At 40.4% G+C, this 288,358-nt stretch overlaps 1 protein-coding gene across 2 annotated transcripts; it reads left to right on the plus strand.

Moving 5' to 3' along the window:
• The first annotated feature begins 64,444 nt into the window (after positions 1–64,444).
• On the plus strand, positions 64,445–216,089 carry cdh8 (cadherin 8). Of its 2 annotated transcripts, none has more exons than XM_028015319.1 (12): positions 64,445–64,883; positions 66,587–67,157; positions 123,723–124,017; positions 166,389–166,508; positions 177,187–177,354; positions 177,587–177,774; positions 186,483–186,730; positions 197,103–197,239; positions 203,340–203,461; positions 205,371–205,488; positions 210,735–210,986; positions 212,102–216,089. In XM_028015319.1, the coding sequence occupies exons 2-12, from the start codon at positions 66,894–66,896 to the stop codon at positions 212,587–212,589; spliced, it is 2,400 nt and encodes a 799-aa protein (XP_027871120.1). In that variant the 5' UTR covers positions 64,445–64,883; positions 66,587–66,893; the 3' UTR covers positions 212,590–216,089. The 2 variants fall into 2 exon arrangements, with proteins under 2 accessions (XP_027871120.1, XP_027871118.1); XM_028015317.1 differs by having other exon boundaries at positions 64,446–64,883; positions 212,096–216,089.
• The last annotated feature ends 72,269 nt before the right edge of the window (positions 216,090–288,358 follow it).

Raw genomic sequence — 288,358 nt, forward strand, 5'->3', positions numbered from 1 at the left:
GCAGCTCGACAGGGATCTGTGGCTGCAAATCATTACAGATACAATCCAGCCGCAGCTGCTCTCGACTTCACAACACACTGTGCTCCTAAACTGTTTTGGCTTTAACTTATAAAAAAAGCAAGAACTAAGTTTGCCTGTATTTACATGAAAGCTTTAGCCGTCCTTCAAATCTCAACATGTGAATTTGCGTATTTCATGCGAGAGCCGTTCTGCTTCGTTTTTGCATATCAACTCCTAGCATGTCTGCCGCCAGTGGAGTTATGGAGGGCGGTTTTGGATCATAACCGAGTGTGAGTTTTTGCCAAAATGAGAGAAAACTTAAGTCCCTTTTGTAGCATGAACTCTACAGCAACAAAAGGTTTTACATGCTAGCTGTGGATCAGAAAATAAAGACATCCTCCTCCTGCGAGACACTGAATCTCACTTTAACCTTTCGCAGTGAAGTGGTTGTGAATATGTTGGATAAAAACGAGGCACATGCTCTCTGAAAGGTGCCGCGTGACTGGCTGTGGACAGATAAAACCGCGCATTGTGCCTGCGCCGTGCTTTGACTGGGACCATAACGAGGTAAATGTAAACATGTCAGGCTGCTGTTATGTTCTTATTGCGCTGCATCGTGAAAACAAGTTTGGATTATATGTTTCATTTCTGGGAAAAGCATATCAAGTAACGGACCGTATTTATTCATGCATGGATAATGACACGCCTAATGATGTCAGCTCCATCACAAGCGTCACCGGAGTATAAATAATATATGAGTTAATATCCTGCTTTATTTGGCTTATGTAACCAGTTAGACACTGTAAACTGGAAAATGTGTTTATTAATTATTCCGTCAGTTGGAGCCTCCTGATGGTTTGCTCTCTGAGCAGAGAAAAAATGTTCATATAAAACGACTTATTGAGCTTTTATATAAATGTGTAACACAAAACGGTGGGTAACCGTAAACCCCCCCAAAATATACATATTTTGTATAAAATGAACAATAGAAATACATATAAAAATGCGACTGGGCGATATGACTTCAAAATAAAATCTGATTTAAAAAAAAAAAGATTTATTATTTTAATCTATATTTTTTGCCACTTTTTAAACCAAACATAAATTACAGATTACAGAGTATGTGGTTTTTTTTTACTGACTTTTCTTTAAACCATCTCTTCTGTGGGTTGACCTGAATTCAAAGTTGAAATAAAGTAGAGCTGAGACAATTAATTGCCTTGAATCAATTATTGAAATAATTGTCAACTAATATAATAATCGATTACTCGTTAACTGATGTACACCGACTCAAAATAGTCGATTTGCTGAAAGTATGTATCTGCAGTCATGTCTGCAGTCCAGCCACATCTGACTTTCTGTTCCCTCTCCACCTTTGTAGGAGTCTTTTGTTCTGAATTTACTGAGCTGACAGCCTCTGTTTATTTTTCTCTTTCTGTTGTTTGTTTTTTTCATGTTTGTGCATCTTCCCCCCCCCCCGTCTTAACTCCACATTGAGTGAAATTCTACCTTCCCTAGGAGGTTATTTTCGTTGCCACATCTCATGAGGCGCAGGCCGTATTTTCAAATGCAAATGATCAATCAAGGCATCTGTATTCATTCATGACCTAAAAAGGGCATGGAAATCAGGCTTGTGCATGTGTGTGCAGCCTAAATATGATTGGGACTCATAAATAAGGACCACTGCTTTGTAAAATTTGAAGAAAAAAGCAAACAAAAACAATGTGGATACACTCGTCCGCCTTCACACGTAAATGGTTTTTAGTTCTGCTCGCAAAGACTTGCCTGCTTTTGAGCTCGGGATTCGTTTCATGGTGGATTTCTGCAGCTGTTAGATGGGGATTTACTCACTTGTCATCTCGAAGATCAGGCAGTAATATTCCACTTTAATCATTTTCTATAAAGTCAGAGCAAGGCTGAAGCAAACTCCAGCTTTCGAGTGGCTGTGCAGTTTATTTACATGTCGGCTCATTATGTCAACTTAAACCAAATTGGAACTGATTTCCTGTTTTGATCATCGAAGGCTTCCAAAGTGATACATCAGCTTAAGTTGTTTTGGTAAATTTAATATCTGTTAATACCTCAAAATGACACTGATACAGCCCCTGTTTTCAGATGAATTTAAAATACTTGTATCCACAATGTTGGAACAAATTGAACCATCTGTTTAATTTTGTTTTTGGGTTTTTTTTCTTGCGCTTGTTGGAGAATTAAAGCAGAGCAGTTTATGGTTCAGGATATGAAAAGATCTACCTGGGTGTTTCTGTGATAGGAATCTCATTTAGTAAAGGTGCAGGAACTCCGTAATGAATAAGCTACATTAAAAATATAAAAGCCGTGATATAATCCAGGCATATCTCCTACATCCCTCAACATGAAAGCTGCATTTACTCCACAGCCTTTCAAATTGCTGCTGGAAATCCACTTGTATTCATGGTACTGTATGAGCTACACAATGTTATTAACGTAGCCCCATTTTATTCATTCGCTTTTCTTATTCAACGCGGCGCAACAAATGGGTAAAAATGTGGAAATTCAACTAAAGGCACTCAATAATAGCAGCCAAGACCTTGGACTGGTAACAGAATAAACTCGACAATTTCCTCTTTAACAAAGCTCTGACAACTACTGAGAAGTGGAAAGTCAAAAGACAGAAATCGGCCCCAGAGGAGAGAGCTGCTGCTCTGACATAATGCTTCAGCTTGGAACAACCTTATTGACCCTTCCCACCTAACATCATGCTCATCAGAAAGCAGCCCACTCCGCCGTGACGGATGTCAAAACAACCTATGTGCCAGTTATCTCCTGAACAGCTTGTCAAAACCCAAACAGTTTGTAACCCAGTATTGCTTTATTTAGTTGATTTCCCTGTAAGATTGGACATAGGGTGCTTGTCGACTCGGAGAGCAGTGTAGCCTCCGCCTGTCCCGTTACTGTACTACTGCTTCTGCATCCCCTGCTACTACTAATGTACCCTTTACTCCTCCTTCCTCCAAAGTTAAATCCAATTTTAGCTGGAACTTTACACTGCAGAATAAACTGTAAAAGCAAAGGCGAAATATTTATTTGATTGACGTTGTCTTACTGATTATCTTTTATAGGCGGCGCCGTCTATGTGGTATGCTGATGTATTTGCCCTCTGTCAATTGCATCCTCTCTCTCTCTCTCCCATCAGTTTGTCTGAAAATGTAACATCAATGCCAAGAGTTGTGTTTTCCTCTAGTGGAGAAATGTTCCCTGATTTCAAAACTTTGGATGAGGAGGTGCTTGTAATTCCAGTTGAAGTGTGCGTAGTTAAATCCAGCCTCCACATCTACACTGTTTCATTTCATTGTTTACAAGTAGTTACTGGGTCCCGTCGGAGGATTTGTAAACAGTCAGAGTAGGACAGGGTTTTTTGACGTTGACGAAGTCTAGCGCGAACTCTGCTCAGTCGTATTGGAAAACCAGAGAAGAGTTCAGCCTATTGGAGCCGCTCTGCTAGGTGCTAACGGAAAAGGAGCACAACACCTTCCATGGTACGGATCGTGTTGTCATGTTTTGGATTGTGTTGTCATGGTGATGTGTGGTGTTTTAGATGGATTGCCATGTCTAGGTATGTTTGAGGTTGTTCTCTAAACGTCTCTCTAAATTGTCTGCTGTGTTCCTTGATCTCTATGCTTCTATCTGTTCTCCAATATTCTAACAGCTGGATTAATGACACACACTGGCTCTATTTACTAATCAACTTTGTGCAACAATTGCTTTAATTGGATTTTATTGAAGGGTCTTAGAGTAGAGGATAACATTAAGAAGGTTTGGATGGCTTTATTCCCTTAATAATCAAAAAATAACTTTTTAATTATACTTTGGTTATCTTTGTCTAAATCTAAATTTGTCAGATTATCTAATAGGGCTAAAACAAAAACAAAAGAATCAGGTAAAGGGAACCCTTTTTTAATTCACTGTAAGACCAAAATACCCACCACTGGATCTGTGGCTGTTTGGGCTCTCTAGATTTTACTACACTTGTGGATGTTTCTGTGGATAACTGAGCAAAATAATCTAACTGAAACCTCAAAAGAATCATGCCCCATTTTACGTAGTTTGAACACATTAGCATAAAAAATCCGTACGAAACGACAATTTCTCATTCGGATTGAGCACACCTCTCTGCTCCTAACCGATCTTTTTCAGCATTGTGTATAAATACTAAAACCACTGCAGGCACACTTCACTTGTCATTTTCTTCACCTTTTAAGGTTTTCCTTTTTCCATTTCACGTGGAATTTTCTTCCTGTCACAACCGAGGCACTTAGACGCTGTCATGTTGTCAGCGAGATAAAATGGCTTCATGCTCCGCGAGCTTTGATTCTCCATAGTCATCTGTCTTCTCATTATGTATGTTTGTTTCCCGCCGCTTGTTGCCGTCGCCGTTTCTCATTGGAATTCCATCACTCTCATCAAATCCTTGGTCATGTTCCACAAGTAAACAAACAACCACTGTGATGGACTCTGTGATGGGTGATGGACTCCCAGCATGTGAAAGGTCTGACCTCGTGGAGGGGGTGTCAAGAAAATCCGAGCTCATCCCACTTCCCCATGCTGGAGATTTTAGTTTAACAGTAATAATAAATAAAGTTATCTTTAAAATGAATCACTCAAGTGATATCAAGGCCCAACAGTAGACTTAAGTGTCAATAAAATAAATCTGGTTGTGTGTGTTGTTTTTGTCTCATGCAAACTTTGCTTTAATTCTACTTTTTTCTATCTAATCATAAGAAATCATAGTCAGTCAGAGAGATTCATGAAACAAGAAAAGCAGGTTTCCTGGAAAAAGAGGAAGTTTCCAGCCTGCAGATTTATAAAAATAGCTGAGACTATTTTAAAGCATGAAAGTTTTAAAAAATTAAATCTAAACATTTTGAGTAATTTGATAAGATTCAAAGTAAAATACTTATATTAATATTGGTTTACTTGTAATAATACTTACACTTATATTTGTGAGAACACCTACAAGAAAAACAAGTAACTGTAACTTTAGTAGTAAATAATTAGAATCATGTATTATTCTTGGTTTCTTTTCAGAAAAACATCTGTAATAACTCACATTAAGATTATAATAAATATAATTAATAAGTTATAGTTATAAAATTATAAATGAATGCTAAATCAGAGAAGCTAAAGAAAATAAATGTGATATAAATGTGATTTTGACATTGAACTTGAAATGGTGTAAAAGGTTGTAAAACTGCAATTAAACATCACTGATATGTTGGAGGTAGATGGTAGGTGAAAGGTGACAGGAAGGGAAAAAGGGGAACTAACAGGAGAGCAGAGATGATCAGCACCTTATATGGAAACAGGAGGTTGAGCAGCCCTGAGACATTGGCACAGACATCATGACATGATGTCTCTTAAGACAGTGACGGATATGAGATCATCTGTCTAAGCAGACAGATGAACCCTATATAAGGTGGGTGCAAAAGAGGAACCGTTCGTTGGATCCTCCGGGCAGCTTCGAGCCAAGATCGAGATGGACAAAGAACTCTGCAGCTGAAGAAGAGCCGGGGCCACAGAGCCGGAGACTGTCCTGCACATGGGGACCAACCCGTCTGGCCCACAATCTGTGGCTTCGAATCGCACTTCTCTCATCGGCTGGGTTCAGACCCCAAAGACAAAGATGAAGACAAAGACAAGGAAGAAGAACTGGTGCCTTTTTTCCTGCCAGCGCCAAGTCCTGTGTGACCTCAGCATCCATGCGGAGAGGAGGCTCATCAGACCTGCGGAGATCCTGGCCTTCATTGATCAACATCTTCCTCCTGTTGCCACACCTTCTTCGTCGTCGTGCCAGGTCTGGGGTTCGAGGCGCCAAACTCCGTCCGTCTCGCTCTAAGGTTCCTTTTTTAGTTCTCAGTATCAGCAGTAGGGAAAGATAGACTAGATGATTGATTTTACTTATTTGATTATTTCTGCTACTGAATTAAGCTGTACTGACCCTTGCAAAAATGCCTTACTAATAAAATATTTAGCATAAAGAAAATCTAAAGATGTTGTGGACATTCAGTTAATGAGTCACCTTAAAGTTCTTTGATGGTTGTAAAATAGCTGTGATGTTTGATTCTGGAGAGGAAGAGGTGGAAAATGTTTTTAGGTTGCTGGTAGCCCATATTTAAAACCTCATCCTTGGGACTCGACCGAGTCACTAAAACCTACCTGGTTCAATAACAAATGCAAGTTGCAAAATAGAGAACGAGCGACCGTTAACAGGTGTGCTCTGTGAAACTAGTTGGCTGTAGGCTGCTCAGTCTGGCTAATTCACAGGGGGAAGAAGGGTGGGACACCTGGATGTAGGCCGTCAGATAACCAGGCGAATCGTTTCTCGAAACCAGCTTAAACAGAGTTTACTTCAGTTCTGGACAGGGTAAATCCCAGCAGATTTAGGAAACTCAACGTACCCGTTAGACGGAGAGCTGGTAGCACATCTCCCCTCTCAGAAGAGGAAGTACGAGAGTGAGAGAGTAGAGACAGAAAGGAGGGGGGGGGGGTGTTGCGCAACAACACCACCAACAAAAAAAAAAATTAAATAAAATAAAGACGTAGACGCAGAAAAACAGAAAAGCGTCCAAATGAGCGTCTCCCAGCAGTGAGTGGCGTCAAATGACAGAAGATTTTTCGTTGATGAATGACATTTTAGCTTGTTAAGCAAAAATAGTGTGTCGTATCTTTCATGCTTAATCTCACCAGAAACCAACAAAGCCTACAGTCGTTTTATTTTCCCCCCACTGCTGATTAATTAAGCGCGTTCCAAGGTCGTTCCCCATCCTCTCTGTTATTAGAGAAGGCTAATTGCAAATGAAAGTGAATCAGCAAGGCATCTTATACCATGTAATCAGGTATTATATAGTGTTTATTAATGACGATTTACCCACTGGATAGGGTAAGCCAACGCATCGCCGTGTTGGCTTTGAAAATGGAACTGTTGTGGCAGATATAATTGAGCGTAAAGATCACTTATTAAGCACCAGTTTCCCTGACAACAGCAGCTAAACCAGTAACACAGAAGTAACTGATGTCACCTTTAAACGTCTCTTTAGTTCATAAAAGCCAGAGATTACACACGCTGGCTTGTGTTCAACATGGAGGTGTTATACTTAAAGCTGAGATTATCGATTACTAAAGATTTCACAAACGTATATTAGTGGAAGATCTAACGCTTTAAATGGCAGCTTCAGAGGCTTTAGGATGGTAAAATCTTTAGTTTGAATTCAGCTTGTTGTTTACAGAGTAAATCTGAGCAGCAGGCATTCAGGTTTCGGGGTTGATGGTAAAAGGAACACATGACTGCCTAGCGCAACCACAGCGAGATCTGCAACTTTGACTGTCAATGCTACAAGAGAAGAAAGGAGAATTCGACATGTGGGACTCTGTCGTGAAGCCAAACACTTTCTCCAGTTTGATGGGTGTTGTGGTCCATCACTGTCCTGCAGTTTAACGAACACCTGGTGGGTTTTGAGTGAGCGGTGACACGCGCCGCTATGACCAACTGCATGTAGTATCTAAAATAAAATGATTATTTACATTGGGCTTAATTTGGGCTGAAACATCATCTGACATGTTGCATTTAGGCCTGGTTTGATTCCCCTGTAGTTTTGGGTTCACAGACGACTAGATGGCAAAGATTAACAAGACAGAAACTCATGGCCTTGTTGGAGACGTTCCCAGTCATTCCTGTGGCAGTCAATGCTGGGGGGCATCATTGCAAAATAATGTAAGGAGGGCAATTCTTCTTTAACTTTGAGGCATGTTGTCTCACGAATCTTATTCAAGGATGTGCTAACATTCAAATGGCCAGATTTTCTCCTTGTTTCTGAGTGTTTGACATCATTAGAAAGTTTCAAATCCACACCTTCAGAGTCTGTAAATTACTCAGAATTGTTCCTTCTTCCTGGCTTTGTTGTGGCCAGTCACATTTAGTTTCATCTGATGAATCCCAACAAAGACAATCCTGGGTTCTCACTCACTCTACTGCAAGCAGAGACATGGCTTACATAATGCCACAGCATGATGCCTCCACCACCATGTCTCACTGCTTGGGATGACACGTTTGGTCACTTTCCTTTACGGTTGCCTTCCCTCTTGTGGAGTTATGCGGACACTGATGCCAAACATGATATTTGTCACTCACCGATCTGCGTCTACAGAAGCCATCAGAGACAAGGTGCATAAATTTACTTCAGCTGGTCTTTTACGCAACAAAGCACCATGGGTAATGTAGGGTTCAGTTTCATTAAGCAGGATAGTTGGACACATAAAGGGGTGGAGAGTCAAAATTGCCAACTTTCTGGTTGGGGGGGCAACCGTTTACCCTGCTGGGACACATTACTTGCAGATAGCTCAAAATGAGCAAAGCATAAAGCATATACATTCCATCATCTTTGTTTTTAAAATCTCAACACAATATCAGCATGCTAAAGTGTTCGTGTAAAGTTGAAAGGGTGTGATTACTTTCCCAAGGCTCTCTATGAAGATTACCCGACTCCTGAGTATGCTAATGCAACCACATATGGTGTGATGGGTCATAATCTGCTTTACCCTGTGTGTAGATAGCAGCCATTTATAATTGATATTCAATGTTTACTGCCGAGCCCAGGTGTGTCGCAGGAAATAACCACTGACCCAGTTACAACGTGCTTCCAGCATGCATTGGTTCATTTCTGTAAAAGCCATAATTGCTCTTGGTTTCATAATTTATGAAAAAGGGTGTGTGGCATTGGCAGGGCACCAGCATCTATTACTCAGCCACCCGTGAGTTCATTTTCAGACTTGCTCTACATAGACTGATGGTCCTACAAACATGTGCATCTGTGTGCTGTGAAACCCGTGAATACTCTCCCCATGCAAACTCTCACACACACAGTCACTTGGCTTAATGTTTGCCGATATCCCCAATATGAAAGTAAAATTTAACGATCTGTGTGTAACTGATGGTTATTTTTTAATTGTTGATTGGCCCATTGTGGAAGAGAACAGCCTTGCTAGTAAAGAACCCTGATTTTCTTTTACAGCTACACACACGCTTCCAACTGACTCAGTTGAAAAATGGAAAACAAAGGTGCTCGTGTGAATATTCATCAATCCACCCATCCAATCCACCTTGGAGGGTGTGTGACTGTGCAATCCAACTCTGACCAAAAAAAACGAACTATGGTCTGCCTACAAAGCTCGGTCTCGGCACAGTTGGAATGAACTTGCGCGGTACAGATGCATATGTGAATGCCAAGAGGGCCGCATTCCGCTATAGCGCATGGCATTCTGGGTAAAATAAATGAACGAATTTAGCGCTAGCGGGAGAAATGGCTCATTGTCTTTTTACTAAAGACAAAACAGAAATCCTACAACCACTAAAATCTGTCGCCACTCTATTTTTGTTTACTATTTGTGAAAGAGTAAGTTGCTCTCATGTCTTCTACGGAGGTTTACGTGTCGTTTCCTTTGGTAGTTCTTGGTGCAGCGCCACCACAGGAGAGGAGAGAAACATGTTTTTCATAGTTTGGATCGTTCGCTAACATGTAGTGTGAAAGTGAACCATGCCAGCTGAAACTGAAAAAATATTGCGCTACTGTTCCCGAATCGAAACTGGTCTACCTCACTATCAGCTGTGAAAACACCCTAAAATACTCAAACCGCACAAACTGTAAGGAGCGAGCCCCGTACTAGAAGGATCGCTTCACCTTAAGTAAGAGTCATGATCTTCTTGTGCTTGAACAGATTTACGTACTTTAAGCAGGTCCAGTCATTGCCCGTATTTTCTCAGAAAATTATTGCTTCGGCAACGTGCGGCCAGTTCCCCAGCTGTTTTTGGAGGGGCACCGAGTCAAGTAGAAATGAATAATTCTTTGAAACTTGTCCAAATTAAAGCTGCATGAATATTTAAAAATTAAATGGCTTTTTAATTCCATTGCCAGAAACATTGGCAGCCACAATGTTTTCCTTTCTTGTTTTTCTCCATTTTTATTTTTCTTTCATCTTAAGAGTCCAGAGATCTCTTTAGATCTCGGCATGATGATACTTCACATTTCAATAGCAGACAGCACTCTGACTCATATTTCAGAGGTTCAAATAACATGGCTTGCCACTCGTCACTCCAGTAGTGGGTTCCAATGATGTACACCTGATTTGAAATCTGAAAGCTGCTGTGCTAGAAAATGTTTTTTTGCCGTCTGAATTTGCTTTAAAACTATTTTAGCTGTTCAGTTCAGTGGGCAGGTTAGCTCAAAGCACCCTGACAAAAAAAATGTTTTGACTGTTGAAAATGAGTAAAGTTTGGTTTATGCTTGACTCGTGTACATTCCTCAGACGTGCAGAATCAGGCCAGCACGACTTTTGCAGCCTTTATACTGTGTCCAGCTCATCTCCACTGGAAGTAGACTCCGGGGGGCAGTGTTGGGCACTTATCACAAGTGTAGCACATGTCTACGAGTAAAACCAAAATGCAGTTAGTGGCAGCTAGCATCTTAAACTGACAGGACACCAGGACTTGAAGCCTGCTGGACACACAGGTTTTGTTTCTTATCTGTAAAAAAAAAGGATTTTTTTCTTCATTGATACTTTTCTTTCATGCACTTAGTATGTTTTGCGAGGCACTTGACTTGTTTCTTGTCAGGACAAACTTCTATGTGACTGTTTTTCTTTTTTTTTTTTGCTTTAATGTATTTAATTAAAGGATTAAATTTAGTCCTGTTAGTTAAAAAACTAGTCAGCTAATATCTATTGGCACGTTACTGCTTTTGAAAAACAGCAGAAAAAACTATTCATTGCGTCAGTAGTTTTACGTTGTGTGAGCTGAGCCATGAGTTATTCTTTGTGAACATGAACAACATTAAATGTCTTTTAAGGAAGAAAGGAACAAAATTCTCTGCTGCCAACCCAGTCACAGTCAAAGTGACCTTTGTTCATTACTTATGAGGGCATTGGCTAGGATTCATGTAGACAGGAATGAGGTTAAACAACTGATAACAACCTAATCAGTTGCTTCAGACTCCTTTTTTGTTGCACACCTTTAGCCTTTATATAATTATATTTTTAACTTCAGTTGAGTCTTAATTTCTGACACATCATAGCTCTGACATCCATCAACTTTATTCTTCTGAAGGTCAAGTAATTCACACATTCTGTTCTTCCTTAGGTAACATTTCAATTTCTTATATTTCCTTACAGGTATATTTCACAAAAAATACACCATACTGATCGAACCTTTCAATCAAAACTGTGCCACCCCATAAAACCTTTGTAATCTGCAGCGCTTTCAGCTTCATGTCAGTCTGTGACTTTCCTGGGGCATTTCGACACGATAGATAATCAATACCCATCCAGTTTCAGCCGGGTCAGGAGCCGATAGCTCGCCGTTGATCGCCGCAGAACGGAACCTGGACGAAAACGACCGGGACAATAGTTGATGGAGGGAAGGGGATGGAGGAGAGAAAACGTAGAGGAAATGTATAAAGGATTTTTAACGACTCATTTGTCTGGCTCCTTAATGAGGGGAAGCGGAACAAAGACTCTGGCTAATATTCCGAGGGGTCTAATTAAAATTAGGTGTGATCCGATAGAGAAAGGAGCCACAGAGGTGATTTTAGTCACAGCCCAAAAGAGACCGGCTAATTAGGGAGAATGATGGCCTTTACTTGGAAACCGCTGGGGAGTCTCGGGGCAGGCACATCGTCCACATCCCTCCGGCCTGACGTGGGGCATGTTGCCACATTCTCCGTGACAGCAACCGGAGGAAACGAGGGCACCGCGCAGGATGGGAGGAGAACAACAGGCGAGACCAGAGTGAGAAGAATCAGAGCTGGAGTGGACAACAAAGCAGTACCACCACAAATGGCCTGACATTGTCTTCACGGGAGCGGTGGAGGTAAATGTCTACTAATGGGAAACACTGCCCAGGAACAAAAGTTCACGATCCATCCTTAGCTTTTATTCCATAATGTCAACTTAGTGATTGGTCAAGGATCTTTAGGCCGTGTCGCTTTTACTGATGGAGCAGCTATTTGTCATCGTGAGCTATCAGGTTCTCTTTGATTTTGCCCAACAGCTTCATCTTACCTTTGACATTGAGGGAATGCCTTCTTGTTGTTCTTTATGACACTATGATAGCACTTGCCCTAATCTTAATTGATGGCACTGTGGCTCATCTGCTAAAAGCAGCCTATATTTATCTTCTCGGACTGTATGCGCGCACTAATAGCAATTGCTTCTTGCCGCCTGTCCTTGGGAAGGTGCCAGGAGAACTGCGAGAAAGGCAACGAGCATTATCCTTATGTCCCGCCACCAGAGCGCACTAAATCATTCTGTTAATAAGGAAGAGGCATAAAAAGAGAGGGTACGCCTGGATGCATGCGTTCACATGACAACAATATGTTTATCATTCAGTGGAGAATTAGAAAGTGAGATCATGTAACAGATAGAAAGACCTTGGTCCAGGATGGGACTCTTAGTCGAGGCCTATTTAAAGCCTCCCAGAGGTTCAGCATGCATGCTTTTGAACTATGGGAGCAAATTGGAGTACCCAGGGAAAAGTTAAATTAAATTAGCAAGAACACACTGAACCTAGCATTTAAATCATAAAAGCGAAACAAACAAATAATAGCATGTAGTCATTTTTGATGTTTTCTAAACCTGTAGGGATGCACAATATTCCACAATGGCTATGGTGGTTTTCTATGCTCGATAGAGATGGGCAGATCAATCCAAAGCATCAATAATATCAGCACCAAGTTGGCATTGGATCAATACTGGGGTGGTAAGATTGATACTTTAGTTTCACACGGCCTCTTAAATTTTTATTTTATTTTTGTGTTTTAGTTTCTCAACTCTACCTCAAAAAAGATTTTGTTTTAATTTGCTCTCAAATTATAAAATTTTGCAGTTGGTTTATTTAAGAAAAAATGCACACAAATTTTTGTTTTCCAATTGTTTCTGTTTGTTATGTTAATATGTTAATGAAGTACTTTGGAGTCACCTATAGTTTCATCTCCAGGGTCCTAGCAAAAATAATTAACACATAAATGTGATGATATATCAAACTTAAATAATAAAACGTATCAGTATCGGTATTGGTATCGGTGATAATAGATCTATATTTATTTGGTATCAGGTTATTACCAAGATATGCAGTTTTGCACATCTCTAATGTTAGCTAAAAAATAACATTATCTTGTCAATGATTAACTTTTTGGTTGTTTTAGATGTCGCTTTATTAAAAGTGAAGCAGTAGCTTAATTTTAACAGTATAAAACTAAACCAACTCACTTTCAGTCTCAAGGCATACACAAATATTCAATTGACTTACATTTTCATTTCATTTTTCAACCTCATGTTCAATTTCAATTGTGAATCAACAATTTCAAACACATCAAAGACTTAGGGTCTGGGCTTTGAGGTGTTAAGTTTGATTATTAGTTTTGAACATGTAAAAATTTTTAACATATGTAAGTATTTTGTTCCGGCCAGAACCTTTGCATTTGTGTGTTTCTGATATTCCCATAAAACTGACGCACAAGCAACATCCGCAAACAGCGATGGACGACAAAGTTGCTTCTGTTAACCCAGTGGACGTTCATTTTTCTTTAAAAAACGATCTGATAGGACATTTAGGGGGGCGGGGGGGGGTACATAAACCTGAAGAGTTTGAATACATTTGCAGGATAACAGGCTTAATGCTCCCAATGTTTAGCATTTGTAAAATATCCCTTCAAACTGAAGTCCGGTCTGTGTTTATAGGGCTCTCAGTGACTGTGTTGTAGTCTAAAACCACTCAAGTGGGACCTGATGTGCCCAGTGGCTGGGATCTGACAGGCGGAGTGTACCACAGCAGGTTTCCAAAGACCTCCAATGAGAAATTGATCTGACAACCATTCAAGAGTAAATCATTTCCACTAGTTAATTACTTTGGAAGAGAAAAAAAGTGGATAGGACTGAGCGAGGCAACCAGGCGAGGTGAGAGCCAGGTCTTTACCAGGGAGAAAGGACTCCTTTTATTACTGACGTTTCACTCAAAAGCCTTTAGTTTCTGTACATTTCTTTCCTTTTCTCTCTTTCATTCTTTCTTTATTTCTTTCTTTGGTGTTTCTTTTCTCTTGTGCTATTTCTTTCAAGCTCTCTTTAAATTTTTTGCTTTCTGTTTTGTTTTGCTCTCTTTTTCACTATCTTTCACTCCCTCTTTTTACCCTTTATTCACTCTTTCTCTCTGTCTCACTCTCTCTCTTTTTTACCAAGCTAATCTTAAACCAGCCGCCCCATTCTTCTCTGACCTGTGACAAGAACGAGGCAGTTTCATCCATTAAACTGTTGCTATCTGGATTTTTTTTTTTATTTTTCTGACCATTCTCTGTAAACCAGGAAGATGGTTGCATGTGGGAATCCCAGCAGCTCAGCCTGTCTGACCCCTGTAGCTACGCCCCACTGCAAAGTCACTTAAATCCACTTTGTTGCCCAGTAAGATGCTCCGTTTGAACTTTAAGAGGTCATCTCCTCTCCATCTAGATGCCGAAATGCATCGGGTTCCTGCCAGTCGGGTATGGATGACTTGATATTTTTGGTAACAACTGCACTTTTTGTGTACATAGAAAAAGTACAATTTACACCCATTTCATGTTGACACAATTTTAGCCTTGAAATGTTAACAACTAATTCTATTTTATGTAGATGTCGTTTGTTTTTTTTGTTTTTTTATTACCAACAACTAAATAAGATGAATGTTTTTTTTGAATGCATCGCAGCATGCAACACTTTTGCCTCTTTAGCCCAACAGACATATTGTCTCTGATTAGATTTGTGAGTTTTAATAAAACCATGGCTGAACCCCAATCCCCTCTAAGTGACTTTAATCTACTCAGATTAGTCAATTTGTGCCATGTGTGACAATAATGCTGCGAGAATGGATGCGTTTTTATGGATAAGTAGTCAATAACATTAGCTTACCATAGTGCTCTTTGGCTAAGATCCAGCCTGTTAATACTGTTACAACAGTACTGGTAAGAGGCCCGTTGGCTTTGCAAATTGAGCCACTGTCGGCTCTCTGGGATCTGATTGGATTTCCTCCAGTCCTGTGGCTGGGAACATGTGTTCCCACCATCCCCAGAGCAGCTGTCAGTTTTCCGACGCCGACGTTTCCCTCCACCCCGAGAGGGAGGCGAATAACAGAGACGGGGAGAAGCACCCGTCGGCTATTTACAAAACACTCATTGTTTTATCTGCACAAGGCAGTCGGAGGCCCTCCCCGTCCTCACCACCTCTCATTAATCAGTGACAAAGCCTTATTTAAGTGCTTGTTGTCTTGACCTATTCTTGACTGACGTTGGCATTTAAGAAATACCAGCGAAGAGCACCGCGCAATGGGTACGGCGGCGGAGGATGGAGGAAGGGTACGTCGGCGCGCTACCTCTTTAGTTCGGAGCCGAGCCATTAATATGTTCCTGCTCAGAAGAAGTTGTCAGCGTGGCGACAGCCCTCTTCTCAGACTCATCAGTCAGCGGAGTAAAGGGTGTTCACTCTGGGCTGATGAGCTCAAAGGGTGATCACCTTTTGTAATGAGAACGGCCGAGAGATAGCAGAGGTGGGGAGGAAAGGCAGAGGCACAGAGACGGGGGGGCGAATCATCTGTTCGGGGAGATAAAAGGAGGAATAGACGAGCTTAAAAAGAAGCCTGAATGAGTGATGTGAGTAGTCAGTCATGCAAGAGGGAGACCGGTGTGGAAGAAAAGACTCACAACAGCGAGGAAACAGTAGCACTTGGTCCATAGCGCCAAGCACCACAAAGACGGAGGGAGGAGTGGGCGACTATGACAACTGTAATTATTTCGCTGTTGATCCTTTTGAGGTCGATACTTCACGGCCTGGCGAGTGAGCAGAGCCACGGAGCCTCACGACGGATCCCGTCGACAAAGGTCGACCCCTCACGACATCCCCTACTGACTCCCGTACAGCTTCACATCAGTCAGCGGGTCTTCATGATTAACACGCTCTCTGTCACGGCTTTATCGCGGGTCAGGTTCAGCGGGGGCGGCAGGCAAATAAAAGCCCTTCATATCTCAGCCGCTTTATAACTCGATGATTGACAATGGCAGAAGTGACAAAGTGACAGCGGAGATAGATGGGAGGAAGAGAGGAGATGATTGTGCGGAGGAAGGCAAATAGGCAGATAACACACTGCAGTTTAGGCACAGCTTAGAGACGCAACCGTGGCAATAGAAAGGAGGAAGAAAATGTAATAAGACCTCCACAGTATGGCACAGGAAATGGGACAAAAGAGAGAACTCTGCAGAGGGTAAGTCCTCACCAAAGATAACTACTGATCCTGTCAGCAATAAGCAGAGGTGAGTAACCAAGTGGGCAGCTTGAGGAAACAAGGAGCCTTGCATCTATTGGACACCAGAACTGCAGGTGACTCTACAACTTCTTCTGCTAGAAACAATAGTTGTTTGAACCATAAACAACTCAAAGAATGCAAAAGTGCACCGATGAAGGAGATCAAGCTGTAAACAAAGAATTAGCATTGGAACTGTGTGTAAAACAGCACAAATTGGAGAATAATTGTGAGATGGCAATGTTCTGCCCTCTCCTAAGTGAAATTAAAGCTGCAGTATGTAACTTTTATATATATATTTTACATATTTGTTAAAACTGTCATTATGTTGTGACAGTATCGCATGAGAGATAATCTGTGAAAAATCTATTTCATCTGCTTTCTCCCAGTGCTCTAGAAACAACCAGTCAGAGACAGGAGAGTTTTAGTGCTGTCAATCACTATCTCATGTGGCTGCTCATCCCTATAGCTAGCACTGTCTGTTGTGAATGCTCAGTCTAGTTAGCATATCTACCAATCACAGCAGATAAACATTTTTCCTGTAATGATAAGTTGTTTTTCCACCATTAGCACATTTAGCAGTGAGTAGATGAGGTTGATTGACAGCGATAAGACCCTCCTCCTGGTTCTGATTGGTTGTTTTGGCCAAATGTTGCATTACTTTAGCCAGTAATAGCATCTCAGTGAGCAGGTGGAGGAGATTGATTGTTTTCACATATTATCTGTCTCATAACAAACTGTCACAACATGGTGCCAGCTTTAACAAATATGGAGAAAACATATTTTTTTATTAAAGTTATATACTGCAGCTTGAATGAAATGCAAATACATAACATTTTTTAAGAAGTCTGGATTGCTTCATGTATATTTTGCACATTGCCTATGACTGTTGCTCGTGGGGAGAGACATTTCAGTAATCTAAAACTAATAGAAAAAATTTAAGCAACCTACTTGCATGCTATATGCAGACTGTTTCATGTAACATTTATGAGCAGTAAATATTGTCCTAGTATCAGTATGTAGCCAAAGAAAGCAAGGATGTCGCAAGCTTTTAAAATTGTGATGCTTTTGATAGGTTAGATAGATTCAAGAAATTGTAACAGCAGCTACGTGGGGGGACCCAATTAAATTTTTTGTCATGGGACCCAAGATTTCTGGCGGCGCCCCTGCTGGTAGGAGAGTCTTAACACTGTCAATCAAACTCACGTATGCGCTGAGCGATGTACTAATGGTGGAGAAACAACTTACAGTTACAGAACGACTGTTTATCTGCTGTCACCGTGGTCTTGCTAACTAGCCTTAGCATTCATAACACGCTTTGTTGTGCTGAACCAGCTGTAACCTAGCAGAGAGAAAGGGAAAGGGTGTGAGCAGCACGTATGCAAGAGTGACTGACAACACTGACACCTTCCTGCTAACTCTAGCTGGTTGTTTCTAATGGAGCAGTGTATTTCTGTAGGTAGCAGCAGGTCCGTAGGGAGAGGGCAGAGGAGCTTGACTTTTTCACAGATTATCTGTCTCTTACCACACTGTGACGATGCAGCGACTGTTTTGACAAATATTTAAAATAAATAAATATATATATATTTAACTAATGTTACATGTTGCTGCTTTGTGTCTCTCTCTGTCCGACTTTTCCAGTCTTAAAACTAAAATGTAGGTACCAATCAGTTAGATAGAATGGAGAGCCTTTGAATGGCATTTATAAGTCTTGCCACAGATTCTCAATTGGATTTATGTCTGGACTTTGACTGGGCCAATCTAGCACATCACTATCCTTTAGTCTAAACCATTCAATAGTAGCTCTGTCCGTATGTTTATGGTTATCCTGCTGGATGGGAAACCCTTTCTTCAGTCTCCAGTCATTAGCAGCCTCCAAAGGTTTTTTTTTTTCATTTATTTCATATCAACTCAAGTTTTTTTCTCATCTGCCATTGGTCCATACATGGACACAGGCAAACAGAAATAGGACTTTTTATAGCTTTCTCTCAAAACAACCTTCTTCTTGCCACTCTGCAAGATCTGACTAATAATTGTCATGTGGCCACACTCTCCCACCTGCAATCTGACAAAACAGACAATAATAATCAGAGTTATGAGACGTTTTATTTCCTCGCCCACTTTCTCTCAGCTACCTGCCCATGACCAAATTCCTCCAGCATTAGAAACCCCATCTATTTCTCCCCTAAACCAATAATCCAGCCCCCTCCTTGGCGGGTCCAATCCTTCACTTTTTCCCACGGATCGCTACATCCCACATGTTGGTATTTGGAAGCCCTGCTTGTCATCCAGAACCTACCAGAGCAGAGCAAGCCTTTCTGCCAGAAGTGAATGTTAAAAGATGTAAAGGAGACAGGGGTAGCAGTGGAGTGGTGCAGAGGGGGGTCAGGAGAGTTAAGGGAGCAGGAGGCGTTGGGCAACGGAAAAGGGAAAGACATTCAGGGCTTTGAGACGGAGTGAGGGAGGCGAAGCGAGGGGCCTGATACTGTCAAGCAGAACTGAGTCTCCAGATTCAAAGAGGATTTTCACATTATGATTCTGTAACAGCGTATTGCATACTTCAAAGACCTTATTACAACGGCCTATTAGCATTCATGCTGCCATTCATGCTGAAAGTCCAACACCTGCATGGGAAAAAAGGGGCCAGGATTTATGGTGTGGAGAACTGGCTGGGGAGAGGACTTAGAGGAAAGGGTAGTTTCTTTTTTCAGTGTGGAAAGCCACAAGACGTGAATTCTAATTAATTTGATTTTCAGAATGTTGCAACAATGATGGAAGAGAGCGCCACAAATCCATGGAAACTTTGTTGATCCTTTGTTTCAGCTTGTCAACCGTTTCTCTTACTTTCCCAAAGTATGTCAGCTGAACATTTCTTAAAGTCTACATTTATTTTCTGTTTCTCTGACTAAACAGGAGCAAATAAACTGGTTCGGTACCTGTGCATGTTTTCTCACTGTCTGCCAGTTTAGGTTTCTTAATGTTTTGTAAGTCATTGTTAGATAAAGGTGCTGCATTTAATCTGCACTATTTCCATATGTCCAACCACAAATTGGTTATTTGCTAATTTGGTTATTAGCTTATTGATGCGTCCATACCACTTGATGAGGCTGATGGGTGTCAGTAACGTTCTTCATCAGCTGACACACCAACATGTGTGTAAGCATTCATATTTATGAAGTATGAAGGCTACTGATGTAGCCTTCATACCGACATTCAACTTATTCACTTTTATTGCTGAAGGTTGAGCTTCTGTTCCTAGCCTGCGTTGCACTCCACCTTGCACCAAGAAGGTCCTGGGTTCGAATCCCAGACTCAGGCGAATTAGTCTCTAAATGACCATTCACAGTACATACGCACATGGTTGTTTGCTAGAGATGAATCGATCCGATATTAATGTCGGTATCTGTCCCGATATTGAAAGAAAATTGCAGATCAGCTGTCGTGACAATGTTTCCAAACTATAAGGTCAGATCTATTCAGTCTAATTCTGTTTTGTGCTCTGAGCAACACCATGCACCAACACCATATACATCATATGTAGAATGCATAATTGCACTTTCTGAACTTTTTAAAGGTTTGTTGCAGTTTATTTTTTACATGTTTAACCAAGTTAGTCAACCTATTGTTTTTGTCAGTTTCAGTTTTATTTATTATTTATTTTACACTGGCTCCTAATTTCACTGATTGCACAAACTGAAGTTGTTTAGTTACTGGTATATTTAGATATGCTGTACTGGTGCAGAATTATCAAACAAATTTGTAATTCAGGACATTTATGTTGGTGTTTAAGAAAAAGGGAACATTTTAGATCAGTTCAACTGAGTTTCTGTATGTGATCAGTATCAGCTGATACTAAACCTCACATATCGGTATCGGAAGTGAAAAGAAGGGGATTGTGCATTACTATTGTTTACTCACTCTTTATGTGTTATCAACTTTAGTTGTATGAAATCAATTCATAACTTCATTGAATAATTTAGTACTGCGCTGTGGACATAGTGATGTTCCAATCTGCCAAACTGTCTAGTTTAAAAGCGACATCAAATCTGAAACCTTTGCAGTAGCAGCATGGCTCAGTCAAGTCAAGTTTACTTATAGCACATGTCGGCACCAAAGCAGCTCAAAGTGCTTTAAACGATTAAAATATAATGCATTAAACAATTATGAAACAAGCAACCATCATTACATTTAGTCAAATACCATAATCAAGAATCATCATCAAATGTACATAAAATATATCGATCAATATATCAGCTATTATTATTAATCAAAGGCAACTCAGTGTTTCAGCTGTTTTGCAGTTTTGTGAAAGTTTGTTCCAGATTAGCCAAACATTAAAACTGATCGCTGCTTCTCCATGTTCAAGTCAAACTGAGACTAAAATGCAAGAGCTCATTTGTTTTGCAGAAACTCTTTTCATAACTCGCCACACTCTCTCCAAAGTACGACCTTCTACTCTTGTTTTATGATTACCTTTTTAAAACTGTCTTTGAATGTTTGTTTGTTTTTTTTACTGGAAATGACACAGGCCGTATCCCGAACGGTGGGAACGCACCACGATTCTGAAGTGGCCACTGATGCTGCTTCTATTATCTCAGTTTTCAGTTAAATTCACATAGAAACTCCAGGTATCCGAAAAGCTTTGTAGAGATTGGCACTGGAGTGAAGGTAAACAAGAAGTCTTGTTGAGCGTAGTCAACAATGCAGAACCTGAACATGTGGAATCCATATTCATGGAGCAACACGATGTTGTGATGGGAATAATAAATCAGTTGTGAGAGTTTCACTCCTCAAGTTTGCACATTCGAAGCTCGCGTTCAAAATTCACAACATCCGTGAACGCAGAAAGCCCCAACATGCTCACAATTCTTTTATATTGCAAATTTTACACCAGATAGAGTCAATGACTTCCTGCCTTCTGATGTGTAACCTGTCATGGCAGATAAAAATGAAAAAGAATATCTGAATTAACATTTAGATATTCTTTTTTTTGTTGTTGTTGTTGTTTTTTATTCTACCAAAGCAGGAGGATGTCAAGGTTCCCACTGTCAGACTCTTGACCTGTCTGGGTGATTTGTTCCCGATTAATTCAGTCTGAAACATTACACTGCATGTATATTCAACAACACTCTTAAGAGGGCTTGTTAAAAGCAAATTAATTAGCATATGATGAGTGAAGTTGCAATCTATAAACCACAAGTGATTTAAGAGTGAAAATAATTATCATGCTGTTAGTTGGAAAATTGCTTTTGGCTTCTACAAAGGGAAGAAAATATCTGTACGAGAGGGCAGACGGCTATAAATAAGTGGATCTTTCAGAGGAATTTGTGTCTGAAATGAATCTGAAGATGAACATAGAGAAGCTGAGTTTAGTTTTATGGGAATTTTATGTTTTGGAATCATTTTCCTTCATATTTCTGATATGAAATTGGCATAAATAAAAAAAAAAACACTGCATTGATACGACATATGCTGCTGCTATCACGGCATGTTGTAATTAAGTGTGGGCTGGGATGATAATCTAACTAAAATATACTGCAGTGCCACAGTGTAATGTATTAATAAAATGTAAAATTGGCACAACTTGTTTTATTTGACTCAGAAAAGTAACACTTATTCCTTTCAGTCTAAAATAATCTAAGACTTTGATCAATGGCGTTCTAGGCTTCCTTCTCCTTCAAATACAATATGAATTGGAGAAGGACGAGAGCCATGAACAGACCCCAGAAAACATAACGATTTTTGCTCTGGTTGATTTGAACCCTCTTAGCGTGACGCTCAGGAGGAGCGTGGAAAATGTCCCGGTGGGACGGCGGGGAAGTTCTTCCATCAGTCCGTCAATTTCCAAAAACACACACAAAAAAAAAAACCTCGTAAAAGCAGACATGGGGTCGGAGCGACGCTGCAGGACGACGCAGGGAGTAAAAAACTGGTTGGGTCTAAATCACCCTGTCTCTGAACATCATGGGAGGATCGACAGCAGCATTATAACTACCTCTTATAATTCTAGTTTTCCAGTCTAAAATTTAATTCAAGGTGGCTTTAAAAAAAGTTTTAAAAACTCTTAAATTTTACATTCTGAGACCTGCAAATACCCAGAACAGTTTATTAGCTGATTTATTAGTTGGGCGATCTGTGTTCTTGCTTTGTTTCAGTCATCTGAACGGCAGTGTGCAGCAGCTACATGGGAGGGAGCAGCGTTGTTTTGCTCTAATATCCAATATGTCTGAAAAAAACGTTTAAAACTTAAAATTTTTTAGCTGTTTAACCTTCATTCCTGAATATCTTGATATGAAGTCCAATAAACAGCCAGCATATACTGTATATTTCCTTTCTATTATATATAAATTGGCTGTACATACATGTACATGTTTCTTTTAATTAAAAATAATTTGAATTAAAATCTAAATTAATTTTCTGTCTCTATTTTTCGTCCATGCACACAATCTTGGACTTTGATTCTGGATACATGTAGGGTTGCTTTCAACAGTTTTTGTGAATTTCTTTCTTATTACCGTTTACAGAAATAAATGGAAAGTATTTTTACACGACTGCGCCTCGACACGGTAAACATCACACACCAATTAATAACATCATTAGACCTGATGATAATTCAGGCCTTTGGTTGCTCCCTAAATACAAACCCAGAAAAATCACCATAAAAAAAATAAAGCCACCCTGATTCCTTTCCACTGTGAACTCTTTGTTACAATGGATTCTGCTCTTCGGTGCAACACTGGCTGCTGCTTATCTAACTCTGACTTGTATACATGTGAATGGATTGTGTCTGTTTTCCAGCAGCCTAAGGATATAGTTTGTTCACTTAAGCGTGCCGCAGCAGTCAATGACGGGCTTTTGATGTAACTTCTCCCTTTTGCTACACCCCACAAGCTGTTTGCTACGGTTCATTAGCTTTTTGTTGAGCTGACTGCTAACACTGGATATTGTTGCAGGCTGTTCACTCCACTCGTTTCCAAGAGCTGCCCACCAGCAGATCACAACTACAGAAAGAGGAGTGCTATCCAAAAAACAGAAGGAAGGAGGAGAAAAAAAAAGGGGGTCATGTCTGCCAGCTGAGCAACAGATCATCTTTGATTTGCTGATTGATTATTTTTTTGCGGAGCAGCGGAAAATCTGTGTGAAGATAATGAGCAATCTGCTCGTAGAACATAACTCCGCAACATTACGTGGAACCGAATTCATAAAAACAAAAGTTTGTTTTGTATTTTATGTGGAATAATAATCCGATAGATTATTGAGCATTGATAATATCATAGCCTAACAGGGTCCTGTATCTCAAGGATAATGTTTTTCTTCTAGGACTTTCTGAAATCAGCAGCTTAAACATTTATTTTTATTTTGTTCACCAGTAAAAATTGAGTTCCCATTAGGAATGAATAATATTGGCAAATTGTTCAAAGTGATTAAAAACAAAGAATTATTTTCCTTTTATCTTGAATATTAATTGAATCTGATTGTTTTGTTCACATCTTGTTAAGTACATCATGTTAAGTACACCATGACAAACTAATGAAGCTCCTTAAACGTTTCACATTTTTATAATATTACAGCCACAAACTTCAGTCTGATTCAGTAAAAAAAAAAAAAAAAAACTTTATCGATCCCGAAATCCATGTATTTTATGTGACGCCGTCCAGCATATTTGATATGAATAGAAAGTGATGTATGGTTTAGTAAAACCATGTATTTGCGATGTCGTCACTAAATAATGCAACGGAAATCACAGGATGAAAACTCATTTTCTTCACTCCTCAAATGCTACATGGAGCCCTGCTGTTTAAGTAACGTCTGATCAAACATCAGACTAATGAACTGAAGCATTTCTTTCTTTAATCCCTTTAGTATCTGTATTTGAACACATTTTTTTATGCAATGCTTTTATTAGGCGTTGTGGTTTTCTTTCTGTCTGCACATTGACGTTCTGTGAAGGACTTCAGTTTGCCTCCCGTATGAATGATGTTATTTAGCTTCTGGGACATTATCACAGTTGTCAGGTCAGGTAATCTACTGCAGGTCATGACATCAGAGTGAAACATGTTAGCTTAAAGTAAGAATTAACATAGTGATGAAAGTGCTTGTTCTGCTGGCAGATTACTTCACTTCTAACGTGGAGAAAAGGTTTTATGAATGAAACAAATCTGTCGGTGGAACTATTACTTCTTTAAATCGATATTAAGAGTTTTTGAGTTAGAAAAGCTTCTATTTCTTGCTGCTTGTTTTGCCAGTTTTGTCTGATTTTAAGCGTACTGAGGTATTTGCACTAAAAACTTGACCAAAAATACTTGGTAACATTTAGTCATTTTGCAGTGTAGCAGTGATGTGGCTAGAGTGAGACACAGGTACGTTTTGGTTAAGTTTTGTTTAACAAAGGGAGCAATCACTTTTTCACACAGGGTTTAGATTTTTTTTGTTGATTTTTTTACTTCTATTTTTTTTTTATTACACTTGTGTTGTCTTCGGCTAATATTTAAATCGCTTTGATGAAACTAAACATCCCCCCAAAAAAATTCAAGAAAGGAAATCAGGTTAAGGGAAACACGTTTTTACTCAGCCGTATGTCAATAATGTTTTATTAGCAATAGATTGTATATATATGGTGACGTAGGTGATAGCATTAATGTGTTTCAGCAAGAAGAAGATGCTTATTAGAAATCTGAACAAAAAAACCCCCTGCAAATTTACAAAGAAAGGACAAACAGCCAAGAGATGAGGCGAGGTGGGCATTAATCAGAGAGGTAACCAACAGCCTAAAAGCTGCCCCAAAGGAGCCGCCAAGCTCCACAGCAGCTATTGAGTGTCTGTACTTAGCAGCACTTTAAGCTGCACACTTTAGAAAGATGGGCTTTCTGTAAGTGTCTGGGTAGAAGAAAAATGGGAAAAAGAGGGTCATCTAGAAGATTCATATAAAAGAAGATATTCTGCTTAAATAAGCTGCTGGAGCAAAACAAAAACACCCCACAGCCGGCGCTAACTTCCTGCTAGCTCTCCACTTTCAGTTCTCCGTCTGCCTAGCCAAAATAAAACTAGTACTTTCCACTGACTGGGAGTTTCAGGAGTCCCTCCTAACTGTAAATAAAAAGTTGTAAGAGGAGCGAAGAAGTCGTTTCAAATAAGTTCCCACTAGCTGTGAAAGTGGACTCGACAGACCCACAGTCACTTTCTCTCTATTTTCCTTATAAAAAGGAATAATGCATTGGGTCTGTGAAATAGTTTCAAAATTGGGTTTCTGCCCGAAAGTTTGAGAATGGCCACCTCACTTTTCTACAAACTGAGAAAATGTGTCTGAACTGAATAAAAGTGTGAAAAGAAAAAAGAAGAAGATAAATTCTTGATGTTCAGCAAGCGCATGCTTCAAAGAGAAATGAGTTTTTATTAAATTGGATAAGCCGCATCGCTTTATGAGGAGCATTGTGCTCGTTTCAGGAAGAAAACTGTTTGGGGGTTTTTCCCAGTGAGAACTGTCAGTGACGAGGTCCTTCAGATTATCTTCAGAAACTTGTAAAATAGTTCCACAACAGGAGTATCGCCTCTGAGTGTCGACGCGTCAGCTTTCACAGTTTTGAGCTGTGCATGGAAATACTTTGACTTTTGTTTAATGTCGCTAACAACTTTAAATCCACAAGTATTTCAAAACTCACTTTGCATAAAAGCATAAATATCACTGGAATTTTATGTTGGATGATGCAGATGAGCTTGAACTGAGAAAACATGTTTGTTTTCAGATGTAATTCATTTCACAGCGACAGACAGCTCAGGGAAATAGTGGGCATGAAGACGTTCTAAAAAGTTGTGGCTCATAGTCTGGAAATTACGGTGATGTTAATTTTCCCACCAGAAACCTTCCTAACTCCGGTGGTAGCAACTCTAGGGTTGTTATCCAATGACCTTCTTTGTTTCTGACTTAAAGAATGTTTAAAGCTGACATTAAATTTGAAAATGTGACCAGGTAGTTATGTGTTATCGCAAGATAATGTTGACAGTGCCTAAACTCTTTTGCACTTCAGCTGTTTAATTCTAATTTCATTAAAATTCTTTTGTTTCTGTATCCGTCATTGTCACTTTATTCGCTAAAGTTGTTAGCTTGTCGGTAGTTGGAGACAGGAAGTGTTCTTCTGGTGACAGAAGGCCGACTTTGTAACTGTCTTTATGTGTCTCTGAAGGTTCAGGTCAGAGTTCATCGCTATACACAGATTTAAGATCTGATCTCTAGTTTCTGTCTTTAGTAACTGAAACAAAGCGAAAGAGATTTCTCTCTATTCCACCCAGTCGAAGTAAAAGGCTGAAATAATCCAGAGTGACTCCATTAATCCATCTTTCCTGTTTGAACAACAAGCAGATGTAGAACCTGTGATAATGTGGGGCACGGATAGAACAGCCCAGTTGTCCTGAGACTCTTTATGCTCAGGTTTTCAGCAGATTCTTAAAGGATCCAGGACTTGATGAGTTTCTACATCTCCGGCTCACCTGGCAACTGATTTCGAGTCAAAGAAATCATTTATAAAGAACACAGACATCAATCTGTGGACTCTCAGACAGAGTTTTGGGTTTCTTCTGTCTCTGTGCACCTGGTGCTGGTTTCAAAACACTGTGAGAATAAATGAAAGCCTTTATTAACTGGAAGCTGCAGGTATTCTGACAAATCATCTGTGGGCAAAAATAAAGATAAATGTTTAGCTTTTTAATGAAAGTTTCTGATTTATAATTATTAAATTAGCAAATTTTGTATTTGGGCGTCTGAAGCTCTGATGCAGAAAATGATGAGCTGTAGGCGACCTGAAGTAAAAAAAACAAAAAAGAAACATATAAATAATGAGCTTCAGGTGAAGCACATGATCATTCAACACAATATTCAATCTATACCAATCTATACCAATCTATACCAATCTATACCTTATAAATTGCAAATTTATAAGTTGCAATTTCCAACAAGGATTGTGATGTGATGCACTTCAGTGACATTCTTGTTATATAATTTCATAATTATAATTTCCAGCCATTGTTCACACTTGGATTTGCCTTGTCTGGCTTCTTCTGGTCCAGAATTATGACGCATGTCTGACGTCGGTGATGCAAATATCTGATAAGATGCCACCTGGCCGTTCTGACTGCGGCCGCTTGGAAAACAATCGGACAAATATCCGATTTAGTACCACATGTATTTATTTATTTAATTTTGTGGCGTAAAAAGATTGGAATCGGGTCGTTCAGGTTGCCGCGGAAAAACTCAGATGGGCAAAAAAACAAAATTCTGCACTACATTCTAGTGCTAATACCTTGAATACACTTGAAATAAGACAAAACTAACTTACATGAAACTTTTCACCATAATATAGAAGCTTGTTTTAAGTAAATAAATCATTAATGTTGATGAAAACGTACTGCTATAAGAAAAATAATCTGTTAGTGTAACAAGACATTTTGACTGGCAGATTATTGCACTTATAACTTGTAGTTTTCATCAATATTAAGGAATTACTGGACTTAAACTCCTATATCTTGCTGAAAAGTCACGTGTAAGTTAGTTTAGTTTTAAGTCAAGTATACTAAGATATTTGCACTAGAAACGAGACCAAACATACTTGGCAAGATGTAGTGCTGTTGCAGTTCAGACCCGCAAAAAACTGAAGTTATTTGTAATAAAATTGAACGACACAAAAAGACACAGCCAGGACGCCAGCCGAAACCTAGCAGGCAAATTTCATAAGAGTTTAAATCTATTTTTGCTGGAAAATGTCCCATCAAGGCAGCAACTGGCTCTCACATCCACTTCCAACAAGTCTGTCTATTATTCTTAGCATATCTTTGCAAAATTTAAAAACAAATCCTTCGTTTACACAACTGTAAATGCCTCTAGTGTGCCGCTACACGTAAGATAATCGCTTTAAGCTGAATCTTTAAAGGTTAGAGCACCTTTAAAGATTTGCTGGCGTCTCCATCTTCTAGGCGAAGAGGGGGGGGGGGGAATAAAAACTTCTCTCCCTGGTTGGAATGGAAAACAGAAACGGACAGGAGGCAGCAACTGTTTAACAGGAAACAAAATGTGTGCTCAGGCAGCAGAGCACGGACACTGGCAGGCACCGAGAAACACATATCTGACCTGGCAGCAGACACAAACACACACACAAGAAGAACAGTTGGACGGATCAATATGGCTGCTCGGAATAAGAGGCGCGGGCTTTTAAGACAGATTGCGCTCCTAAATGGATGTCTGCTCAGATGCCTCCTACTGTTAGTGAGCTTAGCCGGAATCAAAGCCAGGAGTTTTCCTCTCATTACTTCCAACAGTTGTGTTAAATATTTACCACTAATCCTTCGCCGTCCAAGCGCATATTTGGAGCAAAAACTTTGCCGTGTCTGTTATTTGCGTACGATAAAGGAAACGCGTCCCGACCGGAACCGTGTGAGCACGCCTGTCCCTACAAGCTGAACCAATCGAAGGCCCTCTGACCGTCTTCCCTCATTTTTTCTCTGTGATGTCACTAAAATAAAAGTGAACGACGCTCACACAATGGGGGAAAAAAATAATGCAAAGAAATTTTTTTAAAAACCCTGCAAAGTTGACACAGGATGTATTGCAAAGGTTTTAATGAGTCTGCTCTTAATTAGTGCCAGGGGAAATCGATGACTCCCCCAAATGCTTGTCATTAACAAACGAGCAGACAGCCAACCCGTGGGACCTGTGCTGAATAACTGCTTCCACTGTCACGTGTAGCTACCCACAACCGCAAGACCCACGCAATTACACGTGTGCATATACCTGCTCTTTTTTATTTTTGACAGAGTAAGAGAGTTAACTATTGGGAGTGACTGCAGGTGAGAAGGGAATACTTAAAGTATTCGATGCATTTAGAGGCATGTTTCTCCTTGACATGTTGTTTCAAAGAATTAAAAATAAATAGCGCCTTTCTGTTTTAATCTACCCTCCACCAAATAAGAATAATGGATGCTTTGTTTCTAACGTGTGTCCCGAGCTATGTTTAGATCCACTTACTATTAATTAGGAATGAAGAATTGCTCCACTGTCGCTTTAAATTCGAAGTGGTGGGATATTAACGACGCTGAGGTTCGCCGATCCGTCGCACGTTCCAGCGACTTGGTAAATGTTTTTCGCTGGCCTTCATTAAAGTTTAGAGCAGGGGTGGGCAACTCCAGGCCTCGAGGGCCGGACTCCTGCAACTTTTAGATGCATCTCCACTTCAACACACCTGAGTCAAATAATGAGGTCATTAGCAGGACTCTGGAGAACCTGACTGCACTTGGGAGGTGATTCAGCTATTAGATTCAAGTGTGTTGGACCAGGGAGACTTGCAAGAGTTGCAGGACACCGGCCCTCGAGGACCAGGATTGCCCACCCCTGATTTAGAGAATAGAGCTTTAATATTTACTGAGCGATGCCAACATTTTCATCCTTGCAATAATGTGTTTTTAATGAGTGGATGAAATGAATTATGGATGGCTTAGGAGAGACTCTGCAGCTCAAGAGTTGTAAAATTATTTGAGATACTGCACAGAAAAAAAGCAACAGAAAACGTAGCCCATCCGTAGATACAGCGCCTTGCTGAAGAAGGCTACTCGCTCTTTAAAAGTATGGCGGCCCAGAAGGTTCAACAAAACGCTTAAGCCGCAAACGCAACAACAAAAGGCACAGCACGGCAACAAACGTCGCAACGCAAAAGTAAAACCCACAACAGAATTTATGCATATGTGGGATTTTAGCTAAAGCTGAATTTGTGCTAAAGTGAAATTGATGCTAAAAAGTGATTTATGCAAAAGCAGACTTTATGCTCAAACAAAATTTGCTCAAATGAAAATATACTAAAATGGTATTTATGTTATTGAGTTGTAATGCTTTTCAAAGAACTGTGTAACAAAATTGATGTTAAATTATGATAAATCTGCTAGCATAAGTTTCAATTTAGCATAGCTTTATGTAGCAGCCATTCACACAGGGGTCAGGGTTAGGAATAAGGTGGACATGGTGCCCCTGCATTCACAACACGTCAATGCAGAAAACTTTACAAAAAAGGGTTCCTTGATGCATGACTGCATTTTAATTTGCAAATGATCATCGTTGTCAAACAATGCAGTCAGGTTCAGTTTATTACTCCTAGGAGTTAAACAGTTTATATGTTTCAGGCAAAGCGCATGCGCACGCCACATTTGTGGTTTTTATTTGAATTTTTGCATTGCTGGAGAGTAATTCACGTCTGTTGAACTAGCACAAGAAAAGCTCATAAAATACATTCAAGTTAGGAGTTGTAATGTGACAAAAAATAGAGAAGTTCTAGGCATGTGCTTATCTATGACCTCTTTGTCCCAGAGTCATCTCTTGATTCTGTCACCATCTGCCTCCTCCGGTCTGTACAGCAGAGTCACTTCCTCACAACACAGCTGGGTTTTCTTTCATCAGCATTCTCTAAAACACATAGACGTCCAAATCAGACATGATGGATATCACCGCTGCCTGGTTTAATAACACTGTGCTTCTTCGTGCTCTGCGGGCAGTCCCATAAAAGTTGCAGTTTGATGCGTCAGTAAAGCCTCTCCTGTTCAAAAAGCCACTGGTCATACTGTTACAATGAAGCGCTGTGGGGAATATATGAAACAAAGTAGTAACACGGGAGCAAAAGTTTTGCTCTACAAGACAAAAAGACGACTGGTGGAACAAAAGCATGGAAATTTACATAAATTCTTTAACATCTCCTGCACTCGGGGTCTGCTCTCCATGTCTTACTTGATCTTTTATATAGTTTAGCTTCAACGTTTTACTAATATTCTTATAAACTAATATCAGCCGTTTTTATTCCTATGTGTTAATATGAAGGAGGACATTATTCTTCCCTAACCCCATTGTATATTGCTTAGCCTGAGGTTAAGCTACAGCGATCAAAAATAACTTTTTCTTTTTTATTATTGCAAGACTTCCCAATACTTAAAAAAAGGAGCTGGACACACAGTTCTTCACCAAAGTATTCCAACCCCATGAAAGTTTTCCACATTTTCTCATGTTAAAAACACTAAAACCTCTGAAGAAGACGCTGAGCGCGACTTCCTTCTTCTGGAAATGTAAATACAAATGGAGTAGAGAAAGACTTTAGCGGTTGTAGGATTTTTTTTGTTGTCTTTGATAAAAGACTACAAACCATTTCTCCCACTAGCATTAGACTCACACATTTGCTTTGGATGTATTTACCCAGAATGCCCTGCGCTTTAGTCCTATTCCTGCTTTTGGAGCGGTCTCCGGTCCGCTTGACGTTCACATGTGCATTTGAACCGCACCAGAGTTCACTTAAGTGAACTGTGTTAGCTTATTTGGTGAGCTAACAGCGTTAGCTTTCCCACTTTCCCAAACCAACTGGACAATCTAGGGAAACAAGCCGGAGTTGGATTAAATCAAACTAAACAGGCAGGTGTGAATGTGACCTCATAGACACCTTTACATTGGTCTGTTACACAAAAAACTGCATACACATTTCTAAACTATAACACAACAAAATGGTAAAAAGTTCATGGGGCGCTAACGTTGTGCAACCCGTCAGGCACAACAACAGCAATCTATTCTTGTGACCCACATGGCAAAAAGCTCTTGAGAAGGTGAAATCCAGCTATCAACTTTTCTTTATTTTATTTTAAGTATATGAAACCAGTAAAGAAAAGTGCATTATGTCATATGGGAGCTTTAAAGATTAAAGCTGACTGTCGCCTCCTTCGACATTACAGTAGGCACTCTCATGCTCACAGACAGCATAATTTATTTTCTTTGGGATCTGTCGGCGTCGGGCGCAGGCGGGGTGCGGCCTTCGTTGGCGATGGCTTTGATGCGCCGTGTGCTTGATTGGAACACACAAGGTTTAAAAGTGGGGACAGGCCCCTTTGACTTTGATGGATTTCTGGGCAATATTAGTCAGCGCGCGTGTATCCCCTCTAAGCTGTGGTGGAACCGATCGAGGTTGACCAAATAATCTGCCAATTCCCTCTGTAGAAATGCAGAGGCGGCAAAAAAAAAAAAAAAAAAAAAAAAACCTCTAAGACTCTCAAGCCCTCATCCCCGAGAGCTGGATCAGCAGTTGTGTCAAAAAAAAAAAAAAAAAAAAAAACTCCTGTTAAGCGCAGCTGGGTTTCAACTTTAGAGAAAGTGGTGGGAGGACGCGCAATTTCATGGTTTCACTTTTAATTCGTGTTTAATCACACAATCATTTACGGCGTCACACAGGGAATGCTGATGGAGTGTGACAGGATCATTAAAAGAATCGTGATCAAATGTCACAGCGTTGCTATTGTTATGCAGCCTGAAATTAGCTGTCACTTCATTCCCCTTACAGCTCTTATTTATTCCTCAGGTAAGGAAGTCAACATGTGGGGAATGTTTGAAAGTCGGCCCCCTAAAACTCCCACAGCTCGTCCATTCATCTCACTTCATAAAGCTTCGGGCTTCCAAGTCCCATAAGTGCTGGAATAAGATTGTGCCTTTTTTTTTTTTTTTTTTTTTTTTTTAAGGGGATATAGTCAGTATGGTTTATGAAGTCTAGGTCTCCCCAGGTCACATGAGAGCAGGACATGAAAGCTGATAGCTGAGCCTCAACTTCACAAACAAGCTGTCTCCACTTCAAACGAGTGGCAAAGCTGCCCCACATTTCTTCTCTTTTCATTTCCAACAGCCGACGCTGCTAATGGCCGCCGGCTCCCTCCACCTTCCCTCTCCACCTGGCAACAGGAAAGCGCCACCGTGACAGCGCGGCTCCGACTGCTCACACCGGGTATTGTGCACGTCCACTCTGCACCTTGGGTCACTATTGCTGTGCCAACTGCTGGGAAGTATCATACAGTTACAGGATCAAGGTGGTGGATGCTCATGGTTAAGCTTATCTGCTGACTGAGAATCATAACCGGCCACTATCAGAACACTTAGGGGAAAAAATACATTTTATGGAAGGTCTGTTTTAATTTTTTTTTTTTTTGGAGGGGGCTAAAAGAAGCTAAAAGCTCACATGCAAACATATTGATTCCAGAAGACATTTAGTCTGAACAGTTCAAGTTCTTCAGTTCTTTATTCATTCATTCATATCTTTATTCCAGACACTAAAAGGTCCATAGTAAAAGGATTAAAAAAACCCAAAATAAGACAAAGATAAAAAAAAATAAACATGACACATAATATTATTCACTGAGTCACAAATGACACCAGTTGTATATAAAAAAAAAGGTTTTAAAAAGTTGTATAAAACAAAACTGTTCTCTTGGCCACATGTGCCAAATCCAGCCCACTATAGCTTTTTATCTTAACAGGACCCATTACACACTAGAATGCCACATAAACAGAACCTTCACATTAAGAGTTGTGTTAATAAATATTATTTTATCGATCAAATCCAATCAGTTTAATCTGCATACAGCCTGCTATATTGAAGGCTGGTCCAAGACTAGATAAACTGATACAATATTGGCCCCAAGCTTGTTGCCTGATTCTAAATTCTGGTCCCAAATTCAGAGTTTTAATCCCAAATTAGCTGCCTTACAGTTAGTGGCTATAATCACACACAGCAGTGCCTGCAAAGTGCAAAACGTCTCAGTCTGACACGCCCGCTCTAGGCTAATATTAGGCCCTAAACTTTCTGCAGGTAGCATCTACTTCTCTGGTATCTACGGTAGCCATGTTACACCTCTAGCAGTAATGAGAACAGATTTAATGAGTCTACAATTTTCCAATGGAATTTATCTCACCACTGGGCAGTTTAAGACGGACCACATATTTCTTTTTACTGGCTGTCTGCTTTAGCTTTACTGTCCTCCATGAAGACCCAGATCTCCTCCTCAAAACCCAGTTTAGATGATGGTTTCTCAGGGGTTCTTTGGGATTCTTTCCGTGTTCTCCTCGCATCACGAACTTTGCTTGCTGCAGGCTTCCCTCCCACAGCAGTCTGCTTTAGTTTCTTCTGTCCATAAAACATTATCCCTGTGGCTATAAGCTGCGCTGTAGACTGCAGCTCACCAGTGAAAGTTTTTGTAAATATTTCTTTGCTTTTTATGTCGTTTTTGTGGAGACTGGCATCCTTTTGCTCTGATCTGCAGCTGTTGCTACATCAACCTTCCAGACCTCTCAGGCCAAACGAGGAGAAGCAGCTTTCAGCATCTATGCACCACAAATTTGGAACAAACTTCCAGAAAACTGTAAAACAGCTGGAACACTGACTTCCTTTAAATCTAGACTAAAAACCCACCTGTTTAGAATTGTATTTGAAACGTAATCAATTACAAATTTATTGATGGAACCTGAATTAATGTCATGTTTTGATTATTGATTCTATATTGCATTGTGTTTCTGTGTTTGATATGATGTAAAGCACTTTGAAATGTCTTGCTGCTGAAATGTGCTATACAAATAAAATTTGATTGATTGATTGATTGATTGATTGATTGATTGATTGATTGATTGATTGATTGATTGATTGATTGATTGATTGATTGATCGATCCTGACCTGGTTAGAGCGAGCGACTTACTGAAGTCACGGCTCTGAAGAGCATCGAGATCTGAAGCTCAGTGCTTGTCTGGGTTTTTTTTTTTTGTTTTCAAATTCACAAAACAGAGTTAAGATTTGAACTAAGAGTTTCAGATGCACCTCAGTAAATTGAAACATCAATGAAGAAATTTTTTGATCTATTTCAGTTTTTCAATTCAAAAAGGGAAAATTAAGTTTTCAAGTGTTAGCCTTTGGTTTAACACTTGGCTTATAAAAAAAGCTATTCAGCTTCTGAGGAAATGGAGATATTACATAGCACCAACAAGATGCATATTTTCTGTACATTTAGTGTACAGTATGTACAGTCAGTGTTCCTTTGGCATAAAAGGATAACCCTTAACCCTAAAAAGATGAAGCCAGAGTAGAAAGATGATAAAAAATAGCCACACTCTGTGTGGTCGAGGCGTTGCAGGACGAAGTGGAACTCGTCTTACATTTATCAGACTTTTATTTCAGACGTATCTTTTCCTAGATTCCTTCAGGTCTCTGACATGTTTTTAAAGCTGATGTTTCAGATGGACCGTCTGTAATGTTCTGGTGGCGTAGCGCAGCAGTCCCTGACCTTTTTAGTCGCGCGGACCGGTCAGCCCTTCGCAATTTTGCTGCAGACCGCTGCAGTACTCCGATGTTGTTTTGTTACTCATTCTGCTGCAAGTTGGCTCAATTTTGACACGCAAGACGTAACCGGTAAAATCCGGTTTAGGATTTTCAAAATAAAACATCCGGAAGTAGTTCATTATTTCTTGCGCGGACCGGTAGCGGTCCGCGGCCCGGTGGTTGGGGATCACTGGCGTAGCGTACGATCAGCTGATAGCAGCTGGCGGTCGGCGCTCCTCCCCTCAGTAACCATTTAGTCGGAGCTGATCATGGTCTGTAAACACAGTTCATGCATTTTTCTCTGCCCATTCCCATTAATATGGTGCTTATGTCTGCCTGTCTGCCAACTGAGTCATCTTCACTAACTCCTCCACCACAACTTCTCCACCTCAGTCTTGTGCTGCAGGCCCCTCCCCCTTCCTCCACAGTCCTCCCCCACCTCGCTGCCAATTTGACTGGAACAGCAAGTGCAGGCTGGGCAGGCTTCCAGGAGGCTTTCCAACGCAGCTGAATATTCATCTTCATTAGAAGTATCACCACCCCCGCTCCGTCCAGGGCTTGGTCTTTTTAACAAGGAGCAACTGCTCTAAATGGAGGGTGGGGGTTGAGAGTCATATGGTTTTGATGGGAGTTGAGGACATTCTGGATTTTTTTTCCCCCCCGTTTTCTGTTTTTTCTTAACTTGATGCTGTGTGGGAAGTCTCTTTTTTCCCCCCACTCTTTTCTGTTCTACTTTTGACACATAAGGGAAAGGGCCTGGGTAAAAATGACTGCAAATAGTTCTGGAGCTGGTGCCATTTGTCATCGGCTGTTCAACATGTACAAGAGGGAAGAAAGTGAAACAGCCAGAAGTGACAAAAATCCCCCCCTAAAACTTTTCCATAGAAATTCCTTCCACCTCCTACAGAGACGACGTCCAATTCTTCTACATCTGAAATCAGTTCTGCATGAGAAACAGAAACTGAGCTTGATTTTCATAATAGCCCAAACTGTTATGGCATTTTTTGAAGTGTTTGAAGAAGACTTGAATTTCTCAGTGTTGTTTAAATTGATATTAAACATCCACCTTTCTAAAATAATGGACTTAGTCAACGTTATTTTTGCCATTTAAGTCATGCACATTTAAGTCATCACCATAATTTTTGCCACAAGATCCTTTAGGCAAAAAAAAAGAAGTTTTTCTTTTTTTTCCTTATGGTATTTTATAAGGGAAAATACTATGATAAAACCCATAGGATATCATTAGATGTCCTATTTTTTTCACATGAAAAGCAAGCGACTTTGATCAGAACTACAGCAGAAATGATGAATTTTAGGTTGTTTTCTTGGGAGTTTTAAATTACGCCCAGTCTAATGTGCAAAGATTCATGAAGGAGATTTTGTCCCAAATACAACTTCAATTGTCAGGTGAAATTTGAGCAAGCCTTTAAAATGTTGCATAAGTAAAATGATTAAAAAGAAAAAGCAAAATGAGGTAAACATTTAATACATCAGAGCTTATTCAGCAAATGTGTTCCCATCGCTGCTCCAGCGCATTATCTCATTTTGGGAAAAGCCGAAAATCATCTAAAGCGAGCGTAAAAACTTTTCTTTAGGTGAAACTGAGAAAGTTGTTTTGAATTTTGATGCTTCCATCAGCAGATTCTGACGCAATATTTCTAAACCCCCCCCCCCCCCAAAAAAAAACAAACAAACAAAAAAAAAACTTTGGCTGAAACACCATTATGATGAGTGACTTTGAGCTGATTCATGTTTTTATTTTTTTTAATGGACTCATAAACATATAGTATAGCATGAAAAATATTACTATTGATTACCTTCAACCAATACTTTTTTGGCATGTCTTTGTATTGTACTTCATTTATGACTCCTCTCAGTGTTCAGAAGTCATGTAATTAGTAAATAGTCCATTTGTGTGTATTTTAAAACACATTGACTGTGATGACACAGAGATCCTCATGTACTTATTGACTTACATGTTGGCGATTTATCTCAGTATGGATGCAGGTGTTTTGTAGATGGTTCAGAGGTTTGTTAGAAAACAATTTATTGTTTAATTCATCATGTGAAATTGGACAGAGTTTGGCACAGCTGCAAACTTACCAAGGCCTGGCCATCCACCTAAACTGACAGGCCAACAAAGGAGAACATTAATCAGAGCAGCAGCCAAGAGGTCCAGGGTAACGCTTAACAAAGTATTGATTCTGGTTTAAAGTGGAACCTTCTAAAATTTAACTACAAAGGAGATGAGGCATTAAACAAGAGCTAAGTACCCAGATGTGTAGCTCTCATGCATGCACCTTTTTAAACAGTGGAAATGAGTTAAATATGTTTTCATGTAAAACGCACAGGCAGCAACTAAAGCCCGGTGTTAATAGTGTAGCATATTACTGTAAAATCCTTTCAAGTGTGGATACAAGGACAAGTATTTGCATGATCACCCTTCATATACGATCCGCTTCATATTTCCCATTAGCCTCTTGAGCTTCAGGAGGACGGCCGTTTCTCCACACGGCTGCTGTTGTTGAGGCTTTTAAAGCTGTTATAGCTATAAAATGTTAGCCTCTTCATGACTTGAATGAACTTTACATCATATGTCTTTGATTATGTCATCCTATTCACACAAATTTAAAGTAATAATATGTTGCAAAATCAGATACCAAAAGTTGAAATTGGGGACTTTACTGTTTGTGAGTCCATCAACTGGAAGGAGAAGTGACAGACTGAGAAACAGTTTTCTGAATGGTTAGCTTTAGCTTCTGCTAATTTTGTATTTGTTTAGGGGTTTAGTGTTACCTCGTGCACATTTGTTTTATGTGTTTAGTGATTTACCATTAGCTTCTGCTGATTTTTATGTTTTTATCAATTAAGAATTAGCTTACATAATCTTTTTAAATTTTATTAGCAATTTACTGTTAGCTTAGCTACGACTCTCGTTTAGCAAATGACCTACTTAACTTTTTGGTTATATCTGCTCCCCACTGGTAATAACCTCTGCCAATTTCAGTGCTAAACATACAGTATATTATCCATTACAACAACGGTGGCCATTTTGAAAAATTCCTGCCAGAAAAGGAAACACGAGATCAAGAAAATATATATATCATTTTTATGGTTTTATGTGATTCGACTCCACACACGATCATCTAATTGGTGATTTTAGTTCAGAACATAGTTTCCCTTGGCTACCTTGAAAAATGGCAGCCATCTTGAATTTTTCTTTAGCTAACGTTTTTTGTTGTTGTTTTTTTTAGTGAGTTCAATGGAAACATATTCCAACTTAGGTTCTTGAATCTGCATGTAAAATATTCCATTATCTGCTGCTCTATAAGGAAGCAGTGAGGCATTAAAGAAACACCTACAGTACGTCTTCATTCATCTGCCATCAAAGTCTTAAAAGTTGGTGGACTTTAAGGGAGCCTCATTGTTCCAGTAAACCTGACAGAACTCAAGGGTCTCATTGCTCACAGTAAGTTTTCCACATAAACAAGGCCCAGACTTTTTAAAACATTGCAGTATTTGCATTTTTTTTTTTTACAGAGCAGAAAATGTGCAAAACGTATCGAACGACAGAAGTGTTGACATAACGTGTTTTGTCACTGAGCTAGCAGGCAAACGCAGCTGAGAAGGATCAGAATCAGACTTCAGAGCGTGGCAGATCTTAGGACTCGCCTTGGACCCGAGGGCAGCAATCGTCCCGGAGCAGAAAAGGGCCCCATGCAGCCTCCCTGGAGTCGGGCCAAGTTCTCAGCTATTGCAGTATGTGTAGAGACTCTGCCCTTCTGTCAGATCAAATCCAGAACTTCTGGAAGACACAAAGAATCACATTTTCTGCCAATTACATCATTTACTTCTCCAAGTGTTGAATATGAACATTTTTTCTTTCTTTTTCATTGTTGTTCTCAGATGGCTGCAGGAAGCAGATCTGGTTTATGCCAACAAAAAAAAAAAGAAAAACATATATCGAGAAAAAGACTAAACATTGCAGTGCAGTGAAAAGAGAATTTTTGCCTCCTTACAGATTTTTATTTATTTTTGCTTTAGGTTACACTGAAATGTTTGTATTTATCAAGCAAAGACAACCTGAACAAATATAAAAATGCAGTTTTAGAGTGTAGGACCAAACCAACCTGGTCCTATGTGAAAAAGTAATTACACCTTAATTGTAATAACTGGCTTCTGTCAGGTTTTTTTTTTTTTTTACGTTGCTTTGGAGGAATTTTGGCCGACTCTTCTTTGCTGAATTGTTTGAATTCAGCCACGCTGGACAGATATTGAGCATGGATGGCGTGCTTTAGGTCCATTCACCAGATGTTGATATTTCTCATTTGTTTGATCTGGAACATGACAAAAACAGAAAAAATGCACAAGGTGTCAAATACCTTTTCACACCACTTCACAGCTTTACTTAGGATATATTGTGTCGGCCTGGCAGTCATGCAGATTGTTAGTGTAAGCTTTGTGTTTGATGAACACGGTACTAATTCACCCCCTCTTGTTGATACTCTGTAGCACAGTTAGAAAATAATTATGGAAAATGATTGAGATAATTTCGCTCTTAATGGGGTCTATATTAGTTTATTTTTATTATTAATATTATTTTTAAAAAGGAAAGAAGGAGCAGAGCTTCTCTTGTCTTGACAAGGAAATTATTTGCTTGAAGTGAAAGTTACTCAAGAGCTTTGAAGACCTGTGGCAGAAATTAGAATATTTACGGCTTTTGCAATCACTTGCCAAAAAAGATCAGCGTTTGTTGTTCCCAATTTTCTTCTGACGGAGACTTTGCCTCCTCAAAGGGAATTTTCTCCTCCTCAGTGAGCAGCCGTTTTCTATAAAAGTATGATAGAAATTGTCTGTGACAACCGCCACTCAAACTGAGCGGCCCATAACGACAAGAGAGCCAAGAACAGGCTTAACACTATTTATAAATCTCTGAAATGGCAGGGTTTGCAGGAAAGTGTGAAGCAATAAGGGATGGAGGGTAGGAGGTGGTGTTTTTTTCTCTCTCTCTCTCCTTTTTTTCACCCCCAAAGCTTCTTATGACCTTAGTTTTCCTGGAGTCTAAACATAGCCCCCTCTTCACGTACAATGGAGCCATCCAATTCAGTGCATCCCCATAACAAGCGTGCATTTTAATCGGCGCCACTCCGGCAGGACTACTGTTTGTGTTTAATGGGAGGAAAAAGAAAAAATCAGAAATTGTTTTCCCTTCTGCCTCCGTCTGTAACGTACAGCTTCGATGTTGTGCTTATCATCTACGTCAGCGTTATTTTATTTTTTATTTTTTGCTTCTTTTCTCTGCGGAGGATGCTCATTAATTTTCCAAAGGAAATGTTCTTAATCCCAAAAATAGTTTCAAGTCTTGACTCTAAGGCTCCTTACTTTTTCCAAGAGCACAGCAAGCATTCAGTCCTACAACATCCAGTTCTGAGAAGTCCCATAGGATTAGCCAGATTATTGAATCACAGCTTTAGATAATACCATCAGTTACACTTTACTTCTGAGAACAGATGCAAAAAAAAAGAAGAAAAAAAAGGGAGAGAGGAGGGGTGTGTGTGTGGTGGTGGTGGTGGGGCAATATGGCAATGTTGAGAATGCGCTAATGATAGCAGCAGACTTTTCCTCCAAATAAGCAGATGCGATGAAGTTTGAACAGCTGTCAGACGTGATGAGCGTGACACAAGCGCCTGCAGTGGAAACTGGGGGACTTTTCTTATAATATAGCAGCCTACACAGAAAGAGAACACGTCGGATGACAAATCACTCTATCTGTGAAACACCTGGCTCTTCTCTTGCACAGAGGGTTCAGGCTGCAGAGGATATCTAATTTAATCACCTGCAGCACAAACAGGTGAAGCAGCTCTGAGAGAAAAAAAAAAACACACAAAAAAGAAGGCAACCAATCAGTCAGAGAACATCATTCTGTAAACTATATGTCCTAAAATAATCATAATTATCTCTGGCTATTTAAAAAGAAAAATTATGTAAGCATTTCAGTCATTTTTTAAAATATTCTGAGTATGTGTGTGATTGTGTATGTCCTTTAACGGTCACCAGCATCATTTTTTTAAAAAAAAGATATGTGTCCATGCTGAAGTAAAAAAAAAAAAAGAAAAGAGGTTTGAATACCGGAAAATTAGATTTACGTGACGTGACCTTCTAGGATCAGTTTTGAGATTATTATTAGTGATCCACAGAGGGCACGCTGTCCAGAGGAGGAAGTCCTTCTTTAAGAAATAGCTCAGCTTGTATCCCCTGTGCCTTTCAAACTATGTTAATATGCGACTGTTCTGCGGCTGTAATTTATCTTCAGTGGCAACTGGAGTACAGGCAGTGCTAAAACATGAAAGTCAGAGCAAATTTGGATGCATTAAAAAAATAATGCCATGAATCAGTTTTATTTCAGAAATCAACATCGGAAATGTGAAGGAGTATAGAATACTTATACTCCTAAAACAACCAAGGCATTTTCATTAAACATATTTTTTGCATTGACTTTGTAGTAATCGTATTTATACCTAATTTATTATGATTTGATTTATTTGTGTGTGTGTATATATAGCTGCTCTGTAAACATAGGAATTTAAAACTTAATTTAAAAGCAGCTGGATTTCACCCTATCAGAATTTATTCTCTTATGTTGCTAGGCAGGCAAAGATTATTGACTTTTTTTTTTTTTGGACGGTTTTTGGGATCATAGTTCATGACAAGTTTTGCCTAAGGTAGGGACAACCAATCAGAGGTCAGTCTTTATGCTTCATGGGAATGTTAGCAAAGTTGAAGGAGAAGCAGCTAGCTCCTGTGTTTCGAGACGTTAGCTACGTATACAAGTTTAGCTGAAAACTTATCATACAACTCTTAACATTAGGGCCTTATTTAAATGAAGCCTAATGTTTTGAAACCAGGTCAAAGAATGCAACTTTTTGGTTACACTTCCTGTCGAGGTGTGAATTTGCAGAACGGACAGCTACAGGGTTTGTTCTACGTAGATAACAACAAAGACAATGGCAGCTAGCATGCTACTTTGTTTGTTACTTAGCCTGTTCAGCTTAACACAGCTTCTAATAAGAAACATATGTGTTACATGGGCATTCAGTTCATCAGAGATGGATTTATTATTTTTTAAATGAGGTGGGAGCTAAAATATTAAAACTACATGCTGGAATCACAGCGCCTTCTAGTGCCCTGGCATGACAACTACAGCAGATTCAAGCTGTCTTGGTTCCATTATAAACATGGAACTTTTTTCCTAATAAACATCCGAAAATATTCATCTACCATTCAAGTTTGGAGACTCTAAGCTCAGTTCAAAACCGCGATTTTTTCCAAAATGCAGCTTTCATAAAGCAAATATTATTTTGCAGATTTGAATGTCCCAGTGCTGTTTCTTATACTTCTAACACCTTTGCCTTCTTCAAAAAAAAATCTGCTTATTTCCAGCAGGAAATTAAAAAAAAAAAATTGTTGGATCCCGACTGTGATGTTAGAATGCTGGTTTTATTTAAAACTTCAAAGACAAAAGCAAACTACGGATGTGAAAATGGAACCGTTTATTTGTTTGCCAGAGATCCTGTTAAATTGGCAATTTATTTTTGCATGCCGTGAGGGACAACACAGAATTTCAACAACACTTCACATGACACTGCAGATCTTTTCAGAATCAAAGCTTTTAGCTCCATGATGGCTTTGACTAAAATTCACAGCTTTGAAATTAAATATGAAAAATATTTTAGCAAGACACAGTTAATCAATTATGATCTGGGCTTAGACTGACCTAACTAACGGTTTCTGTTAGGAAAACTAATCACATGGGCTGAGTGAAGAGCAGTCAACATCAATAGTAGTCATTGAGGGAGGAATATGATTTTAAAAATTAAAAGGTTTTCTGAAATTACCTTGTTGACTGAGTACAATTAAATACTTAATGACCCTCATTAAAAATATTCTCTCCCGCTAAATCATTTGTGTGTAAACTGGACTTCCAGTGCCAAAATTATACAACAATTCATATATATAACAATAATAATTATTCGTGTAGATTGATAATAAAAAAAACAATAACTAAAATGTATAATTTCCTTTATGAAAGATCAATAGATTTTGCATAAATGGTTTACAGTCAAAGTACAAAAAAATATTTGAACTTTATTTTTAATTTGAATATGTTATCATTTTCTTTGCGATATCAGAAAAGAAAACTCAAGTTGGCTTAAATTAACTAAAAGTTTCACTGCCGACATTTTAACATTCACTGATGCGTTCTGTTACGGCAACAATATTAATCAACATGCTGCACTTTTGTTTGGATGTATTATCTTTTATATTTTGGGCTTATTTTTCACCTGGTTGACAATTTAAAACCTGTAAACCTGATGGTGATTCTTCATACTATGACAGCAGACGGCAAAGTCTACAGAGGAGAGAAAAAGTATGATCAAGAAAATGTCTCCACTTTATAAATTCAATAAAGGACTCCATCATTTTTGCTAAAGAATTATTTGTTTAATTTGGGATACATTCAGCGTTAACAACTGTTTACAAGTTGTAACCATAGATTTTACGTGAGAAATTCTTATTTAAGTAAAAGTACTGTAAGCTGGTTGGTTTTGTATAAATTTAAATAAAATATTGTCACTCAAACGTTGACATCTTGCTGCGATGCGTCCTGGACAGATGACGTATGCTAGGTGCTACAGCGCTAGCTCCACGTAGCCAGAACGGTGATTTTTGAATTTTTGAGCAATGAATAGCATTCAGCTTTTTCAATCTGAGCAGGAGCTCATTGAAGTCAAAGGCAATACAGAAATGATGAGGAGAAATGAAAAGGAAGAGGACCAATAGGAGCGAATTAGAGGAAAAAGCTTTGAATTTTTTTGCTGCTGCTGCTGGAAAGTGCCAACCAGAAAGGAAAGTTTATACTGCGAATAACTCCAGTTTCTTACTCAAGTTGTTTAAGTTGAGCACTGGAGTCAAAACATCCTTTTCAGACATGTCAGAATGGTGTGTTACAAAGACTTCAATTGTCTTCAAAACTCTTTTAGCTTCACATTAGCTCCTGCTAAAGGTGTTAGCGCTAGCTAAAATAGTAACAGTATATCACAAGACGATTGTGTTTGTTGTATTTCCTGTGTTCCATGAAAACTTTCAGACAGTTTGGCTCAGTCCAGATGTTTTATGGGCTGCCCTCTTCAACCTCCATGACCTTAACTTCTGCTTTTTTTGTTTATAGGCTCAAGTCCACTGTAACCTACCATCGCAATACATGCCTGCCATGTATTGCGATGGTAAAAATGGGCAGGCTCTGCAGGTGAAAAACAAAATATACAATTTTTGAACTAAGCATGAGTTTTAACATTTTAGAAACAGCAACTTTTCAGTTAATAGGAATATTACAACATATTCAACTAGTTCTGAATCCCTTTATGAATCAGTTTTATAGACTGAACTGTGTTCATGCCCTTATGCTGCAAACTGTTAGCTTTCCCAGAGAATGTGACCATGTGTGGGTACAAAGAAATGTTGAATCATTTAATGAACTTTGCTTTAGTTATTAAACAATCTAAATGTATAATGATAATGCTAATAATGTGATTTTTATTGTTATTAATGCTGCTACACTAACTAGCAGACTTGGCTCTTACCAGCACAGACAGTTCATTTTTCATTTGAGTAATTCCCACACACTCTTCAAGCTGTTCATTACATATCCAAATCCAACCAAAAGAGGAAATATCGAGTAAACAACTCTGGTTTTATTTATTTTCAGACTTTCTGCCAGCTGTTTTGCAAAAAAAAAAAAAAAAAAAAAAAAAAGAAAAGAAAGAATCCCACAAACTGGGATACTTGCCCAGCACCAGACTGCATCCCAATCACATTAATGCCTTGTTAGTGGCTGCTCAAGAATCACACGATTTGTTTTAATGGGACCTGAATATTGAACTCTCAGGTAGACACAAACAGGGCTGTAAAAGAATAATTAAGCCCAGGGAAGACTTCCTCCTGAAATATTAATGGAGTATAAAGTTAAAGTGTAATAGCACTGCTTGTATTCAGCATCCATTTTCCAATTCTCATGTTTTACACATGAGGACACACCTGAAATTTTCTGCTCTAGTTTATGTATTTAGATAAGTAGAACCAAAAGTGAACACCAGGAAGTGTCTTACAAAAGCAGCCGTGAAATTCTGTCACAGTTTGTCAAACTTCAGTGTATGTCGTTGAGAGTCAGATTTCTCGTGTTTAAAGTAAGAAACATCAACTCATAGTTGGAACCTGCTTAAATAGCCGCCGCTCCTCCACTCAACTCCTCCAAACTAGTGGCAGCAGCATTTAGCAAGCACCTGTTGGAACTGGGTGTCTGCTGAGCTCATTATACAAACTACTTCTCAGTTCAAAGAACGGTTTCAAACGGCATAATGGATGAACATTGTTGCGATGTCTCTTCTGAAGGCGGAGTCACGGAAGGAGTACGAGCTTCTTAAAGAGACAGAGTCCCGATTTCAAAACATTTAATTGCAAAGTCAATTTCTCTTCCGTCATATTTGACACCACATACAGCAATTTCATAACACATGAAGGTAACGCAGTTACTTGATTGTGCTATAAAATGGCTCTATGTGTCTGGAAAACAGACAATAGCGCCCCTTTAATAAGACTATGAACTACCAAAGTGGTCTCTGTTTAAAACGTTTTTTTCACTGTTTTCTAAAATAATATTTCCACTCCTACAAAAGCCCCTAAACGGGCCTCGAGTGGTGTCTGCAGTGTTGGTGAATGTCAAGGATCCCTTGAACCATTTTAGTTTGCTGTGATAGCTATTGGCAAACAGCTTGCCTTTGTGAGTAAGGATAACCTTCCATTTGATCAATCTTGCTCCCGTCTCTAAGACTATACCTTCCAATAAATCAATAGCCTAGATGTGTTTGTCCCGGCGCTTTCCTCTCTCCTCAACCCTCTTCACCATGCGCTGCTGTCCTGCTCTGCCCTTCTTCTCTTGTTGCTACGCTCAACACGTCATTTTTGATTTCCATGTCCCTCTGTTCTTTTTTTATGTCTTACTTTTAAGCCTATTTGTCAGATAGGATCTAAAAGCTGGAGCAAATTGCTTCATCTGCTAATTTGTCATGATACCATACTTGACTGTATTTCCCAGTGTTTGTCATCAAACAGCACTTCACACTTGGCTGCTTGCTTTGGTTATTTCGCAAAGAACAAAGGCAACTCTCTGCATGCCGCAGCGAGGGATAAGCTTTTTTGGACTGTGAAATTGACAGTGTACGGGAAACCGAATGCACTGGGAGTTCGATGGAGAGTTGGGACAAGTGGCAATTTATCATCAAACAACAAAGTAAGACGTTGAGAACAACACGACTTAGGGTGTATGTATTTTTTTTCCATTAAGACTTCTCCAGCCAGGAGAACAGAAAATGTGCTTTTAATTTCCTGTTACAGCAGAGTCTTTATTACATAATACTCACAGGAACAAGTTTATAGTTGCTGCAATTAAATTTCCTGAAGAGTTTTCTGGTGCGGCTGTGCAATCCCTGCAGGACTGTTGGTCGCCTTTTCTTCCTTTCAACATTCAGTCAAACGGCGCGTTTTCTGAAGACTTCAAATGACACATCCCAATTACGAATTAGAAGCTGCGAGTCCCTTGAGATTTAAAAGTTACCAATCTGCAAGCTATTTCAACGCAACTTTAAACTGTAGGACGTTCTGCCACAATACAGTGAGATGAATAGGTAGATACATGGGATTTCTTTCAACAGTGTATCTCTAAAGACGTACAGTTACATGAACGGTGGGTTCGTGTTTGCAGTCTTACACCTTCTTGTTAAGTCGGTAGCGAGTCTGCGGTGCTGTATGTGCTAAAGGTCAGGAAATGTCAAAAATCAAACCTTGCGTGTGAGTGTTGATTAATATAATTAATGCATTTTCTAACTTTATACTGGAAGTGATTTTCTTGCCCATTGGAGGAAATGTCAAGTTTCTATACGGTTACCAAACTAAAGGTATCTAAAGATGTTTGTTTTTGCTCATTAATTGCCCATAAGGTGACATTTCTAATACAACGAATGATTAAAACAAAAAGCACCTAGGATGAGTGGAAGAAATAAAATCAAACTGTACATGTTGGTAGGAGATGTGGCTTATTATTACAACATTAGGTCAAGTGGACAGCAGAGTTTGCAGTATGGACACACTAGCTGCGTTTCCATTGACCATATAATTGTGCAATTTGACATCACAAATGGAAACATGGCAATTTTGAAAAAAGTTAGTTTTTTGATAAAAAGTGTTTTGCCCCTGAGGTGGGCCTTCTTTGGTTGGATTCAAATTGGTTTTATTTTGCAAAACTGCAATGGAAACACTTTTTTTTCACGTCACACTAGTCACACAATCAACAACCGGACGTTGCCATGGACGCAAACCACCAAGAAGTCAACAGGAAGTATTTGGAGGATCATGGCGCGTCATGTTTTAAATGACTCATCTAAGCGTTTCATTTTTAATTGCGTTTCTTATTTAATGGAAGCATCACAATTGCAAAATTATGTCTTTTTGAACATTAGCTGAATAGTGACAAAGTTTTGAGCACATTTGTAATGGAGATGATCTAATGATGACCTCATGTCAGCAGGGTATTGTTGCACTTCATAAAGCCATTTCAATCTGTCCTGCAGCAGCTTGGCTGATGTTACCGACTCTCCAGATTGATCAATTCGATGCTAGGGTTACAGCTGACATCTTCCCTCAGTGAAAGATGGAAGGACATGAGAAGACGGAGAACGTTTCTCCTCCTTGAATCCAATGATAGCTGGACATTTTCACAGTGTTTATACTGTAACAGCTTGAACAAATGAACGTGGTACCTTGAAGTTTTTTATTTCACTTGATTTTAGTTCTAAGCCCCTTCTTTAATTTTTGTATCAAAAAACGATCTGATGAGACGCTGGAAAAGACTAATGATGTGTTCAAGTTGTGCTAAACAGAGTTGGGATATTAGCAAAGTTTTTCCAACCTAAATGTTCTCTTTTTTTTTACTTCTTCGTACTCCTTTTCAAACATGTTAATATTACTGTGGCGGCCAAAAACATGCCTCTGTGTTCCTTTTTTATGTCTGCTATTTTATGCTGATGTCGAGTTTGAAATAAAGAATTAAATAGAATTTAAAGTAGCATATTAATGCTAAACATGTAGCAGCAGCAGAGTCGTCCCTCAAGCTAACGTTAGCATCCACCATCCACATTTCCAAAGATGGATTTTTTTCAGATGTTCTATGAATGATCAAGGGTTTCTGAGCTGAATGGGTGGAATAGCTGATTGTTGAATGATTTAAATCACTGAATAAAGCAATAAATATATGTGTTGTTGTGTTCATATGTCTAAAGCAAAAACGGCTTTCTGTGATTAGAATGTGATCCGTTTCAATTAAGTAATTACAAACTCTAACTTGATAAAAAAAAAAAAAAAAGAATCGACTCCCAACACTACTTTAAATACATCCACAGATGTGCATTCCTTTAACTCAAATGCCACGAGATGCCCTATCAGAAGCTTAGAAAGACATGACATCATCGTTTGGCCTTTCCAAGATTGTATAAAGCTGCTCTGCATGCCGTCCACGGACTTTTTAAGAGACAGCTAATGACATTGTTATACCAACAGACTTTGAACTAGACTGCTTCCTTTTTTATGTCAGTTTTTATATTTCTATATTTTATTTATCTGCTTTTGTAAAAAAAAAAAAACTAAAAAAAAACCTTGATTTTAGTGAATGTGATAGGTGCTTTGGAAGTAAAGTTAACTTACTTACCTAAAGGGAAACTTGTACTTTTGTTCATTCTATAGAAGAATCCTCAGGTTTGCTCTTTGGAATTTGTTTCCTTCAAATCTAATGTATACTTAAGAGTAGATGCATCAGCGGGAGAAAAAAAACCCCATATATTTTCTGGTCATATTAACATTTTGCACTTTTTTGTTTTCGAGTTCTGAGTTACAGACACAAAGCAGATGTTCAGAGGAAGTTGAAGCGGCCAGTGACAGATCGGCGACCTGTCCAGAGCTTCTTGCCCACTGAGCGCGGCGACAGTCCTGCACGCACTGATTTCCGCTCCCCTTTTGTTGCCTTGTCGCTCTCGGCTCACGCAGGCTTCGGCTGATTAGCTCTCTCCTTTCTGCAGCTGTCAGCGACGTTGGCCGCGCCGTACCCAAAGCAGAGGTGACTTAACAGCCCGGACTTTTCTGTCAAAGACTGGAGCAGCCAGTGGACCGGACACGGTTGAAGGCTGTCACGCCCAGTGAGGTGAGGTGGGCACCGCAGATTGACTGTCTGACAACTGCTGGCTTAAATACTAATCAGAAATCCTGCCTGAGTAACGGCTCAAATGTCAGCTGACGGTCCTGTTCAGCCTAAATCCCCAGACTTTGATTAAGAATTCACCCCTGGCCAGTTACATTAGCATGTCCGATCACAACTGTTCCTATTTGTTTTTGGCAAAATACTGTATAGTATTTAATCCCTCAGAGTGTTCACATATTTACAGTCTTTCAAAATTGAAATATTTCACTTAATCCTGGCGTGAATATAAAGAGAGTGAGGAAATGACTCACAATGAACTGTGATGGAGATGACAATATAAAGGAAATATGAAAAAAAAGAGGCAACAATTCTTCTTAAATGAGAGAAAATGTTTATTGAGTGTGAATTGATTTCAGCCAGCAGTAATAAAAGTAGAGTGGAGACAGCGGGGGGCAGACACAGAAACCTGTATGTGTTAGGTAGCTAACTTTGACAGCACTTTAGTTAGCATATTGATTGCTCACAACACAACTACACTTCCTACAGTTGACATCTTATTTAAAGCGTCACAAGCTGCGTTTCCATTAGCCATAAAGTTGCACAACATGAAAATATAAAAATAAATTTGCTTAATTGAAACGATTTTCAAAAGAATTCACATTTTCCGCTAACGAAATATTTCCGGTAGGATGAAATAAAAGTCTGCACAGTATTTTTATGTACAGTATATTATTAACAATTTTGCCTTTTACATATGTTAATATTGTTTTATCTCTTTGTGAACCTACATGGCTCAGTGCTGCTGTTCCGCCTGAATCTGTGGAACAATAAAGGATATTTTTATTCCATTCTGTTTCCAGGTGTTGCATTGAAAGGCCTTCATGACGTCATCATCTGGACTTTTCCATATTTAACTGAGCAAATTGGTAAACTGTCTGAATTTGAAGAGAGTATTAAAAGATTCCCAGTCATTCTTCCGTTATTTGATCAATATAAATAATTTTAACAATTTTAACACACCTAAAAATTGGCAAAAGTTTGATTTAGCTGAAAACCCCCACATTAATATAACTTTTTATGTATGAAATATCAGGTTTCCCCAAATTTTCCAGAGCTTAGTGCAAATTAATATTCTGTCAAAACCAAATACCATTTGAATTTAGTGAGTATGTAACAGTTCAAGATTGTTATGCTACTTTGTGTCCTATTTACGTAAAATAAGGTGAAAGTTTACATAGAAATACCTGACTTGCAGTAAAACTTTAAGTGAATGTTGCTGATTCGTCTTGCCTCTCATGAAATGTTAATTCATAATAATGTAGCGTATCTTGAGGAACGGGTGAAAGGTTGAGGGGTTTTGTTTCTGCTTCTTTCTGTTTTCTAAATCACTTTTATTTAGCAAAGAAACACTTCAGGAAATCACACCTCAACTGAAACTCTGAGTCAGACTGACTTCAGTCACACCTCTTGGTGAGTATTGTGCTTTTTGTGGCTTATTTCTATTAAAATAAAATCCCTGACAAATCTGCCAGTTATGCTGAAATGCTGTGACTCAGTCTAATTTATCATCCCAAACAATTGTAGTCTTTTTTTAATGAATAAGTTTTGCTCTTTACAACATAATTTGCCTTATTGCTGGTAATTTTTGACATTTAAAACGTTTAATTTACAAATTAAAGTGTTAGAAGTAAGTAGTGGAAGATGGTTAAACCATAAACTTGAGTCATCTTTTCTGAAATGTTAAATCGTGTCATTTATGAGATTAAAATAAAACATATTGTCTGTATTGATTTACTATATGAGCATGAGTTCAAAGTGTAGACTAAAATTGTTCATAGTTTTCAAAGATATCAAAATTCTTATTTCATTGGAACCTTGCCATTGGACTGCGACGCAATTCCACACATTCTCATCTCCCTTCACTGCTCTGACTGGGATTTCTCCCATTGAGTTGGATTTCTCTGATTAAAAATTGTTTCTCTACACCCTTCGTCACCCTGCAGACATTTACTCATTTCACTACTGGCTGCTTTGTTCCCTCAAAAACATTGTTTGAGAGCTTTTTATTGATAACGTAAATATTCCCAGATTATCTTTTGATGAGTTTTTCAATATATTTGAAAATGCTGTTTTCTGCTTGTTTAACTAAAAGAATGAAAAAAAGAAAAACCTCAAACACAGGTTGTGTTTGATATACTCACCGTTATATGAGAACGGTGAGTACTAAGAGAAATTTTGTGAGTAAATTTGCCACATTTAGGATTTATACCTTTTAAAATGTGATTTCTTTCAAGCTGTGTTAATTTGAGGGTTGAACTGCTCTAAGCAGAAAAAAAAAACAGAATGAAAAGAATCAGCTGCTTCTTTTTGCAGTACAAGGACAGTTTTGTGTGGCTTTTGTTGCGTGATTTTATCTCTCATTTTTGATAAGACCGCCTCGTGTTCATGGCATGGCGATAAATGGCAGAACCCATTTCTCATTCTTGTTAACCAAGTGGCTAGTATTCTTAATGAACACTATTAAAAGCAAAGTGTCATTACCCCGGCGCTCACTCTATTCTTTACGGCCATCAATGTCTATTGATGTCTTTCTTCCTCTAATCATAGACTTCCTCTGTGAGCGCTCGTCTTCACCCAGAGCCGCTGCCTCGCTGAAACAGAGCGATATCAATTGACTTCCTTTCTGTGACATTCAGTGTCTGCGGTGAATGAAACCGGACTGTTAACTGTAAGATGACCATCTTACAGTTAACACAGAGAGTTCTTAACCAGAAGCAGTCAGACAGGACGTTGAGAAGCTTTTAGAAGTACAGATGTAGGATGAGCTCAAGGTTTTCAGATTCCATTTTTTAAAGCGTTTTTTTTTTTTATTAATAATCTTTTAGTAAGGTCAATGAATAGAAAGGGCGGACTTTCAAAAGTGGATCTGAGTTGAAAATGCAAAACCCACTTTAAGTGAAAGGGACAGCATTATGTATTTTCCAGGCATATAGTTCAATTTTAGAGCAAAATCAAGTAACTATGTTGCTTTCAGTTGTATGTATCAAATATGAATTGACTTTGTAATTTAACACCTTGAAATAATCCGCTTTGAAACAGGCCTCTGTCTCTTTAAAAACCTTTTTGAAGCTCTGCCTTCAGGAAGTCATCACAACATGGCTTCTCTATTAAGCCTTTACCAACGTTTTTACCGACGTCGCACTGAGAAGCAGCTCATATAATGAGCTCAGCTGATGCGTGGTCCCACCAGGTGTGTGCTAATTACTGCTGGCTAGTCTGAAGGAGATGATGAGTGGGGAAGTCGAAGGGACGAAGGGAAGAGTTGCAGAAGCTTGGAAACCGCAGCTCTGAGGAGGAGCTGCGCCTCGGTCACTCCCAGTCGGTTGCCATGGGAGATGAAAGGATTTCTCAAACCTCCATGAAAGAATGCAACACTCCAGGTATGTTTTGATGAGGGAATAACATTATGATGTTGAATCTCCCCGCCCCCTCATAATACATCCCCTTTATGCGTTAAATGTTGTATTGTGGTCCCACACATTAGAACATGCAACTGAAAATTAGCAAATTAGCATCCAACTGGTTTTGATGTGTCCAGATTTCAACAATTTAGCTCCTGATTTGAGGCGAGTCGAAGAATTTAAACAGTTAACAAAATGTTTAGGTGTGCTAACCGTAAAAAAACTACTGCTAATGTTTGAGCCATTAGTTCTGCTAATGCTAAATGGTATATCAACAGGGTATTTAGTGGACGCTAAAGGTAAAGTGCTAATTTCAACCTTGCTGATAGTCACCATGTATCAATGACACTATATGTTACAGTACAGTACATCACTGTACACAGGGTTAAATTTGATATTACACACACATGGTTGAGCTAGAGGAAGTGGTTCTTTGGAACAGACCTTTCATTTGTGGTTCCAGCTTCATAGTGGTTGAATATTGCTAACTCTGTTGCTGATTTAGCCTAACTGACCACAGTGGAGCTTAAATCAGAAATCACACAGATCACAATAGATTTTTTTTTTTTTTTACTCTAGAACTACAGTCTGTCCTAAATTAATTTAGGGGATGTTAAGCATGCTAAATGTTTTCAAAGTTAGCAAAAATGCTGAAGAGCCAAATGTAAAATTAGCTCTGAATTAGCGCATTAGCAAAAGTGAAAACTAGTTCAACAAAAACGATAAAAGCTTAACTTAATATAGCAGCATCTAAACATCTCACTATGAAATTTAAATACTAGGAATAATTTTATATATATATATGTACTTTAACAGTTTAAATATTCATGCCCATGTCTTGTTACTATGATGAGACATAAAGTATCATTTTGAATTAAGAGCCGGGAGTCAATGGTCTGAGGGGTGTGGTATGCTCATTTCTTTGGAAGTGTGACACAGACATTTGCCACATTTCGTATGATTTCATCAGGGAGCAGGACACAAGCTGCATTGCGATATAAGAATGAATATAAATTTCAAGCCTTCTTTGAAAATTGCAGCACCTTGCATTGTGGTTTTGTTTTGAGAGCCAGCTGGAAGTGTGTGTAGAAACAACAAGGAGGTTCACACAAAAAGCATGTTCAATGCAGAATTAGCAGAACCGAGCTGAACAAAAGCTGTGAAACTTTCAACTGTAATGAAAAGTGTCGGCAAGTTGTGACACTCTGTGGTTAAAGGTGATGCTATTGCAGTACATGCTCATGTTTCAGCCAGTTCCCTTTAGTGAGTTTGTAGCTGCAAAAAAGGAGAGAAATTCAAACCTTTTCTGTCTGGAAATGAAAGTAATATAGTTTCTGTTATCTTTATTTATAAAATTAAACCCTGTGTTCAAGAACTGCCGATGAGTCAAAAGACTTGCACTGTCTTTTGACAGCAAAAATGTTTTCAATGGAACAAAATCAGCCGTCACAATCCACTCAAGACTCTGACAGTATACTGCCTAAGACCTTCAGAGTTTAATTCATTGGTATACCGTGAACTGCTTCACAACAATATGCAGTTTTTATGAGATAAAGCCTTTTGCTAATTATAATTAAGATGATCATATAGTATTTTTGTTCTGTGCTTTAATTTATTGGTTTGCTACCCTTTTCACCCGTGCCATACTTTTCACAGTGACTACACCGAGATGTGGAATGTCCAGCAAGAGAAGGAATTGTTATTAAAAAAAATCTGGAGTATATACATGGCATAAAGACATATAAAGAGTATGAGAGTACTAACACAGCAATTGCTTTGAGAGCCTGTCCTTAAGGTTTATGAAGTTCAGGTTCTTTTATAGTTTTATGAGCCGTTATTGTCTTGTCAGGAGTAGAAAGCTCTACTCCTGTGGATTTATTCTAAACCCTGATTGGTTAGTCCTGGAGCCTGAAGCTAGCTGCTAGCAGGTGCCTACTTGCCTTAAGCAGTCTCTGTTTACAAAATAGCCACCGATTACAGTCGTACTAAGTTTCCATGTAAATATATTAAAATCTGTACTTAGCAGAGTTACTAAGTAAAGAACATATGAAACATTTCCAGTCTGATATGGTGGAAACATTTGTAAAAATCAATTAAATAGGGTTCATGTTAGCCTGGGCCAATGCTGTCCTGCTCAATTCACCCAGACCAGACAGGCGTTGCACTAAATCCCTCCCTGCAACATGTTTGTGCTCAACACTCCCTACAGTATCTCAGAAATGACTCAGAACCTGAAACAAAGCGTGTGATTTAAACCGCCGCTGTCCCAGGGTACCAGTCGGATGAGATCTGATTCCCCTTTGGGACGCAAGCTAGCTCATCAGAGATCAGACCCCCAACGGAGGATCTGTTGTTCCAGCAGATGTTCCTCATTCGTTCTTTGATCGGTCTGAGATGCTTGAGGGGTTAAAGATGGACACACTCGGTGTTGGCCAGTTGGTCGTGGTGCTATTAGTTCAGTGTGTGCCTCATTTCTGTGTGAAATCCTGTTAATATATTCATTTTTCCTGTCATGTTGCTGCTTCTCTTCAACCTTGAATGCTCATTTGTCCCTCCGTCCCATCGGCGTCCTATTACATGCATCCTCTAACGAAGCAGGAATAGAATTAGAGTTTGTTATATCAGCGGGAGTCTGAGAGACCGTCCTGCATAATTGGGAAGTAAGTGGAAAAGATATGTGATTATGAATAAATAAGCCCAAAGTAATTAATGAGGACCAATGATTGGACCAGCGATAATTAAATCAGCCGTGTTTTTCAATTTGCATGATTAAGATGTTAGTTAACGCTGTGTTGTATCCACACGTTACAGGTTGTTCATTCTCAAAATGTCAACATATCAAAATTCTCAACACTGCACTTAATTATCTCCAGGAGCCTTAAAACTATCAGCTAAATCAATTAACTTTAATCTGCAACCAATTAAAGTGTGACTTTTAGGAATGCTAATGTGCCACATGTTGTACTTAGACCGCGGTCGGCTCCAACGCGCGGCTGCCGCCGAAACACCGGCGACTTCGAGTGGGTTCAACCTCCATCATACACGCCGCCTAGAAAAGAGGAAAGTGCAGACTTTTGAAGCATCGGGGATATATTTTAAATAGAATTTTCTCATATTTTACATGAATTCCCGCGCGACCTTTATGCAACGTTTCAAGATTCCACAGGGGGTCAGAGGCGATTAGCATATTTTTGACTTTTTAAACAATTGAGAGTAGCTCTGAAAAGGACTTTTAAGGAACGGCATGAATTTAGCCAGAAGAGGCAGAACGGAAGCAACCAGCTCAGGCACTCCTGGCTAATAATATGATGTCAAATGAAGAGGGCAGCACTCGACAACGAACAACAAGCTTTTCATGTCTACCTGCCACATGCATATCAAACACAGCACTTTGCCTGAGATGCTGTTTAAATATTATGTTGACCAAGACAGCAGAACAAGGTTGATCGGAGGATGTATGTAGAGGAGGTAAAAAAAAAAAATATATATATATAAATGTTTCAAAGCTTCCATAGTCGTACCTTTATCTAACAGACCAAAGCAAAGCTCGGGCTGCATTGTGCTGTAACTCACTGATAGTGTCATTTTAACCTTTCTGGTGCCCTACAGATTGTGGAAATAGCCCGGACATTAGTAAAACACGTTTGAGGCTCGGGGGGAACCACGGCGGTGTAAACCTCTGGATCACCTGGGAAATTGTGGGAGGGTGAAGTGAATGAGCGTGGGTCCCGGCGGTCCCCTGTCCTTTTAAAGCTGCTGCACAAGGTTTCCTTTTTATTCTTTGGTTTTAGACGATGAAGTTCCACCTTGTATTTAAGATATGTTTCCATTCTTATGTGCTGACGTTTTCATAACTGAGGCGACCTTCAGTGAATGTGACAATGTTAAGCTTTGATGTATTTTTCAAAAGAAATTGTAATTCTTATGTATGTATTTGTACTTGGTGTGGTTTATGATTCGGACGATGTGGCTGAATGCCCAGGGCGGCATTCACATGGCTTTGTGGGTGGCATAAAAACTCAACCAATAAAAGATTATTTTTGAAAAATCAGTTGTGTTCATTTTGACTTTTATTTAGCTTTTATTTGCATGTCCACAGCTTCTTTCTAAACTCTGTCAGCAGGAGAAATGTATTTTTTTTTAGACTGTAGGGGAATACGTAGAGTTACGTCTGTTGAGTAGATAAATTTAAATGATAAATTGCAGGTGACGCGTCTTTGGGAAATTATAACTCTGGTACCTACAATTAGGTCATGATGAAGCAGGATATTACAGCTCTCAAACAAATACTAGAGACAGTAATTATTAAGAAGGTCATTGGTGAGTAAAGTATGAGTTACACAACAACCATGTAACCTTGACGACATGTTGGGTTCTACTGTACTACTCTGTAAAACCCAAAATGTTGGGTTTTACAGAGCAAAACCTCTGTAACCTAACAATCTTCAGTATCAGACAGGAACTGAGTTTTAAATGACTCAGGATTGGGGAACAAATATCCTGATGGGGACATTGGTGGCAGGATTTTGGGCTAATCTTTTCCCTCTGCACATCTTCATCTAAAAAAAAAATAAATAGATAAAACAACTTTTGGGATATTCATAACATATTTTTGTTGGTGTTGATTGTTGAAAGTTGTTTCTGATATTTAAGGTTTTGGATAAAGTGTACACTCCGAAGTTCAGGTGTGAACATCAGTGACAAGTGTTGCCAATTGACTGATTATTATAATGTATTGGTTGCTCAATATAAAATCATTCATTTTGAGCAAAGATAGAGTTATAGAAGCTTCATTGTTTTGTCCTTCAGATAATATTTATAATATATATATTTCCTTCCATATTTTACCTATAGTAGCTGAAAATTTTAAATTTTTTCAGGTATGTATTTTTAAGCCATCATAAAAGTGGTTTGTCATGGATCTGTACTTTTCTGAAGTTTTTTTTTTTGCCATGAAGTTTCATCTCCATTGACATTATGAATTAGGATTCTGCATAGATTTTTGGATATGCTTCATCTCTAGCAAACGTTCCCTTTATATAAAAAGACTAGGGTTTTAAGTGAAGAACCTGACAAAGGCCAGATGGCTTATATGCTAAACCTTTTAAAGCGTCAGCTCATTTATCCATTTGCACTGCCCACATAAACCAGCGCTATTCCAAATGCTTCAAAAGAGCTGCTAACATTGTTGAAATTCCACTTTCAACAACGGTAATTATTAAGATATTTGATAAATGCTTCTGTTTGGACATGGTGAGAGGAGCATAACAGGTTATAGATTGTTAGACAAGAACGATTTGGAGTGTTTAGAAGCTATTGTGAAGAGTTGGTTTCTAGCCTACACCAGATGCTGCACACTGAGCCGTGGCCCAATGAAACGAATCAAACAAAAACACCACTGGGGAGAGAGAGAGACGTATAAAACTGAAGTTTCTCAAAAAATGAGGCTATTTACAGACCTATGGCTTTGATGCACATAATTTCAACACATGTTATTGCAATTTAAGTCATATATTCTTATAAGGAAACATTATTGAACGTAGTGAAGGTTAGGTTATGGTGTGGGCTTACTGTGCTACAGTTTGTAATTGAGGCCTTGAAGAAAATAATATGAAATATGTAAAGAAAAACTAAATATATTCTAAAAGGGTTTTATATAATAAAACCATCCTCTGTCAATAGAAAGTGATGTATCATTCACTGCTGACGGATGGCTAAAGTAGCAAATTAATTAGCACAGCATGTGATGATCACTCAGGTCAAGTAAAGTTCAGAGAACATTGGGACCTATGTTTTAGTCACATTGAAAATACAGTGAAGGACTACACTTGGTGTTATTAAGTATTCAGCTTCCTTTTTTACTTCATTTATTCCTAATGTTGCATTGTCCACAGCCACCTGATGGCAGTCATTATGGTGGATCGAGCTCATTAATTTAGAATGGCTAAAAAGCAGTTTCACTCGTGAAACTACTTTGCAGCTGTCACTTATGAGAAATAATGGACACCCTCCAGCCAATCAAAAGCTACTATGCACACAGAGTGTGAAGTATTGTGACTTAATCCTCACCAAGATGGAAATTCCTGAAACAGGACCAGGCTTGATCTGTTATTAAAATGCAGCCCAGTGCCATTTGTCAAAGGTTGGAGAGCACAGCACTTTCATTAAGGGAGCCAACTAACAATATGAGAAACAAAAGTTGTACTATAACAGACTTGATGGAGTTATATCAAAGAATATTTCATGATACAATTTTTGAATGGACGTTATTTATTCAATAAGTTTAGCTTCATATAGCTAAATATTAGTTCAGCCAAGGTTGAGTTTAGACTCAAAATTGTTTGTTTTTTAACATTCAACCATATGAAAATCTATCTATCTATCTATCTATCTATCTATCTATCTATCTATCTATCTATCTATCTATCTATCTATCTATCTATCTATCTATCTATCTATCTATCTTAAGCCACCATGAACCACTAGGTGGTGCTAATGCACACCTGTAGATTTCTTGCCCACCGCCAAGACGAAGAACAGGAAGAAGACGTCCAATATGGCGGACACTATGACGTATAGCGGCGACGGATGACGCACTCCATGAGACATCTACGTATTTTATGTCTATTATACACCTGCGCTAACTGTAGGATTTGAGCAACGACACAAACAATAGTGAGTATAAACAAAGAAACAAAAAAACAAAGAAGTAACTTACCTGAAATGTCCCTTTTAACAAAAGGAAAGTTGCCTTTTAAATGTTCCAAATATTTCAACAGTGTTAGTTTGAAAAATTCATAAACATGGATGTAAACTGCAACACAGCGCTACCATAAAGCAAACTCGGGATATTATGTGAAGCAAAGTTACCACAGCAGTGTTTAAGCTGGGGTCATATGGCGAACTCTCTAATAAATGTGGGATAAATTACAAATATGTTTAAGGGAAAATATATTTCTCTTAAAAAATATTTGAACTAGTGGAGTTTGGGACAGAACAGCAGGGTTTAAAAATGAGCCTGCTGAGAAGAGTAAAGGAATTAAAGCCAAACAAAACCGGTTAAGTCCTGCACCAAACTCTCCCTGACTGTGTCGGTAACTGGTGGACATGCCAGTCTGTGGTTCGCCCTGCAACAGCTCTGTGATTAATACCTCTGACAAAGCGGCAACTAATGATCGATTGAGAATGCTTGGCTTCTAAAGACCATTTCCCCTTCACTTACTTTGCCTTTTTCAAAGCCGTCTGATATTTTGATCACTGGCAGGGGCCATGTCAGTGGAATTAATCTCTAATTTAAAGCGTGAACCATCTTTGGCACAAAAATCTCTGCACAGAAGGAGATTTTTTTTTTAATGATTTATTAATTCTGAATTCACCTGCGACCGATGGGGCATTTACCCAGAACATGTCCTGACTTTAGAAATCCGTACAAAAACGGTAAAACTATTGTTAGATTGTGTTAGGTTCTTCATGTATATCTGCAGTGCTTCACTTCTTCCGCAGTTTATGTTCCAGCCTTATTTCAAGTTTGTTAGAAATAGTAATCCAACAAATGACCTTTATGGAAGTATTTACAGCCTTTGCTTAATACTTTGTTGGCAGCAATTCAGTCCGGCAGTACTTTTAAAAACAATGCCACCAGCTTAGCTCACCTATCTTTAGGCAGTTTGACCTGCTCCTATTTACAGTTCTTCTGCAGCTCCGTCAGGTTGAATGGAGACATCTGTCAGCCATTTTCAAATTTCTCCAGAGACATTCAATCATGTTCAGGTCTGAACTCTAGTTTGGCCACTCTAGGACATTCACACAGTGGTTCTGAAGCCACTCTAGATGCCTTGGCCATGAGCTTTGGGTCGTCATCCTGCTGAAAAATGAACCGTGGCTCAAGTCTGAGGTCCTGATGCTATGGAGCAGTTTTTCATCCAGGATGTCTCTGGACATTGCTGCATTCATCTTTCCTGACTAGTCCGTCACTTCCTACTGCTATAAAACATCTCAATAGCATGATGCAGTCACCACCGTGCTTCACTATAGGGACGGTGGAGCTTCCTCCTAACATGACGCCTGGCATTCACACCAAAGACTTCAATCTTGGTCTCATCAGGCCAGAGAATCTTGTTCCTCCTGCTCTAAGAGTCCTTCAGGAGCTTTTAGGTAAACTCCAGACTGGCGGCCATGTTCCTCTTATTAAGGAGAGGCTTTCTGGTCGCTCTACCATCCAGGCCTGATTGGTGGATTGCTGAAGATGGTTGTCCTTCTGGAAGGTTCTCACTCTGACAGAGTGACCATCAGTTTCTTGGTCTCCTCCCTGAGTAGGATCCTTCTCTCCCGGTCACTCAGTTTAGATCAGTGGCTTCTAACCAAACTTCTTCCATTGACCAATGACGGAGATCGCTGAACTCATTGGGACCTTAAAGTAGCAGAAATGTCTCTGGAACCTTCCACAGATTGTTTCCCCAAGACAATCCTGTTTCGGACAACTACGGACAATTCCTTTGATTTCCTTCTTGGTGTTTGACCTTTGACCTGCTGTCAACCGTAGGACCTCATGTAGGCAGATGTGTGCCTTTCCCAATAAAGTCCAATGAACTGAATTTACGACAAGTGGATATCATTTAAGCTGTAGAAACATCCGAAGGATTATCTGTGTAAGAAGTTCAGTTTAGAGCTGCTTGTTTTCTGTTTTCAATAAATTAGCAAAGCACTCAAACTCTTATTCATAATGGGGTGGATTTGTGTAAAGAATGTCGAGGAAAGTCTGTAACATAAGACAATGTGTAAAAAGTGGAGCGGCTGTGAATACGTTTCAGATGCTCCGTACGTATGTGTGGGAGGCTGCATGTAAGCAATACCAGCTTCGGTTGCTCCAATGTGCTTCTTTGTTTACTTTGATTCGAGATCAGCCGCGATCCCTGAGCAGTTCCTTTATTTTATTTATTGATTGTTTTGTTAAATAACACATGCGTGTCCATCCACCCATATCCGACGTGCCCCGCGCGTCCGCCAATGACGACTTCATCCATATGGAGAAAGAGCAACATGGCTCAACGTTTACAGCCTCATGCATTATGCAGCGGGGGCTTTTAAGAAAGATGATTGGAGAATTCCCACCTGACACGCAGCTGCGGCATCAAAGCGGGAGTGGGAGGAGAATTAAATCGTACAGAAATAAATAATGGTCGACTTGATGTCTTTGCTAATTAGGATTTCTGGCGTTCGGGTCAAAAGGCCTCCAGGAGGAAAACGGAAAAAAAAGAAAAGAAGAAAAAAGCCTCTGAGGAACAGGTCTGGGGTTTTAAGGTGGTGAAGCACAACAACATGCTGTGTTCTCTGACAAAGTCTTTTATAACCAGCATTTAAAATGAAATCCCATGTACAGCACCTTGTACATGCCGCGTTGGAGCGGATCCAACGCTTTGACATCTTTTAACGTCTTGTCACGTTAGCATGTTGGACCCAAACAATATCAGATCATTTTTAAGTGGAAGACGAAGTTTTACGGATAAATTCTTTTTGCAAAGAGTGACATATTAAGCGTCGAGCCCTGATGCCTACATATAGTCTTACGACAGCGGTCGTGTGGAGCTCTCACAGCTCGGGTCTGCAGCCTTTACAACCTAAAGATCCATTTTTGCTGTCAGGCCAGCCAAATAAAACTCCTTTAGAGCCACAAATGTCGCATGCCTTTCTGAAAAAAAGAAACAAAAAAATCCTCTATGAAATACGGTGTCATTTAATTTCTAATTTTAGGATTTAAAATAAAGATTAGCATCAAATTTAGCAAAAAAGATGAATAGATTTTTTTTTCTGTGGGATGGAAATTGATGTAACCCCCCCCCCACAGATTCAAGAGAAATTGGTCTTAAACGTGCTTTTAGTGTCATTCTTTGTGGAAAATCCATATTATGTCTAACAGTTGTTGATTCTTCAGAAGTTTTAGCCAAAGTCATTTAGAAACCTAAACAGAGATTATTAATCAGAAAAGCAGCACCAGTCAAACTCTGGAGGAGCTGCAAAGACCCAGGCGCTCAGGTGGGAGAATCTGTTGACTGGACGGCTACTGGTTTAGCCCAAAATAGGTCAACATTTTTCACATTGCACAAAATACACTTAAGTGGGAGATACGAAAAATCTGCAGAATGTGTCCATTCTGTCACATTAACCCGATTAATCGATTAGTCAACAGAATAATCGATTACTAAAATAATCGTTAGGCGCAGCATGCAAAGATGAAAGCTGCTGTAAGCCCAAAACACTTGCAGTGGCAGCTGCGGTGAAACGTGGTTCTACAGAGTGTTGACTTAGGATACAAATACACACCACACTTTTCAGATTATAATATGAAAACCCTTTGTCATTTTTCTTCCATGTAACAATTATGATCCACCTTGGGCGACCATATTAATAATATATATATATATATATATATATATATATATATATATTTTATTTATTTTTTTTTTGAAGTTTGGGTTTTTAATGTGACAAACTGAAAAGAATTAAAGCCCCTGAACGTGATATTTTCCCCCACGGTGAGACTCCACTGCTGCCGAGTAGCCACACAAACACTAGAGGGCTCCCTCTATGGGCAGCTAAATGGTTCCCTCTGCTGTCATTCACACGCACACCCCCACGCACGCGCACTCTTAATTCATCCCCGCAATGATGAGCCATGACCTTTTCACTAACGGTCTTAATAAGAGCCTCACCCCCTCCCGCACCCGCACTACTTCTCTTTTGCTAGCCAATAATTCGTTTTCTTTTTCTTTTTTTCCTGTTTTATTTAATGTACGTGAAGAGTTTTTTCCTGTTTAAATGCAGAAAAAAAGGCGCAAACATCATGTTAAACCCGGAAGGACAGAATAGTTTCCTCTTTCCCTCTCAGCCTCCAGCGCGTGTCCATCTGGTCGCGCGTGAACCCGATCAGATGTCTGGAAATGAGCAGCCGCGCGCGGCTTTCTGCGTGTCAGAAAACTCACGCCCCCCCCCCCCAACAGTTTAAAAAAAAAAGAAAAGAAAAGAAAAGCGTAACAGTGAGAATAAAGACGCATTTAAAAAAAAATATCTACATCTGACGCTTTGAACGCGAGACGATATCCTTTTTTTATTATTATTATTATTGTTATTATTATTAATATAATTATTATTATTACTCTGCGTCCGTGGCCGGTGCTGAAGCGCCGTGCGTTCGTTCATTTGCGCGCCTGTTGACCCGACTCCTCATCAACCCAATGAGCGCAGCGGAGGGAGGTTTCTCCCCCTCTCTGCTCCTCTCCTCTCCTCCTCTCCTCCTCTCCTCCTCCAGCGTGCAGCTCTCTCCTCCATCTCCTCCTCACTTCCCCAGTCGGCCAGCCAGCCTGTCGGAGCTCCTCTAACTGCGCGCAACCAACACCGTGTCGCTCCGCATTGACAAACTGCAGGACGGATTTTCTTTATTTCTTTTTCTTTTTCTCTCTTTTTTATTTTTTGTTGTCCGCCAGGCGCTTGTTTTGCACATTTTGGTTTTTATTTATTCATTTATTTATTTATTTATTTATTTTACCTCGGAGGGAAAACCCTAATGGAGTTTTTGGCGTTTTTTGGAAGGCAACACGCTAAAATAATGCAGCAGCGGGAAAGGATCCGAGACTAACGAGTAAGTACAAGCGAGCCACCGTTGCATTAAAAAGCGAAGCCCCGTCAGGTAGGCGACTGACACCTTCATACATGGTGAGGCTGAAGAAGACTTCTCTTCTCTTCTCTTATCCGAGCTCGTTTGAGAGATTCCGTCCCCAAACCCAGCAGGTCTGCAGAAAGGTCTGCAACTTAGCTTATCATTTTATTCATTTATTTATTTTCATTTTTTTTTTTCCTCCCCTCAACTCCTTCCTGCGCCTGTCATGCATGCCGGCTGCATGTGGATGATTCCCCCGCAAATCGGACCGCTTGTGCGCTCCAGTCGCTCTGCTGATGCGCAAAGACGGACTGAAACTTCAGAGAGAGAGAGAGAGAGCGCTGTTAGATGGTACAGATTCAACCCGGCGCCTCGTACTTCATGGATTTGATTTAGAAACGGCAGCAATAACGGAAATAAATAAATCAAGCTTGTGCGTTTCCCCACCTTGGACAGCTCCTCTGGCTGGTGCCCGGCGCTCTGTTGGTGCCCAAGCCGCCTGGACGCGGCTGTCACCCGCCTGGGAGCTGTCCCTCTGTCCCTCTTTCTCTCTGTCCTTCTGTCCCTCTTTCTCTCTGTCCCTCTGTCTCTCTTTCTCTCTGTCCTTCCGTCCCTTTGTCTCTCTGTCCCTCTGTCTCTCTGTCCCTCTGTCTCGTGGTGCTGAAATGCATTCTCAGGTTCAAACCGAAGCGGATGCAAGATGTAGAGAAACGCAGTGCAGATTGTATTTAAATATTTGTTTGTAAAATCTTGTCCTAGGATAATTTTTTTTTTAATATCTCTTTTGTAATATGTAATTTTTGGCCTCCAGGTCACAATGTACACTTCAGTACTGTTGCTTTGGGCTTCAAAATAATTGTCCTTGGAGATGCAGTAGTCTTACGTTGTTGGGTCTGTAAAAGTTCCTGGGAACTGGAAACAATCTGCTGGGCTCAGTGAAATCATCTGCATTAGTTTTTTGGTCTTTATTCCTGTCTAATGAAATCACACCCAGCTGGTGAAAGTTAAACCTTTTAGAGAAGAACACCAGCTTTGCTTGATCAGATTGTTAGAGAATTTGCTTCGAAAATATTCAAAAACATCAACTTTGTGTTCATGCTTATAATGACAGAACACTTCTGGTGTGATATTCCATATCTGCTTCAGTGGGTAAACATTCCTCTCAGCACCCTTTTTTTTTTGTGGCAATAATCTCATCTGGTTTCTTTCGATATCAGAGGGCTGCAGTCCTGTTGACATCGCTCGCCTGCCTCACCTTGGAACTTAGAGAGCAGGGGAGGAAGAGGACGAGGAGGAGAGTGTGTTTGAGGAATCTGCCTGCAGTGTGTGAATGCGCTCAACCTGTCACAACATCAATCACACGGAAACACGAGAGTCCTCAAAATCTGACCGGGATAATCCCCCCAGAACGACAGATTACTAACGCAGCAGTCTGATTATGGGTGTGGAGGGGGCGGAGAGCCTAGGAGTACGGTGCTTCTTGTTCTAGGAAGGATAAGGTGAAAATTTAGATGAGGATGTCAGGTCAGGGCCGCTGCTGTTCCTTACAGCTCCCCCCTCCCAAATCACCTCTCCCCTCCCTTTAGCTATGACTTTCACACAGAACTCCTTCAGATGTTTCCTTGACTTCCTCGCGACCCTCCACGAGTCCGAAGAGACTAACAAACTCTATTGCTCCCTTTCAGGTCTCCCCCTTGGAGTAACGGCCAATGGACGCCACGCAGAGAGCCTCACCCCCCCTCGCCAACTGCTATGGAGGCACGTCAAGCCACGCCGGTGACCTTTATCGCACCATGAATGCAAGCTCCGCCGCTCTAAGAGGACACAAGTAACCTTTTCTTGTTATCTAAGAAGGAGCTGTTGATCTGAAGAGAGAGGAGGGGGGAGGAGGGGCAAGAGGTGGAGGGAGGAGGAGGAGGAGAAGAAGAAGAAGAAGAGTCCAGTGAAACAAACAGTCAAACAAGCAAAAAAAAAAAATCAGGCAGCGACAGGATGCCAAAGAGGTCCGAGGAGATGCTGGTGGATCTGTGGATGTCCTTGCTGCTGGTGTGGATTACTTGCGTCCCCTCCGTTTCCACGACCCCCGTTGGGGGCCAATCCAGAACAGCACAAACCGGAGGGTCGGCGGCGGCGGCGGCGGCGAGCAGTCTTGGCGAAGGACAAAGATTACTGAGTCGCGCCAAGAGAGGATGGGTTTGGAATCAAATGTTTGTGCTGGAGGAATTCTCTGGACGGGATCCAATCCTGGTTGGCAGGGTGAGTGTTTGTGATTGTCAGCGTTATATTAAGCTTGCTTATCGTGTGCAAACATTAATTCGGCCCGTCTGAATGGGTCCGTCTTCCTCCTTGTTTCGCTCTCTTCCCTATGGGTGGTGGGAGGGCTGAGGGTGTCGAAGAAGGGAGAGGGAGGGGGAGACGGAGATTTGAGGCCGAGAGAGGACAGGGGAGGGCAGGGGTCTATACGGACACAATCTAAACTACATCCAGGCAATATTTTCACTTTTTTTCCTGTTTTTTAGCTTATGCCTTTGTATGCCCTTGAAGCAGATTTCTAGTTTCTCCCACAGTTTCTGCAGGAAGAACCTTCCCTCTTCCCGCTTTGCCACATGAAGGCATGCGTTACAGATTATGCATGGCACAGGAAGCACGTAGGGTAGGTTCCATTTTCCGTCCTGCAGCTCGGGGCCACCTGCTCCCCCCGGCCCGGCGTCGAGGTGGAAGGCTGTTGGCCGGCCCCGCCAAAGCAGCTTGTTCACAGCTCTTTGCTGACTTTCACCTGGGGAGAGTCAGCCTGGCATCCTCCCTTCCCTCCCGCCCGGCAGTATCATCCAACCACTCTGGCAGGAGCAGGGACACAGGCCACCGGGCGCAATATTTGATCTCGCTTGGTAATAGCCTTTTGCAAACAGTTTACCAGAATCTCAAATTGGACAGCAAGCTTGTATCCCCAATGTTGCTTATGACTCACTGGCCAAGTAACTACTCTAAGCATCGTCCTCTGTTCCAAACCTTGTCATATGGCCTCATCCATTAAAGATTGGCCACCACGTGGGGTTTGCACCTGTGTTTTCGGAATATCGTGCAAACGCGACACAAAAACGCTGTTAAGTGACGCATTAATTTTTCAGCCGAGTCATTTAGGCAAGCCTCCGCAGGATTCGACAATGGCTGCTCATTAGGATGCAAGAGGAAACAAACACTCGCGGGGGCCACGGGGTCCGCACGTGAGCTTGGAACGCGAGGTCTCCGCCGCAGCTGTGGGATCCAGAGCGTCGAAAGCTCAGGATATCACCTGACAAACTGTTACATAATCATGTTTTTCTCTGTTTTTTTCTATAAAAAAGAAAAAGAGAGAGAGAAGAATTTGCGATTAACTGAGTTGAAAATGTTCTACAGGGAATAGCAGGTACAAAAACACTCTACGGTCCATATGGTGAAGGATGCTCTCTGTCAAGGCCTCTGCTAATGCAACGGAAACTTGACTGTAGGGCAGGTTAGTCACAGGTACCTTCCTGATGAAGGACAGTGTGAGGACCGGGTGCAGAACGGAGGGGTGCTGGGGGAGTGTGAGCGAGAGCTAGCCCTTTTGCAAAGCCCTGATGATGGGTTGCGTTCACTGCAAGGTTAAGTGCTCATGAGTGTGGCTGGCAGAGCCGAGATAAGTTAGACCAAGATGGCACCGCATCGGTTCAGGACTATAAATCTCCCTCTCCCTTTTCTGTACCTCTGTCTCCTTTTCCTTCGACTTTTTTCCCTCCCCGTGTTTCTCACGCTTAATTAAAAGATGAATCAAATGGGTGGGAGGCGGGATTCAAATGGGTCGTATAGCTCTCTGGGTGTTTAGCTAGATTTCCTCCGCAGCGTCTGCCGCAGACAATTATCCAGGAAGTCGAGGCAAAAGTTGGACTCCTTCCATCAGAGAGTTTGTTTATAGCCACAAAACTCCGAGCCTTAATTCGACTCCTTCTCCCTAATCCGCGCCCGTGACCCGACTCCTCTCACCTACGCCGACGAAGTGAACCAGAGAAAGAGATGGTGTTTGTGAGGAAGAGATCATCCCATTGATTTTCTTTTTTTTTTTAAACCAGGGTTCCATCTGCTGTGTTTTCTCTTACCACAGAGCATTAGCATAAAGACAGGAGAGCTGTAGATAGGGGGGTTTGAAGGGGGTGAGGTATGGAAGACAGAGACGGACAACTATGAGCCATGACAGTACCCCTCTCTCATGGCAGCACCACCACCGCTGCCCCCAAGCCCTCTTTTTTTTTCCCCCCTTTCTCTTTTCTTCTTCAGCGCACCGTTTCCTGACATTGTGATTCAGTGAGCGACGTGCTCGTCAGCCCCCATCAGTCCCGCTGGCGTCGGTCGAGGCAGACATACAGTACCTGTTAAAGTGAAGCCGGGGAGACAGCTGTGAAAGCTTGTTGCCGGGCTGTAGCTTAAAATGAACACAGAGTTGGAGCGGATTTTAAGGATTACTCATCATGAGCCAAAGGTGCTTCAGAAATATCCCATCATTAAGAACAGAAATAGGCAAATGTGGGAAAGCAGACAGACTCAGTCTTCGAGAAGCAAGAAGGAAATATGCATGCGACTGGAGCAGACAGAGAGCCGCAGCTGTACAGGCTCAAGGATTTGGAGAGCCAGAATTTTTGCTGCTTCGACGTCGTCTCAGTAAAAAAAAAAAAAAAAAAACTGATAAAAGGTCATACAGCATACAGTCTGCTTTAATGCATTAATGGTGATCTGTATAGCAAATACTGAAAAATCTGATTTCTTTCTCTCCATTGAAGGCGTCAAAACTCCCACTGTTTTCAGTGTGTAAGCACATCAACCCACAGCCTGTCCTCTGATGCATTTCATTTGGATAATCGGATAGAGGTTAGCGTCACGCTTTGATGCATGTATGGGAATATTTCTGTCATTTGATCTTTTTTCTGAACATGCAGGATGTATTTTTATCTGGTTAACGTGTTGTAGTTCTGGAATCGGTCAGAGCAGGAGCTGGTAGGCCGGAACTCGGAGACGACTGGATATTGATACCTGCCGGTTAAACTCTTGTTGCTTCCTCTCCAAACGCCGATCCACACTAACTTCCAAACACTCGCACTACAGAACCATTGAATAAATTAGAATATTGTTGAAAAGTCGGTTTATTTTAGGAACTTTATCACCCGTGAAACACATTACATAGATTAGTTGCACACAAATGGATGTTTTCTACCGCTAATTTATGCTAATTGTGATGATTTTCTGCTGACAGTTAATGAATAGATGACATTTAAAAATTGGAATATTATGTCAGAGCAATAAAAAGAAACATTTTTATGAGATAAAAAATGTAGACTTAATGAAAAGTATGTTTAATATTTGTTTAAAGGTTGTCAAGTTTTAAAAAGTGCTTTTAATTTGACAACTTTATTGAATATGACTGTATATGTGGATCAATTTAAGGTTATTAAACTTATTTCTGGTTTTGAAACACATCCGTCCAATTTTGTCCCAATTCTGCTTCCCTTAAACTTTAAAATATGAAGAAAGTATCAAACAGCTGGTGTCATACTGAGGCCCCAGCACTCAGTCTGTGCTACACAAATGATTTGCTATGGTGCTCTTAATACCTAAACCTAATTGTAACCTTGATGTTTAACCCTAATTTTTAACACATCAAACACAAACTACTTTGAAAAATGATTAAATCTGAAATTGTTTAATATCCTATGTGCAGAACTTTGCATACCCAAACTGGAAAGAGTGAATATGAATTAAGTTTTAGACTCTTAAGTCCTCAGACTGATGCTTTTTAAAGTTTGCAGCAGCATTATATCTACCTGCTGGCTCTGAATCGGTATCAGACGACTCCCAATAAGAATCTCTCGAACTGCTCAGATTGCGATTGTTGTCCAAAAAAAAAACAGGAAACGATTTTATCCCCAAGAAACCCCCGGGTCCAGACTCTGCGTCTGATCCGAGCCGGCCCAGCCGTTCAGCCTCTCCAGTCAAAAGCTGCTTCAATTATTAAAACATACAACGACGCAACTCGATTACACCAGGCCATTAAAGGCAAAACACTGTGTTGGAACAAAAGACAAACAGCGTGCAAATTGCTGCGTTTGCACCAAAGAGATATCCGGATGTGTTCGCCCTTTGTAGTGTCTGGCAGATTGATGGTAGTCTGCACTGAGATTTTTTACATTTTTTTTTCCTAGACATGACTTCTCTAAACTCCTTTACTTCAGATCATTTAACACGGATCCTGTTTGGTTTGCTAATGATGGATTCCAGGGCTGAAATGGAGTGTAGATGCACTAATCTGACTGATCCTTCATCCCATTGTCCAACGCTTTCATCCGCTGCAGCATTGTGTATATGTGTGTGCGTGCGTGGGGGCGTGTGTGTGTGTGTGTGTTTCCACAAAGAGAATCGGTAATCAACCATCAATATTCATCAGTTCAGACTGAAGTGTGAGATTGCAGGGAGTGACAGTGATGCAGACCAAAAAAAAGAGGAAAAAGGCTTTGATTACTGATTCAGCAAAGAAAATGGATACGTCTGTAAGAGGGGGGGGAAATGGCTTTGTCTTTCCTCATATGTGTTCTGAGGAAAAGAACATGGGATTCATCGTTTTTAACAAGCTGCAGGAGAGCATTCTCAACCAGACGGAGGGGGGGATAGCATCAGGCTGGAGCGGTTCTGGAAGTCTGCTGGGTGCTTTTTTTTGTTGTTGCTGGAATTAAAGGTGATATTTTGTAGACTGCGCTCCCTTCAAAAAAAAATAAAAAAACAAAAAACGAACTCAAGAGGCTGGGACTGACTTCTTTGAAATGTTTCAGTTTAGATTTTTCAATTTACGTGGTGCATTCAGGTGAAACCAATAAAAAGATCTCGGGGAGATTTAATTGGTTCAGTGTGTTGTAAAAGCAGCTGCTCCTTGCGCGTGTTTATGTATTTATGGGATTCTGTATCTCATAAAGTAAAATTTTCACAGCTCATATGAGTCGAGGTTTTAATTGCTTGTCGTTTTGTGTTTACCACCTGGCTTTGGACTGTTAATGCGCCGGCTTTGTCCAGGATAGTGTATAAAACCCATTTCAGACGTTGCTGTTTGATGCTCTCTACTTGGCCTGGTTAGCGGTATTGACGTAAACCGAGGGTTAAAAACTAAAACTTCGCTTGGTGTCATCCGTGCTGCTGAAAGTCATTTTAATGTCTGGTGTTTTCTCTGGCTTGTTAAAACATAATGCAGCCCAACTGGTCAACTCGTTGCCAATCAACTTGTCTGTTTTCTGACAGTCATTGCTTAGAGGTCTAAGGACCGCGAACTTTAGTGCTGGTTCAAAACTGTGGCATAATATCTTCATTACTCCACGACTGTTAGCTAATGTCACATTGGTTGACCCCCAGCAGATGCACCAGCCACAAAGCAGAACAGGTCAGTTTTTCCTTAAGTGATGATCAACAGGTAAAATACTGAAAAATTTGTCCATACAGAACCAGGGCTGGGATTTAAAAAAATGTCAACGCAATTAATTGCAGTTTTCGCTTTTGCATACAAAAGTCCAGAACCGGAACCTTTGTATTGTGTTTCTGGTACGCCTGTAATGCTAACGCACATCTGCAAATAGGAGAGATGGACGACAGAGCCGCTTTTTCTGGTACATTATTGGCTTTTAAAAATCGATCTGATTGGACGGTGGAAAAGACTGCTGCAGCAGCAGACGTACCGATGCTAATGTCAGTGTCAACAGTCCACAGTAATAATCAATGATTTGTATGATTTTAGCAGCAGAAGGAACAATTGTTGCTTTTCTCTTTAAAGCTAAAGTAATTCAATCAGGTTGTGTTGGTTTTTTAATGTCATAACAGATACCAATCACATTCCGACTTGATGCACTTCGGACTGCCGGGACTACATGTGTGATGCTCTGTAAATCCCAACTCCATCTCTCTCCTCCTCCTCTCTCCAGCTCAGACTTGGTGATTATGGAGAGGGCGACTCTTGAGCCAGAGTAAGCTCGCCCCCGGGGCTGATTGGGTGTGGTACGGTGACATTGTTGAAATTTCTCCGAGCGTTCAGCAGAGATGGGAACTTTAAAGGCGAGACCAGGGTCCTGAACGGAGCCTGGAAACAAAGTCCCCAGTTGATGCTTGGCAGATCAGAGCCCGGCCGCCGATCCCCCTCCCACCTTTATCTACATCCAGCTCCCCTCGCAGCTGAGCCTCCTGTCTGGCTCTGCCTTTGATTGATGGATGAGGAGTGGGAGTTAATGAGAATATTAGCCGAAATATTGCCGGTGATTGATAGCCATTATGACACGTAAATTACAAGCGTTGGCTCGGATATAATACGTTCTGAAACGCAGCCCGAAATTAGACGCGGGTTCCAAAAAGCTGCGGAGGGCGGGTGGAATCGGAAAGCTGTTATTAAATCCTGGAAAGGGAAAAGCCCATCAGTGTTTTTGTTGGACTTGGTTCCATTTGCTTTCTCACACCCACATCAGCTCCTGGAAAATAATAAAGAAATAAATAAAGAAATAAAGCAGCTCTATAATCTCCCTTCGAGCTGTGCCACACAGATCCGTATTGAGCTGCTAGTCTCAGATCGGCGTCCTTACCTCATGTGTAATTTAAAAAAAAAAGAAAAAAAGAAACACATGCTAACAGCTTTCAGTCTGCTGCTTCTCTCTGCCTTCCCCTGTCGACTGGCTCGGTGGGCTCGCCTCTTTCCCAGAAGGCCCTACCTGGATAGTATATCACCAACGCCAGCGGGGCCATTACATCAATGGACCGTGGTCACAGTCTCCCCCCCCTCCAGCCTCCCGTTCCTTTCCAATCTCTCTCCCTCCCGGTCCGTAATAGAACACCGGGCGCGGGGACGGCTCTGATGGAGCCGTGGGATCGCATTAGCGCTGCCCTTGAAGAGCCTGACAGGTCGTCCGTGCCTTTGTGTCGTCGTCGGGCTTCCCATCAACGACAAGCCCGGTATGTCTGTGTGCGTCCAAGTCCAGACAGACTCGAATGAGATGAGCAGACACAAGCCTGGATGGAGTGTATTTAGACAAGAAGGGCTGTGTGTGTGTGTGTGTGTGTGTGTGTGTGTGTGTGTGTGTAGCAGTAAATACAATGCGCCTGCCAGGCTTTATAGCGTATCTTTGCAAACATTTGCCGAGGTGTCAGCGTGGTCATATTTATGAGAGATTTCTCTCCAAACCGCATTATGTGCGCATTTGAGCAAGTTGAAATCTCTGGCGCTCTGAATTTACAGGTGACCTTATCCTCACAGGCATTATTACGTTCCCCCTCCATACACTGATATCACCCGCATCCTAAATGTTATTGTGAAGTGTTTTTATTCTAACCAGCCAGTCTCCGGTGATTTAGCGGCGCTGCTGAAGCGGCTCACGTTTTTTTTTTTTTTTTTTTAACCTTTTGGCATATCTGTCACTCTTAGAATGCGGTGCATGATGGGAGTTATTCACCCCTCACGTTTTGTCACGTCATAGCCATACAAGTCAATGTGTTTCATCAGGGTTTTATGTGATTGGCCAACACAAAGCAGTGATTAATTGTGAAGTAGAAGAAAGAACTACGTGGTTTTCTATATTTTTCACAAATAGAAATGGGAGAAATTTGGAATGAACTCATTATGCGTCGGGGTGAACTCGTAGCTTTCTGGCCGAACTCTAATCTTTAAAAATCTTGATTCTAATTTTGGCCAATGACGATAATTTTCCATAAAACGTCACTAAATATAGATACAAAGTCATTGAGTTAGCTACGGCTGGGTGATTATTTTTAACTTTGCAGTGCCGATGTGACCCAGTGGGTGTGTCAGTGTCACACCACTGCAAAAGGAGACGGTGGCTGATTTGAAACTTTTACAGAGACGGATAAGATCGATTAAATATCAGCCGATCGCCCAAAATGAAGAAAATCTGAGTTAATTTATTGATACAGTGCTAATTATACACGAGCTGCAAGTTTTCCTGTGTGGGTGGACAGACTGCATCCGTTCCTGTTTGCTAAACAGCTCAAGCTTAGTCAGAACAAACTGAGAGTCTCTTTGCGCCTCAGTTTTTAAGTTTCATCGCTGATTCGTAATTGGATGTAGGTTTGGACTTTGACTGCGTCATGCCAACCCTTTGAATTCTTTCATCTAAAGCATTCAGTTGTAGCTCTGGCCGTTCAGTTTTAGTTTAGTTTTAGTTTTGTTGACCTCCTTGGAGGTGAGTCTCTGTAATGTGAGAGCAGCAGAGGCCTGCTGAGTGGCATCTGAGGTCCTCACTGCAGTTCAAGAACACTACAAATCTGGTGCCCCTGCTCAGGTGATTAATGCGAATGGAGAGTTTTTCTTTTTTCTTTTTCTTTTAAATTAACAAAAATCCTAGCATCAATTAAAATGTTTTTTAAAAAATGTTATATGCCAGAAAATATTCACCTTTTCAAAGCCTATCTTTTTATTTCCCCTTTAATTCCACAGCAAACAGGCAGGTTATTTATTTAGAGTATTTTATATTTGGTTTATGACTGAGCAGACTTCCTGATTTTAGCTGTTTTTCATTATTTCATTTACTTTTGAGTGACGATTTTTGCCCACATGACAGAACGTTGGGGCACCCCGGTGTTACGGCCTCTAGCAGGCGCTCTTCCAGGATTGCCATGTATTTTACTCCATTTGTCTCATATCAAATCTGACCAGCTTACCTGTCTCCACAGCATGATGCTGCCACCGCCAGATATCAAAATACGGATGGTGTGTTCACGCTCTTTTTTTTCTTTTTTTTGCCAAACAATTTTGCACGTTGGGCTCAAACATTGGATATCAGCTGACGTTGCAAACTGCAACCAGAACTTCCTTTGATGCTCTTTCAGCAAAACGTTTTCACACAGAACTATGACCTATATGGTTAATGTTTGTCCTGTGTACAGAACATCCCACCTAAAGTTTGTATCTCTGTAACTCCCCCAGAGTTACTGTGGCAACATTTTGCTGATTCTCAGCATTTTACAAAAATTTGTGCCACAAGTTAAAGATTTGCATCTGAAAAAGCAAATAAATAAAAAAAAGAAAACTATGTACCATCTTCCTTCCACTACCCAACAGAACACCCTGCGCTTTTGTTTTGACGTGACCAAGTGCGGAAAAGTTCAAGGACCGTGAATACTTTCGCAACTCGCTGTAAAATTCACTCCAGCCTTTTCTGTTGCATGCTGCAGTTTTTTCCCCTCCCCTTGTTCGTTTTCATAGGGGAGTTGAAGTGGGGTTTCCGCTCGGCGTATCATGTGAAGGCACGCTCCGTCCGCGCTCTCCTGTGTACATGCATCAGCTGCAATAATAATTTAACAGGAAAGCACATCAATTCACACGGCTTCAGAGTCCCTGGGCAAAATAACAAGCTTGCCGCTATCAGTCACATCTGTGGCTTGGCATGATTAAATCCGTGTTGTACGGTGAAGGGGGCCTGACGCGAGGCTGCTCTCCCCGAGCTTCTACATCACTGCTAATTCCTAGCAAATGCCCCTCCACCCCCTCCCCAAACCTCCTCCCCTTTACGGCTGCACCCAGGACTGCGTCGCTGTGATTAGCACGCTCCCCTGTCAGCGTTTGTCGGTCAGCGGAGTCCGGCTGTTTCGGGGCTAAAATAAAATGTAAAAACTGGAGAGAATTGCCAACCTCTCATTAAGTCTAAATCTCCTTCCCTGCCCTCGCTTAACTATCTCCCCTCCCCTCGCCTCTCATCTCCATCCCGCCCGCCTCGCTCTGCGCCGCTCACCAGGGCTTGGCCTGCGCTGGCTGTGTGGAGGTGGAGCGCTTATTGGGCTAAATCATCTGGCTCTCTGCCTTGAACTTTGCTCTAACTAATTTATAGGAATTAAAGTGGTTCACCTCAAAGACCTGACTGCCAGGTTGTCTTGTCTGAGTTGGTCTCCTAAAGCAGGATGCTGCTAAATTTATATGATGTATAATTTATATAATTATGAGATGAATTTGCAGCGGTGACAGACTTAAACCTGTCTGCATTTTGCCCTGTGTTGATAATTTAATAATTGTTAAATAACGTATGCCGGGCTACTGAAGTCAAGGTATGACAAGGTTTTATTGCCTTATTGACTAGATTTATTTACCGTTTACTTTGACAAGTGATATTTTTCTTTTGCCAACAGATTATATATATGATGAGAGAGAGAGATTATTTATTGAATGTCCTTTAGATTTGATATAAATGTAGGCATTTAGTAAGGATTTTTAGCTAAATGGAAATATGCATCAGCAGGACTTTTTGAAATCCACGAGCACCAGGAACGAGTGGAGCCCCGTCTGTTTTTGGTTCAGTATCCACAGATTGTTTTGTGAAATTAAATTTCATAGAGGTGACCAGACCACGCCAGTAAAGATATTGGGGTGGTACAGATAAAAAATAAATAAACAAAACTGCAGCAGAGGCTATGCATGGCTAGCACAGCTCAACTTTGGATAGTTTGGGACAACTAGTAATCTATAAGCGTGAATTAAATGACTGAAGGCTTTCAGGCAGATAAGCAGCCTAGATTAGTTTATTATGCTCTGGGTATTACTTATAAGCAGGAAGGCAAAATAACACATTTGTTTTTTAACAAAAATATGTACAAAGCTTAAAATCACTTAGGACTGCTAGTAAGCTCAAGCTCAATGTCAAAAGATTATTCGAGAATTTTAACAATTGTAGGAATTAAATATGCATTTCTGCTTTATATAAAATTAAAATTCATTACATAATTGTCATTTTTTTTTGTCTTTTAATTTAAGTAGGCATGGATATTTATCGTACCATCTACCGTGATAAATTTCTTATAAGAATTTAGATTTATTATTGCCACAATAAATTCCAGGTAATAATGTTTAAAAACTCCTAAGCTTGTCCTTATTGTCAGGATTGTTAGTTTTCCTGTTTTCTCCACTGTTTGTTCAATGACAGCATCAATAAACACCAACATTTTTGACAATACAGTTAGTATGAGAAGACTTGTTTAATACAAATGTGAATTACACATGGAAATGTTTTTCAAGAGCATTATTTGTGTTTGTGGGGCTATAATTGCTGTGACACCCAGTCGTATAGTTACCTAAAAAGATGTAATAAACAGTTCTTCTCATAACTTTTATTGTTATCACATAGTACATCAAAATATTGTGATAAAACTTTAAGTCCATATCACCCACCCCTAAACTCAAGGTCAGTCTCATACAGGCCCGTACTTATCGTTGATGTTGGAGTCAAATCATAGGATTGCCAGAAAAAGAAAGTCTGAATAAAGAAAATAAGAGCAGAATGATTCTGGTCCGTATTCTGATTGCATCTGAATACGGACCTCATCTTCTCATCGATTCAGTGGTTGAGAATTAGCCACTGTAAATGAGGTTCTGATTACCCAAATCTGATTATTCAAATCAAAAAGCTTATGATTATCTGAAACCTGCTAATTGGCCCCTGCCTCTGACGTGGCTGCAGAAGCGGCTCCGGATCCCTGCAGGATCCGTGTGCTCTCGTGGGCTCCGTGCTTGGTTCCACTCCCTGGGAAGCTCCTCTCCTATTGACGGATCCGAGTGTACGCGAAATGCTGCGGGCGGCTTATCCCAGCGCCTCTGTTCCGAAACGCGTCCCATTAGCCAAGCCGGGACTGCCGGAGTAATCTCTTTAAGAACGGATGTTGCTATTGTGTGTGTGGATGTGCATTGGGCTCCAGCGGTTTGCTCGGAGCGCACGTGGGCTGGAGGAGGAGAGACAATGAGGAGGCAGTTCTGGAAACGGATGGTGTGGTGTGAAAAGGGGTGGGAGGTGGACAGCCTATTTCGGGCCCTTAAAAGACAGCAGTCCTCTTTTCTTTTCCTCTCATCAGTTGCTCCCTGAGCTCCTCCTCTTCGCTCTCCATGAACGCCTCACACAGTAAAAGCAACATCAGTAAACAAAAGGATGTGACATTTACTTGGAGATCTGTGTCTTCACCTGTAACAGTCATTAAAGATGATTGTCATCACTCCTGAGCAGAATGCTCAGGGTTGCTCACCTCAATCACAAAAAAAAAAAAAAATGGAGAATCAATGGCCCTGTTCTCTGCAAGCTCTTCTCACTCTGTGCAACCGTCCCCGACTCTGGTATCTGGGTGCCAACAGACTGTGGCTTTGACCTTTCCCGCAAATGAATCATTTCAGTTTAATGATCCTTTCTGCAGAAAGAACAAAAAGATAGCTGGAATAATAGGGGATAGAGAGGAGATGGGGTGCAAAAGGCCAGAACACGAACCGCCACCTTCCCCATACTTTATCCTGGAGGCTGGAGAGGACACCTGTGTCCCTCTAATAGCAGCATTTCCATGTGTTTGTGTGTCTAATGGTGCATTCACACCAACACTGTTTAGTTCACTTTAATTGAACTCTAGTTTGTTTGTTGAGAAACTCCGGTTAGTTTGGTGACGTGTGGATTCATAATCAAACTCTGATGACCAAAAAAGGGAACTCTGGTTCCCCTACAAACCTCGGCCTCGGTTCGGTTGAAGTGACCTCTGATGCAGTTCGAATGTATATGTAGATGCCATCGAAGACATGAACGAAGAGCGCTCCAAAAACAGGAAGAGGACCAAACGGCCACCAGTCTAGTGCTGGTGGGAGAAATGGCCAAAGACAAGAAAAATCCTTCAATCAGACATCACTCCCTTTTTGTTTACATTTTGTGAAGAGGGAAATTGCGCTCAGTGTCTTCCACAGAGGTTTTCACAGATTTTTCAAAGGCTTTGATTGTATGATACAGTGGTAAAGTGAACCCCAGCAAATGTTGCCATTTTGGTCCCCAATTAAATCGAGTCTACCATTCTGCTTAGTCCGATTTAATCAAACTTTATTTTATTTGCTTAGGAAGTCTGGTTCGTTTTGTGAGATGTGAATGTGCAATATTGAACTCTAATGTGGACCGAAAAAGGAAACTCTGGTCTGGGTCAAACCTGGGTCTCAGTTCAAGTGAATGGCAAGGGGACCAGAGACCGCTCCAACACCAGGAAGCAAACTATAGTTCAGGGCATTCTGGGTAAACGCAACCAAAACAAAAGCAGGAGTCTAGCGCTAACAGGAGAAATGGCTCGTGGTGTTTTGCCAAAGACAAAAGAGAAATCTAGCAACCGCTAAAATCTGACGCCACTCAATTTCTATTTAAACTTTGTGAAGAAGTGTCTTCTTCAGAGGTTTTCATGTCGTTTCCTTCAGTAGGTCTTGGTGCAGCGCCACCACAGGTGGAACAGGTTTTTCAATTAGTTTTGACTATGTGGCACATCGCAGAGGGAAAGTGAATTACAGCATCTGAAAATGAAACAAATGTTGCGATTTTGGTCCCCAGTCAAACCGGGTCTATCAGATGTGAAAACACCCTGAGAGTTCTCTGATACATCCAGCTCATTCCTTATGAATCAGCTGTCTTAAAGAAAAACACACCCTTAAATATACAAAAGCAGGTGGTGGTGATGAAAACACATTCTTCCCTGTGAGTGTGTGCGTGTGTGTGTGTGTGTGTGTGTGTGTGTGTGTGTGTGTGTGTGTGTATGAGAGTGAAAATGACACATTGGAATTCTTTTTTTTCCCTCCTCCGATGTTTGATGAAGTCTTCCTTTTTATCCTAGCGAGATCAGAAAAAAAGGGGTGGTGGTGGAAAGTAGGATGGGGTGCTGGTGGTGGTTGGGGGAAGGGGGAGCAGCATGAAAAATTCAAAACGTTATAATATAAAATCCAGATGAATCATGAATGCTTTATGGGAATCAGGGCCGAGCGCACTGGATGCTGACATTGTGCTCAAAGAGGCCTGTCGTGTGCGCGTCCTCTGCCAGCGCCACATGCGACACCGAGGGACGGGGACGTCGGCCCTCTCCGCTGTGAAAACGAGCCGCGGAGGGCAGTGAATGGAGGATGCCAGGAACATGTGAAAAGCTTTTAGGGGCCAGAGGCCTTCTGTCGGCGAAGTCCGCCTAATTGCTTTCATCCCTCGCCGCAAGCGCTTCTTGTTGTGCACGGCGAGTGGACATGAACGGATGGGTCCATCTGATGAAATATTAACAAATCTTTGCTTACAACCAACGCTCCCCTATTGTTGGAACATAGCATTTCAAGGAAAACTTCAGCTATCGTGAATAATAGAGCATCCAATTAGTGGAACATCCTCGCACGTGGTTTTGATGAAAGAGCACGGTTGACTGAGGTTGGACGCGGCTTTACTAAGACCACTTATGACTTTAGGACACGGGCGTCAAACCTGCTGGAGTGCTTTTATTAAGGAATATAAACACTGATATGATTCTCGGCAGAACCCCGGGCCGAACGATTGAGTCACTTAGGGAAGATAAACCGTGATGACACTGCTGTACCACAGTTTGTAGAAGCAGAGCCTCAGCTCCCATTGCTGCAGCTGACTGAAACGTGGGAGCTCAACCTGCCTCCAGACCAGGTGTCCATGGCGACCTACTAATTGGTGAATTGTTCTGCTTTGGTACAAGCCTTGTGCACAGAGGCGGTTGGTTTGTTTACAATTTATTGGGTGGCATGAGATGTTGACAGCGTGATAAAATAGTTATATAGATGTTGCCACAGTGTCACACTTTTGCCGTATACATGAGTTAAAGCAAGAATGTGAAAACGTACAAGATGATCTGCATTCACCATGAATATTGCTGCCAATATAAATCTCGACAATACTCTCTCCAGTGTTTGTATATACTTTCTTTGGTACACTGTTTTTTATTTTGTAGAAATATGGCAATTTGTAAATGGAAAAAAAAGTTATCTAGCTCAGAAAATCAATGGATGATAATGTCTCTTTGATTAGTAATTATAAACCATATAGTCGGTAGCATGTGTTTCTGAGGATATTTAATGGAAGGAAATCTTCAGCAGAACCAGACGGAGGAAGGCTGACCATCTGCCTTGACCGGTTGGGGGTAGGAGAATGGGCTGAAGATACAGACATGAGCCCAGAGTCAGGGATACCTGCTAAAAACACAAAGCTCTACAAAAATAATAACAACAAAAGTAGTGGTTTGAGGATAAATGTGGGAAGAGGCCTGATGCCTCTTGTGAGATCCAAGAGCATCCGCAGCATGTAGCAGAACAGCTAAAGGCACTGCTCACTCCTCACCACAGGCATTTAAAAAGTAAAACACCTGAAATCTAGAGGTAGGAATGCTGTCTTTATGACTTGAATTTCTCTAAAAGTGAAAAGTTATTCAACTGACAGAGACTTCCACTCACTGTTGACATAGTACGGAGCTACACGTCCTTTGGGATGTGATAGAGTTGTGAAATGTTCCTCTCAAAGCTCTCGATTTAGTCCAGACCCTAACATGCATCAATAAGAAATGGTCCATAACAAAGAGGCCGTTTCCATAGGCTTGCTGGACTCAGCCCTCTGCAGCTGAAGGGCGCAGCTCGTCTGTCATTATTTCCTTTTCCTATGAACTTGTGAACTTGGTCCTCTCTTCTGTGATCGCTCTCTTTACTTTTGTAAAGCACACATACGCCAAAACACCATGACAGCGTACACTGTCAGCAGGAGGGATTTCCAAGGCTACGTTTGGTGTGTCTTGTGTGTATGAAGTTGAACGTCCCAAAACCACGTGTCAACAGTTCGACTTCAATCTGACCATTGAGTCACCTGATGAGAACTCGAAGTTCAGCTCCCACGCCTCCACTTCAAAAACACTCAGTTGAGAAATTTCAGGCATCTGGTAAGGATTACTCCTCAGCGACTCAAAAACTTCTGGAAGAACTGTATGTTCACTCTGATTGGGGACATTTTTAGGAAGAAAGATATCCGAGATTCCCTCCTTAACATGCCATCCCAACAAAAAACAATCTCGTACAAACACAAAAAGCTGGATGGATGGGCATTGACTGTGGATTTTTCAGATGTACTGAAAGGAAAGAGGCTTTAAATGATGGAAACTGAATTAAAAATGTGCAGCGGAAGCTTTAATGACCTCCTTGTCTTCTGTGTAAAGCGGTTGATCAGGCCTCGGTGGTCATTACTGTCATTCTACAACAATCCCAAGGTTTAATTCACACTTTGGTTTGAAAGGCATTTATTAAAGTGAAAGCACAAAGGTTGAACTAAGCCGAATTTCCTGAAAGTGGAAGCCTACCTTGCTAGCAATAAAATAAAAAAAATGCCTTAAACAATGGCGGCCCTCTTAATATTTCATGTGTGTGCCACACAAAAGGAAGGCAGGTTTGTCAATAGAAGCGTTTTAGTCCAGTAACCTCAGGGCTCGGGGTGCACCCGTTGACTGAGTCTTTTCAGAGAGAAACAATTAAAGTGCTCAAATGTCAAGCAGCAGGTGGGAACGAGAACTACTCAGAATTTCAGCCCACCAGCTGGTTTACAGGCTGTGTGGTCACTGAAATTTACAGCTAGAATACATTACACCTCACCCACACAATTTGCAACAATCAAATTACATAATACTGTCAATCTAAGCCAACGATATGATCACCCCGGAGAACACGGTCAGGGTCTGCGACTTTATTTCTTTGAAAAGTAAAAGCTTAATGTGTAAGTATTCTACAGAGGGTTACCGAACTTCTGGAGTCCACCCGGAGTTTACAAGCCAGGAGATTTGCACCTTCACAGGCTGCAGATTTCTCACAGTTGAACACACATCCCAACACACATAGACATGCACAGCGAACTCACACTTACAGACAATTGGGAAATCCCACTATACACAACCTATGTAAGTGGGTGGAAGCTGAAACGAAAGTCTAAACCGCGGCACCATGAATCTTTTGTTCGTTAATATCTGTAATATTTCAGCGGCGTGTTACGCCAGCAGTCCCGGTGCCGCCACACTCTGCTCTCCAACCATGCATGCACATTGCCTGTGGCGACGCCTGTATCCCTGTGATAAAACAGCTTCTATATGTTTGTGGCTTTAGGGGCGCAGTCATACATCTCACTTGGTGCCTTGTTGGTGTGTGTGAACACTGAACTGAATTAAAAATTCACAAACACAAATTTGTCAACCATATTATCCTTTGGGAAAGAATATTTTTCAAGAACCAAAGCAGGAAACCCAAGAAATGTAAAGACACTTTAGCACCTCAAATACACACAAGGAGTGGTGTCTTAGAGGGACCCCCACTCCCCCACCCTCCACTCTCTGTAAGTCTTGAGAGATGAGCCTCCTCACTTCTAAGAGAAGGAACTCAGCCAAATGGCACAGTGCCCTTTTATGTTACTTTCTGTGCTTTATCTGCGTCACAAAAAAACCCAACCAAGCGTGGCGAAGAGAGGGAGCAGCTGTGGTGAGGAAGCAAGGTTGCGGCGGCTCAGTGGATCTTTGAACGATTTGCTGTTGAGGCGGTTTGGGCGACTCGGGCCAACCCATTGTAGGTCCATCTGGATGGAATCGGTCACACAGGTCCGCGTCTCCCTCCGTCCCAATTGGCCCTCCGTGTTTACAGACGCCGGCGTCAGCTCCAATCACCACTTTGCCAAGACGTGCCCACGTTTATCTCCGTTTCCCCAGGTGCACGGTCGCATAAACACAGATGTGCACGCAAACACAAACCCACACGGTCTATGTCTTTCTTTGAGTGGCCAGATAAGAAAACATGACATTATCTCTTTTGTTTTTTTTTGTAATGTTAGTGAAACCGTGCACGCTCGCTGACGCGCCTGCAGCTCATCCTCGGTGTGTATACATTCAAAATGCTAATGCTGTGTCTGTCTCCATGACCTTTTCTTCTTTGGTGATGCCCGGTGTTTTTATAAATACTGTGCTGATATCCTAGGATGTGTAATTACTGCACCGCGGCAACACTGCCTCTTTATTAGTTTTCTGACAATGGCCCTCCCCGTCACCACCGGGGCTTGTGGGTGTGTGTGTATGTGTGTGTGTGTGTGTGTATGTGTGTGTGAGAGAGAGAAAGAGAGGCTTTTGTGTAGCCCTGTTTACGCAGCTGAATACAAAAGCACATGATCAGTACTTGTGTTTCTGTTCACACACATCTGATAATGTAACTTTTAGCGTGATGATGTTTTGATTTTACTTGCCAGTTAAGGCCATCAATATCTTTAAAACCAGAACCTTTGATTGATGGGTTAATTTTGGAGTTCCTCATCAGACCAAGCTTCTGTTGTTGCCTTTTTTTTGCAATTACATGTGTCCGTTTTTTGTGATCTCTGGATGAGTTATTGCTGTCCTGTTGTACTAATTTTGATGGGCTGGTGACTTCTGGGAAGGTTCACCACTAGATTTCTCCATAAGTAGCTACTTGCGCTCAGTGTAGCTTTCCAGAACCGTAGAAATGGCTTGACGTTGAGTCTCACCTAGGCTGGCTGTTGTGTTCTGACGCAATTCGATTCTCAGCTCACTTCAGTCTGAAATTTCTCCGATAGAATTTCTCCCAGGCCAATCAGTTCATGTTTTTCCAGTAAGCTTCATAGCGTAGCGATTGAGCTGGCAAATTTAGGGGTGGACAATATGGATTTACAGTTTTGTCACAATATTTTCCAGTTCTAATGTGATTACGATAAAGATAAGAACTATTTATTCCTTAATTGTGGGTAACTGTGCAGCTATGACTGTATGTCACAGCAATCATGGCCCCACACAAACAATCGTTGCTCATGAAAAACATTCCCAGTGTGAATTCACTTCTGCAGTACACTAGTCATAAAAGTGGTGTGATTTGTATCACCAGGCTGCACACAGTAACAACATTTAATTATATTTTGAACTTTTTTATATACTGTATATACAGTATGTACTGACACTCTTTTTTTAAATAAGTAAATACTTATACTATACTTTTTTAAATAGTAGAAATAAGTAAAACTAAGAATCCCAACAATATGGACAGTTTTAAACATCATTCATTCAAATTCATTGTGACAACAATAAATCAAATTTCTTCTAAGAAATTTAGCACAATAAATGATAAACAATACGATGAACACATACCTCTAGGTACATTACATACATCAGGGCCAAACGTTAGCAACTGGGTAAAATCAGATCCAATCTTTCTAAACTTTGACACAGTCCAGGTTTCTCTAGCAGGCAATCGTTTCTCAATAGCCAAGGGTCCAGACTGTGTGTGAAGAAAAGCCAATAACAGGGCTCTGGTTTTTACCAGGCTACTTCTCACCCCTTGGTGAACTTGTTCAGGTCATATCGTCAGACAGATCCTGAAGTTATTTTTTTGTCTCATCTGGCTGAAACTAAACTCTGCTTACTAAAAGATATTGCTTATTACCATTTAATCATGTTTTAAAAGGTGTTTTTTAACAAATGACCAAGTCGAAAATTGAAAATTTTGAAAATTGCTTTTCGTATTTACTCTGCAAAGACATAAGAAATCCAGATTTTTTTTTCATGTCAACAGAGGATTCATATGTGCTGAAAGGTATTCATAATTTTGCATGTTGAAAGGGTCTGTTAGTGCGAGGCTTTGTGTTCATCAATACATTCTCCTCCAGTTCAGATCTGAGGATTAGGGCCGTTTGAACTTGGTGGTTCTGCATAAAAATGGCAAGTCCTGGATGCTCCGGCATAAAAAGGAGCTGGCTAATTGCGAGGTGTCCCAGCATGCTGGGATGGACTCACACTGTTTCTTCATGGGGTGTCCTCAAGATGTCTTGAACAACACGGCAATTACATTACAGTCGGAGTGGTGTGTAATAGATGCTTTCAAAAAGCGGCAGAGAATAGAAGGGTTCTTCTCAAGTTGTGCAGCAGCCTGGTGTCACTGGGCTTTCAGATAGAAACTGCGAGCGCTCAGTCAATGCATGGAGTGCATGTACGCCGATTGGAACGTATCCCAATCACAGCAGGGAGTCAGATGGGAAAGTGAACTTATCCACTTGTAAACGGGAGATGCTGTTAGCTTCTGCGTGTGGAAGCATATTCTGAATCTGAGGTCTGGTCCCTCGTGTCCACGTTGGATCAACACGCGTCTAAGCAGCAAACGCAGCAAAAGCAGGCCGGGGCGTGCCAGTTACGGGACATAATTGCTACTAATGACCATTAGGAGTTTGGTTTACATCCTCCGGGGGCCGCAGAAAAGGCCTTTCGTCTTATCAGTTGATTAGGAACAAATAGACGGGCCGGATCCTGCATATTAAGTAAACAGGAGGCTAAAATGGTGTTACTCTATAAACGGGAAGCCTAATGGAGTGGCGGGAAGCTCATCCCCTGCTAATGTGTCAGCAAATGGATAAGTACTCACAAACCCTAGCTCCAGTTGTCAAATACTGTTTTTCTTTGGGAGTCTAAATTGTATATGGAGGGGGAGAGGGATGGGGGGGCAGGAGGGGCAGGAGATTAGACCTCCTTACATCTCCATCATGTTTTAGTGTCGAAGGAAGATGTGCCTTAGGCAAACACCACCTTAGCATGACTTACCGTCTGGCACGGATGAAGTTTTGAAACCGTCCACCGATTGAAAGGTTTGAGTGCATCCAGCTGAAGAAAGTCCGACCTCATTTCTGATTCATTTAGCTAATAACTATTCACTCACTTGGGGGGAGGGGACTCAGATCTTCAAACATTCACCCCATTGTTGGCTAGGTTCACACAGCAGGCAATTAAACCCAAATCCGAATTTTTTTAATATTGTATATCTGATCTTTTCACTCCCTAAAAAAAATCTGATTTGTGCCACTTCTGTATGTGGTACTAAATCTGATTTTCTTTTTCAAAGCATCTGCAGTTTGCATCATGATTCGGCACCAGAAGAAGCCAGACGTGGGATCTCATTGGGATCGTACGCCGTTTGTACTGTAGAGCACCAAGACCTGATGTGTGAACATGGCCCTGGTGATTTGGTCTTTAAAGGTGTTTTTGGCACTAGTAACAGTATTTTCACAGGAACGCTCAGCTGCTCTACCCACAGATCCACCCTGAACACCAAACCTCGTACCCTTCATTCCAATACACACACTTCACCAAATGTCAATACTTCAATCTCTAACACTGAGACGCGTCGTTACAAGTACAGTGCAGTGACAGCGACTTTACTTCCAAAACCAGTGAGACACATCAGCGTAGACCTCTGTGCTGCTCTTCACTAAAGTCACTTCAGCTTCTCCAGCAGCATCTCTGGCATCCAAACCGTCAGTGACGGCAGCAGCGTTGTTTTTTTCCCCTCTCGCAGGATTCATTTGCATTATGCAAATGAACAATTGATATGGATCTTCTCCCCTCCGATGAACATTTTGCACAGCAATTTACCAAGCAAGTAATTACTTATTGACAGAATAACATCACACAGGAAATTGTCGTGTACAAATGACAAACCCATCTCATTGTAATGGCAGTTGAAAAAGAAAATAATAAGAATAATAATAATAATAATAAAAGACAAAAAAAAAAATCTAATATGAGTAACAATAAAATTAGAAGTTGTGAGTGATTGAGGCAGGCAGCCGTCGCGGCTGTTCTCGCCGCGCTCTCTCCGCCGCCACCTGTGGTTGCGCCCTGCGCTCGTGGCTTTGCATTTTAATTAATTCCAAACATTATTAAGGATACAAATTCAGCGTCTCACTCGAGTGCACTACGCAATGTAGTTGAGCTGCAAGAATATCAGTAATTATCCATGTAGTGATGGAATATTTAGGCCGCGTGCGTGTAACCTGGCTCTTACATTGTGTTGCGACGACGAGCGATAAAACTTTCTTCTTTTCTTTTTGTTTTTTTTCTGTATTTCATTTTTCAAGAACAAAATAAAAGAGTTTCGAAAATATTCTTTGGAATAAGTGATGTCAAACAGAACCAGGACCGCCTGTAGCTGCTTGTATGCAAAAGACTCAGCTACTCCAACGTGATCCTCTCTGTTGAATTATGAATCAAAGGCTGCATTCAAAAGTGCGGAGAAATAATTTAAGATTTCATAGATTTGTGTTTATTATTTGTTTTTGCAACTTGTTTCCTACTTGGGAATAGCATCCCCGTGGCATCACTTCTCCATAAAAAGCACTGCAGCGTCATTACTTCTGGTAGGAACAAAAAAACAACAAAAAAAACTCAAACAGCCATCACACGAGTCAATAAAGCAATTAATATCGCTGCGGCAGAGTCCAGGGTCAGCGGCAGGAAACATGTTGGAGGCTTCTTAAGCCATTTAATTCAGAATGAACCTCCTCCCATACGTTCTCTTTTCTCCCCACTTTTGTTGCACAAAGGAATTATTTTCCGGCCCGTTTGCGTCAGCGCCGTTCCAGCTCTAATATCCAGCATCCCTACAGATTGGCACCTGGAGGAAAAAAGAGAGAAGAAGGGGAGGAAAAAAGAGAGAGAGAAGAAAAAAAAGAAACAGAGGAGGCCGGTGTGCAGCTGCATTTTCTTCCCTCAGTAATCGAATTCCTCAAAAGGGGTCCATTTTTCTTCATCTCCCCAGGTCCACAGGACCTTTAAGCAGAGCAAGGCACCAAAAGAAGGCGCCATAGAACACAATTATAATTCCAATATAGTCTTGTAAAGAAAATATAAACAGATAGCTCGGCTGCAGCGCTGCCCCACTATTCTCCCACAGGACTGGTAATAAAGTAGAAAAGATGTTACGCTGGAAGAGGCTTTTTACCCCCCTGTCCTTTTCTCACCTCAGAAATTGAAAACTGTGGTTTTCTGGAGGACGATGTTGGTGGTGGTGGTGAAGTGATGGGGGGGGGGCTACCACGGCCATTACAGTGGTTTTAAAAATGAATATTAACGCACGAGCGTTGATGAGTACGGATGTTGCTCTGCCGTCCTGGTGAAGGTGCTTTTGCTTCTGTATCGTAACTCTCCATGTTCTTCCCATAAGCCGCAATTCCTGAGCCCTTCCAAGTCTCTGACAGGGGCGTGAGAGGGATGCGGGGGAGAGGGTACGGGAGGACACAAACAAGCCGCCGTCCCCCTCCAGAAATCCCAGCGAGAGCAAATTGGTGGCAAATTTGGATTTGTAAGCGTGCGCAGCTTTGCCACTGGCGAGTCTTGAATTCTCAGAGCGAGACGTTTTTCTGCCTTCCCATACTGTAGTTCCGTCCTCTTTTGAATATTCTGTTTGTTGTGTGTTGTCTTGGGGGTTGCATCCAATCGTCGGGATATGAGGAAGAAGAAGGATAAAAAAAAGAGCAATACGCTGCTTATGATAATTTCCTGGCATAGGTTGCAACTGTCCTAATAATTATTACTGCTGCTATAGTGGAAAGCACTTGGGGACACAGCTTAAGGGTGTGTATGTGTGTGTGTGCATATGGGATGAATTGTGTATTCAGTTACTGTTGTGACACTAATCCTGAATGTTCAGTTTGGGGGGAAAAAGCAAAATAATGTTGGCAGGTTTACACACAGACATAGAAATCAGTTTTTTGGCCATTTCTCATTAATTGTAATGTCTTAACCAGCTGAAGTTATTAGTTTAATAAAATTTTTGAGTGGTTGCCTCGTGTTGACGAACCTTTAAAATTGTTTGTGTGGCAACATGTCAGGCTATACTCAAATCTAGAGATGCACCAGGCACAAGAATTTGGGCCAATAGCGATTATCCAATATTAATATTGCTGCTCTGGATCATAGCCAATGTTTAACAATATTATTTGTATTGTACACACCCTTTCCACACGTTGAATAAACAACCACACTGCTGACTTTACCATTCTTTTCTCTGCTTCAGTTAAACTTCCCACAATCCTTTGCTGCATCGCTATCACTATCACATGACCAAACAAATGTCACATGACCAACTTCCTCCCCCTAAAGAAACAAATGGAAACAAGATGGAAATAAATATCGGTTGTTAATACAGTCTTATTTATCGCACTTGTATAAAAAAAACAGGACAAATATCGGCCAATACCGACATTAGAGCCGATATGTCGTGCAGAACCATTTGCCTCCAGGAAGCTCCTGTCAATGTAACATTCCACACTGGTTCAGTTCTTGAATTGTTATGATTTCTGTTTGCGGTTCAGTATTTGGGTATTTTCCCCTTGAAAATAAAAATGCAGCTTGAGGAGCTAATGTAGCTAATCCTAATGCTGCTTGATTATTAAGTAGCATTTGCAGAGCAGCCAGTCCAGGAGCATTCTGGTGTTCATTTGACTTTGTTCCGACTGACTGTACCTTCAAGAGCTGTGGTAGTGCTAATACAGTTTCCACTGTGCATATTAATGCACATATTTGGTGTCTGAGTTATTAAAACCAGCAGTTATAAGCACTTTCAGAGGGAGTCTCAAGTATTCAAGGATACTGGCAACTCGTGAGTGACTCTGGTTCCTAATACCCATGAACACTGGGGTCTGTAATACCTTTAGCTGTCCTGTTCTCTTCTTAAAGTCCCCCTGATCTCTGATATCAGACTGAACCACAGACATGTCCTGACTTGATGTCATGTCCTTTAAATAGCATCTTACACCTTATGCTCACTGCAAATAGCTAATTTCCTGTTTTCTTTTTACCGTCTCTTGTCATCTACTTGGTGACTTTCTATGAAACCTAAAAAGGTTTACTTGATGTTTGTTTTTATTTGGTACTTTATACTTTAGAAGACATATTTTCATCCCTTTTGATTATAGGAGAAGTGAATTTAGTCTTACTAAGTTTGCCTGAAGACCAGTCTCCCAGTGTTGGTTGGCTGCACACATCCCTGCTGAGTGTAAATCACACACAGACACAGGGAAGGGTGGATGTTCCTGAGAGAGTGTGAATGTATGAATATGCCTATCCCTTCTTCTTCTATGTGTTTGTGCGTGCGTGTGTGTTTATGAGTAAATCTCGGGGCATTGGGGGCCCCAGCAGGGCCCGGGAAGGCATGGAGGAGGTGGTGATGGTGACAGTTCAGCGCGAATATGGGAAATGGCATAGTGTCACTGCAGCCACTCATCCGTCTGCTGTGACACCCAGCGTGCATGGAAGATGTCTGCGGGACTCGGCAACGGCGGAGAGGAGGACTGGTTGTGCAGAGGAGTGAAAGTGTCATCCTCTCTGTAAGTGTCACTCTGTCTGTGGTCGGCTTGTCTCGTGTCGCTGCTCCGCGGCTCGCTGTCGCTCTCCAAATGTCCGATCAAACATTTCTTTTAGTTTCATTTTTGCAAACAGCTATCCAGTCTCTGTCGATATGTGTTATGAGCTCCATATATAAATGTTTGAGCCTCTTATTTTGAAGTAGAATAGGAAGTACTTTTTGAGTGGTTGCCTCGTGTTGACGAACCTTCCACCACTTTAAAATTGTTTGTGTGGCAGCATGTCAGGCTATACTCAAATCTAGAGATGCACCAGGCACAAGAATTTGGGCCAATAGCGATTATCCAATATTAATATTGCTGCTCTGGATCATAGCCAATATTTAACAATATTACTTGTATTATACACACCCTTTCCACACGTTGAATAAACAACCACACTGCTGACTTTACCATTCTTTTCTCTGCTTCAGTTAAACTTCCCACAATCCTTTGCTGCATCGCTATCACTATCACATGACCAAACAAATGTCACATGACCAACTTCCTCCCCCTAAAGAAACAAATGGAAACAAGATGGAAATAAATATCGGTTGTTAATACAGTCTTATTTATCGCACTTGTATAAAAAAAAAACAGGACAAATATCGGCCAATACCGACATTAGAGCCGATATGTCGTGCAGAACCATTTGCCTCCAGGAAGCTGGGGGGAACTCTTGGATATCTCACATGCTTATTCGCATCAATATGTGTTCTAAATATCAGTGTTTTTTTCCATGCTTATTATCCTCTGACCCTCAAAGTAACAGAAGCAAACACTTGAAACACTATCACTGGTTGAAGTCCACAAACACTGCTAATGAGCTAATTAAACGAGGGCCTCATGACCAGCCTCAACCACCAATACGCTATTCATATCTATTTCTGACTTGTGGTTTTATCTCTCGCAATAGTCAGAATGAAAATATGTTGTTAGACTTCTATTTATTTATTGGTCTAATGTCAAGATATCACAAGATGAAAACCGTAGCAGCTGGCTGCTATATGTTTTACCCTGCTGTGTTTTAAAACCAATTTCTATAAATGTCAGCAGCGAAATGATGCAAATCAGTGTAAAAGGTTCTACCAGTACACTCACTAACCATTTAATTATGTATTAGGGCGGCTTGATTTCAGAAAAATATGTCAATGTGATAATATTGTTAAAAACAGATAATGGTTGATTTCTACATTTTCCTGGCACTTTTCTTGGTTCAACATGAAATATTGTCTCCACCACTTACTATTTCTATTTGATCCATTAGGCCAACTGTAGTTCCAGGTTTTACTCCCTTTTTGTACGGCGGGCGACTGGTGCAAACGGCGAAACATGCAGCAGACACATGAACGACGCAAACCGCAAAACAAACAATGAAAAATGCTGCAAACAAAGAATGCTGCAACCACTGGAAATGGAATCAAAATGATGAAAATGGCAAAATCAGCAAGCGTGAAAGGCTGCTACACAAAACGGAAGTGCTCCAGACCACTAGGGGGAGTCTGGAGTAGGTTTTATGCTGCAGTTCTATACTACTATGCCTCTCATTATACGGTGCCTCTGAGTGTATCTGGACTCTGCCCACTTTGGTATTGAAGTATAACACACATTTTCTTTCTTCCTCCAACTTTCTTCCGGCCATCCTGTCAAATCCTCACATCCAGTTTTTACTGATGGTTTGGCCCCATATGATTGTTGGTCGACTCCCCCTAGTGGCCTGAATATTTGCCGTTCCCTTTCCTATTTGCGGCATTTTCCCTCAAGCTTCTAATTCTTGTGGTTGCAGGTATTCAGTTGGTACTACGGGTCCTACAGTGAGCCAAGAAAATATCTCTCACAGCGTAACACTCCTACCACCAGGAACTTTGGCCTCTCAAACGAGAAGTCAGAGTTTGTCTCTTGAACTCTGACCTCAACAAACCCAACTGAAAATGTCAGATCAGCTTTCAGGTTAATGTTGTGAAATATTCAGATTATCTTGTCATAAACTAACATCCATGTCATGTTTAAAGTTACTTAAAAAGAAACTGGACTGCAAAAAACTTTTTTTTCAAATAAACTGTATAAACTTTGTGTAAATGGTTTTTGTTACCCCTCCAGGGGGTCTTTTGTGGGCTCTAGTGTCCTTTATATGACAGTGGGCTGACAGGAAACTGGGAAAGACATGCGGCAAATATCGTCGGGTCCGGGAGTCGAACCCGCAACGGCCGCGTCAAGGACTCCAGGCCTCCAAATATGGGTCGCGCTAACCTCTACGCCACCACGGCACACCCAACTTTGTGTAAATTTGTTTAATTTTACAATATCTGGTCTAAAGCTGTCTCAGTGCTGCCCTCCTTGGGTTGGAGGGTGACTATTGCAGTTGAATTTTCCTGAACAGCTTGGTCGATGTTTATGTCGCAGCCCCGGGTTCGGGTATAAAACCACCTCACCCAGTCACAATGAGTTAGGAGTTGGAATTGTGAGCTGTTGTTGCGCAACACCCCCCCCTCCTTTCTGTCTCTACTCTCTCACTCTCGTACTTCCTCTTCTGAGAGGGGAGATGTGCTACCAGCTCTCCGTCTAACGGGTACGTTGAGTTTCCTAAATCTGCTGGGATTTACCCTGTCCAGAACTGAAGTAAACTCTGTTTAAGCTGGTTTCGAGAAACGATTCGCCTGGTTATCTGACGGCCTACATCCAGGTGTCCCACCCTTCTTCCCCCTGTGAATTAGCCAGACTGAGCAGCCTACAGCCAACTAGTTTCACAGAGCACACCTGTTAACGGTCGCTCGTTCTCTATTTTGCAACTTGCATTTGTTATTGAACCAGGTAGGTTTTAGTGACTCGGGCGAGTCCCAAGGATGAGGTTTTAAATATGGGCTACCAGCAACCTAAAAACATTTTCCACCTCTTCCTCTCCAGAATCAAACATCACAGCTATTTTACAACCATCAAAGAACTTTAAGGTGACTCATTAACTGAATGTCCACAACATCTTTAGATTTTCTTTATGCTAAATATTTTATTAGTAAGGCATTTTTGCAAGGGTCAGTACAGCTTAATTCAGTAGCAGAAATAATCAAATAAGTAAAATCAATCATCTAGTCTATCTTTCCCTACTGCTGATACTGAGAACTAAAAAAGGGAACCTTTGAGAGAGACGGACGGAGTTTGGCGCCTCGAACCCCAGACCTGGCACGATGATGAAGAAGGTGTTGCAACAGGAGGAAGATGTTGATCAATGAAGGCCAGGATCTCCGCAGGTCTGATGAGCCTCCTCTCCGCATGGATGCTGAGGTCACACAGGACTTGGTGCTGGCAGGAAAAAAGGCACCAGTTCTTCTTCCTTGTCTTTGTCTTCATCTTTGTCTTTGGGGTCAGAACCCAGCCGATGAGAGAAGTGCGATTCGAAGCCACAGATTGTGGGCCAGACGGGTTGGTCTCCATGTGCAGGACAGTCTCCGGCTCTGTGGCCCCGGCTCTTCTTCAGCTGCAGAGTTCTTTGTCCATCTCGATCTTGGCTCGAAGCTGCCCGGAGGATCCAACGAACGGTTCCTCTTTTGCACCCACCTTATATAGGGTTCATCTGTCTGCTTAGACAGATGATCTCATATCCGTCACTGTCTTAAGAGACATCATGTCATGATGTCTGTGCCAATGTCTCAGGGCTGCTCAACCTCCTGTTTCCATATAAGGTGCTGATCATCTCTGCTCTCCTGTTAGTTCCCCTTTTTCCCTTCCTGTCACCTTTCACCTACCATCTACCTCCAACATATCAGTGATGTTTAATTGCAGTTTTACAACCTTTTACACCATTTCAAGTTCAATGTCAAAATCACATTTATATCACATTTATTTTCTTTAGCTTCTCTGATTTAGCATTCATTTATAATTTTATAACTATAACTTATTAATTATATTTATTATAATCTTAATGTGAGTTATTACAGATGTTTTTCTGAAAAGAAACCAAGAATAATACATGATTCTAATTATATAATACCAAAGTTACAGTTACTTGTTTTTCTTGTAAGTGTTCTCACAAATGTAAGTGTAAGTATTATTACAATTAAACCAATATTAATATAAGTATTTTACTTTGAATCTTATCCAATTACTAATAATGTTTAGATTTCATTCTTTAAAACTTTCATGCTTTAAACTAAGAAATAGTCTCAGCTATTTTTATAAATCTGCAGGCTGGAAACTTCCTCTTTTTCCAGGAAACCTGCTTTTCCTGTTTAATGAATCTCTCTGACTGACTATGATTTCTTATGATTAGATAGAAAAAAGTAGAATTAAAGCAAAGTTTGCATGAGACAAAAACAACACACACAACCAGATTTATTTTATTGACACTTAAGTCTAATGTTGGGCCTTGATGTCACTTGAGTGATTCATTTTAAAGATAACTTTATTTATTATTACTGTTAAACTAACTTTATTGACACTTAAGTCTACTGCTGGGCCTTGATGTCACTTGAGTGATTCATTTTAAAGATAACTTTATTTATTATTACTGTTAAACTAACTTTATTGACACTTAAGTCTACTGCTGGGCCTTGATGTCACTTGAGTGATTCATTTTAAAGATAACTTTATTTATTATTACTGTTAAACTAAAATCTCCAGCATGGGGAAGTGGGATGAGCTCGGATTTTCTTGACAGAGCATTTTTTCTCCAAAAACGGAGAAAAAAAAGTTGCTTGATTTGTCGCTAGTCACTTTTTTTAAAAAAAAAAGGTCACTACAGGGATTTGAAAAGTCACAAAGTAAAAGTCACTAAGTCACTAAGCCTTGTCTTGACCACACCCCCTCCGCTCTCTCTCTCTCTCTCACACTTGGCCACGCCTCTGAGTGTATCTGGACTCCGCCCACTTTGATGAAATTTTTCAATATTTGTCTGTGCGCCGGGTTATGCTTTCATACTGGGCTTGCTTCCATTTTAAACCCCATTCCTCCCTCATTCTGATGCACAGTTTACAATTCAACAGATCTTCACGCCTAAATGCATCACAGCCTCCTCATTGGCTGATAAGCAGGAGGTGTACTTAATAAAATGGCCAATTTCGCTCTCTGTCGGGAAGCTGAAAACTCAGAATATGCAACACATTCATACACTTCCAGTTGCATATGCATTTAAATTGCAGGTACAGTTTCCCCATCTCTAATGGGGTTTTCTGCTTGCCGAGAACCGAAGCGATGCCAGTAATGGTCCGGTAGGAAATGGACCTAAAATGACTTCTTTCTAAGATTCTAATGTTTTTTTTTTTCTAAGGTTCGGATATTTTCAGTGAACACACCAGAGCAACAGCAGTGTAAAGGCTCCAGTCACCCAATGCTCTGTCTAATAAGGGTTCAATAATTACAAACCCAAGTTATGCAAAAAAATAAAAAACATCCACATTTATGTCTTTGCAAGAACAAATGAATATAACAAAGGTCATTCTGGACCGTACTGTTTCTGAAACACAATATGTATTCCATACGTTCGCATTTTAACGTGTTGTGCGAAGGAGTCGGGTAACATGTACCGAAGTTCACCGCAGTCGCTGTGTACACTTCAGAACACAACAGTGGGAATATAAATCAAGTTGGATTTCAAGTTCACACAACTTAATGTTTGATATCACCCATATTAAAATTCATTGACCCTGCAAAATATCAAACTGCGGCTGTGCCCTGTGAAGTCCTATGTATCACGCTGCCAGGAGAAATCTGAAAATATCTACTTTTAAAATGGGAGTTCATAAAGTCAGAGAATGGTTTCAAATAAATCTGTTGTGGATGTGAGATAAAGGCAAATGCAGAATGTTTTCATAGTTTTTATTGTAGTTGAGATATATATTTATCACTCCTTACATGAGGTTACCGGGCAGATGAAGCATTCTGACTAAAAAGATTTAGGAAAACTAGAAATGAAAGAAGGAGGCCAACTGTTACTTACTGTTTGTTTAAAGTATATTTTTTTAAAAAAACAACAACAACAAAAAAAGATTCTGCTTTTTTTTGTTGTTTTGCTTTCATGGCTGGTGGCACAGCATGTTTGGGTTGAGAACGGGGAAGAACCGCTGATTCACATCAAAACGTCATGATTTAGAATGGCCTAGTCAAAGTCCAGATCTAAATCCCACAAAGGATCTGTGGTAAAGCATGAAAATAATCCTGTTTACAGATACTCTGCATCCAATCTGGCAGAGCTTGAGGATTTTTTTTTTGTTTTTTGCAAAACCCAGAGTAGAAAGCTAGCAGAGACAAACCCTAGAAGATGCTATAGCTAGCACATCTGAAGGTGGTTCCACACAGGATGTAGAACCAGGGAGGGGCTTCGTATAAACGCCTGTGTTTTCAGATTTTTAATAATAAAATAATTATTAAAAAGTATATAATATAGTATATAATTTTCTTTCCACTTAACAATTTTGCACCAGTTCGTGGTGGTTTTCACATAAAGTCCCAGAAAAACACTGAATTCTGTGGTTATGTCACAAAATGTATAAAAAATGTTTGTACTTCCATAGACTTCCTTAGTGTTTGGTAGAGTAAATTTTACAACATGTTTTAAATGTTTTGGGTATTGTTCCAAAATCTTCTCACAAACATAAACAAGCAGCTTTCAAACGTCCAAAACTCTGAGTTCCTGTAAGTCGCGGCTGAAAACCCGTCTTTAGAGCCGCCTCAGATTAGTAGGAAGTGGAACATTGATCAGCATATTTGATGTGTATATGCTTGATGATTTTGATGATGGTGTTTGAAAAAATGTAATATTTATTGCTTGTTTCATAATTACTGACGATTTGGCGTTTAAGATGTTGCTGAAAATGTTGTATATGAACAAACTTAAGAGTTTTCAGCTCTCCATGTTGATGTCTGTTAAGCTGAGACCAGTGCTCTGCTACGGCCACTATAAAACATCTTTGACATCTTTTAGCCTCTTTATAGCTAATTTCCATTTCAGTATCCATTTGAGAGACCCATTTGTGTCCCAGCTTTAACTCTTTTTCTCAGGTTGCTTCAATCTTTCCCACATAATGATCTTTCCTTATGATGTCGTCAACTTGAAGTGTTTCTTCTGGAGCTATGTTCCCACGCTGCATGCTGGTGTTGCGCTTAGCAACGGCTTCTTCCTCTGTGAATGGCGTTTTAGCCCATATGTACAGAACTCGTTTCACTGTGGATAGTCACTTCCTTTGCTTTGTTTGTCATCCATTGCGGCTAATTGATGATGGATGGATAATATATTTATTCAGCTTGTTAGTTTGTCTTTAAATGGATGAAAAATACTTATTCATTTAAGGCCAATAAAAGTATTAACTACTGTAGAAAGTAAAAATATAACGGGCTCTACCTTCTTCTTCTCCAGAGTTTGCTCCACACTCTGTGGAAGTTACCCAAGTTCGCTAAGTAATATACCAATATTAAAATCATTCTCCTCCGGAGTTTTCACCTATTTAATTCCTATTTTTTTTTATTTCTTCCTCTTCCAATACTCCAACCCCTTCTTTTCTTTGCATTACAATTGCAACTTATTAGCAGAGTTACCTTCAGCATCCAGTCTTTCACAGAGGGGTGACCCAGTTGGGAGCGAGCGGGAGACAAAAAAGACGCGGAGAGACGGAGGGGGGAGCCACAGTCGCTGGAATTTTAATGGGTCCTGGTTGCCAAGCGTGGTCATGAGCCTCCAGTGCAAAAGAGACGAGCCTAATCAAAAGCCGCACGCCGCGTGAGTGACAGCATCAAAGTGCATCTGCATACTGAGGGGGAATTCTCCCCACTTTCTGATTTCTGCACAATTAAAGTGGGTGCGGAAATGGAAATGCGCACTGTGATGATTTCTTCCTCCCTCCCTCTCTCTCTCTCTCTTTTTTCTCACAATCTTTTCTCCTCATTCCCACCGTAAACAACACGGGCGCTTGCCTCTTATGTTTGTGTACATTATTTCGCCATCCTCAGGAGATACAGAGCGCTGGGAGGGAAAGGGAAGGGAATTAACAACAACAAAAAAAATAAAAAAGAAAAAGGTAGGAAAGGGGGAGCTGAGTGTGGAAATGCAGAGGAGACACAGCTGAGAGGAAGGCGGTAATTTCGCACAGTCACTGTCTGAGGCACATTTTACCACCATGAGTCCCCACACTGAATGAAAGGGGGGGAAAAAAATGCTTTATGAAAACATGCCTCTGAAACACGCGACCCGCCGCAGCAGCAGGTGACCAATAATTACAGCACCACTTGAATTATCCGCCGTTTCCCAAAGACATTACACAGTAACTAGTCTTCTTTATTTTTTCTCCGTCTCGCTTAACTTTCCTCTCAGTGTGTTTGTCCGCCGCCGCATATTTTCCCCATAAATATTTCAGACGCAGCAAGCTCATTAAAAACATTTTTATGTTTTGTTTTTTTTTTTGGCTTGGGATAAAGGAAAAAAAAAAGAAAAGAAAAACTCCAGCAGGATAAGATTTATTTGTCAGGTTTATATTTGCTATCTCCATCTCCCTGACTCCCATTAGCGGATTGGCTACTCGCGACTGCCGCTTCCTATCAAGGGAATTGCTAAAACTCGGCGCGAGCCAGAATGATGGAAATTGCTTTTCCTGCTTTCGCCGTATGATGCTCAAATCTGTCAGGGCGCACGTCTCATGACTGACGGAGCCACCCGGGGTTCAGTGGCTAAAGGTGAGCATGCTAAAAGTATTCATACCGCCTGAACTTTTCCATGTTAAGTCACGTGACAGCCACAAACTTCAGTGGTTTTTTTTTTTGTGTGTAAAGAACCAAACTTTAACTATATCAGGTAGGGCGTAATATTCAACTTAAATTTAGGCCTGTACTTTGATTAGGCCATTCCGACATCTGAATTAGCCCTGTTTTAAACCATTCCATTGAAGCTCTGGTTACATCCTAGTCACAAGGCTTTCTTCTAAGATGGCCGTGTTTTGAACTCTGACCAGATTTCCTGTCCCTGCTGAGGATAAGAAAGCCCACAGCATGATATTTCCACCCCTGTGTTTCTAAGTGATATACATTGTGAATTTTGCATGGTGTAGGCTAAAAAGTTACGTTTTGAACTCTTCCTCTGGTTACCTCAGGTACGTTAGCCATTTATTCCCTGGAATAAATTACACTGATATACTGTCAGAGTATTTACTAACTAGTTAACTTCATAAAGGAAGCGATTGCACTGGATAAATGGGCTGAATACAAATGCAAGTCACATACAAGACAGTTACTTATGAAAAGTTTTGAAGGCGATCGATTCTTTTTTGTTTCTATCATAGCCGAGAGGGGTCAATATAACAGCCACAATGGAAATTATGCTAAAAATAATTTCTGTTTAAGGACAAACGCTATTTCAGCATAGCTCCTTCTTAGCATAAATTCTAGTTTAGCAAAACTTGATTCAGAACAATGTATGTGTTATCATAATTTTCTTGTTAGCATAAATTATAGTTTAGTTTAAGATCCTTTTTAGCATAAATGATTGCTTGCCATGACTTCCCTGTTAGCATGCGTTTCATTTTAGCATAACTTCTATTTTAGCATTCTTTGTGAAAAATACATTGGCCAACAAACAATCGTCTCTTCCTTCACGTCGCTGTTTCACACAAATCCCAATGAAATGCGCTGAAGTTTGAGCCTGTAGCAAAATATGGAACCACACAAAATATAAAGAAGTGTTACAATGCACTGTCATTTGCGAATAAATATACAACCAAAATGGAGAATGACTGGACTTGTACTTGAGAAGCACAAACTTTACAAATTGACTCTAAAGCTCCTCCACTGAGACGTTAATGTTATTAAAAGAATAGACCTCTGGTTTGTATTGAAGCTTACAAATAGCAGTATTTAGGTCTCACACCAAATTTAGTTACTTCTACTGCCAGCCTGCTGAGAATGACAACCTCCGCGAGTTAGCACAACGTCTAATGCTCATTTATCACAAGCTCCTTTACCGCACAGATCTCCCCGTCCTGTGGCGTCCTCTGATTTCTTTCTGTTTTTTTTTTTTTGATCATCCACTCATACTGATGATGCAGGTCAGTAGGCTTGGCCACCCCGTTTCTGTGCGCGTAAGCATTCCTGCCAGCATCTGGAGCGGCTAAATGGATATTGGAGCGCCGTCGCAGGAGCCCAGAGAACGTTGGACAGTGGTTGAGATTGATGAGTGTTTGGGCTCTTTCCCCCGCGACCCCTCCGCATCTGGCAGGAACAAAGTCAGGCAGGTGTGACAGCCAGCATCTATCTACTAGTCAGCTGCAGGAGGGAGAGGGGAGGGGGACTTGTATCAGGACACACACACACACACACACAAAACCGCATCATACAGCTTGTGTTTTCTGAGCATTTTATCAAGCTAGGATGTGCACACAACCACACCAATCCGTCACACGAACACACTGCCGCCGGGACGTGAGGCAAGTGTGCTTACATTCATTGACTCGCACACACACACACACACACACACACACATAAATGTACATGCACAGGCAAAAAAAAAAAAAAAAGAAAGAAGAAAAAAACACACAAAATTAAATAAATAAATAAAAAGCTCTTCCTGGCAAGCCTTGCTGTGCGTCTTTCCAGGAAGAAGTGCTTTAGCAGCGCTGACTTCCTTCAGATGTCTTCGGGCTCTCATGTCTTATTACGGGAGACAAACGGCATGTCGCCTCAACGTCGTGCCGCGACTCGTTAGCTCCGGACATGACAGCCACGACGGCGCGACGGATTTAACACGTGGAACAGAGAGTGCGCGCGGGTTGGGACCGGACATGTGAAATGGGTTTTAGGTTGAGCAAATTTTCTGCCACGTCTGGAGGGACAAAAAAAAAAAAATACAAATATAGTTTTATGGAAATGATTTTCAGCCAGTTTTGACTGGTTGTCCTGTTTTCAGGTTGCCTGCTCTCAGTTAAAGGGAGAAAAAAACAACAACAAAAAGTATTGGTTGTACTGCACACCGTTGAAGAAAGTGGCTGTGTTGACTTCCTGACTGTCCCCATGTTGTTTCCTATAAGAAGTTGTTAGTAGAAGCATTTCCTTCCTACAGTTTGTCTTTGAACTGTTTGAAAATACACAGTCAGAGGAAACCGCGAGGAAGACTGTCACACAGGGGTCCCACAAATTTTTCATTTCAGTGTTCTGTACTTTTTGAATTATGGTTTTATGTGCTTTTGCAGCAGATCTGGACTTGGAAAAACATATTTATCTAACTTAATGTTGTTATTATTGCTACTATTATGTTCTAAAGTTGGCTTTTTATTTTGCTGTTTGGGAAAATTTCTTTTTGGGCATATTTAGATAAAACCTGTTTCAAATTTGATCACATTCATGGAGTATTTTAGATGATATAGTCCAACACTATATTAGAGAGCTTTGAAAATGCAGATTATAATTAGTCATACCTTTAATTTAAACGCTGTTTGATATTTTTCCAGTGTTAAAGCCACAGAAACTGTTAAAAACCCTAAAGTACGAGTCTCCTGATGCCGACAAAGTTGTATGAATTCCATACAACTTCCTGAGCCACTCCTGCCACATTTGGTATACAACATTTTAAGACTGGATATCTTGTAAAAATACAAGACAGTCAGGAAACCAGAAAGTCCATAAACGTGACTTCAGGAAGCAGACAGAACTGAGGCAGAGCTCAAAGTAATGGAAAGCTTTGGTGAAAGAGTCACAGGAAAATAGAGGATTACAGCAATGAGAATCGCTCAGGCAACAAAGGAAACCAAGGAGTAAATATACAGAGAAGAAGGCAAAAATAAAATACTGTCCAGTTGCAAGTGAGGCTGCCAGAGACCTTTGATCTGATGTTTTTTTGTGTGCTATCTCAGCAAACTTAGAAAATCACACCAGAATGTTTAAAGTTTAGTAGCTCACAATTATCTGGGCTGTGTCATTCATCTCAAAAGTAGTGTAGGATACTGTAAGAAATTACTGTGTATTATAGATGAATATTTGACCATTAGAAGTGTCGGACTAGCCTGATCATTGCGTTCCTGCGCACTTCCGCTCGTTTCTCATCTCCCCTTAGCACGCCGTCTGGGATTTCTCCCTTTCAGCTCGATTTCTCTAGTTTCTACCAGGCCAATCAGCAGCCAGAGCAAACAAAGCGTTGAAGGTAATTCATGTTGGCCACCCATCCAAATGTTCAGCAATTAAAATCGGAACAAGAGGAATGTTTAAGATATTTTATTGCTGGCATTGATGTCATGGCCTTACTCCTTATGGGATTGTTTACAACACACAATTTCCAGTTAGCTTCATTGGGCTAACAGCTAAAGCCTAGCGTTTAGCTAGTCCAATGTAGAGTTGGACTACATTGGAACTACACTGGACAACGATTGGATGTTATCCAATCGTTTCGAACTTCAACGGAGTCCATGCCTCCAGCAAGCAATCGTTCCTCAATAGCTGATGGTTCAGACTCTTTATATGAAGCAAATTGTAGTAAGGAGCTGTTTTTTGTTTTTTTATTTTTAACCAGGGTTAGTATTAGCCTAAATGTACAAAAGATAACAAAACTAAATTAACAAAAGTATCATTTGTTAAGAACAATTCTTAAAACCAATTCTGACACTACCAAACAAATATTAGCTAGTTTGTTTTTTAATATACTTACATTTCTGAAAAAAAACATCCACCCCAGTTTAAACCAGCTCTTGATAATTCAGATTTCCTAAACATTTGGTCTAAATCGTTGAGTAAGAAGCACAGCTGATGTCAGAACAACACAAAAAGGTGATTCTAGACCCACAGACAGCCAATTAGTGTTGCCTTTCACACTGACACACTTGGCGTAAAGTCAACATGTGGAATTGAGTGACAAAATCCTTGACAGGGTTGAGCAGAGCAGACGGTGTATCACATATCGGGAAGACAACAGAGACACATGTTTACACTCCCTCCTGACATTCTGAGCAGCTGACAGTCGCAGCCTTTCAGGCCTGTAGGGCTAATGGTGAGCAACAGCAGGATGCTATCAATCTGCCATAATGAAGGACACACAGTGAACGCTGCAGGAGAAAGTAAGGGTCAGTTGTTCAGGTCTCCAGATGAAATAAATAGATTTGTAACGTGTTCGTAAATTAGAGGTTCTAAGAAACGCACAGACACCAGACGGCCTGAATAAAACAAACCAATAATCGAGGCAAAGCCAATACAGTGGCGTAATGAAGGAATTTTTGATATTTCTTTATTTTTAGCCAAAATAATTCTTGACAGGTTTGAGGCAATTGACACAAAACATGCAGTGATACGGCATTTCTCAGTCTACAGCGCCTCCAACAGCTACATGAATCTTTTCCCAGAACCAGTTTTTGGCTCCTTCTCTCTTCCATAACATTTACCAGTGTAAAAACTGGTGCTGGGACTAGATTCAAATGTTTTGCCAAGTTGGATCCATAAATAATTTCATGTGAAAAATAAAGCAACAAAACAAGCAACATTTTTAATTCAAAACTCTTTCTTTTTATATAAATAATTACATAAAAATACATATGTCTTTTCCAGCATCCTATTGGATTTTTTTTTTTTTTTAAACAAAAGTTTAAGCCCAATTGGGCAGAGAGAAGGGAAGGGGCTCAATCGTCCATTGCTGTTAGCGAATGTGCATCAGATTTACGGACGTACTAGAAACACAATACAAAGGTTCCAGTTTGCACTTTTAAGTGTGACAAAAGTGATTGTGTTCACATTTTTAACACGTCCCTAGTTAAACCAAACTAGAAATCAGAAAATTCCTCCCAGTAGGGAGGAAGCTTGGCTGAGATCTGGAGAGTCCAATTTTTTTTATATCAATATTTTTATTGTTGAGTAAAAGTAATTGCTGCTTATGGTTTTAAATAAACACAGAAATCATGACATTGGTCGTTTTACTTATTTGTATAAATATCACAGTGATACTGGTGAAACCTCATACCAGCCCAAGACTAGTTACTAGTTATACAGAATAGTTTGGTTTAAAGTAAGCAGCCTTAATAAGTGCATGTTGTTATAAACTTACAGCTACACAACTACCCAACCTGTTTGCCGTCAGAACAGAGTGACATAGAAGCCGGCGGGTCTGCATGCTCTCACGCTCGTAGAGTTTACTGTGAAAACGTCTCTCAGCTGAGTGACGGATGAAGTCATTGTTGGAGTGCCTTACTATGTCAGGCCCAAGGGCAATAGCCTCATCCGCCTCACCTCATCCCTCTGCCTCACCTCCACTGCCGTCCTTTCCTGTGCCGGCTTGGAGAATCCCCCCCGAGCCTCCTCTCTGATGTAAATCGCAGGTAGGGAGACATGCACGGCCCGGCCGATGCACCGGCACCGTGCCGTGAAATCCCTGCTGACATTACCAATGGTAAGACTGAACGCAGTGAAGGGAGAGAGAGAGGAGTGATAAAGCAGAAAACAGAGAGGAAGTGACCTAGACCCTCTACCGCTGCCCTTATGGCCCGGGACGATGAACTAAACACAGTCTGCCTTTTCATCTGTTTTATCTCCTGCAGATTTCACACCTTGAATATTTTACTCTGCTTTATAAAACATACAGAGAGGACCTACCTTCTCTTTATCTCAACAGAATCCTTATTATTCTGCTGCTGGTTAATACCCCCAAGACCTAGCCTGTTTTCTTACTTTTTGTTTGGTAACCTTTTACCAGACAGGGATTGATTTATTTCTACCACTGGAAGCTTCGTTAAGCGGTACCAAGATGTAGAAAGATGAGGATAACTTGGAAATGAAGTGAAGGTAACAGGGGAATCAGGGAAATGGGTTATGAGAGGCAATTTCAAGGCGAGCACAGAGAAGAAGAGTAACTACCGTAAAAAACATATATTTAGTTATACATTTGCTCCCTTACTATTTTTTTGCATAGCTAAATGTTTCAGATCATTAAGCTCATTTTAATATCAAAGAAAATCTGAGTAAATACAAAAAGCAGTTTTCTAAAAATGACCTCAGTTAAAGGAAAATAAGCTATGCAAACCAATTAGACTCAATGGAAAACAGGAATTACTACTGGAAAGGGATAACTGCTTGTACCACCATTTCTATCTAATTGTAATGTGAATTTTGAGTGAAATTCAAAATTCTCTCATGCATTCAAAAATGCATATTATAATATACATTTTGTCCCAAAAAACAAAAGGCATATTATGCGTGTTTCCAACTGCTGGTTCAACCATATAGAGGTTGCAAACTAGCCTGGACCAACCATCTGAGAAAGCAGAAGCAGGTGTGCTTTGGATCGTTCTGCTGACTAACCCAAGTGCGTTTGAGTTTAAGGTCACAAAATAGCCAGATATTCTCCTCCAGGGTTTTCTAAGACAAGGTGGAAGTCATGGTGATTTCAATTACAGCAAAACATCCATTCCTGACTCACTAAAGCAGCTCCAGGATATTATACTCAATATGATGGTGCTTTACACCACATTTAACAGGATGTGCACCTTCCAAAAGGTCCCACATTTCTCAAGTTATGGCCTCATCAAGGTGTTTTGGCGTAACTAGACCAATTTGTTTCTGGTCATCAAGTGAGACCTGCTGTGCTATAGATATGCTTCTGGGATCATTTCTGACCTTCTGGATGAATTGTTGATGCACTCCAGGAGTAATTTGGTAGGATGGCCACTCCTGAGAAGGTTTGCCACTGTCCCACGTGTATTCTGGATGATAATTCTCACTTTGTCCCTTATTTCAGAAAGTGAAACTCGCACACCACCATATTTTCTGCACTTCAGTCAGAAAATACAGTAGTATGATATGACCTTAATGACATATAGTTTCTGTGAGTTCATTGGAAATAAACTCAACAAAGTCGACTTTGGCTCAGAAGTCTGCTGGCGGTTTTTGACAGACCGATATCTGTGCTGGAGGTCAGGAACATCTCCAGTCTGCCAGCGAAGTGCGCAGCAGAGCGGAGACGCATGTGGTAAACTGGCATGATAGAGGCTGTTGTTGCATGAAGTGGTAACATCACTAAGGTCTAAGTTATTGATTTTCATCCCCTTTGCAGTTATCAGTGTGGAAACGTAACTGCAGTGTTACGTTCACAAGCTTCATCATGTGTTCCAGCTGTTTTGAAAGGCCTCACTGACAGGTAGAAATAGACATCTAGACGCGCAACGGAAGGAAAACCTGATGAGGTAGCACAGATTATCAGAACACCGGCAGAACTTTCTTTATGTACCCAACTGTGGAGTCGTTCCTCTATCTCTAGCGTTCAGCCCGCCATCAGCTTTTCTTGTGGCTGCAGACGGTAACGTTTAATCCGTGGTTCATGTCTGTCAGTATGAATGAATATTTAAGTCATCAGTAAAAGGGGGAAAAAACACATATCAGTCGCTCTGGACTATAAGTTGCAGAACCAGCCAAACTCTGAATAAAACTTATAGCCTGGAACATACAGTATATAGATACATTGGATACACAGTGAAATATTTCAAGGCTTTATTTCTAGTAATTGTGATGATTATGGCTAACAGATAATGAAGATGGATGGATCTAGATAATATAATAGCTTTGCTTCCTGAGATAAGAGATAAAAAATCTGGAACTTTTCCAGGTTATTAATTTTTTTTAGCTGTACTTGTACTTTTTTAAAGCACTGCATGTACATTTAACCCCTGTTTTTTTTCCCATTCAGCCTAAAAAGTGAACCTACAATTAATAGTCTGAGTCTTTTAGCAAAAGGTAGCAAAAGGACCAAGCCAGTGAGAAGTGTCAGTGCAGTGTATAGCCACCCATCTGGAATGAGGTGCAGAGATAAAAGGAACACATTGTCACTGTCCGCCACAATGAAAGAAATCCAGATTTCTCTGCCTCATTCCTCTTGTTTACCTTTCCTCTCCTCTTCTTGCTCCTTTTGTTCTCCTCTGCCTCTCCGTTTTTCTGCACAACCCCACTTCGGAGCAGTGGGGTGCACGACACGATTGTGCTGGTGTCTGGCATCCATTCCAAGGTGATCTGACATCTTAAAGCGACGCTCGGTGCAACTGCATGCTCGTTTCGGCAAAACATGTTGACTCGCTCAGCCAGTGGACCCCCGGCCGCCCCCCACTCCCCACCCGCTTCCCCCCTTTACCAGTCTGAAGCCGGCTGCCAAGTGCTTCCGCGAAGAGGATGGCTTAATTGTTTCTGCCACCGCCATGCCTCTTCTTCATTTTTCTCTCTTTCTGTCCTAATCCGAGGGACGGGAAAATGGAGCTGTTATTTGCATGTCTAATGATACTCGATATCACAGGCCTCTCAAAGGGAAAAGGCGCAGATGATTATTAATATGGCCAATGAAGCCCTCATTTGCACTGTCTTTTATTCCAAGTCATGAGCAAAACCTGTTTTCCATCAACCTGCATTGAAAGAAAACTAAGAGATGCACTAATGAGATAAGTAACGGGGGAAAAATAAGTTTGGAAGTTTCTTATGCAGAAGAGAAAAAAAAAATCAGCAAAAGTTTAACTTCTGCTCGGGTAAAAAAAATAAGAATAAAAAACTGCAATTCGCACTGAAAAAACAGGGACTGGAGCGACGGCGTTTCATTAAGGCGCGCGCGCAATAAACGTAATAATGCAGTTGCCTGTAGTGCCATTCTTCACAAAGAGCCCCGCGGAAGAACTTGCACGAAGACAAACAAAAGTGCTTAGCTAAAGCTGTCAGAGCCCATTACCCAAGCCTCCATACAGAAGAGTCATTGTGTTCGCTACCTGCAGAAGCCTTCCACACCAGCAATGCATGCCTTGCCGGCGCCGGCAGCTGGCATTGGAACCAGCTAATTTGCAAGACTTCTCAGGTTGAGAACAATGACTTTGACAGCTCCAACAGGCACAGTGGAGCACATCTGCATTTCTCCACAGGAATAAGCCTCGCACAGTGGCGCCGCCGCTGCGTACCCTCCCAATTATGGAAATTTGAGCATGTCTATATATACTCTATATGAAATACATTTGGAATTAGGCTTATTGGAGGGCAAAGGGAAATCTGAATTTGGATGTTTCATCGACAAGGTTTGGCTTCATTTCTGATCAGGTTTGTTTCTGTTTAATTATACATGCTGTAAGACATTAACTCATTGTGAAGTGCTTTGTTTTTCCATAACTGTTCACATTTATACAGAATATGTCTCTTCCGTGCATGATGTCTCTACAGTATGAGTCGACAACATCGCCATTGGTATGGGGTAATATATAATTATTTCTCCAAGACTTTTACATAACCATGAAATGAGCATAGACAAGAGTGTAGGCTGTATTAGATCATTCAGATGCTTATGCTTAACTGTAATATGAAGAAAAGTATACAGTTATAGAGATTCATGCACCCAACAGATAGATGTGAAGGCATTTTCATTGAATCAACAAGTTTATTTCTGATAGGAAACAAAACAGGCATTTCCCGAAAGATATACAAAGAGGGTCATTGTGGGTTTAAAAAAAACAAATGTCTTAGTTTTTAATTTATTTTAGAACAAAAAATGTAAGTTTTAAAATTAATTATACCCTTTTCAATAATCAAAAGGATTTATTAGCTATTACAGCAGCCAAACAGTCTTCATAGTTCCTGAAAGTGTTTTGCATGTCTCCATTTATCCTTTATGATGATCTCCAAGTCTTTGAAGTAGGAAAGCCTCTGTGCCATCACCCTAATGTTTAGCTCTCTTCAAAAATTCCCTATCAGACTCTTGATTAAGACATTTGACGCACACTTCAACTGTGTGTTTAAGGCCAGTGTCATCCTGAAACAGCCAATGCTGACCAAGTTTTTTTGCTAACTGGTTGATACTTTAGCCAGCATGATATTGGCACCAAAATTAAGACTATTATGCCCCCACCGGTGGCTACTTCCTTGTTACAGGAGTAGCGGTGGCTACTTCCTTGTTACAGGAGTAGAAGTGGCTACTTCCTTGTTCAGTAACCAAAGCTGGTTACTGATCGGACGGCACCACTAATGGCGCGGCCGGTGAAGGCAATTCAGAAAGCGATAACTCATTTGCGCTAACTTTGGAGAGACTGGTAATTAGCATGCCTAGCCTGGTCACCCACCACCTACCCCCTCTGCTGACTATTAGCATGGACAGGCTAGAGTTAGCATTAGATTAGCTAGAGATAGCCATTCATAGGCTAACAACTAGCACCCTTTGGTTCATCACACACAACTCGTACTTTCTTCCTTAACATTTATCAACAAAAATGGTTGGCATAAAATATCTGTTGGTGACATACTGTACATTAGGTGAATTTTGACAGAGTTTACTGCAACTGAATGTGACTCCAAATAAAAACTTACTTTATAAATTTGTACTTAGGTGTTTGGCTTCCGATTTGACAAATAACTACCCAATTTTTCACGCCCTTGAGCATCTTCAATTTGCTCTGGTTTAAAAACTTGAATATTTAGCCTCTTCAAAAATGAAAAGTTATTTCACACTAAAGGCAGAATATGTGGAACATAATTTGTGACTTATGAAACCTTTATTAGATTTGTGAACACACTAATATTGCCCTTTCATTGAGCTTTCACCAACTTCTCCTAGCCTTGTAGCGTTTACAGCTAAATCTTCCCCGCATACCAACGACTTTGGGTTCATTGAGACTGGTAACTTGTTCATTTACTGATTCAGTTAGCTTTCACTCTTCCACACTTGCACCACGAAACTCACCAGTGGGTGTGTGTGTTGCTCCCTACATTTATCACACCATCAGCTGCTTGACAGATGAGTTTGTGACACTCGTCCACGTCAACGCTCGTTTACTTCGTGGCTAAACCGCGAGCGAAGAAAGGCGGGAAAAAAAAAATCTAAAGCTTGTGAAAGAAAGGAGAGCGCGAGAGGATAAAACACTAAAACGTGAATCACAAACCCGAGCAGCGCCATCTGGGCCAAGAAAACGCATCATAGTGGAGAGGCGGCACATTGAATTAGACTTGCTACGGAATCCATCTGCACCTCGTGAAATCAATCTCATTCCTTGATTTGATTAGGACAGCCGCACAGAAAGAAAGAGAAAACTGTTGTGCTCGTTGATTAAGCTTGTTTTGCTTAGCGCCCCACTCCCTCCACCCACGTTTCGGCACGCTGTGTGTACAGATGAGCGCCAATGCCCACAGGTAGGGTAATGACAGTAGGTGAGGTTAACACCAAGAACTCCCCTCTCCGTTTTAGGACGCAGCGTGGGACCAGCAGCCCCAGTAGCTGGGCTCATTTGCTCGCGCTCCCAGCGCGGGTCCCTTTATTCTACACAATACCTCTTTTTCTTCGTTTTTTTTTTTTTTCTCCTGCTGTTTGTTTTGCTGAAATTACCGCTTTTTCTTGGCGGGCTGCTGAACTCTTCGCAGCACACACGTGGCGCCGCTGTGAAGTGGACTCGTTTTCTGGTGTTAAGAGGCCAAACGCAAATGAACGACCTGATTGTGCTCCTGCCGAACAATAGGAACAGAATGAGTGGATGTGAACTGAATTTCCATACCCATGTCACGATGTAGCCAAGAGCGGCAACAGGAAGTTCGGTTCTTGTAAAGGATTCATGTGGTCTGCGTGTAAAGCGGTTCCTTTATTGGCCTGTTTTTGCATTTCTGAAAGCTTTCGGTGTTGATAAGCAATACTTTAGTTTATTAGTGTTTTTATAAAAGCCTTATTTTGATACAGTTCTTTCTTACAAAGAGCACAGCTGAATACAGGAACACAGGCTTATTGTTGATCCCATTCTGAAGGATATTTTCATTTTCCGAATTCGGCGCTCATCAACACGGTCTCCAACATCTTTGAGACACAGATTCAGCTTCTCTTTGAGATTTTTTTTCTGACATTCTTGTATTTAAATCTGGTAATCCATCTCTCTCTCTCTCTTTATAATCAGTGGAAGACTCTTGTTGCTTTCAGAGCCCATCTTTATTCTTTAACAGAATGGCTTCGTCCTGTTCTCTCTTTATAATTAACCACATGGTGAGCATGGATGGAGCATAATCGACTGATTATGTCAGTCGATTTTGACTCGACTCGACTTTTCTCGTTCAAATTAATGTTAGGCCAATGTCCAGACGGGAAGGTTCTTGTTTTTTTTTTTCTTCTTTGTTTTATGAGACTGCCAGATGGTTATAAACAGTTCGTCCACGCGGAAACATTTTTGAGGACCTTAACATTTTTTTTTTTTTAACAGGTTCTAGATTGAAAATTTCTCAAGTGCGAAAACGACTTTTTTTGTAAAACTTTTGAGGTATTAGCCCAACAACGACAATGGTTGAGTACATGTTCATCTTGTAGTTTTAATTTTATAACCTATTGTGACACAAAGGAGCTCGACTTCGCTTAATCTAAAAGTCTCTACTCGTGCTTCGTTGTTTGGCGTTCTTGCTTTCTTGTCATGTTTACAACTGACTCTATGTTTGGCGCCACTTACGGGTCTGGGGGAGTAAAAATAAAGTAAAAACTACTTTTTTTGTGTTTCCATGGAAAATTAAAGCATTTCTGGAAATATATCTGTTTACATATATATATATATATATATAAACGTATAATATAAATTTATATATATATAAATTTATATTATATGCATTACCCATATTTCTCATAGATTTGGATTGCATGCTGTCTAAACACACAATGCTGAAATTCGATATTCCTATATTTTGTATTGTGTACAACTACTACATACTAATTTATAAAATTGATTTTGTGTCTTATATTATGCAACCATTTCAAAAGATGAAATTTAAAAAAAGCACCAACTTTGTTGAAATTTGTGTTTAAATTTGACTTGTGTGTCAGCTTTATGGGTGTACCAGAAACACTCAAATACAAAGGTTCTGACCCAGGAGTTTTAGACGCAAGACAAAAATAAATGATTAATAACGTTTAAGTATTTAATGCATTAAAATCTATTTAAATAACGTGTCAGATCTAAAATTTACACTTGTGTTAAAATCAGGTTAAAGAGGTCTAATGCTACCCATCATCAGTATGTCAGTATCAGGTAATGATAGGCCTCATGAGCCTGATGAAGGTGAAAGGTCAGAGCTTGACACCAAAACACAGCAATGTGAATCGACAGCGGCCCCGGGGCCCGTCTCCCTACCCACGGTTCCACTGTAACTCCATGTTGTCCGACGGTTAAAATGCATCCTTGCATCTTTTTTTTTCCAGACTTACTAGCAAAACGCTTTTCATGGGTGGCTAAATCTAATTGCGTTGCCCTCGTATACAGAAGGTAGCTGCTTTGACTTTGACTTATTCTCCAGAAGCAATAAAGCGCCGGTGGCAATGAATGCCACACGCGCACAATTGCTCAGAGTGCAGGGATGGACGCGGAACACATTAGCTCGGATCGACCTTGGCACAGATTGCACACAGATCCAGCAATTTTTATCATTTTTTTGGGTTTATCTCATTAATTCATAGTCGTCCAAGAGAAAAATAAATGCAGGATGTAAGCAGTGGGTAAAAAAAAAAAAAGAGTTCCACTGATTCACTCTAAAAAAAAAAAAGTCTACAAGGTATTTGAGCGTGACTGTGGAGATGGCATCAGTGCTGATTGTAATTACTGTACCTTTTCTGAGTTGCCCTGGCTTCAATTATGGACCACCACCTTTGCTTGTGGAGGGGTCGTGCCAAACGTCTCCCTCCCATTGTCTCAATAAAGCGCGAGTGTCTGCATTGGTAATAAACGAACAGGAAGACATGCAAGGAACCCGTTCCTCTTCTCTGGCCTCCATTAATACTGTGACTGACCTCACACAGAAGCGGTATTGATTATCGCCCTCCTGCAAAAGATGCTTGCAAATCTCTGCTGATTCTATCCCTCTGTGGCCCTGTGGCAAAAGCACAGCAGATAACCCGGCATTTTAAATCTCCTTCAATCTGCGCGAGTCATGAAAATCGCTGCGTTTTCTCGGCAAACAACTCCAGCAGTCGCAGAGGAAAATCAGTTTACTTAACACCTTTACAGTTGACCTCGTTTGTATTGGCAAGAGTGGAAGAGGTGAGAACATTTCAGTGGTTTTAGTTCTAAAAGAAGCTTCTTCTTTTTTGTTGTTTTCACTTATGTATATCATATTTATTTTCCACTTCCGTCACTACTACTGCATAGCTTCCTCCGGTAAAATCTACAGCAGTTTCACAACCGAAGGGAACTTTTGTGTCCAATTTGATAAACCGCTGTGTGCCACGAGACATACTGCAGGGAAAATGTTCCCAAGAATAGCTAAGCGTATCATATATCATGCATCGCGCCATCTGTTCCGTACATTCAAAATGTTATTGCAATATTTAGAATTACAGATTATTCATGTACGTGTAATTAGAAGAGTCAAAATCCAACAAATGGGAGGAAGTACAATTAATTTCCAGACGTGTTTGAGCAGAATCTATCCGGAGTAACTATTTGGGCTGCGGTTGCCGAAGGCGGCACAGAAGCTCTAATTTTATCCGTTTTGGCAATGAATTACCCGCTGTTGATTTCCTCGCTGCAGTGTGAAGCTGTCTCCAATGAACTTTTTTTTTTTTTTTTTGGATTTGTTCTGTGGAGCTGGATTACGCTGACCAAATGAGGGGGAAAAGTAGGGCACATAACGACCGGCTGAGCTGAATATAAAAAGTCAACATCTGGCTGCAACAAAAAGGTGCTGTGCAAACCAGCTTGAAACTGTGCATGGCCCCGGGGTCCCCATACACTTTACATAACAACATGCATCTGGTCCATATTTAATGGATAATATGTCATTTCCCCTTATATGAAGTCTTCAGTGTTATATAACCTAAGTTTAATGAGACCGTCTTTGTTTTTTTGTGTTGGTGCTGCATTGAACGTGACATTTAGAGCCAACACACCGTAAAGCAGATGTTCAGAGGTAACTGTACTTAAGCACTTCCCCCTTCTGCCCCTGTTCTCATTTAGACAGAAAGATAGTGATTTGTAGCTCATACATTTAAGTTGAGAGTTAATTGCTGAGCCTGTAATCAATCGCAATTAATCAAAAACTATGTATTGACAAAAGAAGCAACATTTGCTGCTAATTTGCTGAATAAATAGACATATGAGCTCAGCTACAAACATATTTATTGCTTTTAATCTGTTGTCCAGGTTACTTATCCATCGGATTTGGTGCCAAGTGTTATTATACCAAGTTTTGAAATGTTTCAGGAAATGTGGAATCCAGACGCTAACATTAGCATCGGAGACGTCTGTGCCGCTGCAGCATGTTGAGCATTGAGATGCTATTTTAAAAGTTTCACTGAGCGGCTAACTCCTTTTAGCACAACTTGAACACAACCTTAGTCATTTTCAGCGTCCCTTCGGAAAATATTTGGATGCAAAAATGAACCCAGTGGGCCAAGAGAAGCGACTTTATCGTCCGTCGCTGTTGTTGCAGAAGTCACTTTGACTTTGTATATAAGTCAAACAAACAGGCGCCTGGCTGCACAAGTATGGAAGCTACAGTGGTAGTTTGTAGAGAGGCATGATGTTCACCATTATTAGTAGCATAATCTTTAATTGATAGTGATGCCCATGTGGTGCTAAAGGACCTAAAGTGTGTGATGAAGGTTTTCTCATACATTATACCACCACTGAGTAATGTGTGAACTATTCATATAAGTCAGGCTGGATCCACATTTTATGCTGTTTAGACAAAATTTTGTTTCTATCAGAAAGACAAAGTTTTGCCAGATTTTATGTCGGACCATGTGGCCGTCAGCTGCTCTGCTTCGAAGTTTGACATGTTCAGAGATGGTTTTCTGTTCTGGACACCTTGGTTGTACCAAGGTTATTTTAGCTACTGTTTCCTCTCTGTGATGCAGATGATGCTATCTTTTTCTGTTTTTTGATCAACGTCTCTAAACATGACACTTGTCTGGCAATCACAACCATGCCACGTTTAGACACTGAAATCGTCTTACTTCCTGTTTTGTTGAAAAGCGAGTTTCAAGACAAGGAAAAAAATATAGAATAGTAGCACTAACTAGATCTGACATTTAGCTTCTTTGCACCACAAATCTGGAACAAGCTCAGTGTTTCAAAGATGCTGAAACACTGAGCTCCTTTAAATCGAGGCTAAAATCAAACCTGATTAGAGTTTCCTTTGAGTCATAATAACTGGAACATCGACAGATGCATTCGATGGAGATTTGCTTCATGGCTTTGACTATGGATTTGACAAAATGTAATGTTTATTGTTTCATATTTGGCTACTGTATGATGTTTTATGGCAGGGGTGTAGAGCTAATTTTTGTTTTGAGCCAAATCAAGATTATGAATCCTCTTAAAGGGCCGGTTACACCAGAATGTATTGATGAAACCTGTTCACAAACTGTTCAAATATCAATGAATTTTTAAAATTAAATGTAATTGTTGAACATCTGCTCAGGCCCTCCAGGATTTTGTGATTTTTGTCCCCAATAAAAATCAAAGTGTTTGAGGTATTAATTTGGAGATATTTGCAATATTTCCCCTTACGGTAAATGCAAAATTTTATTACTCGCTGTATAGATTGTGGACTATATTCTGACATCAATTAAGGCTGAGGCAGGTGTTTAGTACAAGTAAGAAGGTTTTTCACAATTTTTTTGAGAAAAATGTGCAATAAACTCCCAACTATGTCTTAGGGGATTTTGTTGATTTTTGCGTGAATTTCCACAATGATTCTCAAGAAACTGGAGGGACTGACTGATAGAATTAGACAGTAACCAGATAAAAACTGCATTGATTTGATTGATGAAGTAAAAGTTAAGCAGACTTAGTGTTAAGTCTAGAATCTAGAGGGCCACATAAGAAACTATGGCAGGCCAGATTTGGCCCACAGGCCTTGAGTTTGACATGTTTTATAGTGTTAAGAATTTTGAACGTACCTGTTGCTGAAACGTGCTTTACAAATAAACTTGACTTGAACTTCGCATTTCTCCAAAAGATCCGCATCACACAAAAGCTGTTTTGAGAGTGAGTGACATTAGGAAACATTTTTTGTCCAACTGGTTGTGTTTTATATTTTCAACTTTTTCACTTGGCTAAAATCTCCCAGCACCTTATAGGAGATTATTATGTGGCCTGATGGAAGTTGCTTTTTTTGTTTTGTTTTAGCTAGAACTGAGAGCTGAACATGTCTGGACTCAAGAGACATCCCTGCTGAATCCGAAAGATTAAGAACATGTTTACGACGTAGAGTAGGGAGATATCGCCAACCCAAGATGTGGCACGCCAAAGAAGAATGAAAGCTGTAACAGAATCAACTCAGTTAGTTTAAAGCTGTGCACATGGAAGCTTTTTAGGCACCGACTGACTGAAGATTAAATAATCACCTCTGCTAGACAGCGTTTCACTTCTCCACTATTAGCTGTGACGCGATTCTTGCCAGATTACTTACAAGGCCACATTTTTAAAGAGAAGCATAGACTGTAAAAGTAGATATGTCAGGAGTTGATATGTTATACCAACTAATATTTACTTGCTATTAATTATTAACCATGTGTGAAATGAAAAAAAAAATACTTAAAAAAAATTATCATCCCTCGACAGCATTTTTTTAAAAAGTTTGCTCTAAACTTGCATCACGATTGAATGGAAATACAAGAGAATGATATGAAAGACTTGACGGTTAAATGGGCAGTGTTATGTATTTTGCAGCCATATAGTGGCATTTTAGGGCACAATCAAATAACTTATGCAAATGCTGTATATATACTGTATATATGCTGTATGTGACTTAAGGGAAATTTGACTTCCTAATTTAACACCTTGAAATTGGGACTCTGTCTCTTTAAAAACTCCTGCTCTTTCTAAAACTCCGCCTTCAGGAAGTCATCTCAGACTTTCTCCTTTATTTGCCCTTTAACAAGGTTTTTTTTTTTTACCAGCGTTGCATTGAGAAGTATTAAAGATGAAAGTATTTCTCAAACATCCACGTTTTTGATGATGGAATAACATTACAACATGATCTTAAGCTCAAAAAAGTACGTTTCACATTATGCTGCCCCTTTAAAAGCATCCCTTGCTAACAGTGGAACAACAAGTTAGCAAGATTAGGTGACATCAGATTTGTTTTTGATATTTCTCGTGTAAATTCAAATTCTAATCCTAAATGCAGTGATTTCGTCATCGGTACTCTCACTCAAGTCTAGTTTCCTCCATCACTTCTAAACGCTTTGTCCAAATCAATGTGGCAACAGAGGCAATCTCCGACCCCCTCTAAATACTAACCGAGGTCGAGGTTGGAGACGGCGGCCTGACGCGCTGTGTGCAGTCTGTTCTTCATCACAGTGACAGCCTCTCCTCCCTCTTCCTCTTCACTTTCCGTCTGCCTCTCCATCTTCGGCCCTGCTGGTACGTACATAGGAGGAGCGCATGTCCTAACTAGCATTTGGCCTGACAAGGAGCAAAATCATTAGTTCTTCCAGCGGGGGCAACACGGAGAGGAATCCAGCCCCGTGACGGGGAGTGGGTTTGGGCATGTGGGAGTGGAATCTGTTGAATCTATCTCATTAGGACGGTGATTGTTCAAGTGATTGCTGTAAAGGCTCATCTTCAGCTCGGGGCTGACATATTTCCTCCTCCGCCCGGCAGGATAAGCAGTCCCAATTCGAGCCCCCGCCTGATTGGGAGCTGCAGTCGGGAGGTGTGCACACGCATTTGTATGCGACGGCGGAGAGCCCTGCTAGGGAAGGAAAAAAAAAAACAACCCGTCTTCATTCATCAAAGGCTTACTTCATCAGTCTGAGCTGCAGTCGCAGAATGTATGGATGTCTGTCTTTTCAACAGCAGAGGCTGCGGTCGGCGAAGGAGTCAATAAAACCTTTCCAGTCTGAACACACCCGCCGCACTAACTGATGCCATGTGATGAATTACATTTTCTCTCACCGAATAATGAATTCCCTGTTTACAAAGCGAAAGAAACCCCCTGGAAGACGGCGGCATTACGTCTCAGTTCCTATTTGAAGTCTGGTTTGCCTTTACCGAATGTCGACTGCTAGCATCTCTATTAATATTGCCTCTTTCCAAATACCAAATCAATAATGGCATGCCAGTGGGCGCGTTAGCTTTGTTTACCCCGTGTTCAAAAGTCTGCATGGCGTATTGCAACTGCGTTCTCCTGTCATCTGTTATCTGCTTGCTTCCTGGATGCCGGAGCGAATGTCACCGGTTGTTGGTGGTGTTGGAGTTTCCCAGGCAACTCGCCTAATGACCAGGACCCGTGATGGTCTTCTTCCTTTCCCCCCCCATCTATCTGTAATTGTATTCTTTGATGACCATTTGGGCATTCCAGTGTGACGGCTGTCTAAGAAGTGCTGACCGAAGTCCTGCAGAGGAGCGTTGAGAGCTGCGGCTAGTTACAGCAACCTCGCCTCAACGTTCAGAGAAGTCACAGCTTCTGACAAAACGATGACTGAAAGTGTGACTTTTCATTTCCAAAAGAAAGAACACGACGTGCCCCTTTGTAATGGAGAAGATTCAGCCGGCCTTTGTGTTTTTTGCAAGTCGCCAACTATAATGTGGGCACTAAGCCACTGAGACATCTATGCGGTGTTGTAAGCTGAGTCACAATGAAGATGAAAATAACAGCCTTTGAAATTGCCCCCACTTCTCAAAAGTGCGTTTTGGTTGGAGAGATGTCACATCTCTTTGCCCAGCATAGCGGTGTATGTTCGCTTTCTGACAAGAGAAATTTTTTTCTTAAATTCCTCGGCTCACACATTTAACCCAAGAGCAGAGTCTGATAGTCTGCAAGATAAACCTGGCACAGCAGGAACCAGTAACAGTGGTACTGAGGAAGCTGAAACACGTGTAATGGACTCACAAGACGTGTTTCCATCAATGTTTTTACAGTTTTGCCAACTCAGAACTTCATGGAAACGCTGACCTGAGATCCAATATAACTCCTATGCATTTAATGATTTGTTATAGCTGGAGAAATGAACAGGTTTTTTTTTTTTTTTTGTCAAACTTGTATATCATAAAAATATCTTTAAATATTATGTTGCAATATTTACATGCCCAAACTGTTATTGACTGCCGCAGCTGATATGAGTTGAGCACAAAACTGAGTAAGTCCCGCCGGCCCTCCAGCTTGCAACTGGAACACAGTGAAGTTGGATTTGATGGTTTAATTTCTGACTTCAGAGGTAAATTGGATGTGTCGTATTTCTTTTTGACCTTGGACATTTTTGTGGATATTAACATTTTAAAGGGTTTGAAGAGTTAACTAAAAGCCGTCGAGTTTCTCCTGAGTAGGTATAACCAATCTGAATCATTTTCTTGGCTGCAGGCTCACTGTGTGTGTAAATACTTAGAGACTTACAGATATTCCACTGATAGCACATTTTACACTCAAGATAAGAACGATTTTTCAAACTTGAGAGGTCAAAGGGTGACTCACCCTTCAGCAAAAATGCTCAACAAACACATCACTGTGTTCGTAATGCCAAAACAAACAGAGGCATTAAACTCAATACTTTGGACGTGACTTTGAAAACAACAAACCTTATCAATTAAAGGTTTACATATCAGCTCTCCTGGGAGTAGCAATCAGCAGATCGGACTTTCTCATGAAACTGTAAATGTAGAAAGTGTCCACCACTCTCAGCACCTTTGGGAATCATCAATGAGGAATTTAAAGATGTAGATCAAAGGCTTCTTGCAATAGACAACTTGTCTCCACTATTATGTTTTATAATAATTTTTTTTGGAATGGACAAGAATTTTTAACCCATAGTAGTTCAGAATGACTTCCTTCCTATTATTGAGCTTTGCCACATATGGAGTGGTTTGAAGAAGTATTTCATATTGGACAAAGATAACTTTGTGGCGCTGTTTTAAATATCTTGATGAAAACTTGATGAAAACTTTTCATGTTGAATAAAATTTTTCTGAAAACCGGGATCATGTGTACAATATTATCGGTAAAGCAATGCGGTGGAGATATTCATTTTTCAACGTGTATACAAGATGTCAGACACAAACGATAAAAGCCTAATAGTTGCAGAAACATTTTCTCAGTTCTTTATTTGAGTTGAATACAATGTTTCCCATCTAACTCAACCCTTGTGACGAAAACATTGACTTGCATGTATGAGAGTACAGACAAGTAGCCACACAGAGTAAAAACATGGGGGGAAAAAGATGACAGACCATCATCAATTTGAGCTCATTTGGAGTTCCTCAGTGTGCAGGATGTTGTAAGGCATTTGTGCTAATGAGCTACATCATTCATGTGAAATGATGGCACAATTAGGAAAACAAAAGTGCAAGGTGTGACAATTTAAGCGAATGTGCTTCGTCAGTGTCTTCAAACAACACCTCGGAGACGGCAAAAGCATAAAAGCTGGCCGGCGTGAACGCAGCGCTAGGAGGGCTCCAGGGGTCGGGCTTTTCGCCGACAGATCCCCGCCTCGCTACTCTGCACCCCGGCTGCGCTCCCACAGGAGTCCCCCGCCGAAACGCCGGCAGGGCGATGAAATTAAAGCTGCTGAATTCAGATGTTTTGATTCATGCCCATGAGCTCGTTGCGCATTCACCTCTTTTGAGAGGCACGCACGTTAACGAAACACCGCCTGAAAGGTGAGAGCTGGCAGCTGAACCCAGGAACACCCAGCTCTGTCTTTTTCCCCCCCTCTCTAAAAATCAATCGCATCACAGATCAGGAGGCTTATATGAAAGGAGGCTCACAGTAGAGCAAGTGCTATATGTATTTAGTTGAATAAAGTCAAACGTCTTTGCTTTTGTATACTGCTTCCTTCTCATGTTTCCTTCCATTTCCCTGTTTTTCCTTTCTTTCTTTTTTCCCTCCTGTAGCTTTAACTTTTTTAACCCAGCCCAGCTCAGGCTTTCTCCTCCTCGCCTTACACAGCGCTGTCAGCCTCATTAGTTATACCAGGCTGTGCAGCGAGTGGGATCTAACCACTCAGCTTAGCATGTAATGCAGCTTTAGTGAACTAATGAAACCGTAATCACAAAAATAATGAGGAGCATGCAGCACCGTCCACCGACTTTTGGACTGTTTATTTGAGCGAATGAACGAGGAATGATTCCTCTTCAATTTTTATTTTTTTTATGGACTTCTGATTCTTGCCCTGTCATACTGTATATATAACCAGGCCACAACCGGGCCTCTCTGTTCTGCGAATTGTAGACTTCAGGGAGCATTCTACCTGGTATTGCGTTCTTGTATGATGCATTGTTGATGTATAACGAGGAACTATGTAGGCTATGGTCCATTTTCAGCGCTACTTATAAACTTATTGTCCCCAGCGGGCCTCATTTAGCTAAGCGTAGGCAATGTTGGGCCACGTTTAGTATCTGGGCAACACTTCTTTCAGCGGAGTGCAGCAGAAACAACAACATATTACAGTCATGTCGGAAACTTTACCTGGATATGCACAAAACTTGAAAGATACCCATGCCCCACTAATGACTACATTTCCATTTTATTTTCCCTATTGCGAACTTCAATATGAGCTCAATAATGTTTTTTTTTGGAAAGACAACCACAAAGGGTAAAAATATTGAAGTAAAAAGTAAAGGATAGATGTTTTGAGAAAAGAATTTATGAAGAAAAATTGGAGAAATGTGTGTTTGTGTTTAGCCTCCTGCTTGAACGCCACCTTCTGTTGAAATTACATCTGTAAGTCTTTTGGGATATACAGTAAGTCTACCAGCTTTCCACAGAACTTTTGTCGACTCTTCTTTGCAAAAAATAAATGAAGTCAAGCTGACTCAGGATCAGATGGAGAGGATGTGTGAACATTCTTTTTTTTATGCAGATTTCCAAGTTAAACACATGAATATCGTTGTAGCTCTGCCACATACTGAAAGGTGACCTGATTTATTTCTCCCGTCGTCTTCCTGACATGACCTCTTACCTGTCCTTTTGATTGCAGCTACACACAGACTTGGATGTGGGCAACAAGAACATCAAATATGTCCTGGCAGGCGAGGGGGCAGGCACCATCTTCGCCATCAACGAGTTAACAGGTGACATCCACGCCATGAAGAGGCTGGACCGCGAGGAGAAAGCGGAGTACACGCTAACAGCCCAGGTCGTTAACGCCGACACAGACGAGCCTTTGGAGCCACCGTCCGAGTTTATCATCAAAGTCCAGGACATAAACGACAATCCGCCGCAGTTCATCGAAGGCCCGTACCGCGCGTCTGTTCCCGAAATGTCTGCTGTTGGTAAGTCACAGTTCACCGACCTAATTTCTAACCTCTTGCCTTGTGCGGCAGCCCTAATCAGTGTGTGAGGTTTCCAAGACTGCTGATCTCTAATGGGCTATCTCACAGAAATAATGAGAGAATCAGAACAAGAGGGAAGAAGTGTCTGTGATGAGCATTTTTGGCCAGGGAAAGCACATGAATGATGAATCGAGTCAAATCTCTGAGACTTCAACCCACAGCTCAGTGCTGGGACCTCACAACTGGGGTCAAGATCAAACCCAGTTCAAAGTTGGCCCTCTGTAAACAGCTTATCTACAAAGACATGCAAATATGCAAAACATGGCCAAACTGTTGGCACTACGGTGGTTGTGCTGAGACACTTTCCACTGTGTGTATTAATGCAAGTCAAGATAGTTAGTGTTTGAATAATTAAAATAGGCTATTGTAAGCGTTTTTAAAAGGCATCTCAGACATTTGCAGATTCCAGCTGTTTGTGGGCAGCTGCCTGCTGTAATTACAATCCATGCTTTTCTAGCAGTAGTTAACTTTATACAGTGCCTTGCAAAAGTACTTTGAAATTTATCACATTTTAACATATCGGTGGTTGTAATGTGTGACAATTGTGCTGTGCATATGTATTCAGTCATCTATTTCTAAGTTCATTTTCACACTCCTCAGGTATTTGTAGAAAGATTTGAAGTACCACCAGTATTAGTCGTACTGTTTATGAACTATGACCTACCAGGACACCACTATGCTAACCATTAATAGTGGTAAATTGATAAAGAGAAAGTACATCACCAATTAAATAGCAACTCTACAAATTTGAAATATGGATTCACATCTAGTCTGTGTGGACTAGGCTAGGTGTGACCTAGTCCACACCTAGCTAGATATCTGGAAAAACAAATGCACTTTTATGCGCTTTGGACTTTTATTCGAAAACTCAGTTTAATATCACTAAAAGCAGTTATTCATAAAAACTCTAACCAAAGTGGAAATTTATAAAAGCAACTCTATAACTTTTTATTTTAATATAAAAGTAGTTCAGCCCATCTCTCTGTCTATCTATCTGTCCACACAAATTAATCTCTTAGTGTCATGTTTAATTCCCAACAGGAAGTGGTGGTTGTTTTGAAGCAATCTGATTGGCTGACAGAGGATTTTAGCTTTGCACTACACTGCCCCCTATATGTTTGACATGCTTAAAACAATGTTCAGAGACATACTGTATTTATGCAGATTCATGTGAATGAAAACTTTTCTGAATCTGATGCATGTGTATTACATTATTTTTTCAAACAGCATGGCAGAGATACTTGTTTTTCTAAAGACCTTATCGTTCAGGTTTCTGTCAACATTTTAGCTAACATGACTCCTTAAAGACTATAATTCTACTAACTAGCTATCCTTAAACATTTTCTTCTTGTTGCTGTCATTCATTTCTCTGGCTAATATCCTTGAAATGCCAAGCAACCATAGACTGAGAATCAACTATGACCCAGTTGTATCATAGAGTAGTCACTGATGTGTGCATTTTTCCTTAAGGTGATATGACGAAGCCGCTATTGGCAGTGGCACAATAACTGCTTTTTATGTCTGCAGAGAGGTGGAACTGTCCGTACTCAACAACAGAACAGCCTGAATCATAGTTTGTGCAGCTGTAGGAGGCCTTCTAATGGAAAAGCAACCTAAATGACAGAGTAGCTATAGAGTACCATTACACAACTGCCACATAAACCTGTAGACACGTCCCTTTAGACACTGCATTGCCTGCTAATGAATTGCTATATTCTCACTTCCTGCATTTACATGACCACTGTAGGATGGTAATGTGTTGCTCATACAGGCGGGGAAGAACTCCCGTCACTGGATCATTTTGTTATTTAACTTTGCTTCAGTGTTACCTCACCACTGACCTCACAGGAGCAAGGGGTCTTGCAGAAAAATGTTCCCATCAGCAGGAAAAAGGCGATCAGTGCTTGTCTTGATGCGGTTTTGACATTGGAGGAACTCACCGAGAGAGCTGAGGTCTGTTGCCTGGCGTTATGCGCTTGTTATTGTGTTTCTTCATTGAGCTGCCTCTTGTAACCTGTCATGGAGGTGACATAACATTCTAGGGCAGATGGTGTTAGGTATGTAACGGAATCTGTTTGGGTAAATCCCATCTGTATGATGCAGCCTTTTGCATCGGTTCTACGAGACGGCGGGGATTTAGCTCCAGTTTGCTCCTGACGCCTTTAGCTGATTCTTATTAGCCGCCGCTGTGCTTGGAAGCAAAAAGGAACAAAAGATGCTGTAAAAGTATCCGTGTAAACACAGAGGAACAGTGAACTCTTTTTGTCTGAACTCTGCTACGTGATCCTCACTGCTCTAGGCTTTAGGATCTCGGGTTGAGCAGAACTCGGGCTCTCTGAGGGGTTTTGGCAGTTCAGAGCAGAGACAACCGTGAAGACGGGGTAGAGTGTAAAGTGGCAGTTGACAGCACTCTGTGATTTGCCGGTGGGAATAATGCATAAGAAATGGAAATCGGCATCTCTTTGTTGACTGTTGTTCCCTTTTGTCACTACTGATTAATTAAACATTCACGGATGCTCAGTTGTTTGTTTGAAAGCCTTTTTTCACCCCCTCCTCTCAGCTTCGGGTTTTCCTCTGGTTAAGTTTTCATGTGCTGCGGCATTATGGGAAAACGCTCCGGACAAACTAAACAAAAACAGTCATTCATCTCTCCCGTCTCGTATTCATAACCCCCCAGCTTTCCTTCCAGCAGCGTTTCCTCTTCATCACCGTCAAATTGAGAATGCGCGTTGGACTCTGCGGACTACTGGAAGTGTGTCGACCCGCGTTGGGGACTAATAAAGTCCACGAGAAGCGGAGCCGGGATAAACAGACTCTAGTGAAGTCTGCCGCACGCAAGTTAAAAACCTCAGACAGAAAGTGGGGAGTATTCAAATGTAATTACGGCATGCGAGAGAAGACGGCTCGCCGGGTTGGGATGCCGTTGAGAGGGACGATGTGCCCCACCTGCGTTGAACGATCAAAAAATCTAATCCGAGGCCATAACAGCCCGCTTCTCCTGACGATGTTATCCACTTAGAGAGCTTGTCAGCTCCACTCCAGACTTCATCAGTGTCTTTGGCCATACGGCGCTTATCGAGAGTGTATCCGCACGGTATCGGCAAGACCGAGACAAATATCAACGCCCACCTTTATCTGTCAAGGACTACAGCTAGATAGAACCTCCCTCACACCCCCTAACCCACCCTCGTATTGAATGTCAGCATCCACCAAAGGAAGCGTTTCCCCCACAGCCAGATGAGATATGTGACATGGGCCGCTGAGGTTGCCGTGTTTCCTGTGCGCTGAGGAGCACAGAGGTTAATGGGAAATGAAGGAGAAAGACCTTTTGTTCTTCCTTTAAAAGAGCTAGTCGGATAAGACGTGTGGCTTTCTGTGACTTTTCCCTGACTTTCATTCCCCTGAATGGCGAAGAATGGAGGTGACTATCACTGTGAAGCACATCGTCCGTCTAAGTACAGTGCAACAAAGACGGGGGAGCAAAAAAGGGGGGAGTAAAGGCCATCACTTCGCTGGAGGGGAAATGGTTTGCCGGAATAAAATTAGATGTCATTAGCGTAAGCGGCCTGGGTATATCTGCTATCAGTTGGCTTTCTGTGATAGGATCTTTTTATGAGCTAATAATGTTAAAGGGTGAAATGGATCCAAAAAAAAACAACATTTTAGTTACGGAGAAGGCTACCAACTATTTTCTGGTAGTCCTCGTTTACTAGACCCGGTTGATGTTCCACTTATTGGTTTATTTCTGGTGCATTACTCTTCCACTGGAGAAATGCATGAAGATTAATGACCCGGTAGAATAAAGCTGCATCAAAATTAAAAATCTAAAACTTACCAGCAGCCAAATTAGCTCAGGAATTTGGCAAAAAGTTAACTTAATTGGGGTAACTCTAATTAGTTTACTCTGAAAATGATTGAGGGTTTTCCATAAACGAGGTCTCAGGAAGGCTTGTGGGGCTGCCACTAACCTTGATCTATTGAGCTGGGTTCTATAAGATTGTTTTGTCAGGCTTTTTCCAAATATAGGGAATGCACTTTCGACACACTCCACGAAACTCAATAAGGAATGATTGTCCGTTTCAACCTTTATCTAATCTTGCGTTTTGGTTTTGGTGAAAGATTCAGAAGTATTGCTGAGAAAAACTGAGATTTACGAAAAGTCTGTCTTTGTTGTCTTTGCTGGAGCCATTATTACAGGTTTATTATGTACTAAATATTATAAAATGTCAAATTCAAGCTAAAAAGGACAAATGGAGAGAAAACTGTAAAACAAAAAGCGTTAAAAGTATACGTATGAGTCTTAATCCCAATCACACTTTAGCCTTCTAGACTTTGTTCGTGTAGACTTTAGCATGACCAACTACTCGAAGCTTTTGAGGTTATTGAGGTTATGATGGCTCTTTGTTGTAAAATTAGTATATTAGGATCCTAGGTAGGGGCCTCATAAACATTAGTTTTGCTAACGCTAAAGCACTATGTTAGCAAAAGCGCTAACTTAAATTCAAATTATATCTGCCCTTGAAAGACCACAACCCAATTTTAGGATTATAAGCTTAATGTCCTATAATACCCTTAGATATTGTATTTATGTTTCCTAGCATATAGAGGAAACAGGACTACGACACAAACAGTCTCTTCAAAACATAAGTGTAAAGATAAACATCTAACTACTTGAAGAATTCTTAAGTCGGCAGCCAAAACTTCCTCTCAAAACTCGAACCTTATTCAACTGGAAGCTTACAAAACAGCCACGTAAATTTGCGTTTTAGGATTTAAACATAAAAACTGATGTAAGGGAAGCTAAAGAGCTAATTAGCTTCGCTATTAGCGTTTTAGCAGAAGTGAACTCACCACTGTTTGTTACAATCTAAAAAAATTAGATCACATCTTACCATGAGATCTTTCCGTAAATACAGACACCTCTGTAGTTTGATTCAGGGTCACTGTGCAGTAAGAGTCTCATACTGATCCAGGTGTTTTTCACAGAGAATCTACTACAAACACTCCTTGGGAAAAAATTTTGTTCCACAATATTTATTTACTTGCTTTTTAATTAGAAGTCTAACCATGTTTGGAGTGTTTCTTTAGGTTTTCCTAGTTCACTGTATATATTCAACCAAAAGCAAGTGTGCTATATTCACATCTTAGTGTTTTTGATGCATTGGCCTGTTATATATATTCCTCCACACTGTAACTGAGGGAGTTGTTATAAATCAGTGAGAAGGCTTTATCAACGATAAACCCACATCCCACATTCTAATTTAACCTTTCATTTGGAATAAAATATTAATTAGTAAAGCTTTAATCACTTACAGAAAATCTTCCAGGTTGTCAAGCTCTTATTTATTTTATTTTTTTATTATTTTTTTTGCATGCGTTTTAAGCATCCAAGGTTTAGGTAATTTTCTCTGCTTCTAATCTTCAGGGAAATAAAAAAGGAAAAACCTGTTTATTTCCTCCCAGCTGATTAGTACTTGATGTCTCTGCGTGCTTAGCCAACGTTGTTAGCTGTGTGAATGTATTCATTTTGTATTTATGCCTCAGTGTCACTGCAGTTAAAGCAAGTTTATTGCTTACGGCTGCAAGCCCGCCCGTGATATTAATGTGTTTTCTTTGGCACTGATTGCACAGATCTCACAGGATTAGTGGATCCTGTTTTGCCCATTAATGGGGTCTTCGACTTTAAGGCCAGTACAAGCTGACAAATTCCCTTGTATGTTTGTCGGCCATATGCCCGGAATTATGAGGCTCTGCCACCGTCTGCAGCTAACAAGCGGGGTTGTGATGTAGATGGAAATTACAAAGTCTGCTGGAAGTGATGCTTCAGGTAATTAGGAGGAGGTCGCCGGGCCCTCCTCGGCGCGCTACGAGGGGGTGCGAATGACAATAATTGCTCCGCTGCGAAGCAAACTTGGTGAAAGTTGTTCTGCAGCACAAAAAAAGTCGTGTGCGAGGGAGAGACAGACGCCCCAGGAGTGTCGGGCTGCGAGTGCGCTTCATTATCAGGCCGATTAATAAGCGGGGCTCGCCGACAGATGGCCCGCCCTCCCTGAAACCGCAGCAAGATGAATACCTGCACCGAGGCGCAGATCCTCGCCAAAAGTGTCAGGATCCGCTAAATTGGAGCGGAGACATAAAACCGAAGTGACATTAATAGATTACCTGGAGTTGATTTGCATTTTCAGAGCTATTATGGGCGCGGGTAACAGGACTAACAGGCCCGGCCGTCTGCGGAGGATCTTAATGATGTTTCTGATTATGGTTTCATCACCACCGGCAGCTGAGAAAATAAGTAAAGGCTTGTCATCACAGATTTGGACGATGAATGAGCGGACTTGATCAAGATGCGACGTATGGAAATGAGCAAGTTGCAGACCTTTATCAGAGCCGCTTTCAGCAGGCTGCAGAGAGCTCACTGTGATCACCGCATCGTTTTACGCCGCACCACGTTTCATCAAAGCTGGGAAATAGTTTTTCCGATATAAGCCCCCTCTGAACCTTTCCACATTTTGTCAACGAGAAACATGTTATAGGATTTTACATGATGGAGCAACACAAAATAGCACAGACATGCTATTCGCTAAAACCAGGAAGATAGAGGACATCACTCCAGTTCTACAGTCCTTCCACTGGCTCCCTGTAGCTCAGAGAACAAACTTTAAAATCACTGACTGGCTTAACACCAAATGGATTGTATCTGTTGACAACAGATACAATAAAGATCTGTTATCAAGCTTCCAGACCTCTGAGGTCTTCTGGAAATACTGAGTTCCTTTAAGTCAAGGTTAAAAAACACATTAGCTGCCTTTGATTAGTAGTAAATGGAATATTGATTGTACATATTTGATGTATGATGATTTGGCAAAATGCATTGTTTATTGCTTGTTTCATAGCTGGTGACTGACTGATGTTTTCATGGTGTAAAGCCCTTTGAACTGCCTTGTTGCTATGCAGATAAACTTCACTTGGCTTGACTAGCACGAGTGTGTGAAGTGAGAACCAAAGATGAATGGGTTCCATAAATGTTTCCAGTACAAAACTTTGGTAACTGTGATGTTCATATGTAATCAGCTCACCTACAGTCCATACTTTGTAGAAACACCTTTCGCTGTAACTGCAGCCATGAGTCATCTGGGGTTCGTGTCCAGACGTGGCTCTTGGGCTAAACGGGTTGGAGTTGTTCGGTACGCCATTTTAAGGTCCAACAAATTCAGGAGAGTGTTTGGATTCTCACCGGGTTAAACCCAAGCACCGAACATCGTGTCATACTCGTGTGATAACAAACATGGCGGATTAGCATGTCTCGTGCTTGTTGCACACAGTGATGTGTTTTTGTTCCCCAATGAATGAACGGCATTGTGTGACACCAGTAGTTCCACCCAAACCATATCGTACTGTTCTATGTCAATTTCCCATCTGTGGGACAGTAAAGGCTATTTTGATTTCTATTTTTTCCTACAGGCCTATAACTGAAGGGAGCCCAGAAATAGTTTGGTACGGATCAGTCTGATTGGTCGCTTTTACAATGGAAACAGATGAAATACCATAATAAATCGCTCAAATGAGGCAACCGTGGATGGCTTCTGCAAGAAATGAAATAAAGAAAAAACATTAAATAACAGCAATAATGCCCAGACCTGACTGGCGTATAAAAATGGATTCAAAAACAACAACCATGCTTCTGTGCTTCTATTGTATCTCCTTGTTTCATGGACCTCTTAAAGCTCTCAATCGAAAAGTGAACGTCACTGCCGATGCGCCACAGTGAGAAGATAGAGAGCTGTTTAAATGAATTTACCTTTAGGTTTAAATCTTCAGAGTATCTTTATGGTATTTAACAGATTTTCCCTGACTTAGTCTGACTAACCAGTTTTAGCAAGCAGATCTGTCTGTCTATCTGCTTTTGTTTTTGCACTCTGTGTTTTGGATCAATAGAGGAAAAGCTGAGATATTTTCAGACCATTTCATGCTTGACTTGAGCCAGATGTTCTATAAATAAAAGCTGCCCGGATATAGTGAGGAACACGGCTATTTTATCCCGATCTCTCTGCGCGTCTTCAGCACATGTTGGCCTTGCAAAAGTCTGAGTCTGGGTGCATTAAAAGCAGCGTAGCTTGAGTAAACGGCTGCAGCATTTTGGGGTCACAGCAACCCACCAGTACGAGAGCAACATTTATAGTGCGTCTTTTATCTACCATTTCTCTGCTGAGCTTTGGACCGCGGGGCTAAGAGAGTGGGCTTCTAGTGTCTGTGTCTCTCTCTTCTCTGATCCTCGACTCCGGTCTGCAGCTTGGCAGATGGGCTGAGTGGCAGGGGGGTGTGCAGGGGGGTGGGCTCCTGGCCCTTTAACACAGTGGGCAGCTGGGGCCGGTGCTGAGCCGGAGCGCATCTGATGAGCGGCGCTTCAGACAGCGGCTGCGATTACGTTGGTGGGCTGCTCTGAGGCCGCGCGCGGGGGGCGAGTGGAGGTCAGAACGGTGAACAGGGCCAAGGCTCGGACTCTCTCAGGCCCAGCAGCCGGCGCGCCAGTCTGCTGTTTGCCGCGGCCGTGCTAAATTTGGATAGGACAGGCCTCGGAGGCAGAGAGGAGTTAACTGACATGCTGGAGATTCTCTGTAAATAACCCACTGCTCCTATCTATCTCACCTCATTTGGCAACAGCATCTGAGCTGAGCTCCTGTGTGTACCAGTCCAATTCTGTGTGTGCGGGCGTGTTGAAGATGTAGGCTTAGTTTTAGCCGGCTCCATTTGTACCTTGAGTTACTCATCAGTTAGCCACTCTCTCCTTGTCAGTAAGCTAACGGCTAATTCAGGTTAGCTTTGTTTAATTTCACGGTGTTTAAAAGATAACAGTCATGTATTTCCAGTGGCAGTGGTGGGATTGCTTCAGAAATCCTGCTAATGCGCTAATAGTGGAGCTAATTTTTCGCTTAACATTTTTGCTAACTTTGAAAATGTTTAGCACGCTTAGCATCCCCTAAATTAATTTCACCAGATAAATTCTAAAGCGGTAATTTACTCAGCTGCTTTATGTGGAATAATGTTCGACTGCGGCTGGCTGCTGCACAGTTTACTCAACGGGCTGTTGCTAGGTAACCCAAGAGTGAGTTAGTTAACCTAGGTTAGTTTACCGTGAGAGGTTGAGCAGCTACAAGCCTTTCCTCCGTCTACATACACATTTTAAGTCAATTTGGGACTTTTTTTAAGATCGGTATTGATTGGATTAGTGTCAGCCGATACTAAACCTCAGATATCGGTATCATAAGTGAAAACGGTGGATTGGTGCATTGCTACCTCCAACAGAATCCTTAACATACAGCCAGAAGTTACAACGAATTAGCTTAAGACGAAAACATGATGAGAATCTATGAGGAACATTAAAGTCTTTTCCTTTATCTTGTCTACAATGTGCTTTATGTTGATCTAACACATAGAACTCCAGCAAAATACGGTGAAGGTTGTCGTAGCAATATGACAAAATATGGAAAAGTTCAGTGGGTCGAATACTTTTGCAGAACCCTGCAAAAGAGAGAGAACAATTAAAAACACATAACACAGTCACAGATGCTCCACATCACACAAATCTTCATTACTAATTCATCAAATGTTATTTATTATCCAATGTAGTGCTAAATTATGCATGGAACATCATCACTCTTGGTCCAGACAGAGTAATATGAGCCCTTTAAAGCCCCGGGGGGGGGGTAGATTTTTTATTTTTTTTTCCCTTTGCATGCAGGCAGAAACACACAGCAGCGAAGTGTCCCCTGCCAGCCCTCCTGTGTCACACGCACATGTCCACCGATCCGCACGCCTCCCTCTGCACCAGCACAAAGCCGCTAGCAGCTGCGGACGTGAAGACGCCGTCGCTGAGGTGTCACTTTTTTTTCCCCGTGGAGCCTTTCTGACTCACCCCAACCTCAAACATCCACCGCTTCATCTTTTCTTCAACTTCTCCCTCCGTCTCACTTCTCCTTTGCTAAACTAATGCTCTCTCATTGGCTCTTCCCTTGAGGGAGAACAAAACAGTGGCTGGCTTCTAGGTAATGAAGCCCTTCAGTGTGATCTGCATGAGATTGCCTCTCTAGCTGCTGCCGCTGCCGCCGCGGCCCGATGAATAGCAAAAGACTCTCAAAGAGACTAAGGACAAAAAGGCGCCTTCTCCTTCGCCATAGGGTCGTTTTTCAAACAAAGTTGCCTTTCCCCCCCCATGCGTCTGTGCTGTGCCCACAAGGTAAAAAGCGGAGGAAAAAAATGAAATGGGGGGAAAATAATAAAGTTTATGAAGGGGAAGGTAAATGAGAGCGTTTATTCATGAGCGAGCTTACACACAAGCTCTTTTTTTTTTTTTTTAATGGCTAGGACAACAATGTGAGTAACAGGACTTGTCACTAAGGCCCCCCTCCCCTCCATGTTGCTAGGGAGCAGAAGTTATTAAGAGAATTTCATGCACCAGGGTCAGCAGGAGTAAGAAAACAAAAACCCAAAACAATAAAATAGAAAGAAAAACAATCTAAAGTAAAGAATGAAAATCTGCAAGACGCGACAAACCGTAGGGGTGTTAAAAAAATAAAATTTGTTTTTATTTACGCGCACATAAGCTGTCACGGCACCCTCTCCAATTAATGATCTCTCTCCAAAATTTTCTGTGCGGCTTCGGGACGCGTGGAAGTCTCATCTTTCGCTGTCAGGCTGCCGATCGTTGCATCAAGGTCAGTTAATCAATCTGAGAGAGGAAAACAAGGGCAGAGCGTCCCCGCGTCGTGCAGGGGAGAAGAGGAGCGGACTCGCTCCGGCGTGTCATCGCAAGGCTCCGTAATGCTTTCTAAAAGCCACTAATGGGCAGCGAGGGTAAAGGTACTTATGGAAATGATTGAGTGAATGCGGTAGCTGTCAGCTGGACTAATTTAAGTTGCCGCTATTTTAAGGAATTGAAGTTGGAATTCATGCAGAAGATGCTATTTTCCCATCTGCACACAAGATAGATTTTTCCATCTTCTATTACACAGAAGATTTCTTCAAATGAAGATGTAAAAGTACAGGTTTTCACGTCAGAAAATTTTCCGGCTAGTTGTGCAGTTTCTAAATGTTTGATGAACAAATTTTTGTCAACTTAGTTAATTATTTATTACTAAAGGAGATTAAGAGGGGCAGTGTGCCGCAGCCTGCAAGTTTGTATTGGACGTCGCCTCGTTCAAACATCAGATATTAATCAGCTAAAGTGACAACATGGAGCCCTTCAGATATCAATCACATAATGAGTCTTCCTCACAGCTTTATGCGTACATACCTGCAAACGTGACTGAGACATTATGCATTTATGCATGTGCGATATTTCCCACATTATCAGTTGTCATCTGAATAATAGAGAGTCTGAGGAAATATTTTTAGTCTTGTACCAAAACTTACCAGGTTCCTTATGGTTTTTTTGTTGTTGTTTTTTCCAATTTAACTTCCTTCAATTTGGCAACTTGAAGGAACTGATTGAAAATTGAACTTTCATCCCAAGATGATCAGTTCATTTTTAAATATAAGAAAATATTTAACTGAAATGGTGGACATCACCTTGTCTTAACACAGCAGAACTGTGTTCTTTCATTCTGATACAAAGGAACTGCAGTGGATTGTCGTGTATTCGTGGTTCAGTATTTTTGTTACTCAAAATTATTTGCCTAGAATTTGCCTATTTGTGGATTTTTCCATTGCGCATTTCTAACACATTTGACAGAAAATGCAGCTTTAAGACACCTCAATACAACGCTGCCTGAAGAAACTATTGGCTGGCATTTGCAAAGCAGCCAATCTAGGATTGACATTTATTTTCCTTGGCGCTGATTGGCTGAACCCGCAGTAGTGCAGATAGTGCAGCTGGTAGCTATTAGCTTCTGTGGTAGCGCTAAAAGCATTTCCACTCTATGTATGAATGCGTATTAAGGTTAATTTGATCTTGTTTTAACTGTTAAAATAGACCGTTATAATAATTTCTAGAGGACGTTCCTAGTATTCTTGTATTTTGGCTCTTTGTCCGCCGCTGAAACCTGAGGTATAAAAATCAAGGGAGCATTGTAAAGACATATATGTCCTTTCAGCAAAACATTTAGTTACATGTGAAAATGACTCCAGTTATTTTGCTTCTAGCGAAAATAAATTGCACTCCTGGATTGGCTGCTTCACAAGCCCCAGCCAATAGTGCGTCAAGCACAACCTGAAATTTATTCCCTTATAAGACAATATTGAGCAAACTTCTGCAAAGTGGAGTCACCAAGGTTGGCTTTATTCAAAAGCTTTTAATCAATCTTTATTGAGGTAGCTCTATTTTATGTAACATTTTTGGGCTTGTTTTGAAAATCAAAAAGCCACAGTCGTGAATTAGTGCGACAGAAGGCGTACTCAGAGTTTAGCAACGGCATAGAAGAGACGACCTAAACCAAGCAACTTCTTTTTAATAAACAGAGTTGCATAATTATAGAGGGAATATCTTCATGCTTGAGCTGTAAGGGAATGAGGGAGAAAATGAAATGCAGATGAAATGTCTCGTTGTCACCATTGACAGCCAGAGCCAAATCTGAGAAGTGTACTTTTTACTTCTGCTTAACCAAATTACAAAGGTCCATTGGACTTAAATGTCATAAAATATAGACAGAGCAGTTTGACTGCAATTGATTTAGACGTCTAAACATCAGTGTAAACACAATGTCTATCTGAGGCGAAACCTCAAAATCAACAGAAGCTGTAGCTTTTTCTAAATTTTGCTGCACTGTGATGTGTTTTTATTGTGTGTTGAATTTGTAGCGAAAAAGTCTTGGTTTGGGAGTCTTTCTACATTGAGTTTCAAAGTTCCCCCATTTAAAGATGGGTTGATTCTGCGTTCTTCCATATTCTAAAACATGACTTTTAGCTGAATTGGTCTCTCAGAAATTGCCCTCAGTTGTTGTCGTATACATCCATGTTTGTTTGTCCGGTGTGTACCACCTTTCACACTACGACCATTACAGGTGGGCGCTAGTCTCCCATGCCAGAACAATCACCTATAAAGAAACAAAGATTCTCCACTTAATCTGGTTTATTCCCACAATACTAAAACAGCTAAGGTAAAGTGGAAATTCTAAATTGCGTTCCCATTGGCTGCTGGATGTAAGCACAGTCACCTCACTGATGACATAAGCAACTTTAGAAATTGAATTTATATTGATAAGTTGGTTTGTTTCTTTTTTCATTTAAATGCAAAGTTTGGATTCCTCTCAGTCATGGACATTATATATTCAGAAAAGTTTGATGTAATAGCTTAAAAGTATTTAAGTCAATATTCCAGTAAAGGTTTTCCTCCCTAGTCGGCAGAATCGCCGTAACTTCAGGAACCAAACATTTGCTCGTGCCTCCCTTCCTGTCTCAATTGCTGTTTGATTTATCTGCTCTTCTGTGAACTTTGATATATATTCTGACCATTAAATTGAAATTATTTACTATGATCTCTCTAACGGGCTGAGGGGTAATCCATCATCGCAAGTGACTGGTGAATTTCCAGAAAGCAAGCTCCAGGCTGTAAGCAAAAAGGCAAACGCAGATGAATATGATAGAAGGAGTATAACGGTGATTAGGTCAGGCTTTGAGTTGCCCCAGACGGCAATAATACGGTTAGAATGATGTCTGTATGATATAGCTGATTTCTGTTCTTACCTTTGGTCAATGGCTGATTGAATCATGGAGGAACTGCCTCCGAGGACGAGAGGGCAGCTGGTCGGACGACGGTGATTGCAGCGTTTGTTCTCAAAACTTTACCATTACCACGTATTGTTTTGCATCTATTAAACAATTAGACTCAGAAGTTGTTTGAACGGAAATACCAAAAGTTTCTACTCCGTGTCAAAGGATGAGTGCTGTGCTGTCTGGCGCTGTCGAAACGTGACATTCTTCGGCCATACGCACACTTTGTTGCAGAAGTTTGGTGTTAAGACCAACAGCTGCATTCATTTAGATCACATGGATCGTGTCTTTGTGGAGAAAAAAACAATCTAGATCATTGTCCCACTTAGACAAGACATGAACACGAACTGCCCATCTGCCTCCTTAAATTACAGGGATATATTTTATCTGTGTGTAATTTTAATCTTGAATGCTTCAGGATAACGATATAACTTCTCATCAAAAATCTTATGGAAGAAATCTACATTTTTTTCTTCATGTAAAGCACACTGTCATATACAGTGCCTTGGAAAGAATAGCTAACTAAAAAGTTAGATATGCTAACCCTAAAGCACTAATCATAAACATAAGCTCCACTAATGCTACACCAGCATGGTAGTTAGCAGAAGCTAATGCTAAATTGCTATGTTCAACCATGCTGATGCCGACCAGAGGTTCTCAAACCAGTTCCTTTCTGTGAATTTTTGCCTGTATTTAATTAAGCTACGTTGTTCGTTCATGTGTTATATTTTTCTGTATTCCTGTTTTGTTTGTTACACACTTAATATTTGCCCAATAAAGTTTCTTGAGAGAGATAATATAGAATGTGAGAAGAGGAAACAGAGCTGCTGCACAAACTCTTTTTGCTCCCTTTCAAAATAAGAGCATGAGTATAAACAATTAACTAGTTGATGGATTCTTAACCGTTTGTAACTAAAACGTCAACGCAGATGTCAAACTTTATTGAACTGAGAGTTCACAAATCAGCCAAGTAAATTGGTGGAAAAGTGAATTCAGGTCAAGTTAAGTATCCAAAACACTTTCCAAAGTTGGCAAAAATGTCAGAGCGCTAACCAAAACAGTAGCTCAGCTAAGTAGCGCATTAGAAGATTAGCGAAAGTGTGCCCACCTGTGCTTGGAAACTTTCTGTTTTCAAAAGTATGAAAACTGAATTCAAAACCTCATTTAGCCGTCTGTCAAGAGTAACAGGGACTGTTTAGCAGTGAGGACCGTCTGGGTGGGACCGTCTCCCCACAGCAGGTAAACTGAGAGGGATCCAGTTTTGCACATTCTCACCTGACAAATGCTTACTCATATCTGCTAAGATGCCAGGAAGTGTTCTCATTCTCATTCCTCAGTACACTGCCTGAACGCGGCTATTAATTATTCAGCAAGTGTTGTAGATATTTAATGTGGCGTTGTAAGGCCTTTTCTTGGTGTACCTTTCTGGCTGTCCATCCATCCTATTTTGCTTCTTTTCCTCCATTTGTTGCTGTAGTTTGTACAAGCGTCACTCCCACTTGAAAAAGACCGACACACACATGCACACGCCCACAAACTGGAGGTAGTGTTCAGTTGCTGTGTGTGTGTGTTTGTAAAACTGTGTCAAGCTTTGGGGAGTTTTACAGTGCTGAACAGCAGGAGCAAGATTCACATGCTCTCATCCCTAAATGTATACATTATTAATTGTCTTAGGTACCAAACATACTATTTAGATCCTGCAGGGCTCAGAACCTAAAATTAAATCAGCATTTGGTTGCAACTGAAAGTCATGACGACAGTCTTTAAAGTCACATTTGCTTTCACAAAGAACCATATACCTGATTAAACTGCAAAAGAACGGAGGGGAAAATGGCTGATGAGAAAGGATGGTGGTACTGTAACCACATTAGCAGGTAATATGTTTACTTATTTGGGAGTAATGGCTCCTACACAGTCTGGAAAAGTTCAGAATTACTTTAAGATGGGTTTTTTTGGCCAGGATAGGTAAAAAGTAAATAGAGCATAAAAATAGTTTTGAAGCATCAGATTACTCACATACATTCTCTAAATGCTCCAACATAATTCATCCAAAGCTGAACAGTCAATGAATAAACCGGATAGTGGAAACGGACTTGTTACAGAGAAATATCAACGTTGCTGTCCGAGAGCATTTTGGCTTAAAGCACAGCAACAAACTTCTGAACACACACCTCTGTCGAAATAGTTCGAGCCGGGCCTGGTGATGAATTCAGCAAAATGCCTCTCGGCGAACAAAAGGAAGCGGTTTTCGTCACCCGTCTGCGTCAATGAGAACTGATTTTAGCATTTTGCATAAAGTATGTCGGGGCTATAAAGGTTCCATCCATTGGCTCATCCATTTTTCATACAGCCACTCAATAAAAGACTCCAAATGTGAAGGTGCAACGGCAAATTTGTAGTGAACTGTTGTGGTTACACTTCAGTCTAACTTCAAATCAGCAGCAAAACATGTAGGGGCGCAGAGATAAATTCCCTTAATTTTCAGTTGGCAATCGGATGATAGTTGCACGAGAAACCAATCTTAAAAACTGATCTTATCTACCTTCATAAAGATTTAAAAACTCAACTACTGTCACCTTTTGCTTAGCCTAAGAGTGTACTGATTGACTGACCTCTAAAAACTAAAAGAACTTTGGAAAAGTATGAAACCTTCTCACAGAAAGCCTGCTGGAATCCTGGCGATTGTCTGCACCTGTGGAATAGGCCAGTGGCTCGATTCGTGCAGCTCGCTGCTATCGGGTTTGGAGTTTGGAGAAGGATCGGTTAGGTCTGCACAAACGAGGGGCTGGAACACATTCATCAATGTGGCAGAGATTTGAGACTACAGTAGAGAGGCCCATCCAATCACCGGCAGAGAATAAAGCGAGGAGAGAGGCATAAAGGTCGGCACAGCAAGGCCATTTGAAAAAGAAGCTGATAAGATGAACGGATCAAATCTCCTCGGAAAGCGTGGCCCTTCGCTTGATGTCTGTCCCATTAACTAAAGAAGTCGCCTGGCTGTGCCTCGCCTGTCTGATACAATGAAGGTAAAAAGTTTAAGAAAATACCCATTTTAGGTGTTTTTATTGCTTTCTGTCGCATCAAAATGTATGGCTGGAGCTCTGAGTCGCTTTATTTCTTCTTAATTGGAATGGACCTTACATGTGGAGGGGTTCTGCGTTGTATTTTTGGAGCCCGTTCCGTATCCGCGCCATGTCGACTTGCTGATATGCGACAGCCTCCATGCGCTCTGACTGCGTACTGTGGCATTGGCAGCCGCACTGCTCTCAGCGCTGCAGTATGGATTTAGTCAGTCTGTGGTTCTACCACAGTCACAGCCTGGTGTCAGCACACACACACACACACACACACACACACACACCCCCCACACCCGCAGTCGCACACACCCAGTCAATCCTACAGCGGGTTTTGCTATGTCACACTGGGAGCTGCTGTGTAATTGGGTGAATCTGCTCTCCAGCACGCTGCAGAGATAGCCCTTTAAAAATTTCACTCTGCTTCTTGGGGAGTAAACAGACCTGTGGATTTCTGGGAGTGTAAATTCACTGTTCCCTCTGTCATTTTCCGGCTTTATCTGCCTGGTGGACCACCGTGTTTTGGGGGGAAGCCTGACTCTATGAGGTCCCTTTGTTTTGCCCTTCTCCCTGTGTCGCTTGATGCCATGAAAATGCTCATCTAAAGACAGTTATGTAACCATCTATTGTTATATTTATTTTAAAATGTTATTTTTCCTCACCATATATCACACATTATCCTAACTGTGTTGAATTCTCATCTCTCAACAGCAGAACTACCAAGAGGTCAATTGAACTCCCAGGCCGTCTTCCATTCTGTATTCTGTAGCTCCCTTATATTTAACCCACCTTGACTCAAACATCATATTTTTTTCATGAAATGGCTCATTTTAATATTCCTTCAGATATAAAATGTCTTCAACATGCAATGTGGAGATGCTTTCAGTCTTTCTTTCAGTGTTTAGCAATTTGATTCTGGTCAGGATTCAATTCAGAAATGATATTTGATTCAGGAACTAAGTTTTCTACTCAAAAGCAAACAGAACAATTCTATAAGGCTTCATGCTTTGTCAAAATCCACCGGTTTATGTTTGAACAAAAAATGGGTTTGTGCATAAAACTCTGTAACTCAAATTACCACTATTATATTAGCTTAGCTGCCTGGGTTTTTTTTTTTTTACTAAGAAAATAACAAAGAAATATTACAAATGCATAAAGTGGGCAAGCAGACGTGTAATGCAATATGCAGTATACTTGAAAATGGGAGCAGCGAAGATGTACGACTTCAACACATTTTAAAATTGATTTTTGAGCATCTTGAATCGATTCAGAATTCCCAGGACTAGGAATTGCGATTCTCTTTAGAATCTTTTTTTTTTTTTTTTTTTTTGCTGCAGCTCTGTTACAGTGTGAGTTAGGACCATATATACCCAGAAAACTCACCATGACCCTTAAAACAAGACTAAATGCAGCCTTTTTTTGTTGTTTTCATTTTAGTTGAGTAAGACCAAAATCATCTTTGACTTTTACTTAAAGGCACAATTCCTTTATTTTAAATGTAAATTTCCTGTAGATGATATTTTAAATATATGATATTATTCATTGTCTCTTTTCATGTTGACTTTGATTTAGCTGGACTGGGAGAAAAAAATGGCTGTTTAAATCGAGTCAAGTTTAATGTCTATTGTCACATCTCGGCAGCAAGGCGGTTCAAAGTGCTTTATACCATAAAAACATAATACGGTAGTGAAACATGAAACAAACAATAAACATTACAGTTTGTCAAATGCCTTCATCAAAGTTGTCAATGAGATACACATCAGATATATTAATTAATATTCCAGTTATTATGAATCAAAAGTAGCTCTAAACAGGTGGGTTTTTAGTCTAGATTTAAAGGAACTCAGTGTTTCCGCTGTTTTGTAGTTTTTTGGAAGTTTGTTCCAGATTTGTGGTGCATAGATGCCGAAAGCTGCTTCTCCATGTTTGGTTCTGGTTCTGGGGATGCAGAGCAGAACAAGAAGACCTGAGAGGTTCTGGATGGTTGATACAACAGCAGCAGATCTTTAGTCTATTGTGGTGAGAAGCCGTTCAGTTACTTATAAACTAACAGCAGCATCTTAAAGTATATTCTCTAAGCTACAGGGAGCCAGTGGAAGGACTGTTATGCACGGATTCCCGGTTTTAGTGAGAACACCAGCAGCAGCGTTCTGGATCAGTCGAAGATATCTAATTGATTTTTTTTAATTTTTAGACAGAACAGTCAAGACACTAGTAAATGCGACTAAAGATAAACACATGAATGAGTTTCTCTAACTCTTGTTGGGATATTAGTCCTCAAATCCTGGAAATGTTCTTCAGATGATAGAAGGCAGACTTTCCAATCGTCTTTATGTGTCTCTGAAGGTTCAGGTCAGAGTCCTGACCCAGATTTCAGGCCTGATCTCTAGATTCTAGCTGGAATAATTGAAGCTGCATGCTGATCGGTCCAAAGATAATAACTTCAGTTTTGTTTCTGTTCAGCTGAAGAGCAGAAAGGTTTTAGATTATTAAGGTTGCAGACCGCTGGTCTAGACAAGTTGCAGTAGACTCTAAACCTTGTCTACTTGGATTGATGCAGATTCTGGAATGAAAGGCAAGAACGAAAGAATGAATGCATAACATGAGCGTACAGAATTCAGATTAGGGGAAATCAGACAGCTTTCGCTTGGAGAAGGCGAATTAGGTCAATGATCAATATTGTAGAATGACGAGATTGAGATAGTCTTGAAAATATGATGGAGAAATATTACAGAGGGTTGCAACAGAAAGAAGGCTGTTGGCTGGTGTCAGTTTTCGATATCGTCACATCAAACGCATAAGCACATAGCACCATCATCCCTTTCATGAGCAGACATGCAAATAATCCCTCTGAGTCCGTTCACAGTCCAACAGCAAAGAGTCCAAAAATGCAATAAGCAGACAAAAGAGTAATGGAACGACAACCCTTTTGACCTAAAGACCTAAAATACACAACCTGACCAAAGGACATACAACTTGCATCAACGCAAGCAGAGTTATGCAAAAATAAAACACACAGAAAAAAAAAGGAACCTGGGAGGATTTGGAGTTTGTGCTCATGTCAGTTTCCCAGAGATTCGTGACTGTCAGCGCCCTAACTACCACATTAATGTACGTCTATCAGCATCACGGATGGATACGGGCGCTGACGCGAGTTGTCGGCCCTGCGCCGTTGCCGTGTACTTTTGCGCGTCTGTTGTGCAGACACACTGTAGCGGCTGCATGCAGCTCTCTGTCTGTGTGTTCTCTGTGATGGATTGCTTGTCAGGCGGCAGCGGAGTGCCGCTCTCACCGGCTGACGGAGACATTAAGCCACCAGTCACAAAGTAGGCTTCAGGATTCCTCTGGGAAAACTCTTTAACCGTCTGCGCTCCGGGACGGCTGTCAAATGACAGAGTGAGTTGCTTAGAAAGTGTTCAGTGAAAAAAAGAGGAAAAACTGAGAAACTTGAGGACGTGGAGGACTTTTGTTGCCCATTACTTTCAGACGGGACAATTGTTGAGGCTACAGGCGAGACATTTCATTCTGTTGCTGTCACTCAGACGTTGTGAAGAGTTGGTTTTAGCTATTTTACAACTTCAGCCTGCAAGAACTGGATAAAATGTAACTAAGAAAACAATCTAGTGATGTTGTAGCTTGTTAAAGATTCCAGTGTCCTTTGAATTTTTGGAAGATCTTTTGTATTAAAGTGGAAGAAATGCCAGACGGAGCACTGAAGGGAGATGAGAATCAAGCGGAATCGCGTAGGAAGGCAATGACCAGGGTAACACAACAAAGTCTGAAGTGAAAGGACTATCATGCATGGCTTTAGTTTGGGCACCATCATGTTGCCAGTACGCGTTTAATATCCTGTTGCCTTGCAGCCCTTTCTGTATAAAGTTTACATATTCTCCCTGTACGTGCTTGGGTTGTTTCCAGGTACTCTCACTTTCTCCCACAGTCCTAAGACCAGCACTGACCACTTAAAGTTACCCATAGAACTGAGTGTGTCCTGTGTGTCCCTGAATTACCATATAATGGTCTGGAAATGACAACTGGAAATGCACTTTGTTGCCAAATGTGTTTTGCTCACCCACCCTAGTCATTGGATTTAGGTGATCCAATCATTTCTATGGCAACTGGTGTGTCCAACACCTAGGTATGTAAGCTGCCTCTACAAACCATTGTGAAAGGAGGTTTGTAGAAGCAGCTGCCTCTACAACTACAGTAGGTCTAGAGATTAAATTTCCTAAGTACTTAATCTTCTACAGTGAACAGTTAGTAATGTAATATAACAGTAATGATAATATAACAATCTAGAAGCAATTGGAAGTGGCGGCCAAGTAACCTACCTTTAGATTAGCTGTAGTGTAGAAAGAGCTTCATGGAACGGGTCTCAATGTCTGACTAGCATCCAAACCAAGAACATTGCAAAGCATTGTATGATATTTGGAGTGATGAATTGTGACACTATGAACATGTTTTGCACCATTTCCTTCCAACAGCCTTTTGGGAACAGTTTAGTGATGGTATATTCCTGTTGTAACACACTTGAGCTCTGGTGCAAAAAGCAATGGCTTTAAAGACATGAATGAGTGAGTTTGGTTTGAGCAAATGTGACCGCAACCTCATAGAGCCCGTTTGGGTGGAATTAAAAAGAAGAGCTTCTTGTCCAACATCAGTGTCTAACCTCAGAAATGGGCTTTTGAAATGAAGGGTAAAGATCCAGAAAATTGCTCCAACCGTGACAGTATTGCTTCTCCATGAGCGAACAATAAACGGTATGAAGCAGCATGCTAACAGACTCTGCTCACTAGCTTGAAACTCTGATTGAAAAAAAAAATGTATCAAACAGGGAAAAAAAAGAAGTGAATAGAATAAAATGTATCTTTTATTCTTGTCTTTAAACTAGCAGCAGGAAGTTGATTTAAAATGCGCTTCCAGGACTTTTAAAGTCGTGGCTGAGTCTACTGAGTCTGATCTGACGCAAAAGCTCTTCGGCTCTTTGTGGATTGGATCGGCGCTGGTAGTGTTCGTCTCCCGTGTTGAATCAGCAAGCTTTCTGCCAGTCTGCTTGGAGCCAGCTCGTTTTTCCTTTCTCTTTCTGTCTGAGTTTCACAGGTACATCGCTGAGTTATCTTCTGTTTTTTTTCTCCCTACTGATGTGGCCTGATGGTTGGCAGGAAGATTTGATCCTATCGCACTGCGTGTAGCTCCAACTTGATAGATCAATAGGGAAACTGCACAGTGTGTGCTTAGACCATTCTCAAGCAGAATGTTTAGGAGGGCAGAACCCAATGTGTGTGTGGGTGTGTGTGTATATATATACAGTATATATCACAGTAATCAAGTATTTTTGAACTGAGAAGACAGAGCAGCATAATTTTCTCAAGATCTCGAGAAAAGATTTATCTCAAAGAAAAAATAAATGCTGTCAAAAAATGATGGGGTTTTTATTTCCTTTTGTTTTCTTTTGTCTGTAGATTTATTAATATTCAGTTGCATTATATTAAATTGGGTATATTTTCTTACTGTGCTGCAATAACAAGCCAATAAAGAACTGATCTATCATATGTAGAATCACAGTAATGGAAAAAAAAAGTCTCGTTTGACCACTTTTAGCAGCAATAACTTGAAGTAATCGCCTTCTATTTGACCTTATTTGCTTCATACATCAGTGAGTCGGAATCTGAGACCACTTTTACAGTATTTCTTCAGAGATTTGTTTTAGTAATAATATTCTCCTACAGCTTGATAGCAAGATTTGATTCTTCTCCCTGCCAGCTGCTCGGTTGTTGTCGGTTTTCTCTAGGAATCGGTTTGGACCCACTCGGGGGTTCAAGCTTGTGTTTGATGCTAAGATACTTTGAAATTCAGAGGATTTCATGGTCACTTTAGGTGCAAATAATCTCAATTTCCCCACCATACGTAGCAGCTTTTATGAGAATAATCTCAAAACATCTTGAATTTCACCTCATTTGCCCAAAAGAGCGTGTTTCAGAAGTCACTTTGTCCTTCAGTAACGTTCACACACCTGCTGACATGGTCTGGTAAAACTGAACTAGCTGTGTGGACGTCCTCAAGCTAGTAGGTTTTTTTTTCTTTTTTACTGTAAATGCAGTGTTCTTTGGAAGGGTCGTCTTGACTTGTTTGTATTTCACCACTCTGTTAGGAAAAAATCATCCAAATCTGCCAGACTGTGAGGACATCTGCAGCCATCTTCAGAGTGCCAGGTGTTCAAAATCCGTCAGTCGTTCCAAAACTAGTGATTTTGTTGATGTGTGCTTTTTGCAGCCTCTTCTTGACTGATACCTTTGTACACTGAGATCCTTTTTAACCCTTACAATCTCTCTGCAAAACAAAGCGTACGCTAATTTTACTTAACTTGTTCAACCAACTTGGGGAAAAAAACACTTTTTTACCCCACCTCTGCCATACGGTTCATTATCTTTGAGAGACAAATAATTTCCTCATGTTGCTCATCGTCCAATCACAGCAGTAATCTGGTACTAGAGTATTAAGACTCCCTACATGGTGTAAAAATAGAAACCTCTCTTAACTTAATTGGCTAGAACTCCTCCTGTTCTTAGCATGGCTGTTGTAGTGAAATATGATATGTGCACACCATATGCAACAGCAGGCCAGACTGATCCGCAGTGGTTGAATGAATCAATGAATCTATTTACACCAGAGTAGAGGAATAATATGTCTCTCTGATAAATGCCTGGTGCTGCACAACAAGAGCAGCCCAATTATTCCTATAAATGTTATAAAAATAAAGAATTTCCCGATTTACATTGTTGGACTTGTGTTACTCGCCCACATCCAGTCACACTGCCCCTCTCGGCGGCCTTTGACTTGACCCATCCTAAAGTTGTCAGAACTTTCAGCATTAAGTTTTGATTAAAAGAAGTAAAGCTGCACATTTATTGTGTTTCTTTGCCATTTTTTGATTACTCCAAGCTATTTGTGATGCTAAATGGTTACCGACCATACTTGCCTACGCACTTTTAATTCTTTTTATTGTAGTTGTTTGCTGCACCAGCAGTATAAAACATGCTATAACTTGCTAAAGTGATGACCATTTTCAGCGCAATGGGGTAAACACACAGAAACGCGGTTTAATTCGTGAACTGTGAATTTAATTTTACTCGCCTTAGTTTGTGGTACTAAAAATCTCTCCGTTTTGTCTCTGGCATAGGCTTGGTGAAGTTGTATAAACGTTCGCAGACACTTTGTCTGGGTCATTGTTTTTCCTGAAAAACTGGGAGGCACACCAAACACTTTAAAAACCCCATGCTAGCATATTTTCTCTTTTTTAAACCATGAGGTGCAGATTCTTGAGGGTTACCATGTCTGCCTATTGAATGTAATATTTTGTGTTGAAACTTTAAGTCTTGATAAAATACATTATAGTTTCTGGTTACAATGTCAAAACTATACTTTTTTAAGGCTGCTTAAAGTTGCGACTGATCCTGCGCCGTACCACTTCTAACCGCACATTCAGTCCGCCTCGCTGTTTTGAATTGTGCTGAAATGGTTTCCTCTCTTTTTTGTGTGTGTGGAGAAAGCATAATTCACATTAAACACCCTAGCCCCTGTGGCAAAGTTCTCAAATTAAGCAACATTTTGTTCATTTACCCATGATAAAGTTGTTCATTAGACAATATACTTTGCCTTACTCTTTGTTATTACCTTGCCATTGCGAACGCCTTGGGAGCAATTAAACATGTGAAGGGCCCAATTTTCCGTTCTCGACTTCCAGTCCTGAACCCTATCTGCATGTTGCACACATTGCCTATGAACTAATTAAAGCAAATCAATGACACAACCCTTTAAAAATGGCGCCGCATGTCACGGCCATCAGCGGGGAACAAAAGACCCTCTTAATTATTTTGTTCCTGCCGTTCCTGCAAATGGCTTGTCAAGGCGGTAGCTGACGGTTTGAAAGGAGGATGTCATGCACACAGCAGACACATGCAGTGCTCAAAACTCACACACACACACCCCTACACGCCAACACCATTCCCGGCTTCTCTGTGACGGCTCCCTCTCTGTCTTATAAAAGACTAGTAATTGTACTACAACAATGGCAATGTAAGTGCTTAAGTGTGACGATCCTCTTACTTATCAAAAGTGCGCTGTCCCTTATCCATCGCTGCCTCTGGGGAATTATTTCTTGGATGCTGACAACCATATCTTATCTTGAAGATGTAGTATACGTTTATTATTATTATTATTATTATTATTATTATTATTATTATTATTATTGTTGTTGGAAGCCCTCCACGCTGGCCCCATGCTGGATTTGCCCAAGTCTAATTTTTAAAAGTGTGTTAGCAGCTGATACAAACATATTGTCTTATCTTCTCAGCCTCTGCGGGGTGTTACTTATTCATTCATTTCTCCCACCGCCCCATTCCTCAGCTGCGTTCTGCAGGCCTGCTGAAACATGCATTTTAGCATGAGTATGCATTAGTCCAGTTATGAAAACTGATGGTCTTAGGAGGAGTATGATGGGGTTTTTTCTCCCTTGTCTCGTCTACCTTGGAATTAGTTACCCTGACTTCCTGTTTTCTGCAACACATGCTGATATAGTGTGGAGATCCAGTTTGTCACCATGTGAGTTATAGATAGAGGTCTTTGCTGAAGTATGCACACATATGAAACCTAACACCCTAATCTATTGGATTGGCAGAGGTAAGTACCACTAGCTAAAAAGTTAGCTCCGCGAATCCTAAAGCACTAATCATAAACATTAGCTCTGCTAACGCTAAAACACTATACCAACATAATAATTAGCAAAAGGTAATTCTAAAGAACAAACCTTTCACTCATGGTTTCAGATTTTGAGTATTTTGAGTTTTGTTAGCTCAAAAACTAATAATACCCAAACTCTGCTAATGCGAAAGCACTATACCAACCTAATAACTAGCAGAAGCTAATGCTAACAAACATGTCTTTCACTTATGGTTTCTTCTCCTTACCCAGTCCGTTATAGTGTACCCCAAGGTCCTGTGTTGAGGCCTCTGCTGTTTTTGTTGTGTTTGTTCCCCCTTGGTCAGATTCTGTCAACCTTTAAAGTCATCTGTTGTCACTGCTATGCAGATGATATTCAGTTGTACACCTAAATGAGATGTATAAACTACACAGCTTGTTTATGTATATAGACTCTGTTAAATGGTGGCAATTTTCTTCAGCTAAATGAGGACAAAACTTAAACATTTATCAGAGTACCACAGAAATACATATCTGGGATAAAGGAGACAGTTGGAGCTCTTGCTTCTTTGGCAAAATCTTTTTTAAAAAGCCATAACACAGCCTTTGATTGTGGTTTTACTGTAGACGTAAATGTCTTTGGTGCATTCCTGCTTTTAACATCTGAAAAATATTGCCAAGCTAAGTTTCATTGTCTCACATAATGAACTGGAATTAAATATGCATGATTTTGTTTTATTACTATGGGATTATTCCGATGCACTAAACAGAGGGCTTAGCAATACCTCCTTAGAACGGCTGCAAATGATTTAAAATGCAGCTGCCAGGCCTCTAAGCTAAATTTTCACAGGACTCCAATCTTGTTGCTACGTTGGCTTCCGGGTTGTTTTATTGCAATTTAAGATTCTTTTATTGACTAAGACATCAGAGGGCTTCAGCAGCCACATGTCCCTGCAGGTCCTCCATGTCCTGTGATCTGGGTCTGCTGATGGTTCCTCATATTAGGATGAAGACAAAAGGAGACGGAGCATTCTGTTCAGTGGCCCCCAGACTCTGGAACTCTTCCTTTGGACCTGAGATGGCTGGACTTTGGTTTCATATAAAAGCCATTTGAAAACAGATCTTTATCTTCTGCTTTATGCATTGTTGGCATTTTTGAAGCACCGTTTCTGACAGCTGCTGTATGACTCAAGTTATTTTTTTTATACCTTGTTTTGGAGCAAGGCAGGAGGTAATAATTAACAACTATGTTATTTCATGGTTTGAAACCAGGGCGGGTGAAAACAAAGGCACTTCCCACTTTAAGGCTTGTATTTGATTAAAAAAAATGTTAAAAATCTTTTTATGTCACAATTATGCTCCACTTTGGGTTGATCATTTATTGTATCGTTTATCACGTATCGGGATAAATTTCCTGTCATGATAAGGATTTAGATTTATCTTTGCAGTTTAATGATACAAATCACACTACTTTGTGTGACTGCTGTCCTAAAGAAGTGTGTTACACATGGTTACGTTTCCCAACAGCAGTGTTTGTGTTTGTGGGACTATGATTGAGTTAGAGTCAGAGTTACCTAAAAACAGAAGTAATAATCAGTTCTTATTGCCACTTTCACTGTTATCACAGTAGCACCACAAAATACCGTGATAAAGCTTTAATCCCACCTCTACCAGCATTAAATCCAACTAAAACACATGGAAGTTTGTGACTGAAACATGACAAAACGCTGTAAAATAATAATAATAAAAAAAATGAATATCTTATCAAAGCAGTGTAGTTTCATTCACCGGCTGAGCTCTATAGAAACGTCAGCAGGAAATTGTTCCACATAAAGGGGGAGGGAGGCTTCGGGCTGGGCTGGCACCAACAAGGAAAGTTTGCCAGTTGTTTATGAGCGTGCTCATTTGTTTGAGGGTTTTCCTTAATGCCCAACTGCACTGTTGCTATTAATGCCCATCTGCAAGCCAAGGAATCTGAAACTGGCGTGGAGCGTGGTGAGAGAATCAGCCGGCGGCGCTCCAAGTGTGTCATCTTCTGCTGTGTGAGAACTGAAAGGGAGGGATGGACAGACAGACGGACTGATGGATGCGCTTATTTCCTCCACCTTGCTACAACTGTTTTCTTCGTCGTTCAGAGTTTTCTCCTCCGGCACTGCGCTGCAGTTCATGTCCGACGATTCTCTCTTTCTCTCCTCGGCTAATCGTCTCTTAATTCAAACGTCGCCCACCCCCCACCCCACCCCCACCCCCACCCCCACCCTCCGATCCGTGCGCACGCATTTCAATCACATAGGTGGGACCGTCCAAAAATAGAGCTGGCGGCTCAGCCTGGAGAGATTGGCTGTCAGTCTTCACGTCTGAGCTATTATCCTCTCAGCCCTGCAGCCAGAGAGGGAGCCACACCAGTGTCTATGTGATCATGATCGATACATAATCACTTTCCTGTCACCGCAGTGGCGCTGTCTGGGGACAGTCCAGCGCCACAGACCAGCCACGTTAGGAGGGAGAGAAAAAAAAAAAGAGAGAGTTTGGAGTTTGGCATGCCGTCTTTCTGACCTAGAAAGGCAGAAGAGAGGTTAAGGGTTGGACGTGTCCAAGCAGTTACTGTCATGCTTTTTTTTTTTAACTACACTAGGATTCATTAGATAAAGTTCCCGCACCTGCTGGAAGAAAGAAGCAAAAAATCCTTTCCTAGCTTAAATGTTTGGGTTTCCTTCTTTTTTTTTGTTGTTGGAAAAAGAAATGTTGCAAACTCATTGAAGTGAAGCGAAGCAGCGCGGTCCAGTTAGGCTGTCCAGTGGCATGCTGGAGGAGGGACGACAGCATCTGGGTCCATGTGTTCTGCCATTCTCTGTAACACTGATAAATAAAAGAAACTCTGCTGACGGTCAAGAATTGTGATATGATTTCTGACAAAAAGAACAATTCTTGAACGTTTCACTTGAAGCAACGAAAACAAATATTTTGAAAAATAAAAATAGAGGAAACTGATTCTGCTTCATGTGAGAGTAAAGATATGGCTGTTTAGTTTGTTCTGTTCTGTAGTGGAGGGGCTTGATAAAAACTTTCAATGGAGTTAACGACAAGGTCTCTAATGAATTAATTGCAGTTAATCGCATTTTAAATGATATATCAACAAAATAAGCAGCATTCTGAATAAAAAAACAACCTTTTTGCTGCTAAATTATTGAGTAAAAAGACATGAGCTCAGCAACAAAGATATTTATTGTTATTAATCTGTCATTTATGTTATAAAACCATCAAATTGTTGTAAAATTTTATTTTACCCATTCAGCTTTCATGTGTTTCAGGAACCTCTTTGGAAAAAAAAAAACTCTTTTAGAAGCGTGCTGTGGTCGCAGACATTAGCATTGAGGACGTTTCGCTGCTGCTACATGTTTAGCATGGAGATGCTATTTTAGGCTTAAATAGCTTCACTCATTGGCTAACTCCTTTTAGCACAGCTTGAACAGAATAATAGTATTTTCCAGGGTCCAATCAGATCATTTTATTGAAGTAAAGATTAACCCTCAGTGGTGTAAGAAAAGCGTCTTTGTCGTCCATTGCTGTGGTTTGCGGATGTCTCTTGTGCGTCAGATTTACAGGTGTACCAGAAACATGCGAATGGAAAGGTTCCGCTATGAAACTCTTGTATGAAAAAAAAAAGTGATTAAATGTATTCCAATTTTCAAAACGTTAAACAAGTTAAACAAAATTAGCGCATTAAAAACCTTTTATTTATCTCTTAGACAAACAGTTGATAATGAACACAAAAGAGCTCTCTCAACATGTCTGACTTTACATTTTGCCAATTTCCACAGACTTTTCTTACTGACCGACAGCAGTGTGACTTTGCATCTAGTCCTCCTCCTGACCAAGCACACGGCGACAGTGGACTGCATCATGTCACTACCTCCACGTAATGAGCAAGCAGGAGCAGGGCATAAAGTTTATTTTCAGAAGCATCGCAAAGAAGCCATGCAGAATTCATTACTAATTCACAAATGAGGAAAATTGCATGATCTTATCTCATTTTTAAGAGTTAAAAGTGTGCCACCTGCATGAGCAAACATGAGCAGGAAGTACATCCAACGCCCGCTGCAATAAAAGAAACAGGATTTGCAGAAGGACCGAGCCAGATGCCGGCTTTGGAAAACTACACCGAAACTTTTTGAACTACGAGAACCGACGTTACACGGTTCCAGCCGGAGTCGGAAGGAAAGCACATGATCGCACTGTCAGCCAGAGGAAGTTTGAGATGCCAGATGGTCGGGTGAGAATCAGTAAACGACAACACAGCAAGAATCCATCCTGTCTTCCATCAGTGGTTCTGGTTGGTGGAAGTGGTGAAGAGGTGTCGGGTCTATCTTCACACATTTTTGGCTCCATGTCACTAACTGAGTATTGCTGCTGATATTAATGCCCTCAGTTACCATAACTTCAGATGCCTACACTGTAAATTTTTTTTTTTGCTGACTCACCTTTTCTGTCCAGTTTCCTTGTTGCTTCAACTGTATAGTCCAAAATATTTAGGAAAAACTATTCATACAATTTCAATTAAATCAATCAAAATATCAACTAGCAATTAGATTAATTGAAAAATTATTTGTTCAGATAAAATTCTTAAAAAGTTGCCCCAGTATATATTATTTAGTTTTTACATTATTACTTTAAGGTGACTTAACATAAAATGTTAAATTTTTTGTAACTTTTTAACTCATTTCTAAGTTAAATCAACTTTTTTTTTTTTTTTTTTTTTACAATTTTACAGTGTTCATTCTTTTAATATAAATTATTTTAGTGAGTCTAAATGAGAAACATTAATTTTTATGTACAGTTTATTGAAGTCAGGAAAATATTCCAAATTCATGCAAAATAAAACATTTTCAAATTTCTACAAAACAGAAAATCTTCACATTGGGGTAAAAATAAAAAAAGAAGGAAATACAATTGTGTTGATTTCAAACTGGTTTATTGAACAAGTCAAGTCACTGTTCCTGTTTTAGAACAACAACCAACAAAACCAACAGGAAACCAACAAATCTGCTACAACTGTGTGATGCTATCATGTCAGTTTGGACCACATTTACAGAAGGTTTCCCCTGCTGGTCGATACACAGAATGCAAAATGCTAATTAAAGGAAACTCTGCTTTGACCTCAGTTTTCAGTTGCAGGAGGAGGTAAATATATTTTTTCATTCATATAGAAGGTTATACAGTAAAGTGTCAAAAATTCCAAAATAAAGCTCCCTTACTAATGTTTCCATGATGGAACCTTTGGAGTTTAGAAAATCTACTTTTGCTACTTCCTGCAGGGCCCAGCTGTGCTTCATTGCTAACATTAGCCCTTATGCTAAAGGAGAGCTGAATTTAAAGCTCCAAAATATAATACATTAATAGCACTTCGTGAAGCACTTCTACAAAACATTCCAGGGGTACATTTCTCTGAAACTTAAATACTTTGTTTTTGGCAACAAAAGCCAAGGTGGGATGACTTCAGGAGGCGGAGTTACAGTTCACCTCCATCCTCTGTTCATGGTGTGTTCTGTGCTGTCTGATTGCTTATTAAATGGAAGATGAAGCCTTGTTAGTACATGAAGAAATGTTGGGAGACCTTCCAGCATAAATCACACACAAGGGCGCTGTTCCGGAAAACGCCGAAAACACGTTTCTTCAATGTTCTGTGTTTAAAGTAACATTTTTCTTGAACATTCTACAAGCATATTTTGTGATTGTCTTTCAAATGAGATTAGCTAAAAAACACTTCCAGTTGTCCTTGAGAAGGAGCAATAAGTGGATGACTCATTTTTAGCGGCTACATTTGGTCGCATCTCCTCTTATGGAAAAGCTCTGTGTTCTTTTCTGGTTGTTGTGTAGAAATAAAGTCGAGTTAATTATCAAACACTTTGTCGATCACGAGGAGGGTCCAGAACCCTTTCAACAGTAGCAGACTCGTGTTTAACATTACAAAGCTAATAAGGAAGCTTGTGGAAACTACAAAAAAATCATTTTGTTTCTGCAGGAAAAATAATTGTAAGAGGAGTAAAACTTACTCCAAGCTTCTGTGATTAGTTAGAATAGAAACATAAGTGGTAGAAACCACTTTCAGCATCTTAAAAATGTCATTTTTTCATTAAAAATAATATATTTTAATATAAATGTTGTCCTTTTTCTTCTGGCATGTAAAAAATAAAACTTTTTTTTTTTTTTTTTGCTCATGACTGTACACTTCTGCCCTCTGTGCCTATTTATCCCGTGTTTCTCCCTCTCTCCTGCAACCCCTGCAGCGTAAAGCCAGTCAGACATGAACAGTATTGTTTTATCCAGGTAGGTCTCGCAGTGGGGAACTGTTAGCCCCACGTCTCAGGCAGCCCACCGCCCCGCTCATGCCTCAGTGATACCCTTCCTCTATGGCTCAGTGCCTGCATACATATGAATGCCTCCTCTCCTCCCTCCTGTCTGCCGTCCTTCACGCCTCGGAGCCGGGTCCGGGGCCGAGGGGAGCGCCGCTAGCTGGAGCCGCGCAAGCTAACTACACAGAAGGCTCTGAAGGAGAGATGTTGCATCCCGGCGCTAGCAAATGAACTGTAATGACACGTTGTTTGGAGGGATTTGAGTAGGCCGGTGCTTGAGCTGGGAGTTCTTCCCTGTGGTTCACTTTGCTGACTTGTTTAAGCAAATTCTGAGCAGATTGGACGGAAAGAGAACATCTTATGTTCTCTAGTCGACAGAGAAGGGAGCTGACGCGCTTCTAAAACGTGTAAAAAGCATCACCTTTTGCTTTGTCGACACCGAAGCTGACATTGTGGAATCATAACGAAATGTAAAGATTTTAAATCACGTAAAGAAATCCCTAGAGCACAATTTTATCTAAACAGAGATAGAGATTTTGTTTTATTGTCTGTGCTGTCTATATTGTACGACTGAGAATTAGGGTAAAGCTCAGATAATAAACTAAATACAAGAAATAGTCATAATATTGTGGAAAAAAAGTCGCACGAGAATTGACTCTTAATGTTATGAGTATAAAGTCATAGTAATATCTACAACGGAGTCTTAGGACCAGACTAAGAAAAAAAATTACAAATAAAAGGTCATTATAATAATATGAGAATAAACTCATATTACAAGAATAAAGTCATAATAATACAAGAAAAAAGTTGTAATATTATAGAAATAGTTGCATGGCAAAATTTATGTGAGAATAAAGCAGTAATAAGATGACAAAAAATATGATACAAAAACAGTCATATTACCCTAATAAAGTCTTAGTTATCAAAAGAAAAAAAGTCATATGACAATGAAGTTGAAATAATATGAAAATGAACTCACAATATTACCTGAAAAAAGTCGCAACATTAGGAGAATAAAGTAGTAATTATATGATCCTCACCAAAAATTCAATACAAACAAACTAAAACGAGGAACGTTAAACATCTTGTGAAGTTTACTCTGGTATTGGTTTTACAAATAGGACGTATTTAATCTTTTAACATATCGGCATCAAATTATCAGTAGGGCTGAGCAGATGATATGTTCTCAGAAGGAATCTCAGACTGGACCAGTTGATCACATCACATCTTGATAACTTCGCCATCCTCTCATCAAAATGACTTTTTTTTTTCTAGTAATTTTACGAGTTTCTTCTGGTGACATCGTGTCTTTATGCTGTTAACATTATGCCTTTAATCTAGCAATTTCAAAATAAAATAAAAAAGAAATCTCTAAGCCTGTCATTCATATTAACATATATGAAAATAATAATAAGAAAAAAACGCTGTGGAAACATAATGAAAATCTGAATTTGGCGATGAAGATGCCGACAACTACTCTGCCTAATTAGCGAGTTCATTTCCCTTTTGTGCCGCCCCGCAGTGTAAAGTAAGTGTTTGCAAACGAGCATCCTGATGGCTCAAAGCCAAGTCTTTATGACTTCCTGTTTGATTATCCCTGCTATACCACCGCAGGAAGTGAGCGGATGAAACCGTGGCTCCAGAAAGAAGCTGCAGTGTCTTTCCTCGGCCATTGTGCGTCACACGGAGCTGCCTACCCTCCCAATTTACACCCTCTCTGGTTCGGGAAAGATACCTATTGATTTCCTTTCACCCAGCCAATGTAAGAGTAAATGGGAAGCGTTGGCGCTATTATTTCTGCTGGTTGATAAAACATAAGTCTAGATCCCCCCCCCAGCCCTCCGTGTCTTTATTACGAAGGCCCTTTAGCCACCGAATGCCCTTGAAGCAGTGGAACAGCAGTTGTAAATTTGATGTAAATGGTTTATGTACAGTAATGATGTCCTTTGAAAATGATGCGTGTTTAAATTATTGCCGTGGCGTTAAATCCTGGGAACTTCAGCACATGAGTAATAGCATTACACTTAGCGTGGGTAAACAACCAGAACGGCAGGCTGTAATTTCCACAAATGCCCAACGTGTGTCACCCGGTGGGGTGAAGGGGGGCGTGGTCCAAATCCGACAGAGAGAGAGAGACTTGTTCTAAGTGAACTTGGAGTCCAAATTATTCACGCCGCTTGAACTTTTACCCACGTTTGTTCATGTCGGAACTGGAAATACCTCAATGTTTTTATTGGGATTTCATGTTGTAGACCAACACAAAAGCAGCGAACACTTTGAAATGGAAGAAAAAAGATACATGGTTCAACTGTACATGAATTAAATTATTGATATTATCTAAATAAATATCAGTGTTCTCTAAATATCCATCAATTTCTTCATCCATCCATCCATCCATCCATTTTCTGGTCACCCTTGTCCCTAATGGTGCCGGGAGGATTGCCGGTGTCTACCTCCAGCTACGTTCTGGGCGAGAGGCGGGGTCACCCTAGACAGGTCGCCAGTCTGTCGCAAACAACCATGCACACACACACTCACACCTAGGGAGAATTTAGAGAGACCAATTAACCTGACAGTCATGTTTTTGGACTGTAGGAGGAAGCCGGAGTACCCGGAGAGAACCCACGCATGCACAGGGAGAACATGCAAACTCCATGCAGAAAGACACCGAAAGAATCGAACCCAGGACCTTCTTGCTGCAAGGCAACAGTGCTACCAACTGTGCCACTGTGCAGTTCTCTAAATAGTGATAATAAATATCAAATGGAGCTTTAGCATTTGGGACACTAATGGTGGCAGCATGCTGGAGGGGCTCAGGTACCTTACTTCTGATTGGTTCATTTTGTACACTTCAAACGCACAAATTTTAAGTATTTTTGTGTAGCTTCTAGTGCAAATATCTTAGTACACTAGAAATAGGACAAAACTAACTTAGAAGTAACTTTTCAGTAAGGTACAGCAGCTGCTTATCTTAAACAGGTGATTCCTTAATATTGATTTAAAAAATCAATGAAAGTACCAGTTCCACTGCAAAATGATTTCACTGAGAACAAGCTATTTTCCCATGTTAAAAGTGAAATAATCTCCCAGTGGAACTACTACTTTTTAAATCAATATTAAGGAATTATTCACTTAAAACAAGCTCCTACATCCTGCTGAAAAGTTACTTGTAAGTTAGTTTGGTCCTTTTTGAAGTGAGCTAAGATATTTGCAGTAGAAACTATACAGAACACATGGTAAGCTTTTGTGTTTTAGATGGTAACGCTTCCACTATATTGTTAGACTGACAGAATCATGGTCTGTTTCTGAAATGTTCAGGAAGTTAACCTTACTCAAACGTGTCCAGAAGGTTCCTCTCATCACTTCACAGAATATTCCATCAAGCCTTGCGGATCATCGAGATTTCTTTTGGCAAATCTCTCCCAGTGTCTTTATTGTTAAATCATGAACTTTGACCTGAGCCTAGGGAAGTAAGGCCTGTAGGGCTCTAGATGTCGGTCTGGGTTGTTCCGTGACCTTTTGGTTGAATATTTAATATAAACTTGGACTCGTTTGGTCTCCTGTGTAGGATCACCACTTTGTTTTAGACGCCCCAAAAGGTTTAAAAATGTCTTTGTACTAATTGTCTTTGTACTGGTAGATGTTAATGCCTTTCTTTTTCTAACAATTTTGTATTTTTTTTCAATAATCTGTTAGTTTCTCATATGGTCTAGCCACCAGACAGGTTCTATTTAAAGTATTTATTACACCTGCAGGTCAGAAAATAATCATGCCTGGGTTTAGCTTGTGAAACTGAGCTCAAAAAATTTAGATTAACTAGAGTTGATTCATAATTTAACCAAGCGCAGAGATATATTTTCCCAGAGGGCCTGGTTGGTTTGGATAAGCTTTATTTCTCTTATTGAATTAAATAATAATTTGAAAATTAGTGTTTGTATTGACTCATGTAATATTTAATGAACAATAAAATTAGCTTAATAAAGAATAAATCTCTTAGCACTGCATAATTTCACTCACCTGGGTCGTTTCCCATCTGTTTGTCCATTAGGCTCAGTTTGATTGGGAACCAACGTTGCAACATTTTACATTTTCAGCTGATGTGGTTTTCTTTCACGCTTCACTGTGTCAACCAAACCAAGCCCTTTGAAAAACAATTCCCCTCATCGCCTGTGGTGGAGCCACACCAAGAACTACTAAAGGAAACGACATGAGAACCTCTGAAGAAGACGCTGAGAGCAACTTCCTTCTTCATGAAATATAAACAGAAATGGTGTGGCATCAGGTTTTAGCGGTTGTAGGATTTCTCTTCCATCTTTGGTAAAATACCACGAGACATTTCTCCCGCTAGCACATTGGTTTTGGTTGTATTTACCCAGAATTCCCTGCACTATAGTAGCCTAGTAGCCTGGCCGTTGCCTTCTTAGGCTGTTCCGCTCGATTCAAATCTTGCTACACAGCACAGCCTGGGCTTTCTCCCACTGAATTAAATGTCTAACGGACCAATCAGCGAATAGATGCAGAAGTTGTGAACGACGATGTTAATTTTCTGCACTGTTTTACAAATGCAGTCTGCCTGTTGTCCACATTGGTCACAATTCCAATGTGGAATGGAATTAACATTAAAAATTGTTTTGTTCAGCACTTCTGTGTTGCCAGTGGTGGTTGCTGGTTGCTTACAGCACAGGCAATTACCGGCAAGTTTCATAGGATCAAACTAGTGGATTTCATACGGCATGCTCAAACGTTAGTGATTGGGTAAAATTTTTAACTTCGACAGATTCCACGCCTCCAGCAAGCAAATGTTTCTGAATAGCTAAGGGTCTCGGCTCTCTGTGCGAAGGGAAGCACAAAACAAGGTTCTGGTTTTTATCGAGCTAGTCCGCTTCCCGCTTTTGGAGCGGTCTTTGATCCACTTGGAGTTCATGTATGCATTTGAACCGCACCAGAGTTCACTTCAACCAAACGGAAAGCTTGGTTTATTTGAATCCGTTTATTTGATCCGCATCAGAGTTTGGTTACATTCACACCTCCCCAAACAAAACGTACCACCCAGACAAACGAACCAGAGTTCTATTAAAGCAGACCAAACAGGGCTGGTGTGAATGCTTCCTTAAACATGAACCGTGTTTTCATTCACGTCGCACTTTTCTTCAGGCGCCGCACAGAGCTACTTCTTTCCTGCACCGTTTTTTTTGTTTTAAACACCCATTCAGCTTTCCATCCCTGGAAGTTTACATGGTAGGTGTTGTGTCGCTATTGTGGTAATCGCCACGGCGCTACAGGCTCCAAATAAAAGCCAGAGACAATATTCCTCCTACGGTCCGGTTTGTGTGCCCGCTGCGTCCCCTACAGCTACATCCATCTCAGCAGTGTCCCTGAAATTTCTATGGATCATCAGGGGGAAAGACGAGCTAATCTGAGCTGATTTGAAATAGGACCAAAACACTGGCTTTCCTAATCCTTCTTTTTTATTTGTTATCAGGGGCAGTGAAGAACATTTTACCCCTGTGGGAGGGAAAGAAAGAGGGAGTTATTTCATGCTTCGCTGATTCTACTGTTTTTATGAAGACTTTTCTTTTATTCTGAACCCCCTCTTTCTGTACTTCAATCCATAGTGTAACTAAATTTATTAAGCCAGTATGCTGTATTCCAACACACTATATAAGGACTAAAGTGCTTTTCATAATTAGGAAGGCGTAGATGGCTCTCCTCTTTTCTCTGTAGTAGCAGCAATTTAACTTTGAAGCAGATTAGACTCTGTATCTCTGAAACTGGGGCGGTGCAATTTCCTAGGCTGTCGATTCATTTGACAACTGGCAAACACATACGACACCAAGGATATTATTTGCTCCTCCAAAATGCAACACGAAGTCTCCAATTTGGATTAAAGCACACATTCCGTGGGATTCAGATAACGACAACGTATCTTAAGTTCTCTTAAATGGCTGAGAGTACAGTTTACCAACTAAATAAACACATCTGGAGGAAACTTTAGGATAACATGTCAGGTGTGAGAATGACTGGATTTCTTTTTTTTAAGCAAGGTTTTGTGGATTGGTTGCAAGTCGTGTTTTATAAGTAGTGGATAACTATTTTAATGACCTCAGCTTGACTAATGCAAAAATAAACTTTCCGTCCTGTGAGCTGTATAATTTGATTCAACAGGTATCTGTACAGAGACACTACAAATGAGTAGCTGTGTTTCATCCACCTGTCATGGGAATTTTGAGCGAACTTTTAAAATGTCCCGAAAAAGAAAATGCGAATTAAGTGGATTTACATTTTCTGGTTTGGAACGAATCATCCATGGTAATAAACCGAAAATAGACTGTCAAAAACTAGCATAGAACACATCTCAGAAAAATCTGTGATGGAGATTTATATGTGGACATTTTTTTCCAAGTTTCATGCAAAGTGATCAGCAACGTTTTGCTGGTCACTTGCGCTTTTGCTGCGTAAGCTATGCTTATTCTTTAAAACATAACAAATAAGTTTGTTACATTGGAACTTATTCGGTAAATGCGTCTTCTTCTTCCTTTTAGTGCATTAACTCTTTTTCTGAAAAGCCTGAAAACTACCTCAGGCGAGCGTAAAAACCTTTTTGTGAAATAGCTGACATTAATTTGAATTTTGTCATTGCCATCAACCTTTTGTAACGCGAAAACACTTCCAAATGCACATAAAAAAAAAAAAACACTGATGGAAAAATTGTTTGACACAAATGGAAAAACACCATTTTTTGTCAGTAGGCTGCAAACTAAATCCCATAAGTGTGTAGTTTCCATAAAATAATTCATAGTGGTATTGATAATATATTAATAATATACAACAAAAAGTTGTTCGCTTTTGACCTACAACATGTTACTGGGAAGAATTGGGTAAAAAACACAAAATAAGCCTTCCTCCAGAAAACAAGTGTAATAATTATGAAACACATAATTTTAACAGCTTCAGACAGCAAGCTTTGCAGTCGTGAAATTTTTGTTTTGTTTTTTACATTAGCAGAATATCGCAGATTTCTGCGCACAATGTCGTGGAAACTCAGCTGATAACCCTCAACTTTTATTTATCCAAGCTTCGAATGCAAACCAGGAGATTGTAAACACGAACGTCTTACTTTCAGAAGTTTAAATTTAAATCCGTGATATTTTTGGATAACAAACGTCCTGCTTTTGTTGATAATAGATGAAGCCACCTTGTTTGTAAAGCAGGGTAAGTCATCTTCCTTGGAGCGGAGAAGAAAAACTCAGCAGCTGATACGCCGTAATGTATTTTTCTTATTTTCGCCAACGCTGTAGTGCAGCAAGCAGAAGCAAAGAGGGAAAAACAGCACATTGATCTGCGCTGATCTAAAACACTGCAAAAGGCACGGCGTATGACAAGCGCCGCGAAATTTACACGGTAAGCTTTGGCAACACAACAGCGTGGGTCATCATAAGACTACGAATTACTGGAACACCTCTGTCTCAGAGGACCACTTGAGGCTCCCTCACTGTGAAATAATTGGGTTGCAACAGTGAAACTGCTACTCCAGTTAGAGTGCAAAGGTGGCTTTTGCTCTGTTTTGCTGTTACAATACCGCAGACACGGCGGTGACTATTAATCAATCCTTGACGCGTGTAGCTGACGGCACAGGAAACCGATTGTGTATGCAAGTGGGGAAAAAACTCGGGCATGGATGTGGAAATGATCCTTTGTGTTTTTAAGCTGAGGATAGGAGCATTTTTGTTTTACCTGTGATTAAATAGTTTCATTAGGATGTTAGATGTAAAAGTTTTAATGTTGCCTACTGAAGCTGGCTCAAACTTTGTCATCAGAATACATTTATGGTTCAGTACATTTGAATACAAAGATAATTGTTTTCAGCAATTCAATTAAGGAACTGGACAATTATATGGATACACGTATTTCAAGCTTTTTTTTCTATAGATTTGAAAGATTATGTCATCTCAAATTCAGTTGCTCAGAAAATGTAAGTATTACTTGATGCCACTAGACATATTTTGATACATAAATGTTATTTTTTTGCCCAGACAGTCACTGACTCACTCTTTTTATTTATATCATGATACGTTTTTCGGTCATATCGTCCAGCCCTACGCTAACGTTGGGTCTCGACATTTGTAATGCAGCAGTTCAAAGCTATGAAGTCTAATAAACAACGATGCCCCAAAGCAAAGAGAGGTTTGCCAAGCCAAATGAGGCCGATGTCAATATTGATTTAATATGTGGAGGCGTGGCCAACATGGACTGAGCAACTTCGTTCCCCTCATCCACTGCCATTACTAAATCTACAAGCAGACTACAAATCTAAAACAGTGCAGAAAATCTACCTCATCGTTCACAATTTCTCCTTCTGTTTGCTGATTGGCCCATTTGAAATTCTACCTGTGAAATCCCCGTCAATGGGAGAAATCCCTGACGGGAGATGAGAATTGAGAGGGATTGCTTAGGAAGGCCAGAATAACCGGGTTTCCTGAACACCTCAGCAGAGCCTCATGCTGATGGCCTCCATGTCACAATGCCACGTTGACGCAGTAATTCACGTGAAAGGAGCCTCAGCCAAGTATCGAGTTTTTACACTGTACGGTACATAAACTTATTTTATAGTAGGCTGACATTTATTATTTAAAAAAAAAATCTGTTAGGAATCCATTTTTACAATGTAATTCTAATCTTCAGAGAGACTTCCATTTAGTAATCATTCTCTCCTCTCTTTTTTTTTTAAATCCATATTTAAACTCGTTGACTCAAAGCGCTGGAACCAAACCCCATACCTGGCACGAGTCTAACACAAGACGCCTCATCTGCAGCGGGCAGATTCAGCCGCCTGTGGCAGGACCCGGGCCGCCCGCGTTGAGGGACATCTCCCTTTGTTGTCAGGACCCCTCTAAACATCTTTCAGGGAAACAATTACCATACCGTCTGCAGCATTCCTGCCAGCGTGTCGCCCGCCATCACGCCTCCAGCTTCCTGTTTCTCTCTTTCTTGTCGCGCGCTCACATCCTTGCGCCGACCGCTGGGGGGGTGGGTCACCACGAATCCAGAACCGGCTGGGTTTAATTGGGTTAATAATATATTTAAATTCAGATTCTGAGGGGCTTTTTGTCTCCGCACAGCGGATAATGCAGCTCTGAAAGGTGGACTGAATTGGCACTAATCTCTTCCCTGATTTGCCTTGTGCACTTGGTGGAGACGGAATACTGATCAAGGTTCTCGCATGTATTTTCGACAAATATAATAAAGCCATTGTATTAAAGAACCTGATTTCCGCTGCTGAGAATCGGTTGTATAAGGGAAATGGATAATATCTGTAGCCATTGTATTTGTAAAGACAAAAACAACACGGACAACAGTGCGTCTTATAATTATATATCATACAAAAATGCATGAGTGAACAATGAAGAAGAGGTGCTGCAATCTAATGCATTTTTATATATTTAAATGTAGGAACATTTTATAGCACAATCAAGCAAATGTTGCATTCTGTTGTAAAAATCCTGCATATATCGAACTTAAAAGAAGTCTGGTTATCTGATACCCTCATCATCTGTTCTACTGGTTCTCCATTGAAGCGAAATGAAATGAAGCTCATCTTCCAAATATTCTAGGTGTTGCTGATATTTGTACTCTGCTTGTCCAAACATCTCGGCCAACTAGGACCGTCATCGTGGCTTCTCAATATCAACAGCTGCGTTTCCATTAACCATAAAATTGTGCAACTTGAAATTACTAAAATAAACCTGCTCAATGAAAAGTAAAAAAAAAAAAATCTTTAGAGGTAAAAAGTTTTTCCACGAGGATGAGGTGGTTTTTCAGCCGTATCCAAATGGTTGCCATGCTGCAGGCATGGGCTGTTGTTTCATTCAGTTTGTCTGTGTTGTTGTGTGTTTGTCCCTGTCAAGTAAACCTAAGAAATAAGTACCTAAAATTATAATTGTTTCAAAATAATTATCATGTTGTATAATGTATGATGTTCAACTCAATGAGTTAAGTTAAACCAAATGATGTGACCTGTTTGATGGGTTTTAAGGAATTCAAATTGCACATTTGCATAAAAGCTTTAGAAGAATTATAAAAAAGCACTGCTTATTATTCTGACAAATCATGTTGATTAACCACAGTTACTGTATCCTTAAAAGCCTGGCACTGAAAGGGATCAACACAAACCAATCCCCTTCACTTTTGACCACGTTGTTCTTTTCAGTCATGATTGGATGATAAATCCAGATGTTTTTATTTATTTGCATTTTTTTTTTTTACCTAAAAACTAAGCCGTAGAGTTTACTTCTTCACTTGAAGCACATTGCAAAAAATAAAAATAAATAAATAAATAAAAAGGGGCCTGACATTTGAACCAATCAACCCCACGTTGGGTCCAATCGTCTCATCCTGATTGGCTCAGCACAACCACGTCTCAATGTACAGAACCTGATTGCTTGTAGAGCAGCTGTCCGCATAACTCCGTTCTCCTGCGCCGCAGGTACCCCGGTTACCAGGGTAATGGCCACGGATGCCGACGATCCGGTGTACGGGAACAGTGCCAAGCTGGTCTACAGCATACTGGACGGACAGCCGTACTTCTCCGTGGACCCAAACTCTGGTGAGTTCACTTTTCTGCTTGTTGGGTGTTTTTGAAAGCTTAATCTCGATTGTTTGGTCGCTGACGATGTCAGTGGGGTTTCTATTCCACCTGCAGTCCAGATAAAAAGAAAGTACACCTCTTTTTAAATTATGGGGTTTTTGTGTATTTGCCGTAACCAGGGTTTCTGGAGTACTTAGCTTTCCTCCAGTGAGACTGCCATTTCAAATTCATCACAAGCACTATGCAGTGAATTATATGCCTGTACCTTAAGCACGAAGCCCACGTTAATCACTGCGGCTGCTGAAAGGACGGCATAAAGGAGGACACCTCCATGGAACCAGCTCTTTATGCTGTTATGCCTGGCTTGGTAAGGCCGCGCGAAAATCTCTGAGAGACAGAAACGTTGTTTCATTTGACTTAATGGGAGCTTTTAATAAAGTGTGGAGGCCCTTTGTCAGTTTCTAACCAATGGGGAGTGTAATGTCGTACAAAACGTAATGAATAAAAGCCACACCCATAATGGGAGCAAAAAAAAAAAAGAGAAAGAAAGAAAGAAACAGGCTTTCACAGTGAGATCCTGATTACATCTGAGGATTATTTCAATAGTCTTTCTTTTTAACACTCTTGCTGGGGAAAATCTTCCTGCACATTTCAGTATGCAAACATTAGCTGCTTCCTTTTTGCTGTATGAGCCAATAAGGTCATCTAAGGTCAAAGGGTGAGTTTTTACTGGTTCGGAAAAGTTTCTCCTAAGATTTCAAAACAAGAAGGCAGGTCGCAGGTTTGGATGAGAAGCCTTCCTGTAATAAGTGAGCTGTAAACAGTAGTAGCATACACTTTGCCTGGCTTATGACATCTCGTAAGAGTAATTTAGTCCGTTTTAAGGTTCTAAGGGATTTGCAACCTCACTTCCTGAGGTGAAGGGTGTTTTCCCACCTGGTAGTCCAGTAGACTCATTCTATTGGGGACCAAAACCGCAATATTTGTTCCATTTTCAGCTGCTGCTGTTCACTTTCACACTGAACTGAGTAAAACCAATCACATTCTTTGAACAAACCTGTCCCCCCCTTACCTGTGGTGGCGCTGCTGGAATGGACTGTAGGATAAACCTCTGAAGAAGACATTGAGCATTTACAGGCCTTTACATAATGTAAATGAAAGTTCCATCACATTTCAGTGGTTGGAGGATTTCTCTTTCTTTTGGTGAAAGGCCATGAGGCATTTCTCTTCTTAGTGCTATTTTGGTTTTATTTACCCAGAATGCCCTGGCCTATAGCCCACTTCCTTGCTTTGGAGTGGTCTCTGGTTCACTTGACGTCCACATCTGAACGGCGCCAAAGTTCGCTTCAACCAAACCGAGACCGAGGTCCGTAGGTGAACAAGAGTTCATGTTTTCGTTCAGTTTGATTTTGCATTCACATCTCCCCAAACGAACCGGACTTTCTAGACAAATAAACTAAGAGAACAAACAGGGCAGTTTTTTCATTGTAATCGCATTGCAGACAGTGTGTTCTAAACAGTGATATATATGTAAGGTAGAACCAATTTAAACCATTGCAATAGAAATAGTTTTGAAAGTTTTTACATGTGACATTACCACTACAAACGTCATTGTATTTCAATTCATGCTGCAGACAAACAGAAACTAGAAAGTAATTGTAAATTCGAATGCTTAATGGTGAACCTCCACCCTAGTCTCATATGTTTTCCATTCATATTTAGCCCCTCTGAGTCAATGCTGTAAAGCTGCAGGTGTACAAAGTATTTCTTTTCCTGCAGCAGGCGATTCAGGTTTAAAAGTCTTCGAATTTGGCTGAATTAAAACAATTCTACAAAGAACATTGGGTCAAAATTTGGTTTAAAAGACACAACCAGTTATTAGAATGAGGAGGCATTTATTTATTGCAATAGGGTCAGGTTGATTTGAAAAGGGCTTGTTTCCTTTCAGGTCTAAATACCTATTAGAGACAATTTAAACAAACACAGGAAAGACAAGAGAGTTAGATTCTTTGTTTCTCGCGAGGAGAGCAGACAGAGATGTGCTTTCAGTTACAAATCTCCAACCGCTCTGAAAAACACATCTCCCGCTCCTCTGTTTTATTGATTTTAGGAACCCTGCCACACGGGGCGCTGCAACTCTAAAATGGTGGAGGGGAAAACAATTCACATAGTTGCAGCGCTAAATGATAATCACTAACTAAACACATGTTATCTACAATCTAAATCCTTCTTGCTCCAGGCACGGCGTCGAATGGGACACGTTGTATAGCTTCAAAGCAACGAAGAACAAAGCAGAGTTCTTTGCAGGACTATAAAACTCAGCTGGGAACTACTAACACCTCTATCTCCCAGAGATTCCTGCAGGGTAGCAAATACTAAGAATAGCTGACACCTCTCTCTCACAAAGGAGGCCTTTAGGAAAGAATCAAACTTATTTAACACACAGAAACATCACTTAAAATAGAAGGAAAAGAGTAAAAGCATATAATTTAACATTATCTAAATGTAACTACAAGGCTACATGATACAACGAATATTTGATAATTACTAAAAATACAATTTATCCAACATTTCCCCAATCATTTGACATCTGCATTTTGGATGTACTCCTATTACATCTGTCTGATATTCAAATTAGTTTGATTATCTCAAATGTGCATCAAAAATATCCAAAACTGAAGAAATTTCCTGGGGAGCATATATATATATATATATATATATATATATACCGTATATATAAACTGCAGGAACCACAGGGTGAAAGAACCTGAGTTAAAGCTACACATCTCTGGGTTCTACAGGTTGCACACCATCAGCAGGTGGAAACCCAACAGCTTCCTCGCCTTCTAGCCCAAAGATGATGGTTCCCCTCCCCAATTACATTAAAAGTGTATTCGTTCTATAAAAAAAAAGAGAGAGAGAAAAAAATCCATGACAAACCACTTCTTTGATGGCTTGTGCATCGACCAACATGTTGTTCGCCGCCATTCCTACATGGTTGTTTGGCAGGAGCAGCGTTCAGCGGGCCCATAAGGGACGACATTATCAAATGCCTGCTAAAGGGGGAGCTGACAGTGTTGGTTTATTGCTTGAAAAGTTGTGCAACAACAACAGGACTGCAGGTAACTCGGCCCATCTGTTTCGTGAAACGCTTATAGATTATCGCTGCGTGGGGCTGGCGCTAACTCAGGCTGCCAGGCGCAACCAGCCCCCCCCTTCGTCTATGGCTTCCCGCTCCAGCTGCTCACTCAAGCACGCTTCAGAACATAAGCCCTTATGCTGGGGCAGACATCACTGTTACTGGGGCAGCTGGGCCGAACTGGAGGCGCCGCAGAAAAATAATTTGTCACTGTTGTGATTTAAAAAGAAAACAAAAAATTAAAATTCACTATGATGAAAGACACATAGAAGACATGAAGATTTAAGACTGGTTAATGTCCTCATGAACAGCAAACGGTTCATCCAGCATTTTGAATGGAAGTTAGTTTTCACACCTCGCAGTCTGGTAGGCTAACATTTGTTACATGTTCAGCTGCTACCATTCACGTTCCAGGGTTTCCCCCAGTGCTTTATAAGCCTGGCGGGCCACCAGGCTTTACTTGTGCCCCCACCAGGCTTAGCATTGTTTATTTAATTTGGGGGTTTTGGGTTGTTTTTTTTATCAGTGCCTTTTTAAGACTAGATAGTTGGTGTTCAGGCATTAATCTTATAGTCTTTCAATAACACATTACTATTAAGTGATATTTTCAAATTTCCTGTCAACTTTAAAAAAATTTTTAACTCAAAAACTCGGCGGGCTGCTGAATGAATGACTGCCGAGCGTCGCAGGTTTCTGGGGGAAACCCTGCTTTCACACTGCAGTGTGTCAAAGAAACCAAACTCTTTGAAAAGCTGTTCATCCCCTCGCCTGTGGTGGAGCTGCAACAAGAACCACTGAAGGAAACAATATAAAACCATCTGAAGAAAACACACAGCGGATGTGTCACATTTTGACATGACACATTTTGTCACAAAATGTAAAGAAAACGTAGTAGAAAAATTTCATTTTCTCATCAGAAAAGTTGGAAGATAAAAAATTTTTTACTGGGTAATAATTTTTCTAGACTGACTGATGAATGGAAATTGACTACAGCAGCTTATTTGATAAAGCAAAGGCCTGTTTGTGTGGGAAAGTTTATTTCTAAAATGGCAAAGTTTTTAACCATAGGAAAATCATGAAAAAAAGTGAAAACACCTTTTTTATGAAAATGTTGACATATTAACACCCAACCTCTAACCTGACCTTTAACCCCAAACTTGACATACAGAGCAACAACAATAACGGATTACATGGTCGTGGCTCTGATCCAGCAGCAAAACCTCATTTATTAACATCAAGAAATCGTCTGTAGGCTGTTCTATCTGACTGAAATGAGAAGGTTTACTAAAAACTGAAAATCCTGTTGTTTTCTTGTTGTGTTCTTACGTGTGCACATGACGACTTTCAGGCTCTGGGGAAGCAAAAATAGCATCCGGAGTCGTTTTCTGTGTTTCCATGTGAACGGAAACATTCCTGGAAACGGTCACTTCCAAAGGGAGTTTTGGAGAGCAACTGCACGTTTTAGAAAAAAAAACCAAAACATGTTGATGGGGCCTTAATGGGGCATTCACAGATCATAAAAAGAAAACATACTAAAATAGATTTTTTTTTCCAGTTTCAGTTTAAGTTTCAGACCAGCTGGTCACTGCTCCAGCCCAGTCGAGCTGAAAGTCACCAGATTCTGCTCACCAGCTCATTCTGTGACACTAAGCTACACGAATGACATAACATCCGAGTCATCAAGCTCAACATGTACTCATTAGTAATATGTGGCCCGTCAACAGGACGTGTGAAAGCGGAGCTTCCTTCAGCTGACTGCTCATCCTAAACGCCAAACGGGCCGGCTCTCGCACGGCGCTGTGTTCTGTAACGTCACTGTGATGAATTCCAAAAGTAATATTAATAATTACTTCTCCCTTTCACAAACTCCGACACATCACGGTTCATAAACCTAACTCAAAACAGATTCCAGATTGGATCTCTAATTGCTTTCTCAGCCGACTTTTTAAGCACGTGTCTGTAAGCAATGTGATTAAATGACGGCGGAATCACATTAATAAGGGATGAGATGGAAAATGACGACTCGTAACTTTGGAAAAACAGAACACAATAAACAACTTTGACGAAAGGCAGCTTCCGGATTTATGTACATAATCAGAAGGAGCACTGGCATCAACAGAGGGAATTGGAACCCCGGCGTTCAGTAGGTGTGGCCGTCCCAGAGCTGCGGCGGCGGTGCGGAAGCGCGCTGAATGGACGTTCCTGACGATTAGCATTCACGTTTTGTTGCCGTCGCAGATGGCTCATTCAAGTGAGCCAGATGTTTTGATAAATGTTAATGGGAAATAAAAGGTAAGAAGAAAACAACCATTAGAATGCGTTTGACACTCGCAGCGACACGTCGGAAATGAAATGGGTTCAATAAATAAACAAACATCATACCCTCAATTCATCACTTGGTTAATGGTCGATGAAGTAAGAAAGAAAAAAAAAAGAAGAAAATAAGGAAAAGTTGAGGAAAATATCTATGGAAATGAGTGTTTGTCTGTCTTCCCTTCTCGGTGATTAGGAATTAATTTGAATAATTAATGGTGATCAACAGTGATGAGAGTGTTGCTGCTTGTAGGAAGTCTGAGTATCGGTGTGTGTGTGTGTGTGTGTGTGTGTGTGCGTGTGTGTGTGTGTGTGCGTGTGTGTGTGTGTGTGCGTGTGTGTGTGTGTGTATGAGAGAGACACTAAGTGTCTTGTTTGTGTTGCTCTTCACAGAAGGGAGGCTGGCCTACCTTCTTATTCTTGAGTGTGAGTAAGTGTACTACAATGTTGCTTGTGCATTTTCTAATTTGGATATAAATAGAATACATTAGAAGAAAATTGTACCATAAGTACCATCTCCACATATGGTACAGATGTCGGAGTGTATGGAATCTGAATAAGAATACGTCAGCACTCCACACCAAAGCAATGCAGGAACGGCTGGCGGTGACACGCTTTTTACACTCATTTTTTCACTTTTATTACCACTCTGCAATGCGTTGCCAAATCTGGACGAAATAAATACATCAGGTGTTTAGAAAGTGTCACCTGCCTTTCAAACCCTGTCACTTTGTTAAGTGTTCGACTTTTTATTAACTTTTTCTTTGTTGTGATTTTCACATTTGGAGATGATTTTTAGTTGGGTTTTGCCTTTTATTATTAAAGTTAAATCCAAATCAATACAAACTGATTAGATTGGGAACTAATTAAACATTTAGTTTTACGTAAGAGTCGGCACGTTCGTTAAATGACTAATACTAATGCACTGAAATTCTTTTTCAAGAACCCAACATTCAACATTACACAAAACAAAGACCCAGAATGCATAAAAAGGCCATGTTTACTTAAATGGTTAAATTTGAAAGTAATTTTTTCTTTTCGTGTAAAGTCTCCTACTTTACAGGCGAAACCTTGACTTGAAGAGAAACAAAACACTGGGCTTTTATTGCTTTGTGCCATTGTGTTAAATCTGCGTTGAACATAAACAATGTACGTGAAATGAAACACCCAACAGGTGAATCTGGAGTAGAATTTAAGGTTTAACTTAAGAGGCTTAAAAATATTGTGAGAAGAACAGCTTTATTTAAGACAGTGTCCTTGTGTTCACCGGATCAAAAGGGATTAACCATTATACAGGTGTGGCCTCTTTGCTTGTCATTTGGCATGTAAAGAAAAGGCCTGTGGCAGACCAACAAAAAACCTCTTGATAAGAATGACAGAAAAGTGTCAACAGGAGACGCTTTGAAAAGGGAATAGACCCGAGAGCCAAGGAGGAGCACGGTTTTGAGCGGTGCTACGAAGACGGATTAGTGGCTTAGGGAGGAGTCTTCAGGTTTTATTCAGCATCACGAAGCTGATCTTCACAACACATCGTTGTGGGAGCGTAAGGTGGAAATTCTGCGGTGTTTTGGTTAAGGTTTGATTCAGTGATAAGAGATCAACAGCTACAACCAGTGTCCTAAAAAATATACAAGCGTGAGCAATTAGAAAGTCACTTCTCAGCAATGAAACATTTTCTGTCGCATCAATCAAACGCCTGAGAACTCTGGTTCATTTGGCTAGAAAGTCCGATTCATTTTGAGAGGTGTGATTGGAATAAAAGTCTGATGTGGAACAAACTCTGGTCCGTCGACAAACCTCGGTTGAAATGAACTCTTATGCGGTTCGAATTCATATGTGAATGTCAAACGGATCGGAGACCGTTCCAAAAGCAGGGAGTTTACTACAGCACAGGGCATTCTGGGTAAATACAACCAGAAGCAAGCATGCGAGTCCAGCGCCAGAAATGTCTCGTGGTCTTTTCCCAAAGGCAAAAGAGAAATCCTACAACCGCTAAAAAATGGCGCCATGTCTTTTTTGATTACATTTCGCGAAGAAGTACATTGTGTAGAGTGTCGTCTTCAGAGGTCTTTTGTGCCACTTCCTTCAGTGGTTCTTGGTGCAGCGCCACCACAGGCGAGGAGGGGAACAAGTTTTTCTAAGGGTTTGGTTGGTTTGACACAGTGCAGCTGAAAATGTAACAAACGCAGCAAATCTGGTTCGATTGAACCGAGTCCACCAAACTATCAGGTGTGCAAACATCATTAGCATCTGGAGAAAATACAGTTGAAAAGTATCATTCTGTATGATAAATGGTAGGTTTGATACAGGCCTATAGCTCCTCAGAAGTGACCTGTCTAGACTTTTCTTTTTCCTTCAAGTGACTGAATCACAGGTTTTAGGCACTGAAGATACTTGAAAGCAACGATGTATTTACTAAAAGTTCTAAAGCCATACAAAGTGCAACACTTAAAAAAAAAAACAATCTGTTGGCAGATTGTCAAGGCAGCAAGTGTTGGAATTCAAGTGATCTGTGGTGTAACTTTGAAAACCACGTATAACTTCACCTATTAATTCACAATGGCGCTCCACTTTCAAACAAAAAATCCTAACAAAAGATATTAAATATTCAGGTTGTAAAACAAATACTTTTGCATGAGACTTTATGTAATTCACGGATTCATGTTGGAAACCTGAGACTGAGTCAAATCCAGCCTCATACTCATGTTACATTAATCATACAACAATGTATTAGACTGGAGGTAACGTGGAAAAAAATAAAAATACTCATAATTGTGGATTTTAGATGCCCAATGAAAGGCAACAAACGAAGACTTTTGATGAAACCACTCGCTGCAGTGAGTCATTTTTAGCCTTGTTCAGTGGAAAACAACAGCTGGGCTGTTTTTGAAAGATGAAAACATTCTCCTGCGCTTTGACAACACCATGTTGGGAAACAGAGCAATTATACATAATAACACAATTTTTAATTATCAGATCCACTTGTGCAACGGAGCCATTGTGTTGATAGGAGTGGTTAATAAGTAAAAGCATTCGCATAGCTTCTGGTCTTTTTCTTTTACCAACTTTTCACAGCTATTTATGTGAGCTGTGTTCACATAAATAGTAGAATTTCTCCTCTGAATGTTGAATCAGAATTCATCTTCCTTCTTTGAAATAGTTCCATGACGGTCTCTGGTCATCTGAGAATAACATCTTTTTCATTAGGTCTACATAGCTGAGTCTTGAGTGGATACACTTTTTTTTTAACTGCTTACAATTCATTTAAAATGAGAAGATTAACATTAATAAACTGTAAATGTCAGATTTAGCTGGCAGGTGGATTCTGGTTGGTTGATGATATCAAACAAGATGAGATTTGCCTGTTATGTTTACAGACAATATTGACTGATGAGGTTAGGTAGCCTAGAAATGTGCCGGTATTTTATTTCTGAAGGACAAGAAGGTCATGTTAAGGGACCCATAAACCAACAAAAAAAAAAACATAATTTCTGCTTATAAGTTGGAAAAACTAGACAACACTCAGAGAAAAACGTATTATAATATTAAAAGGTCTGGCTTTTTAAAAAAAATAAAATACAAAAGTCTTTTCTGTATTACTTTACATGCCATATTTTGTTTAAAATAGTCACAACAGGTTTCATTTTTTCCCACACGAAATAATTGAAGATTTTAGTCACCAAATAAAAGAATATTTCCAGGTATATCTGGTTTTCTTTATATATATATATATATATATATATATATATATATATATATACTGTATATATATATATATATATATATATATAGGCTAAACACATTGTAGGAAGGTGGTTCATTTAGTTTTACAATTTGTTCTTAAACTTTTAAAAACTATGTTTAAAAACCACTGTGGGGTTTTTGTGGTGGCTGTTGCTCTAGAAAATATTCATGCGAATGTCCAGACCAAAGCAAAAAATCATTTCGGTTATTGCACATTTTTTATTTTTCATTTGTAAATGCATGTGTTTTAAAAAAATAAGTAGTCATATTCAGTTCCACATCCCTTGGATCGGAAAATGCTATGTCATAATCTGGTACAGTATATTCTTACTGTAAAAGTTGCAATACACTGGGAAATAGTTCATTATTATTATTTTTATTCTTTGTTTTTTAATATATATATTGAACACTTTTTTAACCTACATACTTTAATGTTGCTTTTACATCTGAATTTCCGTCTGAGTGAGGCATTAAAAGATATTTCTATTCTGTTCTATTCATTGTATAAAATCTCATTGAAATGTTTTACAAATTGTGGTCATATTTATATAAAGTAGGTCTAAAAACCTTTCCAAGGAACTGTAAATGGTTAAAACTTTAAAAAAAAATACTAGTTAGACGTCTAAGAGCAAAATATTTGAAATAAATAAAGAAGAGTTGTGTTGATCCAACAACCCACCAAGACTGGAAGAAGTTTGCCATGATTACCCATTCCTCCAGTGCAGTCATATTGCAATTCATATTCCTCACCTCTGCATTTATTTAGAAAATCGCTTTTGTGTTTGACCTCCAAAATAAAAGTGCCCTTGAATTGTGTTACCTTTCTGAGCGAAAAAGAGAGAGGCAGAAGAAAAACCCAGCTATCTAGGGGGAAAACAAGCAGGCAACAGCCTAACCCCTCCCATGTTTCTCATCATAGCCAAGCATATTATCATTGTCTGGGGGAGCTGAAGACCAAGGCAGGGTGTCATGCCAAAGCCGGGCTTTTATGAGGGGTTTTATATTCATTTGATGATCTTGCAGGACTCTGTTTCCTGAGTGGATTATCCATATATGCCAGTGCTGAGCCCTTTTTATATTCAGCACTGCGGCAGAGTCAATAAGGTCCGTTCTGCATACAATATTCAAGATTATACAAGACAGACAGCATAATTCACACTCAATCAGAATACAAATGACTGCAGACGGCAGGAACAACTCATTGGAAAACAAACAGCTGATTCTCAGGACTGGGACCGGATCAGTCACGACCAACCTTTCTACGCGCTCGCAGGCGACACTCTTTAGAAAAAGACGAGGACTGCTGGAGAATTCGGTCTCCCTGCTTAGTGTGACTTCTTTGCTTTTTGCCGTCGAGGCCCAGCATAACACCGGATGGTAGCGAAGGTTACCGCTGGGCTTTAATCTTCGCCCTTCGCTTCCTTGAGCGTCATTAATTTCATGTGCAGAGTATATCAGTCATGTTGTTAATTGTGTGTTATGAACTGTTTCCTCCTCCAGCTACCATAAAAATCGCTCTCCATGGGATGGATCGGGAGGTGAAAGAGGAGTACTTTGTGGTCATCCAGGCTAAAGACATGGGGGGTCATATGGGCGGCTTGTCCGGGACGACCACAGTGACCATCATGCTTACAGACATAAACGACAATCCACCCAAGTTCTCCAAAAGTAAGGCACTTTACATCCTCCAAAGACCCAAATCCAATAAAAAGATGCTCCAAGTGCGTATTTCTTATAATTAGGCAAAATAAATGCTTCCTAGGCAATGTCATCAAGCAACTCCTTGGAAGGCAATTGTGCTAACTGCTGTAATATATCACAATGTGCCCACGTCTGTGTAATTTTGGTAATTTCATTAGGGTTTCTGGAAAACCCAGTGGCTATTCATTTTCCTCTGTAGGCTTGTACGAGTTTGGGATCCCTGAGGACCTTCCGATAGGGAAGACAGGCGGCAAGGTGAAGGCGACCGATCGAGACATCGGCGAGAACGCAAAGTCAACGTACAACATCATAGAGGGAGATGACCAGAGCACGTTCGAGATCATCACCGACCCACAGACGCAAGACGGGATTCTTAGGCTAAGAAAGGTAAGAAACAAAAGTTAAAACCTTCTTTTTGTATTTTTGGATATATTTTGGATAGGTCATGTTATTTCAAAAACTACTCAAGTGTCTCTGAGTAGCGTAGTTTTAAAAAAAAAATTGTCTAAAGTATTTGTTCATCCCATCAAAATTGTTCCAGTCACTTTCTTAGCCAATGAGGTATAAAATCCAACAGCTTGCACCCTAAGTAGTGCACCAAGGCTACCATATTTCATACCATATGTCAATCAATCAATCAATCAAATTTTATTTGTATAGCACATTTCAGCAGCAAGGCATTTCAAAGTGCTTTACATCATTACAAACACAGAAACACAATGCAATATAGAATCAATAATCAAAACAAAGCATTAAGCCAAGTTCCATCCATAAATTTGTAATTGATTACATTTCAAATACAATTTTGTCACGGAATTTAAGCGCCTGTTCTCGCAGGACTCCGTCGTCCTTTTTTTCAACGGGTATTCGTCGGGCCCCGTCTCCCTGAACAGGAAGGCACCAGGCTCCGTCCACCTAACCACGGAATTTTGCGCGAGGACTCCGCCGTCCTCCACGGATTTCGTGCAATATTTTTACCTGTTAGAGTCTAGAATTGTCGAGCTCTTAATTCAAAATAAGTTTCTCAGACAGAAATACTAGTGTCAAAAATAAAGCACACTGTTTTATATCTATAATGTCCATAAAAAAAGATGCTGCTTACTTCAACCGATGGGCTAGTTAGCGCTTCGCTAGGCGAACGTCACCTTGACAAGAAATATAGTGACATTTAATATTGCCAGCCATCATGCTACGAAATTATGTAACACTAGCAGTTATAAAATTACACTAAAGAAGAAGTTTTTCCTTCAGGTCAAGAGCTTCAGATGTTATCGCTTATCAGTGGCTAACTAAAAAAATTATTTTGTATTATGCACAGAACTAAAGCTTAAAATGGTAATACCTTGTCAGATTGTAAGAAAATAGCTGGTCTTGACTGATATATCTTGTAAATAAAACACATTTTTGAGTGTTTAAATTCTATATGCATGCCTGTGTGCGGTATGCATGACAGATGGATACGAGACCTAAGGTCCTGAGTCAGAGCTGCTTCAGTGTCTGCTAAGAGCAGCTGAGCATCACTCAAATCTGGAATGGCATTGTGTTGTCACATACAACAACATTACCCCAAGGACATGTCGAGCGACTTTGTGGACGTGTGAACAATGAACCGCGTAGGAGGTGGGAGGTATAAGAGTTAAGGCAATCTTCCGGGACAACAACACAATGCCACTGCAGACAATATGAGCTCTGCAAAACAAATGTGACACTAAAATCATGAGATCTCCAACTGTCGACAAAGCAAATGTCACATCTCCTTGTTGTTTCTGGAATCATGTTCTGCAGAAAGAGAGACTTTTTTGGGACCGGCTCTGCTTCGTCTTTGTTGGCCTCTGAGTTTGATGCCTGCGTACAATGCCTGTTCATTACCCCAGCAGAGCCATATGGGCTTCCAGTTGCAGTTTGCCACGAGGCATGTACGGGACGCTGCAAACATTTCCTGCGTTTGCTTTGGTGGTCTGGTGAGATGAGACTGAAACTGAACGTTCTGATCTGTGTGTGCCGTGTCTGGTAGACAAAACAGTGCATCACCCCGATCAGATCGATCCCACTGTGGCCGATGGTAGTGGCAGCATGCTAGAGGGCGTCAGCAGCAATGGGGAACCTGCTCAGTTCAGTGGAGATACAATAAACTAAAAAACTTTAGACTTGCTGTGAGATTCACCTTCCAGTAAGGCAGCAAAAATAAACACTCTGGCAGAGCTAAAATGGAACGATTTAGATGAATCACATTCATGTGTTAGAACGACCCAGTCAAAGTCTTGATGCAAACCTTTGCTAAACGTGGTGCTCTCTGTCTGTTACAGGTGTGTCAACGGTTTGTTTACAACTTTGTTCATCTTCCCCTAACGTAAAAAAAAACACAGTTTCACAAATGGCATTTGCATTAAGTAAGAAACGCAATTCAAATGTGGATAAGTTTTGTTCACGCGATAAGTCATTGGAAAACATCCTCCTCCAACTACTTCCGGGCGTCGTCTTCTTTGTGTTTTGCGCCAGCGGCAACATCCGGTTGTTGATCATGTGATTTGTGTGATACAACAAAAGCGCTTCCATTGCAATTTTATGAAATAAACAAACAATGAAACACCTCCTCCTAGCGCCAAAACGTCTAATCAAAGAACAGGTTTTTATTTTTAAATTGCCCCATTTTAATTACGCAAATTTCTCCTTGAAATGTCAAATTGCGCAATTATATCGTCAATGGAAACGCAGCTAGTGTAACAGTAAAAATGTGAAAATGTTCGAGGGGTATGAATACCTACAACTAAAAGGAAAGGTATAGATTTTTGTTTTAGCCCTGGACAGGGGGAAATATTCTCCAGTAGCTGTAACTGTAACTTCCATCTAAATCAACATTTCAATTATTTAAGGTATTTATGGCGAGATGAAATCTTATTGATCTAAGAGCAGAGATGGGCGAGAGCGGGGCAGAAATCCTTTTCTGTTTGAATCCTAAGCTTTTTATCTGCTAGCCCCCAGGCCTGTCAGGGGATGTTAGAGGCATGCTGAGCTTTCACCCCTGCAGCCAGCGGTGAACTTTCAAGTCTCTAAATGGCCTGCGTGTACATGCTGATTTGATGCTAACGCTTGACTGAGGCCAAAGAAAGACACAGTGGGGTTGTCGGGTAACATGCATGGGGGATGTTTGCTCAGTGGCGACAAGAATGTGTCTCTGTCACTGCGTGACTCGCTTCCTCTTAAGAAACAAGAAGTTAATTCACATTGTTAAGTAGGTAAGTAAGTAAAACCTTATTGGTATAGCATTTTAAAGACATAGACCATAAAATGCAGTGCATAAAAAAGCTAAAAGCATTAAATCATAAGAGCGTTGAATAATTAAATTAAAAACTCATTGTAAAACAATGAGTTTTTAGTTGTTTTTTGAAAGGCTCAACAGAGTCCACCGACCCGTCACTGGAGGACAGAACGTTCCAGAGTTCTGGAGCTACTGCTGAAAACGTTCTGTCGTCCTCAGTCTTCAGCACGACCAAACACCTTGATCACATGATTCAAGGTACCTACTGGGGATAAGATATATTTTGTAAGTGATAAACACATGAGCCAAATCAGAGACTGAACATGATGAAAGTAAGGCCAGAGTCACAATTACCCAAAAGTTCCTGATAGAAATCTTGGCATAAAAGGTCAAAGGACGAAGAGTTTTCATTATTAGAGATGTTTTTCTGGACGGCATACAAGACTTTCAGTTTTGTCTTCATTTAATTTGGGAACATTTTTAGTCTTTATACAGTCTAAAGCAGTTTGATACCCCTGCCTTAGACTATATAAAGCACCCATGCTTTATATACTGTAGTCTAAAGCAGGAGTGTCAAACTCCAGTCCTCAAGGGCCGCTGTCCTGCAGATGTGCCACAGGTACAAAACACTGGAATAAAATGGTTTAATTACCTCCATCTTGTGTAGAACAGTTCTTCAGAGTCCTGCTAATGATCTAATTATTCTATTCAGGTGCTGCAGCAGAGGCACATCTAAAAGTTGCAGGACGCCGGCGCTCCAGGACTGGAGTTTGAGACCTGTGCTTTAGACAATGAACAGTCTGCACTGACAACATAGTTTTTACTACAGAATGTCATAACTATATTTTCTGCCTTTTGAATGTGATAATTAGGTCCTTAGATGTAATTTGTATGTTTTTTATGCATTCAGTAATAGGTTTGGCTGTGTTGATGCAAACTGCAGGGCGTATCCTTTTGGACATTTCAATTTAAGTTCCACTTCCTCCTATTTAAAATACATTTTAAAAAATAACATTGCAATTTGATTACCAGTTTTTAAAAAAACTTTTTAAAAATAATTTTCTTCTTCTTGATGAAAGCCTTACCCTATAGTTTCTAAATACTATTAACTATCAATTTACCAAGTTTCATATTTGGAATGGTGAAAATACAAACTCTGATCAGCATCAAGTTGTTGACACTCCCAGACTCAGAAAGAGAAACCCTCTCCAGAAAATCACAATTTTTAAAATAAAATTATGATTAAAAAATAGGTTCTTTTGACAGTCTTTAAAAACTGTCCAAAAAAAAAACTGTTAAGAGAACCCATTTTATTTTGCTACTTCTTTTCGCCAGAAAAAGAAGTAAAATTATTGATAAAATTCCTGGGAAAAAAAACAATAGCAAATAAATTTTGGTTGTCTTTTTCACATCCTAACTCTATTATTCAATAAAAAAACACACACAAACAGACTTTTGTCTCTCATTCCACCAATAAAGGGGTTAGAAATTCAGAAAACATATTTAATATTTGTTCTTTGTATGCCAGTTAATTCACGCAGTTAAATGCCTGTTTAGCCGACACAGTGTGAGGGTCTACAGGAACACGGCTTTCACAGCAGCACGTCTGATAACTGTACTTTGCTCCTTTTGCACTTGTGAATCTCTTAATAATCAGCAGCAGCAGTGTGACAGCAGCACCATGCATGCTAATAACAATATAACCTCCCCGGATTATTCAGCCCTGCCAGTGTTTGTTTAATGAATTAATAATTTTCACAAGGTCAAAATAGGACTTTCTGTTCTGACTCGGCGAACAGGATATTATGCGGCGCAGCGCAAAACGCAGCTTGTACAGATGCTTTATTTGATTTGGTAATTGATAGTGAAAATTATTTTTAATTAAAGTAGCTGGGGTAATTAAAGAAGCTGTTTACCACCGTGTTTTCTTTTAAAGTGAATATGGTATAATTAAATTTGCCAGCAACAGTGAAAGAACTGCCCTCCCTCTCTTCGTCTCCCTTTCAGCTCTCTGCTACTCCGTCCAAACCAACGTAATGAGTTGTTTCCACACGTTGTCATGTGAGAACATCGGCGCGCGGCTTTCATACCGGGGAAGCAAAGCATGGCGTGGTGCTGTAACTGAATCAATTTGAAGCTTGTTTTTTTTTTTTTTTTTTTTTTTGCTTTGATGACAAGCAGTTCACACAAACGCTGCATTACTACTCAAATGAAATTCTTAAAAACACTAAATGTATAATCGCTGAGTCCACAGCAGCTATTAGAGTAATGCCTGGGGGTCTCGGCCTCTAAGGGTGGGTCTACTTTAGCCTAAAATAAACTGGATCGGGGTGGTGTTACAGTTGTTGTCGCTACATATTACAGCACAGTTCAGTTCAGTATCTTCAAAGAATCAATGTGGATGGTGATGGCAGGAAGGATCAAAAAGGCCTACAAAGACTCTGAGGACTGTTGCTTTATGGCGTAGCAGTCTCATGACATGCTAACAGCTCAGTATATTTCACAGTAACACGTCCTGCAGTCGTTGACAAGCACTGCTAATCCACCTCATTCGCTTTCACCGCTCCTTTTTGACTCTCTGTCTGACTGTATGGATAGAAAGCCAAGCAGAGAGACAGATGGTCGTGGAAACGATCCAAGGCCGCTATGATCGATGGATGGGATGGTTTGAACTTCTCTCTTTGGTCCTGTTCTGCATCCATGAAGCCTTCTTTTACACCATGGGTACTGCAATTGCAGCTTAATTGGCCAATGCCCGATTACTGACCTTTGAAAAGCCCAATCTGCCAATTAAGATTTTGGCCAATAACGACTGTTTTTGCCTGAAAAGTGGCTAAATATAATAAAACAGTAGGCTACAGTCAACTCTGTCTGGGCAGTACAAAAGAGAACAGCAGCTGATTTTCATACCTTTGCAGAGCTACATCAGACCTGTCTCACATGTAAATATCGGCCGATCGCCCATTTATTGATGCACCCCTATAGTTTTGGAGGCCGTAGTATACATTCATATAAACGTATATACAGCTCTGGAAAAAATTAAACGAGCACTTAAAATGATCAGTTCTCTGACTTGACTTTTTATATGTATATGTTTGAATAAAATGAACATTGTTCTTTAATTCTATGAACTACTGACAACATGTCCCCGAAATTCCAAGCAGAAAATGAGAAATTGTCAAAATAACGAAAAAGGTGCAGTGCTTTCAGACCTCAAATAATGCAAAGAAAACAAGTTCATATTCATTTAGAAACAACAATACTAATGTTTGAACTCAGGAAGAATTCAGAAATCAATATTTGGTGGAAAAGCCACGAGGTTTTCAATGGGGTTCAGTGCAGTGGTGTCTTCATTTATTGACTTGTATATACAGTACATGTGTTTATATCTATACACTAGCTAGCTATCACAAAAGCTAGCTAGCAATGTTCATGATGATCTTAAAGTCTTAAAAACTACATTGAGTCAGTGAGTGCTGCAGAAACCCTGAAATTGCAACACAAGGTGTGTGTATAGACAATGAAAGCTATAAAACCTTTCTATCAGGTGTCATCCATGCACATGCTTATGCTTTCATCCCTGGATTCTACTTCTCGCTAGTTGTTTTTTTTTTTTTTCCTCTCTCTGCACACACACTGTAGGATTTGAGGGAAAGAAAGGGAAGGGCAGAAGAGGAGATCGGGCGAGAGAAAAGGAGTGTGATGAGGTGCGGTGCAGGGGGAGGTTAATAATGAGGGAGTTCCAAAGAGCTCCTCCGACCGTGGAGGAGTGGGGCTTGGAGAGGCTTCGGGGGCTTTGGTCTCTTTACGACGGCCCTGATGTCAGAGCTGAAGCAGCGTGGAAGTCGAAGCCCCGGGTCGCTGTCAGCTTTCCCCCGACCGCACCTCCACATCCGCCCACCTGCCCCCCTCCTCTGTTGCAGCAGCGACCTGGCCCCCCCATCCTCCACCTGGGGGACGATCCCAACTGCTCCAGCATTTCTCGTTTTGTTCAATTCTCCTCTTCCCTCCCGCCCCCGTTCCCCTCAAGCGGCAAGGCCCGTTTTGATTTCCCTATAAATCCTGGTTATGGAGTGTGGAAGTGACTTGATCCCATTATTCTACTAGTATAAAACTGACCAGAGGTGATTCAGAATGAAATTGTAACAGTCCTCGGATATGCCAGGGGGCTAAAAATCTCTCCTCTCCCTTTTTAAATATTAATGACGAGCCATCAGTAAAGAAAATACTGAACATCAGTTGGAGGAAGGAATTAAACAGATGTGTCAGACGCGCTTACATCACCAGTGCAGTAAATTATTTTCTCTTTGGTAAATTACACTGTTTCTTGATGGTCTAAAATTAGCAGACGTCTGTGTGTTTGCGTGCGTGGGAGTGTGCGCGCGCGCGCGCGTGTGTGTGTGTGTGTGTGTGGGCTGGTTGACAGCAGTATGAAACTGTTAATTTACTGTCGCTGTAAGCGTGAGCAGAGACTTTCTTCCTTCAAGTTGTTCAGAATTGCTGTTTATTTTCAGCGTTTGCAGCTTTGAAAACGGATGTTACTGTCTGATCAAAGTCAAGACTGGAGTCACACAATTCTCTTTATCACATAGAATGTGTTGTCCAACTCTTCTAAATGAATACATCCAGCAGCTAGCATTGGACCGGCATTTTTAACTTTTTACAGTATTGTAGGGTACATGAGTTAAACTCAAGGCTTGGGGGGCCTTGAGTTTGACTCTCAAACTCCAAATTACATCAGTCAGTCCCTCCAGTTTTTCACAAATTTACCAAATTCATACAAAATCAGCAGATTCCTCCAAAAAAAATCTTTTCTGATTTTTACTACAAATTTTGCTTAGAACTAACCAAAAGCTAGCCAAAAACATTGGGTTCTCCTTATCCGGTGTGAGTCACTGAACTGTGGGGAGCGCGCTCCCCGAATCAGAGGCAATAACAACGAATGCTTGGGTGAATGAGTGTGATATCGTGTGTTTCCGGACGCAGTAAAAGGCTCTTTTTCTCTCCTGACTGACTAAAAGGCTCTTTTTCTCTCCTGACTGACTAAAAGGCTCTTTTTCTCTCCTAGTTCTCCTGGCTACAGGTCAGTAGCCAGGAGAACTATCTATGTTAATGAAAAGTAGAAAGTTAGTAGGAGGAGGGGGAGAACGTTTAGTTGTTGGCAGCAACTAAACACTCCCTTCTCCAGACTAAATGTAGCTTATATGGAGAGAAAACCTGAAAGAAAATGTAAGAAAAAACCAAACGAATAGTTGTGTTGGTGAGCTTGCCCCAAAGCTTGGAATATTGTTCAAACACCTAACCTGAACTAAACTTATCTTCGTCGTTCCCATTGATTGTTTTCCTGTGTTTTTTGGTTTTCACAATGATGTTTATTCAGTGATCTTCTCTAACAGAATCTGAAGCCTTCTAAGAACAGCTGTATTTACACATGTGGACACATTAGACATTTTATTACCTCAAAAGACAATTGAATTGGGATACATTACACACTGAAACCCATCAGTGGTCAAAGAACCAAAGGGTGGAAGTGTGAGTATCTAAGCAGAAAGAAACACTAGTCGAAGGAAGAGTAGATGAACTAACACAATAAATAATTAAAATGACAAAAGCTAAGCAAAAACTAAAATAAGCAAAGAAATGATGAAAAAAGGAAAGGAAAGCAAATTAAATTAAAAAGTCCAAACAACAACAGATTAAAACAGTGACATCACATTTAAACACCTACTCTGTTCGATAACCAGAGAAGTCCCCGTCTTATACATTTTACCGTGGGACTGATGTGAGTTGAGCACAAGCGTCTCTTTGACCCTCTGTCTCCATGTTCTCCTTCCAGCCTCTGGACTACGAGAGCAAGAAAGCCTACACACTGAAGGTGGAGGCCACCAACGTCCGCTCGGAGCCCGGCAGCGGCGGGCCCTTCAAGGACACGGCCACGATCAAGATAGTGGTGGAGGACGCCGACGAGCCTCCGGTCTTCTCCAAGCCCATGTACCTACTGGAAGTGAAGGAGAACGCCCCCGTCGCCACGGTGATCGGGAGGGTAGCCGCCAGGGATCCGGACTCCTCCGGGAGCCTCGTCAGGTAAGGCCGCCGCCAACCGCGAGCTAACGACTGAGCCCTTAGCTTTCACCGCCGGACCGTCTGCCACTGCCTCGCCACGGCAACCTGTGAAAGAAAAAGCTCTTTAATATCGCTTTTAGTAAAAACCGGAGGAAGGTCTTTCTCGGGCTATAATGACTTGTTTTAATAAAGGGGTTGACACCGAGGCATCCAATAAAAGTTCTTCGCTTCCCTGACCTTTGGAAAACGTGGTAGTGTCTCAGGTGGTGAGGAAGCGACCTCCATGATTGCGGTCATTTCCAGGGATGACGGAGGGAAGACAAAAAAAAAAAGAAAAAAGAAGTAGTCGATTACGAGTGAAAGAAAACCCAACTTTCTCTTCCAGTGTGCCGGAACAGAGTACCTTCTCCTCTTGTGTGACTTATTCTTGGAAATACCACAAGGGCACCTTGAGGACAGGTTATACAGGCAATTTCTCTCCCTCCACTTTGGCATTTCATTAATTCTCCAGTGACTTGCTGACCGCATTCCCGGTACAACACTCAACAGGTTGTGTGTAATTGCCTGGCGAGCAGAGAGCAGGCTGGGTTTCAGAGATTGGTTGATGCTATAGAGCAGGACTGGTCCATTCTACTTTTGCTTCTTTTTTCCTGTTTTTTCTCCTCCTCTTTCGCATTTCTGGCAGCATTCTCATGTACAGAGATGAAATTGCCACATGGAGGAATCCAGCCCTCAGGTGGCAGCACACCGTCTCCTCTCTGTGATACAACATCTTTAGAATCTTTTCTCAAAGTTCAACACATACATTCTTAGATGTTTGTGTTGTAGCTGTATCTAAAGGAGGACAACAAATGTATTCTTTACAAAAAATTAACTTTATATCAAATTCGGTGCTTCACAAAGTTCAACAAACATGCTCTGTTTTTTGATTTTGTTTTTTTTCCCCCATTCCTATTGAAAGAGGAAGTGATTAAATAATGAATGAGTGTGACTGCAGATGGCATCACCCTGCTGCTGAGAAGTTTTTGTGCATTTGCAGCTATAAATCTGCCTGCATATAAACAGCTTAAACTGGGTCATGTGCTGCCATCCTTATAGACAGGGTTGCCTGAATAGAATTAAGGCCTTAAAATACTGAAACTTTTGATTTTTAGTCCCGACTCTGCCGAAATATTATAAACTTATTTTAAAAGTGGCATGAAAAAGTATTTTATCTGTCAATGTCTATTAATCTGAAATGGGTTACAAATGGATTTTTTGACCGATTACCAATCTGACCTGAAAACGATCCGAAACCCGAAAACAAAAATGCGAGCTCTAACTTTGGAGTGGTTTGTCTGGGATCTCTACACCTTCAAAGATCTCAAACTTTCTTAAATGTTCACTTTTTTATTGTGTATACTCTTTCTCACCTGGAGTGGTGGACTCGAAAGCCTTCGCACACTGATGGGCAGCCTGCAGGTGTCTTTCATCCTTGGGATTGCATTAAAACACATGCAAGCCGCTTTTACGTCACTTAAAAAGTAGCTCACGCTCACAAACGGTCAGTTAATCTGATGTTCGCTTAGCAAGATCTCCCTGTTAAGATTCCACTTTCACTAACATATTTTTCACTAACATATTTTTCACTAACATATTTCCCATTTTGGCTCGCTACTCGTTTTGTGTACAGAAACGTACGTTGGCACGCTTAAACGTAATTTAAAAGTGTGCGTTTCGCTTGCTACCTCCGCCCTGAGGCAGATGATTTCGAGAGCATCCATCACAGATGTTGAGTGCTTTCTTTGGGGCCGTCGACGGGGGGTGAGATGAGACAAAGTATTGTCGTGCGGAGGCCCTGAGACGATGGATCAGCCTAAACCTCAAAGACAGTTTGATTGTACTTCCAGTCACGCTTTGTATTAGCCTGGAAGTCTGAGCGCCGCGCTGATAAAATGATTACAGGGCCGGGAGATTTTAATCCTACAAAATATACTGGCTGAAAGAGAGCCGTACCCTCAGCGAAGCCTTTTTATAACATCACAGGTGTTTCTTAATAATGAACAGCCTGAGGGCGGGGGGGAAACCCTCGCCAGATAACAAGCCAAAACTCAAACTTTGGCTCTGCCATTATTAGATATGATTCTGTAAGGAGGATAAATACGCCTGTTTGGTTATGATGTTTTTGTCTTCACGGGCTTTTATGTATTCAGATCTAATATTTTTTCCATAAAACCTAAGAAAAAAAAAAATTTAAACTAAATATGAGAAACAACAGTGAATATTTTAGCATGTGCTCTGACGCCAGGCTCGCCTTTACAATTGAATTACATTACATTCAGGGTAAGTAACAGTACGCCTACATTTGTTCGGATTTCTTCTGTTCGTCAGATTTATGCAAATATGCTCAGTTTCCAAAAGTGACAATCAAACAGGTTATCTATTCTGGACAACGATATAGATTGGTCTACAAGATATGTAGAAATGTATTTATAACCATTCAACTTTTTCACGTTTTCATGGCAGAGCCACCAGCTGTGGCGTATTTTACGTGACAAACACAAAGTGAAGACAACAAAAATCTACTTGCTGCTGGTACACTTGATTTTCCCCACTGTGGACATTAAAGGACATTCCTGTTCTGTTCTAATGGAGTTCTTCACCTTCTGAGTCACTTGTGCAAATATTTTATTTTAATACATCTTCTCATCTTCAGTTTTTGCTTCCATTTACCAGTCAGTTTCCTCTCTAAGGAGTAAAACTACTTTGAACTACAGAGGGACAAATAAAGGACCATTCTGTTCTAAAACAAGTTGTTTCAAACCAAACATGAATCTGTGGATTAAAAAAAAAACCATTTTTTTAATTCACAGATTCTTGTAAACAAGAATATGATCAATGTAGATGTATTTAGCAGCTGTACTGTACCATTTTGTTTCTGGTAATTTTGTATATTATGTTTTTGTGATCAGCTACAGCAGTAGAGTAGCTCAGACTGGTTTGTTTTGTTTCTTCACTATTTAGTAACCGACTTGAGTCGTCAGCTGAGTAGCATTTTCCCATCTGCGTCTGTAAAGCTGGTGTAGACAGAGGTTTACTACTTCGCCGTTGATATAGGAGCTTTGCCCACGTTTTTCAGTTGCTCTCAAACATCAGTGCCGTAGCTTTAGCTTGTAGCATTACAGCAGCTAGCATGTGGCTTCCTTCTGCATTCCCTTTTTTTCCTGTCCAAGTGCCTCGTAGGCAAAGTCCTTCCGACTGCTTTGCTGTTTGACTTGTCAGCTAAAGAGATTTTTTTTCTTTTTCTGGATGTTCTCACCATGCTAGAGTTTTAAACTTCCAGCGGCTGCTCATAGGGGAGCCCAGGGTGTGAGTGTCTGTCAGCGGGTTTATGCCCACATTCCCGTAATCCCAAAAGACTTGAAGTTGTTACTGCAACGAATGGAAGTTCTGGAAAGTTTTGACTGAACTTTCTCAATTCAAAACCTCTTTTTGCTATTGAATAAATAGACATATGAGCTTAACAAAGCAAAAAAAAAAAAGATATTTTTTTGTTTTTAATCTGTCATTTTAGATTAGTCAGATTGGAGTAAAGTGTTATTCTAACCATTCAGCTCTCCAGTGTTTCAGAAACCCCTGACCACTCATGAAACTTTCATAGAAATATGAGCTGTGGACGCTGACGTTAGCATTGGGGACGTCTGTGTTGCTGCTACATGTTTAGCATTGAGATGCTGTATTAGGATCGAATAGCTTTGCTTGAACAATAGCTTCCCATCAGATCATTTTTTTAAAGCAAAAATGAACCCCACTGGGCCAAGATAAGCAGCTTTATTGTCTGTTGCTGTTCGCAGATGTCGCTTGTCCGTCAGATATACGGGTGTACCAGAAACACCGGAATGCAAAGGTTCCAGCTCTGGATCTTTGTAGGGTCAAATTTTACCCATTGAAATCGATGTAATTAATTAATTGAAATTCATTTAAAGTCCTGTCCCTAATTTTTGTATGTCAAAAATGTAAGGAACTAAGCATTATTTTCATTCCTCGTCACAATTATAAACAACTATAGGTTGGTCTATCAAACAAAACCCCAGTAAAATATACAGAAGCTTAAATTTGTAATATAGAAAACAAAAAAGTTGAAAAGTTCATGGGGTAGAGATACTTTTGCACTCGATTAAAAACTTTCAAAAAATAAAAACGGCAAACAATTTACGTTTTTTGAAAAATTTATACCAGACTATTAAGACAACATATTTTTCTGTTTCCTGGACAGTGGCAGTAGTTTGTAAAGATTGACCTGTTCATGAAAAGCACCAAGAAAATATACCAGCATTACTGTTGATGCCGTCCAGCTATCATTCGCGATAGCTCTCGACTCGACCCCCTCTGATTAGAATCGCTCGCTGTCTTAATCCCCCCGACCCCTCCGCCCGGACCAGGCCAAACCAGACTGAATCTAAAACACTTGCGGGCGAGTGTTCTGGTGGGCTGCCATGTCCTCATTCCACTCAGGAGACAAACAACCCCTCAGCTGTACTTAATGCATCCAACCAATAACCTTTCAGGTGCTCTCATGAAATACTCCCCCAGAGCTGTTTCTCCCCAGAGCCTGTGCTCTTTCGTTTTCTACCTGACTGATAACAGATAAAAAGCAATGTGACATCTGGCAGTCTCTAGGACTGTCTGAAAGAAACTTCTGGGTTTTAAAGAAGAAACCGTGAGTTTAATTTCCACCAAAACTATCGACCATACTGGTATTTTTTTCCGCTCTGTTTTTTATTCATTTCTTCCCCCCCTCCCTGTGTCTGCGTGGATTTCTAGGAACATAATAGCTTGTTTCTAGGTTATGTTAGTGGACAGCTGACATGCAGCATATGGTATTACAAGTACATGAGCCAGGTTTGAAAAAAGAAAAAGATATTCAATGTTGTCTTTTTTTTATTCTCTCCCACTGGTACATTCCTTTTTGATAATATTTTTTCATATTTTTTCTTATGTTCTATATAGATTAGTTTGGACCCTCCCTCTGGCTTGGGAGCCAACCTGAATAAAATACGGTGTACAAACATAAATGGTCAGCATTCAGGCTACAGCTAAATTAGTCCTACATCTGTGATCCTCCCGGAGGAATTACTGGCCTAATAGCAAGTAGGAAATGTCACGGGCATTTTGTTCTCTATGGACAAAAAAATTTAAAAAATAGGCTTGATCTTTCCCCCCCTCCTCCAAATTGTATGACCACTGGGATGCAAACAATAATATATATTCATAGTTTAAAGACCTAAACCTCAAAGGCACACACAGATGTTCTCCTACCTGCTTAAACTTGCAGCACAAACGCAAATACAGAGCAGGACACTTCTGTGTTTTGTATCCAATAGCATACTTAAATAACTGTTGTTTAACTGATAAAGATTAATTACTACTTAGTTCATTACAAGTAAAGTACAATTCAGTTCTCTCTGATTCCACGTTAAGTAGCACCGGGGCCCCCCAAGGTTGCATCAGTTCGCCGTACCTTTTTATTTTGTACACAAATGAATGTGTCAGTTCTCAACCCAATCAGTATATTATAACATTTTCAGATGACACTGTTATTTTGAGTCTTAGACAATCCTGACAGTCATAAAGCTGCCGGAGATAAGTTTGTTTTTTGGTGTGACTCTCATAAGCTACAGATAAACACCTCAAGAACTGTTGATTTATTTCTGGATCCTAAATCAATCAGTGACCGGAGTCCCATAGCCAGACATGGCTCCTCCATCAAACAGGTCACATCTTTCAAATATTTAGGTGTGTACATAGATGGCGATCTGAGTCGGCCCTCACATGTGACAACTGTATGCGCTAAGGTTCACCAGCATCTCTATTTTCTCAGACGACTTTGATTGTGTGGCGTTTCTAAAATCATAATGTTGATCTGTTATAGGGCTATTGGTTTAGAAATCTTACTGTTAAATTAAAAACTCAAATTCAAAGTCTGGTGAAGATGGCGAGTAAGATCATCAACACTCTGGATCCATCTTCTCCACAGCACCTGTTTGAGCAGGCGACCATCAGGCGAGCTCAGAACATCTTGTCTGATGGGTCACATGTGATCGCATCAGAATATGTCCTCATGAATTCAGGGAGAAGATTCAGGATCCCCCTGTGCAAATATGACTATCTGAAACATTCATTTGTACCACTTTCCATTAACCTGACAAATGACAGACTGGCAGCGCCTGGACAGAGTAATAGGAGGTCCAGATGGTGACCAAGAGTAGCATGTAGAGGATGTATTGTATGTGAATGGAAATGGTTATGGGAATGTACTGCCGATCTGACATTTGTGCTTTTATGTATTTTTTGTTTTATGTATTTATTTATGGTTATTGTCCTTTTGGATGAGCTTTTATTGTTGTATCGCAGTTTTGCCCCTGCTTCCAAGACAAATTTCTCCTGTGGGAGACTAATAAAATGATCTTATCTTATTATCTTATGTTAAAGAGGAGCGGCAAAAGCAAATGAGGTGGATTAGCCGTGCTAGCCAACTGATGATGTCATCCAGGACTTCACTGTGAAATATCATCAGAACCTGCCTGAGCTGCACGCATATCGTTATGTCATAGTCATGGAACTGTCATACAGCAACATTCTTCAGTCAGAGGCCTCTTCAGACATGCTGCGCGACTGACTGTTACCAGAGACAGTAACATTTCCCTTTCGCGTAAAGTTTTTTTTTAACTGAATTTGAATTAAATGTAGAATTCAATGCAACACCTTTGTTGTACGCTCTTTAATATGGGATGCAATTTTTTTTTGCCTGTGAAATTACTTATTTTTACAGACAGAGTAGAAGTGTTTTATAAAGAGGAAGCTTTGATGGAAATCTAAGCGAGTTGCTGACAGGCAGCATAGTTAATGAGGCTTAAAGACTGCAACCTGCAGAAGCTCCAACAGAGAGAGACGTCCTGTTTAACTGACAAGTAGTCTGGGAGGAAAGCTGTGCATTGAAATGTAAATAAAACAAATAACCATCTCCACGGTTACAAAACAGAGCAGCTTTTATACCAAGCTTTCTGATTTCCCTAAGATGGGAGGAAGCTGAATAGATCTTAGCCGAGTCATTCAACTGAGCCCAAATATTCAAAACATTTGGGCTCAGTTACCAGAGACAGTAACATTTCAGTTAGGCCGTTACGTTTAGCATGTTCGCCGATCAGCTTTTAATGACTCCGTCCAGAGAGAGAGAGAGAGAGAGAGAGAGAAACGAGGCAACGACGCACGCCAGCAGAGTCTGTAAAAGTCGGAAATGATTTTTTTTTTTCTTAAATCTTTTTTTTTTTTTTTTGCTCTTAATTCTTTGCACGTCACGTTGTCAGCATGAGTGGCAGGTGGCAGAACATTTCAGGGTCTGTCTCCTTGCCTCCACGTGAGGCTGTCAGAGCCTGACTGGGATCCACTCAGTCTGCAGGAGAGCGGCTGCTCCCAGGTGGCTTGCTGCTGTCTGCCTGTCTTGAAAGTACTCTGCGTCTGCAGGGCGTAAGGCTGGAGGGGTTGGGAAGTGTTGGGGCACAGACAGAGGGGATGCGGGTTGGGGGATGAGGGGGAGGATCCTCGTGGACCTCTACCAGCCCTGCCGTCTGGAGGATTTTACACCATTTCATCTCAAAAATGGAAATGTCACGCCTCGGTACATCTCCCCAACAATTGGAATCTGGGCCAGTGGTTTATTTATTTCATTCCCTGCCATTCTTGAATAAGCAGCACCCTCCTTCACATAAACAGTTGTTGAGAGTTTGTCTGGTGTTCTTTTTCCATTTTTCTTTTTTTTTGCTTTTCACCTCTGTCCTCTTTCACCACCTCTGTTTTTATTTCTTCAAGTAAAATACAGCTGAGCTCCTGCCAACAGGTCTGCGCTGATAGGGATAAGCAGCTCCAATGTGAGATGGTATGAAAACCAGGTTGAGGAAGGAAAAAGAATGAAAACAGGGGGCAGCAGGGGGCAAGTGTTAGAAAGGGTGTGTGTGTGAATGGGAAGAGCGCGAGACCCATCTGGATTGAACAGAAAAAAAAAAAAAGGTGACGACTGTGAAGGAGGACATGAGAGTGAGACGGCGCGAGATGAACGGAGACAGCATGTCCCCCTGGAGGGAGGAGGGGAAACGGGGGGGTTTGGAAACAGTTGTGCAGTACACGGTGTAATTAGCTCGCGTGAATCACTGCGGCTACATGCGTTTGTGTGTGTATTTTTGTTTTTTGTTTGTTTTTTGGGGGGGGTTCCAGTGGCGAGTAGGCTGTTTGTGACAGCCGCGCACAATGGCGAGCGCGACGTGTGGAAACCAAAGATGACCCATAATGACAGATTCCTTTCGAGCCAGTTTTTGTGTGGGCTTGTCCCGGGAATTGGCGGCCATGCGCGCTCCAACATGAAAGAGCAATTTCACACCTTCAAGTAGCTCCGGAAGAATCCTTCTTTTTTTTTTGTGCGTTCCAATTACATACCCTCTGCTTTAGTGTTTCTCTGCAGAGTTTATAAATTCTACCAGCCCTTGCATTAAAATAAATAAAATAAATCAGTGGGTCACAGACCCAAATTGTTGGAAAAATGTCCACCTGAGAATAAAAATTTCCCCATCAACAGAGCAAAAAGCCCATTTTTTTCCATTATGCAGTAGCTATGGTCCAACAGTTGGAGTAAAATCATATGAGCTGGTTATTTTGTTGGGCTAGCTGCTTGGTTACTCGGGCTGTGTTGAGTTGTAGCAGAAATGCTAGTTCTAGCTTGCTAACTGTAGTTTTAAAACAGTATAGACATAAGAGTAACAGCTTTACATAGATGAAAATATTTCCTGTCAGATTTCTACAGTGGTGGGCACCGCTAGCTAAAACATTAGCTGTGCTAACCCTACAGCACTAGTCATCAACATTACTCCCGCTAACACTAAAGAGCTATACCAAGGTTTTATTCAGCAGAAGCTACTGCTAAAGCGCTAAATTCAGCATTGTTGATACCCACCATAGGGCTTTGGTCAGAAAGTATCCCAGGACATCAGTGGAGTTTAAACTGCTTACTGTTCTGCAGCGATGCATTCTGGGTACAAAATAAATGTAATTTGCTGCACCGCATCACAGTGGAGGATGTGTTTTTTGACGTTAGCTGAGAAATTAGCTGCCCACCTCTGTCAGCTGTATGTGCATCTGCAGTTCAGTACCTCTGTGCAGCATTTAGATCTAGCCTCAAGTTAAACCAGTGAAACAAAATCAAATACATATAAATACAACACCTAACCATGTATTTTAAATACCATAGACACTTTAATTTCTCTGAAGTTTGTTCACTGAGTAAACCTGCTGATTGGCATTAGGTCCAAATTTCTATCCAAGTCCATGCTTGACTTTGGTCATTTCTAATTTTGATGAATTCTTTAAATTTATCCACAAGAGTGATTTTAGGGGAAGGTGTATGTGCTAAATACATTCAAAGTTAGCAAAACCGCTAAAGCGGGAACCACATACTTAGCTTCACAATTAGCGGAAGTATGCCCACCACTGGAATAGTTGTCTTATTGCCAAGCAGTGAGCAGAAGTAGGTTGCTTTACTTTATAATATGCTAAAAAACAAAAACAACAACAACAAAAAACAACTAAATGAGTATTCTGTATTTTTGGCTTTAGTTGTGTATCAACACCACAAAAAAAATCTGACATACTAGACTAGAGTCTTTTACAGGCTGTGTTATTCCAGCTGCAGCCTTCAGAGGTGTTGCTTTTTGCGGTTTTTACATAATATGGCATATTTGATTGAACACCTTTGTTTACTACCTTGAAACCTGGATTTTGTTTTCAGTTAAGCTTCTCAAACTGTGAGAATCCCATAATGGCCCCTGGCTAACATCAACACATTGCTGCTAAAATCCAAACAAGAACACTCTTAACACACAGGCCATTGGTTAATCTCAATTCTATCCATTATCACCCCCCCACACACACACACACACCCACCCTGTTGTGTTGTGTGACACTTTGCTGTCCTAACTCATTAATTCAAAGCCTTTGGGAGCCATTGAGTGTTGGGAGATGCCAAACAGGGTTAACAGCAGCACATCTCTTACCCTGACACACACTCAGATGTGCTAATGGTTGCTTTGTTTTGTGTGTGTGCGTGCGTGTGTGTGTGTGATTGGAAATGGAGCGCTTCAGAGACGTCATTAGGCTGCTGTGCTGCTCATGTGAAGGCCATAATTATTCCTCAGATGATAATTATTGATTTGTCGGCGTTTTACATGCCCATTGATCTACAGGTTCCTCTCGATGAGCGGGGTTCCCCGTCGGCCGTGGCAACCGGAGGGACCTCAGAAGATGCTCGAGCGGAGCTGCTCGCTCCAGCGGTCCGGCTCGAATTTCTGATGTTTGCGTTTCTTCTCAGGTACTTCATCGATCGGCACACGGATCTGGAGAGGCAGTTCAACATCAACGTTGACGACGGGAACATCACGTTGGCCAAGCCGCTGGACCGGGAGACGGATATGTGGCACAACATCACAGTGACCGCTACAGAAGTCAGTAAGTAGGGGCAGGCGGGGCGAGTCCTGGTGCCACACAAAGCTGTTACTTAGCTGCTGAAGGAGGGCTGTGTACTTCCAAACACTTTGAAATAATAGCTGAGGAAAATGTTCTGCAAATTTACAGCTCCCAATTAAAGGGATATTTAAAGGGGTTTTTTTAAGGGAAGTTATGTGAAATTATCTTAGGAAATACTTTTACGTGTAGGAAAAGGATGAGGAGTTAATCCACCAGATCAGCTGCATCAGAGTAGAGAGAATACAAGACAACACTGTAACAGTCTAAAGAGAGAAAAAAAATGTCATACGCATTTGAGGTTATCGGTTAGAGGTTGAGCTAACCTGACCACGTTCACCGTCCACATTAGTCCACATTATTAAATTTTCCCTTTGGAGCCCATTTAAAAAGATGTGGAGGAAAAACTAAAACTTTACAGTTAAAAAAAGAAAGAAAACCTTGTCCTGTGGATGGGACCGAAGTCCAAATCAGCCAAGGTTTTATTCAAATTAGCTCATGAGGCAGTTTGATGCCGTGTACGCGTCCTTAGCTTGTTAGCTTTCCACCACTTTGAGGACGCATTTGCATTGGCTAAAAGCTTTTTTACTGCATTAAAAAACTATTACTGATAACTTCACGGAACCGCACTACGAAAGCAGAGCTGTATGTTTAATCTACTTTTCTTGTCAAATAATTATATCCTACTGTCTAACATTAGCATAGACTTTGCATATAAAAAATATATCCATTTTTATCAAATACTAACTGACTCCATGTACCTCTATGGAAAAAGTTGTCTTGCTGAAAAATGAGTATCTTATATTCAGTTACAATTATCATACATAATAAACCACAAATGATGATCAGAGTTTTTCACTGATTGAAAGGTCCAACAGCAAAAGGTTGACAATAAAGTCAGTGGGAGATGAAGTACTGCATCAAATCTAAAGTAAAGAGTAATGAAAAATCAATGGGCAAATAAACGAATACAAGAAGACCTTATTATTTAAGGCAATGAAACAAGAATTCGTTTTTAAGTTTAGGGTTCATTTTGAATTAGTTACTCTTTGAAGGTGAACATATCCAAAGCATACTTTAAGTGTTTATTTGTAAACACTTAATGTATGTAATGTTAAAGTCGGAGAATATTCTACTTGATGTTCCTAATTATTTTGTAAAAACGAGCTAAAAGTGTTTCTCATCCCATTGTCCTATGCGGTTCTGCAAGTCATCAATTAGACACTCATCGGCATGCAAGATTAAAAGAAAAACCAAACAGACAGAACACGCTCTCTCCTCTTTTTTTAAATTTTTTTTATTTTTGGAACTCCTCTCAGTTAAAGGAATCGCTGACCTACTGCTGGAAATCCTCCGTTAAACAGTTTAACCGCTCCGGGAGCACGGCACAAACAATTAGCCCGTGACTCCGCAGAGGCATTAAACGCGTTAATTTGCTGAGTTTTGATTGAATTAAACGGCCCAGCGCTCAATTTGTGGAAGTGCAATAACATTAAGACATATCAAATAGACTGTTTTAAAGACATGCTCCGGAGTGGATTGCTCCAAACGCCAGGCATCCATTACAGATTAAAGAACATCTGCGAAGCACAAAAAAAGTCACTGACGATGTAGAAAATCTTGCCGGCAGAGCTACAAACAGCTTCAACCGTACGCAAGGCTTTTTTTGCATACAGATTGTTTCAGGGGGGCTGTATGATGTGATAAAGCTTAATGTACCCCTTTAAGCTATTGGGATAGAAATTGACTCAGCTTGTAACTTTTCTGTCTGCTTCTGCCGTATCTCTCCCTTGCTTCTCGTTCTGGTCCCGTCCCGTTCTTCCTTTAATCAAAGGAAACACTCGTTAATTGTTGGAATAAATCAAAGCCCCAAACACTGTCACAATGTTTTTGGCCGTGGAGTTAAAGACGAATTCCCCGCAATCCACGCGGCGTCCCCTTTTCGAGCGAGCCGAATGTGTTTCACTCGATAAGCCCCCGTCGCCTTGTCACGTCGTAAGCCCCCACCTCCCCGTACACTGCAGGCATGTCTTCCTGCCCCTTGGCAAAGTAACTGTGGCTTGAGATAGTGGCATCTCTAAAAGCACCTAATAGGAATTTGCCAAAATGAATACGGCGGTTTTTGCTATTCTTCACGGTCGGAGAGTAGAAGGCGGTGTCTCCTCTGGCGTGAAAGGGAATAGATGTGTTTCCCCGGCTCTATCCTGGTGCCATTTGCCACCCAAACTGAGGCTCGTTCTGCCGCCTCGCACCAGTTGACGTCTGACTAATCAGATTCTATTCCCTGTCTGCTTGGGGGAGGGTGGAGAGGGGGTTGGTGGGGATTGGGTCCCCTCCTCTCTCTCCACTTTAATCCATCTATCACTGTCTATCCGACTGTCAGTTTCCACTCACCTTGCTGTTTACCTCTTTTTCAACTTGCCTTTTAGATAGGCGGAGGGCCTCAACTTTCAAGGGCCCCCGCTCTCCGCTTTGGTTTCATTTGTTTGTTGAAAGACAAGAAATGCAGATCAAATCGAATAATCCCAGGATTCCTACCAACTGCAGTTGTATTAATGCAGTATGTGTGGCGGCGTGTTCATGTTACGACAAAAGAATGTGACCGTTGTTGCCTTCAAAAACCAAATGAGTTCAGAAAATGTGCTATGACTTTATTACTATGATCTATGAGTCAGAATGAGATTCTCATGCTATGGTGCTAAACACAGTTTCACAGTAACACGATGATTTCATATATTCACCTTCCTAAAATAATGGCCTAATTCTTTTTTTTTTTGCCAAAAGTGATGTTAGCGAAAAAAAAAAGAGATGTTTGTGGTAATTAGCAGCTCCACAGAAGCTAATATCTACAGTCTTTCTTACTTCCACTCTTGGGGATACAGCCAATCGGCATTGAGAAAAACGAATGGCCCTCCTGGATTGGCTGCCTACCAAATGCCAGCCAATAGTATGTGAAGTATTGCGCCTAGAAATTTCAGCTCCGTTAGTTGTATTTTCTTTTAAGTACTTTGGAGAACATGCACAAAAACCTACAAATAGGTGAGATTTTCACAAACAGTTTAAAGTTACTGTCAGAAAATCTGTGAATAGGTGAATCTATGAATACTGAACCATGAATAGACGGGGGGTCTACTGTACTTATAGTGCAGGTCATTATGTGAAACCATCCATATGTAAGAGCTAAAGAAATGAAAAAGAAAAAAAAAAGCAGTGATAAAAAGGAGTGTTAAATGTTCCAAATATGGCTCTATAGAATGGCAGTATTCCAGGTAGATGCAGGCTGTGTAGTTTTTGTAGAAGTGTTTTTTTAATATACTTAGAACACTTTCTTTTTTCTATGTTAACAATTACTGCTGCTGACGTACAATTTTGGAACCGCTCTTCTAGTTTATACCAAACTTGATTAGGCAGAAAAAAAACCATCCATGATGCCTCCACCTGAGTTTGTTGCCAGTTATAAACCTGCCAAACCGAATCATTTCCAGAGCCATAGGTGGTCTGCCTGTGTACCAAATGATTTCCATTTGATACGTTTCCTTTGGGGTACCTGTACCTGTGTCTGCATGGCAGACAGAGATGTCATCAGGTTCTGTAATGCTCGGTGATATGATAGTGTGTGATCCGTCTTGGTGACAATAATCTGTTCTATAGACTCTCATCTATGCCCACTGTGACATTTGTACTCCTCTCATGGTGTGTAACTATCAAACCCTGTCAGGTCCTGGTAATGCAGTTTATTGTTACTATGTGAAATTCTCTGCTATAGTGAACTGATGCACCAGCAGCATCCTAATAATACTATAGGATAGAATATTATAGTAGTAAAATATACTGGCTTTTTAAAACTCAACAGTTTGTTCAAATTCACCCAGTTTTTTTTTTAAAAAAAGAGAGAGATGCGCCGAGGTAGTTGGTCGATTTCCGATCTCTGGTTTCTGTAAAGCTTCTAACTGCTGATTCCAATTTCTGCTTAAGAGCTATAATTAAACAGCGCTCGACATCTTTTATCCAGCCTTGCTAAGAGGTCATTAATTTTTTATTTAAGAAGCAGAGACGATGTCTGACTGTGTATGTGAGGGAGCAGTCGCTGTGAGGCAGACGACATGATTCACAGTTGACATTTGAAACTGTCTTTTAGCGTCTTGAATTTGTGATTAGCCTGATAGCTTTATTCCTCAAAGAGGACGCATGTACACTCAAAGATTTCCAAAGCACTGCCAGCTTTTCTAAAGCTCTACTTTCTATAACAGGGAGAGGTTGAAAGGAACAACAAAAAAAAAATCAAATCAATGTTTAGAGGTTTAGCTTGACTAGCATCTATGGAATTGCACCCAGGATCAATTAGCTCCTTCATCGAATTAACAAAACATCCCAAGAGTGGGTACAAATAGGTGATGTGTGGCAGACGGTTCTTTTTCACACCAAAAACATCCAAAAAGAAAAAGCAAAGGTGCAAAGTGACGCGGACCTGCTAATATCAAGCAGGATGAATAACCAGCCAGACCGCTATGTGGAAAAAAAAACAGTTTCCTTTTAAAAGAAAGCTTTACTGTTTTAAACACCCTACCGGTACTGAAAATAGCTCAATTTGAGTCTTCCTGAAGTAGCAACCTCCACATTAAACAGGATTGTGGGCTAGCTTAACGTGGTAGCATGATAGCTGTATAAGCTAATGAGGCAAAGATAGCATTTTTTAGTTTCCGGTTAGTTTTTCTGGTTAGCAGTTAGAAAACTGCACTGGACAAGCTAAAAACATTGGATTCCAGTAACTAGAATGTTTATCAAGGATCTTCAAAATGTTTGTTAGTTTAAATATTGCATTAATTAAAAATAAACATTAGCATACTTATGGCCCATGAGTGGGACTTAAGAACATTAGCTGTGTTTTTGAGGAAGGGAGGAGGAAGGGAGATTTTTTTTTATTTTTTTGCAATGCTCTTTCTATGTACATATACTGTATTATATACTGTATGTGTTGTATTTTACTAAAAATCTAAGATTCTTGAGATTCCAGTGATGTATGCCAACACAGGTACAATCTTAACTGCAGACAAAGTTAACGCATTTGTGAAAACACTTGGAAAAGCAAATTAACTTCCAACTAATCACTTGAAACCTCATATCATTGACAGAACAGAGCAACGTTAAACAAAAAGGATAGTTTTACATCCACAAGGGTCTACTTAATGTACTCTAATAAAATAGTTTGTCCTCAGCAAGTTTTACATCCATAGTCCAATATAATTTGCCTCTGAAAACCTTCGATATTTCAGTGTCCTTCAGCAAGCTTGTTTTTTTGTCTGTTTTGTTGTGTTTGGGGTTTTTTGTGAGGCTTTTCGTGGTATGGGTAAAAATTGCTGAAACTTTAAATTAAAAAAATCAGCCTGGCAACTATATGTAAGTCAATTGTAATAACTGCTGTGTACAAACATTAAATCAGTCAAAAGGGTAAAAAAAAAAAAATAAATAATTGAACTCAAAAAAGTTTCATTGGCTCCAGTGGGGGAAGTTTTCTTTGGGGGTTAAAGGAATAATTAACTGCTTGAAAAGTTGCCAATTGCTCCACTGATGAATAAATAAATTCACATGGCCTCTTGAACGTGACTGTCAGTTATCAGTGATGAATATTTTCTCTCCAAGCCTCACCTGATTAAATGGCCTTTTCTTGTTTGTTTTTTTTCTTCTTCTCCAGACTTGAGTTACAAATGGCTCCTTAATATGCATGATTTTACTCCTCATGTTTTAAACATCATAGTGTACGGAGGATTCTCTAAAACCATTTTAAAATCTGATGCCCGCATGTTTTTTTTTTTTTCTTTACTTGTTTTGCTTTTTGCATTTGCTGAAACGGAGATGAACTGTCTCGTCCTCCGTTCTCCCAGAAGCCGGGAAAAAAAGGACAAACGAAGATAAAGCAAATAATAAACAAATTAAGACCAGGTCGCAGAATGCATGCAGCCGAAATTCGTGCGGAGCCTTGTTTGTGTGGAGCCTCTTTTTTTCCGATTCCTGCTTATTCATAGCTACTTTTCCTCTACTCTCTCCCTCTTTTCATCCCATCCATCTGTCTATTGAACCATAATAGGAAACCACAGTCAGATATCAAGAGCAATTGTGGCCATCAGAGTAATGGACATTAACGACAATGCCCCTGAGTTTGCCACTGAATACGAGGCCTATCTGTGCGAAAATGGGAAACCTGGACAGGTAAGGAAAGAAATGACTCATTCATCAAAGCAGCGATCTATCACTTTCTTACTCTCTGTCCTTTTTCCTTTTCTCCCTCTCCTCCCCTGTAATGATTGGGCCCAATGAATTACAGCCTATTTATTTCGCTGGGAAACCACAGAGGTGGGAGTACAGACCTTTTCTCTCTGAAACGGGCCTCCCTCCACACGGCGCGCACCGAGCGAACGGAAAATGAGCGCAGTCAGGATTGATCAGAGGGGATCATAATTCAAGACTGTCTTTCATGTCTGCCTCCAGATGGCACAATGCTTTCCCTAGCCAAAAAAAAAAAATCCTGGACAAGTACTTAGTATTCTCCTTCTCATCAATCGCCCTCATTCAGGGCAACTGTGTGCGTACAATAGGGAGCTTTATTCAAAGGGGGAAGAGTGGGGGGGGGAAAGGAAGCGGAGAAAAAGAGAAACTGTCCTGCAGGTCCCGAATTTAAATTTCCAATCAATCATCGGGGATGGGCAACCTGGGAAAGACCCGTGAGGACAGATTAACAGATAGGTCCAGGAGCCTGAAAGTGTGTCAAGCTGGAAAGGAGCTCACTGATAATACTCATAAACTTCAGGAATAAGCAGTAGGAGTGCAGCGATGCATTCAGCTCACGAGAGACGACAACATCGGGTTCACCGAGTGGGATTTGTGAAATATTTCTGGGGCCGGGGAAAAACCAAAAGCTAATCCCTGTTTTCTGTTTTGCCATGTAGGCTGGCATATTAAAAAATAAAAAATGAATTATGCGGAGGTAAATGTGAGAAAATGTAGGAGGTGTTGTGGAAACGTCACATGATGTCTGGAAACTATGGCTGAGTTTTAGTTCACCATATTGTTGAGCAATTTGACGTTTACAAAATAAGTTTGAAAAAGGTTTTGGCGCTATGATGAGGTGGGTTGTTTTTTGTGTTTTTTTTTTGCAAAACTGCAATGGAAACGTTTTTTAGCAGCAAACAATTCACCTAATCAACAAGCAGGCGTTGCCACTGGCACGAACCACAAAGAAGATGATGAAAGGAAGTGATTGGAGAATGATGGAGGAGGCATGTTTTTTAATACAAACTTATTCATGTCTGATTTTAGTTGCGTTTCTTATTTAAGTCAAACACCGCAGTTGTGAAATTGTTTTGTCTTTTTTGACATTAGCACGTTCAGGTTTGAGCTGCTCCAGTTCTGAATTGTGCATTTATATTGTGATCAAGGGTGCAAAAGGTTTTTTTTATTACTTTTGCTGTGACTTCACTGTTTAGTTCATGTACATTTTCAACAATGACCCGGTCTTCTTGGAATAAATTTATAGTTTTGGGGAATTTTTTAATACTTTTAATGTCTCACTTTGCAAACATTTCTTTAGTATTTGGTAGATATTTCTTTTTAAGCTGCATAAGACATTTTTGGGCATCCCTTCACAATCTTCTAATAGTTTTCTTGGATGCTTGGCCCATTCCTCCTGACATAGATGGTCTTTTTTAAAGGTTTTATTGGTTCTAGTGGCCTGTAGTTGATAGTGAATTGAAAGGAAAGGGGGTCCAGCTCTACCCTTTAATATTCTAAGGAACTGATATCAGGTCTTTGTGATGGTCTTTGTCATCCTTATACACCTGGCAAATAGTTTTTCTCACATGTTTGGAAGATATTTTTTGCTTCCAAATTTTAATGTCCTTCCTGGTTTCTTAAGATATTGCTACAATACTTCCTCATGATGTTCCTTTTCTTATGATGCCGTGTGTTAAACAGGTTTATTTGTCTTTTTATATAGTGTAAGTAAGTCCATAATTGGTTCCAATTATGTGATCCAGAAGTAAAGACAGAATGAGCAGGCTGTGGTCTCTAATGGCTTTGCCCTGTCTGCTTTGTGTATCCTCTCGTCTTGTTTTCAACCCAGGTGATTCACACCGTCAGCGCCGTCGACAAAGACGACCCGAGCCAGGGTCACAGATTCGACTACCGCCTGGTCCAAGAGGCGCAAAGCAACCCCAACTTCACCATCAAACACAACCAAGGTGAGGAAAACCAAATCAGTCTCCTGGAAATCAGCTGTTTCCATGGGAGAACGACCGAAGTGTCTCTGAGTGAACCCCCCGCCTCCCGCCCCCATCTCCCGTCTCCAAGTCTTGTCTCTTGCTCACGGCGTATTAACCGTACCGCAGATGAAATCTGGTGGATCAGTGTAGCTCACAATTAGCAGATGTGAAATTGTTTGGACACCAGCTTCTCATTCACTCCCCAGTGCATTTTGAGGCAAACTAAATGAGTGGGATCCAAATGGCTTTCCGTGGCAGTCTTGCAGCTCAATGTAGGGTGACATCCTAGGAGCCGTTTCGCGGCAGATGGTGCTACATTTATTTGCTAAATATTCTGATTGCTTTATGTGCCATTTTCTCTCGTCTTAATTCCATTCCTCCTTTTTCTGGTTTCCTTTTTTTTGTTGTTTTTTTTTTTCTTCCACTACTGGCTCTGAACAGGCTGCGTTCCAAATGACGTTGTGTAATGTTTCAGCTCGGGGCAAAAAAAAAACCCATCCTCATATGGTACTAGCCTTCTGTTTGGTTGCAGAAGCTGCAGGCTAACTTACAGCAACCTCTCTCAGATGGTGGAAAGTACATAGAAATCAGGTCATAAAGTGGACTCACTGTCTTCTGTCCGAAATAAAAACCTCTTACTTTGTAATAGGTACTCAGCGGGCAGGAGCATGGCATCAGGGTAATCACAGGAAGCATAAAAATAGCCAGGGAAAAGCATATCACTCTTTTTCTAGCATATCAAGCAGAGACAACTAAAGTGAGGCACAAGCCGAATCCATTTTTCTTGTCATGTGTGCAAATATCCTGAAACAAAGACTTGAGTTCTGCTCCTGCGAATTGGCTCTGAATTAAACAGAAAGGGTCGCAGGTTGTGTTTGAAGTGCAATCATTTCTGATCTTTTATAGTTTCTCACCAATTAATTGTTTGTTTTAGCATTTTATCATGTTTCAATCGCAAACTTCAATATATTCTAATAGTTAGGACTTTATGTGACAGACTAAGTCAAAGTAGTGAGCAATTCTGAAGTAGCTATTGCAAATAAAAGTGTAAGAAGCATTTATATTCAAGCCCTATTACTCTAATGCTTCTAATTAAATTCCAGTGTAACTAATTCCCCTGAGACCTCACCTAAGTAGTAACTGGAGGTAACATGGTTGTAATTGAAAGTCAGCTGTTTTGGGAAAACTTCAGAAGTTTTGTTAGAGAACAACCTGCATCATAAACTACCTCTCCATACTCATGGCTCCAACCCGATCTTCCCCAGTCATTCCCGGCCGGATTCGTCTGCATTTCCAGATCCTGAGCGGTTCTCCCACGTCTTTTGGAACCACGTCAGGGATGGTGCTGGCCGGACCTAACGGGGTGTTGAGCGCCAGCGATTCGAGTCGCAGCAGACGGCATTCATTGATTGGATTTACATCAATAAATACATCCCGTCCGCCATGTTCAATTTCAATTTGTGGCAAGACCGTAATAGCTGGCAAGATGGCAAACTACACAAAGATAATTTCATGGTCAGACCTTAAGATCCAAACGTTTTTGTCAATTGTGATGGAAGAGTGCAAACAGCGTCCACTGAATGGGGCAACTCACCATGAATAAATATAAGAGATTTCAGAGAACATGCACACCCAAGGATACAAGCGGCAAGATGACATCCATAGAGCGTTGACCACATCTCCTGGACCGCTCACATAGTGTGAAAGACTCACTTCAGACCAATGGAGACTCAAACAGTTTGGCTGGAACTGAACCAGACATTAGCAGGTTAGTGTGAGACATGGCAATGGAGACGGGTCTGTAGAGTCCAAGGAACACAGCAGTTCATGTCAGGGAGAAAGTCATGGGGAGATTTGAAGTAAGACCAGCTTCTGAACCAATGTCTCCATCTATTGCCCAACTAGAAGCCTACCCATACCTGGCTGTCCACCTCAATAGAGAGGCTGGAGAAGCAGCAAAGAGACAGTCAGTAACTCTCAAGGAGCTACAGGACAATCAAAACCTGTTGGAGGCTTTAACAATCTTCGCTTTAGCGACCCTAACCAGAGCTTTGGAATAGTTTATGACAAATCATTTAGCCCAGTCAAAGCCCAGACCTGAATCCACTGGCAGAATCTGAGGCAAACCTTGAAAAGTGATGTTCACCTACTGCTCTCCATTCAGTCTGACTGAGCTTATAATCTTTTACAACGATTTCCATCTCTAGATCTCGACGCTTACAGAGACATACCGCAAAACAACTCGTAGTTGGGATTGCAGTGAAATGTGATTTAACAAAGTTTTGACTCTGATGTGTTGAATCCAAGGGCACACCACACTTTTATGTTTTTTATGTGGGGAAAAAAAACCCCTGAAAAACATGGGTCATTTTCCTTCCACTTCCACAATTATGCACTACTTTGTGTTGATCCATCACATGAAATCCCATTACAGCTCTCGATCTCTGTGGCTTCCGCTATGACGAGCAACAATTTCAAAGCGCATGAATATTTTTCAAAGCAGTGTAGTCCATAAAAAATGTTTCCCAGCCACAAACGAAAGAACAGGCGTGCATTAGACCGAACAACAAAACGGCTTCATTTCCCCCCCGACTTTTCTAAAGCCACAGTAAATGTGTTGTGTTGCGCTTCAACTCGATGCAGCGCATCAACACACCACACCACACTACACCTGCCACTTGTATATAATATTGTTAATTCCAAACAGAGAAAAGGAGCCCGTTGCACCGTATCCCCCTGCACTCCAGTGGCTATTTCTATCTGAACAGGCAGCTGTGGGAGACACTTGAGTGAAGAGCATCAGGGCCTCTGTCAGCCTCTGTACGTGGCTTTTGTTTGCGATGATGAATCTAATTGTAGGGTTTACACAGTGAAGAGGTTAAGGGTTGTCAGCCAACAGGAAAACAGCTAAGATTCCGACTAGCTGAAAACAAGACGCTGTATACTCTGAGACGGCGTTCTCTAGTTAAGAAAGAACTCAACAACATGCCCTTATAAGAAACAGAAACGGCAAAAAACCCTCAAGAAAAAGGCAAGGCTGCAAAAATGTAAATTTATAAGACAAGATAGCCAATTGTTGAGGGTTTTAGATGTATCCCTGTACATTTCAATACACAGTAGTTCTGTAGAGACATTTGCAAGCAGGACTTTAAGACATTCTGTAGTTTAACCAATGGAAGGTATAGTATTTTAATTTAAAGCACTAATAGTTCCTGTACCTGTAGTGTTAGCTTTCCTTTAATTGAGCGGTGGAAGCAGCACACTGGGGGACTGGAAGGTACAGCACTCTTTTTCATTTTGAACTGAAAATCAAACTTTTAGAACCAAAAAACTCTGCATTAAATCAAATGTTATCTCTAAGTGAGTTAATAGTAAAATTCAAAAGAAAAACATCTTATTTGGAGCGGAAGACAAAAATTTAGTCTTAAATATTTGCTTTTTATTTTATTAGACAGCGGATGATTTTTTTAAATACACAATATCATGAATTTTTGTCCCTTACTTCCTGGATTTATTTACAGTTATACATACTATGAAAATGTGGGCTTTTGCAATTAAACAGGTTCTAAATGAAGCAGAAATTATTATTTTACCTTTAGCATGTAGTAGAAATATGAATTGTTGCATAATTAGTTATAGACTGACCTCTAGTTGACACTAAACTACCCCCGATGTATCTCATTATGTGTAAAATATGCACCAACAGGCAATAGATGTATACAAACCCATGTTAAATAACTATTTGTTATATTTTAAGTCAAATTTAGATTTCTATTGAGAATATTTCACTTCTTGTTTCTTAAGCATACTTTCTTTTTCACAATTTCATGTAATTTGTATGAATTGACCTCTTGTGAATTAACTGGGACAAAAGCGTAGCCCCTTGTGACCTTTAAGCAAAAGTATGGAAGTGCTTCAAAGTCAAAATTAGATTTAAATATAAATCTTTCCCCACTCTCCGTTTTCTTAAATTTGTAATCCAATTAAGTCGTCCTTTTTTTTTCTTTTTTTTTTTTGTTGTTGCACACAATACATCATTGCATGATGTATTGTGTTGGATATTTTTACTTGTACTTTTGTGACAGCACTTTTGCTGTCACGTTGAGCTTTTTATAGCTGAAATCCTAATCTGAACGGAGCTCTGCTTTTAACTCTCAAGGTGCACCGTGTTCATTTGAACCTAATGTGCTTGGAGAATGAACACCGTTTTTGTGGCCTTTTATGTGAAAGAAGACTGAAAAGCAGCATTCTTGTCAGTGCATTATGTTTTGAAGGTAACCTACACAACTCTGTCTGCGGCTGAGCTGACAGGCAGGAGATGCTTTGTTCTATTTTTGCCAACAGTATTTAAGAAAGGCGATGGGGATGACCTGTATACTGGGACATACCCTAACAGTTTACAGGATATAGTTTACCCTTGCCTGCTGTGTGTGGAGTGCGGAGCGATTCAAATGAAGTAGGGCATGCTGGCGCTCACAAAGCAGAGTGTACCACTTAGTGGCAGCACTTGTAAGAAAATAAATCCGAACATATGTTCACATCAATTACAGATTGTGCAAAAGCAAGTGATGCTATCATGAAGCGTTCCGTCTTTGATTGAGTTCTCTCTGTCAATGCAAAACTTCAATGCAAAACGGCTCTGGGCTTTTTTCCTCTCCTCTACATGACGAGTCCCTGTGATTTCCATCCTCCTTCTTCGGCACGCCCTCGAGCGACGAGGCAAAGGTTAGACTATCAGACATCTTGTAGGTTTTCAATAAGATTGCCAGGAGTGGATTCTTGTGGGAATGCAAGTGCTTGATAATGTGAGCCGGGTAAGAAGTGCCAGCTAATGAGCAGACAGCTTCACAGGAGTGTCATCAAAGAGCAGCTGGCACCTTTCTGGGTCGACATGTGCCACTGTCTCCTCTCTGCCGGCGTCGCCCGCCGCCGTCCCGCAATCGCCGCCGCCGGTTTTCGGAGTGCAGGAGGAACAGCGAGCTCCGGCGCCGCCTTCCTTCGATTGAATTTCAGACAATTCCTCAAACGAGAACAAAGAAGAAGAATGGCGCAATAAAATGTGAGACATTTCTAAAAGCCTGGTGATGGTGGATGTGAAATTAGTTTACCCTCACTCACCACTGATTCTGATCTGAGTGGGATTGGAGTCTGGGATTTTCACACGTCCTTCTCTGAAAATGAATTTTTAAATTCACCCGTTTCTTCTCTCTTTCTCTCTTTGACAGACAATTCGATCAGCGTCGTCGCCAAGCATGATGGCTTCCGGCGACAGAAGCAGGAGATCTACTTCCTGCCGATTGTTGTGTCGGACCAAGGCCATCCGCCGATGAGCAGCACCAACACCTTGACCATCCGGGTCTGTGGGTGCAGTAGAGATTTAGTGGTGCAGTCCTGCAACGTGGAGGCCTACGTCCTTCCCATCGGTCTCAGTATGGGGGCGCTCATCGCCATCTTGGCTTGCATCATACTCTTGCTAGGTGATCTATTTCTGTTTTTATAAAGTGACGTTGATTTACATTTTCGCCATCCCACTGAAATTGAGCTCTCTCCTTTGTCATGTCATACCCACAAACTATGTTCTATTTTAAGGTGTTTCTTTTTAATATTAGTTGAAATAAAAATAAAAAAATTCAGAAGATTAGGACATGCTTACATACTCAGCCACACGTCCTATCATCATCTGGAGTATACCTCTATAAGCTTTGTACATACACAGACTGCTGTTTTTCATATTCCTTCTTTGCAAAAAAGCAAATTCAGATTTGATGGACAGCATTTCTTAAAGGGGCAGTATAATTTAAATCATTGTTTTTCTTAGCTCATGAACCATGCATGAAAGAAACACGCATGGTTCTTTCATGCATGTTTGAGGAATCCTTTAGTCTCCGTTGGCAACCATTCGGCTTTTCCAAAGCATGGGCTTTGAGGCTTTTCTAGGCTTCCACGTCACAGAGCAGCCCTACCGCACTCAGCTCCTTCAGACTAGCCAGCAGCAATTAGCAAACACCTGGTGGAACTTCGCATCAGTGGAGCTCATTATGCGATCTACTTCTCAGTCCAGTTCTGGTAAAAACATTATTAAAGCCATAGAGAAGCCATGTTGTGATGACTTCCTGAAGGCGGAGTTTCAGAAAGAGCAGGAATTTTTTAAAGAGACAGTCACCTAATTTCAAGGTGTAAAATTAAGTGAAATTTATTGGGTCATATTTGATATATATTGCATTTTATAACAACTGAAGTTAACAAAGTTCCTTTATTATGCAACAAAATGATTCTGTTCTCTTACACCACCCCTTTACGGGTATCAGAGTAAGAGAGGCTGAATTCAACTACACGCCATGTTTTCATCATTTTCAATCTTTTTTTACACTTCACAGTGGGAAAAAAAGTCATTGTGTTGGTCAATCACATAAAATCCCAATAGAATCCATTCATTGAGTTTTATGAATTTCAGAAGACATTGATACTTTACAAGGCTCTGTGTCTTACATAAATATTCAGATTTTGTGTTTGGTAAAGCTTGACCGAGATTTCTTCGTTTCCTTCTTCCGTTCTCTTATTCCATTCCACCTTCTTTTTCGGACAGTAATAGTAGTACTATTTGTGACCTTGAGGAGACACAAGAACGAGCCCCTGATCATCAAGGACGACGAAGACGTGAGGGAGAACATCATCCGCTACGACGACGAAGGCGGCGGCGAGGAGGATACCGAGGCGTTCGACATCGCCACGCTGCAGAACCCAGACGGCATCAACGGCTACCTGCCGCGCAAGGACATCAAGCCGGACCTGCAGTTCATGCCCCGGGCGGGGCAGCACTCGGGCCCGAACGGCGTGGATGTGGACGAGTTCATCAACGTGCGTCTTCACGAAGCCGACAACGACCCGACGGCCCCGCCGTACGACTCCATCCAGATCTACGGGTACGAGGGCCGGGGGTCGGTCGCCGGCTCCCTCAGCTCGCTGGAGACGGCGTCGTCGGACTCGGACCAGAACTATGACTATCTCAGAGAGTGGGGCCCGCGCTTCAGAAGACTCGGGGAGCTCTACTCTGTGGGTGAAAGCGACCGCGAAACCTGACCTTTGGTCTGTTAGGGAAAAAAAGGAAAGAAAAAAAAAAGACCTTTCTAAGTTTTTCTTTTTTTCTTCTTTTTTTTGCTTTCGACATATTTGTGTATTAAACGCTAGGGTTTGCTGGCTCATAGAAACGTGTTTCAAAATAAAAATAAAAATCAACAACAACAAAAAAAAACATTAATAAAGAGCGGCCACCTTTTTGTATTCTTTTTAGAGTGAGGTTTAGCAGTCGTCATCCACTATGTCAAGCGCATTGTACTTGTCGAGCCAAACAATGTCTTTATTAGGAGATTCTTGTGGAGTGTACCTTAGATTCAGTGTGGAGTGTCTAGCAGTACTTCGGGTGTTTGTCATTTGCTGTGACTGCAGGTAGCAGACAAAACCCTGGCATTTCTGGTAGTTACCAAACCGACGGTTGGTTCCGCGAAGATTGACCGGTCACCGTTACCCTGTTCTCCCTGGACACCGAGCTGGACTACAGAAGCTGCAGTGGGACCTTCTGAGTCTCCCAACGGCCCCCTACCGGAGAGATGAAGGGGCTGACAAATGAAAAAGCAATACCTGGACTACATAACAATGATGAATGTATATGTGGTTTGGAAATCAAGCAAAAGGACTAACAAAGGATTGGCTTTAAGGTGAAATTGTCATAATTTGATATGTTCTCCGGTGACTACATTTCTAGACTATCCGAAAGCCCCGGGAGGCTCGCTTTATACAACTCTTTGTATTTACATGCTACAGGTGTGGGTCGCAAGTGTTACTAGCCTATAAAAGACTGACATAAAGACAAAAAACAGAAATGTAGAAACTTTTGAGGCCTTCTTTTTACAGAAGCAACATTAAATACAATTGTAATCTACTGTTTTTTGACAAGAGACTTGTTGATTCTTCATTCCTGTTCTATCGGTTTTTGTATATCTGTTCTTAAGTCTTCATTTCTCCCCTTCTCCCCCCTGTGCTATTTGAAATGAGTGTGTTTAGATGATTTCACATACATTTGTTTGTTTTTCCGAAACACTTGATCACAGTTTAATAGCAGCCAAATCATATCGTGAATTCTTGCAGGTGATGATTAGGCATGGGCTTTTTAACAAATGTTCTGTAGCTTGAAAGTCTATTGGATCTGAAGGTTTCCTTTGACTGTGCGGAGCATTGAGTAATGCAATGCTGCCTCTTTCCCACATTTCAACATGTGCTGCCCGTCAGCTGGCTGAAAGACCTTCGTCTCCTTTGATGCATTGAACACATCAATGTTTTTCCTCTGTACTTTTATTTCTGGTAGGCCTACTGACGTGAAATTCAGACCAGATGTCAGTAACAACATCCACACACTTAATCCATGAATTTAATTGTACAATATCACGACATGACAGAGGAGAAGTTAACCATGAAAAAGCTGCAAAAAGACACAAATCCAGGAAATTATATCAAATCTGTTAGCACTTAATAGTAAATCGATATAAACTGTTTGTAGCGCAAATTTATGGCTTTTCTAAAGGTCTCCTACTGCCCTGTTGCCAAAGATCAAAATGGCTAAAATACTAGCCCCTTATTTTATGTTTTACTGCTTTACTTTGTACAGAAGGTCTGGACACTCGACTATTGAGAAACGACTGGTTTCAATTGCTAACCTATGCTATTAGTACAAAACATGCTAATAGCATTGGTTACAGATATATTTCTAAGGATATAAATGCTCCTCCAAGTAGCATTGTGGCAATAATGCAACAGTGTAAGGAACAGTAAATACAGAACCATAAATCAGCCTCAACCTGGTGCTCTTGGCTATGTTTATTATGGAGGAATGGGAAAAAAAACAATCAGAAAAGAGAACTGAAACCGCCATGTTTTGTGTAAGAAAAACCCGTTGAAAGTCACTTCAAACGTTTGCCACAGGACAACTGATGAAGTAAATGAAGAATATAGCCTTAGTATTTTGAGACCAACTTTATAATCTGTGGATGTCTTTGCACAGTCCGCGTTTTGGAAAAGAAATGGGTCCTGTACAAATCCTAAACAAAACCAAACCAACAGTGAAGTCTGGAGGTGGGAACGCCGCCTTCGTTTAGCATATGGCATTGTCGGAAGTCAAATATTTAATGGGAGGCTCAACAGAGAAATGTGCCAGAAAGTGAAGATGAAATGAGAGTGGATTTTTAAACAACATATAGCCAAAGAAGCTGAATTAGTTTTAGAGAAACTGCAAGAATCACCTAGTCAATCATTCAACTTGAATCCCTTTAGAAATATAATGAAATATCCAAGCGAATGCGTCTTCATGCATCTTCATGCATTCGCTTGAAAGTTGAAAGTGGTCTGTGTAAGGGTCAAAATGACACCTGAGCAACACATGCAGCTAGTTTTGCCGTAAAAGAAACATCATAAAGCTTTCATTACCAAAATATACTTTTCCATCCAATCCAAACACATGACTGGCAGGTTAATTGGCCTTACTAAATTCTTCTAAGGTATCCGTGTGTGTGTGTGTGTGTGTGTGTGTATCTACATTGGCCTGTGATGGACTGGCAACCTGTTCCTGGTTTTCTTTAGCCTCTCGCCCAACTGCAACTGGAGTTGGACAATGGATGGATGAATGTTCATCCATCGTATTCACCTTCTTCTGCCTATCGATGATGCTTTCTTTGTTGCCCACGACTGATGAAACTTTAATGTCAGTAGTTCCATTAGATTTACTGAGTTAAGATGTTGATGTGTTCTTATTGTTTCCACTCTCATACAGCAAAACATGTCTAGTGCTATACAATGAAACCATCAGTATTTTACTCAAAGTTATTGTATCGAGATTCTCATACCGGCCCATGCCTAGTGATGACACAGACTAGATGTAAACAGGCACACTGGAGCTTTAAGGTTGCTCAAACAAAACAGAGGAACTTACTGATAGTGATTAATAATAGTAAGATGGTACTATGATATTTCTGATATATGCTGATTGAGAATAAAATGCAACCCAAGCAGCGTCCAAGGGTACAACAAGTGAGCCTCTGAGCACAACAGTCCAATTAGGACCCAGGAGTGTGACTTTCTTCAAACATCAAACCTCATTTAGCAAATGCAGATCACATTAGCCCAAGAAAAATGAAAACACTGATTGAGATTATGTGCATATTGTGCTCACACTGTATGATACCAATTAAAGAAAAAAAGTCTTGTTCTGTACATAGAGTTACTGCTAACGTCATTAGCTTTTGATAAGGTGGTAGGTTTTGTCTCTGCACGTTAGCTCTTGCACATAATGACAATTTCAATGGCACTGCAGCTGCGTGCATACTCAGTTTGTACTGATACAGTATTCTGGCAGTTCTTAGTAGACAAAACAATATATATGGGATAGTTCTACATGCAGATCATATTTTCTACTGTGCTTTAATGCTTATAAATGTGTATGTTCAATTATTTACTCCCTGTACTGTAATCTAAGACACCCTGTATTGTTTCCTACTTTGTGAAATATATTTTTATAAATATTGCTGAATGTGTTGGATTCTTCATCTTTTTTTATTGCCCTTCAGTTTCAGTTAATGGTCACCAATAATGAGCAGTCATCGCGGTGAGTCTTGACAACTTCATGACTGTTGAACAAAGTCGGCATGCCTGGACTGATTGAATCTTGAGAGTCTCCACTCTGATCCGACGTGATAGGATAGTATGTAATTACCCCTTCATCATGCCAGCTGTTAGTGGGTAGGAAAGTGAACATATTGCTGCTTTGTTTTGAGCTACTGTGGCTCAGATTGCTTAGGAATTCAATGCTGGTTTTGATCAAATGAAATCAGATACACAGTATACCGTGGTTTGTTGCATATGGGGGTGTATAACCTTAAAAAAAGTCATCTTACAAATGCAGTGATAGGTACACCTCCTCTAATCCGCTAACGGCAAAGCTACTTTTTTGGTTAGCGCTTTAGATAACTTTGAAAACGTTTAACATACTTAGGTTTGCCTATATTCATTTTTCTAGATAAATTCTAAAGCGATAATTTTCTTAAATAATTTTGTAAATTTTCAGTTGAGTAAAGTTGGACCAACTGTTAAAAATGGTCCAAGTAATTAGACTTTCTATTTATTCTCTTATTTTGAAGTGAGTGAAAACGGTTCATGCAGCACTTCTGCTTCCCGTCTCATTATCTTTTTCCGCTCAGAATGTATCTGAAACCAGAAACAGAGAACAAAAAAAACACAGACAGAAGAGAACAAGTTATAAACTTAAATACAATATCTAGGGGCATCATAATGTCAAAATAGACATTATGTCTATTTTTAAATAATGTCAAGGGTTGTACTCTTTCAAAGGTAGGTACAATTTGAATTGAAGTTAGCCCTTTAGCATTAGCCTTTGCTAAATTTGTGTTGGTGGGACAAATGTTTATGATAATTGCTTTAGGGTTAGCACAGCTAACTTTAATTAGCAGTGTCCACCGCTGGGAGTGTGATTATCAGAGCTGTACCACAGAGCAACAGAAGAAGGTGGCCTGGTGTGATTACATTTTACAACACATGGTTGGACGGGTGCAGGTGCACTCTTTACCTGGAAAACATATGGCACAAGTATCCACTGTGGGAACAAGGTGGGCTGGCAGTGGCAATGTAATGTTTTTGCCTGGGAAAACTCTTGGGTCCTGAGATCCATTTGGATGTTACTTTTTCATACACCAGCTACCTAAGCACTGCTGCAGATCATGAACACATTTTAATAGAGCCAGTGGTAGCTGGGGTTTATTTCTGTATGGTGACATTTAACAGCAATTTTGAGAAATTGACTTGGCCTCCAAATTCTCCACAACTCAATTTAGTTGAATATCTGTTAGTTTGACAAAATACGCCCCACTTCACAAGATTAAGGACGTAAAAAGAATCTCCTCTGTATAGCCTGGCTGGCATATGCAAAAAAATACACCTTAGAATTGGGCCCACTGGACTGTATAGCTCAGAAGGGAAAATGTGTTTGTGGAGAAGATGAGTGATATGAAAATGAAATTGGACATTGTTGATTTATTGCAGAAAGATTTGTGAAATAGAGGATATCAGGCTATGTTTTACTTTTATAAAACAGTGTAAGTTGTATAAAAGGATTTAAGTTTAAATTTTTGTGGGGTTTTTGTCATGTGATCCACTCTCCTTACCTGTTGGTGGCGGTAATGCTTCCTTCAGTTGTTTGCTAACCACCAATATGACAAAGAAGAAGAAGAGGCACGTTGCACCTTTAGGAATCTAGCAAACAGATTAGGGCGGCTTTGGGAAAAAAGTAGGACTAAGTATTAGGTAGTTTGTCATAGTTTACCAATTTAATTTGCTGTACAATTTGTTTTAACTATAAAGGCAAAGGCCGTTAAAATGCTAGTATTCCCTTCCACCTAGCCCAGGGGTGTCAAACTCCAGTCCTCAAGGGCCGGTGTCCTGCAACTTTTAGATGTGCCTCTGCTGCACCACCTGAGTAGAATAATTAGGTCATTAGCAAGGCTCTGGAGAACTGATCTACACAAGGAGGAGGTAATTAAGCCATTTCATTCCAGTGTTTTGTATCTGTGGCACATCTAAAAACTGCAGGACTGCGGTCCTGGAGGCCTGGAGTTTGAGACCTGTGACCTAACCGGCATACTGCAAGATTAAAAGCAGGAGACACAACAGAGGCTATCATCGATTAATGTGATCCGTAAATATAACAGTGGCAAACAATCAAACGAGATATTGTGATTGAGTCCACAACATTTTAATTTAATGATTGTAACTCAGTTAGCTGTATCGCTACACAGCCATTAGAAAATAAAGCACACAAACATCCGTTCCACAACCGTCGTCACCTAGCAACGGCGGAGTGATATTGACCTTCCCCAACCACGTCAAACTGCAACACAACTAGTAAATAGCACACACACACACAAAAAAACAGTATTAATTTACCTCCACTCTTCTATCAAAGTGGCCTGTGTGCCACATAAACTCTCTGGTGTGCAAAAGCATTGTTGGAGTATGTGGAAAAAACAAAAGCAGTTGCATTAGACTCCATGTATGTTGCATGTCCACTGCTGTAACAGATTTTGTCAAGTTTACATTTCTAACCAACTTTAAATCTGTAAAAGGTTATCTGCTCTAATGCTAATCTGCATCTCAAAAGCATCAAGACTTTCCACTGGGAACCCTGGAGGAAAGAAAGTGGTAAGTAAGCTCTCAACGTTTCTTTTCCTTGTTCCGGCACCTTCTCATTTGAAGCTGAGGTTTTCAAGCCTATGTTTTATTTTGCTTTATTGAAGTTGTTTACTTGCTATGAAAACTTGCTGTATCAAGGATTTGCTTTATCTGTTAATTGAAAAGATACAGTAAATTAAAAACTACTAAAAGAAAGCAGCTTTGAACACAGCTTGGCTGAAAGTTGTTTGGCTATGTCAGCCTAAACTGCCGGCTGTGGGGAGGTGGTTTGTAGCACTGCTGGTTTACAGTAAGAAGGTCCTGGGTTCAAATCCCAAATGGGGTTTTTTCACCTCTACCTATGTAGGTTTTCTCTGGGTAATCTGGTTTTCTTCCTGCCTTCCAAAAACATGTCCATTAGGTCTACTGGTGACATTAAATTGCCAGAATTGTTCAAGATAAATTAGGATCACACTGATGAGGAAGTGCAGCAAATTTAATGACTATTCTAGGGACGTTTTGTCACCACTAAAAGATAGTTTCATTTGTTTACTGTACTCACTGCCTGTACTGCAGCAGGAGACTGAGGTTCTCACAGGCCCTGGTACTCTACGGACACTGGGTCCTTAACATTTCACACTTTCTTCATTTTGTCTTTGAGCCCTTACTGCATCTGTAACCTTCTCGTGTTACTTGATGTTTCAGTTGCTTAGGATATCACTGCCTTTTTCTGTCCCACAAAATTTTAGTACAGTCAACGTGGACCATCCATGTGACGGATCCCACCAAAACTTTGAGAGTTCAAGCCTACGCAGCCATTTAATAATGGCGTTACACTTTGCCTGCCACCATTTTAGCGCTTCCCATCATGCTCTGGCTGTGCCTTGGAACTGCTTGTACTTAGACTGCCGTAATTAGCGTTGCAGCGCTGGCCCTCAATGGAGCCTTCTCTAATTGTTGGCGGGATTTCTAAAATCAGCCATTTTTTCCTTCTGATTATGTCGCATGCCATGCAGTGGCTTAACCTTCCATGGTGATCTTTTTTCCCTTCTTCTTCTTCTTCATCAACATTGTTGTCTGAGGCATTCAAACTGAATTTCATTGTTAGGGCCCATTACTCTGATACATACCAGGATCTTTGCAATTTTATTCTTTCTATTCGTTCTGACAATATCTACTCGTTAACTCCATACTTTTGCTTTACTTTTGGTTTACTCAGTGGAAAGGCTGGTGGACTTGCAATCTGAAAGTTGTCTGTTCAATTCTATTTTCTTCCTGCCACATGTTAATATGCTTCTGGTCAAGGCATTTAACCACCGATTGCCTACCAATCTACGTATCGGTTTGTGAGGTCATTGAGAGCTTTGAGTAGACTAAAAACTAAATAAATTCAGTCTAATTATCACCCATCATTTTCAGAATATTTAATCTATCCTTCATTTATTCCACTTCTATTTATTTTAGAATCACTCTTGCCTCGATAGCAGTGGGTTCCATCCAGAAGTCGCGTTAACGGAATATTTTCCGTATTTGACCGGTTATTTTTTTAAACGACGGGAAAATTTGAAGCCCGTCCGTCAATTGACAGGTTATAATTCACACCCTTGACTGGTGCACATGGGCTTTGGAGCGTCCGGTCCAGAAGCGCGTTCCAAACTTTTGGTTAAAATGGCTCGTTTGATTCCAGTCTCCAGTACATACAGAACAGGGAAAAATAAAGAGTTTTCAACATTGTGTTAATCCATTTATAGTCTAAACAGAGGAGCCGGCACTTTATCTTGAGGAAATAAATAAAGGTGCGTCAGTTAGCTATGCGTAGAGTCCGCTGCACAACCAATGAGGACGCGGCTTTGCCGCTGCAAAGAATTAAACTGAACTCATCCTGCGGTTTTAACAAATGGAGCTGGAAGACGTGACCCTCCTGCGCCCAGAAGGAGAGCAGCGTTCTGGAAGAGCAGCAGATGTAACATCTGTCTGTCTGTCTGTTTCGGGGAATCGCAATCACGCAAAAAAAAAAAAAAAAAAAAAATCCCCGTAAAAGCGCAATGTCCGGACGGCGCACAGGGTAAAAAGCTTGCAGAGTTCAAATGATCGGTTTGGATCAGACGGATCCAACTGACCGATGAACCAGCGCAGATTTTTCTGTAGATGCGAGCAGGAGGAATTTGTGAGGTTGTGCGTTCAGACCGCAGCAGGTGAAGTGCTGGTAATTTAAGTGGAGTCATTTCATTTCATTTATTATAAGTTATTGGGGCCACAGTCAGTGTTTTTGTCACTACGGAGAAAATGTTCAATGAGTTCATCTGCTTTATGTGAGCTAGAATCTGGATTCACGGTTCAACTAGGTGAATATTAACTAAGCCGGTTAAAAATGCAGCTGAATAGCCTAATGTTAATATGATTATAATTTGACGGGTAAAAATAGAACATGACCAATTTTTTTTAATGCTGTCAGTCAAAATGACGGAGAATAAAAAAGTCTAGCGCGACCTCTAGTTCCATCTTCCCTTGACTGGACGAATGTATTTATTGAAAGGCCAACTCTTTAGGACCGGTCACTCTCTGCTCGTTCTCGGTTGTGGTCGCCGTCTTTTCTTTGCTCTTCCTGGCTACCATTGGCCCTGAGAATATGAGGTTATTTTTGAAATCTTCAGAACATCTGCAGTGGAAACTCAGAACCTTCATCCGGCCTCCCCTGGAAAGTACTAGGGTGTTTTTTTGGGGTTTTTTTTCTCTGCCTTTTTAAACTATTTCCATTTTTCTTTTGGCACAGTCTCATTTTTGTCAGTCTCGATAAAGATTAGTATCCCTTAACTTCTTCTCATCTTGAGGAGTTTTACAAATAAAAGCTCGGTGTTGTACTAATTACTGAAAGTCTTCAAACGGGTTTTAATCCATGCAGGAGTCTTTGATCATAGTACGCTCACACAACTATATGTATAGTTAACACTGGTTGCAAATAAAGGAACGCAGAAGTTATTAAATCGATTTAATGCTAAAAATGAAGTCTTATCATTAGATTCCACATTGCAGCAGACGTTGTCCTCTTCTTTCTCAAGACTTGCCAAAACACGAGCCAAGGTGGCATTCAAGATGCCTTTGCCCTCTGGCGCTGGAGGTAAAGTCAAACCCGGAGGCTATTATCTTCATACACCTGGTACGTTAGTCAGAAATCAGCCATGAAACACATTTTACCAACTAATCTCTAGCTAAATGATAGCTCAAATAGTTTTTTGGAAATGTGCAGCCCTGGCAGGTCAGTTCTCTCATTTGTAGTCAATCTTCATGCACTCCCACTGCTGCGTATGGCTGCGGGTCTGACAGGGGTTGCGAAACTAAACAGTAAATCAAATTACCTACACACTTTTGTCACGTAATGGAAATGTCCCTTGGGTGACAACCTTGTGCTTGTTGTTCCCGGCTGATATGTGCCAGATTTTTTATAGCAGGCCTGTGGCTCCGGCTCGTGCGGCGCAGCAACTATAATTACTGTTGCCTCCCAGAGATGCCCTCAATTACAAACAAACTTTGGTGAATGCAAATTAAGAACGCTGTTCTGTGTTCTGAATTTAGAGAAATGGCTGCAATGTTCCTCCGTGTCTACCTCTTCTCTTGTGTGTGTCTCTTAGTACCATTGGACCATTTAAGGGTTAGATTATCTCCAAATGCCAAGAGATAAAAACTAAATTGTAAGAATTTGCTAGCTCCTCTCTTCAACTCTCAGTCTTAGCTGTTAGAATTTAGGTTGTAAAACTTCCTGACTTTACAATCCCACAAGTCTTGTCTTAAGTCTTAAGTTGAGTAATTACGAAAAGCAGTTTTTAAATGATTATTTTTTTTCAAATGGACTTAAAGTAAGGTAAAAGTACAGTAAGTAAGTAAATGTAAGAACCAGGCTTTTTGTTAAAAAGTAAATTACTGGTCCATCGAATGCTTCTGTCAAACATTTATAATATTAGACAATGATTTAAACAGAGTTATTATTCAACCATACTAGTAGTGTGAACAGCTTCTTTAACATTATGTTTGGACAATAGGAGTGCTGTGGATAATTTGTCTTACTGCATAACCTGAGGCATAAGGTGACTAACTGATGACCGGATATTCTTTTTTGAGGTTTTGGTGTCAGAAAGCAGAATTAGTGATTTCATCAATTAGGTCAAGTTATCCAAATCCTGAAGAAGCAGATCAGCAAAAATCACCACACAACCACCACCAAGTCAATTTGATGACTTGTTTTCTGAAATATTGTTGCCTTTAAATCAGAAGTACTAAGACGCACACTTGGTCCACTTTTGTCTCGTCAGACCTCGGAATATTTTCCCAGAAGTCTTTGGAATCATCAAGATGAGTTTTTGGTAAATGTAAGACAGGCCTTTATGTTCTCCGAGGTCAGCTGTGGTTTTCACCTTGAAGCTCTCGTTGATGTCGTTCTTCTTGTTGAACACTGACTTTACCTGCTGCAAGAAGGGCCTGCAGTGCATCAGACGTTTTGGCTTCTTTGTGGCCTCCTAGATGAGTTGATGTCCTTCTGGAGTAATTTTGTAGGCAAGCTTCGACTAGTAAGTTCTCTTGTCTTCTCCATTTGTCATTAATGGATTGCAAATAGCTTTGGAAGCCTTTAAAGATTGATGATGTGTTCATGAATTTCTTTACAACATGATGTGTTGGTGTTTTAAATCTTTCATCCTACTGCCTGTTGTATGATCGGTTTGCATGTAAGTGATTTTCTATGTCTGGCAGCAATCAGAACTTGATGTGGCCAATAAAACGAGACTAAAAATGACTTATACATCTTCAGTTTTAGTTTTTGCCAAATAGCTCGTAACACCTCTCAACCCAAAATTGGGTGTTGCCACAGTCAGTACAAAAAAAAAGTTTTATCTTTTTTCTGTAACTGTCTCTTTAAATATAAATGATGTGCAAATGTAGGTAGGAACAACCTTCATTATGGCATAGGATCAATAGGTTCTGCTTAATTTAGTGGAAGGGACATTTTCAAACAAAATTTGAAGATCTCAGTCTGACGAAACCATCAGAGTCGGCCAGAAGGTATCTTTGGGCAACTGTTACGTCCAACAAGGTTACAACATATTTGAGGACACGTAGGCAAAACTGAGGGTTCAAAAAATTATTTTATTTTAAATCTCTATTGAACTTTTCTTTTGGTTCAGCTGCTTTACTTCTCTGTGGAGGAAAGAGAGAGAATTAAACGTCCTCAGTTCCCCGTGTCCCAAAACAAAGAAAGGGACAAACAAAAATCCCTAAAAGTATTAACAGAAAGGTGGACCTGGTGAGCCGATCAAAAAGAACAAAACGGTACAGCAGGGGGCCAACCCTATACAGGGCCGTGGAAACCCCTACCAGTACCGGACTATGGCAACAGGAATCTACTGCAAAAGAAAGAATCGAAAACAGGACAACCGGTCCCACCAGGCCAAAATCACAACGAAAAACGGCAAACAAACAAAGGCTAACAAAAATATCGCATGGCAGGCTGAAGACGTCAGCTGCGGCCGACAGCTACTGGGGGACATGAGCGCACTGCGTCAGGACGCATCCTAGGTGGTGGTGGAGCGAGCAGAAGGGCCGACTCCAAACATGTCGAAACCCAGCCTATTTAGAGGCAGTCCAATAGTGCCACAAATTAACAAGACCAATTACACTACAAAAAGAAATTATACAAACACCAAAGTATATTAAACAAAAGTCACTCAACTAAAGTCGGTACAAAACAATCTAGAAAGGCAAAAATAATTATAATGTGCCGGAAGCACGTAACAGTAACATTGAGAAAGACTGGGTAGCATTCGGTAGCATTCGGTAGCATTGGGTAGCTTGAGTCAACTTTGTTTTTGCAGAGATCAACAACTGATGTGGAATATTCTATGGATGAGACAACTGTTAGCCATGTTCTCCCCAAATGTGTCTTTTGGTTGAGTGACAGGCAGCATCATTTAAAGTTTACTAGACATAAACGAGGGGAGATGGCGAACATGGAAGAAGTTCCTGACCCGCACTCACACTGCAGTGTATGAAGAACTGCTAACACTGCACCACACAACCACCACCAAGTCAATTTGAGGACTTCTTTTCTGAAATATTGTATATAATTTGGCTACATACCAAATTATATTGTTATATTGTTTAATTTAGCAAGCAGTTAAATTAAACAAAACTCTTGGTATTGATGATACATTTTTAGACAAACTGATGGGAGAGAGAGGATGCAATTGACAGAAGGAAAATACATCAGCACCCCACATAGACAGCGCCGCTCATAAAAGATAATCAGTAAGACGTTAATCAAATAAATATTTCACCGCTGCTTTTACCATCTATTCCGCGGTTCTTAATATGTCACACTAACCAGGAAACCTGGAGATGTATCAGGTTAATTACGATTGAGCTTTTTGCAAAGAATAGGCAAAAAATAAAATAAAATAAAAAAAAACGTTGATGTCCAAACCTAAAAAACTAGCTTAAAGGAAAAGCCACAAAAAAAAAAAAAAAAAAAAAAATGCCGTTCATTAGGTGTGTAATCTTATTTAGCAGCCCCAGGTATTTTTAGGCTCTTTGAATCCCTGCAAGTTGCTATTTCAGAATTTAGTAATGAGGTTGATGAACTATATTTTTATAATGTAATTCACAGCCCTGCTCAGAGATGCTTTGTACTTTTTCATTAGCCCAAAGCGCCCATACATTTAAGAGGAAGATGTGCGCGGTTTCTCTTTGACAAATGAATTCTTCACCTTTCCTGCAGTAACAACGTCCCAATGGAATTAACAAATAAACCAATTTCTTTTATTATATGAATCTATCACCTAATTACGATTGAACTTATTCAGACAGGATAACCTTAACTTTTTAATTATATTCCATCAAACAGTGTTTACATGTTTAATTTAGTCGACTTTGATCTCCTGAAGTTGCTGCACAAAATGCTCCACAACATCATTACAAAAGAAAATCAAAGCAAACAGCATGCAGGTGCATATAGTGAAATATGTGGATTTTTAAATTTTTTTTTTTAAAGCAAAATTCAAATACATATCCAGCAAGATTAAAGGCAGGCAGTGTTGATGTTTATTTTAGGGAAGGGCAGAGGATTTTGCGGGGGCCACTAAAAGTTCAGAGCAGGGAAAGAAATCAAACTAATGGTCTAACCAATCTTGTGTTTTCTCCATTGGTTGCTGAACCATCAAACCACATAAACACCATGTGGTCTCTGCTGCTTTTCTAATTCATTCTGTTAGCTGTTTTTTTGTGTTGACAGGAAGAACTGCAGGACCAACGCTAATTCAGCAAACTTTGACATCCAGTGAAGCCAAAACTCTTTTTTTTTTCCCCCCTCTGCTTCTGCTTGACCCACGGTTGCCTGTAAATACAGCCACAAAACAACCGTTTTCTTTCTCCACAGTTATCGTTAGGCTTTCTCGCTAAATCTCAACAATGCCAAAAAAAAAACAATCCATACTGCTTTGTTTTGTTTGGCAGCATCCTTACCTGCAGTGTAGGTGGATATTATATACACAGAGACATGAGCAAGACAATCTTAGAGTATTGTGTTCAAAATGTTAAAAAAATATTCAGTACCTTTCAAGATCATTGAAGCTTCTTAAACTTTTTCACATTTTTGCTCCGTTACTGCCACAACTTGCAGCGAATTTTCTTGGAATTTTGCTCTAACGGCACAAAATACAGCATAATTGTGTTGTGGAGATTATTTTATGGTATGTCACGACCAGCTTTCCACTTCTACTGTAGAGACTAATATGTCTTTAAAGAGATTTAGACAATAACAAATTAGTCGTATTAGCTGGACATTTTTCAGCAACATTCATTTGAATTTCTTGCAACGTTTTCTATATCAAAGTGTCTGCATATCCTTAAAAAATAGGTTTGCACCAATTTATCGGCACCAGTTTCCTTAATTTTGGAAGATTGGCCAATATTTACATGTGAAGCTGATCGTATCCACTGATCTTATTTAGCTCAGCAAAGATAAAAATCAGCCACTGTCCTTTTCTGCTCTCACTGTGAGAGAGGTTTGACTGACAGACTGGCCCACCAGGTCATGTCTGCATGTTTGCAGTTAACAAACGTGAAGACATTTTTGCCAACTCAGCAACTTTTTTTCGATATTAAGCAACATGTCAGACTAAAAAAAAACAAAAATTATCGGCCAAAATCAGAATCGGCAGGCAAGTCAGGCTTTTTAAAGATCGGCAATCGAGGATTGGCCAAAAAACTGCAATCGGTGCAGCCCCATTAAAAAGTCTAAAATTCATGTATCTAAGATTAAAGCTTTAAATTGTCTTAAGGTGTTTTCAAAAATGTAAGTTGCCCTTAAATACGGCAACTTACATTTGCCATATTGTAAGCAATATGTCTTCACACGTCTTACATTTTTTCGAGTCAGGACTATTTGTAATACACTGTAAAGCAGACCGGTACGAGTCATCAGTCATCGCCGTCTACAACTCTTTGAAGACTAGGAATTGAGTTACAACATTTAATTTCCCTTTGGGATCAATAAAGTATTTTTAAATTTGAATTTAATCTCTTAATTAGTTGTGTGTTGTGTGTTTATTCAGTAGACATTTCTATCAGGTAAAAGTTTGAGTTGTAAGCAGAGGCTAACGGCAACTAGCTGCTATTATACCTTTGCTAGGTAGCTAACTAGCTTTGGTGCTTCTATGGTTAAGTGGATTTTTGTCGGGAGTTGGCTAGACGACGTTCGTTTTTGCCACTGGCTCACTTCTGTTGCCAATCCATATGAGGTGAGGTGTGAGGGTTAGGGTAAAAAATGTTTAAGATCTCGTGGCGCAAAGTTGCTGCTAAGAGCCACAAGCAAAATCTTACAGTTTTGATCCTGTGGCATCGCATTCAATAGATCCCTTTTTTCAGTTTTAAACAGCTATTGAACAACAGAGCACTTTTATCACTCTATGTTCAACAACACAGACAAAAACTAAACCTGAAGGTGTCTCATGGTGTGACTCACATATTGTCTTTGATGGTAGTACACCATCAAGGATAATACCATCCCCTAAGCCATTTTGGTCTTTAATTTAGCATTAAAGAAGTCTTTAAAATTCTTAAATTTGAAACCTTCAGGTACCCAGTTTATTAGATTTAGGTCTGGACTTTGACTGGGTCATTCCATCTTATTAATATGCTTGGATCTAAATGGATCCAAGCCATTTCATTGTATCTCTGGCTACATGGTCAACGTTGTTGTCCAGGTGGAAGCATGAGGAGGAACCCAGCATCTCTTCACGATGCTGTTTGTTCCCAAATGTTCTCTAACCACAGACTAGCTGGATTTGTAATGAGATCAAATTACACACAGATGTACTATTCACTCTGAAGACAACTCATTGCATTAATTTCTTGAGAATGCAGCAGTAAAAAAAGGGGAGGGGGGGGGGGGGCACCAAAATAGCACTCTTCAGGGTTTTATTTGAAACATATTTTTAAATGTATCATTTTTCCTCTACTTTACGGCTTTGATCTACGCTGAGCTTGTCTGTCAACTGAAACCTTAATGAAATACTTTGACGCTGAGGTGCCAAAATCTTGAAATCTAAGGGACAAGAATACTTCAGCAAGGCACTGTTAGCCACAAATTTGAAACAGCAGCACCGAATCTGAGCCGTGGTTTCAGCAGAGGGGGGATGATGGCTGCTGTTTTGATTCGCTGGTCGCTAACACACTGGCTCTAATCAGGCACCGTGGAGAGTTTAATTGACCCCCTTTTGCAATTATCATTAATTAGCACCTCTGTTGGTAGACAGTGCAGCCAGCAGACCTGTGCCACAAATGTCTTGCTGTTTTTGCAGTGCGCCACTGTCTCAGGTTCATCCAACAAGCTGCCTGGAACTGAATGTGTTCCTGAACTGAACCGCTCTCCCTCCACTCCTCCACCCTCCCTTCCCCTCTGCAGCTGTTTGTGTTAGAAAAGCAGCATGGTCCTGCTGGGTCTCATGAGCAGATGCACAAGGCTCTGTTTGGATTATCTTTGTTTGACAATGCTCTGTTGGAAGTTATTAAAGCCCCGTTACTTTATGGAAACAACCTGCCATACTGGGGCTGCTTTTTTTTGTCTTTCTTCTTCTATGGAATAAACCGTGTACAGCGCATGGATGAAAACGTGTCAATATTACTGTGGTTTGAAGCAAATCAAGAGTTCAACATGTGGCAGTGTATAAGGTAAAAATGCTGCACTCATTGAAACATAACACAATTCAGGTATTGCTGCTGGCTCTTCAAATTGTTACATGGAGATTTACTTTTCACACTCCATCTGCATGTTGGCTTCATTTTTGTTTAAAGAAATGTCATAGTGAAATCCACCAGAGTGTGAGATCATTAATTACTTTTAAGGTAACTTAGTTACTTTCCAAATCAACTAATCAGGAATCTAAGTTACTTTTTCAAGGAGTAACCAGTAATCTGATTAAAGTTACTTTTTCAAAGTAACTATACCATCACTGACTACAAAAGGGTAATTAGTGGAATCTAATGCTAAAGCGCTAACCTTAATTCAAATTATATTTGCTATTGACAGACTACAACCCTGTAGCATTAATTTAATTTTGACATAACTTACATGTTCTATAATAAGAGCATGAATATAAACGGCTAATTACTTGAATAATTCTTAGAGGTCAATAACCAAAACTTTGACACTAAAAGTTTACAAAACAGTCAAACAAAATACAGTTTAGAATTTAACTAGAAAAATTAATTTAGGGGGAGTTAAGTGCACTAAATGTTTTCAAAGCTAGCAAAACAGCTAAGTGCTAAATGAACAATTGGCTATGCTATTTGCACATTAGCGGATTAGCAGAAGTGTGTCCACCACTGCCTGCTTGTATGTACATCTTGACTTCAGTCCCTTAGCTTTAGCTCAAGCTTTATGCTAAACCAGTGAAACCAAATCAAATATGTGAAAAATGCAATACTAACCCATATATTTTAAATGACCACAGTCAGCTTACTTTCTCCAAAGTCTGATTTCCCCTTATGTCTAAATTTCTACCCAAGTCCATTTGTGATGTACTAATTCTGATGAAAAGTGTCTGCATCACACAAACAGCTTATTTACTCTATCCAGTCTGTCCCCCTTCACCCTCTTTACTTTGACCTTGAACTGCGATGAACAACTTGGTCTCTAATAAGTAAGATCTCGCAGAATGTGAAATATATAAACGGTCCCCATGCAGTCAGGTCAGAAACCCAGACACTATCGAAAACAGGACCGTAAAACTATGTTCTGCTACCTTTCTGTCTGAAGGCTCCCTTAGAGGGCAGAAAAGTCTAAAAGGGAGGGAAGGTAATCAGAAGATAATGATGTTTTCTCAGTGCTGATGATCTATGAGACGGCTGCTTAACTTCACGGAGACCACAAAGAAACCTAATTGATTTGCAACTGGCTATAGTCCATTTAGTAGCTGATTTAGATGTACTTATGAGCAATCCATTAGTTGCAATCAATGGTCAATATTTAAAGTGTGAAGGTTAGAAAGAAAGGTTTAAATCTGTAAGTCAACTGTAAATCAGATACAGTGCTTTGTGAATTTATTGTAGTTATTTCACAAACCCAAATGGCCCAGTTAAAGTCCTGATCTAAATGAAACCGCAGTCAATTTCAAAACTGTGGCAAGACTTGAAGGGATTTATCATGAAACCCGAAAACCAAATATCCTTTTCCCTCTAGTTCACAGCAATGAACTACTTTGTGTTGATCTTTCACATAAAATCCCAGTTTGTGGCTGAAATGTGACAAAAATAATGAGAAGTTCAAGGGGCACTGACTTTTACCAATCATCCAACAGAGCCACGCACTGCCACAGCATGAGAAGTTTCCACAGAAATAAAAAAAACTGCCTTTCTGGAGACACTAAAATCAGGATGAAGAGACTTCTAACCATACTGTCATTTCAAAGCGTGGAGTACTATGTTTGTAGTGTCTGTTTGTGTATGGATCTTTGGCAGAGAACTATTTAGAACTGCCTTTTGTTTCCAGTTAAACTTACTTATGTGACAGATGGGTGCAGTTTGCTATGGGCGCTAGCTGCCTGAGTCAGTGAAAGTTTAGACAAATCAAAGGAAAGTCAATCAAAAAAGCCTCCCCATTGTGGTAGCTTATATGACAACCAAATTTAAACTAAAGAAGCAAAACAACAAAAAGAAATGCAGCACTAAGGAAATAAAAAAGCAGCTTGGACGAATTTAAGTGTTTAACAAAAGATTGCAATGGTGATTTGCTGAAAAATAAAAGAAATATATAGCATTTGTAAAAGAGAAGACAACGTCAAATTCATTCTAAATCATTCTTGAAATATGTTGTCTAAGGCTACCTTCCTGAATTTACTTACAAATACAATACAAAAAAGATTATTTGTGTTTTTTATTGTCAAGTATGTTCTACATTAGGTAGAAATAGCTCATTTGAAAATGTCTAACCCATTTAGACTTATCCAAATATGGATAGTTTGATATAAACACTATAAGAAAATTATTTCTTTAAAGACAGCCATTTGTTCTGAGGTTGATACAAGCAGACCCGATATCATCTCTCCAAGTGGGCCCACAAATTTGGCAACACATTTTATAGCTTCTAAAAACGTTGAAGAATAACGTAATGAATAAAAATTCCCACAAATTATACATTTTATATTCTGGTACATATCCATAACATACGTATATAAAACAACTCATTATGTCTAATTTTAAGTCCTAACAATCAGGGCTTAGCAGAAAATGACAGGCAGCAGAAAATGACAGCTGATAAAAAGTCATAAAACTACTCCTAAAAGTTACATTTTACCAAAACGTTACTTGAGTAAATATAATTAGTTACCACCCACCTTTGGATGAAGCTTTTATTTTTTTGTGACAGATCAAATAGTTGTTTCAAAAAACAAAAACTTTCTCTCACCTTCTCCACTTCCTGCTGAAGGTAGTGGATACCTTCCTGGCTGATCTCCAATATCACACAACACACTAATTAACTATGAACTATTAATTTTTAAAATGTTTTTTTTATCTCAAAAGGCCCTCAATCTATATAAATCTATATAAACTAAGTGGCTTGGAAAACATAATTAAATCCACTAAATTCATTCAAAGTCAACATTGTGACTTCATAATGCACCCAAAAGTTCTTGAGCTACTTCAATGACATTTTAGCAAAACCTTGACCAAAGTCAAGTTGTATCCACTCATCCTTTTCAGGCAAATTTAATGTTGCATTTTATACGGTACCACTTATAAAAATCTTGACTCAAAAGTATTTCAAGAGTGAGCTTAGTTGTATAAATCCCAAAGACGCTGCCAGGAGTTTGCTTAAAGCTGTGACTCATACTTAGTCATTGTTGTCTTGTTTAGCTAATGACAAAGTTTTCTATAAGGTGATGTGACTGTCAGTTTTCCCTATACTATGCAAAAAAGTTGAGTTGTTCAGAGTATTTCCTTCATCTACCTTTTAATCCACCGCTGTCTCTACGAATCTAAAGCACTCTAACTTTACTTTAGACCCTCCTTTCCTGTTTAAACAGAAGTCTATGCGCACAAGATGTGAAGAGAAACCAGTCATATGAGTGACGGGCAACAATTTGTGCCATGTAAAAACAGATATTCCCTTTATTCCCCATCTGGCATGCCTTTGGCCTCAACGACGTTTAAATAATAAAAACCCTTCATGATAATTTTTTCTTAACAAGGCTCCAAGTTCCTTCATTAAAAAATTAGCTTTAAATCCATTTAAAACTCAGTGCCTTGCAGGAGTTTTTACAACCACTTTACATTTTCAGATCTTCTTAGTTTGACCACAAACTTGGTTGGAGGTTTTCAAAAAGTTTTGTAAAATAAAAATAGTAAGATTTTAATTACCCATCCTTTAGGGTGTTTTCACTCCTGATAGTCCAGTAAACATGCTTTGACTGGGGACAAAGTTGCAACATTTGTTAGATTTTGAGCTTCTGCTGTTTGCTTTCACCCTGCACTGTGGCAAACCAACCAAACAATTTGAAAAACCTGTTCACCTCCTGGCCTGCTGTGGCGCTGCACCAGTGAAGGAAGCCACACGAAACATCGCAAGAAGATGTGAGCGACTTCACGAAATATAAACAAAAATGGAGTAGCATTAGAGTTTAGCAGCTGTAGGAGTTCTCTTTTGTCATGGGGAAAAGATCACCAGCCATTTCTCATAACATTTCACTTCAAACAGGGCTGTATTTTCAGACATTGTGTATATTTGCTTGTTGTTTGGTTTGTAATCCTGCTGGTTTTAGACTAATATCCCCCTGAAGCTCCTCAAAATGTATTATGCATTTGCTTAGGTGTTTTGATGTGGGGCATGAATGAGCTGCCAGGCATCTCATCTGGAGCCTCAGGTAAAAAAAAAAGAAGATGTCTGCTACTTATCCCCTGCAGAGCTCTGTTATAAACGATCAATACCATTAAATTCCACTCCAAATCAAAGTATTCTGTGGCTGTGTAAGAGAGAAAGATACATTTAGAGGCTTTCTCGCACACACACACACACGTACACCCCCACACACAAACTCTCCCATGTCCACAAATCACCGTTGAATAATGCTGTATATGTGTGATTTATTTTTAATGTTTGGGCTTTGGCGCGGTGTGATTCACAGACACTTAGCTTCAAGGAGCCCGTCAGCTCCAGGTTGCGGGCTCTTGTAGAGATGCCGCCTCTCTTGTCACCACCTTTGATCGTGATATGCATATTTCATGGCCAATGTAATGTCAATGAGTCCTGGACTAATCCACCTCAGAGCCACTGGGAGCACACCCAATGATAAGGGTGAGTGAACTCAAACAGACTGAGATAAATATTGTATTTTACGAGAAGAGGAGAGAAAGATGCGATGGAGCCGAGGGACGCCAAGTCAGCGGGCGGGTGGTGGGGGGTGGGCTGGGCAAGATAGCAGGAGGGACTGGCAGAAAGAGAGGCATTTGAAGACGGAGACAAAGAAGCAAAGACATGGAGATGGAGCGATAGTAGGGGGAAGATAAAAAAGAAAGAAAGAGGGCTTTGGTTACTGCAGGCCAGATCTTGGCGTCAAGAGACACAGAACACCGGTTGAGCCGAATTTCTGTCGAGTTTACACATTCCCTGCTGCGTTGACCCTAAAAACATACACTATTCAGGTCACCAGCAGCTTGTTTCAGATACCTTACGGGCTAATCTCAGATCCATGCATCATTAAAGCCATGCGATCTCCTCAAGGAGAACTGAAGTTTAATTTAAAGAAACACATATTTTTATTTTTCAATCTGATGCATGTTTTAATGGTTGCACATCATCGCAAATATGCTCTCTGTCTAAGAGATTGCACATTTTCCAATATGGCCATGAAGAGCATGTCCAAAAACAGTCCTGGTGAGTTGGCAAACGACACGCAAGGAAGCAGCAGGGGGACGCTGGGACCCAATCTCAATCATAGGCAGGCAGGAGATGAAGCCTGCTCTATATGAAGGTCATATGTTTACAGACCTGTTTTAGTTTAAAGAAAGAATCAGATGCACATGATGGACTTATTTATGACAAGAATGCTATCTACATCCTGTTCTAAACTACAGAAATGAAAAAAGTTAGAAGTGTGGAATAGATAGAAGAGGGATCTACAGTAAATTATAAATATAATTAATTTTCTATTACTTACAGAATGGCCGACAGCCGACAGTCTTGTTCAGGGCCCAGACAAGGCTGTCGGCTGTGCTGGGTGCATGTAAGTAGTAGGGACGGAACTTTAAGGTATTAAGTTTATTTATTAATTGCATAGATTTTTACACTCTGATAATTGTAACACATTTTGTTTTACAAACAAAAGTTCCGACCAGAATCCTCGTCCTTGGAACCATGTTTCCGGTACGCCCATAAATCTGACACAAGGGCAGCATCCGCACACAACAGGATGACAAAACTGCCTCACTTGACCAACTGGAGGTCATAAAACGATCTGGTGGGATGTTGGAAAAGAGCATTGTGAGCAATTTGTGCTAAAAGGAGTTAGCTCATCACTAAAGCTATTCAAGCCTAGAACAACATCTTGATGTAAAACTTGTTGAACTCTGCTTCATGTTACTTTCTAATGGTGAAAGGCAATCATTGGACTGCCCTGCTCTGTGATGTCTTTATCCCCAGTGTTTTTCTATTCTTAGAATCTTTTTGGCATTAGTTACCTTCACTTGAGCGTAATGCGACAGGAAAGGGGTTAGAGAGAATGGGGGAAAGACATGTGGCAAAGGAATAAAGGATTGGAGTCAAACTTTGCGTGACTTTGTCAAGGTCTGTAGCCTACAAGGTCTGTAGCTCTAACCACAGCGCAACAAGATGCCCCGTATATAGAGTATTACCCTCAATATGGTCCTGTGGTTAAAGAAATCCCTGGTAATAGAACCATCAAATCCTTAACTACTACAGCTTGCAGGGTTCTAGATCATCAAGGTGCAAGTCTCCAAAGACTTTCTCGTATAAAATCACCTCTCCTGGACTCTGACCTGAATGCCGACCCAGAGAAGAACCCGCCACTTATTTTTTACAAGTTCTAATGTTTGTTAATAAAACTTGTTTATGGTATGAGAGGCACACCATAAACCAGAGGCATGGTATGAGCTCTGGGTCTGATATAATTCATTATACTGTATGTGATATTGTGACCCTGTTTTGATTCCTGAAAAATCACAATAACTTGTAACTTCTGCGCCATGTTCTGCAAGAGAGTTGTTTGTATAATTATTCCACCCTAAAGAAAGACAGCTTCAGTTGAGTCACTGGAGTTAACTTGGTCTGACATTCATGCCCGTAATAATTGTATCTATGTAGACATATAGTGTTCTGATTCCGTCTCAACCACAGTTCCTCTACCTCTCTTGCTTATCAATTTCTCCCTTGCCTCAAGCTCAGCGCATCTCAGAAAGACACTGACAGAAACCGTGTGGATTTTTACCTCATGGTGTCTCTGTCCGATGCCTCTCCACGAGCTCTTTAGAGGTGATGTGACGCCACAGAAATGATTACAGGGTCCTCTGTCCTCCAGGCAGGGAAGGGATGAGGTTATGTGTTAATTCAGAGAGGGGTTGTATTTCATGTCCAATGATTACCCTTCTTAGGCCTAATTATGTCCCTAGGGACAACTGCACTTCTCTTCTGCTCTTTGTACAGAACCTTAACCATCTCTACCGATTCTTCCCTTTTCCATTCGACTGCCCTACTACCTCCACTTTAATTCTGTCTCTTTCTTCGGTAACAGACTCACTAGATATCTTTTTTTTTCCCTTCAGTGGGCTTTCCTTAAGTAACCCAAATCATCCTGAACCGTCCACAGTCGTGTGCATGAGAAAGTGAAACAGAGATAAGGCCAGGCAGACAATTGGGTGAAGCATAACAGATTTTTTTTTTTTAGCAATAAAGCAGAAGGAAAAGAGACCAAAAGACAGACAGGTAGAGAAAGAGAAATGATTTCCACTTCACTGAAACCCTTCTCCCTTGATTGTGCATCAATCGCTGGCTATCTCTCTGCTGCAGATGGACGTAAAGGGAACCCGATTCCAAGTCAGTCTGAAATCTGAATAAAACATGCTCTTTGCTTTACAGTTCAAGGCCACTATAAAGGCAAACAGGCCCCTCTAAACTTGTAGAAGTGGGGCTCCTACTCAACAGATGCCAGTCTGGCATGCTGCTATGAGTAATGGGAGTGCGATGGTGATCAGCGAGAGAGCAAACACGACACCTCTAGGGATATAAACTGTGTTCTACTTTCATTAAAAAAAAACAAAAAACACTTGGATTCAGGTTTGATGAATGAGGTTTAGAGAGTTTTTAAAGGAAAGAAAAAAATACTTTGTTCTACTTTTTATTAAAATGTAACTCGATTGTGCAAAAGCAGTAAACGATATATTGGTGAGATGATTGTGGTACGGACTTGGTAGTTAAAGAGAGTACAATCTATATATACAGATAAACAAAAACCTTAATCACAAAAAAAACATAAAGAAATATGGCTGAATATAAATAAAACTGTCACATACAATAACAATGTAAAACATGGAATATAACATTTTTAGATCAGGTTTTTGGGAACATAGAAGCAGATGTACGTTTCAAACTGGAGTAGATCGGTTTAGATACTTTTTTTTTTAATTCTCCCTTTTGTGCCAGAAGGTGGCAATAATGTAAACATCAAACAGACGAAGTACAGAGATGAAGAACGTTTCCAAGCCAGATCTCAGGATCTTATGATTTGGTCTGTTTGATTTTGGAAGTCAGATATTTTTTGAGCTTCCAGTTGGATTCACAACTAAAGCCTCGCCTGAAGCCAGAATTTCCACTGGAGTGAAGTCTAGAGAGCAGCCCCGACTTTAATGTCCAACATGGCTGCTATGCAGAAAAAAAAACAAACAGTGAAAACACAGAAACTGCATAAAACGTCTGAGCCAGAACCATAACCAAACATGGACAAGCGGCATTCAGATTCTATGCACCACAAATCTGGAACAAACCTCCAGAAAACCACAAACCAGCTGAAACACTGAGTTCCTTTAAATCAAGGCTTAAAATCTACCTCTTCAGAATTACCTTTGATTAGCAGTAAGTGGTGATCAATATATTTGACGTGTATTTTCTTGATGACTTTGATATTTGTTAAAATATAATGTTTGTTTGTAAGTGATGACTGTATAACATTTTTATTATATAAAACACTCTGAACTGCCTTGTTGCTGAAAGGTGCTTTGCAAATAAACTTTTCTTGCCTTGATGATTTTGTGTCTTGAAGAACCAGTGGCTAGCAAAGTGCTATATATCTGTGAACGTGTTTCTTCAGTTTTCAATGAAACAGAAAGAAATACCTTTTAATTTGTCTTTTTGCTGAAAGCAGCTAGCACCCACATGAAACGTTGAGCTACTTCTTCTGGATTTTTTTTTTTTTTTTTTGTCGGTTGGCAAAAACGTAGGGCTACTAATTACCTACATGTAATATAAGTTGTAATATCTGGGGTGTCCAGTATGGCACGCTCATCGTTTTTACTGACTTGAGCTTAACAAGTGTGGTTAGTCTTTATCCCCATATTCTGACTGAGGGATGCTATTTTCTACACTGACAGAGTGAACTGTGGACCTTATGACTCATCTGTGAGCGACAGACAGAAGATGTTCATTCATTAATTAGAACTATTGGAAGAAACTGAAAAGGTAAAATGTTAAGATGCCTGATTTATAATAAATTCTGACAATTTTGACTAATTTCTAAGTTATGCGTTGTATTTTAAGTTGTGTGTATTTTTGCCTCAACACTAAAACATAATCCACAGTTAATCACTGCTGATTGCATTTCATGGTATTGCACTATGATATGATGTCTCATATTGATTGAACAGAGACGGAGTGATTTACTCTCTGCTCTTTACTCAGATTGGTTTTCTGGTGACTCTGGTTCGTCAGCAGTGACGTCGTGCCGCGCCCATGTGGACGGGGTGTAAACAGTGTGGCCAGCCGGGACGTCATTCCCCAGTGCTTACTTTTCGCAATCCAAAAAGTAAGATACGATACACAGCACTACACGGGTAGCAACATCGCTAAGGAACTGAACTCACATGTTCCTTTTTTTTTATTTTAAAGCGAGAAAGAGATCTATATTTTTCTGGCTAATTTCTTTTCAATATTTGTAAACAAAGTCTGCTTTTAATTGCTTTTCTTCTGGAGCTATCCAATAATGTGTTCAGTATTCAGTAATTGACACATTTCATTTCTCTCGGTGGAACCTATTAGATGTCTAGTGCTTACTTGGACTGGTCCACTTTGAGTGCAATGCATTACCAAACCTCTAGCTAGCTTGGATGTGATGTCATTTCCAGTTTAGATCTCTGACTTTTAAAACAAAACACCCTTCTTCCCTTCTTCTTGGGTCAGACCACGTCAACTTTGGGGATAATGTATACTACCCACTAACAAATGCCATGTTAAGGAGATATCTTATGTTATTCGTCACTAGTCATAATGTTGTGCCTGATGTGTGTGCAGTACACCGTGTGCTCTGTGTGATTTCTTTTGCGAAAACGAATTTTATTCAGGACAAAAACACAACTGCAGGGATCAATTTTCAAACTAGATTACAAGATTCATCCTTGTGATTCATCCCTACAAAGGGATGAGAGATACAGAAGAAAACATCATAATATCGGAGTCCCTCTTCAGTTTTAATTGTGTTCTTCTGGGTTAAGACAGCTTTTCTTTTTCTGCTTTTCTCAAATGCAACTCTTGGAGAGAGTAGAAGGTGCAAACTGATTGCTGAGATGAATGTGCCATGAATTGGGGTAACGGGCTGCAGAGCAGAAAGGAAGAAGACGTTGTCTGATTGGCTAAGTATGCTGGCGTGTTTGTAGCCTTCTGCGCTTCGTGCACACTACCTTTCTGAACCCGCTTCAATTTGTGTTCGCTACGTCTTAAGTTTCACACATTTTGTGTTATTTAGTGTCAACAAAACTAATTTTCTAAAATGAAGAAATGGGGGGGAAAAAATAAAATGCTGTGGCATTCCTTTCATACGTGCAGTCTTATTACTATCCTGTTGAAGATTAACCAAAGATGTTCCACAAATGGTTTTTCTTTTTAAACCATTAAATAGGTAATATGGATTATGGCAGCAAAAAAAAAAGAAGAAGAAGAAAGAAACTGCATCACCACAACCTGATAACTCCAAATCTAGGATCTCTTTTTTTTTTTTACCTGTCACAACTTGTAAATGCTCTTCTGATGATGGTTCAAACTCAGGAGCTTGTACCTTGCACCGGGTGCGAGTTTTTTTTTTTTTTTTTTTTTTTTCATGTAATCGTGTGAAAAACAAATCATCCGTTTCAGAATTTGTGACAGCTTGGAAAAACAAAAAGGGCCTCTGTTGAATTTTAAGATTTGGAACACGTTGTGTTGGAAGGGGGGGTTAGAAAAGCCGCCCCGTTGTGTTACCTTTCTATCAGATGATTTGGAGACTGAGAGAAAAATAGAGATTTGTATTTGCAAAACATTTATGGCTGCAGTCAGAAATCCTCATGCATTCCTCAAGGCCATCAGTGTCATGGTAAGTTTGGGTTTTTAGTGATTCAGTTAAACTGCTCTTTTTCCACTGCACAGTATTACACAGCATGCAATTTGAAGGACTTATAAAAACAGGAAATGTACACTTAAGTTTGAATTAATTCCATGTACAGAGTTATGCAAACGGAATATAGATTTTTTTCATATTCAGTTTACCAGCACATATATTCTAGTGTATTGAATATGACTGTATGTGCTTGTGAAATAGTTCAGACTCAAGTTTGTTTTACCATATCAGTCGGTACTTTTGAAATAGTTTGGCTAACATTTAGGCCTGTGCCGTGTCGTCTCGTTTACGGCAACACCGGTGAAAAATTTTATATCGCAATATTAAATGATGATGTCATTTTACCAAGCCTGACCTGTGCAGACGTATTCCCAAAAAAATAAGTAACTCGAAGATTAAAGCAAAGGTTCAAAGCCACAGAGTTGTATGAAACAGGAGAAACATTTTCTGTCCGTTTCAACAGCACCACAAAAGCAAGAATAAGGCGATTACTCAGAAACATGGCAGAAGCGAGCTAGCTGCGGCTACGGCTGCTAAATTTTGAACGTAAAAAAGTCGGTAGAAGTGAGAGTTGTAGGTGCTTATTGCTCTGTCCCGTATTAGATATTTCTTAAAGAAAATATTAGATAGAAGCCACTCATTATTGGAAACGAAATCCAAATGGTGACTGCTGTAGATACAAAACAGATATGTGAAAGTTTAATGAAATAAATATTTACATTTATTTATGTATTGTATTTTCTTTGGTGCATTAAACATGCTCTGAGATTTTTGAAAATATTCCAAGGATATATGAATATACTATTTTTGATTCAGGTGACTGTTTTATAAATGAAACTAGAAAGAAAATCGCCGTTTTGAAGTTACACATTTGGCTAAGTCCAATAAAAGTAGAAAGTGAAAAAAAAAGCAGAAAATGTGAAATATTGTCTGCGATATCGTTATCAAGGTACTTAAATAAATATACCGTGATATTGTTTCTTGGCGACATCTCCCACCCCTACTTATAGCATCGTCTGACATGAACCAGGTTATAAGCCTGCAATTAATACATGTGATGATGCCAGATCACCAAGCTTTGACCAAATAATGATGAATTTGGGTATTGCTTATGTCTAAATTATGCCTTCCATCATTGTAAAGGCGTGTCACCAGTCCCCTGTTGATAAAGTAGGCAACAACTAGATTCAGCTCATTAAATACACGACATCCTGAAAACAGATCTCCGTAACTCTTGTGTCTGTGAAACCCAAGCTCCTCTGCTCTGTGGCAGTGGGACCGGCGGCGAATATTTGCTTTCCATTCACGGCTGAATTCATCTAAAAGATTTTCCGTATTGTTTGTCGAAAGAGGCCATCCGCGGACGGACAGAAAACGGGACTAATGAGCGACCAAAATTAGTCTGTATGTTCAATGATTCTGTTGTTGCAGCCCAGACGTAATGCATTTAATTAGAACAAAGCACTGCTCAGAGAGGAAACATGAACCGACGCCTTGCATAAATCCCAACTATTATGTAACAGTTGTACTAATGACAACGCAGGCTGGTCAAAGTGACTGCCTCGCTAAAATTATTTTATGTACAGAGACATTGTTGTTGCATTATGCTCTTATGGCCTACTGAGAGTAAAATTTGAATTTTCCAGTATAGTCATAGCATAAACGGAGTCATGATCCATGAGTGTGTTTTGGTTTTTTGTTTTCCTTTTTAATAGTTTGGGTTCTTCATTATTGACACTTACTGTGCTCTATACTGGGTAATTACTTTCTGTTGAGTATCCTTCTATTCAGATGTTTGTGTATTTGGTTTGGACTCCCAATTTTAGTGTTAACACTACACCAACATGTATTAGAATTATTAACCATATTACCATGTCCTCATTCTCTGTTTCAGTAGAAACTCAGCTAAAATGCATGTTGGGGGGGGGGGGGGGGGGCAGAGGGAGGAAACACGAAAAAAACTACAGTCATTCTTTAATCCTTTGTATAAATTAGGAGCAGAAGAAGCAGCCAATCCCTCTAATCAATTGCAGTTCAATTACTGATCATCAGCAATGGTGTGAAGCAGTCGAGTGTGTGTTAACGCAGTAAAAAGGTGTAGAGGCAACAGCAATTATGTCAGAGAGGCGATGTTGCTGTATGTCAGTCTGGGAAGGTGCACGAGGCCATTCCCAAGCAATTTATGGTCCATCACTCCACAGTGAGAAAGATTATGTGCAATTGGAAAACATTCAAGACTGTTGCCAGTCCTCTCAGGAGTGAATGTTCCAGCAAGTTCACTCCAAGGTCAAACTGTAAAACTCACAGAGAGAGAGAGAGCCAAGAAAACGGCAGGAGCCGCATCTCGGGTTCCACAAACCTTCACTGGTGAAATTTAAAAGTTCAAGATGGCACAGTTAGAAAAAAGACTGTACAAGTTGGGCTTGTTTATCAGGCCTGTCAAGGGAAAAAAAGAGTCGTGATTAAGGTTGGCAGATTTACAAATGAGCTGCAAAACTCACACAGTCTGCAGATAGTTTAGACCAAATTGAGCTATTCCCTCTATTTTAGACATACTTTGGTAAAACCAAAAATCAGCTTTTAAGAAGAATGTCCAATCGACCAATCGTCAAGCAGAGTGGTGGCAGGATAACACTTTGGGCTTGCTTTGGAATCACCTAGAAACCTTCCACATGATCCCAACTCAACTCAAAAAATTGCTGAAAAAGTTGAAGTAAATCCTAAAGTAATTTTAAGGGGAAAAATGTAGGAAAAAAATAGACCAAAACCTTTCACAATAACAAAAACTGAAGCAGCAATTACACTCAGACTACGTTTTTTCCCTGCTTATAATAGATCTAGAATGTTAGAAATTAATTCTAGATCTTGATTTTGATCTAGCTGTTCTAAATTATTATTTTTTATCATTTGTTAAATATAAAATTATCTAGTAGGTCTTTTAATTTATATCATTTATTTATTATATGAGCTGATAAGCCTCAATTTGTATTTGCTGCTGATGCTAATCCAGTATTTGATAGCATGGTCAATACGAACTGATCAGCTTTGTTAGCTTCTAACGTCACCATTTATTAAACCACAGGCAAACTGCAATTCTAAAATGTAGTGCAGAAAAACATCGTTCAGAACATTTCCTTCTGTTCGCTGACTGACTTTCTACCGGAGAAATTAATTTCAATGGGAGAAAGCCCAGACGGAGCACTGTAGGGAGATGAGAAATGAGCGGGATTATGTAGGAAGACAAAGTCCAGGCTAAAATCTTTTTGGACTGCACACTAATTGTAGACCAACACCGTATAGAGAGGGGAAGGCTGGTCAGAGTTAATGAGATGATTGGTTCAGCGAAGCAGTGTAATCCAGGTCTGAGACTTGGGAAGAGGTTCACCTTCCATCTGGACAACAACCCTAAAAACACAACGATGATCAGAGCTCATGAGTGGTTTTATTTTTATAAAAGTAGAAGTGTCTGTGTGTCGTGATCCAGAGGTGTTTGTGTTTTTGGGTACCACTTGTCCTTGTATTTTTTTTTTTTTCCAGATTCATCCATTATTAATATTTCTTGTGAGATTCAAGGTTCTTTCTTGTGTTTTGTTTTCTGTTTAGAGTTTTTTTTGTAGTAGATCTTTATGTCCTTTTGATTCAGCCCCTTCAATGATCATTCTGCGTTTTATTATTTATCTCTCCTCGGCTCCTTTCAGCTGTCATTCATTCTGTTGATTGTACTCACCAGGTTTACATCGTCATTGTCCGTTGCTGGATTCTTGTGTTGCTCTCTCTCTGGTATTGGTGTCAAGTCTGTAAATTGCTCATGTTTCCCTTATGGAATCGTCTCACCGCTGTTCACCTGTCTCTGTCGTGTCTACGTTCTCCCGTCGTTTCGCTGGACAAACCGGCAGAAGCCCACTTGTGCGTCATAACTTTTGTAAACCATAGTCCATTTACCAGCCACTTCACAATGATGTGCCAGCTCCCGCTGGTCGATCTCCTTTGTAATTTGATTAAATATGATGAAAAGTTCAAGGCGTGTAAACACTTTGGTAAAGCACTGTGCAACTTAAACTTTGTAGAAATCCTTTCTTCAAATGAAAACAAAACGGGCTGTAAAAATACCATCAATGTATCCCCTTATGGTCTCTTTGGCAACATAAATACGGTTTGAATCTTGTTTGCAGTATACCCTCTGAGGAAATGAAAGAAACTAATTTGCAGCAAGTTAAACATCATACCATCTATCCATACAGAGCAGGGAGAGGAAGAAAAAGGCACATTAACCCTGAGTTATCCTTGTTTGATCGATATGTCAGAGCTTTGGCCGTGGCTCAAATGATCGGGCTGTGCGAGTATATTAGCGTGATGCATTATAAATCCAATAGCTCTGTCTGTCACCCTGTATTTGTCCCTATAAGAAAAATACAGACATAATAGTAATCAAGCCAAGCATTTAGCCTTAATCTTCCACATCACTGTTTGGAAGAAACCCCTCCCCTTCCCCAGTAATTATTAATATTGTTCTGTGGGAATGCTGTATATGTCTTTATGGACCCGCTCTCTTCCTGCCCTCCTCTGCCGCCTCTAATTAAATGGGCTGAAACAGCCTTGTGTTTCACTTTTATGTGTTTCAATTTTGTCAGCAACTTTCCCCATGATGCACCCATCTGAATTTCAAATGATAAATGAAAATTCTGCTCTTAGTGAAGTAATTCCATTAAAGGTCTACATTATGGAAATAAAGACAAAACCAACAGTATATAATTCAATTTTCTGTGTTTGGTTTCTCATAGAGACCACAGTGGATGAGACCATCTATCGAATTTACTAATATTTAAGTGCCTCGTCTTCCCAGAAAACCACATTACTCCGCGCATAAATGAAACACTTATGTCGAACTATTCCTCTGAAGTGTATTCTCCTTTTTACTTTGCTTAGCCTCCATGAATTAGATATGTGGAATTTATTCCTGTAATAACCACGTCCCCGTCGACTCTGATCCTATTTGCAACACACTCGAAGATAAAAGCTTATCAGATTTAATGAAGTCAAGGTTTTTGGAGTTTTGAAGCAACCAGTAACCTTTGCGGCACTCTGAAGATTGATGAAACCCACCGCGCATGTTTGAATAATGTGTAAGACACGACAAAAGCCCCTGCCGGGGGTTATTTTCCAGCTCCTGGCATGTGTTTGGCTGCAGCAGTGGCAGTCTTAACACGGATATGGATCCCAGCCTGGGGAGATGTCTCAGCCTTGCTGTGGGATCATTATTCCGATGGACAAAGCCTTGGTTATAAATAGGTTCATGGAGTTCTTGGGCGGCAATCTCATTGTTTTCAGGCTGGCCCTATTTGTCTTATTGATCTGAATATGTGTGGCCGCAGTGCTGGTGTGGAGGAACCTTTGGGTGCCACGTTTACCGGATTCAGGAGCACATTTTGTCACGCAGATGAGAATGTGTTCATAAATGAAAATATTTGGCTACTAAAGCCAAATATTTCGATATTAAAATGTGAATGTGCCCTTGGCTATTTTTGTCTGCACTAAAGTTCAGTAGTTAAAATGGTAGGCACATTCCTACATACAAGTGGGCATGATAAATTGCGTCCAAACACATTGTAAAACACTTTGTCCCTGCAATGCTGCTGGTAACAAACTCCAGGGCACCTTTAGGCCGCTGTCCTTGGACAAGAACCCCATATTGGTTCTATACTGTGATAAATTTTAACTCCTTTGACCTAGAAATGAAAGTCAAAAAGCCTCCATAAAACCCTGAGTTTGTATGTGGTGTCAAGGATTACTATCTACTGTGTAGTTAGCCTGGTAGAATCCGAACTTTTTCTTTTTCTACTTTTTGCTTCGTACAAAGGGTCTCTACCCTTGGCTATTTAGAAATAATAGCTAGCTGGAGGCATGGACTCTGTTGAAGTTTGAAATAATTGGATCTGATTTTACCAAGTCACTAAGGTTTGACTGTGACGTACGTAATGCGTCACAATAAGGCATCCAAAGAATCATTCCTCATCAAGGCTGAGAAAAAAACCCTCCACTTTAGCCAAAATTAAGCAGTTTTTCTTGAGCAACGGATTATTGCAAATGAGCGCACTCCCGTTATTTGTCTAGGCTTGCATACATCTCTGTGGGAAACCCAAGAAATGAAGGTGAGAGTCAACTTTCACCAGTCATTGTCATAAAGTCAATTGACGTTTCATGTCATTTCCAATACTATTTTTGGATACCTACATTTTCTTCTATTAATATCTAGCTATATAAATGTGTCTTTAAATGGACAAATGCAGGACTAGAGTCATCTCTAGTAACTTACCATTTTATCTGGGGCGACGTTCCCGTAAACAATCACAACATGATGTGACAGGAGGCGATGACAATGCACTGCTTTCTGCAGGCTGTGTTGGACAACAATTTCTGACAGTCGCGACTTAATGAGACAATTAGACTAGTTCATTATTTCTGACTGGACGGCAGATGTCAGCCCATGCAGCAGGACTGAAGAGTGAGCCGCCAGCTGTCTTGCAGACTGGTCAGCGCGTTCTGTTTTTTTTTGTGACTTGTTGCCCCGTGTGGCACGTCACAGTCTGCGAATTGAGTGTGTTTCTGGGAAGAACAAGCAAGATCTGCTTGCTGTAAACTAAGCTTGTCACTTTGAATGAAAATTATGGTGCGTACTTTTGTGGCACTCTTATTGTTTGCGTCAGCTCAAAAGCAAGAGCAACAAACGCTACTGTAGAGCCACGTTGAAGGCCCGAATGCATACAAGTCCTGAAGTAGCAATGTGTAAAATGAAGGGAATCTCAAGGTTTTTTGGAATGTTGGCCAAACATTTTTTTATTGAACAATAATGGCAACAGTTACTGGCACTCTTGTGAAGATAAAAAAATGTTTTTGGAAAAATGCATTGGTTTTTTGCAGTAGCACAGTGGCACACGGACAGTTTTAGAAAACTTCAACCTGTGAGAACACTCATACAGTAGTGAAAAACAAAAGTTCAGAAGTATAAGAAGAAGACTTTAAGAAATAATCTTAAAGTTATAAGCGTCATATACATGTATCTCTGGCGTAAGTAGCTTGTGTATTCCCCAATAGGACCGTAGTCTTCTATAACATCCTAACAGGGTGATACAGAAAGACAAATAATGGACTGATGGGATATGACATCAGCATAAATCATGGATAGTTTTGTTGCTTGTTTTGTAGTGTGGAATGTCAGAAAGGCTTGATCAAGTGATATAACTCGCACAGAGAACAGTAGTCAACAGCAAAAGGTATGGGAACAACTGACCCATTTATTATTAATCAATGTACATGTACAGTATGTGGGATACAAGCTGTGCTGGATAGAATTGCTGGGGCGGACTAAATGCTGGAGCAAAGTTCTTACAGAGTTTTGAGATGCAGGCTGATATAATTTGATACTCGTTTTACTGGCCGATTTCCGATATTGCATCCTGATAGCCCAATTCTTTTGTCACATTTTTCATATTTTGTTGCATAATAATCCGACCCAAAGTATTTGTTACCTAAAAGCTCAGTCTGAACCTGAGCTGTCTAAAGCGAATCACAAAAATACATTTTTTAAAATTTTTTATCATCAATGCTAAATAACTGAAAGAGCACCAATATGGGTTTTAGATAAGTGCATTATGTTTAAACTATTTAAAACAGAAAGTCATCATGTATTTTAACTTAAAAAAAAGTACAACTGAATTCTATAGATACTTTTTAATGCATTTTTGCCAGTGGTGCCCCAAACTGTGAAACAACTGATTGTTCTTTAAAAATAAATAAAAAATATTAACATTGGATGTATTCGCAATTTTATGATAGGTACACTTTTACAAAATAAACCATATCACCCTATCAAGACATTAAGGAGCCATAATGCCATGATATTAAACTTTATGAGTAGTGCGTCCCTCTCCAGATGGTCTTTGTTTTACTTAGACACATAAAAGCATGATTGACATGAAAAGAAGCAGTGAAAACGTAATTGCTGCCTTGCTTTGTGGCTCGGGCAATTATTGACTGCTTTACTTCAGATATTCGCTGACCTGGCTTGTTTATAGCACATTTCAACGTGGCTGGATAAAGTAAATCCAACTCCGTCGTTGAGCGAAGGGAGTATCTCTCCAGATTTCCTTCTGCAACCCTAAAGTTTTACACAAATGTATCTTCCTGTTTATGGAGCCAAAGAAAGAATAAGCTTGGTGGTATTCATGACAAATAGACTTCTAAATCTAGCGTTCCACCACTGTGTATAAGAGTAGGTTAATTTCTGCTGCTCAGCATGGTCTCATTGAGGGCTGAAATCACAGATGTGCTCTACGGGGCTCCACATTGTTACACGAGCGTCAGCAACTTTCCCCACCACCTAGCATATGTGAAAACTCAGCCTGGAACGCATCCATGAGGAAGAGAGCAAAGGAAGCTTTGCTGACCCCAGACAAAATCAAATGGAGGGAGGTGAGGGATGAAGAGAGGAATGGAGAATGTGTGTGTGTGTGTGTGTGTGTGTGTGTGTGTGTGTGTGTGTGTGTGTGTGTGTGTGTGTGTGTGTGTGTGTGTGTGTGTGTGTGTGTGTGTGTGTGTGCGCACGTTTTGAGTGGGTGAAATCTGCAATTTTCAAGGGGATTAAAACATGGCCATAAAAGTTTAATGATTCCCTGCCTATTGACCAAACAATGACTGTCTACTGTTTATTTATCTTCCCCATAGCTCACATTACAGAGGAAATATTGTACGTCCCAAGCAACACAGCAGCAGCTTGGGCAGAAATTGAAAATTTAGAGAATGTTTTATTCTTCTTTATAATACCGCAGAATCTTTCTTTAGCATAAATGCTGGCAAACGTCAACGGTGAAAGATCCACCGCTCACCAAAATGGCTTCTACCCACTGAGTCACTCTATGGGAACCCTGTGGATTCTGGCAGAACGAACCTTTAGCTCAACTGGACCAGTGCTTGCTATAGTAGTTTTAGTATTTATTTAATCATTTCAATCATTTGTAACATTTTTATTTACAGATGCGTTACAATGCGCGCTCGGTATGAAAGATTGCTGCCAAGTACGACACAACGCTGGCGATCGTTGACTGTTGCTATGTTCTCGTCCAAGAGTGACGCTACAAGGCAATGACTTGACATAATCTGCTGAGTTTCCTTAAATAGAAAACCTTTTAAACCAATTTGAATAATAAACAGAACTTGACTGCATTGATTTTTGACGACAATCAATTGGAATGTCTGTCTGATTGGATTGAATTCACGTTTTTTGAAAAGTGCCTTGTGAATTTGTACTGTGTAAATGACCAGAATTGGATGGATGGATGGATGGATGGTTAGTAGTAGAACAGGTACACTTAAGCAACCACTCTACTAAAAAAAATAAAAGGAAAGAGAAAAAATTCTAGATAAAACATTTTGTGGGGAAAGAGCCTTTCTTTTTTAGTTTTAGAAACACCCAAGACTGTAGAGGCATAAAACTGAAATTGAACAGACATGTCAAATCCAATATGAATTATGAATACATTTATTTTTATTGAATGGGTGGAAAAATAGCTTAATCTTGTAAGAACCGCCACCAGTGTGCATCAAAATATAAGTGACTGGATTACATCTTTTCCAAACAAAAACTGTGATCCTGTTCTAAAATACTTTACATATTCTACAAAAATTCCACTAATCCTGGGCGTTGAGTGGCTGTGGACCTCGACAGAGTTGTCCTGGGTTTCATTTGTCTTCTTCTCCCTATTTCCTGCTCAATAAAGGCGACTGCAGCCTAAAAAAAATAACATAACTAATCCTCAGGCATGTTGAGACTTGACCTGTTGAAGTAACATTTCTGGACTTTTGAGGTGAGGAGCAGAAATGATCTGACATGATAATAACCATTTTACCATCTTCATTTTGTATAAATCAACATTAGCTGAATAAGTCAATGCCCAAATGAAACTGAACTTCATCTTCTAAAACAATTTGGTCGTCAGAAGCATCGTAGCAGTTTAAGTAAACCCTACTTTAGGAATCCTTTGACCGTTGTTATTTCAGTGTTTGGTGGTCATTTCTGCTGAAGCCAAGAGAAAATGAAGTTCTAGTTTACAACCTTTCTGGTCAACTCTAACAGGTCTTGTAAATTATTGGTTTAATCGTTGATTTCTTGTTAATGAGTCATATCTATGATCGAACAACTTCCTTATGCTAGTAATCATTAGCTTGTCTTTAAACAAGTGTACAGTGTGAATGTGACACTAGTGTAAAATGTTGATCAAAGAGTTTTCAGATAAATTTCTATGATGTGTTGGGATTAGACTGTAGATGGATTAGCCGTTAGCTTTAGCCTCCTGGATCAACTTATCTAGATTTATACTAACTGAAGTTTCCAAGTGTTTTATCTACTGCAGGTAAGATATTTACCCGTAATCATTTAACAGTGTCAGATTTCAAACATCCTGAGCTGTACATACGGTTATACTTAGAATAATTTTTCAGAATGGAGTTATTTTATGACTTAGTCATAAAAGGATGTTAAGTTTTGGTTGTACGATGAGTAGCCATCGTAAAGCTCAGAAGTTCTTATCAGAAGTCAAACGAAAGCTTCATGTGTTTTGTCTAAGAATAACTTTGCTTATCAAACATCTTACTCATATTTACACGTTTCTTTTTGTATTATTTTGCGCTGCTGTACTGCCGATGTTGTATTCATTTTTATCTGGAAGGTTTTTAGCCAAACTTTCTAACACTCTTAATTAAATTATGTCAATTATTGTGCTGGTTGTGCAGCCAAACTAAGAGCTAATGCAGAAATAGTTTCTACACTCCTCTTTTGGGGGTACACAGAACGGCTGGATCATGATTGGAAGTTTGTTGGAATTAATACAGAGACATAAATATGGAGTGGCTGGAGAATAATTCTGTTCTAAGATTGTTTTGTGACTTACAAATCCCCCGCAAATCTGAGCAGCTCACCAAATGGAATGACTTCAAACTGAAGAATCCCTGAATGTAGTCCCAGAGTTGAGTTAGTTTTTGGAGATGATGAATTATGAGACCAAAAATCCTTCCTCGTAGCCACAAAAACAGGACACTGTTTCATCCCCATTTTCATTGTGACGGATTAAGTGTAAAGAAATGGTGCCCAAAGTGTGGATTTGCAACCAGGGACTGGACCCCTCCCCCCCCACACACACACACTCCCAGCACAGGCAATTAATGCAGAAAGAGACTTGTTCATTTTAAAATTATTGCTGACAAAATCTCTATTTTTTTTTACTTCTTCTTAAAATGGAAAATGTTTGTTACAAAACAAAGTATTTATCTTTTAATAAGCACACTTTCTGTATTCCCTTTCATTTCATAGTTAACTGGACCGCTTCTAGTCAGCGACGTCACTCAAAAGCACATGCTGGTGCACCAAAATTTGCTTTTACTTTAGATATTAAAATCAGTTGAACTTACTGCTTATTTTTAATTAAGCAAAGAAAAAAAAATCCTTTCTCTTAAAAAGTCAAACAGAAATCCTTTCTCCGAGTTTTAGATTTACTATGATTTTGATATCCGGGTAGCAAGTACACGATATTGATATGAAACATGAAGTTGCTACTGAATTCTGTTCCAATTGTCTTCTGACTTTCTTGTTCAATTCGCGCAGATGTAAGTTCTCAAAAGCAGAGCCAAAAATTTGTAATAGGTCATGCATGAGGTTTCTTGCTTTTGGTAAAAAAATAAGAGGGTGAACAGAGCAAACGGCCATAACAATGACCAGAGGTACACTGTGGAGCAGTCGAAATGTCCTTCAATTACCTTTATTTTATATTGCCATAAAAACAATCAATACTGATCAGCTCATGGAGACCAAGCTTGGTCTTCATCAGGGTGATTTTCTGCTGCGACTTACAGTCCTGTTTGGTGATAGTTATTTGTTCAACCTATCACTCATGTTAAATCAAATTATATATAGAAAAAAAAACTCTCGTGAGATTGTCACAGAATTTTGTTGGGTTGCTGTTGAAAAATGTAAAAAAAAAAAAAACAGGCGGTAATTCAAATTTAGTTTTACCCAATAAATGATAAGCAGGGCATGTAGTGAGGAACTATGTTATTTTAGGATTGTTGCACTGAAGTTGAGTCAATCACCCGGGTTGGTGCTAGGCTCAACTCTGAACTGGTTTTATGGAAGAGCCGGTCGGGTTCAACACACCCAGAGAAGCGGCCATGAGCCACACCGTCACGTCACTATAAACGCATCAACACATTGCCCTGTCTGTTTTATAGCAAATATTTGAGGAGGATCATAGTGCAAGAAGATAATTTATCACACAAATCCCATTATTTACCTCATCTATTTACCGATCTATACAAGCAGATGCCTCCATATCACCAGCTTAATTCAATGTTGTTTATAGATTCAGCAGAAAATAGTGGATGTAAGCACAGCTTTATGCAGAGCGTTGACTCATCGGGGTTATGAAAATAAAGAGTGGGAAAAGAAAAGATGATTGGCCTGCTTTACTTTATTGTTAGTCTGGTCTGACTATTTATTAATGCTAGTGTTATATTTTATAGCTGATCTTTGATCTTAATAACCGTGAGTCCGGCTCCTGATGAAAGTGCTTCTTTAATCTTGTCCAGCTCACAGTTGGAACCAAGGTACAGTCAGTTTTTCAGAGGCAGAGCGTGAAAATTTCTGAAAGAAATTTGCTAGAAATACATAACAAACACTTTATGGAATGGAACTGGGTTGGTGGGGGGAAAAAAGTACACTACTAATGCTTAAATGTTTCTTTAACAAAAAAACAAAACACATTTACAACTGACATAAAACGGACATTAACATAGACACAGAATAGTCATGCTGCCCTCACGCAAAACTCTCTGACTGAAAAACATTGTGTTTGCTTCAAAAGCGTGTTCTGAGCATTCTGTGCTCAGATTTAATGACGCTTGTGCATTTGAAAGAAGTGCTAACAGAAGGGAACAGACGTTATGGGCTCGACACACAGGAGGCGATGTTGCTCTCCCTCTATTCATTTCCTATGGAAGTTGGGCAATGAGGCAACAATCGCTTTCCCTCCTCCAGCCAAGTGACCAAAGAAATTTCTGCATGTGAAATTTCGAGCTTGTACATGTAAGTTGTAGGCACAATGGCTGGCAAGGAACCTTTGTCGCTGCTATCGCCATGGCGTCCCATGTGTTGAGTTCACCTCGAGTGGCGGAAAACTTTGGCCTTTGGTTATCGTTCGTCGCTCCCCGTGTATCAAACCCATTAGGTTGATATCACTGCCTTCTTTGGGTTCTTGCCTGTTGTGTTCAGAGAGTTCAGGCAATCAAGAAGATTTGAAATGTAGCAAGAAGCACTTGTGCAAAAAGTGTGAAATATGACTCCAAAGTCATGTTTTTGGGCCAATTTGTAAAGCAAACAGAACTTTTTAGAGTTTTTGAGCAAAAGTTTGTGAGACGGCAGCTTAACATGTGAAAGTGAAAATAAGGAACTCGCTGTCAAATTAATATTGTTTATTCAAGATTATTGAACAAAATGTTCCCCTTTTCATTATTAACTTCTGCGTCCTTTTTCCCATCTGAGAAAATTTGCTGATACAAACTTGGCCAATTATCATAGAGATGACAGAACGGCGCAGAAATTCCTCCGTTCAAGTCATGTCTGTGTTTGCAATACATTTGCTCTAAAAAAAAAATTCCCTCGACAATGAAACGTGGCTTTCAGGGTCACTTTTTGCCGACCAGCCTCCCGCATTAAAGCAGAAATATGCCTTAACTTGTCACAACTCCAGATATTACCCTTCAGCTCACATCCTCCGCTGCAATCACGCAGTGATTTTCATTCCACGTCCGTGAGCGGGACTCCGGCTAGGAAATTGTCTTGAGCTCTAATGATGGTGCGAAATGAAACTGGGGATTGGAGTGTAACACGGAGTAAGTTAGAAAAGGAAAGGGCCAGAGTGATGAAAGTGCAGGCAGTTACACCGGCGTGATTCAATGTGTTGTTATGCTCCTGCCGCACGTGTCTGAGTTAGTTGTTATGAAGGTGTGTGTACATGTGTGAGAGGGGGGAGTTGTTGGGAGACTGGCTGACCTTTCCATAGACCTCCCTCACTGAGGCTGTCCTATAGTGGTATTAACATTACCATTTCAATACACTGTCGAGCCTGGCTGGCAATAAAATATTCAGCTGACCTTTAAGGCAAAAAAAAAAAATAGAGACTTAGTTAGAGACCGTCATATCATTTAACCTTAAGGCTTAACGGTGTAAGTGTGAGCTGTGTGGCCCTCATTACTGGCCACACACTCTGACAGAGTTGTCTCTTTAACTGAGAGCCAGCCTGTGGCAAAGGGACCAACCTACTGTTCCCACTGAGAGCCATTTATTCCAGCCGGCCCCCCGAACAGTCGACTGCCAAACCCAAGAATCAACCTTATGTCTTACTCTTAAGCTTTTTTACAAATAGAAGCCAGGGACACCCAACACTTTGACTCGCCTTGCTCAGACCTTACAAATGAAAGATGCTCAGTTAGCTCTCTGCCACACATTTTGATGTTTTTCCTCAGCATCAAAACAAAGTGCAATTTTGTCTATCACGGTAGATCCCAATGAAATACGGTGAACTTTGTTGAAACATTACAAAAACATGGAAAAAGGCACAGGGCGATGAATACGTCTGCAGTCCACTGTATTGTGGAAACATTAGCATCAGTATAAATCGGAAAATGATGAATAAAATATCATTGACACCGCCGAGTGATTCTTTCTGAAACGTGAAAGAGAAATGTTTATTCATTGTATTCATTAGCAAGAAAATGGGAAAACTTCATCCTTTGCAAAATCCAAGGGCATTTGAAAACACGCAATGACAGATCAAATTGCAAAATCTATTGTCTTCTGCACGAATGCGATGGCAAACATGATTTAATCTTTTTAAAAAATATTTTCTAAGCTTCCCGACAACTGAACTGAAAATCTGAAACCTTGACTCCAAAATCTAGCTTTGTTTCAGCCCAAGACAATATCTGGTCTTTAGAGTTCTCTCTGAACCAGTTCAGTTAGTCGGACTGTTTTTGTAGACTGTGCCTCTTAACTACAGTGAACGCTTCTCTTACTTTGCTGATTGTCGGCCATTAGGGGACCATTCTGCAGCAGTGGAAGGAGAAAGTTTCAAGTGAAAAAAACATCACAGCATGGGGTCTTCCGGTTGGGCCGGATTCTTTTACTTTGCTTGTTTTGTCAGTTTATTATTCTGCTGGAAAAATGAATTCAAAATTACAGAACCTTATTAATATAATTAATCTAATATAAGGCATTTTTATTTCCAAAGAATTCCCAGAGAAAGTGGGTCATGAGATTGATGCTCTGACTTAAAAAAATAAATAAATAAAAATAAGTAGCTTCTTTTCTTTTTCCAATACCATGATCAATCCAAACGTCGGTACCGGATGTTTTCATCAGAAACATTTAGGAAACAAAGTATTTGATTATTCTTTTAAGCTAAAAAATAACCTTAAATATGAAATAACTGATGTTCTTGTCTTTTGTAAATGGGTGAGCAGAAATGTAAATGTTTGTTTTTTTTTATGTCACTTTGGTTGAAATTTTGTTTTTATTTTTTTAATTTTATGCTAATTTGAATTTTGACTCATTCATTTCAAACCACAAAGCAAAAATGCCTTCCTGAAAAAAAAAAGTTTGTACTTGTTTTTTTTTCCTCATTATTAATTACTAAACCATAGCATGTTTGAAGTTGAAAAGTTGTGATTTTATTTAACTGGGGTTAGTTCCTCTTGGTAAATGTATAAGTTTTTTTAGGCTCACATTCTTGCTGAAATACAGAAAACTTTACATTCACAAAATTGAAGGCAGCACCGTATTCACATAGAGTAACTACTGTAATATACTGCAAGAGAACCCGTCTTCTAGCAAACAAAATGAATGCTTGCCCTTTCCAGCTCCTAGCAGATGAATATTCTTGACAGAACAATTAGCATCTTGGAGACAGAATAACCTTTACTCAATAAATCATCTTTGTTCTGGCCGACCTCCATTCCTGCCCAGTTTTACAGCAGTCCCATATTCGTCTGCGGTTTTTTCTGAGAGCGAGTTTTTCTGCGTATGCGTAAGCGTGTTTCTGAGGCCGCCGTGGAGCCCGGACCCTGAGGAACATGTGAAGTGTTTAATGTGGTGAAACAGGTGCAGTGAGACAGAAAGGGCAGCCCGGCCACAGCTCATAGGTTAGTCACACGCTGACCTCCACATCACCGAGCTGGCAGCGCTGTGGGCGGAGAAGTACAAATTGCTCTTTCTGTCTCCTTATCCCCTCCCACCTAGCCCTCCGTCTCCGTGTGGGATCTCACGAATACAATGCTATCCCGGCCCCGGCCACGACCACTTTGGCGCCCGAGGCGAGATTTTATTTGCAACCACAAACTGAACTTAAAGTAACCGGAGTAAATGGAACTGGTTAGTTTCCACACCTGGTAACAGAAGTTAGCAAAGAGCTAAGCTAGGTTAGGTCATTTTTTTAAATATAGCCCATTTTCAGCAACAAGACAGTTCAAAGTGCTTTACATGAATTAGAAGGAAATGCAAAGAAAACAACAAACCAAAGGAAAGACAAAAAGTTAAAAGTATAACTACATATTGGTTCCCCATGTTTAATAAGAAAAACAATAAGTAGTCCATAATTTATAAAGTAATAGGAGTTTCTCTGGATTCTTGTGATAAAACTAGATGTTGGTTCTCCATGTTTGATTTTATTAGTAAGTATGAAACTAAATGTTAGTTCCAGTTGTTCTGGGTTAATTTGTGCAGCATAAAGCTAAATGTTGGTTCTCTATGATTGGTTCTTGTTCAGGATTGTTAATTAGATGGTACTTTCTAAGTTTGTTCTGGATATAGGCTAACATAATTGTGAGGGGCAGACATTAACTAACAAAGTCAAAATGTAGAAATAAATGTACTGGTAACATCCACTGAACAAGAAAGACAAAAGCAACCAAACAAGTTAGGTAAAGTTGGAACTAGCAAGTCTCAATTTGATTACCAGCTAGCCTAGCTAGTGGCTTTTTGTTTCACTAGCTAGCCTAGCTGCTAACAACAGCAAGATAACGCCACATTCTCCTAAATAACTAAACCTGCTTCTGTCAGATTTATTAAATTATTAGATTAAATATTTAATGCAAGGCAGTTAAAATGCTTTCATATAAAGAAATTATACTACTACCAATGTTTTCAAAAAAGGGTTTTTGTTTGTATCCTGTTTGAATGGCGCCCCCTGTACTCCTGGTGCCCTTAGCATTTGCTTATACTGCCTTTGCCATGGCCCGGCCCTGCTAATGCAGAAAAAGGTAGTCATCTGCTATAGTCACTCCTTCTATATGCACTCACTGTAAGGTACGGTGGTGGAGGGATCATGATTTGGACTTATCATGTCAACTATCTGGAGTCAAATGTGAAGCCATTAATACAACTGATATGCATTAATACAAGATTATATGCAGGACAACAATCCAAAACACAGCTTCAAATGTGCATTAAGGATGTTTTCACACCTGATAGTCTGCTACACTGTGTTCCAAAATTGCAACATTTGATAAAATTTCAGCTGGTTCGATTTGATTTCATGTTGCACTGTGTCAAACAAACAAAATCCTTTGAGCAACTGGTTTACCCCCGGTCTGTGGCGGCGTTGTGCCAAAAACGACACAAAAATCTCAGAAGAAGACAATGAGCGCAACTTCTGTCTTCTTCTTTGACCAAGAGACATTTCTCCCACTAGCGCTAGACTCACATGTTAGTTTTGGTGGTATTTACCCAGAATGCCATGCACATAGCTTGATTCCTTCTTTTGGATCAGTCTCTGGTCCACTTGGTGTTCACATATGCATTGGAACCGCACTAGAGTTCACTTCAACCAAACTAAGACAGAGGTTTTTAGATGGACCAGAGTTTGCTTCTCCTCAGATAAACCAGACTTTTGATTAAAATGGACTTAGCAGGTCTGGTGTAAATGTGTAAAAAATAAAAAAAGACCCATTCAGGCATCACCTTGACCAAAATGCTACGACAGATTCTTTTGAGAATGGTGCTAAATCTCCCAAATATAAATGAACTGAAGTCATGTTTTGAGACTGTTTGGCCCAAATTCCTCCACAACTGTGTGAGAGAATAAATTCACCAAAATGCTCTCAGTTGGCGCATTTCAAGAGAGAGCAATGGTTAAATGAGACAGAAAATTAGACATTTTCATGACCTCTCCTAGAAAATCCCTGTCAATATTCATATCAAATTATTTTCCCAAGGCACATTTACTGGTGAATATTAATCAGATTTAACAGGTCACAGATTGAGTCTTTGGAGGTTTGAGGCTTTTTTCTTTCTTTTTGCTAGCTCAACCTGAAAATCATCAGTCACCATTTTTTTTGAGATGTCACAGAAAGGACATTCGGGAATGCTCACTTCAAAAGCAAATCATGGGGTTTTCAACAACCTTAGATATTTCAGCCCAGAATCTTAATTAGGCATTAAACCAAAATAAACGGGAAGCAGATTTTTGCAGCTGACATATTAGATTTGTGACTCCTATTGCAGTCCTTGCAAAAGGACTGATGCCGTTTGAAATTCCTGACATTTTGTCATGCTATTACCACAAGTTTTAATGTGGCTTTCTAGGATTTAATATGATAGATCAAAACAAAGCATAAGTGTGAAGTGAAAGGAAATTATTATGGCTTATGTGACTATCACTAAACCAGTAATTTTCAACTAAAACTACTGAAGCAAAAAGACATTTAGTAACAAAAACAGAATGTCTGTGTTTTAGCTGAGAGACAAGGTGGTAAACAAGATATGTGTGCTAGATGTCACTGAGAAAATGGTGGACAAAATAACATGAGGTCAGAGAAGGGACTTGGTAGGTGAAAGCCAAGATGGTGGATGTGCTAGAAGTAAACAAAGTGGCGGTACACTTAACAAAAGAGCGAGGACTGCTAATGTGTTCAAGTAACTAGCTTAGAGAACTTTAACCTTTTCTTCAAACTAATTAAAATTCTATTAAATTCTAAATGAAAAATATTTACCATAAAACAAGAGATTGCATAATTATTCACCTCTTTAAATGTGACTTAATTCAAGGGAGGTGCTAGCAGTTTCACAACGAGAGCAATGGAGATCACCTGTGTACAGTTAGATGGTGCGTCTCAGACAAAGTGTCTGGAAGGTTCATTCACTGATGAATCAGCGTTCCTGGCTACCATTACAGCAGGAAGAGTCAAGAACACTCCAACCAATCAGAGAGAAGGTTATTGAAAAGTAGAAGTGAGGAGATGGACACAGAAATTCTCTAAGGCCGGGAGCATCTCACAGAGTTCAGTTCACCCTAACAAGAGAACTGCGACTTTGGAAAACAAGAAAACGATCCGAAGCGTCCAGCTAAAGCTACACAGACACGCTTTTTAAATGGCAGCGTCCAGATGAGCATCCTGATTGGGACCTATCCGCACAGACTGTGCTGTGATTGCAGCCAAAGGATACTGACTTAAAGGGGGTGAATATTTATGCAGTCACTCCTTTTATGTTAAATATTTTTATTTCATTTACATTATTTTAAAATATTCAGTTGTCACACTGACGTTTACGGAGTTTTTCTTTTTGTACGTATTTGGTAAGAAAAAAAAAAAGCCAAATTTTGTTGATCACATTGATTTGTAAAAGCAACATTAATGATGCAACATCCAGGAGTGTGAATACTGTCTCTGGGCACTGCGGCCGGTCTGGGAAGCAAACAAACAGCATGAAGACCAGGGAACACATCAGACAGGTCAGGGAGAACGTTAAAGAAGAACTACCATGGATTTGTTTTGATCCTACGATATCAATGAGATGGTGACCCAGTCAAAGTCCAGACGTAAATCCAATTGTGGATCTATGACAAAACTTAGAAACTTCCAAACAAGCACTCTCCAACTCTCCATCCAGTATTCTAGTGAAGACACACCCAAGAAGACTTTTAACTTTGACTGAAGTGATTTATTTATTTTTTTTACAAATTCCTACCACACACTTCATTTTTATTAGCATAACACATTTGAGCAAACATTTAAGGGATGTGAATACTTCTCCGGAGCCCTGTAGCTTTGCACCTGGAAGTCCAAACAACCACTAAACTGAAATGCATGAAGTTCATCAGGAGCTCAACTCGTATCGAACTCGTCCGGCGAGCCGGTTTGCTCCGTAGCTCAGCCGCTACCTCTGATGTCGTTTGTGAAATGAAATTGTTTGAAATTGATTTTCAAAAAGCTTGGAGGAGCTACTGTGGAGAATGAGTTGGTTTGTAGCTGAATAAACGCATCAGATCCTCAGAGGTACTGACTGCGCCGTGAAGGCGAGCGCATGAGGGAGATCAGGGAGACAGACAACATTATTTGCTGTTTGATTAGTTTTCTTTCTTTGCTTCTATTCACAGTTATCAATCACGGCGCATTGTGCATTCGCAGCACATCGTGGCTTTCCCAGAGGAACCTGGGAGAATAATCACTGTTTATTGCACGGCATTAATCAAGAAGAAGCAGATGTATGATTTCCTTTTATTTTTTTATTTAGCTGTCAGAGAAATACTTGCAAAGCCGTCTTTTTTGTTGTTTTGTAGAGCACATCGTTTTTTTTTCCTTTCCGAGGCTGATATTAGATATAACAAATGTGTCAGCAAATCACTTTCTCATCCTTCAAACGAAATTTCATCAGTCCAAATACTTTCAGATTTTTGACATGGGAGATTTTTAAGGCTGCAATGATTTTATCCTTCAGCTTGTGGAATAGTTTGACTTACCTTTGGAGGCTTTCCAAGGTCCATGTTCTGTTTATGCAGCATTTACTGTTGACACAACAGACTGACCTGCACTCTGACATTAGATCAGACTCAGTTTTTGGTTGGCAAGTTAATCAAAATGTATCAAAAAGGCTAAATTGCAGATTGAGATGTTTTTTTTCTTGTATAAACTCAGGTTTTTTACACAATGTAAGTTGCCTATGACTTTAGATAAATTGGGGAAAGCTCAGAAAACTTTATATTCCTGTATTAGAAAGGTTAGAAAGTTACAGTAGGGAACTTTTATAAAAAATGTATTTGTTTTCATATTTATTAAAACTGTCACTATGTCCTGTCAGTAGAATATGAAACAGATAATCTAGGAAAATATTGAGCTTCTCTGCCTCCCGTTTGTGACCACCATGTCATTTCTAGAAATACATTGCAGCCAGTTAGGAACAACCAATCAGAGCCAGGAGGAGGGTCTTAGTGCTGCTAATCATTCTCGTGTATGTGCTGCTCACACAGTATGCACAAGCTGACATTTGCCAATTTTCTGCAGCTGTGCTATTGGTGAAGAAGCAACCTAATGTTTGTCTACACTGGTGTCCATGCTAGCTGGCCTGTGGGGAAAGAGCAAGTGAGTACAAGGACTAAGACTTACATTTTTTGACACGTTCTGCTTTCTGTGGGTTTGGCCATAGTGGCTATTGTTATTTTTGGATAAGAAAAGGTAAGCTGACATTTCTGAGAACATTATCCCGATTGTGAATTGAGGTAGTGGCAGCTTTTTGTTGTGGGTGTGTTTTGTTGTAGGAGACACTGGTGTGTTTCATAAGAAAGAACTGGTGGAAACACTGAAGCAATGTATCAAAAACAACTTCAGTTAAAGCAGTTTGGAGGCAGAGACACCAAATAATGAATCTCATTATTCTGTCTTATAGCAAAGAAAAATTAGTTTGGTAAATCAAACTGACCTAAGACAAGAAAACTCCAGACTGATTCAGACAGTGAGATGGGGGGCAGGGGGGTATGAGAACATGTGGTTTCTCCACGCAGCAAAGATTGCATCATCAAGCATATGATGCTTTTCTACCCTTCCAGGATTGCAGCTTCCCAGGCTTTCCCAAACATTATTCAGGACGTACAAAGCAAGATGTCCGCGTCAACACATGATCGCACGGATTCACATGGACGGTCTTTGTCACGCGCCGTCTTATTTTCCTTCCTCGTCTGGGCGCCGTGTGCTGTGAGGCAGCTCCCCGCCGGCCAGGCAGGTGTGAGCTGGCCGCTGCTATGTGCTATTCAACACGGCAGCAGCCCCACCTAGGTTAATAAGATAAGTCTGCAGCCTTATCTAACGTGACGAGGGGCATTTCTTGGCCCTTCCACAAAGCTGCTTTGAAGCATCTGTCACTGCCCTCCCCTGGATAAATGTCATGTGTGGAATATCTCAGGAGGCAGCTGCACCTTTGCAATGGCAATGGCAGGAAGCCAGTAAACAGCCCAAAGCCTTATACTCTTATGTTTCTGGACAAGGGAGAGAATGTCCTTTGCTCCCTTTTACAACAGCAAGCAAGGTCATTTATTTTATTTCTTTGTCTTTTAGCGATAAATCTCTTTGACATTTGTCTTCCCTTTCTCATCTTACAAAAAGAGATTATTATTTACACCTGATCTTTAAAAAAATGACCAAACATGCCATAGAAGCATGTTCACTGGTCTGTCTGCTAATAAAAGGAGACAGTGCTTTGTATTCATGATTCCAATAGTTGGCAAGATTCTTGTGACATTGACACTTTCCAAACCTCGCCTCCTTCATGAAATCTTTATCTGCTGTCACAATGCAGTAGAGAAATGGGGGAAAAAGTCTTGGCATTCAGTGTTTTGTGATTTAATCCAAGGAGAATCTTCTGTGGTGGCTTTACAATATTTAGTTTGCTAAGAGAACTAATGCCCATGTCCTCTTCACATACCTAAATGAAGCCCGTCATTCACATGCACAGCCCTCACAGATGCACTTGTCCTCACCGAAAGTAGAGCAGTGTTCTTTGTATTGATGTCATTAAAGCGGTTTGTAGAGCGAAGAATATGGTTGTGATTGAAATGGGTTCATCACGAATGAAGCATTTGATTCTTAAATGGGGAAAAATGGCCTTCATTTAGAAGAGAGGTCCTTATTCATAATACTCTCTAATTCTCTTAAAGTTTTCCACATTAATTCATACTTACTGAGAAGTGTTGTAAGTAATTTTTCAAAACACTTGAAGAAATTATGCGGTGCCCGTTCATGGCCTAATCAACTCTGCTGTAAAAAACAAAATAGCAGAAAAGAACCTGTGTGTGCCCTGGGCTGTGTTGTATCAGTGGAGATGTTCAGTGTGTACAGCAGTTGTGTGAATGCCTTTGATCAAAGATTACGTCCATATTGACAGGATCGCGTCGATCAGCTGCTTTGTCTGCTGCACACACACGCTGACCATGACAACACAATATAAATTAATAAAATTGCAGAACCTTTGTGTGTGTAAGGGAGCCACGAGTGAAGGGGAGGTGAAGGAGCGGAGGTATCGATCATATCATTTAGTCACGCACTAACAGCAGTTAAATACAGAAATTGCCAACTAGGAATAGTTTTTCTGCCAACGTTTTGGCGCCCACTCTGGCCCTATGCATGGCTTGCCCTACATACCCACTTTTTGCAGCACTGACTGTGCAGTCCAATGGGAACAGAGAACTCATTGAAACCATTTTGATTCTTGAGACATGGCGCATTATCCTATTACACCTAGCAACTGGTAGATGAATTGGTGTGGTTGCCGAAGGGATTGTGATAAGCAACAATACTGAGGTAGGCTGTGGCATTTACAAATTTTAATTTGGTACCCAGAGGACCAAAGTGTCCCCTCGCACCATGCCACCGCTAACGCCAGCCTGGATCTCTGATAGAAAGCAGAATAGATACTTTAACCAAATTTATCCCAAATGTTAACTCTATATTGTCCAGTCTTGGTGTTTCTGTGTGACACTCAGTTTCCCGTTCTAACAGGGGAGGCACCTAGTGTGTCTTCCGCTGTCTGCGTCAAGGTTTGGACAAGTTATCATCCAATCACAGTATTCTGTACATACCTCAGTTGTAACAAGTTGTTATTTGAGCTACAATTACCATTCTGATCTACCCAAGTGCCACTCACTAGATATTTTCTCTGGTTTCTGGCCATCAGTTGTAAAACTTAGAGACGGTCCCTCTGTGAAAATCAGCAGTAGATCAGCAGGAGGTTCTGTTATGTTTAATGTCACTTAAATTCTTCTTTCTCTCCATTCTGATGTTGGGTTGGGTGAGGCATGAAGAATGTTCAGCTGATTTTAAATGTCAGTACTATATGTCTACATACAAGAATGATTGACCAAACCTGTTTTGTGTGTTTTCCTTCTTGCTGCTTGTTCTATAAGGTTCTGTTAAAAGGTTATGAAGAGTTACCTGCATTAAGCATCTTTCATAGATATGAATCCTTTTATCTACCTTATTAAAAATAAATCCAGATTAGTTGGTCCTGGAACAACCATTCTGACAACCCAAAGGGACTTATGCTATATTAATCCAAGTCCGGTTTCAACAACATAGCAGTTCATGCTAATGCTATTTTATGAGCGAATTAAAATGCCAACTGTTTCACATTGAGTTTTTATTTACACAGAACCTGATGAATATTTACGTGGAACATCTGCTGAGAACAGAACCTGAAAAGAGTTTCTGGTCAGGCTAACTAACTCACAGAAAAGTAAGGCAGTGTAAAATTCAATTATAAAATGGTGTACGCTTGAAGCTCTATAATATTTCTTACATTTTTTTACACTGCTTTTGTTTGTCAGATGGTCAAGTGATATGAACTGGAAATGCCTTGCAGATTCCAGTCTGTTTCAAACACAACAGCTGCATTTTCTGTTTAACTAATGAATGGCTTCTCTATAAATAACCATCTAATACAAATTTGACAATCTTTTTAGGGTTTATAAAATACCCATTTGCATCAAGTTTTCTAACATTTTTTAGATTTCCTTTGACTTAAGACAGAAGTTAGCTTTGGTCATAACCATAAGGTTATTTTTAATGGTGGGATTCGATTAAAAGATTTTTTTGGATTTTATTGCAGGTTCTCTAATTGATCGAAATTAACAGCATTTTAATCAAACTATACAACAACAAATGAGCAACGTCTTTCAAATCAAAACCTCTTTTTCGGCTAAATGATTGAATAAATATATCTGTTTTTAATCTGTTTAGGTTTTCAACTCTGTTTAACACATTAAGGGCTCTCATGAGACAGGTGAATTTCAAAACGCCAAACTATAAAGTCAAATAATTTAAGTTACTTTTGATATATTTATCATTTTTATAACAACTGAAGGCAACATGGTTACTTGATTCTGCTATAAAATGGCACTATGTGCCTGGACAATACATAACATTCCCCTCTTAATAATACATTCATTTATGAATAATCAGCTGGGTTTTTTTTTTTTTTTGACACAATCACTCCCAGTGATGCAGCCATTGCACCGATATCTGAATTTAAGTTGCACCTTGCATATGAGAACACAAATTTCACTCAAACTCCCCCACGTGAATCCAGAAAAATTCAGGATTTAACAATGAGGCGAACCACAGAGATGTGAATACATGTGAATAAGCAGCAACGCAGCTTTAGCGAAACAAATAGAAAACACTCTTCACATGACTCCAGCCGAGGAGTGAGGCTCCTCCAACTCAGCCAGTCTGGAAAAGCTAATTCTTTCCACTCCAGTAAGGGCCTGGATAATTGGGGTTTTGTATTAAGATTGACACCAGCTGAAAGTTGGTTATTAACAAAGGGTGAAGCATGGCAGATTGTTTATTAGAATCCTGTCACTATTTACAACTCAAAACGGTAGTGCCTTGACATTGAGAGTTCAATTGAAAGTGAGTTTGCAAATTGACATTCTCGCAAAGGGAATTTTCAGAAGCAGAGTTTTTTTGGGGGGTGATTTAGTTGATGGCAAAGTGTTAAATGAGATGCGGTGTGATGGGCAATTTTTAGCTTCAGCTCGCTGCTATTAAGCACTTCAAACGCTTTAATCTTGTAGCGCTGTAAAATGAAATTAAATAAAAGTTGTTTTGTTTAGCAAATTAAATTATACTTAAGAAATAACCATCAAATTCTCTTTCTCAGAACAACAAGAACATGTTTAGATTGAACCACCAGAAATGAACAGAAATGAAAAGATACTCAATTCAATTCATATTTAATTATATTCCAAAACACTTTATTAATCCCTTATGGAAATGAAATGTTGCTGCAACGTCTACACGTGTCTTCAAAGATCTGTTGTAGATACTGTGTGAAGGAATGATCTCCTGTTGAGGACAGTATTACAGCGGCTCTAAAGAAACCCCTGACTGAAAACACTTTGTTGTTGCATGAAAATCCCTAACACAAAAAATCCTTCTTTGGAAATTTCCGATCTGAGTGTTTAAAAAATAAGGTAATTAGTTGTACAAAACATTTTAGTGAGTTAGTTATGTGATTAAGTAATCAAAATTAATGTCCCAGCAGTAGTATTTATTAATAAATATTAATAGTGAAACTATGTATTAGTAAGTGTATACTTAGGTTTAGCCTGCCTTTATATATACAGTATATATATATATACAGTACAGACCAAAAGTTTGGACACACTTTCTCATTGAATTCAATGAGAAGGTGTGTCCAAACTTTTGGTCTGAACTGTATATATATATATATATATATATATATATATATATATAGGGTTAGGGTTAGTATATATATGAAAGCTTAATTGTGGATATTTTTTCAGCTTGTTCATTTTAAATTAATGTTAGCAGATGCCTTTAAATCACATCCTCTTGCCAGTTGAAGCTTGTGCAAAAGGCACACATCTGTGTGTTCACCCAATGTAGACATGTTCTGTACACACAGTGTGAAAAGTCAGAGCAGAATCATGTGTGCAGCGTCTTGTTTCAGGTAGGTTTTTTTTTTTCTTCCTTCCTTTATGTCTCAGGGCTGTTTTGCCCAGCTGTGGAGCTGTCTTCAGCATGTGCAGTTTGGGAGAGGAGTGAGTGTGTGTAGGTTCGAATATGTGTGTGTGCGGGCACATGTGAGAGACAGCTAGTGTGTGGCTTAGCGGCTGAGCGTGGCGGCTTTGCCCTCCCAGTAAGTCAATGTGCAGCAGTCTGCCACAGGTAAGCCAAGTCTGACTCAATCTCTATCACTTGCACTGGTAGTGACTCCCTTTCTCGTTCTTAATCTCTCTCTCTCGCTCTCCTTCACGCAGAAACACACACCCGCACACCCCCACAAATGTTGGGGCATCCTTATCTGAATCATGCCAGCCTGCTAAAAACACCACAACATGCCTAATGAATCTGCATGGATTTCTGGAAGCACGGCGTCTGCTCCCGCAGTATGAAATCACTTGATGTGTTTTGTATTTGCGCTGGTAAATCTCGCGGCGTCCCGGCTCCTGCCTGGCAGCTTAAGTTTCTAGTAACTAATGATGACATGAGGCGTCATGGTTTGACACGGCGAGCATAAAACAAAAATTGGCTTACCTGTTGTGCTACACAATAAAGACATACAAAAGAATGAGCCGTTTCTGAGTCCCGTCCCCGGCTCGGCGCGTTCAAACCCGACCCCGGCTCGGTCTCCGCCCTCCTAAAAACGAGCAGCCTGATTCCCTCGGATGACTGCTAAATAAAAATGAGAGCAGCACTAAATTATGCACATTGGGGATATCTATTTTCCTGTTTCCTCACAAGATAACGGCTTGTTGTTCCATCCTTTATTATGGAAGGTGTGTGCCCAAGGGATGATTAGCAGAACAAAGAATGGGAGAAGGCAAACCTGCTTGTAGTTCAAAACAAGCTCTCCATGCCTTTGAAGATGTGCTCTTACTCCAGGCAAACGTGGGAATGGAAGACAAGATGCACCCGTTGTCAGATGTGCTCTCACTCACTGCCGCATTAATGCATTCGCAGCAGAATGGTAACCGGGACCTTTTGACCGTTTTGATCCCCAACTTCTGTCTGGCGACATGCACACGCAATTAAGGAAGTGCTCGAAAAGGAACAGATAGCGTGCACCCTTGAGGTGAAGGTTATGAGAGGCTTGTTTAGGAAAGATATTTGATCCATTATACATTGTTTGTGTCTACAGCTGGAGCGACGAGAATAATAAATATTGTATTAGCCATGGGACCTACATCTCCGTCTCCCAGACAAGTTCATAACATTCTCGGCAGGGAAGGGCGGGACCCCCCATGGCTGTTTTTCAAGCCTCCTCTGTTCTTTTCCCCCTCCTGCTTGCCGAGATCAGTAGCAGAAAATAACTACGTACAACATGCAACATGTGCAACACACCTCGGCGACTGTTGCATTTTTTATGTAGCCAATGAGGGAGCGGAACTCCAGGATCTGGAGCTTGTTAACAATGGTGATCACTTTGTCACAAATCAAGCGGCAGTCGCATCCGTTGCCTCTTAATCCCACCGAGGTTTCACCGAGACACTGTTGGGTTGCTGCATGCCATTGAAAAGAACCAATAAATAACAGAAAAACATATTAGTTTAGCAGTTCAGGGATAGTGTACCCTGGTTTGCTAAAGTTTCTTCCTTTCCCATGTCCCTTGTGTTGGTCATATCCCACAGGGTAAGGAACTTCAATAGGTCCTCTAGATATTCAGCTATCTAACTTGGTATCTGTCTCAGTATGTATATGTCCTATATGAATTATAAATCATATGTCATAATTTATTAATCATAAGTCAGTAGCTTCTTTCAGAAGTCACTGAAAGACTCAATGGGGTTTTGCGAATGATGAAAGAAGACATTGAGTGGAACTCAGTAGGGTGTCTTTATTTTTTCTGAAGGTGCCTAAGGTGAACTTGTATGAGTTGTCCAGGGTGTACCCAATGACTGATAAAGAAAGACACCAACCTCTCCCATCTAAAAATCAGGGAAAAGCAAGGAAAATCGCTTAGACAATAGATAGATGATTCTTGTGTTAGCACCAGTGTGTTTTTGTTATAGTGGAATTGGACCCTCAAACCGTGAAGCCACCTAGTCCATACAGAAGGCTGTCATTTCTTTACTTGTCTTTTAGAACATTAACAATGGTGGATCAATGTCGACCAAGTTCAAGCCGTACCCTTAAGGTCTGGTTCAGACGGCAAGATTTAAAAATTGTGAACCAATTTTTCAAAAGCTGGAGACCACACACATTATAAATAAATAAATAAACTTGCCATTACGATAAAACCTTCCCCCCCAACAATCTTTGGTACAACAAGTTTGGTTGTATGGTGTTGAGCCACACAGCATGAGCAACACACAGTTTGCGAACAATGTTTAACAGACAAATAACAATAGAAAAAAATATCTCTTGGACTTTCTGAGCCCCGCTGGCATTTGTTTTGCCTTCTTTATCTGTAATTCCTCTCTGTATTTCTGTCACTTTCTGGCTCAGGGAAATACCACTCAAGCTACATCAGACAAAAAAATCCAATATTTAAAAAATCCCTGAATTTTAGATCGGAGAGGTCCCAAAGTCCTACCTAGAGGACAAGAACACTCTTAGCTCACCACATATGGAAATAGTCATCTCGATAATCAGGGTGTCTTTAAGATTGTCGAAACAGGAAAATCGGGACAGAAATGGTCATAAACACCTTGCTGTGTGAACTTAGCATGAGGTGGATAAAGCCGGCGTAAAGATTGGATGGGGAGCAGACCAACCACTAATCAATAATTGACCCTGATTTTCTTCGATGTTTTGGTGAAAGATAAATTTCTTAATTTAATTAACGATAAATTTGCACCTCTTGAGGTTAAACTACCAGCCTTGAGTCTCTCTTACTTCCTCAGATTTATTGATGTTTATCTCCAGCATTAATCTGATTTTTAAATTACCTTTTCTACTGAGCTGTTTTTGTGTTGAGGTCTGAAAAGGTTTTAATGTAAAGCTACACTAGCCAAGTTTTAGTGAATATGCAAATGCTGAAGCTTTTTATGACATGCGATAGAAGGAAATTAGGTTTCTAAAAAAACATTCCTACCATTGTTGTTTATTTCTGCGAACAGAACTACCTCTGCTCTCTTGCATCATAATGCTTTAATGAGTATTAGTTATTCCAATTTGCAGAATACTAAGAAACTGCTCCCAATGTGTCAGGACAAACGTGTAATATATTTTTAAAGCTTGAGGTTCGTATCAGCCTGATGCTGCTACCAATAACTTGGGGAACAACAGAGCTTGTGAGATCTTAATAAATTTTGTCTGATCATCGATACCTTTCTGCCGGTGCAGTAAAATTAAAGCAATACTGGGTAATAGTTCAAGTATGAAGACAGGAATGTGTTTTTGTTCAATAGGCATTTTCATTACAAATGAGTTATTTGATAAAGGCCAGTATTTACTTGCTCATTCAGCCGATTCCCACTGTAAATTCTGGTATTTGTATATTTATTACAAACTCCTTTGAATGGAGTATTTCTAGTAATACATTTTGTTGTCTATCTTTATCTGTGTGCTGTCCTTGTAAAGAACAGAAAACCTTACAATGAGGAGTGAAAACAACATTGGCAAAAAAAAAAAATGTCTTTGGGCCACAATGCGATTGGTTTTCAGCATTTCAAGTCAGATAGACTGCTCCCACATGACCAAGAACATACCTTCCAAAATGAGGTTGGATAAACAGCAACTATGGACAACCTCCTACAGTGTGGAGATAATCATCAATCCCAGGACATCCCTGCAATGTTCGGACAGTATTACACCACACTGGGCCGAGGGCGAGCGTGGTTCTTTCGGAAGACATCAGGAACTGTGCTTCAGGTCACACTAACACAGTTATACCCCCATGGTAATCACATCTGAGCGAGTAGTTTTAGAACTGAAAAGAATTACAGGCATTTTGGGCTCTACACAGACTACTTAGTCACTGTAAACATGGAGGAGATTGTTATCCAGGCACACAAGCTGAAAGTGACCTAAAATGGAAATATATATCCTGTGTCTTGCCTAGTGACCGCTGGTTGTAGACACCGGCCCCCCACTGATCTTGCAAGGATAAGCGGGTGTAGACAATTTTTCTAAAATTATCTCTTGTCATTTTTTTTTTTTCCAAAAGATGATTTGGGCAAAAAAAAAAAAAAAAAACTCTTTGCAATAAAATGACATAGGCCATTATTTTAGGAAGGTGATGAAATGGATGCAAAATCTGAATTTCACTCGAATGAATGACGAAAATTGCAATTGAACTTTTACATAATATTCAAGTTTTTTGAGCGGTACTTGTACGTACTGTTCCTACTCATACGGTTGACTAATTAGGAACAGGGCGCACACCTCCAAATTGCACCTAGGCTGTCCATCCATCCATCCATTTTCTAACCCCCTTGTCCCTAGTAGGGTCGGGATTTGCTGGTGCCTATCTTCAGCTAATGTTCTGGGCGAGAGGCGGGGTCACCCTGGACAGGTTGCCAGTCTGTCGCAGCACCTAAACTGACCTAGACTGATTTCTGACAAACCACAGGAAGTTGGTGTAAGGAGCCTGAGCATAGCTCTGCCGGCAGGTATGAAAGGTGACATTGTGGCAGTGAAATGCATTGCAACCATTCTTTCAGCCAGGTTACCATATGGGCATGCAAGCACTGCTTGAAGTATTTATGACCAAGCCACACAGGTGGAGCGTATTATCTGTTTTCATACAATTGTCATTTAAATTTTGAGCAAACTTTGGTTTGGAGTGAATCAACCAGGCTTCACAAAGAGGGAATTTTGTCAGAATGTTGACTCTACATATAGCTGTAATAAACAACATGTAGAGGTTGTGAACTAGCATGGACCACACATCTCAGAAAAATAGAGTCTTCTACTCCAAGCTGGAGGCTTAGACTTTGAAATTTCATATTTTTGTTAAAGCACAGCTCTACCATTGGATGGGATCTTACCACCACTCCCATCCCCACCTGGAGTGTCTCTCAATGGCGACCTCAGTCCGTCAGTCCTCTTCCTTCATGCTGGAAGGTTGAACTGGAAAATTTCCCCCCGTTTCATGCCTCTGATGAGGAACAAACTCACCACTGGATGGGAAAGTTTTCTACATCAGAACTTTTTCGGCAAATGTGTTTCACTGTTTTTCATGTTCACCCTAATGACAGAAACACAGTCACATCTATATATACAGAAGTTTTCTGCATACACTCTCTTGTTCTACCAGCCCCAAACTGGGAGGTAGTAAAGCATATCAATGTTCTGTTCTTTGATATTGTAGCATAGTCTTTAATGAAGGGTCTGAACATTAACCAGTGTTGCTTGCCCTTCATCGGACTTTATCGTCAAAGAGTCAGTTGATAAAATAAAACAATCATGTTAGCAAACACTTTCTAGCACTTAATTGAGTGCAGTGAAAAATCATTCACCTACATATGAAGGAAGATTGTTGCAAGAATAAAATGAGAAACAAAACTGAGATGGAATAAAGGTAACTTGCACAGCATCCTTAACTCCCGACTGCACTGAAGATCTCTCCCTTCGCTAAAGGTTGCCGTAAATCTGCATGACATCATTACGCTACAGCACAAATCAGACTTAAGTCGTTTCACTCTGACTCTAAGTAACTCTAAGAAATATAATCTCCGAGCCGCTGTAGGTAGGGCTTTATGAGTTGACATTTAGTTTGTGTTGAGGGAAAGTGATCGCTACGCTGGGATGGGGCGGTTGGGGAGGTTGAGTCAGACTTTGTCCGAACAAATACTGGCTGCCACATTGCACTGTTATTTCCATTAAGGCAGATTTTAGGGTCTCGAACATTTCACCGATTACAGGCACATGCATAAATCACCGCCGTGTTGCTCACAGACTCACAGGAGCATGTGAGGGAAGGCATCCGGTACATCTTTTATGCATGTGCACCTAATTTAGAATTATGTTGTTGAGGTTCACATGGCGATTTCAGTGCTTCCGCCATTACTTCCATGATTATACATCATTAATGAAGGAGTAATACATATGCTCGGCTGTCGACCTGCATCTGTTCTTAGAGGAAACTTCTTGCATATTGTGGAGGACGTCGTGTGGTAATGTCTCGCAGTCCGCTGCCTTTTAAGTAGAGGGCTCCACCTTGACGAAAGTGTTGGCAGGGTTCCACACTGTTCTCTCACCTTTAAATGTCTCCTCATGAAATTTGAGCCACACAATGCCTGCTCAGTAGTTCATTATGTCGGCTCACAAAGCTTTCTACAAAAAAAAAGAAGGAAATGTGACTATTGACCATTGAGTTTTCTTAAAATCATTTCTGTGTTGATTTCTGCTGGGAAGTCTGTGCATTTTATATTTTCACACAGGAGAATACATTGGGAGAAAATCAAATCTGTCTCAGTCAAAAAGAAGCAACAGGTATGGACTGCCAGCATAGCATAAACGGCAGCATTAAAAGAAGAATAACCCAAGTTTTTTTTCTTTTTTATTCATCTCTAAATCTGCCGTTAAAGGTTAGACTGAAATGTTTTGATGTGCGGTTCTGTGAAGGTATTCTCTGTAATAGTTCCCTCAACTGTTGTAGAAAGATGTAAGATTGCCATCAGCTTATTAAAAAGTAAATTATTCCTGGGAGTGGTGCAAGCAAACAATATAGTCCAATTGAAAAGGTTCATATCAGAGGGATAGAACGCTTTCATTTCATATTGAGTCTACAATTTCACAAGAGGGCGTTGTTAAATTTGCTGCGGTTTCCTTTGACCCTGTTCAATCCGCAGAATCTGCTTCTCTTGCTCTACCAAGAAGGCAGTAGACTAAGATTTTGCGTCAGACTGCTAGCTGTGTCAGAAAAATTGTGTGTTTGTGTTGTTTCTAGGTCTCATTTATTCAAAAAAAGTTCCCAACAACCTTTCATTGTTGATTTGCAAATGGTTATTTAGTTAGCTTTTCATCGCTTCAGGAGTAGATTTAGTTTTCCAATAAAGTGAAGGTAGTTGGACATCTTTCCGCACCAGGTAAGGTAATGACTTCCAGAACCCAACTTCACAATATCCAAACTAACATTTTAAGTTTATTTCACACAGTGTGATTTTTCAGCTAAAAAAACAGAAGATTCAACCTGAAAATACTGTTAAACAAAACAACTTTTTTTTTTTTGCGTGATTCAAGCACTCGATCTAACGAAGGACTTCCACAGCCCAAACGGTCTGACTGCTGAACTTTAGAATCGGTCTGGATCAGTGAGAGAGGAAATGACTCGTTTGGTGTGTTCGTTACCTGAGGACTAAACAGCTTTGATTTCTGTGTGTGGAATCCTGGGGTCGCTTAATTTGTCAGTTTCCATTAGGACCTTGTTTCTATGGTAACCTGAATCAGACCAATTAAAACACACACTTGAACAAAATTCTACTTTTGAGACATTTTGACTTAATCATTCAGCTCTTTGTAATGTGAAAACGAGATAAGAACTGGAAACACTAAAGATGTGTCTTTCCTGACCTTAGACTTGATTTGGATGATTAATTTGTTTATGCGTTTTATTTACCCACTTTGAAAAGTTGACTACAAAGCCCCAAGTGCGCTATGTTTTCAACTTTTCCCTCAATAACTTATTCTTTGAATGGAGTGATCTTTCTTACAAGAGAGTTTCTCAGAAGTCAGTACAACTCCAAGAAACCCAGTTTGTGAAGGTGAAGCATAGTTTTTCCTTTTTTTGAAGTGCAAGTTATGTGAAGAAAATGTCTTCGGTTTATGTTGTTGGTGTCGTTCTCATCTCAATATCTGAAGGAAAATCCAGGGGTCTGGTATTTATCTGTGTCTCCTGACTATGTTGGAGAAAAGACAATATTTTCTTCAGCAAATATGTGTGGAATTAAATACACAACAGATGAACGATTTGCAGACTTTGCTTTGAAAGTCTGCACTGATGCAGCCATTGGAAAACTGGTTATAATCTAAACTAGCTAAAGCTGAGGGTTATAGTTGTTTTTCTTTATGTTTCTAACAAACTTGCTGAAGTCAAACGCTCTCCTTTTAGATCTCAACGGGAGTCCTCTGTATGCAGCAGAAGACGAACCACTTAGCCGCCAACTTCTCCAAGTTTCCAATCTGTTTTGAGCATTAGTCACACCTGGGTTGGACTTTTTTTTATTTTTTACTCCAAGATGTTGCAACCCACATCAGAAATGACCTCAATTATGGCCATTTTAACTCATTTTTGAGCTACATTTTCTAATGCAAGGTTGACCATTTCTGCTCTGCTCTCATAGCTGCACATTTTCAAGACTCGAAAGCAAAAGCCATCTGGGCGGCTTCACCTGAGGAAAGGAAAATCACCGATTCCATTAACTGAATCAGCCTTTTTTTAAAACATGTTTTTATGTTGTGCATGTAAACATATTTTCTCAACTGTATTTTCTCAAGAGCTATACACCAAAGAAGACAGCAATTGATATAATGCAGCCAAGTAAAGATATTAACCTCCTCAGTTACTAAACTGAGGAACAAAATTCTTAAAGCAACTGCAATCACAAATATATTGGAAAATATCACAAGACGCATTTAAACTTTAAGCTATAATATAACACCAACGTTTAACAACATACATTTGCTGCTTTTTCTGATTACCAATAAATACTTTTATGTTCTTTAGCTAGGTCGCTAACATCTTATGCAACCAAGCATCTAAGAGCATAAATGAAGTAAGAGGAACAGATTATAATTAGGCCAAATGTAGGTCAAACGTCATTCTGCCAGACATTAATTCTGTCACTTAACAGACAGTCGGAGTGTTTTTCTTCCCGCTAAGACACTGGAGGTGTGTCAAAGTCAAACTGATTAATCTTGTCTTTGTTTCTTGACATTTCGTGTGTTTGCTCCTCAGTTGTGTTGGGACAAAGCTGCACAGCAGCAGAGCCGACATGCAGCTCAATGACAGTGTGTTTCTCCTCACTGGTTTCTCCTGGTTTTGTCTCACTTCAGTGTTTAAGAACACCAAACATCGTGGCTTAATATCTCTTGTTAAATCATGAATTCATGGGGTTTAATCAGACTTTTCAAGCTAGACCTGATTTATGCTGGGCCTGTTAGATGAAGAAATCAGTTAAACAGAATGTGTCTGACATGAAGCAGGTTAAAACGTCTCAAAGCAACAGATTTTTCCTCAAAATAGATTAGAAACAACATCGTTAACATCCATAAATCTGAACTGCAAATCAATCTTCCCGGTTTTGAGATTTCACCAAATGCAAACAGAAGGGTCAGCCAGGCATTTCAAACATACAAAGCAACATAAAATGCGTAGACCATGTTTTACGTGTGACAAAAAAAAAAAAGAAAAAGCCAAAAAGAAGAAATCTACAAAGGGGCACAAACTTTTTCACAGATCTGCTCCCCAGGCACAAAGCACCAGGAGGGAGTCGGGCGTGGATCAAGTTGGAAAGTCATGCTTCATCACAAATTTCACTTCAGCGTGTTTACCAACAGTCCTCTCTGACCTTTACAGGCAACTGTCTCTATTGATCAAATGCTTGCGTTGCTCCGTGCCGTTAAAGCCCCGTTTTGTTCGAGGCTGTTCAGCATGCCAGCTCCTATCTTCCTCCCGGACGGAATTCTACCTGAGCGCGCTGGAGGACGGTGTGGTGACGCGAGCCAAAGGTCAAAGCAACTGGCTTTCAGATGTTCAGCAGCAGCAGCAGCCAAGAAAACAAGTATTTTTTACGTAGGTGGCGCATTTTCCCTTTGGTTGCATACAGCAGGCATTTACAGAGTCAGACAGCAAATGTGTCTTGAGTGACCGCAGAGGAAGAAACAAACTTTAGAGGAAATGGCATTCATTTCCTCTAAATGAATGCCAAAGGCAAACTATAGTGCCCTGATTCCTTGACATGAAAGCTGTAAAAGTGTACATAAACATAAACACATCATTTTGTATCGTTTTCCTTTGCTTTCCCTTCTTTTTCTCCAAAATCAGACATCAACAATTAGTTGTTGATAAATGTTTCCATGAGATGTTCCATCATTGAAAGGAAATCATTGAACTTTAGGATTTTGCCTCATCCTCCTAAAATAGAAATGCTTCATAATTTGAAATTTACTTTACACACCTGATAGTCTGGTTGACTCGTTTCGATTGGGGACAAAATTGCAACATTTATTACATTTCCATCTGGTGCGGTTCTCCTTCACACTGCTCTGTGGCAAAGGATCCAAACCTTTTGGGAAACCTGTTCCGCCCTGCGGTGGCGCTGCACCAGAAACCACAATATGAAAACCTCTGAAGAAGACACTCAGCGCAACTTGCTTCGTCACGAAATGTAAGAAACGTGTGAATGTGAAAAGACATTTTCAACCTCAAAACTTAAAAGGAAGGAAGAAAAAAGACATTTAATTCTGTTAAAACTCTTAACATGTTACAATCTATTCGAAATAAACATGCAACATCCCCGGTCCTAATTATTACATACATTTGTTTTTAGGCTGGATGCTTAGTGGTTTATAAGTTTGAAGTAGACAGGACTGAATGTGTGTTATTTTAGGTGATGTATTTAACTTGGTTTTTAGGGAGTCTATCCTCTTATACCCAGGCATTGTTTTGCTACAGGAAACTTTTCATACATTGTGAAAGGCACAAGATTAAAACATCCTGTACGTAGAGAAACTCTCCTATTCTTAGCAGGTCTTTTCTTTTGAAAGATGTGCCCACGTTCCTGATTTAACAGCAGGCCAGAGCAGTTCAGAATTAATGACCCGAACGCCACCATTCTAACATAATAATATGCAAGTCTAATTAAACCCTTACTTTAATTTGAGACAGAACCATATGTTTAATCTAACTGCACGGATTGGGATCAAATGAATCATCTGATGTATTAATTAATTTGTTAATAATGTAATGCAGTTTTGACTTAATTTGAAGTCATAATGTTCTAAAACCATTCAGGTTCCACTTTTATTTGCTGATTCACAGGCTTTGGTGAAACTGAGCAAAGCAGTAGTTTTTTACCTGCTGTCATAAAAATTAAGATCATACCCACGTTCATCTTTTTTTTATTTAGAGAGAAAGTCAGTGGTTTCTGAAAAATTACATTATTTTACAAACACCTCCTTTTAGATAGTTAAGAGAATGTTTGTGTTAAAAGTGAAACCAGCAGAGTTGATGGAAAATGGTTATTCTGTTATATGTTGTGTATTATGAGTGGAGTCCAACACACTGCTGTTAAGTATTTAATTTCTAAGTCGGGGAACACGGAAACCTCAGCCACGCTTGAAAACACACAGATTGCTCAAATGACAAATCACTAAATTGTAATACAATCACTAAATTGTATTACCATAATAAGCCAGGGTTTGTGTTGCCTATTATATATATATATTTTTTTTGCTTAACTGATTAGGCAAATTCCAAGTTTCTGCTTTGGGGAAAAAAAAAAATTACATTTCAATCTGGAGAGACTCAGACGGAGATGAGAAGACAATTAGAAGAGTTTATTGACAAACAGAATTTAAAGTCTTTGGCGCTCGGGCCCCGGCTGGGGATAACGGTTATCGCAGCGTTAGCGATAGGCTTCAGATGAGCATCCCCGATGCTGTTAGGAACGTCATCCCCCGGGGCCCAGCACTGGTGGTGGAGGTTGAAGAAGGGTGCGGGCCTCAGGACCGGGCGAATGGAGGAGAAGGGGTGGTGGTGGGTTGAGCTCGGCTGGAGAGCGAAGGACACCATGGATGAAGGTCCTTATCAGCTGGGACTTGGTCGGTGATTGGACGTGACGTGGCTTGGTCCGGCGTTGATAGATCGACGATTGTGGGCAGGTCGCTTCAATTAACGGGTCCCGGTGGGGATAAAAGAGTCTTCCAGTTTGAATTTGCGCCTAAGCTTCATTTCAATCTGGAGAGACTCAGACGGAGATGAGAAGACAATTAGAAGAGTTTATTGACAAACAGAATTTAAAGTCTTTGGCGCTCGGGCCCCGGCTGGGGATAACGGTTATCGCAGCGTTAGCGATAGGCTTCAGATGAGCATCCCCGATGCTGTTAGGAACGTCATCCCCCAAAAAGAGGCCGAGGCCGGGGCCGTGAATATAAGGCAGAAAGTAAAAGGGGGAAAGAAGTTGCGCTGACTTTGGCTACCGAGTTAATAACGTAAAGGACGTGACATGACAGTTAAAGGAGAGGGAGAGTAGGACGGGAAGTGAAGACCAGCTGGGAATGCTGCAGGGCAAGAGGCGGTAGAATACACAAAACACAGGGCATAGGGACGTGGTGTGAGAGCCGGCTGGGGATACGGCAGGACAAGGGAGGAAGGGATGTTGGGAGGTGACGGCCGGCTGAGGACACAACGGGGCATGGGGTAGCAGAACGCAGGGCATAGGGATGCTGGAGGATGAGCCGGCTGGAAATGCTGCGGGACTAGTGGGATGGACGTGGGCTGGCGATAGTTGGCAGAGGACACGGCAGGGCATGATGATAGGAAAGCCGGCGGGGAATGCGTGGGGTGAGAATGAAGGGATAGAAGCAGGGCTTAGAAGAGGGGATGCTGGTTTAAAAAACACCAGCATTAACTAAAGAGGGTTGTAGGATGAGGGGAGCAGGGCATAAGACGGGGGATGCTGGTTGAAAAACGCCAGCATTAACTAAAGAGGGGTGAAGGATGAGGGGAGCAGGGCATAAGACAGGGGATGCTGGTTGAAAAACGCCAGCATTAACTAAAGAGGGGTGTAGGATAGAGGGAGCAGGGCATATGATGGGGGGATGCTGGTTAAAAAACGCCAGCATTAACTAAAGCAGGGTATAGGATAGAGGGAGCAGGGCTTAAGATAAAGGGACGCATTGAATAGAGGAGATGGAGCGGGGAAAAGGATACGGGGCAGCTGGCTAGAAAAAGAAGCCAGCTGGTAGCGGCAGGGCTTAGGAGGTAACGAAGACATGGAAGGGACCAGCAGAGGAAGGGACAGGACAAGGGATGAGGGGCAGCTGGTTAGAAAAAGAAGCAAGCTGGAAGCGCAGCGAGGCATTAGAGGAGAGAGGCAGATGGCTGAAGGACAGCTGGGAATGGTTCGAGGCATAGGGAGAAGTGCCGCTGGGAGAAGAGTGATCACTATGGGTGAGCGGGGACACAGCGGGGCAAGAGAAGGTGGAATGCTGATGGGTGAAGGCCAGTAGAGGTGAAATAATGATACTATGGAGTGATATTACTGATAGAGAATGAAATCCCCCCAAAAAGAGCTGAAGCCGGGGCCGAAGCTCAGAATTAGAGGCAGGAGGAGCTAGGCTAACTAGGGGCTTACGGGCTATGTCTCGAGGAGTAATTAGAAGATGATTGCAGAGATAGAGGTAAGAGACGAGAAGATGGTAGATGAAGGTGAACAAAGGTAAAGTGGATGCTATGAAAAGGTATGTTAGCTGGTGGAAGGAAGCTAGCTGTGAGATAGCAAAAGAGGATGGGAGAATGAATAGACTAGAGTGAGAAAATAACTGCCTGCTACTGAAGGTGGGATGCTGATGCTAGGATCAGACTCAGAGGGTGACGTTAGAGGAAACGGGCGAAAGACAAGACCATTCTAGAATGAACCTGAAAATAAAAGTGTGAAGGACGATGAGGGGAAGGACATGCATCACGTTTGCTGCATAAGAGTGTGCACTTTTGCCTGAGGTTGACCAACCACCACCAGTGGATCGTGCAGTGCTCGTCTGGCACTGAGGGAAGCTGCGAACACGGAGGAGAGATACTCATTACATGAAAAGAATGCTGAAGATGAACTGGGGATTTTTATATATGTATGCCCGTATATAAATTATGTAATCTTTTTTGCACTTATTGGAATAAAGAACAACGACTCGCCAGATCTAGATCATCATCCATGTGTTTATCTTCAGTTACATTGGTTACTGCCACGCGACTTCGCGGGTCTTTCCGACAAATCAATCGAACGCTGCAGCTGATCAGAAATGCTACTGATCGCGTTCTTGCTAAAAACCAGGAAGATGGAGCACGAAACGCCAGTTTTAAGATCCCGACACTGGCTCCCTGTTGCCCAAAGAATTGACTTTGAAATACCGTTGTTAGTTTGCAAATCACTGAACGACTTGGCACCACGAAACAATGAGGATCTGCCGTAAAGCATCAACCTCCCAGGCTCATGAGGTCTTTCAGTTTGAGCCGCTCTACGACCCCGGGACCAGGCTAGAAAGAGAAGGAGCATTCAGCATCTAAACCCCGCGGATTGGAGCAACTCCCGGGAGACCCTAAAACAGCTGAAACACGACTTTGATTAATCTCGACTAAAACCCGCCTGTTTAGAATGTATTGGAAACATGCTCAATTACAAAGTTAATGATGGAACTTGACTTGATATCATATTTTGTTTGTTGCTTCCCTATGCATGACTTTGGTTCTTGAGCTGTTATGATATAAAAGCACTTGCGCTGAAGACACCTTGCTGCTAAAAAGCTTTGTTGAGTGAGATCTTTAAATACTACAGCAGCCACGAGCATCCGGTAAGGGATGAGAGGAGAGATTTCTGGTTCGAAATTTATTAAATAGAGCTGAGAGTGGTCTACGAGAAATACAGAAGATGAGACAAATGAAGCTATTATTTTCACTCGCTATGGAGTTAATTTTTTTTTTTTTTTTTTTGTACCAGCAGATGGCATCGAGACAACAAATAAACCGCAAAAACGTTATCGTGATGATAACTCTTTAGATTGTCATACCTGAATTTAAGTTGCTCGGATATACGAATCCTGCTTGAACGCGGAGAAAACGTACTTTTATTCGTTGACCCGCTCCCGGTCTCTTGAACAAACAGCTCTGAACGGCCTCTGACGATAACGTCATAACGCTGAACGTGAGCTCTTACAACAACGGCCGATGCAGCTTGAGAGTACAAGGAACCAATCAAGGTAAATGTTAATCGGATGGTTTCCTGAGCTCTTAAAGCGCAGTTATGTTAATCCATTTACGACATGCTATACGATAGGAATTTGATTGATTGATTTGGCTGGCTAGTTGAAAAGTGCCGTGCAACTACTTGACTTGGACCCAGGCGATGATGAGGGGGTTTGGTTCCTTTATAAAAGCCGAGGCTTCAGGGCGGCTTGTAAGTGCTGATGGCCGTGTTAACGAATCCGTAAGGGAAACAGGAGGGTGCTTTATGATGATTAGTTCAGAAGCGAGATGGAACGAACGCATCTGAGCCTGGAACCTGAGTGAGCTAGAGAACAAGCTGAGTGAACCAGGAAGTGGCAGGATAATCTGAGAAAAAATGGTATGCAGATTTCAGATGAGAGATGAAGCGTAAAAGCACTGGACGGGACATGAGCTTGAAATATGAGAAAATGGGACAGCTTGCTTATTAGCGGAGAACCGCCCTGGCTCAGGATAAAATTTAACGGGTAGGGCGAAATGAATCTACGAGGCTGAACATGTACCACAACATCGGTAGCCTGCAGGCTACTTGTCAACGAGCTTAAGGTATTACTGGAGTCGACTTTTAGCCATCTGTATCACTAGAGTCGACTTTCAGCTATCTGTATTACTAGAGTCACCTTTTAGCTAACTGAATTACTAGAGTCACCTTTTAGCTAACTGAATTACTAGAGTCGCCTTTTAGCTAACTGAATTGCTAGAGTCGACTTTTAGCTAACTGAATTACTAGAATCACCTTTTAGCTAACTGAATTACTAGAATCACCTTTTAGCTAACTGAATTACTAGAGTCGACTTTCAGCTATCTGTATTACTAGAGTCGACTTTCAGCTATCTGTATTACTAGAGTCGACTTTTAGCTAACTGAATTACTAGAATCACCTTTTAGCTAACTGAATTACTAGAGTCGCCTTTTAGCTAACTGAATTGCTAGAGTCGCCTTTTAGCTAACTGAATTGCTAGAGTCGCCTTTTAGCTAACTGAAGTGCTAGAGTCGCCTTTTAGCTAACTGAAGTGCTAGAGTCGCCTTTTAGCTATCTGTATTTATGAGAGTGAACTTTTAGCTATGATTGCCTGTATCAAACGGCCCTATTCGCGTCGGTTGGTTTGGGGAAACATTTTGCACGGTTCTTTGCGTTTGCTGATTGTTGCCGAGGTTCTAACGCGCCTGCGCTCTCCTTCGCTGCCCTCTGGGTAACCCAGCGCGAGCGTCTCAGCACTCATGATGCGTTTAAAGGCGGCTTGGCCGCTTGGCAGCTTCTGAAGCTGCTACCCCCGCGACCCGACCTCGGATAAGTGGAGGAAGATGGATGGATGGATGGATGGAGAAAAAGGCCACGACATGAAAACATCAGATAAGCAGTTTTAACTGCGAAAAAGAGCGAGAACACATGCATGGGAAGTACGGAAGCCCCCAATGTAACTAATTGATGTAAGAATGATGAAGTTTGGAACGCAACCTGAAAGGCGCATGCGAGTAGGGCCTGCGAGTTCAGGAAGGGGATAAACTAATAAAGTTCCTACGTTTTGTCGCGTTGTAAAGAGTGAATGAGGCACGTGAAGGCTACATCTTACCCCCGAAGCCCGAGGCGGGCGTGGCGTGGGAAGTCCGATGGGAGGTGCTGACGGGCGGGCTGACAGCGGCCATGCGGATTTGAGCCAAAGCGGGGAACCAGTGGGAAGGCGGTGCGATGAACGCTGGCGGTGGAAAGGAAGATGGTGGACGATGAGCTGGGAGGGAACGGCAGCGTAGATCGAAGCAGCGAGACGTTGCGGCCCGGCCGGGGCGGAGAAAGGCTGCCAGGGGATGTATGCAACGTAGACGGTGGGATTATGTGTCCACTTGCCAGAGACGGATCGTGAAGCGGGTGGCATAGGAGCGAGGGCCGGTAGATCCCAGATCGGCGAGAGAGCGGCGGGAGAAGCTGTCTGGAATGAATGAGGCCTGGACCGTAAGGAACTCTTCTTCCATCTGAGGAGCGTCTGAAGGAAAAGAAGGCGCCGAGTCCGCGGCTAAGCGGCTTTTGTGACTGACATTAGAGGTGGAAGGACGAGCAATAACGACGAAAAGGATCTGGTGAGATAGCTGACTGAGAGCTGAGGCGTGCAGCTGAACAGGTTGAGCTCGGCTGGAGAGCGAAGGACACCATGGATGAAGGTCCTTATCAGCTGGGACTTGGTCGGTGATTGGACGTGACGTGGTTTGGTCCGGCGTTGATAGGTCGACGATTGTGGGCAGGTCGCTTCAATTATCGGGTCCCGGTGGGGATAAAAGAGTCTTCCAGTTTGAATTTGCGCCTAGGCTTCATTTGAATAACAAAACAGAAAAGTCCCTGTAATGATCCATGTAACAATCCAGATTGACTCTTATGTTCAATCTTATGTTCATTTACTGATTTCTATCAGTAAATGAACAGTTTACTGACAGCCTGTTTTCTTTGTAGTTGTTTGTATCATCGTCATAAAAGTGGATACAAAGATTTTAAAATAGAGATAATAGCAACTATTGACCCCTGAATCAGAAGACAGTTGATTCTTTGCTTAAGTAAAAAGTATATTCTGCATGTTGAGTCTCTTAGAGATTTCATTCACAGCGTAGCTACAGGTGATGAATGAAGATGTAATTGCTTCTGAAAGTATCCCTTAAAAACAAAAACAAAATCTTTAGAGTTCTTCTAGGGCTTTTTGTGACCAGCAAACTCAGTGATTTAGGAGTTTGGAGTTAAAAGTTGTTTTTTAATGGTAGTTTTTCATTGATAGTCATTTCCATTGTAAATGGAAGAAGTTTGGAACCAGCAGGACTCTTCCTAGAGCTGGCTAGCCATCTAAACTAGACGGGAGAAGAGTCTTAGTCCAGGAGGAAACCAATGGTCACTCTGTCAGAGCGAGAACCTTCCAGAAGGACAACCATCTTCAGCAATCCACCAATCAGGCCTGGATGGTAGAGCGACCAGAAAGCCTCTCCTTAATAAGAGGAACATGGCCGCCAGTCTGGAGTTTACCTAAAAGCTCCTGAAGGACTCTTAGAGCAGGAGGAACAAGATTCTCTGGCCTGATGAGACCAAGATTGAAGTCTTTGGTGTGAATGCCAGGCGTCATGTTTGGAGGAAGCTCCACCGTCCCTATAGTGAAGCACGGTGGAAGCAGAACCCCCTTTTTTTTGAGAACCACGCCCTAAAGCTCATGGCCAAGATCTCTAAAGAGAAGCTTCAGAACCACTGTGTGAAGGTCCTGGAGTGGCCAAGACCTTCACAGGACCCAACTGACTCTGGAGAAATCTGAAAATGGCTGACAGACTTCTCCAACCAGATGGATCTGGAGAAGAACAACAAAGAGAAGAACGGGCCAGACTCTCTAAAGTCAGGTGAACTGAAGGCAGCAGATTGAAAAAGACTTGAGGCCATGGTGGATCAAAGGCTGTGAATATTTATGTATATGTGATTTCTTGGTTGTCTGTGTCTAACAGATTTGGAAAAAGCTCCAAAAACATTTCCCACATTGTCATAATGGGGCATTTATGTGACCAATTTTGCGGAGATTGTTTAATGCAATTTTTGGAAAAATGCTATAGTGCAACAAAACGTGAAAAAAGTGAAGCGCGGTGAACGCTAGCTGTGGATTTCTTTTCCACATTCCAACTTTGTGTTGTTCCGTCACATAAAATCAGAACAAAACAAGTGGAGGTGGAAACTGTAAATAAACGGGCAATTCAAGTACCTATATCACCTGCACATTTAATTGAACTAAACGTAAAGTTGTGCACATTTTCTGAGCTGAGGGCAGCATCTCTACACACACACACACGCACACACACACACACACACACACACCAACCCTTCTGAACCTGCAAATATCTGCAAACAGAACAAACAAGACCTTGATTTGTCTCTTTGTTTCAAACAGAGTGCTGTGCAATATTGATCATTCGGGTTTGCCAAAAAGGAGAGGCAGGACACCTTATACATATTTATCACCAAAACACTCGCCTTTTTTTGTTTTTTTCCTTCCTGTGAGCCCTTGCCGCCCGTCTCTTTTCTGGGTTTTTTTTTTCTCTCCAGCCAAACAGCCGCAGATTGTTATGCATAGAGTGACACGACCTGCAGGCGTTGCTTAGATTCTTATCGGCCTGCTCTCATCTGATGGGGTGGGGGGGTTGGGGGACGCGCCGCGCCGACAAAGCCCGGTCCTTCTAGATTTTGCTCATATCTGCTTTTTAACAATTCCATCAGTGGCGGATAAGCTGGCTGGCAATAAAGACGAAATGGCAATACATAGAGGGATCTGGGTAGCATCTGTGCACAAAAATGACTGATAACAAAAGTGCTGTTTGAATTTAGAAAAAGGGGTAGGGGGGGAAAAAAGTAAGATAAGGAGAGGGATAACACAGGCCGGCTTGACATCAGCTTGAGCAACGAAATGTCAGTGCTGGGGGAAAAAAAAAGAAAGCATGAATTTCATTTTGATGTATTCCTTTTAAAGTTTCTGAAATGTACTGATATTTTATAGAGAAAAAAAACCTACTTTTTGTGACATTTCATTTCATTAATGCAGGTTTAAATCAGCTTAGGACTGCTGGGGACCGAGCGTTCTGCCCGGAGACAATCACTGACTGGATCACGGCTCTGAAGCGCTGCTTAGTCTTTACATAAATAAATCAAATCAAGGTAAACAATACCGGTAATAAATCACAGACATGACGCAAAGTTACTTTATTAACCAGATTAACGTTCTGACGACATGAACTCCACCAACTCACAAAGTCTGCATTGAAAATAGATGAATTTATATAATTATAAGGACTTTTTTTTTTTTTTTTTTTTTACAGTTGAACAAAAACTTATGGAATCATGAACAAACAAAAAGTATCACAAATGTTCAGCTGTCAGACGAATACATGCATCTTTTAGCTGCAACACATCTACATGTGATAGTGGCGTTTTGGATAAGTCCAGCAAATATTGCTTCTTGTGTCCTTTTTGCACAGTTAGCATGTGTTGGAGCAGCCTACGCTACAGTAGCCCACTGACTAGATTGTTACGGTTCAGTCTCAGCTTCCTTATGTGTTGATGTTCCCCTGGGCATGGCACAACAGCAAGTGTCCAAGTGATCTGTGTATCACTTGGACACTTGCTGGTAAGTGTGTGTGAGGCTGGGTGAATGTGACTCTTGTGATTGTTGGTTTGACTAGAAAAGCCTTATATAATTCAGTCCATTTACTTTTAATTGCTGGTTACTCATTTAGCTTAGGAGCTTGTTAATGTCTGTAGGTTCTCTGTTTAACTCCTGATCTATTTGCAGGTATTTGTTAATGTAACACAAATTAAAGGAATTCCATCATATGTTCCTCAACAGTAATTAACTCAACAAATTCCTCCCCTAAATAATTTGATCCACCATTGAAGACGATAATGGCTGCCCTGCTCGTGAAACGATCTTATGCCTCAATTTTTTTCATGAATATTTTCCAAAGCTAGAATGTTCAGCTGTTAAATTTGAATATTATTGGTGACATTATTTATTACAAACGTTCTCGTTTTTTGTGAATCCTTGAAAACACGGTGACACTAAAACCAAAATTACTCTGGTTTTTTTTTTGTGGATATTAACGCACAACGAAATATTAAGTTCCAGCACCAACAGAATCCATCCGTCATCATCCACAAACAAACATGAAGGAATGTTGGGATAGTTGGTGATATGGCTGGAAAAGGTTCCTCCCACCTCATATTTCCCCCAAAACTTTCTGCAGTGGAAAAACTCCCATTATGTTGATGTTCTGGTTGAAACGCCTCTCAGTAAACAGGAAACTGATTTGCTCTATGTACAGGCAGTAATGGTTAAATAATACGACTGTTAAGCAAAAAAGGAGAAATGTGATTTAATGAAGTCGCACCTAAGCCTTATGATAAAAACCAGTGGTGTACATTTACTGCATAAGCATATATAGGTCATATTTGGTAATTAGCCTGAGGCTGACATTCCCAGCTCTAACCTTTACAACTCAATATAAGCTAGTTAAATAGCCGCTGACCTTCCAAGCTTGTGCATCCGTAGGTTTATGGGAGCTTTACTTCTATAAAGTTAGTTCACTGGGCTAAGAATCATTCAAACTTATAGTGTAAAAACTTCGTCAAAATCATTTATTAATGCTGGCCACTGCAATATGAATTATGAAGTACTGCTAATTTATTTTTTTTCTCATACATTGTATTGAATTTTCTCTAACATACAAACATATTAGCATTGCAAACAGGCACTGTTAATAAATAAATAAATAATAAATAAGAATTTGGTGTAAGAACTATTAAAATAGGCGATTAGAAGTGTTTTTATAGGGGCTCTCAAGTATTTGCAGACTCATCATTGTGGTTTGTGAGTTGCTTTAGGTTTGCTCCACTTTTGTTTTGATGGCTCTATCTGAGCATCTGGGGATGAACGGTCAGTGTTCTGAGCGCCCCCAGGTGGCCAAAAAACTTTAATCTATACTGACTTTCTTGAAGTCTCCAAAACATGGGAGATGAAGCTAAATGAGGGCAAAACCTTGAAGAAAACTTGATAAGAGTCTGGAAATAATCTTGCCCTGCGACAGACTGGCGACCTGTCCAGGGTGTACCCCGCCTCCCGCCTGGAACGTAGCTGGAGATGGGCACCAGCACCTCCCGACCCCATTAGGGACAAGGGTGAACAGACAATGGATGGATGGATGGATGGAT

The sequence above is a fragment of the Xiphophorus couchianus genome, chromosome 4, assembly GCF_001444195.1.
Source record: "Xiphophorus couchianus chromosome 4, X_couchianus-1.0, whole genome shotgun sequence".
In the NCBI taxonomy this organism is placed as follows: domain Eukaryota; kingdom Metazoa; phylum Chordata; class Actinopteri; order Cyprinodontiformes; family Poeciliidae; genus Xiphophorus; species Xiphophorus couchianus.

What these genes read in the sequence shown, in the direction of transcription:
- cdh8 (XM_028015317.1), top strand. Translation starts at nt 66,894, where the DNA reads ATGCCAAAGAGGTCCGAGGAGATGCTGGTGGATCTGTGGATGTCCTTG. An exon ending in CTCCGTGGACCCAAACTCTG is followed by an intron (nt 166,509 to 177,186) that starts GTGAGTTCACTT and finishes TTCCTCCTCCAG; the next exon opens with CTACCATAAAAATCGCTCTC. An exon ending in AAAATGGGAAACCTGGACAG is followed by an intron (nt 203,462 to 205,370) that starts GTAAGGAAAGAA and finishes TTTTCAACCCAG; the next exon opens with GTGATTCACACCGTCAGCGC.